Below are 288,358 nucleotides of genomic sequence, written 5' to 3'. Positions count from 1 at the left end.
ATATTTTATTTTAGACATTTAAAGATTATATTGGCCAGGAGCTTTATCCCATAGAGGGAAAGTTAAGCCCAGGCTTATAAAAGTATATTGTGTAGGTATATCAGAGCCATAAACTTGGATTTTTGGAAAATTTATGAAGGAATTTCAGAGCTACAAACGAGGATTTTTTAAATAAAATTTTGAAGACATTTTTTGAAGGCTCAGTACTGCTGTAATGTAAGCCATACGATATCGTGGACCTAAATAGATAATTCTCACCCAGGCGATTAAGTACTCAAAAGGAACTGCTTGTGTACAATTTAAGACAATTCGTTTGAAAAATGTGGCTTAAATCATCAAAATACCTAATATCGGGAGATGTCGTTATATGGGGACCATATATCGTGGACCTATATAGACAATTCTCTTTCTGGGGATAAAGTACTCACAAGGAACTCCTTGTGTAAAATTTCAGACAATTCCATAGAAAAATATGGACAAGTAAGTAAAGGCTATAATCGTGCGGGGCCGAACATATGATACCCTACAACACTACAATATGTTAGAAGCCCCTTTATATCCAATCCATTTTGCAAGATTTCACTTTTGAAATTATATCAAGGAGTACTACCCAGATATCACCCTTAGCATTTTGACCATGGACATTAGCCCAATATTTACGTACTCCGTCGTGCTGTTAGCTGCTGCGGTAGTATATTTGCAGCTAAATATAATCTAATGATCATTCGAAATTCTAGAATTCTTCCATTTGCTTAAATGTTTTTCTGTTTTTGGTTCATTTGAACACCTAAATATTTTTCGATCATCTACAAAAGCAAGAGGCCCCACTGTATCTCTAAATTTAGACTCATCTATATGATTCGTCAACGAAATCGGCATAAAAAGCCAGAAGTTCGCCTTTTTGTGTATTTTGGATTTCGCCTGTAAGTTATTTTCAGCGTTTCGGTAGAATGGAAATGTTGATATTTCTTCACACAAAAGTAGTGATCCATTCTAGCCGCTATCCTCAACTCCAACTTCATGCGAGATTTTGTGTCCTTGGTTTCTAGTTGTGACCTTTATAGCGGCTGCCAAATCGGGAACATTTCTAGTTGTTGGTCCATTTCATCCCCTAAATTTATTGAGGACATCATTGAAAACAATATGCCTAGCCCTAACCCTTCCCTTGTGAAAATTTTCTTGAGAATCGGATGATAATTGCAATCTGCACATAATAACCCCAACCTGTGTTGTTAGGTGAAAAAATATTACAAAATGTACACTTCAATATTATAAGTCAAATTAAAAAAATCGCATGCGATAAAAAATATGAAAAAAATGTCACAAAATACTACAAAATCTATATTAACATAATTATACCCTACAACACTATGTGTTGGGAGTATTATAAGTTTGATTGGGCCAGAATTTATGTAACACCTCGAAATGTTGTTTTCCCACATAGGAAAGTATATATGGATCTTCCTAGCTCGCCGAGCTGAGTCGATCTAGCTATGTATGTCCGTCCGTCCGTCTGTCCATGTTAATTTGTAATCACTCTACAGGTCGCAATTTTGGCCCGATCCTAACGAAATTTTGCACGAAGGTGGGGTTAGGGTCAGAACAGAAGCCTATTTATTTTGAAGATGATCGCCAAATGTTGAGGGGTTGAAATGGACCAAATACCGAAAAAATGTCGGATTTTGCAGTAGCTATACAGGTCGCAATCATAGAACAATCGACGCGGAATTTCACATGTAGCTAGAGTTTAGGGCGGGGAAGAAGCCTACCAATTTGGGTGGTCATCGGATAATATTTAGCGGGTAAAATAGACCATATTTTTTGTGTTGAAAAATTCAAATTTTTTCATTAAACCGCGAATATTTTAAATACCGGCGAAATCACAAACCCATGGCAAGGTTACATTGATATTAACATCGAACAAATCGATATATAGCAAAATATGTGCGATATATATATGTCTATCAAAGAAGATATGCTTGAAAGATCTCTTATATGTCGAGAACGGCTGAACTGATTTAAACAGTTCTCATTAATTCAGAATGGCCTATTGGCAGGAAAAAAAAAAAAACGTCTAAAAAATCGCATAAAAATATCTCTCTAAAGATGAAAATATTGATTTTGTAAAATTTTCTCATATTTTTTCAATTTTGTCATATTTTTGGCATATTTTCATTTTGAATTAAACATTTGGTAATATTTCTACAGCTAACAAAACTAAGTAGTTAGGATATTAGGATATCATATACAGATCGCATTTATGGCCCGATCTTTTCAAAATTTTGCATGGGGATAAAAGTAGGGTCAGAATAGAAGCCTACTCTTTTTGGAGATGATCGCCATATATTTAGGGGTTGAAATGGACCAAAAAACTGAAAAATTATCAGCAGGTCGTAATTATCGCCCGATCCTCACGCACATTTGAATGGGGGTTACCGGACATTGCAAAAGCCAAGCAGTTTTGGATGGCCCTCCAAAAATATTCAATGTGTGAAGGAGTTTGCCAACTTTTGTAGACAAAATACGAAAATGTCCATTCCAGTGACTTTTGGGAGAATTCACAAATACAGGGCAGACGCACTTCTGACTATTTAGTTAACGCTAATTTCTTTAATGAGTATAGTCAAATGTCTGTATCTCATATAGACGCGATTCAGTCAAAAACCAATAATAAATGTTAATCTTTTGCCATTTCTGAGAGATTATAGGTCTTTGGGAAATATTGGATCCAGATCTAAGAAGACCATTTAAGTGCAACCAATAAAGTGGAAATGAGCAAACTAGTTTAAGTTGCTATTATTCGAAAATTAGAGAACGAAACCTGATGGTTTTCTTTTATTATTTGTCACAATATCTTGTGGAATTCTTTCGAGTATCTCGCCTATGTAAACTGTATCGTTTATTATAGTGTTGTAGGGTATTCAACGGTCGGCCCCGCTCGTCTGTAGCCTCTGCGTACTTGTTTTTGTAATCTTTTATGCGATTTTTTTTTAGATTTTATACTTTTATGCAAGAGGGCATTCTGAATTGACAAAATTTGTCAAATTCGGTCCAGCCATTCTTGAGATATAAGAATTCTAGCTAACATCCCCCTCCTTGGTGTATATACATTGTATATATTTGGCTATATATCCGATATATTTACAATCGGCATCTGTAACGGTCAGAATTGACCTGTTCGTCTGTTTGAGATTTCGCCACGACTAAAAATATTCGCGGTTTATGGAAAATTTGACTTTTATTTAACACAAATGTTATGGTCTATTTCACCCACTAAATATTACCCGATGACCGTCAAAATTGGAAGAATTCTTCCCACCCTAAGCTCTAGCCCCATGCTAAATTCCGCGTCGATTGGTCTATAATTGCGATTTGTAGAGCAACTTCAAAATCAGGAAATTTTTCAGTTTTTGGTCCATTTCAACCCCTAAATATTATGCTATCATCTCCAAAAAAAATAGGGTTCTATTCTGACCTTATCCCCACCTCCATTTTCAGTTTCGTGAAGATCGGGCCATAATTGCGACCTGTAGAGTGATTACAAATTAACATGGACAGACGGACAGGTGGACGGACGGACATACATAGCTAGATCGACTCAGCTCGGCGAGATAGGAAGATCCGTATATACTTTCCTATATGGGAAACCAATATTTCGAGGTGTTACATAATTTTTGGCTCAATCAAACTTATAATACCCCCAACACATAATGTTGTAGGGTATAAAAATATGGATAAAATTATCAAAATACCGAATATCGGGAGGTTCCATGGGGAAAATACGATGTCGTGATCCTATAGATAGACAATTCTCTTCCAGACGGTAAAGTACTCATAAAAAAACTGTTAGTGTAAAATTTCAGACAATTCCATTGAAAAATGTGGCTAAAATCTTTAAAATGCCGAATATCGGGAGTACCGTTATATGGAGGCTATACGATATCGTGGACCAATATAGAACTTGACCTGCCTGCAGACAAAATACAGTTTTGTGCAAAATTTTAGCTTCCAATCTTAATTCGCATTGACTAAAGCGAGATAACAATGTAAGGACAGATAGACAGGGTTAAATCGTCTTAGATTTCTACGCTGATCAAGAATATATATACTTTGTTTGGTTTAAAATTATGATTTCGATGAGTTACAAACGAAATGACGATGGTGGAGGGTATAAAAAACATAAACAGGCAGATTTTAGGAATATATTTTAAAGGTCCGTCTCACCCGTAAATCTTGGATTTTGAAGGAAAATGTTTCCACTTCCTGTTACTTTAAAAGAATTCTGTTTATTTATTTTTTTATTCTTCTTTTTCCTTTTTTCCTTTTCGTTAGTGTCACACCTGTCCAATGCGGACGTAGTTTTTTATTGAATTATTTTATTTTCCAGGAGATTTAATTAAATAAAGTGTTGTTTATTCACCTTTGGATTCCATGAAATATATATTGGCTAATTAAAGTGCATTGTGTAAATATTTGCATATCATCCATTAAATATTCATGCATAAATTTGTGAGTGATGCGGTTCGCAGTTCTTTTATTCTGGGAACTCAATTTGATGGTCCTTTTGTAGGATACTGCAGGAATTTTCACAAGAAACAGATATCCAGATGCGTTTAAAATTATATATAAGTTGATCTTCGTTTTCTATTTTTTAACAGAATGACAAAATAAAAGGCTTTTTGAAACTTCGCGGTGATTATATTAGTTGTGTTCCAGAACCTGCAAATTAGTACTAATTAGCACTAATTCTGCTACAACGCGTTCCCGTACTCCAAAAACTAGCAAAACTTGCAGCTCTCTCGAGAAAAAAATGGCGCTGATTGGTGCACATTTCTGCTTGTTTTAGCTACATGAATTTGGCCGAGCAGAAATGTGCATATTGTAAATTTGACATTTAATTGGCAGGGCTAACAAGGTTGAAAAATGTATTGATACATTTCAATAAAGAAAATGATCAACTTGAAAACTAAAGGAAAAACTAATATTTGTCGTGCAAAAAAACAAAAAGAGAAAATATGGAGCAACTGATGTATTCCCTTTTGGATGATTCCAGCAGTGAAGAGGACTGGCTGAATGAGGAATCAGATTATTAATTATTATTATAAATTATTAATTTTAACTTATCGTCTTCAATACTCATTTTTTAAATGTTGGCGCTCTTTTCAGTAAGGTTTCACCAGTCCGATTTATGCTGTTTACTTTTGGAATTTTGAATTTTGACATTTTATCGCATTTCTGCTAATTTTCCGTTCCTTTATTTTTTGAGCAAACCTAAATGAGAATGACATTTCGAACTGTTCTCTCTTCTGCTAGTTTTCCCAGCAGTCCGCTTGCCATTACAATTTAATACCCATCCAATTGTATGCTACTTTGTCAATAGGAAAAAATGAAATAAAAATGGTTTATAGCATACAACTAGCATCCGATTTGGATGAGTCGCATTGCTATTACATTGTGGAACAAAATCCATATTAGAATTAAAGAACAAAACAAAATATAATAAAATGTGTCCATCGCACTTGCATCTGAATCGGATGCCTTTGTATTGTTTTGTAAAGTTTTTTTGTGTGCAACAACACCGTTATTCATTTTTGATGCTTCTTTCTTTTTTAAAGCAAAATTTTATTCTATAAAATGATTTTGAAATTGCAAGTTGTGTATATTGAAAAAAGTTAATAAAATAAAATAAATTAATAAAATAAGAATATAGTAAGTGTTGTGTGTTAAATAAGTTAAATAAAATGTTAGGATTCAGTAGGAAAAATTTAAGAGATTAAAGAAAGTGGAAGCAGACAATTTAAAAAAGAAATGCACACTTGAGGACGGACTGTTTGGAAAACAATGATATTGTACTAAATGAGCAGATTTCATGCATTCCAAAATTGTAGAAGATTTTGGAAAATATGTAAGAATATTAAAATCTCTCCGTTATAATCCATTAATAATTTAATTTCCTTCAGGTTAGTATAATAAAAATTATAATTTCGCTAGATGGCCTTATTAAAAACTTCTGCAATATTATTGACATTTCTATAATATTACCTTACAACTATGATGGTACCCAAAATAAAAAGGCGTTTAAGGAATTTAAACTTTTAAACATGGCCATTTTCGGTAAGTTAAATTTTTTCTTACATATTTATTGAAAAGTGATATTATATTACCTTAAAATGTAATCCATTAGTCTATTCTATAGTATAACTGTTTAATATTAAAAAATTGTTCTATATTTTCTATCCTTATTTCAGAAGCTGTCACATGTGAAGGATTCAATGAACAGGATTACGCCAAAAAAATTAGAAATTGTTTCAAATTCCCTAAGGTCATACACTTCCGAACAATATCCTACAATTAAAAAACTGGAAAGACTCAATTTTTTCCTTTAGTTTAAGCTTTGTTTCTTCCCACGTCTTTTGAATAAGTTTTATGAATTACTTTTTTATGCATTATTTCTCATTATAATAAGAATATTTTATTGTTCTGTTCTATATTACGAATATTTTAATAAAAAACAGCTGAAATTTAAGTTCCTAAAATTTCGATGGAATCTAAAATGTTGATGGAATTGGACCCATCCAACCTTCGCTTACAATGTTGATAGATTTCGGACCCATCCAACATTCGCTTACGTTGTCGGTCGATTTTGGACCCATCCAACATTCGCTTACATTGTCGGTAGATTTCGGACTCGTCTGACGGCCTAGGCCATCGCTGTGTAAATGTAAGTAGAAATTGTATACAGGCTTTGGATGGGTCGCACCTACATTGTCATTGGTCTCAGATGGAAGATGTATGTGCTAAAAAATCCGCTGGGTTACTACTAAAAAAGTACTGGAACACAACTATTGATAACCCAGAGTGGCAGAATTGCCATGTGACAAATTTTTGAATTCTGGTGAGGTAGGTTGTTTGTTGGTGCTGTCAAACTTAGACGAGCAAAAAAGATCATCGTCAATTATTGGCACTAAAAAACGTCATTGAAATCTAATCCATCGAATACATATGGATGACAACCAGGCACCATTAAACGAAATTTTTTCTTGAGACCTGCTGCGCTATGTGGGACTATAGCCTATGTAATCCTAAGAGTTGATTTGCATAATCCTCAGAGTTAATTGGATCAATAACAACTCCTTGGTTTTAGTATTGCGGCCACTGAATTTGAATGGGTTTTGCCTAGTTTCTGTAGGTCTAAACTTTTTAGTTTTTATACCCTAAACCTCGTTGTGGTAAGGATATTATGTTCTTGTGCATTTGTTTGTAACATGGAGAAGAAAACGAGATAGACCCATAGCTACTTTTGAGGATCTTCAGTCCTTCTGTCCGTCCGTCTTACCATGTACTTTTGTGAACAAAATGCAGGTCGCATTTATTATCCGATTGAAATTAAATTTTCCACAAATCATTTGGCTGGCCCAAGTACAAATTCTATTGAAATTGGTGGGAATCGGTTCAAATTCAGATATAGCTCCCATATACATCTTCAACCGATTTCGGATTAATTGTGCACCAAATGGCTAATAACCCAAACGAACTGAATTTCGCCACTTCCAAATGAAGTGGCAAGTACATAAAATTTGGTCAAAATCGGTTAAGATATAGCTTTGGCTCCCATATATATGTTTTCGCTCCACAACAATGATCTTTGGTACCAAATATCTTATACTGCTCCGAAATAAATGCCTAAATTTTTTCTAGATCGGTTCAAATTTGAATCTAGATTCCATACATATATTTATCCGATTTCAGGTTTAATGTGCACTAAATGGCTGATATCAGCTCAAATGAACTAAATTTTGGCACTTCTAACGGAATTCAGTCAAGTAGCAATTACATCAAGTACATTAGTGGAAAACTGTCCAGATATAGCTATAGCTCCAATACATATGTCCGACTTTATGTCCCTCACATGCGTATCAAATACAGCCTAGAAATACCTCTGTCCTTTGCATATAGCTCCCATATATATCTTCAACCAATTATGGATTGGTGCACAATTGGCCAATATCAGTACAAAAGTCCTGAATTTTGGCATACCCGACCGAATTCAATCTAAAACCAGTAAAGAAAGTCCTAAAGTCGGGCGTGGCCGATTTTATGATACCCTACACCACTTTGCTAATTTAGTTGAGCTCCACATAACAATTAAAAGTTTTTATGGGAGAATTCAATTATACACTCTATGATTATAATTATGATTTAAAATTCAAAAGACTAAATATGCCGAAGCATTTGTATCTTTTAAATTCGGATTTGTATTGCCCATATGATGCATAATTAATTTGAAATCAGATAAAGATATATATGGGAACTATATCCAAATCTGAACCGATCTCGATAAAATTTGGCAAAGATATTTCTGAGCTGTATTTCATATATTTCCCTGAATATCGAATACAACAAATCGGATGAAAAATATATATGGGATCTATAGCTATATCTGAAACGATCTTCACCAAATTTGGCATACTACTCAATTCGGTCGTATGTGCCAAATTCCATCCCATTTGGACAAATATTAGACGTTTGGTGCACAATAAAAGGTAAATCGGACGAATTTATATATGGGTGCTATATCCAGATCTGAACCGATCTCGATAAAATTTAGCAAAGGTATTTCTGAGTTACATTTGATATATTTCCCCAAATATTGTTGTTACAGAGTGCATATTACGGCTGCGGAGGACAAAAATAACAAATCGAATGAACAATATATATGGGAGCTATAGCTATATCTGAACCGATTTCGATCAAATTTGGCATCCTTTTTTTCATGCCTAATTTGGTTGTATGTGCAAAATTCCATATTATTCGGGCTGATATTACACGTTTGGTGCACAATAAAAGGCAAATCGGACGAAGATATATATGGGAGCTATATCTAAATTTTTACCGATTATCTCCAATTTCAATAGGGCCAAACAAATGTTGTTTGGAAAATTTCATCTCAATCGAATAATAAATGCGACCTGCATTTTGTTCACAAGAATACATGGACAGACGGACTGACATGCATAAATCAACTCAGAAAGTAATTCTTTGCAGATCATCAAAAGGATCAACTATGGGTCCATCTCGTTTCCTTTTGCCTGTTACAAACAAATGCACAAAGACATAATACCCTGGCCAACTTGTGGTGTAGGGTATAAAAAGTATATCGAATTCGGAAAAAGTCTATTCAGATATAGCTATAGCTCCCATGCATAGGTTTCATCCGATTTGGTGTTTAAGTCACCCTTATGCGTAATATGTACCACACAAGAATGATGTTTGGTATCAGATATCAGATATTGCCCAGAAATATCTCTGTCAAATTGTATAAAGATCGGTTCTAATTTGTATCCCATATATATCTTCAACAGATTTTGTATTAATTGTATTCCAAATGGCCAATATCTGTACAAAGTCCTAGGTTTTGGCTCTTCCGACTGAATTCAGTCTAGTAGCAAGTACATTAAAATTGGTGAAAATCGGGTCATATACAGCTATAGCTCCGATATATATATGTTTCATCCGATATGAAGTTGTAAGTGCCTCACATGCGTAATATGCACTCTACAAGAATGATCTTTTGTACCAGATATGAAATACAGCCTAGAAATACCTCTATCAAATTTAATCAAGATCAGTTCTGATTTTTCTATACATTCGATATACATCTTCATACGGTTTTACGATTATTGTCCACCATATAAATATCATCCCAAATTGAATAGATTTTTTTTAAATTCAAGCGAATTTTACTATAATTTATATAATATAATTCTTATCGAAGTCATATCATGCACTGTACAGAAATGTTATGTTATGTTAAAATCGTATGTTTATGATTTCGTTTTGTTTATTTTCCTTTTCGAGTCGACGTTAATGATCGGGAAATTTCAGTGAAAAGAAAGCCAAATAGACACTATAACACACTCACCTGACTCACCAACAAATAAACTATTTTTATACCTTCCACCTTGGGTATATTAACTTTGTCATTCCGTTTGTAACATCCTTAAATATTCGTCGTCGACCCCATAAAGTATATATATTCATAATCAGCATAAAATTCTAAGTCGATTTAATGGTGTCCGTCTGTCTGTCTGTTGAAATCACGATACAGCCCACATTATTTGACGTAGAGCGCCAAAATTTAGCAGAGTAATTTGTATTGTGTCTAGGATGGTTGGTATTGAAAATGAGATATATCGGTCGACGTTCTTGTATAGGCCCCATATAAAGGTACCTCCCGATATTCGGTATTTTGATTATTTTTGACACATTTGTTCACGGATTTGTCTGGAAATTGGTATTTGTAGGTCATAACGGGTCCCTGAACATGTGGCAAAACATTGCATGTATAGGTCCACCTCCCGATATTCGGTATTTTAGTTTTTTTTTTGCCACATTTTTTTCAGGGATTTGTCTAAAAACTGGTATTTGCTGGTCATAATGGGCTCCAGCTCCGGTAGCGAAACATTGCATGTATGGGTCCACGATTTGGTATAGCCCCCATATAACGGTACATCTCGATATTCGGTATTTTGATGGTTTTTCCCACATTTTTTCACTGATTTGATTAAAAATTGGTTTTTGTAGGTCATAATGGGTCCTAGTTCGTGTGGCGAAACATTGTAATTATAGGTCCACGTTTTGGTATAGCACCCATATAACGGTACCTCCCGATATTCGGTAATTTGATGATTTTTGCCACATTTTTTCACGGATTTGTCTGAAAATTGATATTTGTTGGTCATAATGGGTTCCAGCTCCGGTGGCGAAACATTGCATGCATGGGTCCATGATTTGATATAGCCTCCATATAATGTTACCTTCCGATATACGGTATTTTGATGGTTTTTGCCACATTTCTTCTAATGTTTCTTTTACCCTAAGGTGGAGGGTATTAAAAGTTTGGCTCGGTCGAACTTAATGTTTTTATACCCTACAACACTATGTGTTGGGGGTATTATAAGTTTGATTGGGCCAGAATTTATGTAACACCTCAAAATATTGGTTTCCCATATAGGAAAGTATATATGGATCTTCCTAGCTCGCCAAGCTGAGTCGATCTATATGTATGTCCGTCCGTCCGTCTGTCCATGTTAATTTGTAATCACTCTACAGGTCGCAATTATGGCCCGATCCTTACGAAATTTTGCACGAAGATGGGGTTAGGGTCAGAATAGAAGCCTATTTCTTTTGGAGATGATCGTCAAATGTTTAGGGGTTGAAATGGACCAAATACTGAAAAATGTCGGATTTTGCAGTAGCTATACAGGTCGCAATCATAGAACAATCGACGCGGAATTTCACATGTAGCTAGAGTTTAGGGCATGGAAGAAGCCTACCATCGGATAATATTTAGCGGGTAAAATAAAAAAAATTCAAAAATTTTCATTAAACCACGAATATTTTAAATACCGGCGAAATCACAAAGTCATGACAAGGTTACTTTTGACCTTTACATTGATGTTAACATCCAGCAAATCGGATATATAGCAAAATATGTGCGATATATATACCTTTTGTGTTGAAAAAATTCAAAAATTTTCATTAAACCACGAATATTTTAAATACCGGCGAAATCACAAAGTCATGACAAGGTTACTTTTGACCTTTACATTGATGTTAACATCCAGCAAATCGGATATATAGCAAAATATGTGCAATATATATGTCTATCAAAGAAGATATGCTTGAAAGATGTCTTTTCTCATTAATTCAGAATGACCTCTTGGCAGAAAAGAAAAAATGTCTAAAAAATCGCATAAAAATATCTATCTAAAGATGAAAATATTGATTTTGTAATATTTTCTCATATTTTTTCAATTTTGTCATATTTTTGGCATATTTTCATTTTGAATTAAACATTTGGTAATATTTCTAAAGCTTACAAAACTAAGTAGTTAGGATATCAGGATATCATATACAGATCGCATTTATGACCCGATCCTTACGTGGGGATAAGATGAGGTTCAGAATGGAAGCCTACTCTTTTTGGAGATGATCGCCATATATTAAGGGGTTGAAATGGACCAAAAAACTGTAAAATTGTCAGCAGGTCGTAATTATCGCCCGATCCTCACGCACATTTGAATGGGGGTTACCGGACATTGCAAAAGCCAAGCAGTTTTGGATGGCCATCCAAAAATATTCAATGTGTGAAATAGTTTGCCAACTTTTGTAGACAAAATACGAAAATGTCCATTCCAGTGACTTTTTGGAGAATTCACAAATGCAGGAAAGACACACTTCTGACTATCTCATATAGATGCGTTTCAGTCAAAAATCAATAATAAATGTTAATCTTTTGCCACTTCTGAGAGATTATAGGTCTTTGGGAAATATTGGTTCCAGATCTAGGAAGACCATCTACGTGCAACATCTACCAATAAATTGGAAATGAGCAAATTAGTTTAAGTTGCTATTATTCGAAAATTAGAGAACGAAACCTGACGAAACCTGGATTTCTTTTATTATTTGTCACAATATCTTGCGGAATTCTTTCGAGTATCTCGCCTATATAAACTGTATCGTTTATTATAGTGTTGTAGGGTATTCAACGGTCGGCCCCGCTCGACTGTAGCCTTTGCTTACTTGTTTTACTTGTTTTTATCTGTGTAGTATTTTCAGATAAGCCTACGCATCATCACATCTTCTCTGGCTGCTGTACCAAGCCAGCCTTCAACTTTTCTAGAGCTGCTGTTGATGCGGTAAGCCATCAACAAACTTTACGTCTGAAATATTCATGAAGTCGCTACTAAGTTATGCTGCCACAAAATTGCGTGCCATCAGTGTTCAGATGTGCAGATGCGCTATGCCGTCACCTTACTATACGTGCCACCACTGAGTAGACGTTCTTGCCTTACGTTCTTGTCCAACATCAAACGGTTTACAATATGGGTGGCATTCAAATGGAAAGGAGCGAAAATAATATTTCTAGACAAGATATCGAACTGAACTCTGATTATAAATATTGATATCTTAAATCAAAAAAATTGTGGTTCCATCATATAACGAATGTTGGGAATTTAAAAACCGATTTCGATGTTCAACCGATTTTGTGTAATCGATGCTTAGACGTCTATTACGTCCAAAAACCTCTGAGTGAAAATATGCAACATTTTACACAATTATGGAGAAGATGTATAAGAATGTAAAGCCACATCCTCACATTGAGTCAACAGAACGCGAAATCAGCCATCCGATTCCTCTTTTACCTCCCACCATAGTATGGAGTCTATTAAGTTTGTCATAACGTTTTAAATTCTATGTCGATTTAGCAATGTCCGTTCGTCTGTTCGTCCGTAAAAATCATTCTTGCTTCCGAACCAAATAAAGTTTTTTTTTTACTCAAATGTATAGTATGTCTGCAGGATTTTTGTTATTGAAAACGGGCCATGTAGGTTCATGTTTTGGTACCTCCTTATTTTCGGTATTTTGGTGATTTAAGCGACATTATTCACCCGAAATGTCTCATATTTGGTATTTGAAATTCGTAATGCATACTACAACCTAAGACAGAAAATTGTATATGCAGGTCCATGTCTTCGTATAGCCCCCATATAACGGTACCCCCCGATATTCGGTTCTTTGATAATTTTGGCGACATTATTCAACCGAATTGTTTCAAATTAGGTATTTTAAGTACGTAACGGATATTACAGCCTACAGAAAATCGTATATGCAGGTCCACGTCTTCGTAGAGCCCTCATATAACGATACCTCCCGATATTCGGTATTTTTATGATTTTAGCCCCATTTTCTAACGGAATGGTCTGAAAATCCACACAAGGAGTTCCATGTCAGTACCTTACTCCCTGAGAGAGAATTGTCTGTACAGGTCCACGATATCGTATATCACCCATATAACGGTAACCCCAGATATTCGGTATTTTTATGATTTTACCCACATTTATCAACGGAATTGGTTGAAAATCCACGCAAGGAGTTCCTTGTGGGTACTTTATCCCTTTGAATAGAATTATCTATATAGGTCCGCGATAGTAGCCGTTTTTTTCAACGGAAGTCTACACAAGGAGTTCTTTTTGAGTATTTTAGCTCCTGAAAGAGAATTTTCTATATAGGTCCACGATATCATATAGCCCCCATACAACGGTACTCCACACATTTCGGTATTTTGATGATTTTAGTCACATTTTTCAACAGAATTGTCTAAAATTCTACACAAGGAGTTCTTTATGAGTACTTTACCCCCAAACATAGATTTATCAATATAGGTCCACAACATCGCATATCCCCCCCATATATCGTCACCTTCCGATATTTGGTATTTTAAAGATTTTAACAGAATTTTTAATAGATTTTATTTTTTTGAAAATTGTCTAATTCGTTTCAAATGGTGGAGGGTATTCAAAGTTCGGCCTGGCCGAACTTACTGCTCTTTTACTTTTTTTTTCGAGATTCGCATTTGAATATTGTAATGGGTTATGACAAAAGTTGCCTATACAGGTCCACGTCGTCGTATTTTTAACGGATTATATATGTTTGAAAATTGCCAAATTCGTTCGAAATGGTGAAGTGTGTATAGCTATATTGAAAAAAATGTTGAAAAGTAATAATGCTCGTAAATGTATAATAATGTTTAAAGTAAGCACAACTTTTTTCTCCATATTAGAGAACTTGTTAAAATGAAATATATGAGTCCAGTATTTCTAATACCTCATCCACAATAGTTTAATACATTTAAGAAAAAAAAAAACAAGTAAAAAAACATTAAGTTCGGTCGGGCCAAACTTTTAATACCCTACCACCTTAGGGTAAAAGAAACAAATGCCGAATATCGGGAGGTACAGTTATATGGGGGCTACACCAAAACGTGGACCTATAATTACAATGTTTCGCCACACGAACTAGGACCCATTATGATCCACAACTACCAATTTTCAAAGAAATTCTTGAAAAAATGTGGCAAAAACCATCAAAATACCGAATATCGGAATGTACCGTTATATGGAGGCTATATCAAATCATGGACCCATGCATGCAATGTTTCGCCACCGGAGCTGGAACCCATTTTGACCAACAATTTGCAATTTTTCGACAAATCCGTGAAAAATGTGGCAAAAACCATTAAAATGCCGAATATCGGGAGGTACCGTTATATGGGGCTACACCAAAACGTGGACCTATAATTACAATGTTTCGCCACGCGAACTAGGACCTATTATGACCCACAAATACCAATTTTTAGACAAATCAGTGAAAAAATGTGGGAAAAACCATCAAAATACCGAATATCGGGAGGTATCGTTATATGGGGGCTATACCAAATCATGGACCCATACATGCAATGTTTCGCCACCGGAGCTGGAAACCATTATGACCCACAAATACCAATTTTTAGACAAATCCGTGAAAAAATGTGGCAAAAAAAAACGAAAATACCGAATATCGGGAGGTGGACCTATACATGCAATGTTTTGCCACACGCTCAGGTACCTACAAATACCAATTTCCAGACAAATCCATGAAAAAATGTGGCATAAATCATCAAAATACCGAATATCGGGAGGTACCGTTATATGGGAACTATACCAGAACGTGGACCGATATATCTCACTTTCAATACCAACCATCCTCGACACAATGCCAAATAATGTGGGCTGTATCGTGATTTCGACAGACGGACAGACAGACAGACAGACAGACAGACAGACGGACATCGTTAAATCGACTTAGAAGTTTATGAATATATATACTTTATGGGGTTTAAGACGAATATTTAGGGATGTTACAAACGGAATGACAAAGTTAATATACCCTCCTTTCCAAGGCTCTTAACTGGAGCAGGATAAAAGCTTTAAGGATGTTGGAATCTCAATAACCGATATTGTCCATCTTCACACCTGTCCTAGCACTGACGCAAATATTAGGATTCGCAAGGTCGGAGCAAATTCGGATTAGCCTTTCTCTTTCTGTGCAAAATTTTTTTTTTTTTTTTAAAATTTTGACCTTTTGTGGGGGTGGTACCAGAAGGAGTGAACCGATATTGTTCATCTTAACACCAGACCTTGGGTTAATATAAATATTGGGATGTGTGAAATTTGAAGACAATCGGACTCTTACATACCATTTTATGAGAGTTGTAATTATTCAAAAGGAGTGGACCGATATTGCCCATCTCCGAACTCGATCTAAGTTTGACAAAAATATTACGTTGTAGCCAATTTGGACCAAACCGGATACTCCCTTCGAGAGTTATCGTGCGCACCAGCCAGCCAGCCAGACAGACAGACGGACGGACGGACGGACATCGCTAGATCGACTCCAAATGTTCTGAAACGGATTTGGTCCAAAGAGACCTAGGGTCTAAAACCGTTATTTCGACTAGGCACGTTTTGGCCGTATCAAATGATATATACCCTCTGTAGCCATATGGCTGAGGGTATAAAACTGATGAATCAATCTTGATGAAATTGGGCAGAGGTATTTCTGGGCTGTATCTGATAACTAGTACCAAATACCATTGATTTCGAATACATATTACGAATGTGAGGAACTTAAACACCAAATCAGATGAAACATATATATGGGAGCTATAGCTATATCTGAACCGATGTACACCAAATTTGAAGTACTCGTTTATAGAATAAATTTATGATATTAGTCATTTGATACACAAACAAGTAAAAAAGCTGTAAGTTCGGCCGGGCCGAACTTTTAATACCCTCCACCATTTGATACAAATTTAACAATTTTCTCAAAAAAAAAAATAAATAAATAAATAAATAAATAAAATCCCCTAAAAATCTGTTAAAATCTTAGAATACCTAATGTAGCCGTATAGTAGAGTCTATACGACGATGTGGACCTGCATAGGCAACTTTTGTCAAAAGCTATTACAATATTGAAATGCGAAACTTGAAAAAAAAATCTGTTTATAATGCACAGGAAATTTTTCTTTTTTTCATATGCTGTAATGTCGAACTTCACGAACTTCAAATACGAAATTTGAAACAATTCCGGTAAATAATGTCGCTAAAATCATCAAAATACCGAAGATCGGGGGGTACCGTTATATGGGGGCTATACGAAGGCGTGGACCTGCACAGACAACTTTCTGTGATAAGCTGCAGCATCCATTATGAACTTCAAATGCAAAATGTGAAACAATTCCGGTAAATAATGCCGCTAAAATCATCAAAATACCGAATATCGGGGGTACCGTTACATGGGGCTATACGAAGACGTGGACCTACATGGCCCATTTTCTGTCTTAGGATGTAGTATCTATTAAAAACGTTAAATACCAAATTTGAAACAATTCCGGTAAATAATGTCGCTAAAATGATCAAAATACCGAATATCGGGAGGTACCGTTATATGGGGGCTATACGAAGATGTGGACCTATATGGCCCATTTTCTGTTTTATGCTGTAGTATCTATTAAAAACGTTAAATACCAAATTTGAAACAATTCCGGTAAATAATGTCGCTAAAATTATCGAAATACCGAATATCGGGAGGTACCGTTATATGGGGGCTATACGAAGATGTGGACCTACATGGCCCATTTGCTGTCTTATGCCGTAGCATCTATTATGAACTTTAAATATTAATTAAAAACGTCTAATACCACAATTGAAACAATTCCAGTAAAAAAATGTCGCTAGAATCATCAAAAAACCGCATATCGGGAGGTACCGTTGTATGGGGGCTATACGAAGACGTGGACCTACATGGCCCATTTTCAATACCAAAAGTCCTGCAGACATAGTACATGTTTGATTAAAATTTTATCAACCTACTCCATTTCGTTCGGAAGCTAGAGTGATTTCCACAGACGGACAGACGGATAGACGGACAGACGGACGGACATTGATAAATCGACATAGAATTTTATGCTGATCAAGAATATATATACTTTGTGGGGTCTAAAATGTATATTTCGAGGTGTTACAAACGGAATGGCAAACTTAATATACCCTCCATACTATGCTGGAGGGTATAAAAACCTGATATCGGATTAAGATATATATGAGAGCTATATCCTAATCTGGAGCGCATATTACACATGTTGGAAATATATGGGAGCTTTATCTATCCATCCGTTCACACTAAACCAAATTGTTCCACATTTAGTACCATTTGGTAAAATTCTCTCACTTACCACACATTTCCAAAACCCTATAAAATTTTAGATTTTTAGCTTTATCCGTTGAAAAATACCAAGTAGTACCATTTTGGAACATCACCTAAATTTAACTCCATCAGTGACTCCAGCTTCATCCGCAGAATTCGTATGCAGAATTTTCAAAAACATAAATTACATACATTTATCACAACCTCCACCAGTGAACCTCATTCTAAATTTAAGAGTTCTAGCTCTACTATTTCCTCAAGTCCAAAGGGTAACACTTTTAATACCTTTTTTATACTTTTCGAATCGTACTAGAATCAATTTCAAAATTAGTTTGCCAATTACTTGACTATTTAACAAAATTAAATGAAATCAGTCAGTATTGCCGACTGCTGCATACCCTCAGCCAATGTTCGGTTATTCAAATACTTGCGTTATGAATATTCAAACTGTTGACTCTTCATTGGAGTGTTTCCGAAGGAGTGGCCCAATATTTTCTATTTCGTATAGGACATAAGTCTAAAAAAATATATTAAAACGTTTAAGTTTTGGATTTAATATCGACTGCTTGTTTCACTTAGATATTTCATAATGTTTAGAGAAGTTCGCGTTTTATGAGAGTTATAATTATTTAAATTTTTCATCCATTGTGGGGGAGGTACCAGAAGGAGTGCTTATGTGCTTAATGGTTATTCCAAATTTTGGCTCATTGCGGGGGATGTACCAGAAGGAGTGGTCCGTTCTTCATACCAGGGCTTGTGTTAGTGGAAATTTTGCGAAATTTGAAGATAATCGGACTCTTAATTAAAATTTTATAAACGTACCAGAAGGAGTGGTCCGATGTTTACCATCTTCACACCAGATCTTGCTCGAACAGTGTTGGGATGTATGAAATTTCAGAAGATGCTAATTTCGCGTTGTATGAGTTTCATGGTTATTCAAAATGTTGACCCTTTGTGAGGGAAGTGCCAGAAGGAGTGGACCGATATCACACCAGACCTTGTGCAATTCGAAGACTATCGGACTCTTACATCACATTTTATAAGATTTATAATTATTCAAAATGTTGACCCTTTGTGGGGGAGGTCCATTTTCGCACCTGACCTAGCACTAAAGCAAATACTAGCATTTGCTAAGTTGGATATTAGTATGATTTTTTTTTTTTTTTTGAAAATTTCGACCTTTTGTGGGGGTTGTACTGGAAAGAGTGGACTCTAAGTTTGATAATCATATTGCGATATACCAAGTTTGGACCAAATCAGATACTTCCTACGAGAGATATCCAGACAGACAGACGGACGGACATCGCTAGATCGACTTCAACTGACCTGAAACGGATTTGGCCCAGAGAGACCTAGGGTCTAAAACCGTTATTTCGATGAGGCACGTTTTGGCCGTATCAAATGATATATACCCTCTCGAGCCACATGACTGAGGGCATAATTAATATTGATTCTACTTTTGTGTCGAGAGGCCATTCTGAAGAAAATTAATAATTGGTTAAAAACTAAATATTTGGTCATAGAAGTTTGATCAGGAAATATAACCCGCTATACTTTTCAATTGGCGCACAACATTTATTTAATTTACCCAAGCAGGAGAAGGAAAATATCGCCTAAATAACAATGTCTGCATTGCGAAAGTCACTTCATAAACATAACGACAACAGTCAGTACCCATGTCAAATGCCGTTCAGACGTAACTGACGGCTTATTTGTTTGCTTATTTTGGTTGCGTGTGCCGACACGGAGTATGAGTCTACGGTAATTCGTAATTCATGTTTGTCGATGTCTTTAATGAAGAAAGACCAAACTTATTCATTTAAAAAATTAAAACATTACTCCCATTCCATTAATTGTTGTTTTTATATCGAACAACAGCATCCCAGTAGGTTATGATTTATTGGAGTTTGTGTTTCCTCTACAAAGAGATGATAATTAATGAATAGCTGGCGAAGCCGTATGGTTCCTTATGGTAATGAATATTTATTCTTGATTAAAAATTTTGATTTGCCCCAAGGGGCTATTTCTTAGTTATACCCTACATCTTGTCACTCCGTTTGAAATATCCCTAAACATCCGTCGTAGTCCCCATAAAGTATATATATTCATATATTCATCAGCATAAAATTCTAAATTGATTTAGCGATGTTTGTCTGTTCGTCTGTCTGTTGAAATCACGATTCAGCCCACATAATATGACGTAGAGATTCAAAATTTGGTACAAAAATTTGTATTGTGTCTAGGGTAGTTGGTATTGAAAACATTACACATATAAGTCTACGTTTTCGTATAACCGTTATATATCAGTATATCAGTATATCTCGATATTCGGTATTTTGATGGTTTTAGTTACATTTTTTTACGAATTTGGCATTTGTAGATCGTAGTTCAAGCTCCGGTGTCGGAACATTGTATATACAGATTCACTTTTTCGTATACACCCGTCCGTCTGTGGAAATCACTCTAACGAAATGAAGTAGGTTGATAAAATTTTACTCAAATGTATATTATATCTACAGGACTTTTGGTATTGAAAATGGGCCATGTAGATTCACGTTTTGGTATAGCCCCCCTTTTATTGATATCTCCCTATTTTTGGTATTTTGATGATTTAAGCGACATTACTCACCCGAAATGTTTCAAATTTGGCATTTCAAATTCGTAATGGAAACTACAGCCTAAGATGGAAAATTGTCCGTGCACCGGAGTCGTGTAATATATATAGTATTTCAAGTTTGTAATGGATACTAAAGCCTATGACAGAAAATTGTCTGTGCAGGTCCACGTTTTCGTATAGCCACCATATAACGGAATCTCCCCATATTCGTTATTTCGATGATTTTAACGACATTATTGACCAGAATTGTTTTAAGTTTCTTATTTGAATATCGTAATGACCTATGAAAAAAAATGCGTATAGAGGTCCGTATCTTCTTTAAGACCCCAATATAACGGTAAGTCCTGATAATCGGCATTTTTTGATTTCTTCAGCATTTTTCAATCGATTTTGTTTTCAACATTTGAAAATTTCTCCCAAATGGTGGAGTGTATTAAAAGTTCGACCCAACCGAATTACTGATTTTTTTTTTACTTTTTTAATATTTTAACACTCCCAGATTAGATCATTAAGTAATGTATTATATTATTTTTATACCCTCAGCAATATGGCTACAGATACGGTCAAAACGTGCCTAGTCGAAATAACGGTTTTAGACCCTAGGTCTCTTTGGACCAAATCCGTTTTAGAACATTTGGAGTCGATCTAACGATGTCCATCCGTCCGTATATCTGGCTGGCTGGTGCGCACGATAACTCTTGAAGGGAGTATATGATTTGGTCCAAACTTGATACATTGTATTATTTTTGTCAAACTTAGATCGAGTTCGGAGATGGGCAATATCGGTCCACTCTTTCTGTTACCTCCCTCACAAAAGGTCGAAATTTTCAAAAAAATTATTTTTTGCACAGAAAGAGAAGCGATAATCCAAATTTGCTCCAACTTTGCAAATCTTAATATTTGCGTAAGTGCTAGGTCAAGTGTAACCAGTAAGGAAAGCTCAAAAGTCGGGCGGGGCCGACTATATGATACCCTACACCACAATGCATATTTAGTAGAGCTCTCGTAAAAAGGTTTATACAGGGCATTTCAGAGCTCTATGAGATATTTGGTACAAAATCAAAATCTATCTAATTCTATCGTGCATTTTACGAACTATAGCTATCTCTGAACCGGGTTTCTCCAAATTTTACGTATTAGCTTCTAGACTGAATTCGGTCTTATGTACGAAAATTCAGGTGATTTGGGCTGATATTGACCATTTAGTGCACATTTAACCCGAAATCGGATGAAGATATATATGGGAGCTATATCCAAATCTGAACCGATTTCGATAAAATTTAAAACAGCTATTCCTGTGCTCCATCTAATACCTGGTACCAAATATCACGGTTGTGGAGTGCATATTACGAATGTATAGGACTAAAACACTAAATCGGATGAAACATATATATGGTTGCTATATCTATATCTGAAACGATTTTCACTAAATTTGTAAGTATATGCTTCTAGGCTGAATTTGGTCCGATGTACTAAAATTCAGTCCATTTGGACTTATATCGGCCATTTGGTGCACAATTAACCCGAAATCGGATGAAGATATATATGGGGGCTATATCCAAATCTGAACCGATTTCGATAAAATTACAAACAGCTATTTCTGGGCTGTATCTTATATCTGGTACCAAATATCATTCTTGTGGAGTGCATATTACGAATGTGAGAGGCTTAAACACCAAATCGGATAAAACAAATATATGGGTGCTATAGCTGTTTCTGAACCGATTTTCTCCAAAAAACAAGTAAAAAACAGTCTCGGTCACATGTGCCAAAATTCGGGCCATTTGGACTGATATTGGCCATTTGGTGGTCAATTAACCCGAAATCGGATGAAGATATATATTGTGGAGTGCATAGTAGGAATGTAAGAGACTTAAAGATCAAATCGGATGAAAGATATATATGGGAGCTATGACTAAATCTGAACCGATTTTCTCCAAATTTGATATACTTGCTTATAGGCCGAACTCGGTTGGGTGTGCCAAAATTCAGGTAATTTGGACTGATAGTGGACATTTGGGGCACATTTAACCCGAAATCGGATGAAGATATATATGGGAGCTATATCTAAATTTGATCCGATTCTCACCAATTTCAATAGGGTTCGTCCTTGGACCAAAAAAATATTGTTTGGAAAATTTCATCTCAATCGGATAATAAATGCGACCTGCATTTTGTTCACAAGAATACATGGACAGACGGACGGACGGACGGACGGACGGACGGACTATGGGTCTATCTCGTTTCCTTCTCCATGTTACAAACAAATGCACAAAGACATAATACCCTTACCACTATGTGGTGTAGGGTATAAAAATGGACAATATCGGTCCACTCCTTCTGGTACCTCCCCCACAAAAGGTCAAAATTTTAAATAATTACAACTCTCATAAAATGTGATGTAAGAGTCCGACTGTCTTCAAATTTCACACATTCCAATATTTATATTAACCCAAGGTCTGGTGTTAAGATGGAATATATCGGTCCACTGCTTCTGGTACCTCCCACACAAATGATCGAGATTTTCAAAAAAAAAAAAAAATATATATATATATACATATATATATTCTGCACAGAAAGAGAATCAATAATCCGATTTTGTTCCAACTTTGCAAATCCTGATATTTACGTCAGTTCCAGTATTTACGTCAGGTGCAAAAATGGATAATATAGGTCCACTCCATCAAGTACCTTCACCTGAAGTGTGAAAATGGAATACTTCGGTCCGAAAATGTGCACATACCTCATATAAAGTACAAGAAGTAGTCGATATAGTCCAAATCTGTCACGTTCATAACTCAAGGCTGGGGGTATACTGTCTGTCGGCAAAACCGGCTGATACTATTTTACTTGTTAATAACAAAAACATTAAAATTTAATTTTTTGTGAATGGAAGCAGATATGGTACGATTTGTCAGAAAATTTTCCCATAAACTTTTCTTGATTCTCTGAGAAGCATTTGTTTCTCAAAAATAAAAACTTCTAAACCAATATATTGTAAATAGTATTTGAAAATAAAATTCCCTTTAATGTAAATAACTTACATGTCTTCATTAATATTTGAAAGCTTACATAAGGCAAAACTTTGTTGTGGTCTACATTAATTGTTGTTCAATCGAACACAATTAATATTTAACTTTACTGAAAGTACTTGCCTCACATTCAGAAGTCTTTGGTTTAGATTATTTATGTTTGCCCTTTCTGTAATTTACCACGCATTCAGTTGCCGGAGAAAGTTAGACAAATTATTGAAATGATTTGATTTAATTTGTGCTTCCAGTAAGATTGCCGAAGTACACAGACATTTATTTTGAAATCGTCTAATCATGTACGTGCATATGTATATGTATCTTCACCACCTTAAGAATTGTAAAAGAGGAGTGAATGACTTATGTGTGAACTACATGACATAACGATTGAATCTGGAATTTGCAATGTAACGTTGAGCATGACTTCTGTAATTTGGTTCTGCATGTTAAAGTAAAAATGTCAGAAAAGTTTGCTTAGCTTCTGGTTCTTTAAAAAATATTTAACAGAAAACACATTTATACCTAGCATAATTATATCCTACAACACTATGTGTTGGGGGTATCATAAGTTTGATTGGACCAAAAATTATGTAACACCTCGAAATATTGATTTCCCACATATGAAAGTATATATATGGATCTTCCTATGTCGCCGAGCTGAGTCGATCTAGCTATGTATGTCCGTCCGTCCGTTTGTCCGTCTGTCCATGTTAATTTGTAATCACTCTACAGGTCGCAATTATGGCCCGATCTTCACGAAATTTAGAATTGAGGTGGGGTTAAGGTCAGAATAGAACCCTATTTCTTTTGGAGATGATCGCATAATATTTAGGGGCAAAATTGACCAAAAACTGAACAATTTCTTTATTTTGCAGTTGCTCTACAGGTCGCAATTATTGACCAATCGACGCGGAAATTAGCATGGGGCTAAAGCCTCGGGCTAGAAGCCTTCCAATTTTGATGGTCATCGGGTAATATTTAGTGGGTGAAAAAAACTATACATTTGTGTTAAATAAAAGTCGAATTTCCATTAAACCGCGAATATTTTTAGTCCCGGCAAAATCATAAATAGACGAACAGGTCAATTCTGACAGTTACGTAGATGCCGATAGTAAATATATCGGATATATATAGCGAAATATATACAATGTGTATATACAAAGGAAGGGAATGTTAGATGGAATGCTTATATCTCAAGAATGGCTGGACCGATTTTCACAAATTTTGCCAATTCAGAACGCGCTCTTGACCTAAAAGTGATGTTAATATAGATTTTATAGTATTTTGTGATAGTTTTTTATTATTTCATATTTTTTATCGCATGCGATTTTTTCAATTTGACTTAAAATATTAAGGTATAATTTTGTAATATTTTTCCACCTTACAACACAGGTTTGGGATATTACATACAGATTGCAATTATCGTCCGATCCTCACAAAAATGGTAGGGTTAGGCTCAGAAGGGCTAGGCCTATTGTTTTCAAAGATGTCCGCAATATATTTAGGGGTTAAAATGGACCAACAACTAAAATGTTCCTGATTTTGCAGCCGTTATAAAGGTCACAAATAGAAACTAATGGACACGAAATCTCGTATGAAGTTAAAGTTTAGGACAGCGCGTAGAATGAACCACAACTTTTGTCTGAAAAATACCAACATTACTTACAGGCGATAGCCGAAATACACAAAATGCGAACTTCTGCCTTTTCTGCTGATTTCGTTGACGAATATAGCCAAATAACCTAGACAAGTAAATCATATAGATGAGTCTAAATTTAGAAATACAGAGGGTCCTCTTACTTTTGGAGATGATCGCACAATTCACACAATTGAAGCCAATCGACACGCCTGAGAAGAAAGTTAGGGACAGGGAAGAAGTCTAGCATTATGTATGGCCATTGGATTATATTTAGCTGTAAAATGGACCACTACAACCAACAGCACGAATAAGTTCGTAAATATTGGTTAAATGTTCCTGGTCAAAATGCTAGTAATATCTGGGCAGTGCTCCGTGATATAACTTCAAAAGCGGAATCTTCCATATTGTAGTGTTGTAGGGTATCACATGGTCGGCCCAGCACGACTATAGCCTTTGCTTACTTGTTATATTTTATGCCTACATGACCGTCAGCAAATGAATCACTTTGTTGTCTGACAGCTGTTTAATGTGATGTCGCTACTCAGTATTGTTTGGCAAACCATGATGAATATGTTTACTCCGGAACATCGCTTCCAAATCGTGAACATTTGTTCAATAAAATATGTTTGTAGAGCACTTCGTGAACGCATAGATAATCTATACGCCGCACAGTGGGGTGAGATGCCCAAAAACGGAGATTAATTCAGGGAATCATTCTGAAATTTTGCTCAGACATTCATATTATCTCTAATAGGTTTGGAATTAAAAATGGGCCCAGGTTTCGGTAAGGCCCCCATATAGCGTTACTTCCTGAATTTTGGTATTTTGAAGGTCTCAGCCATAACGCAATCATGAGTATCTTGACATTTTGAGTTCTGAGCAGAAAAAATCTCTCCCTGCTAAATTTTGTGAAGATAAATCCACTATTAAGTATTGACCGTATATAATGGTACTTCCATTATATAATGGTACTTCCTAATATTAGGTATTTTGAGGGTTTAAGACAGAGCTTTTTACAAACTTATTTTTTGGTATTTTGTTCCCAATGGATGGATGGAAATATTACAAAAATTGCCTATATAAATCCAAAATTTCAGTTAAGCGAGAAAAAATAAGTTATTCTTTGTAAAAACTTTTAAATCTGAAGACCAAAATACTACATATTTTTATAAGGAAAGGAATAATTATAAAGAAATATATATATATACAAAATTGGCTGGCAGTTAAGCCTTCCTATCTGAAATAGACTAAAACCTTATAATATATTTAGAAAAAATATATGTGACTGACATTTAAAAAATCATCCTTATCATCCTCCCTTACATCTCTCTTATTGTCTTTAATAGGATCATCAGTCAAAATTGGGGGAGAACTTTTATGTATATTTTATACATAGTTTAGAATTCCAGTTAATAACAGGATAAAAACCCAAGAGAAACTTCTTTAGAAAGACTAAAAAAAACCAGTAAGGAAAGCTCAAAAGTCGGGCGGGGCCGACTATATGATACCCTACACCACTATGCATATTTAGTAGAGCTCTCGTAAAAAGGTTTATACAGAGCATTTCAGAGCTCTATGAGATATTTGGTACAAAATCAAAATCTATCTAATTCTATCGTGCATTTTACGAACTATAGCTATATCTGAACCGATTTTCACCAAGTTTGATGTATTTGATTCTAGGCTGAATTCGGTCAGATTTGCCAAAACCCAGGACATTTGGGCTGATATTGGACATTTGGTGCGCAATCAACACGAAATTTTATGAATATATATATAGGAGGTATATCCAAATCTGAACCGATATTTGTAAAACTGAAAAAGAAGATATTTCTTGGCTGCATCTTATACCAAATATTATTCTTGTATCGTACATTTTTCGAATTTGAGGGACTTAAAGTACAAATCGGATGAAAGGTATATATAAGAGCTATAGCTGTATCCGACCGATTTTCACTAAATTTGATGTACCAATATTAGCCATTTGCTGCACATTTAATCCGAAATCGGATGAAGATATATTTGGGAGCTATAGCTATATCTGAAACGACTTTTACTAAAATTGGTGTCCTTGCCTCTAGGCTGAATTTGGCCAGATATGCCAAAATTCATGCCATTTCGGTTGATATTGGCCATTTGTTGCACAATTAACTCGAAATCGAATGAAGATACTGAAGATAGAAAATTAAAATCGACTACTTTTGGGCTTTATCTGATGTCTGGTACCAAATATCATTCCTGTGAAGAGTATGCTATGCTATACTATATCCAAATCTGAACAGATTTTTATAAAATCAAAATCGACTATTTTTGGGCTTTATCTGATATCTGGTACCAAATATCATTTCTGTGAAGAGTATATTACGAATGTAAGGGACTTAAAGAGCAAATCGGATGAAACATATATATGGAGCTAGAGCTATATCTGAACCGATTTTTACTAAAATGTGTGTACTTGCTTATAGGCTGGTTTCGGTCGGATTTGCCAAAATTCATGCCATTTGGGCTGATATTGGCCATTTGATGCACAATTAACACGAAATCGGATGAAGATATATATGGGAGGCATATCCAAATCGGAACAGATTTTAATAAAATTAAAATCAACTATTTTTGGGCTTTATCTGATAACTGGTACCAAATATCATTTCTGTGGAGTGCATATTACGAATGTGAGGGATTTAAAGACGAAATCGGATGAAACATATATATGGGAGCAATAGCTATATCTGAACCGATTTTTACTAAAATTGGTGTACTTGCTTCTAAGCTGGTTTCGGTCGGATTTGCCAAAATTGATGCTATTACGGCCATTTGGTGGTCAATCACCCGAAATCGGATGAAGATATATATGGGAGCTATATCCAAATCTGAACCGATTTCGATAAAATTTAAAACAGCTATTCCTGTGCTCCATCTAATACCTGGTACCAAATATCACGGTTGTGGAGTGAACATTACGAATGTAAGGGACTAAAACACTAAATCGGATGAAACATATATATGGTTGCTATATCTATTTCTGAACCGATTTTCACTACATTTGATATACTTGCTTCTAGGCTGAATTTGGTCCGATGTACTAAAATTCAGTCCATTTGGACTTATATCGGCCATTTGGTGCACAATTAACCCGAAATCGGATGAAGATATATATGGGAGCTCTATCCAAATCTGAACCGATTTCGATAAAATTACAAACAGCTATTTCTGGGCTGTACCTTATATCTGGTACCAAATATCACGGTTGTGGAGTGAACATTACGAATGTGAGAGACTAAAACACTAAATCGGATGAAACATATATATGGTTGCTATATCTATATCTGAACCGATTTTCACTAAATTTGATATACTTGCTTCTAGGCTGAATTTGGTCCGATGTACTAAAATTCAGTCCATTTGGACTTATATCGGCCATTTGGAGCACAATTAACCCGAAATCGGATGAAGATATATATGGGAGCTATATCCAAATCTGAACCGATTTCGATAAAATTTAAAATAGCTATTTCTGTGCTCCATCTAATACCTGGTACCAAATATCACGGTTTTGGAGTGCATAGTAGGAATGTGAGGGACTTAAAGATCAAATCAGATGAAAGATATATATGGGAGCTATAGCTATATCTGAACCGATTTTCTCCAAATATGATATACTTGCTTCTAGGCCGAACCCGGTTGGGTGTGCCAAAATTCAGGTAATTTGGACTGATAGTGGACATTTGGTGCTCATTTAACCCGAAATCGGATGAAGATATATATGGGAGCTATATCTAAATTTGATCCGATTATCACCGATTTCAATAGGGTTCGTCCTTGGGCCAAAAAAATATTGTTTGGAAAATTTCATCTCAATCGGATAATAAATGCGACCTGCATTTTGTTCACAAGAATACATGGACAGACGGACGGACGGACGGACGGACAGACGGACGGACATGCATAAATCGACTCAGAAAGTGATTCTATGAAGGTTCTCAAAAGTAACTATGGGTCTATCTCGTTTCCTTCTCCATGTTACAAACAAATGCACAAAGACATAATACCCTTACCACTATGTGGTGTAGGGTATAAAAACCAGTAAAGAAAGTCTTAAAGTCGGGCGGGCCGACTTTAAGATACCCTACACCACTTTGCAAATTTAGTAGAGCTACGCATAACAATTAAAAGTTTTTATGGGAGAATTCAATCATACACGCTATGATTATAATTATAATTTAAGGTTCAAAGAACTAAATATGCCGAAGCATTTGTATCTTTTAAATTCGGACTTGTATTGCCCATTTGGAGCACAATTAATTTGAAATCGGATAAAAATATATATGGGAGATGTATCTAAATCGGAACCGATCTCGATAAAATTTGGCAAAGATATCTCTGAGCTGTATTTGATATATTTCCCTGAATATCGTTGTTATGGAGTGCATATTACGGCTGTGGGTAACAAATATGACGAATCGGATGAACAGTATATATGGGAGCTATAGCTATATATGAACCGATCTTCACCAAATTTTACATACTAGCTTCTAGACTCAATTCGGTCGTAAGTTCCAAATTTCATCCAATTTGGACAAATATTAGACGTTTGGTGCACAATCCAAGGTAAATCGGACGAAGTTATATATGGGAGCTATATCCAAATCTGAACCGATCTCGATAAAATTTAGCAAATGTATTTCTGAGCTGTATTTGATATATTTCCCCAAATATTGTTGTTACAGAGTGCATATTACGGCTACGGAGGACAAGAATAACAAATCGGATAAACAATATATATATGGGAGCTATAGCTATATCTGAACCGATTTCGATCAAATTTGGCAAACTTATCTTCAGGTCCAATCTGATTGTATGTGCAAACTTTCATACTATTCGGACTGATATTACACGTTTGGTGTACAACAATAAGGCAAATCGGACGAAGATATTTTTACATAATTATTTTTAAAACTTTTTTATTCTAAAACACTGATAACTACCTGTATTCGATGTTTCAATTTTAGAATAATAACTTTTGATGAAAAAAAAAAAAACTAAATTATTGCACTTCAAAAAAAACCAAAGAAATTTTTTTCCTTCTTCTTAGCTTTGCCACTGTGGAATTAAAAAAAAAAATTAAACAACGTATGACTTTGAAATGATCGGTACTGAAGTAGAATTTAGTGTTCTATAATGGTTGAAAAACATTTATTCCAAAAAAAAAATAATGTCATTTTTCAATTAATTTCTGTGTTTTGTGATTTCACCCCTCTGTGCGCCGTTCAAGAATTACCAATGCATCCCGTACGAAATGTACTGTTTAGAGCGGTCTATGGGCTGGTGGAATCATCCTACCTTATATCTTGAAAAATGACGGAGGGCGACGCGTTACAGGGAATGGAAATCGATACAGAATCATGATCAATGAAGTTTTATTGCCAAAATTTCAAAATATGGAAATGTGGTTTCAATAGGATGGTGTCACTTGTCATACTGGGTAAAACGTCGAAAGAACACTTCAACGACAACCTTATTTCGAGAAATGGTCCCTTGAATTGGCCTCCGCTTTCGTGTGATTTGTCGCTACCTGATTCTTTTTTGTAGATATACCTGAAGTCATTGGTTCACTTGGATTACCCAGCAACGATTGACACGTTGGAAACCAATATTTAACGTGTCATTGCTGAAATACGCCCTCAAATGCTAGAGGTCGAAAGTTAAAATTCCAGAATAGCCTTTGTGCAAAATAGTCGTGGTCCGAAATTGTGTATTAAATGTTTAATGAAAATAAATTATCCAAAAAAAATGTTTTTGCCATATCATAATATGGCATGTGTTTTATTAAATTTCAAATCAGAAAGCTCTTAGAAAAAAAAACTGCAATTAGAACTCAAAATACCAATATTTGGTGGAATTACCAAATGTGAAAAATACTTGCCATCAGAGTTATTGGGGCTAAACGAAAAAGTGGACCGATATGATCCATTTTCATTACCAATGATTCTGGAGGATCTCTATTATCTCCAGAATCATTGTATTTGTACTTTGTAATGGGTTGCATATATATAGGGCCACGTATCGTATATCCGGCATATAGCGGTACCTCCCGATATTCAGTTTATTATTGCGTTGTGCCACGTTTTTTTTCCAAATAATTGTTCTACAATTTGAGATAAAGAGTAAGATGGTTGTATAGGTCTGCGTTTTCGTAAAGCAACCGTATAACAATTACATAAAATCCGAACGAAGGGTACCAAAAGTACTAATATGCTATATATTTGGAATAATTTTGTTATTATATGAACGAAAAGAGGTAAAATCTTAACATGTGGTATCAAATAGGGTTGATGCAAGGAGGTAGGTTTGGGTGAACTAATGCTGCTGGAAAGTTGAAGTGATGATTTTGGTATCACTTCTGGTGGGTAGGTTTGAAAAAGAATTGGTTTTGGATATGTGTAATACATGTATATGAAAAGTACTAAATGATACTAAATTTGTCATTAGATGAACGAATAGTTCTTAAAATCTGAAATTCGGCATAAGGGGTATTAATTTATACGTATTAAAAAAGTACGAAAACTACTAAATGGTATTACATTTGGTATTTGAAAGAGGAATGGAGACGGAAATCCACATTTTTATCAGTCAAACAAAAAGTGTGCAAAAAGTACTAAAATGTACTGGGGATAAAACTTGGGAAGGAATTTGGAAATTTTCAGAAAATAAAATCATTAAAACATTCTGTTAACATTTTAAAAATTCCAAATATAGCCCTTATATTGAGGTGTATACGACATGGACCTACATAGGCATTGTTTGTCATAAGCCATTACCATATTCAAATTCGAAACTGGAAATAAACGGTGAAAAATATCGTATATAGGGAGGTACCGTTATATCGTAGCTGTGCGAAGACCTGCATAGACAATTTTCTGTCACAGGCTGTAGCATCCATTACGAACTTCAAATACCACATCTCAAACAATTTCGGTGGGTATTGTACCTAAAATCGTCAAAATACCGAATATAGGGATGTACTGATATATGGGGCCTATACGAAGACCTGAACCAGCATCGACAATTTTCTGTCTTAGGGTGTAGTATCCAATTCGAACTTCAAATACCAAATTTAAAAGAATCCCGGTGAATAATGTCGCTAAAATCATCAAAATACCGAATATAGGGGGTACCGTTATATGGGGGCTATACAAAGACGTGGACCTACACAGACAATTTTCTGCGTTAGGGTGTAGTATCCATTGCGAACTTTAAATACCAAATTTGAAACAATTCCGGTAAATAATGTCGCTAAAATCATCAAAATACCGAATATAGGGGGGTACCGTTATATGGGGGCTATACGAAGACGTGGACCTACACAGACAATTTTCTGCCTTAGGGTGTAGTATCCATTTGGAACTTCAAATACCAGATTTAAAACAATTCCGGTGAATAATGTCGCCAAAATCATCAAAATACCGAATATAGGGGGTACCGTTATATGGGGGCTATATGAAAACGTGGACCTACATGGCCCATTCACGAACTTAACCTGCCTACTGGAAAACTAAACATGTGTGCAAAATTTAGCCATTTATCTGAATTCATTCGAAAGATAGCGTGATTACAACAGACAGACAGACGGACATCGCTAAATCGACTTAGAATTTTATGCTGATCAAGAATATATATACTTTTTTGGGTCTGACATGAGTATTTCGAGGAGTTACAAACGGAATGACAAAGTTAATATACCCTCCACAGTATGGTGGAGGGTTTAAAAATGGAAATATGAATTTTGGTATTGAGATAACTGTGCAGGTGAATTTGGAAATGCGTTCTATATTGTGTACTAAATTATACTATATTTAATATTTAGGAAAATAGCTGGAGTTATACATATTGGTAGTAAGACCACTGTGATTGTACGAAGTTGAATTTGGAAGTACGTAGTGTAACGTGTACGAAATGTAAGTGGATTTTTAATATATAAAGTGGAATAAGGCTGAAATTATGGGTTTTCTTATAAGGATAACTAAAAGTAACAACTATAAACATGAAACTAATGGCTCCGCCCATTTCTTGATATTTTGATTTCTTTTTTTCTTTTAATTTTAAGTACAGAGCTAAATACAGGATCATGTGCGAAAAAGTCCTAATACGGTACAAAAAACATATTTTTTAATGTTTACGCTTCCTCATGGTGGAAGATATAAAAAATTCGTTTGGACGGAGTAAACTTCTAATGCATATCTTCGAAATCGATGTAAGTGAAATCAAACTGTTACGATCTAAAACACTTGGAACGATTCGGATATTCCCTTCAAGAGCTAAGAGGGGGACAAGCGAGCAGATTGATGAACTCCAAATGTTCTGACAGACACTCAGTAATAACGTAATAAAAAACCAGTAAAGAAAGTCCTAAAGTCGGGCGGGGCCGATTTTATGACACCCTACACCACTTTGCTAATTTAGTAGAGCTGCGCATAACAATTAAAAGTTTTTATGGGAGAATTCAATCATACACGCTAGGATTATAATTATAATTTAAAGTTCAATGGACTAAATATGCCGAAGCATTTGTATCTTTTAAATTCGGACTTGTATTGCCCATTTGGTGCGAAATTAATTTGAAATCGGATAAAAATGTATATGGGAACTATATCCAAATCTGAGCCGATATCGATAAAATTTGGCAAAGATATTTCTGAGCTGTATTTGATATATTTCCCTGAATATCGTTGTTACGGAGTGCATATTACGGCTGTGGGTAACAAATACAATAAATCGGATGAACAATATATATGGGAGCTATAACTATATCTGAGCCGATCTTCACCAAATTTTGCATACTACCTTCTAGACTAAATTCAGTCGTATGTGCCAAATTCCATCCCATTTGGACAAATATAAGACGTTTGGTGCACAATAAACGGTAAATCGGACGAATTTATATATGGGAGCTATATCCAAATCTGAACCGATCTCTATAAAATTTAGCAAAGGTATTTCTGAGCTGCATTTGATATATTTCCCCAAATATTGTTGTTACAGAGTGCATATTACGGCTACGGAGGACAAAAATAACAAATCGGATGAACAATATATATAGGAGCTATAGCTATATCTGAACCGATTTCGATAAAATTTGGCACACTTATTTTCAGGCCTAATTTGGTTGTATGTGCAAAATTCCATACTGTTCGGGCTGATATTACACGTTTGGTGCACAATAAAAGGCAAATCGGACGAAGATATCTATGGGAGCTATATCTAAATGTTTACCGATTATCTCCAATTTCAATAGGGTTCGCCCTTGGGCCAAACAAATGTTGTTTGCAAAATTTCATCTCAATCGGATAATAAATGCGACCTGCATTTTGTTCACAAGAATACATGGACAGACGGACGGACGGACGGACAGACGGACTGACATGCATAAATCAACTCAGAAAGTGATTCTATGCAGATCATCAAAAGGAACTATGGGTCTATCTCGTTTCCTTTTGCCTGTTACAAACAAATGCACAAAGACATAATACCCTGACCACCTTGTGGTGTAGGGTATAACAAGTAAGCAAAGGCTATAGTCGTGCGGGGCCGACCATGTGATACCCTACAACACTACAATATGTTAGAAGCCCACCTCATGTCCAAATCCAATTTGGAAGATTTCGCTTTTGAAATTATGTCACGGAACACTGCCCAGATATTACCCTTAGCATTTTGACCAGAGTCATTTTCCCAATATTTATGGACTCCGTCGTGCTGTTAGTTTTTGTGGTCTATTTTCAGGCTAAATATAATTCAATGGTCATCCAAAATTTCAGAATTCTTCCCTGTGTTTAACTATTTTCTCAGGCGAATCGATTAGCTTCAATTGTGTGATCAGGAATTTTTTCTGTTTTTGGTTCATTTGAACCCTAAAATAGTTTGAGATCATCTCCAAAAGCAAGGCGCCCCTCTGTATCTCCAAATTTAGACTCATATATATGATTTACTTATCTACCATATTTGGCAATATTTGTCAATGAAATCAGCATGAAAAAGCCAGAAGTTCTCCTTTTGTGTATTTCAGATATCGCCTGTAAGTAATGCTGGTATTTTTTCACACAAAAGTAGTGGTCCAATCCACCCGCTGTCCTAAACTCTAACTTTAGCGAGATTTCGTGTCCTTTAGTTTATTTTTGTGACCTTTATAACGGCTGCAAAATCAGGAACATTTTTAGTTGTTGGTTCATTTCAACCCCTAATATATTGCGGACATCTTTGAAAACAATAGGCCTAGCCCTTCTGAGCCCAACCCTACCCTTTTGAACATTTTCGTGAGGATCTGACGATATTTACAATACTTATATAATATCCCCAACCTGTGTTGTAAGGTGAAAAAATATTACAAAATATTATAAGTCAAATTGTAACCAGTAAGGAAAGCTCAAAAGTCGGGCGGGGCCGACTATATGATACCCTACACCACTATGCATATTTAGTAGAGCTCTCGTAAAAAGGTTTATACAGGGCATTTCAGAGCTCTATGAGATATTTGGTACAAAATCAAAATCTATCTAATTCTATCGTGCATTTTACGAACTATAGCTATCTCTGAACCGGGTTTCTCCAAATTTTACGTATTAGCTTCTAGACTGAATTCGGTCTTATGTACGAAAGTTCATGCCATTTGGGCTGATATTGGCCATTTGATGCACAATTAACACGAAATCGGATGAAGATATATATGGGAGCTATAGCTATATCTGAACCGATTTTTACTAAAATTGGTGTACTTGCTTCTAAGCTGGTTTCGGTCGGATTTGCCAAAATTGATGCTATTACGGCCATTTGGTGGTCAATCGCCCGAAATCGGATGGAGATATATATGGGAGCTATATCCAAATCTGAACCGATTTCGATAAAATTTAAAACAGCTATTCCTGTGCTCCATCTAATACTTGGTACCAAATATCACGGTTGTGGAGTGAATATTACGAATGTATGGAACTAAAATACTAAATCGGATGAAACATATATATGGTTGCTATATCTATATCTGAACCGATTTTCACTAAATTTGATATACTTGCTTCTAGGCTGAATTTGGTCCGATGTACTAAAATTCAGTCCATTTGGACTTATATCAGGAATGTGAGGGATTTAAAGATCAAATCGGATGAAAGATATATATATGGGAGCTGTAGCTATATCTAAACCGATTTTCTCCAAATTTGATATACTTGCTTCTAGGCCGAACTCGGGTGGGTGTGACAAAATTCAGGTAATTTGGACTGATAGTGGATATTTGGTGCACATTTAACCCGAAATCGGATGAAGATATATTTGGTCCTTGGGCCAAAAAAAAATTGTTTGGAAAATTTCATCTCAATCGGATAATAAATGCGACCATGGACAGACGGACGGACGGACAGACGGACTGACATGCATAAATCGACTCAGAAAGTGATTCTATGAAGGTTCTCAAAAGTAACTATGGGTCTATCTCGTTTCCTTCTCCATGTTACAAACAAATGCACAAAGACATAATACCCTTACCACTATGTGGTGTATTCCTGTGCTCCATCTAATACTTGGTACCAAATATCACGGTTGTGGAGTGAATATTACGAATGTATGGAACTAAAACACTAAATCGGATGAAACATATATATGGTTGCTATATCTATATCTGAACCGATTTTCACTAAATTTGATATACTTGCTTCTAGGCTGAATTTGGTCCGATGTACTAAAATTCAGTCCATTTGGACTTATATCAGCCATTTGATGCACAATTAACCCGAAATCGGATTAAGATATATATGGGAGCTATATCCAAATCTGAACCGATTTCGATAAAATTACAAACAACTATTTCTGGGCTGTATCTTATATCTGGTACCAAATATCATTCTTGTGGAGTGCATATTACGAATGTGAGAGGCTTAAACACCAAATCGGATAAAACATATATATGGGAGCTATAGCTATATCTGAACCGATTTTCTCCAAATTTGGTATACTTGCTTCTAGGCCGAACTCGGTTGGGTGTGCCAAAATTCAGGTCATTTGGACTGATAGTGGATATTTGGTGCACATTTAACCCGAAATCGGATGAAGATATATATGGGAGCTATAGCTGTTTCTGAACCGATTTTCTCCAAATTTGTTGTATTTGCTTTAAGGCTAATCTCGGTCACATGTGCCAAAATTCGGGCCATTTGGGCTGATATTGGTCATTTGGTGGTCAATTAACCCGAAATCGGATGAAGATATATATGGGAGCTATATCCAAATCTGAACCGATTTCGATAAAATTTAAAACAGCTATTTCTGTACTCCATCTAATACCTGGTACCAAATATCACGGTTGTGGAGTGCATAGTAGGAATGTGAGGGACTTAAAGATCAAATCGGATGAAAGATATATATGGGAGCTGTAGCTATATCTAAACCGATTTTCTCCAAATTTGATGTACTTGCTTCTAGGCCGAACTCGGTTGGGTGTGCCAAAATTCAGGTAATTTGGACTTATAGTGGATATTTGGTGCACTATATCTAAATTTGATCCGATTCTCACCAATTTCAATAGGGTTCGTCCTTGGGCCAAAAAAATATTGTTTGGAAAATTTCATCACAATCGGATAATAAATGCGACCATGGACAGACGGACGGACGGACGGACGGACGGACGGACAGACGGACTGACATGCATAAATCGACTCAGAAAGTGATTCTATGAAGGTTCTCAAAAGTAACTATGGGTCTATCTCGTTTCCTTCCCCATGTTACAAACAAATGCACAAAGACATAATACCCTTACCACTATGTGGTGTAGGGTATAAAAATCGCATGCGATAAAAAATATGAAAAAATAAAAAAAATGTCACAAAATACTACAAAATCTATATTAACATCATTATTGGCATATTTTTCTGCGATTTTCTTAGATTTTATTCTTTTATGCCAAGAGGGCATTCTGAATTGACAAAAAATCGGTCCCGCCATTCTTGAGATATAAGTATTCTAACAAATATCCCCTTACTTTTTATATACACATTGTATATATTTTGCTGTATATAACCGATATATTTACCATCGGCATCTAGGTAATAGTCAGTATTGACCTGTTCGTCTATTTGTGATTCAGCCGGGATAAAAAATATTCGAGATTTAATGGAAAATTTGGCTTTTATTTAATACAAATGTTATGGCCTATTTCACCCACTAAATATTACCCGATGACCATCAAAATTGGAAGGCTCCTGCCCAGGCCTAAGCTCTAGCCCCATGCTAACTTCCGCTTTGATTGGTCCATAATTGCGACCTGTAGAGCAACTGCAAAATCAGGATTTTTTCAGTTTTTGGTCCATTTCAACCCCTAAATATTATGCGATCATCTCCATCTCCACCTTAACCCAACCTCCATACAAAATTTCGTGAAGATCGGGCCATAATTGCGACCTGTAGAGTGATTACAAATTAACATGGACAGACGAACAGACGGACGGACGGACGGACATACATAGCTAGATCGACTCTGCTCGGCGAGATAGGAAGATCCATATATACTTTCCTATGTGGGAAATCAATATTTCGTGGTGTTACATAATTTTTGGCCCAATCAAACTTATAATACCCCCAACACATAGTGTTGTAGGGTATAAATACATTTTGTATATACACTATGTGTTGGGGATGTTTTAAGTTTGATTGGCCCAAAAATTATGTAACACCTCGAAGTATTGGTCCCCGACATAGGAAACTGTATATGTATCTTTCTATCTCACTGAGACGATTAAGCTATGTATGTGCGTCTGTCCATGTTAATTTGTAATCAATCTAGAGGTCGCTATTATGGTCCGATCCGAAATTTAGCATGGTGGTCAGAATAGAAGCCTATTGTTTTTGTATTAATCGCATAATATATAGAGGTTGAAATTGAAAAAAAAAAAACTGAAAAAATCCTGGTTTTGCATTTGATCTGTAGGTCGCAATTATGTACCAATAGACGCGGAATTTAACATGGGGCTAGAGTTTAGGGTTGGTCATTAGCCTGCCATTTTGTTTGGTCATCGGATAATATGTAGCCGGTAAAATAGGTCATAACTTGTATAGCGAGTGAAATGTAGCACAACTTTTGTGTGAAATAGTTTTAGATACCTATCAGCACGACATAGAGTGCGAATATAAAGAAAGGATATTTTCGGAAAAAAACCAAAGAATTTGTGTGTTGGATCTAAGAAGGCTTTCCAATATGCTATAGTGCTGTAGGGTATCACATGGTCGGTCCCGCACGACTATAGCCATTGCTTACTTGTTTTACTTCTGATAATATTTAATACATTATTGAAGCCATAATGGAAAAAGAGTCACCAAGCTAACTACTCAGTCCACATTTATAGCTCCAAACTCCCATTTAAAATATTTTTGTTTTCTGAATTGATGATGATTGACTCAAAACTCTCTTCCATATTTATATAGATAGCTATCAATGTCTACTATTTTATTTTCAATCTTATTCATGTTTGCAATTGAAATTGACAAATCTAATTTGATATTGTCGCTTTCTTGGTTTTTGATATTTCAAGGAATTGCAAAGTAAATGGGGGGAATTTATCATTGATCCACTCAATAAATCGGCAATAAGTCATAAATTAATTCACAATAATTGTTTTGCTATTCAGTCAGTCAGACACTATGTAAATACCGAAGGAGAAAGTCACGAACAGTTTGTCACGCTTCGTAGACTTTGTGGCAAATTAAAATTCGCTGTCATTGTTACATTAGCAGTTGAAGCAGCAGTAGTAGTAGTAGGAGATAGCGACAAAAACAACAACAGCAATATACTAGCGGGGCAATGCATAAACAGGAGACAGTTGAACGTGCTAAAGTTCCAATGAGGATGATTGCTAGTTTAGCGTTTGGTTGCCATCTAACAAGATGGGGAAAAAATAGAAATTCTAGGAATAATTTCAAAGTGCCTGTGTATGAAGACAATTAAAAATACAGTGTTATGCAAATTTTAAATAAATTGACTAGACACAAAAATTTGTGGAATTTTTAAACAAAAATTTCAAAAGAGCAAATTTATTAAATTTTTGTAACATGTGTACATTACTAACCTTCGATCTTGGATATATTTTCAGTTTCATGCGTATATTTAAGGTTTATTGCATTTCTATTTATAGTTTGTGGTTTTATCTTCGAGATTGAGCGTGAATTAATCAAGAATATTTTGAAAATTCACACCGACAGCTTCGGTTATTTGTTTCGAAATCTCTTTAAAAAAATGATAGACTTTGTAGATTTTTATTTTTAATTCTACTAGCCAATAGATTTTTTTTTAAAAAACATATCCCGTTTTTTCCTCCTGGAAAAAATCTCAGACTTTCCACGTCCGTAATTAGATTTATTTTAATTCAAGATTTCTAGCTCAGTTAGATTATTTTTAGGACAATTTTTATTAAAAATTCGACTCCAAAAAGTTCTCGAAGTAATTATACCCTCCACCTTGGAAAGGAGGGTATATTAACTTTGTCATTCCGTTTGTAACATCCTTAAATATTCGTCGTAGACCCCATAAAGTATATATATTCATAGTCAGCGTAAAATTCTAAGTCGATTTAACGATGTCCGTCTGTCTGTCTGTTGAAATCACGATACAGCCCACATTATTTGACGTAGAACGCCAAAATTTAGCAGAGCAATTTGTATTGTGTCTAGGATGGTTGGTATTGAACATATACCACGTTCTGGTATAGTCCCCATATAACGGTACCTTCCGATATTCGGAATTATGTCACATTTTTTCACGGATTTGTCTGAAAATTGGTATTTGTAGATCATAACGGGTCCCTGTGCGTGTGGCAAAACATTGCATGTATAGGTACACGTTATGGTATAGCCCCCATATAAAGGTACCACCCGATATTCGGTATTTTAATTTTTTTTGCCACATTTTTTCACGGATTTGCCTAAAAATTGATATTTGTTGGTCATAATGGGTTCCAGCTCCGGTGGCGAGACATTGCATGTGTGGGTCCATGATTTGGTATAGCCCCCATATAACGGTACCTCCCGATATTCGGTATTTTGATGGTTTTTGCCACATTTTTTCACTGATTTGTCTAAAAATTGGTATTTCTGGGTCATAATGGGTCCTAGTTCGTGTGGCGAAACATTGTATGTACAGGTCCACGTTTTGATATAGTCCCCATATAACGGTACCTCCCAATATTCGGTATTTTGATGATTTTTGACACATTTTTTTTAAGAATTTCTCTGAAAATTGGTAGTTGTAGATCAAAATGGGTCCCAGTTCGTGTGTTGAGTCATTGTAATTATAGGTGCACGATTTGGTATAGCCCCCATATAACGGTACCTCCCGATATTCGGTATTTTTTGATTTTTGCCACATTTCTTCTAATGTTTCCTTTACCCTAAGGTGGAGGGTATTAAAAGTTTGGCCCGGCCGAACTTAATGTTTTTTTACTTGTTTTGCTTCAAAATCCAAGTTTAAGCTTTGATAGTCCCAGAGATTATCACGTCTATGGCTTTAATAGGCTTTGAAAAAAGACAAGTTTTCAGTCGTTGAAGAAAAGTTTCCAGTTCTATTGCTAGTTTATGGAGTTTTCTAATAAAACCACTCCTTTTTCAATCCTTAAAAAATCCAGGAAATATTACTTCCCCAATTCGGGAATAAATTTTATTCAAAATTCACGTTTTTAGCTCAGATGTTCCTTAAATAAATTTTCCTAAAATCTTTACTTCCATATGTCTCTTAAACCTTTCAGAAACTTTTGTTAAGAATGCTTGACCATAGCCTAGATTATTTTAGAACAATTTTTTATTAAAAATTCGCCTCCATGGCGCAATAAGTTCTTGGAGTAATTTTAATTAAAAATTCAAGTTTAAGTTTTGATATTCACTGGATTTTTTTTAAATCCATGATGTTTTTAAAGAAAATGTTCTTAATGGTTCCATTCTACTTGGAGACATTTTTTAGAGCAGATAGTCCTTGAAGACATATTTAAAAGTTCATGGCTCATGTATTCCTTTAAGAAAACTCCTTTAAATAATGTATAGTCTTTGGATCGGTGGTCCTGATAGTCTTTGAAGAAAAGTTTAAATATTTAAATATTTTTTTCTTCTAAGAGTCCGTGAAGTAAAGTTCCTTGAAAAATCAATATCCACATATCTGATAAACCTTGTAGATTTTTTCCTACAATGACTTTGATAGTCGTTGGAGAAATTTTTTAGCAACTTGAAGAAAAGTATCCTTAAAATCAACATCCACGGTTTTGATAGTCCTTGGTTTTTTTTTCCGAAAAATCCATTTTCAAATTCTTAAAAGTCCTTGAATTAAAGTTTCTCAAATGTCAACGTCCAAGACTGTGATGTTTTTCTTAAATAATCCAGGTCCACAGCTATGACATCCCGTGCATATTTTTTTTTCCTGAGGATCTGACTGCCATTTTTTTTAAAACGTCTATAGTTTAGATAGTATTTGGAGATTATAATCTTAAATATCTGATAGGCCCTGAGGATTTCTATAAATATACGTCTGATTGACTTTGAAAAAAAGTTTCCTTTAAATCTACATTAACGGCTTCAATAGTCTTTGGAGATTTTTTACTTAAAAATCCACGTTCGCGGCTTGAAGTAAAGTTTCTAAAAAATAACGTCCATAGCTCTGGTAAACCTCAGAGGTATTTTTTATTTCTTAAAAAGTCCACATTCTCAGCCCGGACCGCCCGTGGAGAATTTTTTTCTTGAAAATTGCTTTCATGGCTATGATTGTGATTACAGAGACTTTTTTTTTTTTTTTTTTTTTTTTTGAAAAAAATTTACGTCCAGGGCTAATATAGTTCTTTCAGATTGTTTTTCATAAAAATACACTTTGATTGTTCAAAAAATCCTTCAATTTTTTGTTTTCTTAAAAATAATCGTCAGTAGCACATATAGTTCTTGGAAATTCCTATAGCTCCGCGTCCAAGTCTACAGCTCAATTAGTCCTTTTAGATAACTCAGACAGACAACACACAAGTCCTAGGAGAATTTTTTCTTAAACGTCCACGTTAAATGTCCATGGACATTTGTAAAAATTTTTGGACAAAATTCCATGTTTCCAGTTCTGTCAGTCCTTAAAGAATTTTTCTTAAAAATATTGGTTCACGGCTGTAACAGTCATAGGACTTTTTATTTTAATCTATGACTCTAATAATCCTTGGGGAATTTTGATTTAAAATAGTTCGCTTTGCTGATATTATACTTAAAATCGACATACATGACAATCATATATCTATAAAGCCCACGTCCAGGACTCTTTTATTCCCTTTCCACGATTTCGGATAGTCTTTCACATCAATGGCTATAATAGTCGTTCGGGAAACATTTTCTTCAAAATCCACGTCCATGGCTCAAACAGTCCCTGGAGACATTTTCTTAAAAAATATCATTGGTACCTCTTATAGTCCTTAGAGAAAAGTTTATTAAATTAAAGTTTCTTAAAAATCTACTTACATGGTGAATATAGTCCATTGTTACATATAGATTGAAACAATTTTCTAAAGTAATCCACGCCCAGTGCCACGATAGTCATTGGAGACTTTTATTAGTCTCAGATAGTTCTTCTAAAAATATTCTAGCCCTTTGATAATATTTGTCCTTGGACAATTTTCTGATAATCCTTGGAAATTTTTCATGTTTACCATAGCATCGACAGTTTTAAGATTTCTTTTTTTATCCATGTCCGTTCTTTATAAAGGGAGTTTTTTAAGCTAGATAGAACTTTAAATTGTAAAAAGTAACACAAACAAGTAAGAAAGCAGTAAGTTCGGCCGGGCCGAACTTTAAATACCCTCCACCATTTGGAACGAATTAGAAAATTTTCAAAAAAAAAAAAAAAAATAAAACCATTAAAAATTCTGTTAAAATCTTTAAAATACCTAATATCAGAAGTTGCCAATATATGGGTTGATATACGATATTGTGGACCTATATAGACAAACTAGCTAAACCCGGTGCGCTTCGCTACCCCTTTTAATTTTATATGCATTCAAAATTTTATTTACGAATATATGTTGGTTAAAAAAAAAAACAAATTTAAAAAAAAATTAAAAAAAAAATATATTGCACTACTTTAATGCGTAAATAACCAAAACCATTAGAAAAGCAGTAACATGACATACATACACGAAGGGTTTGTCCTTTGGATTTATTTATTTCATAGCAAATTGCAAGCGTGCAGGAAACTGTAGTTTCTTGAAGATGAGTGGCATTTCTATTGCAATTAGTGAATTCGAGGTAGCAACATACTTCCCCGTAATAAGCGTATTTCAAATTAATTGTTGTGTTGTTCTTTAGTCTTAGCCTAAGGCGTTGTGGGTCAATGGTTCTTATTAAAATCATATCCCAATCTGATCCGATTTAAATATAATTTTAAAAAATTTACTTTTACACCAAATTCCGCCACAACTTTCATATTTCATTGAAATCATTCTGAATTTCATTGGAATCGGTCACATAATATATATGAAATATATATGTTAGCTATACCCAAACCTGAACCGATTTCAATATAATTTGGCAATTTTTTTCTGGTGCCAGATTTCGTCTCTCGCTTTGGATGCATCAAATATGTGAAATCGGCCGAGAATATATATGGGAGCTATAATCAAATCTCAGCGTATTTGAATATAATTTGTCAAATTTATTTTTGTACCAAATTTAGCCACCCATGCCGAATTTCATTGGAATCGGAAATACGTATAGTGTTTTGTGCATCAAATACATGAAATCGGTCGAAAATATATATGTGAGCTATACCTAAATTTGAACCGATTTTAATATAATTTGACTAATTTATTTTCTAATCAAAATCCCGTAACACATTCCCAATTTCATTTAAATCGAACATACATATCGTGTTTGGTACATCAAATAAACGAAATCGGTTGAAGATGTATATGGGAGCTATATCCAAATCTGACCCGATTTCGATATAATTTGACAAATGTATATTTGTTTTAATTTCCGCTACACATTCCAAATTTCATTGAAATTAGAGATACATAGCGTGCTTAGTGCATCAAATACATGAAATCGGTCGAGAATATATATGGGAGCTATATCCAAATCTGAACTGATTTCAATATAATTTGACAAATTAATTTTTGCTCCCAATTTCATTACTTATTTTAAATTTCATTAAAATTGGACATACATATCGTATTTGGTGCACCAAATACATGAACTCGGTCGAAATATATATGGGAGCTATATCCAAATCTGAACCGATTTCAATATAATTTGATAAATTTATTTTCGGATCAAATCCCGTTAAACGTTCCAAATTTCATTGGAATCGAACATTCATATCGTGTTTGAGGCATCAAATGAACGAAATCGGTCGAAAATATATATGAAAGCTATATCCAAATCTTAACCGATTTCAATTAAATTTGGGAAATAACTTTTTTAGATAAAATCCATCACACGTTTCAAATTTCATTGAAATTTGGGATACATAGCGTATTTGGTGCATCAAATGCTTGAAATCGGCCGAAAATATATATGGAAGCTATATCCAAATCTGACCCGATTTCAATATAATTTGGCAAATTTATTGTTGTTCCAAATTCCGTTACGCATTCCAAATTTGGAGACTGTATCTGTAATCGATCAATAGATATGTGCATATAAAATCTAAATTTTTGGGAGGTACCTCCGATTCTGATGCTATATCTCCAGTTCCAAGTGGAAATTCTAAAATGTATATAGCCTATGTTACTTTCAGGCGATGTTGCAGTATATATGGAAAATTTCAGGAAAATCTATTCAGCGGTTTTCGAGTCCATAAATTACAAACAAACAAACAAACAAACAAACAAACATACAAACATTTTCCTCTTTTATAGATATAGATCTATATCTGGGGGCAAAGTGCTCACAAAGAACTCCTTGTGTAGAATTTCAGACAATTCTCTTGAGAAATGTGGCTAAACTCATCAAAATACCGAATATCGTGGGGAACTGTTATATGGGCGCTGATATGATATCGTGGACATATATAGATTATTCTTTTCCGAGGTATAAAGTACCCGCAAGTAACTCCTTGGATGGATTTTCAGACAATTCCGTTAAAAAATGTGGGTAAAATCTTCTAAATACCGAATATCGGGGTACCGTTATATGGGGGATATACGATATCGTGGACCTATATAGAAAATTCTCTTTCAGGGGATAAAATACTCCAAAGGGACTTCTTGTGAGGAATTTCAGACAATTCCATTAAAAAATGTGGCTAAAATCATCAAAATACCAAATATCCGGGGGATAGCATTATATGAGGGCTATACGGTATTGTGGACCGATATAGCCCATCTTCGAACTTGACCTGCCTGCAGACAAAAGAGAAATCTGTGCAAAATATTAGCTTCCTATCTTAATTCGTTTAGACTGTAGCGTGATTACAACAGACGACCGGACAGGGCTAAATCGTCTTAGAATTTTACGCTGATCAAGAATATATATACTTTGTTGGGTCTAAAATGATTATTTCGATGAGTTACAAACGTCTGTCCGTCTGTGGAAATCACTCTAGCTTCCGAACGAATTGAAGTAGCTTGATAAACTTTTGCTCAAATGTATATTTTGTCCACGGGACTTTTGGTATTTAAAATGGGTCCACGTTTTGGTACAGCCCCCATATAATGGTACCTCCCGATATTCGGTATTTTGATAATTTTAGCGAATTTATTCACCGGAATTGTCTCAAATTTGGTATTTAAAGTTCGAAATGAATACTACAGCCTAAGACAGAAAATCGTCTGTGCAGGTCCACCTTTTCGTAAAGCCCCCATATAACGGTACCTACCGATATTCGGTATTTTAATGATTTTAGGGGCATTTTTCACCAGAATTGTTTCAAATTTGATATTTAAAGTTCGAAATGGATACTACAGCCTACGACAGAAAATTGTCTTTGCAGGTTCACGTCTTCGTATAACCCCCATATAACGGTACCTCCCGATATTCGGTATTTGTTTTTGTCGAAATTATAACCAAGTTTTTTTTTAAGTTTCGCATTTGAATATTGTAATGGCTTATAACAAATGTTACCAACGCAGGTTCATGTCGTCGTATAGACAATAATATAAAAGCTACATTCGGTATTTTTAAGATTTTAAGAGAATTTTTAACAGATTTTATTGTCAAATTCGTTTCAAATTGTGAAGGGTATTCAAAGTTCGGCCCGGCCGAACTTACAGCTTTTTACTTGTTAATAATCATAACTTGAATAAAATATGAAATAAAAGTCCGATTGTTATCAAATTTTACACATTTCAATATTTTTACCAACACAACCTTTGGTATTAGGACGGAGTGTTTTGGACAACTCCTTCTTGTACCTCCCCCAGCCGATTCATTCTAAACTTCACACATTGCAATATTTCTTCTAGCTCAAGATCTGATGTAGGTATCGGCCCATTCCTTCTGATACTTCTCCCACAACGGTTTAAAATTTTGAAAACCCATTAGACTCATAAAATGGGATAGGAATATCCGATTATTTTCACACTCGACATATTCCAATAGTTACATTAGCGCAAAATCTAGCGTGAAGAGGGAATATAACAGACGGCTCTTTCTGGTACCTCCCCCACAAAGGGACAAAATTTGGAATAATTATTACTCTTAGAATTTGGGAAATAAAAGTCCCATTGTCCTCAGAGTACACACATCTCAATGTTTCTATCTACACAAGATATGGTGTAAATATGGAATATAAAGTTGTCCTTGGCTTAGAGAGTTTCTTAGAGATTTTTTCTTAAAACCCCTTGGGGAAAACATGATTTATACATTTACACCCACAGCATTGACAATCCTTTCAGGTATTTTTTGTGAAAATCCAAGACCAAAGTAGTTGTAGTGCTTGAAAAAAATTCGAAACCTCTACAATTTTTTCTTCTAAAAAAAAATCTCTTTTGTACATAAGTATGCTTTTAAAGAAATCAAATTTGATTCCCTTGAAATTTCCATCAAAAAATGTACAAAAAAATAATACTATCACATTCTTTTCATTTAATAAAAATTTTCAAATTTATTTAATTCGGCGAATACAAAAATTAAAAATTAATTTTATGTAGGAACATTTATCAAGATAATCTCTGCCTGAAGAAGAAACAGAGATTATAATATATACAGCTTAAAAAATCGCCGAACAATATGCTCAACAAAAGCATTATCATAATTGAGGAGAGCCTATATCTGATATCCTTTGCAGCCACAAATGTAAGCAAATTATGAAGAAGGGACTTTTTGCTTTGCCATTCTTTTAAGTGGACGTCATTAAAGTCATTAACAATTATAACAAAATTCAACTTTACCCCCAAAGCCACAACCTGTGTAAAAATATAAGGGATATGGACGAAATTGCTGGTAAATTTCTGGCAGGATGCTGTTAATTGTGGGTAAGTGTTATGAGAGTGTTTATCTTTTTACACAGATGTGTGTTCGTGTTTTTAACGAAAAGGATCTGGGAATATACAAGTATACCCTTAGGGCATTATACTTTATACCCTTAGTCATATGACTACATTTGATACGGCCGAAACGTGCCTCTTTGAAAAAAAACGGTTTAAGGCTCTAGATCTCTGGACCAAATTCGTTTCAGGGCAATTGTACTCGATCTAGGGATATCTGTCTCTCAGGTTCGTACGATAACTCTCGAAACGAGTATCCGATTTGGCTCAAACTTAGTACAGGGTTGTCCATATTCGACGGACCCATCTGGCAACGCTATAACTTTTGACAGAGATGTCACATCGCTTAAAAATAACATCGCTGCCGTACGAGCCAGTGTTGAGAGGTCCCCAAGAACATCCCAAAAACGCCGTTCTCAGCAGTTGGGCATGGCTCGGCCCACTTTACAACGGATTATTCGCATTGATTTGCATTTGTTCCCGTACAAAATTCAATTGACGCAAAAAATGTTGCCTGCGGACAAGCCTCGTCGATTGGAATGGGTCCAAAGAGTCATGGGTCCGTCGAATATGGTAAACCCTGTACATCGTAATATGATTGTTAAACTTAGATCGAGTTCGGAGATGGGCATCACCGGTCCACTCCTTCTGGTGCCTCCCCCCAAAAAGTCAAAGTTTGCAAAGAAAGTAGTTTAGCTCATAGAAAGAGAAAGAATCATTTGTTCATCATCATTTTGTTCGAACTGTGCAAATTCTAATATTTACATTAGTGCTGGGTCAGATGCGAAAATTGACAATATAACCCTGCTTCATCAAGATCATCCCCTGTGTTGGAGGTATTATAAGTTTTATTGGGCCAAAAATTATGTAACACCTCGAAATATTGGTTTCCCACATAGGAAAGTATATATGGATGTTCCTATCTCGCCGAGCTGAGTCGATCTAGCTATGTATGTCCGCCCGTCCGTCTGTCCGTCTGTCCATGTTAATTTGTAATCACTCTACAGGTCGGAATTATGGCCCGATCTTCATGAAATTTAGAAAGAAGGTGGGCCATAGTCCAGAATAGAAGCCTATTTCTTTTGGAGATGATCGCAAAATATTTAGGGGTTGAAATGGACCAAAAACTGAATAAGTTTCCTTATTTTGCAGTTGCTCTATAGGTCGCAATTATAGACCAATCGACGCGGAAGTTATCATGGGGCTATAGCTTTGGGCTGGACAGAAGCCTTCCAATTTTGATGGTCATCGGGTAGTATTTAGTAGGTGAAATTGACCATAACATTTGTGTTAAATAAAGGTCAAATATCAAATATATCGGCGAAATCAAAAATAGACGAAGAGGTCGTTACATAGATACCGATTGTAAATATATCGGATATATGTAGCGAAATATAATAATATGGGTTATTATATACAGATTGTCTTTTTTCGTCCCATCCTCACGAAAATTGTCACAAGGGTAGGGTTATGCTCAGGAGGGCTAGACCTATTATTTCCAAGATGTCGCAATATATTTAGGGGTTTAAATGGACCAACAACTAAAAATGTTCCTGATTTTGCAGCCCTTATAAAGGTCACAAATAGAAACCAAATGACACGAAATCTCGCATGAAGTTAGAGTTTAGGACAGCAGGTAGAATGGACCACTACTTTTGTGTGAAAAAATACCAACATTACTTGCAGGCGATATCCGAAATACACAATAGGCGAACTTCTGGCGTTTTTTGCTGATTTCGTTGACGAATATATCCAAATATCGTAGATAATCAAATCATAAAGATGAGTCTAAATTTGGTGATACCAAGGAGCCTCTTGCTTTTGGAGATGATACTCAAGAAAAATTATCCTGACCACACAATTAAAGCCAATCGACACTCCTGATTATATTTAGCCGTAAAATGAACCACAGAAACTAACAGCACGATAAAGTGCGTAAATATTGGGCAAATGTCCCTGGTCAAAATGCTAAGGGTAATATCTGGGCAGTGCTCCGTGACATAATTTCAAAAGCGAAATCTTCCAAAATAGATTTGGACATAAGGGCGCTTCTAACATTTTGTAGTGTTGAAGGGCTGGTATCATATGGTTGGCCCTTCACGACTATAGTCTTTGCTTACTTGTTTTTTTTATATCAATGATTATAGGAGCACTATTAATAATTAAAACATAGGCCTATTTTTACCTCCTCATAAAGGATAAAATTTTGGCAAATAATGAAAACTTTCATTGCTAATAAATCTCATACAATTTATAACCAGTAAGGAAAGCTCAAAATCCGGCCGGTTTCGACTATATGATACCCTACACCACTATGCATATTTAGTAGAGCTCTCGTAAAAAGGTTTATACAGGGCATTTCAGAGCTCTATGAGATATTTGGTACAAAATCAAAATCTATCTAATTCTATCGTGCATTTTACGAACTATAGCTATCTCTGAACCGGGTTTCTCCAAAATTTACGTATTAGCTTCTAGACTTAAATCGGTCTTATCTACGAAAATTCAAGTGATTTGGGCTGATATTGACCATTTAGTGCACATTTAACCCGAAATCGGATGAAGATATATATGGGAGCTATATCCAAATCTCAACCGATTTCGATAAAATTTAAAACAGCTATTCCTGTGCTCCATCTAATACCTGGTACCAAATGTCACGGTTGAGGAGTGAATATTACGAATGTATGGGACTAAAACACTAAATCGGATGAGACATATATAAGGTTGCTATATCTATATCTGAACCGATTTTCACTAAATTTGATATACTTGCTTCTGGGCTGAATTTGGTCCGATGTACTAAAATTCAGTCCATTTGGACTTATATTGGCCATTTGGTGCACAATTAACCCGAAATCGGATGAAGGTATATATGGGAGCTATATCCAAATCTGAACCGATTTCGATAAAATTACAAACAGCTATTTCTGGGCTGTATCTTATATCTGGTACCAAATATCATTCTTGTGGAGTGCATATTACGAATGTGAAAGGCTTAAACACCAAATCGGATAAAACATATATATGGGAGCTATAGCTATATCTGAACCGATTTTCTCCAAATTTGTTGTATTTGCTTTGAGGCTAATCTCGGTCACATGTGCTAAAATTCGGGCCATTTGGGCTGATATTGGCCATTTGGTGGTCAATTAACCCGAAATCGGATGAAGATATATATGGGAGATATATCCAAATCTGAACCGATTTCGATAAAATTACAAACAGCTATTTCTGGGCTGTATCTTATATCTGGTACCAAATATCATTCTTGTGGAGTGCATATTACGAATGTGAAAGGCTTAAACACCAAATCGGATAAAACATATATATGGGAGCTATAGCTATATCTGAACCGATTTTCTCCAAATTTGTTGTATTTGCTTTGAGGCTAGTCTCGGTCACATGTGCTAAAATTCGGGCCATTTGGGTTGATATTGGCCATTTGGTGGTCAATTAACCCGAAATCGGATGAAGATATATATGGGAGATATATCCAAATCTGAACCGATTTCGATAAAATTTAAAACAGCTATTTCTGTGCTCCATATAATACCTGGTACCAAATATCACGGTTGTGGAGTGCATAGTAGGAATGTGAGGGACTTAAAGATCAAATCGGATGAAAGATATATATGGGAGCTATAGCTATATCTGAACCGATTTCAATCAAATTTGGCATGCTTATTTTTAGGCCTAATTTGGTTACATGTGCAAAATTCCATACTATTCGGGCTGATATTACACGTTTGGTGAACAATAAAAGGCAAATCGGACGAATATATATATGAATTTTTACCGATTATCTCCAATATCAATAGGGTTCGTCGTTGGGCCAAAAAAATATTGTTTGGAAAATTTCATCGCAATCGGATAATAAATGCGACCTGCATTTTGTTCACAAGAATACATGGACAGACGGACTGACATGCATAAATCGACTCAGAAAGTGATTCTATGAAGGTTCTCAAAAGTAACTATGGGTCTATCTCGTTTCCTTCTCCATGTTACAAACAAATGCACAAAGATTTGTAAGAGCTATAGGGAAATACCTTAAAAAACGCATGAAACTTTATTTGAATTGATAGTACGACCCATTTAAAGTTTGAAGATTATTTCAAACTTATCCCAATTTTGGCATCTGTTTTAAAATTTTGACCGATATCTAACGATATTGTATGTATATGTGACTTATCGGATATCTGCTACTTGTATCTTCCAACAAAGGGTCAAAATGTTGACTATTTTTAACATATGAAACAATATTCTTTTCAATATTACTGCCAAACATGCAAATTTGACATATGTAACAATTGGTTTTGTTTTTTTTTTTGACATTTTTGAACAAAATTCTTATACTGGGAAATACTAAAAAACCCTGAATGGAATGTTGGGATTATTCCACTGAATTTAGGATAGCAGGGCAATGCTGTTTTATCCCAAAATTGTATAATTTGGTGTCCATTAACGTTAAGAATATGCATTTCTGTTGCAACCGAATTTTAAGTATTTTCAAATTATTTTATTTTTTATTTAAAGGAATATACACACAAATTGTGTATATATTTTGACGGAAAAAGGGCACTAAAAGAAAAAAATAATTAGTGGCTTTGCTCTACTCTATAATTGAGCCATTGGACTAACTATCTAGGTATATATGGGATATATCGATCCACTCCTTATGGTAAATCCCACACTAAAGGTAAACAATTAAGCAAAGGCTTTAGTCGTGCGGGACCGACCATGTGATACCCTACAACACTACAATATGACAAATTTTAGAAGCCCTCTTACGTCCAAATCTATTTTGGAAAAAAATTTTCTGTTTTTGCGAACATCTCAAATGCAAAAAAAATGTAATATGTCCCTCTCTATCTCAAATTTAGACGCATCTATATGATATGCTTATCTACGATATTTAGGGCATTCTGAGTTGACAAAATTTGTCAAATTCGGTCCAGCCATTCTTGAGATATTAGCATTTTAACTAACATCCCCTTCCACATTGAATATATTTCGCTATATATAACCGATATATTTACTATCGGCATCTACGGCCAGAATTCACCTGTTCGTCTATTTGCGCGGTTTAATGGAAAATTTGACTTTTATTTAACACAAATGTTGTGGCCTATTTCACCCACTAAATATTACCCGATGACCATCAAAATTGGATGGTTTCTGTTCAGCCCTAAGCTCTGGCCGCATGCTAACTTCCACGTCGATTGGTCTATAATTGCGACCTGTAGAGGGAAACCAATATTTCGTGGTGTTACATAATTTTTGGCCCAATCAAACTTAGCGTTGCAGGGTAAAAAAAGTAATCAACAATGACTCACATAAAATTTGAAATAAGTTACAGATTTTCATTGAATTCAATGTATATTAACAATATTAAATGTTAGTTTGAAGAAGAATCGAATCTATTGATCTACTATTTAGGTTACATAAATCACAAAAGTTCAACATGAAAAAAAAAAAATTAAAATAAATAAATAACAAGTAAAAAAGCAGTAAGTTCGGCCGGGCCGAACTTTGAATACCCTCCACCATTTGGAACGAATTAGAAAAATTTCAAAAAAAAAAATTAAATCCATTAAAAATTCTTTTAAAATCTTTAAAATATCTAATATAGGAAGGTGCCGATATATTGGGGGATATAAGATATTGTGGACCTATAAAGACAAATCTATGTCTCACAAGGAACTCCTTGTGTGGATTTTCAGATAATTCCATTGGGAAATGTCATCAAAATCCCGAATATCGGGGGTACCGTTATATGGGGGCTATACGATATCGTTAACCTATATAGAGAACTCTATAAAATACCGAATATCAGAGGGTACCGTTTTATGGGGAATATACGATATCGTGGACCTATACAGACAACTCTCTTTCATGGAGTAAAATACTCACAAAGAACTCCTTGTGTGGATTATCAGACAATTCCGTTGAAAATGTGGGTAAAATCATCAAAATACCGAATAAAGGGGAGTACCGTTATATGGGAGATATACGATATTGTGGACCTATATAGACAATTCCGTTTCAGGGGTAAAGTGCTCACAAATAACTCCGTGTGTGGATTTTCAGACAATACGATTGGAAAATGTGGCTAAAATCATAAACATACCGAATATCGCGGGGTACCGTTATATGGGGGCTATACGTTTTCGTTAACCTATATAGAGAATTCTCTGTCGGGGTAAAGTGCTCACAAAGAACCCCTTGTGACCATTCCGTTGAAAAATGTGGGTAAAATCATCAAAATAGCGAATATCGGGGGGTGCCGTTATATGGGGGCTATACAATATATCGTGGACCTATATAGATAATTATCTGTCGAGGTATAAAATACCCACAAGGAACTCCTTGTGTGGAATTTTAGACAATTCCGTTGCAAAAAGGTGGGTAAAATCATCAAAATACCGAATATCGGGGGGTACCGTTATATGGGGGATATACAATATCGTGGACCTATATAGACAATTCTTTTTGAAGGGGTAAAATGCACACAAGGGACTCCTTTTGTGGAATTTCAGACACTTCCATTGAAAAATGTGGATAAAATCATCAAAATACCAAATATCGGGGGTACCGTTATATGGGGGCTATACGATATCGTGGACCTATATAGATAATTCTCTGCGGAGGTATAATGTACCCACAGGGAACTCCTTGTGTGGATTTTCAGACAATTCCATTGAAAAATGTGGCTAACATCATCAAAATACCGAATAATGGGGGGTACCGTTATATGGGGGCTATACGATATCGTGGACAGATATACCCCATCTTCAAACTTGACCTGCCTGCAGACAAAAGAGAGATCTGTGCAAAATTTTAGCTTCCTATCTTAATTTGTTTAGACTGTAGCGTGATTACAACAGACGGACAGGACTATATCGTCTTAGAATTTTACGCTGATCAAGAATATATATACTTTGTTGGGTCTAAAATGATTATTTCGATGAGTTACAAACGGAATGACGAACTTAATATACCCTCCATACTTTTTTCGGTGGAGGGTATAAAAATAAGAAAGGTAAAGAAAGGTCAAGGGCCAGACGGAGCAAACTTCAAAGTCTATCCAATTTGATCTGACATCCCATATTTGGTACACAATAACTGTCAAATCGGTAAAATTTGCCATAGGTATTTCTGAGCCGTATCTGATATCTGGTACCAAATGTCATTGTTGTGAAGTGCATATTTCGAATATAAGGAACTTAAACACCAAATCAGATGAAAGATATATATGGAAGCAATACCTATATCTTAACCGATTTTAACCAACAATGAAGAATTTACTTTACTAGGCTCAATTATGTTCGAATGCGCAAAAATCCATTCAGTCCATTGGGCTAATATTACCTATTTGGATAAATCGGACAAACATATTTATGTGACCTATGGATCACATACCTGTTTTGCCTGTTACAATCTAAGTATATTGTTCACCAAATCTGTATTATTATCTCAAACAAGCAAAATAACTGTAAGTTCGGCCGGGCCGAACTTTGAGTACCCTCCACCATTTGGAACCAATTTAGCAATTTTTAAATAAATAAAATCCGTTAAAAATTCTGTTTAATTCTTATAAATACCGAATGTAGCTGTTATATTAGGGTCTATACGACGACGTGTATCTGAATAGGCAACTTTTGTCATAAGCCATTACAATTCAAATAACTTCAAAATTTCATGGCTATACCCTACACCACAAAGTGATAAGGATATTATATCTTTGTGCATTTGCTTATAATATCGAGAAAGAAGCGAAAATTTTTTAGCATCTTCATAGAATCACTATCTGAGTCGATTTATGCATGTCAATCCGTCCGTCCGTTCGTCCATGTATTCTTGTGAACAAAATGCAGGTCGCATTTAATACCCGATTGAGATGAAAATTTGCAAACAAGGACGAACCCTATTGAAATTGGTGCACCCAGAGAAAAAATGACAACATCCGTGTATGAAATGACCACATCCGTGTATGATAGTGTATCAACCACGTTTGGTGTCAAAATGAGCACGCTGTTGTCATTTTGACACCGAGATTTTGGCAACGATTTCAACAACAGATGTGCATGAAATGAGCACATACGTGGTCATTTCGAGCACGCCCCGTTGTCAGATTGTCAACGCTTCGTTGTCAGATCGTCAACGCTTCGTTGTCAGATTGTCAACGCTCCGTTGTCGGATTGTCAACGCCCGTTGTCAGATTGAAATCAATGGTGGTCATTTTTTGATATCCGTTCCTTTTCCATTTTATACCCTTAGTAGAAGAAACGACATTTTTTGAAAAGTATTTTATTGAACGAAACCAATTACATAAATTCAATATAAATACATATTTGATTTAACAAAACAATTCGAATTACATATATTCAATGTATAGAAACAAATTAAATTAACTTAAATCTGAAATAAACTTTTCCATTATTCATAGGATATAAGTGAAATGGGTAAGTAATAAAATCTAAAATTGGTATTAAAAAAATTGTATCCTCATTCAGAGAACCAACTTCATACGATTGTAAATGGTAATCAAAGTTTTTAACTTTTACTTGGTTACATAAAATGTAAACATTTTCATTTTCAATTATTAAATGTTTAATTTTGAAAAGTTCAATTGCGGCATTATTTGTTGCTAAATAATAGTTTTTTTTATACCTAGTTCCCTTAAAAAAAATGTCATCAGACACTTTGCAATTTTGGTAATTTAAAACTGGCTTACTTTTTTTGTAACAATATTCCTCTTTTGCCAAATCTTCGATGGTATGCGTATTAATGATAACATTTGGTTCTAAGTTATCTTCGTGTTTTAATAAAAAATTGGAAAATTTCAATCCAGACTTAATAGATAATGAACGACAGGGATTTACTCTTGATGTAGTATTTCCTAAATAGGCTTTTGCTTCCTTGTGTTTAGCTTCGAATCTCATGCTCCAGAGATATTTAAGGGGACCACATTTTCGGATAGCTGTGGGATAGTGGACAAGAAAGTGGTGTTTCGGTTTTAACGAACCGTATAATGTTATATAAAGTGAATGGTGATCTCTAATTAATTCTTCCAATTTTATTAAATCGTCTTCTATATAACTTGGTCTTAAAAGTAAATCGATTATTTGTAATAATATTATAAAAACTTTCCAGTGATCGTTGGAGAAAGGAATTAAATCGCCTACCATTAAAGGTAAAAAATTAGTAAAACACATAGTTTCACTAGCTGTCATTTTTAAGTTATAGTTTTTCAATCTACATAAATCTAGTGGTCCAGATTTATTTCCCACTTCAATTTCTCCAAATTGGAATAAAGATTTTCTGCTGTTAATACAATCTAACGTAACAATATTTTCTTGAATCAGCCCGAGAATTACATTAGACATATCGTAGACACATATGCCCTCGAAAATGTCATGCATAATATCAAAACAAAAATTTTCAGTGACGTTAAAATTTGGTAAAGATTCGAAGATACACTTGTTTTTAATACCTGTTTCTTGAAAATTATTTTCCAATACATTTGAGTTGTAATTCTCTTGGTTTCTTAAACTATCTAAATGCTGAATTGCGTCGAATTGCATTTGGGACTTTTTTCTTCTACATACCCGGCAAAATCTTTTAGAGTTAAATGATTGCACGTAGCCTAAAATACTATTAACTGCTAAATTATCTCCAATAATTACACCTAAAATAAAATGCACCTTCTGAACACTTTGTTGAACACAAATTTCAACCCCTTCTTCTAGAATTTTTAACTCTTCTACAAGATTGTGAAATGAAACTTCATTTCCACGTTCTTTTAAATCCTTTGATGGTATAAACGCAGCAGTTAATATATAATCAAGTTTTGACAACAAGTGCTGTGGCATTGAAGGAAAGCTAATATAACAACCACATATGGAAAATGTATGGGTTCCAAGAGGATTATTAATTTGAAAATCATCCATGTAAAGGACATAGGGAATAACTAAATTGTACTGATATTTTAATAATTTAGTTTTATATAACTCACCGTTTGTAAAATTTTGTAAAACAGGTGAATTTAGGAATTTTTTGGAGTTTTCTAATGTCAAATCTAAGAGATTTGGAATTTTAAAAAGGGCACTTATCATGAATTTCAGTGGCATTATATAAATATTGGATAACTTTGGACCTAAACTGGGATTTCCGCTGATAACAATTTCCGAGACTTGATTGCTAATTACATAAACCTTTGGATCATCATAAAAGTTTAGTTCTTTTAAAATTTTTAAAAGTCTATATTCCGTTCTAGTTTCTTCGAAAGGATTTTTACAAAAGTTTAGTAAGTACCTTAAGTCTTCATAATTTGGATGATCAGTTATATATTTTTCAATTGTACATGAAATGGATGAAAGCAGAATTGAAACAGAATGTTGTATTTCTATAACATGATTTCTAGGCATATAGCTTTGACCATGTAATTGTAAAGACAGATATAAGGTTTTCTTTTTCAAAACATTTAAATCCTTTTCTATTGTATTGTTGTTAATAACAGTTTCACTGTTTGTATAATCATTTTCTTTTGATGATGACATTTCAACTGGCACATTAATGGCTTTAACCATTGGTGGAGCTTTTGTGTGATTCTTGTGAAGTTTTTCTAAATGAATTCTGAATGACGTAAATTTTGTAAATGTTTGCTTACAGTTGTCCTGAACGCATTGTACTTTTAAAAATTTAGTGGACATTAAATGGTCTGTTTTCAAATGAGCTATTAAAAGATTTGCCTTATCAAAATGCTTACGGCAACGAAAGCAAATATACATTTTGAATTGTACTTTAATTATTGTTGCAGAAATTAATAAGTGAAGTCAAATTAACTGATTTTATATCATATACAGTATTAATTTCATAAAAATATTTTTGGATAAAAATCCATGGAATTTGGCAGGCATTTGGATATTTTAAAGAAAGTGCATGAAAAATTTTAAAACATGTATCTAAACATTCGAGGAACGATTGAAATTTTAACAAATTGTGGTTAAAAAAAACATAAAAACCTTTTATATTGAAATCGGACAAACCCTCCACAATTATAAATGGCTGTATAGTTAATCCAGCATTGTAATACTTTTCAGTGACTGTATCAATTTGCCTTTTATAATCGTTAATTGTCGGTAGTCGCAGTACGAAACTTTCCTGCGAATCAGCTATTGTTACTTTTTTTCGTAATTTACCGTTTCCACATTTAAACCTAGCAGGTGATGGTAAAACTGAATTCAACAGTATTGCGTATATATAATCTTGAGCATCTGCAACCGAAATATAAAATAAATATTACTTTTAATGTTTATGATAAATCAGGAATTAAAATTTACCTATGCTGCTTGCCGTCAAAACATTTGCGAAGAGTTGTTTGCAATGTTCGTTATGAATATTTTTCCCATAATAATTGTAAATTTTTTTCTTAAATTGGTCCCATTTAGAAAGTAGAAGATTGCCTTTCTGTGGATACATAATATCGAAATCAATGTTGACCTAAAACGAAACATTAGTATCCATATACAAATAAATAGCTCATGGCTACTTACCAATTCTGAAGCTCTTGCATCGGACAACTTCGTCCATTCAAGGAGAAATGTATGGCTACTTAAATTTTTTATATCTCTTTGCCGTATGTTAAAAGATCTTTTCCATTTTTCGCAGATCGATCCCCAATCATTACATTCTCTTAGTAAGGAAGCTTTCAATGAATTTTCAACTGATTCATCAATTTCGGGAACATCTTTGTTACAAAAATTAGGAGATGTGTGAGTTGCTGCTTTGCTTGTGCTAGGCTCGGAAATCAAAAGCTTTATTCTTTTGGACTTCTTGTTTCTATACTTGGCATAAAGTTTTCCGCTTGCGTTGTTCTTTCCTTTTCTTGAAATGTAATAATAATCCTAAAAATAAAGACATATTATAAGTTAAGAAACTACATAATCAGATACGTTGTTTATATTGTTAATCTTACCCTCATTTCGTTTTCAAGAGGAAAAACGGAACAAATTTCATCCAATATGCGCATATAGTCTTGAGTGTAAAGAGTAACATTGTTGGTTAAAATATCTTCAATAATTATATTAATTATATCATCTCTTTGCTCGTCACTTAATTTCTTATTAACGCTACTACATTCAAGCGCTAGTTTCCCCTTCGAGGTATGTGTTAACAATTCCGTTAGATCCTATATTAAATAAAAAAACTACATTAACTATGCTTACACAAATATTACTCTTACCTTACCTCTGACAAAATTCCTTTGGCTTTTGAGCAGTTCGAACCTGTAGTGTCGGGAGTACCAGGAGTACTTGCAGGTGTCTCGTTGCGTTTCCACCATTCACCTATTTTAGATGGAACTGACATAGTTTCGTCATCAATCCCGAGCTATTGTTATGACAATATTAATACTGAGTTCAACTCTGTAAAACAAATAATACGTACCTTTCGTTTTTTCCAAGCAAAGAGCTTTTCTCTGAATTCAACACGCAGTCCCAATGGTGGCACTGCTTCCTTTAAATCTTCTTTTTTCAAGTACTGCAAGCTGCGAAATGTTACATGTGATGCTAAAAGAACAAAAAAGAAAATTCTTTGTTAATTACACTGATTAACTGAAAAATTCATTTTTATTTACTTACCTTTTAATTGTTCAAAAAGCGACTCCATATTTATTCCTTTTAAGAACTCCCTTAACATATAATCGTCCTCATTGTTTTCCGCATCTTGACTGCTGCAATGGTTTGTATCGCGAACCACAACAATATTGCCATCGATTTCTAACAACTCACCAATGATATTTTGAGGATCTTGCGAATTATTATTCATTTTCAATAAATTTTTTGCACAATGCGTCCTTTCTCTTTCAATAACACGGAAAAAATGGTAAATATGCAGCCGATTGCACACGAGTAAAAAAAATGACAACGGTGGTGCATGATTCATACACGGTAGTTGCTAAAATGGCAACGATCGTGTACGATTCATGCACGTCGGTGTACAAAGTAACAACGGTGGTGCATCATTATGCAGGTGGTGGTGCATAATTCATACACGACCGGTGTCATATTGACAACGACCGTGTGTGAATCATGCACCACCGTTGTCATTTTTTACTCGTGTGTAATCGGCTGCAATTACCAATATTACAAATGGACAAATTAAGCACGGCTGTTGTTGGTACCGAAAGTTGACCACGTCTCGGTGTCAATTTGAGCACGTTCGTGCACAATTCACCAACAGCCGTTGTTGAAAAATATAACAACGGGTCGTTGCGAAAATGACAACATACGTGCTTGATTTCGCAACGGGATTTTTCCCTCAGTGTGAGAATCGGTAAAAATTTAGATATAGCTCCCATATATCTTCAACCGATATCGGGTTAATTGTGCACCAAATGACCAATATAAGCTGAATTTCGGTATATTCCGCCGAATTCAGACTAGAAGCAAGTACCTCAAATATAGTTCCTTTATATATGTTTCATCCGTTATGAGGGTTTAAGTCCTTCACATGCGTAATATGCACTCAACAAAAATTATATTTGGTACCGGACATCAAATACTGCTCGAAAACACCTCTGTAAAATTTAATCGAGATCGGTTCGGATTATGGTTTAGCTTCCATACATGTAATGGTACCTCTCGATATTCGGCATGTTGATAATTGTAGCCAAATTTTTCGATGAAATTGTCTGAAAATCCGTAAAAGGTGTTACCTCTGAGTACTTTACGCCTGGAAGAGAATTGTATAATAAGTCCTCGTTTTAGTATAGCACCCATATACTATATATTTAGTATTTCCATGATGTTAGGGACATAATTCACCGGAATTGTTTCAAATTTCGTATTTGAAGTTCGGAATCATTACTAGAACCTATGACAAAAAATTACTTATTCACCACCACGCCTTTGTATAGCCCCCATTTTTGGAATAGAAATGCATTTTTTATTTGCTTTTTTGAATGGCAAATAAAATTGAATAATTGAAATTGAATTACAATAACTTAATTCGAATATCAAATGGAATTCTTGAATAACAATTGAAATTTTTCTATTACAATTGAATTACATCTGAAAAAGGTGTATATCATTAAGGTGTAAAATCATCTATATCTATAAAAGAGGAAAATGTTTGTATGTTTGTTTGTTTGTTTGTTTGTTTGTTTGTAATTTATGGACTCGAAAACCGCTGAATAGATTTTCCTGAAAATTTCCATATATACTGCAACATCGCCTGAAAGTAACATAGGCTATATACATTTTTGAATTTCCACTTGGAACTGGAGATATAGCATCAGAATCGGAGGTACCTCCCAAAAATTTAGATTTTATATGCACATATCTATTGATTGGTTGAAGATACAGTCTCCAAATTTGGAATACGTAACGGAATTTGGAACAAAAATAAGTTTGCCAAAATTTATTGTAATCGGTTCAGATTTGGATATAGCTCCCATATATATTTTCGACCGATTTCGTTCATTTGATGCCTCAAACACAATATGAATGTTCGATTCCAATAAAATTTGGAATGTGTGACGGGATTTAATCCGAAAATAAATTTGTCAAATTATATTGAAATCGGTTCAGATTTGGATATAGCTCCCATATATATTTTCGGCCGATTTCGAGCATTTGATGCACCAAACACGCTATGTATCCCCGATTTCAATGAAATTTGAAACGTGTGATAGATTTTATCTAAAAAATTGATTTCCCAAATTATATTGAAATCGGTTCAGATTTGGATATAGCTCCCATATACATTTTCGGCCGATTTCATGTATTTGGTGGACCAAACACGACATGTATTTCCCATTGTAATGAAATTTAAAATAAGTAACGGAATTGGGAGCCAATGTGAATTTGTCAAATTAAATTGAAATCGGTTGAGATTTGGATAGAGCTCCCATATATATTTTCGACCGATTTCATGTATTTGATGCACCAAACACGCTATGTATCTCTAATTTCAATGAAATTTGGAATGTGTAGCGGAAATTAAAACAAATATACATTTGTCAAATTATATTAAAATCGGTTCAGATTTGGATATAGCTCTCATATATATTTTCGACCGATTTCATGTATTTTATGCACCATACACGATATGTATGTTCGATTCCAAAGAAATTTGGAATATGTAACGGGATTTTGATTAGAAAATAAATTAGTCAAATTATATTAAAATCGGTTCAGATTTGGATATAGCTCCCATATATATTTTCCGCCGATTTCACATATTTGATGCACAAAACACGATACGTATTTCCGATTCCAACGAAATTCGGCATGAGTGGCTAAATTTGGTACAAAAATAAATTTGACAAATTATATTCAAATACGCTCAGATGTGATTATAGCTCCCAAATATATACTCAGCCGATTTCACATATTTGATGCACCCAAAGGGAGAGACACAAAATCTGGCACCAGCAAAAATTGCCAAATTATATTGAAATCAGTTGAGGTTTGGATATAGCTAACATATATATTTCGGCCGATTTCATACATATTATGCACCAAACACGATATATATGACCGATTCCAATGAAATTCAGAATGTGTGGCGGAATTTGGTTATAATAATAAATGTGATAAATTAATTGGAAATTAGTTAAGATTTGGATATAGCTCCCATATATATTCTTGGCCGATTTCACATATTTGACGCACCAATTTCAATGAATTATGAAAGGTGTGGCGGAGTTTGGTGTAAAAGTAATTTTTTTTAAAATTATATTTAAATCGGATCAGATTATTAACGCATTAAATTAGCGCAATATTTTTTTTTTTAATTTTTTAATTTGTTTTTCTTTATCCAACATATATTCGTAAATAAAATTTTGAATGCATATAAAATCAAAAGGGGTAGCGAAGCGCACCGGGTTCAGCTAGTTATTTATAATTCTTGAACTTCAGACACAATCTCATAATTGTGTCACTCGATATTTTAAGACGTTTACATAATTATACCCTACACCACAAGGTGGTCAGGGTATTATGTATTTGTGCATTTGTTTGTAACAGGCAAAAGGAAACGAGATAGACCCATAGTTCCTTTTGATGATCTGCATAGAATCACATTCTGAGTCGATTTATGCATGTCCGTCCGTCCGTCTGTCCGTCTGTCCATGTATTTTTGTAAACAAAGTACAGTTCGCATTTATTGCCCTATCCAGATGAAAGTTTGCGCAAATCATTTGTTTAGCCCAAGGACGAACCCTATTGAAATTGGAGATAATCAGTCAATTTAGATATAGCTCCCATATATATCTTCGTCCGATTTGCCTTTTATTGTGCACCAAACGTGTAATATCAGTCCGAATAGTATGAAATTTTGCATATACAATCAGATTGGACCTGAAAGTAAGTATGCCAAATTTGATCGAAATCGGTTCAGATATAACTATAGCTCCCATATATATTGTTCATCCGATTTGTTTTTTTTTTTTTTTTTTTGTCCTCCGCAGCCGTAATATGCACTCTGTAACAACAATACTTGGGGAAATATATCAAACTAGCTGAACCCGGTGCGCTTCGCCACCCCTTTTGACTTTATATGCATTCAAAATTTTGTTTACGAATATATGTTGGTTCAAAAAAAAAAAAATATTGCACTACTTTAATGCGTAAATATACAAAACCATTAGAAACACAGTAACATGACATACATAAACGAAGGGTTCGTCCTTCGGATTTATTTATTTCATAGCAAATACCAAGCGTGCAGGAAACTGCAATTTTTTGAAGTTAAGTGGCATTTCTATTGCAATTAGTGAATTCGAGATAGCAACATACTTCCCCGTAATAAGCGTATTTCAAATTAATAGTTGTGTTGTTTTTCAGTGTTAGCCTAAGGCGTTGTGGGCCAATCGTTCTTATTAAAATCATTTCCCAATCTGATCCGATTTAAATTCCGCCACAACTTTCATATTTCATTGAAATTGGTGCGTCAAATATGTGAAATCGGCCGAGAATATATATATGGGAGCTATATCCAAATCTTAACTAACTTCCAATTAATTGATCACATTTATTATTATAACCACTTTCCGCCACACAATCTGAATTTCCTTGGAATCGGTCATATATATCGTGTTTGGTTCATAACATGTATGAAGTCGGCCGAAATATATATATTAGCTATACCCAAACCTCAACCGATTTCAATATAATTTGGCAATTTTTTTCTGGTGCCAGATTTCGTCTCTCTCGCTTTGGGTGCATCAAATATGTTAAATCAGCGGAAAATATATTTGGGAGCTATATCCAAATCTGAACCGATTTTAATATAATTTGACTAATTTTTTTCTAATCAAAATCCCATCACATATTCCAAATTTTTTTGGAATCGAATGTACATATCGTGTATGGTGCGTAAAATACATGAAATCGGTCGAAAATATATATGAGAGCTATATCCAAATCTGAACCGATTTCAATATAATTTGTCAAACGTATATTCGTTTTAATTTCCGCTTCACATTCCAAATTTCATTGAAATTAGAGGTACATAGCGTGTTTGGTGCATCAAATACATGAAATCGGTCGAAAATATATATGGGAGCTATATCCAAATCTAAACCGATTTCAGTATAATTTGACAAATTCATTTTTGCTCCCAATTTCGTTACTTATTTTAAATTTCATTAAAATTGGACATACATATTGTGTTTGGTGAACCGAATCTGAACCGATTTCAATATAATTTGATAAATTTATTTTCGGATCAAATCCCGTTAAACATTCCAAATTTCATTGGAATCGAACATTAATATCGTGTTTAAAGCATCAAATGAACGAAATCGGTCGAAAATATATATGGAAGCTATATCCAAATCTGAACCGATTTCAATATAATTTGAAAAATAAATATTTAGCCCGCATTCCATCACACATTCCAAATTTCATTGAAATTGACATAGACAACGTGTTTTATGCATCAAATATATCAAATCGGTGGAAAATATATATGGGAGCTACATCCAAATCTGAACCGATTTCAATATAATTTGGCTAATTTATTTTTGCCCCAAATCCCGTTATTCGTTTCAAATTTCATCGGAATCGAACATACATATCGTGTTTGGTGCATCAAATAAACGAAATCGGTTGAAAATATATATTGGAGCTATATCCGAATCTGAACCGATTTCAATACAATTTCACAAATTCATTTTTGCTCCCAATTTCATTACTTATTTTAAATTTCATTAAAATTGGACATATATATCGTGTTTGGTGCATTAAATACATGAAATCGGTCGAAATATATATGGGAGCTATATCCAAATCTGAACCGATTTCAATATAATTTGATAAATTTATTTTCGGATCAAATACCGTTAAACGTTCCAAATTTCATTGGAATCGAACATTCATATCGTGTTTGAGGCATCAAATGAACGAAATCGGTCGAAAATATATATGGGAGCTATATCCAAATCTGAACCGATTTCAATATAATTTGACAAATTTATTTTCGGATTAAATCCCGTCACACATTCCAAATTTCATTGGAATCGAACATTCATATTGTGTTTGAGGCATCAAATGAACGAAATCGGTCGAAAATATATATGGGAGCTATATGCAAATCTGAACCGATTACAATATAATTTGGCAAACTTATTTTTGTTCCAAATTCCGTTACGTATTCCAAATTTGGAGACTGTATCTTCAACCAATCAATAGATATGTGCATATAAAATCTAAATTTTTGGGAGGTACCTCCGATTCTGATGCTATATCTCCAGTTCCAAGCGGAAATTTAAAAATGTTTATAGCCTATGTTACTTTCAGGCGATGTTGCAGTATATATGGAAATTTTCAGGAAAATCTATTCAGCGGTTTTCGAGTCCATAAATTACAAACAAACAAACAAACAAACAAACAAACATACAAACATTTTCCTCTTTTATAGATATAGATACAGCTCAGAAATACATTTGCTAAATTTTATCGCGAGCGGTTCAGATTTGGATATAGCTCCCATATATAACTTCGTCCGATTTACCTTTTATTGTGCACCAAACGTCTAATATTTGTCCAAATGGGATGAAATTTGGCACTTACGACCGAATTGAGTCTGGAAGCTAGTATGCCAAATTTGGTGAAGATCGGTTCAGATATAGCTATAGCTCCCATATACATTGTACCCACAGCCGTAATATGCACTCCGTAACAACGATATTCAGGGAAATACATCAAATACAGCTCAGAAATATCTTTGCCAAATTTTATCGAGATCGGTTCCGATTTGGATATAGCTCCCATATATATTTTTATCCGATTTCAATATAATTATGCACCAAATGGGCAATACAAGTCCGAATTTAAAAGATACAAATTCTTCGGCATATTTTGTCCTTTGAACTTTAAATTATAATTATAATCATGGCGTGTATGATTGAATTCTCCCATTAAAACGTTTAATTGTTATGCGGAGCTCTACTAAATTAGCAAAGTGGTGTAGGGTATCATAAAGTCGGCCCCGCCCGACTTTAAAACTTTCTTGACTGGTTTTTTATTTATTTTTAATCATTTTTTTTTATTTAATTTTATTTTTTTATTCAATTTTAATAAATGTTACTGAGCTTTTCTAGCTGGGGAAAAATCAAGGAATTTAATAATTGTTGAAATGAAGGGTTAAATCTCTCTTGACATGTTTTGTTTACTGACAATTGAAATATTTGCAAATCGAAGATATCATTCTCTCTATAAATTTCTCATTCTTCGCTTATATGTGTAAATAAATATAAGTTAGTACATAGATTCATTCATTAAACTTTCTTGTTTTTTCATTCTTCGCTTATATGTGTAAATAAATATAAGTTAGTACATAGATTCATTCATTAAACTTTCTCGTTTTTTTTTTTCGTTTACGCGCCAATTTTCTGAACAAGTCCCCTTCATACAGGATACAACAGCTGATGCAACAACGACTGTTTTATCAACCATTTGAACTTGTTTTAAAACACCTCCAAACAGGAAGCAACAAGTTCAAATGTCCTGTCGGATGAAAACACACAGGAACTAAAAGCAACTTGTTTAATAAATTATGAATTAGTCTGCTACAGGATATCGGGCGATTCAAAGCTTAAAAGTCAGACACTCAACGGATTTCGGAATTGGAAAATACGGTTGTTCGTTTACCCAAAAAAAAAAAAAGTTTAAACCGAATCATAAATTTGTGAACTTGAATTTATTTAAATCACGTATTTACATCGACAGAATGCTAAATAATTTTTTTATTAAATGAGTAAACATAAATTGCTGGAAGCGAATTCAGTGGAAATTTTCATGAATAACTCAAATAACTCAAAGTTGGCAGTGTGTAAACAAATGTGTTGGTGTTATGTTTCCGAAAAAAATGAAAAAAAAGGAAAACAATGAAGTGTCAGTGAAAGCGAGAAGTTTTGATGAAACAAAAAGTTGTTCTTTCATAAATTTCATTTGCTTTACTGAGAAGTGTTCCACTGTAAATTTAACCAAAAAATATCTGTAAAAAAGGAAAACTGGTATAAAACGTATTTATAGTACCAGGAATAAAAAAGTTCATCATTCATGGAAATTTTAAAAGGGCTTTAGCTGTTGTCTTTTTTTTGTGTTCGAAAGAAAATTCCATTGGATAATTGCTTTTTCAAAATACAGATAAAATATGCCAATTTTTCCAAGTTGGAATGTTTTAGTAAAATTTTCCAGAGAAAATCCAAAGACAAACCTGTAAAGAAAGTTCTAAAGTCGGGCGAGGCCGACTTTATGATACCCTACACCACTTTGCTAATTTAGTAAAGCTCCACATACCAATTAAAGGTTTTTATGGGAGAATTCAATCATACACGCTATGATTATGATTATAATTTAAAGTTCAAAGGACTAAATATGCCGAAGCATTTGTATCTTTTAAATTCGGACTTGTATTGCCCATTTGGTGCAAAATTAATTTGAAATCGGATAAAAATATATATGGTAGCTATATCCAAATCGGAACCGATCTCGATAAAATTAGGCAAAGATATTTCTGAGCTGTATTTGATATATTTCCCAGAATATCGTTGTTACGGAGTGCATATTACGGCTGTGGGTAACAAATATGACAAATTGGATGAACAGTATATATGGGATCTATAGCTATATCTGAACCGATCTTCACCAAATTTGATATTCTAGCTTCTAGACTCAATTCGGTCGTAAGTGCCAAATTTCATCCAATTTGGACAAATATTAGACTTTTGGTGCACAATAAAAAGTAAATCGGACGAAGTTATATATGGGAGCTAAATTCAAATCTGAACCGATCTCGATAAAATTTAGCAAATGTATTTCTGAGCTTTATTTGATATATTTCCCCAAATATTGTTGTTACAGAGGGCATACTACGGCTGCAGAGGTCAAAAATAACAAATCGGATGAACAATATATATGGGAGCTATAGCTATATCTGAACCGATTTCGATCAAATTTGGCGCACTTATTTTCAGGTCCAATTTGATTGTATGTGCAAAATTCCATACTATTGGGACTGATATTACACGTTTGGTGCACAATAAAAGGCAAATCGGACGAAGATATATATGGGAGCTATATCTACATTTTGACCGATTATCTCCAATTTCAATAGGGTTCGACCTTGGGCCAAACAAATGATTTGTGCAAAATTTCATCTGGATAGGGCAATAAATGCGAACTGTACTTTGTTTACAAAAATACATGGACAGACGGACGGACATGCATAAATCGACTCAGAATGTGATTCTATGCAGATCATCAAAAGGAACTATGGGTCTATCTCGTTTCCTTTTGCCTGTTACAAACAAATGCACAAAGACATAATACCCTGACCACCTTATGGTGTAGGGTATAAAAATGATATTAGAAGGTAAAATAGAAATTTTCCATAAAGGTAAAAACAGATTTTATTAAATCTCATTTATTCTTTTAAAGTTTTAACCTGAGATAAGAATTATTTCTTAAAAAGAAAATGTATTTTTATTTCGATAGGTACTCAAGTATATTTTTATGGAAAGGCTTATTTTATAGTTCCTAGAATTGGTGTGGTTCGATATGGAAAAATAGTTCCTTTGTTTTCTCCGGGTTGTAAGTCCATCTCTTTAAAAATTGAGATTTCATTTAATGTAACGAAAAGATAATGAAAACAAGTTAGAAAGTTTCACTTGTTATTCCGGCACTTATATACCACCAATATTTGAAATTTTATTTATGTACTAACTGAATTTGGCGCGCTTCGTGGCATTTCGGTTGCAATTAAAGAATTCGAGGTAGCACCATACTTCCCCGTAATAATCATATCCTCAATTGAAATGGTGTGTAGTTTTTTACTGTTCGCCCAAAATCATTCAAAGGAGTTGTGGGTCAATGCTTCTTAATAAAATCATATCCCAATTTGAAACAATTTCAATATAATTTGACGAAATTCAATTTTACACCAAATTCCGTCACACCTTCTATATTTCATTGAAATTGGAGGTACATACCGTTTTTGGTGCATCAAATATATGAAATCGGCCCAGAATGTATATGGGAGCTATATCCAAATCTTAAACGATTTTTAATCGGACAGACATATCGTGTTTGGTATATAACATACATGGGATCGGCCGAAAAATATATATGGGAGATATACCCAAACCTCAACCGATTTCAATATAATTTAGCAATTTTTTGTGGTTCCAAATCTCGCCTCTTTGCCCGAATTCGTTGAAATCGGACATACATATCGCTTTAGGTGCATCAAATATGTATGTGAAATCGGCCGAAAATATATATATGTATATAGCTATTTCCAAATATGAACCGATGTCAATATAATCCGACAAATTTATTTTCGATTATTCGAAAATAATTCGATTATTATTCGATTCTCTATACCCTAGACCACATAGTGGTAAGGGTATTAGTCTTTGTGCATTTGTTTGTAACATGGAGAAGGAAGCGAGATAGACCCAAAATTACTTTTGAGGATCTTCATAGAATCACTTTCTGAGTCGATTTATGCATGGCCGTCCGTTCATCTGTCCATTAATTCTTGTGAACAAAATGTAAGTCGCATTTATTATCCGATTGAGATGAAATTTTGTAAGCAATATTTGTTAGGCCCAAGGATGAACCCTATTGGGGATAATCGGATCAGATTTAGATATAGCTCCCATATATCTTCAACCGATTTCGGTTTAATTGTGCATCAAATGGCTAATATAAATGACCTGTATTTTGGTACATCCCACCAAATTCAGCAAATTTTTGGAAATAAATCAAATTTGGAGTAAATCGGTTCAGATATAGCTATAGCTCCCATATATATGTTTCATCCTATTTGGGGGTTTTAGTCCCTCAGAGGCGTAATATGAACTCCAGAAGAATGATATTCGGTATCGGACATCAGATACTGCTCGAAAATACCTTTGTTAAATTTTATATATCTTTATCCGATATCAGGTTTATTGTGCTAATATCAGCCCAAATGGACTGAATTTTGCCAATTAGGACTGCATGCAGCCTATAAACCAATACTTCAAATTTGGTGTTAATCCATTCCCATATGTGTGTTTTATTCGATTTGGTGTTTAAAGTCCCTCACAAGCGTAATATGTATTCCACAACAATGATGTTTGAGACCAGATATCAGATACAGCTCTGAAATAAGTGTATCAAATTTTTGTCAAGATCGGTTGGGATTTGGATTATATTATATTCTCAACCGATTTCGGATTAATTATGCACCAAATGGCCAATATATATAAAAAAGTCCTGAATTTTGGTACAACCGACCGAATTAAGCCTAGAAACAAGTACATCAAATTTAGTGGAAATCGGTTAAGATGTAACTATAGCTCCCATATATGTGTTTCATCCGATTTGGTGAAAATCGGTTCAGATATAGCTATAGCTCCCATATATATGTTTCATCCGATTTGGTGTTTAAGTCCTTCACATTCGTAATGTGCATTCGACAACAATGATATTTGCTACCAGATACCTTATGGAGCTCAGAAATACGTTTGCCAAATTTTATCGAGAACGGCTAAGACTTGTATATTGCTCCCATACATATCCTTAATCCGATTTCAGATTTATTGTGAAAATAATGGCTAGTATCAGCCCAAATGAAGTTAATTTCGGGACGTACGTTTTCATTTCGTGGAACTCGGCTCCGATATATATTTATTTAATATAATCCTTCTAGAAGTGATATCAGGCACTCTATGGCAATGTTAATTGGTAAAGAGAAAAATATCTCTGTTTAATTTCAAACTTAATTTTCATTAAATTGCGTTAATATTCCATATTTGTAACACGGGTGATTTTTCTCCTCCTTAGGTAATGTCTACTACCTCTTTATACGACTTTGTACTTCGTACATAATGTCAAAGGTAATGACATTTCCTAAGGAGTGACGTTTTGTAATTGCCGCCTTTTACAGTATTCCACCGACTCTACGAGTACTAACAAGCATAGGATTACGTCCTACTGCCAAAAACCCTTTGTACGAAGGTAATATTGTTCTACGAACAGCCACCCTATAAAAAATATACAGTCCACTGCTCAGTGGGAAAAAATATTAATCATTTGTGTTTTTATTTTTCTCCCATCTCCTTTATTTTCATTTTGCTACGCAAACATTGGTCCGATCGACCCGGATTTTACGACCTGTCTCCTTCCTTCACGAGGAAAAACAACAAAGGAACGACTGTTTTGCAGCAAAAACATTGGATTCTACGATCCGTCTCTTTGCCTCACCGAGGATACAACGACTACGTCGTCAACAACAACTACGGGATCATCGATCACCACCATCACCTTTAATAAATTTCATTTCATTTTAATTAAACTACCACAACAAAGGTATGTACACTGTGAATTACGTTTAAAGTGACATACCGAACATTGTTTTTGTTGTGTTATTAAAAAAAACAAAGCCTTCGGTCGTTCTCAACAAGTTTGTATGTCCGTCCGTCTCCTATGAGATTGCCGTCGGCATTTATTTCAAGCAACAAAAGATCACTAATATCACAATTCGATTTGTTTACAACAAATCGCATACACAACCACAGTCACAGTAATTTTGTATTTCGCTTTGCCTAATAATTTCATTTTTAAGCACATTTCTTTTATATTTATTGCCTGCACTACTGTTTTCAATATACATTATTGTTGTGTTTTTCATCTTCTTGTATGTTAGTAAAACATAACAACAACAATATAAAAGAATATTTCTTGTCATTACTGCTGATTGTTGGTTCCTCTTTATTTACATATTCGTGTAAATAACAATAGTGACACTCACTGATAAATGATAGCTGATCACATACAATAGGTGTGTTCACGATCATTTATCATAATATATTTATTGAAAAATTGAAAGTGCCATTTGCAATAAAATTTCGTGTTGATTTCTTCGAATATCAACCAATAATAAAATTTTGCTTGTGTCTCCGATACAATACACCCTACATTCGGTATATACATACATATATGTGTATAGTAATATTTTATTAAATAACGTTTAATACAAATATTACTATTTATTTTTGCAAACTCTTTCGAGAAAACTGTTTTGTTTCTTGCTTTATTCTGAACGACTGGAAGAGCACAACTAACGGTCTGTGCACCCTACCATCGACTTTAGTGATTTTCGTCACATTTTTGAGTTTTTCGACTTTTTACACATTTCCTTTAGATTTTTTGTCGGTAAGTGGTATTTACGATACCCTGCCACGCACTGTGTGTATTTTACGATACACTGTAAACAATATAAAATACACTGAAAGAAAAAATTTACAATTTTTGAGTTTCTTTATAATATTATTTTACTTTTTGTGGTTTGATCACGTTAAACCTCAATTATAGTCCACGACTGTTATACAATCAGTGTATTTTCATTAAATAAATATTGAATTTTTTGACATTACGTGTCGTTTTAAAAACATTTTACGCATTTTCGTGCAAATTAAATTACAATTTCTTTTATTTTCGCTGCAGTTTTGTATTTTTCGGCTACATTTGTTTTTCAAACAAGACATTACGTGTCTAAAAAAACATTATTCATTTGTTTTGCTTCTGATTTGCATTCAAAATGCCACTCACTCCTTTGGATTTATTCATCCGAGCTACTAATGCTTTGGTAAAATTTGATGCCAATTTCAGTTCCCAACGGGACGAAGAGCTCGATGTTTACATCCTAGAATTACAAGGAGCTGAGGTCAGAACACTATGGGATAAAGTTAAATTCCAATTTGAAAAGTGCCTCGATTACCTATATGAAGATAAAAATTCGAATGAGAAACGACATTTCAGCAGCCGACATCAAATACGATGTCGCCTACAAATGTTTTTTAAATGTTTTAGCGTCCATTAATAGAAAGGTAGGTGCGCTACGGGCTCCGCCTAAGTCACCTACAGTAATTACACCAAAATCTCATATAGGTAACACATCAATACCTCGTTTCGAGGATACAGCGACCGCATCGAATGCTCCGCATCGATCTGAAACTTCCCAAACTTCATCTTTCACATCCTGTGGAAATGAAAATTCCGGTCACAGGTTAAATTTGTCACCCTGTGACATTGAAGTATTCAATGGCGATTTTCTTTCCTGGCCTACGTTCAGGGACTTATTTTCTGCCATATACATTAACAATAGCGGTATAAGCGATATCGAGCGTTTATGCCATTTAAATAACAAAACTAGTGGTGATGCCCATGAAATTGTGTCTAAGTTTTCGCTTACACACAAAAACTTTAGCTTAGCATGGAGTGCCTTGTTTTCTACTTATGACAATCCTCGAATTTTGGTGAACCACCAACTTAAGCTCCTCTTTGACCTTCCAGTTTTAGACAAAGAAACTAGTGCAGGGTTAAAGAAATTACAAAGAGGCATACACGGGTGTATTTCGTCCATGTCTAATTATGATGTGCCGACAAAAGACTGGGATCCTATTCTAGTTTTCCTGTGTCTTCAGAGGTTACCTAAGAACTGCGTGGTGCTTTGGGAACAAAGCATAAAGAACAAATCTTCTTTGTCTTCGTGGAAAGATTTGGATCACTTTCTTACAGAAAGGATCCAAACTCTGACCTGCTTACGTGACATTAGGGGCATCGATTACGTCGAACCTCTAAACAATGATAAATGTTCCCTTTCTACGAATGGTGCAACGAATACATCAAATTCCGTCACGGCCCAAAGTGCCCCTCATTTCTTTAACTTACCTCGTACATCTTCGCCTAAATCATGTGCCCTTTGTTCACGACAAAGGCATCATCTAAGAGTTTGTAATAAATTCCTTAGACTTTCAGTTCCTGAAAGAAACAGCACAGTTAAGAAACACTTCTGTTGTCTTAATTGTTTGTCTCACGGACATAAATCTTCAAAATGCAACAGCATTTACAACTGCACTATATGCAAAAAACGGCATCACACGCTGCTACACATCGAGGTCACGCCTCAATCGTCTCCGACGACTTCAAATGTTAGGAGTTCAGATCAGGTAATTCTACCTACTACTTCTACCACTATTATATCAGGGTCTTCAAACCGACAGGTATTTCATACCACCCAGAGCAGAAAAATATTGTTAGGCACAGCTATGGTGTATATTGTGCACAACGGTACTACGTACCCAGCTAGAGCCTTAATAGATCCTGCTTCAGAAGCATCTTTTGTTTCTGAACGTATACAAAAAAGATTGGGTATAGGCGCGAATAACGTTCAAGCTTCAATCTCGGGGGTTAGTGGGTCCGTTTCACAAATTTCCCGTAAGCAATGTCCCGTTCGTATTAGTTCTCCATTGGATGCTACGCAGACAATGGAAACTAATGCTCTGGTTCTGCCGACAATTGCAGAAAATCTGCCATCATTTTCCATAAAACGTGACACCATTCCGCAATTGCCAAATCTTCGTTTGGCCGACCCTGATCCTTTTTCTTCTCGTCCCGTTGACCTACTATTAGGGGCAGATCTTTATCCGAAGATTCTGCTACAGGGTACACGTACCAATGTATTAGGTTCATTGATAGCGCAGAGCACCGTCTTCGGCTGGATCATTACTGGTCCCATGCCAAACTCCCCTCTACAACCTTTTGTTTAGGGATTCTCCTTAGATTAGGGTAAAAGACTGGGGACTTTGAGTCACTTTTGCTCACATCTTTCCCTACGGACGCTATTTTTCCATACGTTTTAGGTATACAGAGGTAAGTTTTCCTACCGAAAACTTTAAGATTTCATCGCCTACACCTGTATTTTCTACTTGCTACGCAACTATTGGTCAACGACCATCTGGATCGACTACGTCTTCTTTTTTCATTTGTCACGCAAATGACTTCAGTCCGCATAAACAATGGCTATACGGCCGCCTGTACTTAATTTTCAAAGAGGCATCCCATATTGTTCACGGGGAATATTTTGAATGCAAAATCTTAAAGCAGATGCTACGCATCTATAATTATTTATATTGCTGGATCACCGATCCATAATTCACATAAATATAACCGAATGTGAGGAGCGAAATATAATAGAGAAAGCGGCACTTTCGTCCGACGGCCATTTCAATTCCTTTCCCACTCCTACGGAGTTAGTTATAGTCGATGTTTCGCGTCGTCTACGCCTCCTCTCCACTTTTTCGCTACAAATTTGGAAAAAATTTAGTTTGATGGCCGCGTTAGAGCCGCGAAGCATCGAACTATACAGTTGAAAAACGACCTACGGTTTTGTGGTCATTCTGACCAAAGTTCGTTCCTATTTACATTTTCGCTTCCTCTCTACTTTTCATATGAGTTGGAAAATTTAGAATGATGGTTGCGATGATGGTGTGCGGATTACGTCCCATATACAATAAGGAACAACGATTTGATGGCTGCGCTGATCCCTGAAGCCCACGGCATACACAACGGATTAAGCAGAACCTCCTTCGGAAAAAAATTAATTAAAAATCCGTCTTCGACGGTCCCTGGGGTTCCTCCAGGAGAGATCAGTGGTTTCGCCACATTGGACTCGACGAGTTCAACCTTTAAAAGATCAGGACCTTCTCGAGGCATTGCACGATCTTGCTCTACGAGCACATTCCTTCAGTTTTCATGTTACGATCTGTTCCTTTTCGGGCATTGCACGATCGTGCTCTATGAGCTCGCATGAAAAATTGAAAACAAACTGTTTTATTTTGTCCATTATTTTCATAATACGATCAGATCCTCATCGAGGCATAGCACGATCGTGCTCTACGAGCTCACATGAAAATAACTAACACTAATGTAAAATTTGCAACACGGTGAAATGTTGCAAAGGCCGGCGGAATGTTTAATTTCAAACTTAATTTTCATTAAATTGCGTTAATATTCCATATTTGTAACACGGGTGATTTTTCTCCTCCTTAGGTAATGTCTACTACCTCTTTATACGACTTTGTACTTCGTACATAATGTCAAAGGTAATGACATTTCCTAAGGAGTGACGTTTTGTAATTGCCGCCTTTTACAGTATTCCACCGACTCTACGAGTACTAACAAGCATAGGATTACGTCCTACTGCCAAAAACCCTTTGTACGAAGGTAATATTGTTCTACGAACAGCCACCCTATAAAAAATATACAGTCCACTGCTCAGTGGGAAAAAATATTAATCATTTGTGTTTTTATTTTTCTCCCATCTCCTTTATTTTCATTTTGCTACGCAAACAATCTCCGTCAAAATTAGTGAAAATCGATTCAGAAATGGATATGCCTCCCAAATTTCAGTCCCCTCTGAAACCAAACTATAAGTGATCTTAAGCCAAATATTGATAGGCGTATGATATCCTTGAAATAAATTCTTTTGTTACGGGAGCTCTTCTAAATATGCATAGTGGTGTAGGGTATCCCCGATCCCGCCCGATTTTTGACTTTTTCTTACTGGTTACATTTCATATATTAATCTGATTCCAAATTATAACTGCTATACATTTTTAATGCGCATTTAAAAGGCTCATAAATTCGGACGGGCCGTACCATTTAGAACAAATATGGAAATTAAAAAAAAAAAAAAAAAACATTGAAAAATAATGTTAATATCATAAAAATACCAAATATAAGGAGTTACCCTTTTATTGGGGTACATACGAAGACGTGGACCTGCATAGGCAAGTTTTGTCATAGGCTATTATAACATTTAAATCCGAAACAATTCCGGTGAATAATGCCACTAAAGTTATCAAAATGACGAATATAGAGAGGTACAGGACCAAAACGTGTACCTATGTAGCCCATTTACGAATACCAAAAGTCCTGCAGAACAAATACACATCTGAGTAAAAATTTATCAATATTTTTCCCTTTGCCGTGGTAATAGATATTCCAGACATTATTTGAAAATGTTGATTCGTACCTTGTTACATCTCCGATATCTGGCGTTATACTTCAACGCCAGAAGTCGGATGTGTCCTTTTCATTGATTCCCCGAAGAGTGATTTTTGCATTAAAAACATTCGTGACTGAATGGAAATTTTTGTACTTTTCTACAAAAAGACCGGACCAGTTTGATTGACCAGTTCAGCGCGATAGGGAGATTAATGTATGATAATATCGTGGGTCTACAACCAATATTTCGAATTGGCTCAATCAAACTTATAATACCTCTTTATTATACCAGTGTATATATGGGAGCTATATCCAAATCTGAACCGATCTCGATAAAATTTGGCAAAGGTATTTCTGAGCTCTATGATATATCCGGAACCAATTATCATTGTTGTAGATTGTGTATTACGAATGAGAGGAGTTTAAAAACGCAAAATCGGATGAAACATATTATGGGAGCTATAGCTACATCTGAAACAATTTTCACCAAATTTAAAGTACTTGCTTCAAGACTGAATTCGGTCAGAAGTGCCAAAAATTCACACCATTTGGACTCATACTAACCATCTCGTGCACAAAAAACGTGAAATCGGTCGAAGATATATATATGGGAGCTATATGTGAATCTGATCCGATCTTATTTCTAGGCTGTATCTGATATCTGGTACCAAATATCATTGTTGTGGAGTGCATGTTACGCATGTGAGGGGCTTAAAACCCCAAATCGGAAGAAATATATATTTGTGAGCAATAGCTATATCTGAAGCGATTTTCACTAAATTTTATGTACTTGCTTCAGGCTTAATTCGGTCGGAAGTGCCAAAATTCACTTGATTTGGACTCATATTAAGCATCTGGCACATAATAAATTTGAAATCGGTCGAAGATATATATGGTAGCTATATCCAAATCTGAACCGATCTTGATAAAATTTGGCAAAGGTATTTCTGAGCTCTATGAGATATCTGGTACCAAATATCATTGTTGTAGATTGTGTATTACGAATGAGAGGAGTTTAAAAAAATCGGATGAAACATATACATGGGAGCTATAGCAACATCTGAATCGATTTTTTGCAAAGTTTGCGTAGTTGCTGAATTCGGTCGGATGTGCCATTTTATTTCATTTGGGCTGATATTGGCCACAATTTAACCGAAATGGGTTGTAGATATATATGGAAGCTATCTCTAAATTGCAATAGAGTTCGTTCTCATCTCAATCGGATAATTAATGCGATATGCATTTTGTTCACAAAAATACATGGACATACGGACGCACGCACAGATGGACTGACATGCATAAATCGACTTAGAAAATAGGATAGAAAAAGATGACCTCTATTCTGGCCTTTAAGTTGGCTTGAATGCTGATCAAGAAATATAATTAAAGTCAGTGTTCTTAGGTGTTTGCCAAATTATTTAATAGACTTTACTTATTCTTCTAAGTCAATTTTTCTGCCCAACTACATTTAAGATATCCTTCCATATCCTTTCCAAATAGTATTTGTCATTTCGAAATTTTCCTCGTTAAATCAGTAAATGATAAATTCAGTACTTCTAAATGTATTGATATAGGGCCTGGTCGCAACTGGTCTAGGATATGAAGAGTAAAATTCAGTTTTACGTTTTAACATTTTAAACAATAACAATATTTGCGCGTCAAACAAATATTTACCTTTTTGGTTGCGAAATCTTTCACTTTTGACATTTACATGCTAAAGTTAGCTATCCTCTGTTATTGTCAGCTTCTTAACATCTTTGTCATAAATAGATAACAAATTTTTTTCAAGTCCTTTCATTTTATTCGCGTAGGAAATATTAGGTACGCACCGTTATGTGGGATTAATAATGCGTAAGACATATGAGTTAATGTTTTCAATATTTCCAAATTAGCACCAACATATGTCATTAAAGGTATTAAAGCGAAAACAATCATGTGAGAAATAAACAAACAATTGACTCCCTAACCTACACACTTTACAACACCTAAATCACTTTATTACAAACGTAATTTTCCTCCTTCCGACGTTATCATTCCAGGAGTTTTTAGCATCCCTTTAAATTTCATTCATAATTTGCTATTATATTTTCGCGCCATTTTCATGGACAGGCGTTCTTTGTTTCATCAAACACTGCAGCATGTTCAACCAACCAACCACAAGACACAATCAAACATAAATCCGAACATCATGTCGTATGATAAACTTGAATGAAATGAACAAAATGTCATTGATACGACCAGATGTATTTCAGTCTTCAGTAGAATATTGTCGAAGTTGAACGAGAATTTCCAATATAACGGGTGTTTGTTGATTCGGATTAAACACACAAAAAAGTTTTAAACACATATGTGTGCGTTAAAGAGTCTTAAAGTTTTATTTACGGTGTAAATATACTGCCAACAAGTGGCTCTTTATTAAATGAGCAAACTTTCAAAACAAAAGTGCTTGAAGGATAATTTGCATTGAAGGAGTTTGGGTGTGTAACTAAAACGAAGTGAGAAGTGTTATAAAAAAGTAAACGATAAAAAAATATTCTTAAATTTTCAAGCAAACCAAAAAGATTTAAGAAATTAAAATTAATTTAATTAACAAGTAAAAAAAAATAAGTTCAGCCGGCCCAAACTTTTAATATCCTCCACCTAAGGGTAAAGGAAACATTAGAAGAACTGTGACAAAAACCATTAAAATGCCGAATATAGGGAGGTACCGTTATATGGGGGCTATACCAAATCGTGGACCTAAACATGCAATGTTTCGCCAAAGGAGCTAGAACCCATACCAATTTTCAGACAAATCCGTGAAAAAAATGTGGCAAAAATCATCAAATTAGAGAATATCGGGAGGTATCGTTATATGGGGGCTATACGAAAACGTGGACCTATACATACAATGTTTCGCCACATGAACTAGGACCCATTCTGGCCCACAAATACCATTTTTAAGACAAATCAGGGAAAAAATTGGTAAAAACCATCAAAATACGGAATATCGGGAGGTACCGTTATATGGGGGCTATACCAAAATGTGGACCTATAATTACATTGACTCGCCACACGAACTGGGACCAATTATGATATACAACTACCAATATTTAGACATATCCGTGAAGAAATGTGTCAAAAATCATTAAAATACCGAATGTTGGGAGGTACCGATACATAGGGGACTATACCAAAACGTGAACCTATACATACAATGTTTCGCCTCATGAACTAGGACCCATTCTGGCCCACAAATACCATTTTTAAGACAAATCAGGGAAAAAATTTGGTAAAAACCATCAAAATACCGAATATCGGGAGGTACCGTTATATGGGGGCTATACCAAATCGTGAACCCATACATGTAATGTTTCGTCACCGGAGCTGGAACCCATTATGACCAACAAATACCAATTTTTAGACAAATCTGTGAAAAATGTGGCAAAAAAAATCAAAATACCGAATATCGGGAGGTACCTTTATATGGGGACTATACCAAATCGTGAACCCATACATGTAATATTTCGCCACCGGAGCTGGAACCCATTATGACCAACAAATACCAATTTTTAGACAAATCTGTGAAAAAATGTGGCAAAAATAATCAAAATACCGAATATCGGGAGGTACCTTTATATGGGGGCTATACCAAAACGTGGACCTATACATGCAATGTTTTGCCACACGCACAGGGACTCGTTATGACCTACAAATACCAATTTTCAGACAAATCCGGAAAAATTTGTCAAAAATCATCAAATTACCGAATATCGGGAGGTACCTTTATATGGGGGCTATACCAAAACGTGGACCTATACATGCAATGTTTTGCCACACGCACAGGGACTCGTTATGACCTACAAATACCAATTTTCAGACAAATCCGGAAAAAATGTAGCAAAAATCATCAAATTACCGAATATCTGGAGGTAATGTTATATGGGGGCTATACCACAACGTGGACCTATACATGCAATGTTTTGCCACACGCACAGGGATCTGTTATGACCTACAAATACCAATTTTCAGACAAATCCGTGAAAAAATGTGGCATAAATCATCAAAATACCGAATATCGGGAGGTACCGTTATATGGGGACTATACCAAAACGTGGACGGATATATCTCATTTTCAATACCAACCATCCTAGACACAATAAAAATTGCTCTGCTAAATTTTGGCGCTCTACGTCAAATAATGTGGGCTGTATCGTGATTTCAACAGACAGACAGATAGACAGACTGACAGACAGACGAACAACGTTAAATCGACTTAGAATTGATTATGAATATATATACTTTATGGGGTCTACGACGAATATTTAAGGATGTTACAAACGGAATGACACCTTTCCAAGGTGGAGGGTATACAAATATTAATATTTTAATATTTTTCTACTTTTTTCTAGAAAAGGTAAAGTCGAACATGCCTCAGGCTCAAAATTAAACAAAAATATAATTGAATTAAGCATGAATAAATAGGATATGACTGCATCTGTATACCCTCCACCATCCTATGGAGGGTGTATTAACTTCGTCATTCCTTATAGAATTCATGTTAGAGCCAACAATTAGGTTACATCTATACCCTCCACCATATGGAACGAATTTGGAAATTTAAAAAAAAAAAAAAAATAAAATCCTTAAAAAATTCTGTTAAATTTTAAAAATTCGGAAAATAGCCGTTATATTACTTCATGCGAAATTTCGTGTCCTTTGGTTTCTATTTGTGACTTTTATAACGGCTGCAAAATCAGAAAAAATTTTATTTGTTTGTCCATTTCAATCCCTAAATATATTGCGGACATCTTTGAAAGCAATAGGCCTAGCCCTTGTGAGCCTAACCCTACCCTTGTGAAAATTTTGGAGAGGATCGGACGGTAATTTCAATCTGTATATAATAACCTCAATCTGTGTTGTAAGGTGAAAAAATATTACAAAATATACACTTCAATATTATATGTCAAATACAAAATATACATTAACATCATTATTTGCGCCTTTTTATGCGATTTTCTTAGTTTTATGCCAAGAGGGCATTCTAAATTGACATAATTGTAAAAATCGGTCCAGGCATTCTTGAGATATAAGCATTCTAGCTAACATCCCCTTCCTTTGTATATATACATTGTATATATTTCGCTATATATATCCGATATATTTGCTATCGGCATCTACGTAACGGTCAGAATTGACCTGTTCGTCTATTTGTGATTTCGCTGGGATTAAAAATATTTTTGAAATTTCACTTGGAACTGAAGACATAGCATCGGATCATCGGAGGTACCTCCAAAAAAATGAAGTTTGTGTATCCACAAATCAATTGATCGATTACAGATACAGTCTTTAAATGTGGAATGTGTAACGGAATAGGAGCAAAAATAAATTTGTCAGATTGTTTTGAAATCGTTTCAGATTTGGATATAGCTCCCATATATAATTTCGGACGATTTTGTGTATTTGATGCACCAAACATAATATGTGTGTCTGATTCCAATGAAATTCGGAATAAGTGACAGAATTTGGTACAAAAATAAATTTGAAATCCCTTCAGATTTGGATATAGCTTCCATATATATTTTCGGTCGATTTCGTGTATTTGAAACACCAAACACAATATGTGTGTCCGATTCCGATGAATAAGTAATGGAATTTGGTACAAAAATATATATTAAGAATTATATTGAAATCGATTCAGATTTTGATATAGCTCCCATATATATATTTGGCAATTTCAATTTCCCCAATTTTAAACAAATTTGGAATGTTTGATGGAGTTTGGTAAAAAAAATCGACAAATTATTTTGAAATCGGTTGAGGTTTCGATATAGCTTCCATATATTTTTCCGGCCGATTTTATATATTTGATGCACCGATTCCAATAAAATTTGGTATGAGTGACAGAATTCGGTACAAAAATTAATTTTCGAAATTATATTAATATCGGTTGAGGTTTGGATATAGCTTCCATGTATATTTTCGCCGATTTCTTATATTTGATGCACCAAATATTATTATGGGGAAATATGTAGGTTCAGTTGTATTGCCACTTCGCGAATTCTCAATAGCAAAACAAATGGATTGCAGTTTTCTGCATGCTTGGCATTTGCTATGGCAATTAATAAATCCGAAGGACAAACTCTTCGTATATGCGGACTAAATTTGGCATGTTCCTTCTCTTCTCATTGTCAGATGTTAATGGCATGTTGCCGCATTGGTAGACCTAGCGATTTCTTTGTTTAAGCATTTAAATAAATAGTTTTTTGAGATTCTTGAATTTGCTAAATTTTTTTAGCACAAATAATATATGAAATTTTGAAAGCTTATAAAATCAAAAGGGGTAGCGAAGCGCACCGGATTCAGATAAAGATTAAATTTTGTATAATCGAAAAGCAAATTAAAATATATTTTAATAAACGGATGTAGGCCTATTAAATCTCCCACTGAACACCTTGGGATGTAAAATACATAAGAATCTGTGCCTTTTTCTTTGTGACAAATACCGCCTACGTTTAGGATGGGTTACATCTGGATCATTTCATTTGTGATCAACTTAATTGTTATACCCTCCGCCATACTATGAAGGGTGTATTAACTTTGTCATTCCGTTTCTAACACCTCGAAATACTCATGTCAGACCCAACAAAATATATATATTCTTGATCAGCGTAAAATTCTAAGTCGATTTAGCTATGTCCGACTGTCTGTCCGTCTGTCTGTTGTAATCACGCTATCTTTCGAATGATTTGAGTTAGATGGCTAAAATTATGCAAACATGTTTATTTTGCCAGGAGGCAGGTTAAGTTCGTAAAAGGGCCGCGTAGGTCTACGTTTTCATATAGCCCCCATATAAGGGTACCTCCCGATATTCGGTATTTTGATGTTATTAGCGACATTATTCGCCGGAATTGTTTCAAATTTGGTATTTGAAGTTCATAATGGATACTACACCCTAAGACATAAAATTGTTTGTGCAGGTCCACGTCTTCGTATAGCCCCCATATAACGGTACCTCCCAAAATTCGGTATTTGGATGACTTTAGCGTCATTATTCACCAGAATTGTTTCAAATTACGTATTTAAAGTTCGTTAAGAGAACTACAGTCTGTGACAGAAAATTGTCCATTTTGATGATTTCATCTACATTATTCACCGCTTACTTCAAGTTTCGAATTTGAATGTGGTAATGGCTTATGACAAACAATGCCTATGTAGGTCCACGTCGTATAGACCCCAAAATAACGGCTATATTTGGTATTTTTAACAGAATTTTAATAGCATTTTTTAAGAATTTTATTTTTTGAAAATTTCTAAATTCGTTCCAAATGGTGGAGGGTATTCAAAGTTCGGCCCGGCTGCTTTTGAACTTGTTCAACTTTAATTTAATCACATCACATAAAATATTACTTTTAAATATTAAACTCAAAAGCGCTACCACAATTATTCCATTTTCAATTAAAATTGAAAACAGGTAGAATCTATAATTCAAAAATTATTTCAAGGTTGTGAATGTGAACGATTAATTTCCTATATCCTCCAACCTTTGCTTAACAGCACAAATTGCTTCTTCATGTCGTTTGCATTTCACCAAGTACTTAGACGACCATTTCAACTCATTCACAACTTGTTGATATTTTGCGCGCCATTTTATTGGGCATGCGCTCTACCAACAGAATATGAAACATCGTTCTTGCAACATAAACGAACATACAACGAACAGATAAATATGTTTTACGACCAATCTGATACGACACAACATATATGAATGGCATGTTGGATGCTGGACATCGATGAATAAAAAGCAGAAACTCAACGTGAATCGAAACAGTCTACAGCAGGATGTCGGTCGAGCTAAACGGAGGTCCACAAAAAGTAACGGAAAAAATTGTGAATAAGTGAAAAGTGAATAAAAATATATCCGGTTATCTGAAGAAAAAATTAAAGTCAATTTCATTCAAAAAAAAAAAAAAAAAAAAAAAAAAAATATATATATATATATATATATATATATATATATATATATATCATCTTCTATTTACATTCCCAAGATGACAACAACAAGTGGTTCTCTGTGAAAAGGATGTGGAAAAATGTAAATGAAAAATTAAAGATAAAATTGTTTGAATTCCCTTCATGCATTAAATACGAGCCAAGTGTTTCTTGGTGATAAATTAGAGAATCGGGGTATGGTGTTTCAAAGCAAAACGACAAATGAGTGTTTAATTATTTAGGCAAACAAAAAGCGGTGAAATAAAATGTGTTGTTTTTTCCTCCATTTTAAAATCACGGAATCACGGTCCCTTTCAAGTGTAATTTTGTCAAAGCAGCTCAAGTATATTAAATTGCTATTTTGGCAACAAAATTGTGGTATTTCCTAGAAATATTAAAATAAACACCATAATTCCTATAAATGAAAAATAAGTGGTTTAAAATAGCAGAGTTCAAGTGATTTCTCTCGCATGACAATTGACACAGTGATAACGGAAAAGTTCTGAAAAATATTGTGTATGAGATCTGTATGCAAAGAAAATTATAATTTTTCAAACCGCAAAGGAAAAATCTACATTGACACTATTTTGCCCAGAGGATTGGAATCTCCAGAAGTTACAGCTATAGTCATGAAAATTTATACATTTTAGGAGTCGAATAAATACCCTTCTTTCTAAGTCACCCGAAAATTAAATCGGAACAGAGGAAGATATTGAAAATCGAAGTAAATTGTCGTTACGCATACCACACAATATATAACTAAATTGATGGCGATATTTTATCGAACTGATAAATTAATGAGAACGAAGTGTCAAATATACGAAGTGCCAAGTCAAAAGCAAGGAGCTGAAGTTTGCGAATAAGGCTGTCTTCCTTTTTTTCTTGGTTTTTTGAAAAGTTCTATTTTTTAAAAAAATGTGTTCGAGTTCTCTCGGGTTGTCGATTTTTAGTCACAATTCATTTAGAAGACAATCACAGAAAGCTGAGTTGGATTTCATTCAAATTATAAGCGAAAAAATGATTTCGAGAATATTAGACAGAAACAGGCCTACAAATTATATAAAAAATATATTTGAAATCCCTCAAAATTTTGCGGCCACCGTTACAAAATAGAGTTTAAATGTGAAGAAATTTTAAATAATTTTCGTAGAGCCAAATGTTACTCAAAGAGAACTACATATGTCGAAATAAACTTATTTTGAAAAGAACACATTACGACAAATATACAAAAATTTGTGTGTGTTTTTTTTTTTTTTTTTTTTTTTTTTTTTTTTGTAAAAGATGCGCATGATTATGTCCTCTACCATGGGAAAACTTAAATTATTATGAATTTATTTGTTATAAAATCCGTAAATTTTGGGGCTTGAAAAATTTTGTAGGACCAGGGTTTTTTTTTTTATAGGTAAGCACAGCGAGGCCAGCCGATTTTTTCATTTTGCTGTCAAAACATAATTTTTTAATTAAAAACGTCCGAACTTCCTTCTCCGCTATGTTAATTAAACTAAAATGAAATAATGAAAAGAGTTCTTCTCCCATGTTAACTTAGAATATCAAACCATTTTATTTAAAATAAAAATATAACCCAAATAGCGATAACTAAATTATCATATAATTTGTCTGGAAACTGTGGCAGAAGCCTTCAAAATATCAAAAATCGTGAGGTATCGTTAGTGGACCGTACGAAAATTTTTCACAAGGAGCAAGGACAGACCTACCAAGAACGTCAATTTTCAATTTTTTTAAAATGCCGAAAAAAAAGATGCTGTTATATGAGGCCTATGGGAAATAGTGGACCCCGTTAAAAATATTTTTTGTAGGGAGCAAACAGACCTACCGCGAACTCCAAATGTAAAGTTTCAGCTGATTTGGTTGGAAATTGTGGCAGAAACCTTTAAAACAACGAAAATCTGGAGGTACTGTTGGATGGGGGCTATACCTAAACGTGGACCAATAAAGCCCATTTTCAGTACAAATCTTCCTGCATATATAGTATAAATCTTTGTACGAAATTTATAAGCTCTGGATTAAATAATGCGATTTCAACCGACAACCGACAACCGCCTCCTGTATCCCATATTAAATTGGCTTTGTTTTAGAACCTTCAAATTACTCAAGAGTAGTGGAATTCTCCAACTTATTTTTTGAGTTACCGGCAAAAGTTAATAAAACTAAATTGCTTATAATTTCGGTAATCAACGACATTTCTCGGTAAATTAGCGACAAAAAAGAAAAAGTAGTCGCTAAGACCTACCGATATTGTCAAACGCAAATAAGTTGCGTCAAGTGCTATCAACATTTTGAGTTTCAACATTTTCGATTTTTGTCGATAACTCCAATATAGGGGCTAAATATAACAATTTTGCGAATATTTTTTCTACTTCTCTAAATTTTGAAATATTTAATTACAACCACTTCGGCTAGAAAATATGTCCAAGATCTTAAACATACCGAAAAACCACCCGTCTAAAATTTGTAACAGGTTCTAGGTCCTGTGACGAAGATTTGTCCACGTTTTCTTATAGACCCCATACAACGGTACCTTCCGATATTTGGTATTTTAGGAATTTGATGGATGTGATTTGAAAATGCGTCCTATATTTGTGCGAAGAGTACTAAATACTACTGACTACGGTATTGGCCTGGAATCCCCAAATTTGACGCTGAGTTTCGGTTTGTATCTGGAATTGAGATATTGATCTGGTTTTAGAAATATGTACTATAATTGTAAGAAAGGTATTAAACAGAATAAAATTTTGTATTGGAAAAAGAAATAGAGTTGAAATTCTGAAATTTGATATAGATGTCACTGTTGGTGCCTTTTGTTGAGATATGGATATGTACTACAATTGTTCGAAAAGTACTTAATGGTACTAATTTTGAATCACTGTGTCTAGGATGGAGAGATGTATTTTGTTTTCTATATGTGTATTAAATTTGGTATTGGGTGAAGGCATAGATTTGAAACTCGGAAATTTGATATACAGGTCACTGTTTGTTTCTTGGGTTTACGGATGGAGACGTTTAAATAGAGACAGAAAAATTGGATGTGGGTCCATTGTGCAATGGGTTTACTTATATTCTCCTCGGTAAACTTCAAAATTAAAGATTTTGAAAACTTTTTGTTGTTAAAGGTAATTTTTCTCATAGACAGAAGTATCCCTTAAGATCTATTAATACGAAATTTGAAATGTCGCTAAAATCATCAAAATACCGAATAAAGGGAGGTATATGGGGCGCCATACGAAGACATGGACCTGCATATGGATTTTTTTTCCATAGGTTGTAGTAACCATTACAATTTCGAATTCGAAATTTGACTCAATTCGGCTGAATGATGTCGCTAAAATCATCAAAATACCGAATATCGGGAGGAACCGTTATATGAGGGCTATACGAAAACGTGGACCGACATGGTACATTTACGAACTTAACCTGCCTACTGAAGGGTCTATAATGAATATTTCGAGGATTTACAAACAGAATGACAAAGCTATCATACCCTCCATAGATTGGTGGAAGGTATAACATGTAAAAAAAACTGTAAGTTCAGCCGGGCCGAACTTTGAATACCCTCTACCATGTGGAATGAATTTGGCAATTATCAAAAATAATAAAATCCGTTAAAACTTCTGTTAAATCTTAAAAAAAACCGAATGTAGCTATTATATTAGGGTCTAAACGACGACATGAATCTGCGTAGGTAACATTTGTCATAAGCCATTACAATATTCAAATGCGAAACTTAAAAAAAAAATTGGTTATAATGTCTATAACATCAAAATACCGAATATTGGGATGTACCGTTATACGGAGGCTATACGAAGACGTGGACCTGCACAGACAAATTTCTTTCGTAGGCTGTAGTATCCATTACGAACTTCAAATATCAAATTTGAAACAATTCTGGTGAAAAGTGACACTAAAATCAATAAAATACCGAATATCGGGAGGTACCGTTATATGGGGCCTCAACGAAGAGGTGAACCTGCATAGACAATTTTCTGTCTTAGCCTGTAGTAATCATTACGAACTTTTAATACCAAATTTGAAACAATTCCGGTGAATAAATTCGCTAAAATAATCAAAATATCGAATATCGGGAGGTACCGTTATATAGGGGCTATACCAAAACGTGAACCTACATGGCCCATTTTCAATACCAAAAGTCCTGCAGACATAACATACATTTGAACAAAATTTTTTCAATCTACTTCAATTCGTTCGGAAGCTAGAGTGATTTCCACAGACGAACAGACGGACGGACATCGCTAGATCGACATAGAATTTTATGCTGATCAAGAATATATATATATACTTTGTGGGGTCTAAAATGTGTATTCCGAGGTGTTACAAACGGAATGACAAACTTAATATACCCTCCATAGAACGGTGGAAGGTATAAAAAGACCTAACACAAAGTATTGGGACGAAAATAAAATTTTAATGTGGGCTTTTCGCTGACGAAGTAAAGGCCACTTGCTGGTAGATAAAAAATCTCAAAAAACTTCCTTTACATAAATTAAATTTAAGTCTTTTTTTTTTGTTATTAAACAACATTTTTCTATAGCATTAATATTCCGAGGTACATACTACCCCGCCTCGTCGGGGTGTAGGTTTCCAAAAAACTCGAAACATAAGACTTCATTTATAAATAACCAATGCCAAACATTGGTTTAAATTTTACACACCATTTCATTTAACGGCAGGATAACGCCAATACACATTCGCACACACACACATATGGTGTTAAAACAAATGCTACCAAACACAGAAAAACGATTTTACGAAGCAGCCGAAACGATCCAAAAAATACGAAAGTGCCTTGTCCGTTGCTAGGACACGGCAGAACAAAAAGTCAGTTTGCCCACAAATATTTCCATCAGTCTACAGTAGGATACTAGTGGTGTTAAACGGAATTTAAACATTTAACCGTTGTTCGTTCAGCAAAATCCTAGTTTAGTAGTGTGTATATGTGTGTGTGTGTGCAATACATGTACAACTACGACAATTGTATTTCCCTTTCGACAAGATGTCAACAAGTCATAGATATAAACAAATTAATTTAATAAATTGTTCAAGCGAAAGTGGGAGATAGAGATAAGATATTGCAGAATTCCCTTTGGCATTGAACTAAGTTCAAGTGTTAGTGTCTTAGTAAATACAGTACGGAATTGCATGCAAGACATGAGTATGTGTGTGTGTGTGTTGTAAAATAATGCTTTTCAGGAAAACGTTTATTTAATTTTATATGTAAATGTGGAATCCTCTAATGGCGGGAGTACAATTTCTTAGTTTGCTAAGATCGTTTCGACGAAGAGAGAGTAAAAAAATAAATCGCATAATTTGCTATTTACAAATTATAAATAATGCAAAAGGATTGTTGTTGCACATCGGGGAGGATTGTTAGGGAACATTTTTAAATGTGTTGGATTACATTTGAATCTTAGAAAAACACGGCACAAAACTTTAGAAAAAATATTGATTTATCGGAATTTCGTAAGATGACAGTTTTTAAACGGTGGTCTAACTTAAATGGTGCTATTTTCATCTCCTATTGAATGGATTTCTCGAACTGAAAATACCCTCAGCTTCGCAGTTTTTCTACCCTACACCACAAGGTGGCCAAGGTATTGTGTCTTTGTGCATTTGTTTGTAATAGCCAAAAGGAAACGAGATAGACCCATAGTTCCTTTTGATGATCTGCATAGAATCACATTCTAAGATGATTTATGCATGTCCGTCCGTCTGTATGTCCGTCTCTCCCTGTGTTTTTGTAAACAAAGTACAGTTCGCCATTATTGCCATATCCAGATGAAATTTTGCACAAATCATTTGTTTGGCTTAATAACGAATCCTATTGAAATTGGAGATAATCAGTCAAAATTTAGATATAGCTCCCATATATATCTTCGTCCGATTTGTTTTTTATTGTGCACCAAACGTGTAATATTAGCCCAAATGGGATGGAATTCTGCACATACGACCAGATTAGGCCTGAAAATAAGTATGCCAAATTTGATGGAAATCGGTTCAGATATAGCTATAGCTCCCATATGTATTGTTCATCCGATTTGTTATTTTTGTCCTCCGCAGCCGTAATATGCACTCTGTAACAACAATATTTGGGGAAATATATCAAATACAGCTCAGAAAAACATTTGCTAAATTTTATTGAGATCGATTTTGATTTAGGATTTGGGATATAAAGAGTGATTTGTTAAGAGCTTGATAACTTTTTTTTAAAAAAAAAAACGTATAAAATTTGCAAAATCTCATCGGTTCTTTATTTGAAACGTTAGATTGGTCCATGACATTTACTTTTTGAAGATAATTTCATTTAAATGTTGACCGCGGCTGCGTCTTAGGTGGTCCATTCGGAAAGTCCAATTTTGGGCAACTTTTTCGAGCATTTCGGCCGGAATAGCCCGAATTTCTTCGGAAATGTTGTCTTCCAAAGCTGGAATAGTTGCTGGCTTATTTCTGTAGACTTTAGACTTGACGTAGCCCCACAAAAAATAGTCAAAAGGCGTCAAATCGCATGATCTTGGTGGCCAACTTACCGGTCCATTTCTTGAGATGAATTGTTCTCCGAAGTTTTCCCTCAAAATGGCCATAGAATCGCGAGCTGTGTGGCATGTAGTGCCATCTTGTTGAAACCACATGTCAACCAAGTTCAGTTCTTCCATTTTTGGCAACAAAGCATCGAACGATAGCGATCGCCATTCACCGTAACGTTGCGTCCAACAGCATCTTTGAAAAAATACGGTCCAATGATTCCACCAGCGTACAAACCACACCAAACAGTGCATTTTTCGGGATACATGGGCAGTTCTTGAACGGCTTCTGGTTGCTCTTCACTCCAAATGCAGCAATTTTGCTTATTTACGTAGCCATTCAACCAGAAATGAGCCTCATCGCTGAACAAAATTTGTCGATAAAAAAGCGGATTTTCTTCCAACTTTTCTAGGGCCCATTCACTGAAAATTCGACGTTGTGGCAGATCGTTCGGCTATTCATGATGAAATGTCAAAGTATACTGAGCATCTTTCTCTTTGACACCATGTCTGAAATCCCACGTGATCTGTCAAATACTAATGCATGAAAATCCTAACCTCAAAAAAATCACCCTTTAGCTCCCATATATAACTTCGTCCCATTTGCCATTTTACAGTGCACCAAACGTCTAATATTTGTCCAAATGGGATGGAATTTGGCACTTACGACCGAATTGAGTCTAGAAGCTAGTATGTCAAATTTTTCGAAGATCGGTTCAAACATAGCTATAGCACCCATATATACTGTTCATCCGATTTGTCATATTTGTTACCCACAACCGTAATATGCACTCTGTAACAACGATATTCAGGGAAATATATCAAATACAGCTCAGAAATATATTTGCCAAATTTTATCGAGATCGGTTCCGATTTGTATATAGCTCCCATATATATCTTTATTCGATTTCAAATTAATTGTGCACCAAATGGAGAACACAAGTCCGAATTTAAATGATACAAATGCTTCGGCATATTTAGTCCTTTGAACTTTAAAATATAATTATAATCATAGCGAGTATGATTGAATTCTCCCATAAAAACATTAAATTGTTATGTGGAGCTCTACTAAATTAGCAAAGTGGTGTAGGGTATCATAAAGTCGGTCCCGCCCGACTTTAAGACTTTCTTTACCGGTTTCGTAATGTAATTTGCTCTTCTAGTGAAGTCAATTATCTTCGATATCTGGTGATGTATTATTTTTTTAAATAATTCCTGCACTAGTTTTTAAAATTGTTTTTATCACACGGTGGTCTACACTTAACAAAAAAAAAAAAATAGTATATATATATATATATTGCACTTTTATCAAAAATATGCACCTTTTCTCAATCACAGACACCAACAGGGCCCCTAATATCAAATATCGGGATTACAGCTCTATTCCTTTACCCAATACCACCCATATAGTACCATTTTGTACTTTTCATAGAATATTATAACACACATTTCCAAATATTAAATTTCAGAATTGTGTGTCTACACATCACCCAATACCATGTATAGCACCGTTCCGTACTTTTCGTACAATTATAGTACATATTTCCGAAACCAGCTCCATCTACCCAGGATACGCATGACATACGACTTAAATATAAAAATTGTATATTTCAATCACCCAATTTAGTGACATTTAGTACAGATAGGTACAAATTTCCAAAGTGTCCTACATGCCCCAATTCTACACTCCCACAGTAGTCTTAACTCCAAATATCTCCCATATAACAGCACATTCCGATATTCATTATTTTGATGATTTTAGCCACATTATTCACCGGAATCGTTTCAAATTTGGTATTTGAAGTTCGTAATGGATGTTACAGCCTATGACAGAAAATTATCTGTGCAGGTCCACATTTTGGTATAGCCCCCATATAGCAGCACTTCCCGATATTCGGTATTTTGATGATTTTAGCTACATTATTCACCGAATGTTTTTTTCAAGTTCCGCATTTGAATATAGTCATGGCTTATGATAAAAATAGTCTTTTCAGGCCCATGTCGTCGTATAGACCCCAATATAACGGCTACATTCGGTATTTTAAAGATTTCAACAGAATATTTAACGGATTTTTTTTTTTTTTTTTGAAAATTGTCAAATTCTTTCCAAAATTGCCAAATTCTTTCAAAGTTCGACCCGGCCGAACATACAACTTTTTTACTTGTTTGTTCTAAAAGTACCCTTCAAGGCCAATTTAAGCTACACCCAACTAGATTTGTTCAATGGAAGAATAAAACTAAACATCTTTCAGATCAGACATGAGCCAAGTTTTATATTGCAGACGTTTAAGTATTTAAATTTACACACCACCCAATGCCGTTCTCCCAGGTCTTTCGAAGAAAATCAGGAAAATCCAATATACCAAAATCCTCTTTGGATATAATGATCACATATTGGTGATGAAAAATCCAGCAATTTATAAACACACAAACAAAAATATACCTTCCTTGGAATTTAAAAATATGATTTATTTATTTTTTTTTTTTTGCATGTGTTCCAATATAGAATTGTCATTTGTGGAAATAAAAACGCCTCAAAACAAAAGAAAAATATGAAATGAAATAAACTTCAAGTAAAAGACGGAAAAAAAAACCTAAGAAGTTTCATTAATAAAATCAAAATGGATAAAACAATTTTTTTAATTTATGCAATTTTTTGCATAACGAGTCAATTAAATGCTCAACAGCATTACCGCAACAAAACGGCAACGATGGCGGTGACAACAAATGGAGTTTTAACAACGTCAGTGTCTTCCTCGCAGCAGCAGCAGCTACTACAACAACCAATTCCACACTCCCAGCCCCTGATGATGAATGAATCTATAATTCCAATTGCCGAGGCGGTGGCTGCTGTGAAGCCCTTAATTCAAACCAAAAGTAACAGCAACACAAACAACAATAACAATAACAACAACATCAATGTTATTAACAATTACAATGTAATGCAACGCAACCACCAGAGTCGCAACCACAACTACAACCGCAACAACATGAACAGCAACACCAACAACAACAATAAGGATGCGGATAATATTGTTATTGGATTTCTAGCCGAATACTCTCAAATGCGGGTAAGTGTTTCGAAACGAACGGAAAAACTATCGTATGTATTTTATTACAACTAACCATAAATATGAGATTTGAAAAAAATAATTGGAGGGAAAATTCTGTGTGGTATTTTTTTATCCAAGGACTGACATTTTCTGGAAAAAGTAATTATGATGCACCACAAATATTTCAAGTTTTAATGTTTCAGTCGAATATTATAGATGAACCTTGACGAACCATCAAGAACTTTAGTAAGGTTCACTTTAACTAAAAAATGTTCAACTTAATTAATGAAGTGTTTCCAGGCAATGAAAGATGAGAGTTCATCAGTCTCTGTTGGACCACAAGAGATGGGTAGTATAATGAAGAGGCTCCAAAAAAATGCGATATATGTTAAAAATAAAACCAGTAAAGAAAGCCTTATAGTCGTGCGGGGCCGACTTTATGAAACCCTACACCACTTTGCTAATTTAGTAGAGCTCCACATAACAATTAAAAGTTTTTATGGGAGAATTCAATCATACACGCTATGATTATAATTATAATTTAAAGTTCAAAGGACTAAACATGCCGAAGCATTTGTATCTTTTAAATTCGGACTTGTATTGACCATTTGGTGCACAATTAATTTGAAATCGGATAAATATATATATGGGAGCTATATCCAAATCTGAACCGATCTCGATAAAATTTGGCAAAGATATTTCTGAGCTGTATTTGATATATTTCCCTGAATATCGTTGTTACGGAGTGCATATTACGGTTGTGGGTAACAAATATAACAAATCGGATGAATAATATATATGGAGGCTATAGCTATATCTGAACCGATCTTCACCAAATTTGACATACTAGCTTCAATTCAATTCGGTCGTATGTGCCAAATTCCATCCCATTTGGACAAATATTAGACGTTTGGTGCACAATAAAAGGTAAATCGGTCGAAGTTATATATGGGAGCTATATCCAAATCTGAACCGATGCCGATAAAATTTTGCAAATGTATTTCTGAGCTGTATTTGATATATTTCCCTAAATATTGTTGTTGCAGAGTGCATATTACGGCAGCGGTGGACAAAAATAACAAATCGGATGAACATTATATATGGGAGCTATAGCTATATCTGAACCGATTTCGATCAAATTTGGCATACATATTTTCAGGCCTAATTTGGCAAAATTCCATACAATTCGGGCTGATATTACACGTTTGGTGCACAATAAAAAGCAAATCCGACCAAGATATATATGGGAGCTATATCTAAATTTTGACCGATTATCTCCAATTTCAATAGGGTTCGTCCTTGGGCCAAACAAATGATCTGTGCAAAATTTCATATGGATCGGGCAATAAATGCGACCTGTACTTTGTTTACAAAAATACATGGACGGACGGACGGACAGACGGACGGACGGACATGCATAAATCGACTCAGAATGTGATTCTATGCAGATCATCAAAAGGAATTATGGGTCTATCTCGTTTCCTTTTGCCTGTTACAAACAAATGCACAAAGACATAATACCCTGACCACTTTGTGGTGTAGGGTATAATAACACTGTGCGACGCAAAAAAAATTTGCAAGAAAACCCGAGTAGAATATTATGTATGGCTTAAATATGAAAAAAGTGGATCGGTTTTTTGAAAGTATACAATGCGAGGTAATCAACAAGCAAAAGCAAGTAAAAAAGCCGTAAGTTCGGCCGGGCCGAACTTTGAATACCCTCCACCATTTGGAACGAATTAGAAAATTTTCAAAAAAAAAAAAAAAATAATAAAATCCATTAAAAATTCTTTTAAAATCTTTAAAATATCTAATATAAGAAGGTGCCGATATGGGGGGATATACGATATTGTGGTTCTATAAAGACAATCTATGTCTGCGTGTAAAGTACTCACAAGGAACTTAGTGTGTGGATTTTCAAAGAATTCCATTGGAAAAGGTGGCTAAAATCATCAAAATACCGAATAAAGGGGAGTACCGTTATATGGGGGATATACGATATTGTGGACCTATATAGACAATTCCGTTTCAGGGGTAAAGTGCTCACAAATAACTCCGTGTGTGGAATTTCAGACACTACAATTGGTAAATGTGGCTAAAATCATCAAAATACCGAATATCGCGGGGTATCGTTACATGGGAGCTATACGTTATCGTTAACCTATATAGAGAATTCTGTGTCGGGGGGTAAAGTGCTCACAAAAAACCCCTTGTGTATAAAGAACCCCTTGTGACCATTCCGTTGAAAAATATGGCTAAAAACATCAAAATACCGAATATCGCGGAGTACCGTTATATGAGGGCTATACGATATCGTGGACCTATATAGATAATTCTCCGCCGAGGTATAAAGTACCCACAAGGAACTCTTTGCGTGGATTTTCAGACAATTCCGATGAAAAATGTGGGTAAAATCATAAAAATACCGAATATCGGGGGGTACCGTTATATGGGGGATATACGATATCGTGGACCTGTATAGACAATTCTCTCTCAGGGGGCAAAGTACTCACAAGAAACTACTTGTGTGGATTTTCAGACAATTCCATTGAAAAATGTGGCTAAAATCATCAAAATACCGAATATCGGGGGGTACAGTTATATGGGGGATATACGATATCGTGGACCGATATAGCCCATCTTTGAACATTACCTGCCTGCAGACAAAAGAGAGATCTATGCAACTGTAGCGTGATTACAACAGACGGACAGACGGACGGACAGGACTAAATCGTCTTAGAATTTTACGTTGATCAAGATTGATTATTTCGATGAGTTACAAACGGAATGACGAACTTAATATACCCTCCATACTTTTTTTGGTGGAGGGTATAAAAAAACATTAAGTTCGTCCGGACCGAACTTTTAATACCCTCCACCCACAAATACCAATTTTTAGACTATTCTTGGGAAAATGTGGCAAAAATCATCAAAATACCAAATATCGGGAGGTACCGTTATATGGGGACTATACCAAAACGTGGACCTATAAATGCAAAGTTTCACCACCGGAGCTAGAACCCATCATGACCTACAAGTACCAATTTTCAGACAAATCCGTGAAAAAATGTGATAAAAATCATCAAAAAAAAAATCATCAATATATATCGGAATGTACCGTTATATGGGGACTATACCAAAGCGGGGACCGATATATCTCATTTTCAAAACCAACCATCCTAGACACAATACAAATTATTCAGCTTTGTCAAATAATGTGGACTGTATCGTGATCTCAGCAGACAGACAGGGATGTTACAAACGCAATGAAAAAGTTAATATACCTTCATTTCCAAGGTGGAGGGTATAAAAAAGGGCGGGATAGTTACGTCCATTTGAACCTTTTTGAAAATCTTGCAGTTAATATTCATTCGAACCCATTGGTTTAGGTAATTATTGTGTTTGGGAGCATTAAAGGAGTCTCATAGGTCCTTTCCTCCGAAATTGTTCAAAAACTCCTTTGAGATCACATCTAAGATAAAATCTTAACATATCAATATATTCTGCAAAATTGTTCCTTATAAAATATGACTATAGATCTCAGAATACGCCAGTACTTCAAAAATCAAAAATTACTTAAAAGTCAGAAAACGCTTTCGTCCATGCTGAATTCGTTCGTATGTGCCAAAATCCATTTGACCATTTGGCGAACAATGAATCGTGTAAAGACATATATAGGAGCTATATCCAGATCTTAACCGATCTCGATAAAATTTGGAAAAAGTATTTTTGAGCTGTATTTGATGTATTACCTCGAATATTGTTAGTATAGCTGTGGAAACCAACAAACCGGATGAAAAATATATATGGGAGCTATAGCTATATCTTAATCGATTTCCACCAAATTTGGCGCACTTATTTCTAGGATCAAATTGTTTTTTTTTTGTACCAAATTCAATCCTATTTGAAATAATATAAAACATTTGGTCCATAATAAAAGGCAAATCGGACGAAGATATATATGGGAGCTATTTCTAAACTTTGACTGATTATCTCCAATTTCAAAAGGATTCGTTTTTCGCGACATTGTTTACAGAAATACATGAACAGACGGACGAATGGACGGACATGCATAAATCGACTAAGAATGTAATTCTATGCATATCATCAAAAGGAACTATAGGGGTACCTCTCTTCCTTCTCTACAAATACATAATACCCTGACCACAGTGTGGTGTAAGGTATAAACAATATTTCTGCCAAAAATAAATCTATAAAATCTTCCAACATAAGTTCTACTGATATCTCTCCAGAAAATTAAAAAAAAAAAAACATAAAATCTGAAATTTAGTGTAGTTTAAAATCCGTAGAACTATTATTTTCATTGTACCCTACACCACAAAGTGGTAAGCGTATTATGTGTTTGTGCATTTGTTTGCAACGTGGGGATGGGAGCAAAATAGACCCATAGTTACTTTTGAGGATCTTCATAGAAGCACTCCGTCAATGTTTTCTTGTTAAAAAAATGCAGGTCGAACTTATTATCCGATTGAGATGAAAATTTCCAAACAATATTTGTTAGGCCCAACGACGACGAACCCTATTAAAATTGTGGATAATCGGACCAGATACAGCCCAGAAATACTTCTGCAAAATTTGAACAAGATCGGTTCAGATTTGGATATAGATCCCACATATATCTTTATCCGATTTCGGGTTAATTGTGCCTGAATTTTGGTATAACCCACCGAATTCAGTCTAGAAGCAAGTAAATCAAATTTGGTGAAAATCGGTTCAGATATATCTATAGCTCCCATATATATGTTTCATCCAATTTGGTGTTTAAGTCCCTTACATTCGTAATATGCGCCCAACAAGAATGACGTTTAGTATTATATATCAGATACAGCCAAACAATACCTCTGCCAAATTTTATCAAGATCGGTTCAGATTTGGATATAGTTCGCACATATATCTTCAACCGATTTCGGGTTAATGGTGCACCAAATGACCAATATTAGTCGAAATTACCTAAATTTTGGTACATCCGACCGAACTTAGTCTGGAAACAAGTACATCAAATTTGGTGAAAATCGATTCAGATATAGCTATAGCTCCCATATATGTTTCATCCGAGTTGGTCTTCAAGTCCCCCACATTCGTAATATGCACCCCACAAGAATGATATTTAGTATCAGATATTAGATACAGCCCAGAAATACCTTTGCCAAATCTTATCAAGATCGGTTCAGATTTGGATATAGTTCCCACATGTCAGTCTATATATATGAATATATATATATATATATACATATACATACATATCTCAACTGATTGCGGGTTAATTGTGCACAAAATTGTCAAAAAGTCCTGAATTTTGGTACATCCGCCCGAATTCAGTCTAGAGGCAAGAACATAAAGTTTGAAGAAAATCAGTTTAGTTATAGCTATAGTTACCATACATGTGTTTTATCCGATTTGGTGTTTAAGTCCCCCACATTCGTAATATGCATTCGACAACAATGATATTTGGTGCCAGAGTGTGTGTTATAAAACTCGGTAATACCTTTGCCGATTTTTATCAGCATCGGATAAGATTTGAATATAACTCCTATATATATCCTTAATCTGATTTCAGTTTTATTGAGGAAATAATTGCTAATATCAGCCAAAATGGAGAGCATTTCGGGACTACGTTTCTTTTTTTTTGGAACTCGGCTCCGATACATATAGTTTTAATATAATCATTCTCCAAGGGATATCATGCACTCTATAGCAAACTATAACTGCTTTAAAGCCAAATGTTGATAGGTGGTAGTGGTTTGGTGGTACTTCAAATAAATTCTTTTGTTACGGGAGGTCTTTTATTTCGCATATTGGTGTGGGGTATCATATAGTCGGCCCTGACCGACTTTTGACTTTTCCTTACAAGTTGATACTGGGCTTAACTTGGTCGAATGTGCTAAAATCCATCCTATTAGGCCTAATCTATATCTATAAAAGAGGAAAATGTTTGTTTGTTTGTAATTTATGGACTCGAAACCCGCTGAATAGATTTTCCTGAAAATTTCCATATATACTGCAACATCGCCTGAAAGTAACATAGGCTATATACATTTTTGAATTTCCACTTGGAACTGGAGATATAGCATCAGAATCGGAGGTACCTCCCAAAAATTTAGATTTTATATGCACATATCTATTGATTGGTTGAAGATACAGTCTCCAAATTTGGAATACGTAACGGAATTTGGAACAAAAATAAGTTTGCCAAATTATATTGTAATCGGTTCAGATTTGGATATAGCTCCCATATATATTTTCGACCGATTTCGTTTATTTGATGCCTCAAACACAATATGAACGTTCGATTCCAATGAAATTTGGAATGTGTGACGGGATTTAATCCGAAAATAAATTTGTCAAATTATATTGAAATCGGTTCAGATTTGGATATATCTCCCACATACATTTTCGGCTGATTTCATGTATTTGGTGGACCAAACACGATATGTATTTCCAATTTTAATGAATTTTAAATAAGTAACGGAATTAGGAGCCAAAATTAATTTGTCAAATTAAATTGAAATCGGTTCAGATTTGGATATAGCTCCCATATATATTTTCGGCCGATTTCAAGCATTTGATGCACCAAACACGCTATGTATCTCTAATTTCAATGAAATTTGGAATGTGTAGCGGAAATTAAAACAAATATACATTTGTCAAATTATATTAAAATCGGTTCAGATTTGGATATAGCTCTCATATATATTTTCGACCGATTTCATGTATTTTATGCACCATACACGATATGTATGTTGGATTCCAAGGAAATTTGGAATATGTATCGGGATTTTGATTAGAAAATAAATTAGTCAAATTATATATATATATTTTCATATACATATATTTTCCGCCGATTTCACATATTTGATACACAAAACACGATACGTATATCCGATTTCAATGAAATTCGGCATGAGTGGCTAAATTTGGTACAAAAATAAATTTGACAAATTATATTCAAATACACTCAGATTTGATTATAGCTCCCATATATATACTCAGCCGATTTCACATATTTGACGCACCCAAAGCGAGAGAGACAAAATCTGGCACCAGAAAAAAATGCCAAATTATATTAAAATCAGTTGAGGTTTGGATATAGCTAACATATATATTTCGGGCGATTTCATACATGTTATGCACCAAACATGATATATATGACCGATACCAATGAAATTCAAAATGTGTGGCGGAATTTGGTTACAATAATAAATGTGACAAATTAATTGGAAATTGGTTAAGATTTGGATATAGCTCCCATATATATATTATCGGCCGATTTCATGAAAGGTGTGGCGGAATTTGGTGTAAAAGTAATTTTTTTTAAATAATATTTAAACCGGATCAGATTGGGGTATGATTTTAATAAGAACCATGGACCCACAACGCCTTAGGCTAACACTAAAAAACAACACAACAATTGATTTTAAATACGCTTATTACGGCGAAGTATGTTGCTACCTCGAATTCACTAATTGCAATAGAAATGCCACTCAACTTTAAAAGATTGCAGTTTACTGCACGCTTGGCATTTGCTATGAAATAAATAAATCCGAAGGACAAACCCTTCGTGTATGTACGTCATGTTACTGTTTTTCTAATGGTTTTGGTTATTTACGCATTAAAGTAGTGCAATATTTTTTTTTTTAATTTTTAAATATGTTTTTTTTTAACCAACATATATTCGTAAATAAAATTTTGCATGCATATAAAATCAAAAGGGGTAGCGAAGCGCACCGGGTTCAGCTAGTATTACATATATGTCGAAGCTATATCTTAATCTGGAACAATTGTCACCATATTCAAGAGATTTCGTCCTTGGGCCAAACAGATGGTTTTGGAAAATATCATCTGATTCGGGCAATAATTTTTTTTTTAAAATATAATTACGCAAATTTGCTGGAATATTAAATATCCTATGTAAATATTGAAAATACTATGGTATCCCGAACAAACAAGCCAACACTATTCTATTCCTTATTTAATTATTTGTCTGTAAAAAGACTAATAAGATTAAAAGCTTATTAACCAAACAAATGCCAATTAAGGAATTCCGGGTGAAATGTTCCTCGAAAAATGATTGGAAAAGTGTTAATTAGCGTAATTATCGCATACATTTTCCGGAAATATTGCATAGCATCAATAATCTCCTCATGTTATTGGATTTATTCCGGTTATTATTTATATTTCAATTGATTGATTCCATAAAAAGTAATACCCTTACCACTATGTGGTGTAGGGTATATACATGCAATATATTTCAGGGTGTTTAAAGTAACAAAGAATTAAATCAACAAGGAATTATGGGAAACAAGTTAAAGAGCAGTCATTATCAGTCGGTCAGGCTGGAGTTTTGAAGAGGGTTTCTATGGAAAATGTGCGAAAACCCATAAAAGTACAGAGTATGGCAGAGGGCTAGGTACCACTTAAGAGCTTGGCAAACCTATAATATAAAAAATATGGTGTAAGCGATTAAAATACAGAGTACCCCAATAGGGCTACACCTCAATAGGAATTTTATAGTTGTTTTTGTGCAATTCAGCATTTTCCATCCAGTTTCTCAACCGCCGACCACCCCCCCCCCCCCCCCCCCCCCCCTTGAATATTAAATTGGGAAAATTCGATTATCTGAAATCATTTGGGAATATAAGGTACATATATTCTGAACATACTCTTCGAGAACTTTTTTTTTTTTTTTTGAACTGTGTCCACATTTTTACACCCTCCACAATAGTATGGAGGGTATATTAAGTTTGTTAAGCCGTTTGTAACACCTCGAAATGTACATTTTTGTAACACCTCGAAATGTACATGTACGGGACTTTTGGTATTGAAAATGGGCCTTGTGGCTCCATGTTTTGGTATAGCACCCATATAACGGCACCTCCCAATAATCGGTATTTTGATGATTTTAGCGACATTTTTCATCGGAATTGTTTTAAATTTGGTATTTGAAGTTCGTACTGAATACTACAGCCTAATACAGAAAATTGTCCGTGCAGGTCCCCGTCTTCGTATAGCCACCATATAACGATACCTCCCGATATTCGGTATTTTGATGATTTTAGCTACATTATTCACCTATTTTTTGAGATCTGTTCCAACTGTCCTTGTTTGGCCATTTTAGTACTCGAAATGTACAATTTGTTTAGTTTGACAAAAATTATTATTCAAAATTTCATACATTCTACTAAATTTTCAGATTTTCAGACTTTTTATATATTTTTTAGATTTTTCCTTTTCGGAAAGAAAAATAGGAACATATTCAACTTTTACACCCAAAAGTCTTCAAAATCATTCATTTTGAAATGTATCGAGAAGGATATTAGAAAACCATTTCACAATGGACCCACATCTAATTTTTCTGTTCAAAACTGTTTCCACAAACGCTAGAAACCCAGAGTGATCTCAATATTAAATTTCAAAATTTTAACTCTATCGCAATGCGAATTTAGTACAATTTAGTACTTTTCGTACAATTGTAATACACATTTCCAAACCCACCTCCATATCTCAATCCCAGATACCAAAGGAGATCTCAATATCAAATTTAGGAATTTCACTTCTAATCACGGGCACCGAAAGCGACATCTATATCAATTTTCAGTAACAAATTTAGTACTATTTAGTACTTTTCGTCCATATTTCCGAACCCACATCCATATCTCAATACCCGATTCAATAGAGACCTTAATATCAAATTTGAAGATTCCATCCCTATCCCTTAACCCAATATCAAATTAGTACCATTTAGTACTCTTCGCACAGATATGGAACGCATTTACAAACCACCACGAAATCACAAATACAAATACCATTAGTATATATAATATAAAATTTCAGAGTTACATCTCTATTCCTTCACCCAATACCAAATATAGTACAACTTAGTACTTTTCGAAAAATTATAGTTCACATTAGCAAACCCCTCCCCAGATCTCCATTCAAGATACCAACAGAAGCATCAATGTCAAATTTCTAATTTGCAGCTCCGTCTCCTTCATCTAATGCCAAATTTAGTACCATATAGTACTTTGCGTGCATATATGGGACGCATCTCCAACACGTATGTAATCAGTAACCTAAACATCAAATTGCAGAGTTTTACCTCTAACCCTTCACTCAATATCAAATATAGTACCATTCTGTACTTTTCGTACAATTATTGTAAACATTTTTGAAACTATCTCCATATCTCAATTCCACATACCAACAGTGACCTTAATATAAAATTTCAGGATTCTCAGCCAATACCAAATTTAGGACCATTCAGTGCTTTTCGTATAAATATAGGTCGTATATTTACAACCGGCAAATCTCAAACACAAATACCATAAATAACCTAAGTGTCAGATTTTAGAGTTTTATCTCTATCCCTTCACCCAATATAGTAACATTCAGTACTTTTCGTACAAATGTAGTACACATTTTCGAATGCATCTCCTTATCTCAATTCCACATACCAACAAAGACCCCAATATCAAATTTGGGGATTCCAGCCATTCCAACCATTCAGTATATTGCATACAGTTGTAGGACGTATTTCCAAACAATACAGATACAATCAATGAAATTAAAATAAAATTTCAGAATTTTTATCTTTTTCACCAAGATCGAATTTGGTACTAGTTAGTACTTCTTGTACAATTATAGGACACATTTACGAAACCACCTCCATATGACCAGGCTATACATGAAGAGCGACCCTAGTACCAAATTTAAGATTACAAGCACTATATGTTTACCCAATATCAAATCGTACCAAGTTTAGTACTAGTTGTACACATTTCCAAAGACACCTCTTTATCAGAAACCAACCACAACAGTTACTGCCATATAAAATTTCAATATTACGTTTACCTTAAACCCAACTATTCCAACCTTGATTCTCGTACCAAATTTCACATAATAACAAATGTACCATTTTAGAAGTGTAGTACAATTTATTTTAGTAAAATTTTCAAAATTCGAATTTCAGAATTCGAGCACATACCAATACAAAGTAATGCATTTTTAGTACATCTTAGTATTTATGGTGTCCTTTTAGTACCAAAAACCCAGCCTCATCGCACCCCTATGCACCAAGACTCAGCCTCGTGCAAAATTTCAAGGTTCTAACTGCAGCCGATTCGACTGGGTGTTGTTGCGAAATTTAAAATGTAGGTGGGGTTAAGGTCAGAATAGAACCCTATTTCTTTTGAAGAGGATCGCATAATATTAAGGGGTTGAAATGGACCAAAAACTTAAAAATTTCCTGATTTTGCAGCTACTCTACAGGTCACAATTATAGATCAATCGAAGCGAAAGTCAGCATGGGGCTAAAGCTTTGGGCTGGGCAGAAGCCTTCCAATTTTGATGGTCATCGGGTAATATTTAGCGGTTGAAATAGGCCATAGCATTTGTGATAAATAAAAGTCAAATTTTCCATTAAACCGCGAATATTTTTAATGCGGTGAAATCACGAATAGACGAACAGGTCAATTCTGACCGTTACGTAGATGCCGATAGTAAAAATATCGGATATATATAGAGAAATATATACAATGTATATATACAAAGGAAGGGGATGTTAGCTAGAATGCTTATATCTCCAGAATGGCTGGAGCGATTTTGACAAATTTTGTAAATTTGGAATGCCCTTTGGGCATAAAAGTATAAAATCTAAAAAAAAAAAATGGCATAATGAGATGCCAATAATGATGTTAATATAGATTTTGTAGTATTTTGCGACATTTTTTTTTATTTTTTCATATTTTTTATCGCATGCGATTTTTTCAATTTGACTTATAATATTGAAGTATACATTTTGTAATATTTTTGCACTTTACAACACAGGTTGGGGTTATTATTCCTATACAGATTGCAATTATCGTCCGATCCTCACGAAATTTTTAACAAAGGTAGGGTTAGGCTCAGAAGGGCTAAGTCTATTGTTTTCAAAGATGTCCGCAATATATTTAGGGGTTGAAATGGACCAGCAACTTAAAATGTTCTTGATTTTGCATCGGTTATAAAAGTCAAAAATAGAAACCAAAGGACACGAAATCTTGCATGAAGTTGGAATTTAAGACAGGGGGTAGAATGAACCACTACTCTTGTGTGAAAAAATACCAACATTACTTTCAGGCGATAACCGAAATACACAATAGGCGAACTTCTGGCTTTTTTTGCTGATTTCGTTGACGAATATAGCCAAATATCGTAGACAAGCAAATCATGTAGATGAGTCTGAATTTGGAGATGATTGCAAAATATTTAGGGTTCAAATGAACCAAAAACAGAAAAAAAATTCCTGATCACACAATTGAAGCCAATTGACACTCCTGAGAAGATAGTTAAGCACAGGGAAGAATTCTGGCATTTTAGTTGAGCATTGGATTATATTTAGCCGTAAAATGGACCACAAAAACTAATGAAAATGTCCCTGGTCAAATTGCTAAGGGTAATATGTGGGCTGTTCTCCGAGACATAATTTCAAAAGCGAAATCTTCCAAAATGAATTTGGACATGAGGGGGCTTCTCACATATTGTAGTGTTGTAGGGTATCACATGGTCGGCCCCGCACGACTATAGCCTTTGCTTACTTGTTTCTTTTTTTTTTTTTTGAACTAAAGAAATTCTTGGCAGATTCATTATCTCATCTCCTTAATATTGTCATGGTCAATTCTTGCTTCAAAGTAGTCATTGCCGTTTTTTTTTTTTTTTTTGCTATGGCTGAAAATGTCGTTACTTCCAACTAATCAGCCTGACAGCAACTTGTCCATGACTTATCCGCAAAAATTGTTTTCATCTACTCTCTCCCCAATGTCATTTTCTAAACGGTAAAGTATGTGTATCGCCATTTCCCAGAATAGAATGAGAACGTTTTAAAAGGAATGTTGAAAGTAATTCGCTTTTTCGAAAATATTCCATGCAATAGGATATTAATAAAACATAAGTTTCTCTTCTTCAGCTAGACTTGAGAAATAAAGCAAAGAGTTTAAAGTTATTTTCTGGTTAAACAGTTGTTTCCTTCCTTGAATGTTTCATTTGAGAGGAAATTTTCCAAAAAAAAAAAAAAAAAAAAAAAACTTTAAACAAAAAGCAAATTGAATTTCTACGAAAGAAGACTACATACTGAACGCATTTGAGGCGTAGAAACTTTTTTTGCGGATAACAAGAATTTGCTAAAATATCTGCCTTTAGGAATTTTATTCGTGAATTAAATTGTTATTTGGAGAAATTTCAAAGGCTTTGATATTTCCTTGGAAATTTGTATATTAAAGTATTTATTCACAAAGAAAAACAAGTAAGCTACAGTCGAGCGGGGCCGACCGTTGAATACCCTACCACACTATAATAAACGATACAGTTTATATAGGCGAGATACTCGAAAGAATTCCACAAGATATTGTGACAAATAATAAAAGAAACCCATTAGGTTTCATTCTCTAATTTTCGAATAATAGCAACTTAAACTAATTTAAATGGTCTTCCTAGATCTGGAACCAATATTTCCCAAAAACCTATAATCTCTCAGAAGTGGCAAAAGATTAACATTTATTATTGGTTTCTGACTGAAACGCAACTATATGAGATACAGACATTTGACTATATTCTTCAAAGAAAATAAAAATATAGCGATCATCTCCAAAAAGAGTAGACTTCTATTCTGACCCTCATCTTATCCCCATGCAAAATTTCGTAAGGATCGGGCCATAAATGCGATCTGTATATGATATCCTGATATCCTAACTACTTAGTTTTGTTAGCTGTAGAAATATTACCAAATGTTTAATTCAAAATGAAAATATGCCAAAAATATGAAAAAATTGAAAAAATATGAGAAAATTTTAAAAAATCAATATTTTAATCTTCATAGAGATATTTTTATGCGATTTTTTTAGACGTTTTTTCTTTCCTACCAAGAGGTCATTCTGAATTAATGAGAACTGTCGAAATCAGTTCAGCCTTTCTCGACATATAAGAGATCTTTCAAGCATATCTTCCTTGATAGACATATATATCGCACATATTTTGCTATATATCCGATTTGCTGGATGTTAACATCAATGTAAAGGTCAGAAGTAACCTTGTCATGACTTTGTGATTTCGCCGGTATTTAAAATATTAGCGGTTTAATGAAAAATTTTGAATTTTTTCAACTCAAAAGGTATGGTCTATTTTACCCGCTAAATATTATCCGATGGCCACCCAAATTGGTAGGCTTCTTCCCCGCCCTAAACTCTAGCTACATGCGTCGACGGACGGACATACATAGCTAGATCGACTCAGCTAGGCGAGCTAGGAAGATCCATATATACTTTCCTATATGGGAAACCAATATTTTGAGGTGTTACATAAATTCTGGCCCAATCAAACTTATAATACCCCCAACACATAGTGTTGTAGGGTATAACAAGTAAAAAAGCTGTAAGCTGTGTAATATTTTGAGGTATTACATAAATTCTGGCCCAATCAAACTTATAATACCCCCAACACATAGTGTTGTAGGGTATAACAAGTAAAAAAGCTGTAAGTTCGGCCGGGCCGAACTTTTAATACCCTCCACCATTTGGTACAATTTTGGCAATTTCCAAAAAAATAAATTAATAAAATCCGTTTAAAATTCTGTTAAAATCTTAAAAATACCGAAAGCCTAACGACGATGTAGTCCTGCATAGGCAACTTTTGTCATAAGTTATTACAATATTTAAATGCGAAACTTGAAGAAAAATCTGTTTATAATGTAGCTAAAATCATCAAAATACCGAATATAGGGGGTACCGTTATATGGGGGCTATACGAAGGTGTGGACCTGCACAGACTATTTTCTGGTATGGTCTGAAGTATCTATTACGAACTTCACATGCGAAATTGGAAACAATCCCGGTAAATAATGTCTCTAAAATCATCAAAATACCGAATATCGGGGGGTACGGTATATGGGGGCTATACGAAGAAGTAGACCTTCATGGCCCATTTGCTGTTTTATGCTGCAGTATCTATTGCGAACTTCAAATACCAAATTTGGAACGATTCCGTTAAATAATGTCGCTAAAATCATCAAAATACCGAATATCGGGGGGTACCGTTATATCGGGGCTATATGAAGGCGGGGACCTACATGGCTCATTTCTTGACTTAGGATGTAGTATCTATTACGAACTTCAAATACCAAATTTGAAACGATTTCTGTAAATAATGTCGTTAAAATCATCAAAATATCGAGGGGTATCGTTATATATCGTTATACGAAGACGTGGACCTGTACAGATAATTTTCTGTCTTAGGCTGTAGTATCCATTACGAACTTCAAATGCCAAATTGGAAACAATTAAATAATACAATAAAATTATCAAAATACCCAATATCGGGTGATATTGTTATATGGGGGCTATATGATAACTTGGACCTACATGGCCCATTTACGAACTTAACCTGCCTACTGGCAAAATATACATGTGTACAAAATTTTAGCCTTCTATCTCAATTTGTTCGAAAGATAGCGTGATTACAACAGACAGACAGACGGACACACAGACAGACAGACGGACATGGTTAAATCGTCTTAGAATTTTACGCTGATCAAGAATATATATACTTTGTTGGGTCTGACATGATTATTTCGAGGAGTTACAAACGGAATGACAAAATTAATATACCCTCCATAGTATGGTGGAGGGTATAAAAATATGTTTATGGAACAAAATTGAAATGGAACCTCGATGGAAAGAAAATTAAAATCAGGTTAGTTACTGTGTGTATGTAGAGACTGAGGAATGGCCAAATTGACTAACAAATGCCTGCAAATAGTCGGAAAATTTTACGTTTACCAATAATACATTCTTATAAGGCTTTAAATGACCCTTGAGATGAGCTACAAATGGAATCCCAACCTTATATGTCCTCCATACTTTGTTTCACGGAGTGTGTGATATAATCTTATATTGATATGACGAACTTAATTTACACTTATTCTTAATGAGGAGGTATAAAAATAACAACAAACGCTTTTTCGATTTAGTCAGTTTACCTCTGGGTCCTTCTTTTGAACTAACGATGGAGCTTGGAATATTAACGAGTAAACTTTGAAGGCATTTATTTTACTTCTACTTCTAAGACAACATTTTCACAGAGAATAATTATCTTCATACAAGAAGAAAGGACCATCAACTAGTCCTATCCTATGAACAATATCGGTCCATTCCCCCCCAAAAAAGGGTCAACATTTTAAATAATTATAACTCTTACAAATTGTGAAATAAGAGTCCGATAGTCTTCAAATTTCGTAGATCTCAATATATCTTCCAAATAGTCTATACTGATGATTGTTTGTTATAAACCCATCTGATATAAGGTATTTTGAAAGTTTCAGCACCATTTGCCAATAGAATTGGCTATAAATTGGGTTTTCATTGCATAAGACTTCGCCTGCAACAACGAGGCTCAATAAGGCAATGCACCAATATATAATCACGTCACTTGTGTGCACAAATTGGGAAGGAGGAGCCCATGAACGAATATTTCTTTTTCCAGAAAATTAGATATACTTCGTATTTCCCAAATTAGAAAAAGTTAAAAAAAATCAGTCGGTGCTTCCACATTTACACACCTGTACCATCTATCCATCAGATTTAATATTTGTATAGATATTGCAATGTGCGAAGTTTAATAAGAACTAGGAAATAATTTAGCGTCTTTTGAAAGTAAATGATAGTTAACAAGTAAAAAAGGAGTAAGTTCGGCCGGGCCGAACTTTGAATACCATCCACAATTTGAAACGAATTAGGAAATTTTCAAAAAATAAAATCCATTAAAAATTCTGTTTATATCTACCGTTATATACGATTCGTGGGGGATATACAATATCGTGGACCTATATTAACAATTCTTTTTTATGGGGTAAAGTACTCACAAGGAACTCCTCGTGCGGAATTTCAGAAAATTCCATTGGAATATGTTGCTAAAATCATCAAAATATTGAATATCGAAGGGTACCGTTGTATGGGGGCTATACGATATCGTGGATCTTTATAAATAATTCTCTTCCAGACAATAAAGTACTCACAAAGAACTCCTTGTGTAGAATTTCAGAGCATTCCATTGAAAAATGTGGCTAAAATCATCAAAATACCAATATCGGGGGTACCGTTATATGGGGGTATCCGATATAGTCAAGTTCGAAGATGGGCTATATCGGTCCACGATATCGTATAGCTCCCATGTATCGGTACCCCCGATTTTCGGTATTTTTGATGATTTTGGCCACATTTTGCAATGAAATTGTCTGAAATTCCATACGAGGAGTTTTTTGTGAGTATTTTACCGCCTGGCAGATAATTATTTATACAGGGTTGCCCATATTCGACGGACCCATCTGGCAACGCCATAACTTTTGACAGAGATGTCACTTTGCTTAATGACATACCGCGTTTGAAGCGTCAGTCCAAGCTGATTTTTACCATGAACCAATACACGCCACGCGAGCGCTCTGAAATAGTTGAAATTTACATTCAACAGATGAAGTCAATTGTGAAAAATCAACGTGCTTTTAAAACATTAAAAAATGTGAGAAGTGCGCCTTCTAAGAACACCATTAAGCGTTTATACGAAAAATGTTCGACTGGTGAGGCTCTTTCTAATCCGAAGAGGCCATATAAAAGTTGACCAAGGCGATCGGCCGAGAATATCGCTGCCGTACGAACCAGTGTTGAGAGGTCCCCAAGAACATCCCAAAAACGGGCATGGCTCGGTCCAATTTACAACGGATTATTCGCATTGATTTGCATTTGTTACCGTACAAAATTCAATTGACGCAAAGAATGCTGCCTGCGGACAAGCCTCGTCGATTGGAATGGGCCCAAAGGTCCGTCGAATATGGGCAACCCTGTATAAATAATTCTCCGCCTCGTGTGGAATTTCAGACAATTTTATTGCAAAATGTGGCCAAAATCATCAAAAATACCGAAAATCGGGGTTACCGTTATGTGGGAGCTATACGATATCGTGGACCGATATAGCCCATTTTCGAACTTGACAGATCTGTGCAAAATTTTAGCTTTCTATTTTAATTCGTTTTGATTGTAGCGTAATTACAACAGACTGACAGGGCTAAAACGTCTTAGAATTTTACGCGAATCGAGAATATATATCCTTTTTTGGGTCTAAAATTAAATTTTCCATGAGTTACAAACGGAATGACGAACTTAATATACACTCCATACTATGTATGGTGGAGGGTATAAAAACGTTGACCCTTTGTAATTGTGGGTAAGACAGACGGACATCGTGATACAGAATATATATACTTTGCAGGGTTTAACATGAGTATTTCGAGAAGTTACAAAAGGAATGACAATATTAATATACCCTCCGTAGAATGGTAACCCAAATATCGGGAGCACCGTAATATGATTGTTATACGAAAATGTGTAAAGACAACTTACTGTCATAGGATCTGGAATCCTTTATGAACCCTAAACACTAAAAAAAAATTGGTAATATTATCAAAATACCTAATACGTATACCTATGTGGTCCTAAAATATATTTGACTAAAATGTTATCAACCTATTTCATACCTTGTGGAATCTAGAGTGATTTTCCCAGGCGGACAGAGAGACGAACGGACATGGGTAGATATACATAGATTTTTCACCTGATCACGATTAAATAAATATACTTCGAACAGACAAAAATGCTTTTTTGAGGGTAACAAAAAGAAATGCCAATTTAATACACCTCCTGAAACCGCCATAGAATGGAGGGTTTGTTAAGTTTGTCATTCCGTTTGTAACACCTCAAAATATACATTTTAGATCCCACAAAGTATATATTTTCTTGATCAGCATAAAATTCTATGTCGATTTAACGATGTCCGTCCGTCCATCCGTCTGTCCGTCTATGAAAATCACACTAGCTTCCGAACGAAAGTAAGTAAGTTGATAAAAATTTACCCAAATGTGTATTATGTCTGCAGGACTTTTTGTATTGAAAATGGGCCATATAGGCCCACATCTTCGTATATCCCCCATATAACGGTACTTCCCGATATTCGGTATTTGGATAATTTTAGCGACATCATTTATCGGAATTGTTTTGAATTTGGTATTCGAAGTTCGTAATGAATACTACAGCATAAAGCAGAAAATGGGCCATGTAGGTCCACGTCTTCGTATAGCCCCCATATAACGGTACCCCCGATATACGGTATTTTAAATGATTTTAGCGACATTATTTACCGGAATTAGTTCAAATTTCGTATTAGAGGTTCGTAATGGATACTACAGCCTGTGAGAGAAAGTTGTCCGTGCAGGTCCACGTCTTCGTATATCCCCCATATAACGTTTCCCCCCGATATTCGGTACTTTGATGATTTTAGCGACATTTTTTACCAGAACTATTTCAAATTTAGTATTTGAAGTTCGTAATGAATACTACAGCCTATGACAGAAAATTGTCTATGCATGCTTATGACGAAAGTTGCGTGTGCAGGTCCACGACGACGTATAGACCCTAATATACGGCTACATTCGGTATTTTTAAGATTTTAACATAATTTTCAATGGATTTTGATTTTTTGAAAGTTGCCAAATTTGTACCAAATGGTGAAGGGTATTCCAATTTTGGCCCGGCCGAACTTATAGCATTTTGACTTGTTTATATATTTATCTTTTTGCTAAAAGAAATATCAGTCTGTAACTACTAACGGAATGAAATGCACATGGCTAAGATAAGTTGAGACCAAACCAAAAAACCAGTAAGGAAAGCTCAAAAGTCGGGCGGGGCCGACTATATGATACCCTACACCACTATGCATATTTAGTAGAGCTCTCGTAAAAAGGTTTATACAGGGCATTTCAGAGCTCTATGAGATAATTGGTACAGAATCAAAATCTATCTAATTCTATCGTGCATTTTACGAACTACAGCTATCTCTGAACCGGGTTTCTCCAAATTTTACGTATTAGCTTCTAGACTGAATTCGGTCTTATGTACGAAAATTCAGGTGATTTGGGCTGATATTGACCATTTAGTGCACATTTAACCCGAAATCGGATGAAGATATATATGGGTTATATCCAAATCTGAACCGATTTCGATAAAATTTAAAACTTCTATTCCTTTGCTCCATCTAATACATGGCACCAAATATCACGGTCTGGTGCCAAATATCATTCTTGTGGAGTGCATATTACGAATGTGAGAGGCTTAAACACCAAATCGGATAAAACATATATATGGGAGCTATAGCTGTTTATGAACCGATTTTGCTTTAAGGCTAATCTCGGTCACATGTGCCAAAATTCGGGCCATTTGGGCTGATATTGGCCATTTGGTGGTCAATTAACCCGAAATCGGATGAAGATATATATGGGAGCTATATCCAAATCTGAACCCATTTCGATAAAATTTAAAACAGCTATTTCTGTGCTCCATCTAATACCTGGTACCAAATATCACGGTTGTGGAGTGCATAGGAATGTGAGGGACTTAAAGATCAAATCGGATGAAAGATATATATGGGAGCTATAGTTATATCTGAACCGATTTTCTCCAAATTTGATATACTTGCTTCTAGGCCGAACTCGGTTGGGTGTGCCAAAATTCAGGTAATTTGGACTGATAGTGGACAATTGGTGCACATTTAACCCGAAATCGGATGAAGATATATATGGGAGCTATATCTAAATTTGATCCGATTCTCACCAATTTCAATAGGGTTCGTCCTTGGGCCAAAACAATATTGTTTGGAAAATTTCATCTCAATCGGATAATAAATGCGACCTGCATCTTGTTCGCAAGAATACATGGACAGACGGACGGACGGACGGACGGACAGACGGACTGACATGCATAAATCGACTCAGAAAGTGATTCTATGTAGGTTCTCAAAAGTAACTATGGGTCTATCTCGTTTCCTTCTCCATGTTACAAACAAATGCACAAAGACATAATACCCTTAGAATGACAGAAATGCTTCGAAGAGGGCAACAAGCATGAAGCGTGCTCAATTTAATTTGTTTTGAACAACACTCAACATACGTGTGTAGTGTCCTTTATTGCAGTCCTTTCCTCCTTATATTTATGCTACAGTTAAACTCCTCTATGGCGTAGCAGCTACTGAACAAGATGACTCGTTACAGATTGAAAAAATTGCACTCTAAGTTCATAGTTCGACTATATATTGTTGTTATTGTGGAATTACCAGTCAGACATTCTAATAGTTTAAACATTAAACATAAAACATTCTTTAACAGTTAGATTTAAGTTCTCATAAAAATCAATACTTCAAATGATATGAACAAATCATGTTCGACGAATGGAGGGAATATTTTTCAAGGTAGCAGGAGGAGGGGAAATGTTTGAATTTAATTTATTTACAACTTACGATCCAAGAGCATTAATCAAATACATTAAGAGTAGCAAATTAAACACCAATTCAATTGAATAAAATCTGTTTATAGCTTCAAGTACAGACGTATGTAGATATGTATAGAAATACAACAATCGAGAATCGACATAGAGTTTTTGAATCAAAATAAATTAATAAAATTAAAACATTTGTTTTAAAGATGCACAATATTTTTACAGAGAATTGATGGATTGCTTCTGGTAATTAACAAAAACCTAAAAATGGAGTAAAACAAAGATAAAATATCCCAAATGGCAATTCAGATGAAAACTGACTGAACACTGAGTACCGAAAATATTAGATATTTATTTTTGTTTTGAGATAAAATTAATTGCATTTTGTCAAATTATAATTTGATTCAAATGAGAACACATGAATTAAAAAGCATACAGAATTGAGGCAGGCACTATGACGAGAGAAAAAGTTGATGTGAAGTAAAATTAATGAGTAAAGAAGAAGCAATCATATGCAGGAACATTTAAAAATATTGGATATCCATGCGAAATAGTGACGATGACAAATTTTAATACATTTGCGGAGTCGACAAACAAATAACTTTTCTTTAATTTCCCCTATTTAAGGTTAACACCATTTCGTCATTTAACCACCTTTGGTGATAGGGGGCAATAGAACTTAAATTAAATTTAAAGTCGACTTAGCAACGTCCGTCCGTATATAAAATTTAGCTCATCAATTTGTGTTCTCTATAATAATTGCTTTTAAAAATAGGATACATCAAACTGTGTTCTCAGCCTGCGAGAAATACATCGGAAATGACAGATGACAAGAAATTTTTGTGTCTCATAGCTGCAAATCTTCTATTAACTCACTAAAATACAATATTTTCATTATACCCTACACCACATAGTGGTAAGGGTATTATGTCTTTGTGCATTTGTTTGTAACATGGAGAAGGAAACGAGATAGACCCATAGTTACTTTTGAGAACCTTCATAGAATCACTTTCTGAGTCGATTTATGCATGTCAGTCCGTCTGTCCGTCCGTCCGTCTGTCCATGTATTCTTGTGAACAAAATGCAGGTCGCATTTATTATCCGATTGAGATGAAATTTTCCAAACAATATTTTTTTGGCCCAAGGACGAACCCTATTGAAATTGGTGAGAATCGGATCAAATTTAGATATAGCTCCCATATATATCTTCATCCGATTTCGGGTTAAATGTGCACCAAATATCCACTATCAGTCCAAATTACCTGAATTTTGGCACACCCAACCGAATTCGGCCTAGAAGCAAGTATATCAAATTTGGAGAAAATCGGTTCAGATATAGCTATAGCTCCCATATATATCTTTCATCCGATTTGATCTTTAAGTCCCTCACATTCCTACTATGCACTCCACAACCGTGATATTTCGTACCAGGTATTAGATGGAGCACAGAAATAGCTGTTTTAAATTTTATCGAAATCGGTTCAGATTTGGATATAGCTCCCATATATATCTTCATCCGATTTCGGGTTAATTGACCACCAAATGTCCACTATCAGTCCAAATTACCTGAATTTCGGCACACCCAACCGAGTTCGGCCTAGAAGCAAGTATATCAAATTTGGAGAAAATCGGTTCAGATATAGCTATAGCTCCCATATATATCTTTCATCCGATTTGGTGTTTTAGCCTCTCACATTCGTAATATGCACTCCACAAGAATGATATTTGGTACCAGATATAAGATACATCCCGAAAATAGCTGTTTGTAATTTTATCGAAATCGGTTCAGATTTGGATATAGCTCCCATATATATCTTCATCCGATTTCGGGTTAATTGTGCACCAAATGGCCGATATAAGTCCAAATGGACTGAATTTTAGTACATCGGAACAAATTCAGCCTAGAAGCAAGTACATCAAATTTAGTGAAAATCGGTTCAGATATAGATATAGCAACCATATATATGTTTCATCCGATTTCAGGTTAATTGTGCACTAAATGGTCAATATCAGCCCAAATCACCTGAATTTTCGTACATAAGACCGAATTCAGTCTACAAGCTAATACGTCAAATTTGGAGAAACCCGGTTCAGAGATAGCTATAGTTCGTAAAATGCACGATAGAATTAGATAGATTTTGATTTTGTACCAAATATCTCATAGAGCTCTGAAATGCCCTGTATAAACCTTTTTACGAGAGCTCTACTAAATATGCATAGTGGTGTAGGGTATCATATAGTCGGCCCCGCCCGACTTTTGAGCTTTCCTTACTGGTTTTATTTTGTTGATTTGGAAATACTGATGTTGAGGTTCAACCTAAGAATATATGCAACAAAAACATGAAAAAACTTATAGCTTTTTCGGCCGATCCGAACTTTAAATACCCTCCACCATTTGTTACGAATTTGGCAATTTTCAAAAAAATACAAAACTTATAGCTTTTTCGGCCGATCCGAACTTTAAATACCCTCCACCATTTGTTTCGAATTTGACAATTTGCAAAAAAATATAGCCCGTTAAAAATTCCGATAAAGTCTTAAAAATACCGAATGTAGCCGTTATATTAGGGTCTATACGACGACATGGACCTGCATCATCAAAATCATCGAAATACCGAATATAGGGAGGTACTATTGTATGGGGCTATACCAAAACCTGCACAGACAATTTTCTGTCATAGGCTGTAGTATAAATTGCCAACTTCAAATACCAAATCATCAAAATGCCGAATATCGGGAGGTACCGCTATACGGAGGCTATACGAAGACGTAGACCTGCACAGACACTGTTCTGTTCTTGTCTGTAGTATCTATTACGAACATTAAATACCAAGTTTAAAAAAAAAAATCCGGTGAAAAATGTCGCTAAAATCATCAAAATAGCGAATATCGGGAGATACCGTTAAATGGGGACTACAGGTTGCCCATATTCGACGGACCCTTTTTTTAAATCAAAGAAAAAATAAAAATTTTGCGGTTGGCAATGTTAATCATTTAATTTGTTCCAAGTAGATTTGTTTACATCAATTTTTGAATATAATATCTCTCAAATGGCCGCCTCGGCCGGAATAGCGGCTATTTCTTTACGAATGTTGTCCTTGAGCTCTTCTACGGTCCTTGGCTTGTTAACGTAAACCTTTAACTTCAAATATCCCCACAAGAAGAAGTCAGGCGGCGTCAAATCGGGCGAACGCAGTGGCCAGTCCAAATCACCCCTTTTCGACATCAAACGGCCCGGAAACAAATTCTTCAGAAAATCGATTTTTATGCGACTTGTGCGCGGTGGAGCGCCGTCTTGTTGAAACCAGAACTGCCTCATACGCTTTCGACGAATAATTGGCATCACAAAATTGGTCAACATGTCGCGATAACGCTCCTGATTGATGATAACAGCATGGTCATTTTCATTTTTGAAGAAAAACGGTCCAATGACCGTTTTCGCACTAACGCCGCACCAAACTGTGACTTTTTCGTCATGAAGAGGCACTTCTTGCATCTCCTGAGGATTTTCAGTGGCGTAAAAACGACAATTTTGCTTATTTACGGTCTCATTCAATGTGAAATGGGCTTCATCGGACATAATAATTTTGTTCCAAAATCGCTCGTCATCTTCGGCCATTTTGATGACTCTTTGGGCCCATTCCAATCAATGCGAATAATCCGTTGTAAAGTGGACCAAGCCATGCCCAACTGCTGAGAACAGCGTTTTTGGGATGATCTTGGGGACCTCTCAACACTGGCTCGTACGGCAGCGATATTCTCGGCCGATCGCCTTGGTCGACTTTTATATGGCCTCTTCGGATTAGAAAGAGCCGTTTTTAAAGCTTATTTCGCAGAGTAACTTAATTGGAAGGGGGAAGTTTATCCCCTTTCTATATTTTCTGACATTTTTAAGATTCCTTGGAATCGATTTATTTTATTTGTCAATATTGCTGATGAAACCACTAACATTTTGGAAAACTTTACCCCCATGCAATACATATGGCCACAGAGTTTGTATATCATTTGATACGGCCAAGACGTGCGCACGATAAATCTTGAAGGAAAATCTGAACTTGGTACATCGTAATACTAATGTCAAATTTAGGTCGAGTTCGCAGATGGACGATATCGGTCCACTCCTTCTGGTACCTCCCCCACAAAGGGCCAACCTTTTGAATAACCAAAACAATCCGAAATATGGATCCCGTTCTCTTCATATTTCACACATCCCATTATTTCTACTAACACCAGATCTGCTTTGAAGATGGGATTTGAAAATTTTTAATATATATTGAGCTCACAAAACGCGAAATTAACATCCGATTCCATTCAGACTTGATATATCTGAGTGTTTATATCAACACAAGATCCGTTATAGAGATGGTAGAGATCGCATCATTTCTTCTGGTACCACTCCTGCATAGGGTTCAAGTTTTGAAAAACAAAACACTCAAGGAAAGCGAAAAAGGCATCCAACTCAAATTTCAAATTTCACACAGGGTGAGATAAAAAGAAACTGCAACAAAGTCAAACGCCATAATTATACCCTCCACCATACTATGGAGGGTTATTAACTATGTCATTCCGTTTGTAACTCCTCGAAATACTCATGTCAAACTAACAAGGTCTGTCTGTTGTAATCACGCTATCTTTCGAATGAATTGAGATAGAAGGCTAAAATTTTGCACACATGTTTATTTTTTCAGTAAATGAGCCATGTAGGTCCACGTTTTCATATACCCCCATATAACGGTACCTTCCGATATTCGGTATCCTAATGATTTTAGCGACATTATTCACCGGAATTGTTTAAAATTTGGTATTTGAAATTCGTAATGAGTACTACAGCCTAAGACAGAAAATTGTCTGTGCAGGTCCACGTCTTCGTATTGCCCCCATATAACGGTACCTCCCTATATTCGGTATTTTGATGACTTTAGCGTCATTATTCACCGGAATTGTTTCGAGTTACGTATTTAGAGTTCGTAATGGAAAATACAGTCTGTGACAGAAAATTGTCTATGCAGGTCTAGGTCTTCGTATAGCCCCCATATGCCAGTACCTCCCTATATTCGGTATTTTGAAGAGTTTAGGTACAATATCTACCGAAATTGTTTGAGTTGTCGTATTTGAAGTTTCTTAATGGATGCTACAGCTTATGATAGAAAATTGTCAATGCTGGTCCAGGTCTTCGCACAGCTCCGAAAGAACGGACCCTCCCTATTGATGATGATTTTAGCTACATTATTCACCGTTTACTTTTCGAATTTGAATATGATAATAACTTATGACAAACAATGCCTATGTAGGTCCACGTCGTATAGGCACCAAAATAACGTTTATATTGGGTATTTTTAATATTTTAACAGAATTTTTTAAGGATTTTTTTTCCAAATTCGTTCCAAATGGTGGAGAGAATTCAAAGTTTGGCCCAGCCGAACTTACTGTTTTTTAACTAGTTTCTATTTTTTTTTTTTTTAATTTTATTAAATGATAGCAAACAATGTCGGAAATAGCATCAAATTTTAGAATAAGTTTAGTTTAGTTGGCGAATGGCAGTGGCATTTTTCAGCCACTGCGACGCGAGTTTCGATGAAGTCGCTTCTTTACTTTTCGAACCATTTCTGCTGAATAACTTTTTTTTTCTGGAAAATTCTCACGAAAATGCTTTTGTACGCTTGTGAACAATATAATGAGCTGTCACTGGAATAATTTTAACAGCTGTCGCACGAGTGGCTTAAAAATGACAGCAGTCTGAATTTGATTGCAGTTTTTTTTTTTATTTCACCCTGTATTTACTTTTCTTTAACTACTTTTTCTCCAGAAATTTTGCGGACTATAATGAACTATTATGCACCACACTAATATCTCTAATTTGCTTCCCCTTTTCCAATTGTAATTCTCCAACGCATCACAACACCTTCACTTTGAAATTAATTAAAAATAAGTGGTTAGACCAACAAGTTAATGACTGCATCTGTCTTTTCGATAACCCAAACAATCTTTTGCCAAATGGCAAATCTCAAATTTCATGAGAACTTATTGTTTCGATATTGAGGACTTTCAACGGGGATAAACATCCTATACAACAACAATAAGAGCCAAAATTGTCTCTTGTTCAACACCAACAAATTCTTATGAAATTCAATTCGGTGAGCGGTGCGAATGAATGAATGTGGATGACAAGTTTTGTGCTTGTTTTTTCTTAGTGAGTTTCAAAAGTGGGAAGTCTTTTGTTTAGAATTTGTGGCCACTTGTCAATCGGCATACAACAAAGAGGATGGCAGAACAAAAGTTGTTTTAAGGCTACAATTGGCCAAATCTTTTCAGCAGGGGATTTTTGAAACTGGGAAACCTTTTTTAGGGGAAATTTAAATATTTCCGGGAATTCATTTCAAAATATAAACCTTTATTGGGTATTTTCTGTAAAATGTTAGCAGGAAGATTACAACAGTCGTACATGCCTAAATCTTCTAAAAATTTCATAGTTTTATGACTATTTTTGGTATTTTTTTTTTTTTTTAAATGAAATATATGTCTTTAACATTCCTTCTATTTAAATGCAGAGAAACCAAAAAATATCACCCATAACTTTTAGCTTCATGTGTTAATTAAATTGAATCCGCCATTAATATGAAAAATGTGAAAATTATTCAATAACTTTTATACATGGAATGTAAATTTCGCATGCATCAGGATTTGCGTACGTGTGTGTGTATGTATGTAAATTCATGAAAAACGTGATTCCAACTTTTTGCATTGACGTTGTGGAAAAAAATTAAAATTTTTAAAAGCCAGTGAATAATATGGCATTCTTTCAATGAAATATTGTTGGAGAGGCCAACGAGTTCACTATACTATGTTACTTGGAAAAAATATTCGCTCATTATTTTAACAGATCTCGTATGAAATACATTGTTGTCATAATACTGCTACTTCGATTCAACTACTGTTAAAAGAATACCTATATTTATAGCATTTTTGAGGAAATGTATTTTTTAGTTAACAGTACAGCGTATTTCTATTTCACACGAACTTAGTACATCGAAAAAAGTTCAACTTTGGAGAAGTCCAGTCCACATCCTCGAGCACCTACCACAAAATAGTATTAAACAAAAAACAAGTAACCCCTCCTTGGGGTAAAGGAAACATTTTTTATATAAAGACCGTTTGGATAATACAGTTAAACTTATCAAAAAACCAGTAAGGAAAGCTCAAACGTCGGGCGGGGCCGACTATATGATACCCTACACCACTATGGATATTTAGTAGAGCTCTCGTAAAAAGGTTTATACAGGGCATTTCAGAGCTCTATGAGATATTTGGTACAAAATCAAAATCTATCTAATTCTATCGTGCATTTTACGAACTATAGCTATCTCTGAACCGGGTTTCTCCAAATTTTACGTATTAGCTTCTAGACTGAATTCGTCTTATGTACGAAAATTCAGGTGATTTGGGCTAATATTGACCATTTAGTGCACATTTAACCCAAAATCGGATGAAGATATATATGGGAGCTATATCCAAATCTGAACCGATTTCGATAAAATTTAAAACAGCTATTCCTGTGCTCCATCTAATACCTGGTACCAAATATCACGGTTGTGGAGTGAATATTACGAATGTATGGGACTAAAACACCAAATCGGATGAAACATATATATGGTTGCTATATCTATATCTGAACCGATTTTCACTAAATTTGATATACTTGCTTCTAGGCTGAATTTGGTCCGATGTACTAAAACTCAGTCCATTTGGACTTATATCGGTCATTTGGTCCACAATTAACCCGAAATCGGATGAAGATATGTATGGGAGCTATATCCAAATCTGAACCGATTTCGATAAAATTACAAACAGCTATTTCTGGGCTGTATCTTATATCTGGTACCAAATAACATTCTTGTGGAGTGCATATTACGAATGTGAGAGGCTTAAACACCAAATCGGATAAAACATATACATGGGAGCTATAGCTGTTTCTGAACCGATTTTCTCCAAATTTGTTGTATTTGCTTTAAGGCTAATCTCGGTCACATGTGCCAAAATTCGGGCCATTTGGGCTGATATTGGCCATTTGGTGGTCAATTAACCCGAAATCGGATGAAGATATATATGGGAGCTATATCCAAATCTGAACCGATTTCTATAAAATTTAAAACAGGTATTTCTGTGCTCCATCTAATACCTGGTACCAAATATCACGGTTGTGGAGTGCATAGTAGGAATGTGAGGGACTTAAAGATCAAATCGGATGAAAGATATATATGGGAGCTATAGCTATATCTGAACCGATTTTCTCCAAATTTGATATACTTGCTTCTAGGCCGAATTCGGTTGGGTGTGCCAAAATTCAGGTAATTTGGACTGATAGTGGATATTTGGTGCACATTTAACCCGAAATCGGATGAAGATATATATGGGAGCTATATCTAAATTTGATCCGATTCTCACCAATTTCAATTGGGTTCGTCCTTGGGCCAAAAAAATATTGTTTGGAAAATTTCATCTCAATCGGATAATAAATGCGACCTGCATTTTGTTCACAAGAATACATGGACAGACGGACGGACGGACGGACAGACGGACTGACATGCATAAATCGACTCAGAAAGTGATTCTATGAAGGTTCTCAAAAGTAACTATGGGTCTATCTCGTTTCCTTCTCCATGTTACAAACAAATGCACAAAGACATAATACCCTTACCACTATGTGGTGTGGGGTATAAAAAACCAAAAAGTGTGTCAGGCCGTTATATGGGGCCATACTAAAACAGGAACCTCTGTAGACAATTTTTTACTTCTAGGATTGTCATCTACCAAATCTTCTTAAATATCAAATTTGAAACAGTTTTGTGGGTAAATGTGACTAGGATTATCATAATACCGAATATCGAGAGCTACCGTAGTATGGGGCTATAAAAAATGGTAACCCATATATTCAATGTTGCGCTGTCGGACCTAGAACTCAATTTTTAGACAAATCCGCGAAAAAATGTGGCAAAAATTATCAAAATACGAATATCGGGAGGTACCGTTATATGAGGGGTTATACCAAAACGTGGACTTATACATACTAGAACCCACTATGACCAACAAATACCGATTCATACCGAAAATGTGGCAAAAATCATCAAAATACTGAATGTCGGGAGGTACCGTTATATGGGGGCTATACGAAAATATGGACCTATACATAAAATGTTTCGCCACACGAGCTAGAGCCTATTATGACCTACAAAGACCAATTTTTAGACAAATCTGTGGAAAAATGTGGCAAAAATCATCAAAACTCCGAATATCAAGAGGTACCGTTATATGGGGACTATACCAAAACGTGGGCCGATATATCTCATTTTCAATACTAACCATCCTAGACACATTGCAAATTGTTCCGCTACATTTTGAACCTCTACGTCAAGTAATGTGGGTTGTATCGTGATTTCAACAGACGGACAGACAAACAGACGGACAGACAGATAAACTGACATCGTTAAATCGACTTAGAATTTTATGCTGATTAGGGACATATATACTTAATGGAGTCTACCATGATTAATTAAGGATGTTACAAACAGAATGTCAAAGTAAATATACCCTCCTTTCCAAGGTGAACGGTATAAAAATTAAACATATTTCAAACTGGGCACATTCTAGTATTTATATCAGACTTAGATCAATTGCTAAAATTATTGACACAAGATCAACATTCTGGATAGTAATTCTTAAGGTATGTAGTGAGTGAAGTCGGATTTCCCTTTGCACATCTTAACATTTTTGCATCCAAAGCATGGAATTAGTATTAGATCTTTAGCATCGTGTTCCTATCCACATACATCTTATATAGGTTGTGTTCCAGAACCTGCAATATAGTCAATACTCACAAGTGCCAACTACTTCGTCAGCCAAAAGTCTGTTAGGTCGTTTTAGTACTTAAAATGCACAATCTATTCAGTTCATTTTTTAACCAAAACTTCTTATACATATCGTACTAAATTGTCAGGCTTTTAAGGTGTTATATATTACTAGCTGAACCCGGTGCGCTTCGCTACCCCTTTTGATTTTATATGCATTCAAAATTTTATTTACGAATATATGTTGGATAAAGAAAAACTTATTTAAAAATTAAAAAAAAAATATTGACTAATTTAATGCGTTAATAAACAAAATCATTGCAAAAGCAGTAACATGACATACATACACGAAGGGTTTGTCCTTCGGATTTATTTATTTCATAGCAAATACCAAGCGTGCAGGAAACTGCAATTTTTTTAAGTAGAGTGGCATTTCTATTGCAATTAGTGAATTCGAGATAGCAACATACTTCGCTGTAATAAGCGTATTTCAAATAAATTGTTGTGTTGTTTTTTAGTGATAGCCTAAGGCGTTGTGGATCAATGGTTCTTATTAAAATCATATCCCAATCTGATCCGGTTTAAATATAATTTAAAACCAGTAAGGAAAGCTCAAAAGTCGGGCGGGGCCGACTATATGATACCCTACACCACTATGCATATTTAGTAGAGCTCTCGTAAAAAGGTTTATACAGAGCATTTCAGAGCTCTATGAGATATTTGGTACAAAATCAAAATCTATCTAATTCTATCGTGCATTTTACGAACTATAGCTATATCTGAACCGATTTTCACCAAGTTTGATGTATTTGATTCTAGGCTGAATTCGGTCAGATTTGCCAAAACCCAGGACATTTTGGCTGATATTGGACATTTGGTGCGCAATCAACACGAAATTGGATGAAGATATATATAGGAGGTATATCCAAATCTGAACCGATATTTGTAAAACTGAAAAAGAAGATATTTCTTGGCTGCATCTGATACCAAATATTATTCTTGTATCGTACATTTTTCGAATTTGAGGGACTTAAAGTACAAATCGGATGAAAGGTATATATAGGAGCTATAGCTGTATCCGACCAATTTTCACTAAATTTGATGTACCAATATTAGCCATTTGCTGCACATTTAATCCGAAATCGGATGAAGATATATTTGGGAGCTATAGCTATATCTGAACCGACTTTTACTAAAATTGGTGTCCTTGCCTCTAGGCTGAATTTGGCCAGATATGCCAAAATTCATGCCATTTCGGTTGATATTGGCCATTTGTTGCACAATTAACTCGAAATCGAATGAAGATACATATGGGTGCTATATCCAAATCTGAACAGATTTTGAGAAAATTAAAATCGACTACTTTTGGGCTTTATCTGATATCTGGTACCAAATATCATTCCTTTGAAGAGTATGCTATGCTATACTATATCCAAATCTGAACAGATTTTTATAAAATCAAAATCGACTATTTTTGGGCTTTATCTTATATCTGGTACCATATCTGAACCGATTTTTACTAAAATGTGTGTACTTGCTTATAGGCTGGTTTCGGTCGGATTTGCCAAAATTCATGCCATTTGGGCTGATATTGGCCATTTGATGCACAATTAACACGAAATCGGATGAAGATATATATGGGAGGCATATTCAAATCGGAACAGATTTTAATAATATTAAAATCAACTATTTTTGGGCTTTATCTGATAACTGGTACCAAATATCATTTCTGTGGAGTGCATATTACGAATGTGAGGGATTTAAAGACGAAATCGGATGAAACATATATATGGGAGCTATAGCTATATCTGAACCGATTTTTACTAAAATTGGTGTACTTGCTTCTAAGCTGGTTTCGGTCGGATTTGACAAAATTGATGCTATTACGGCCATTTGGTGGTCAATAACCCGAAATCGGATGAATATATATATGGGAGCTATATCCAAATCTGAACCGATTTTGATAAAATTTAAAACAGCTATTCCTGTGCTCCATCTAATACCTGGTACCAAATATCACGGTTGTGGAGTGAACATTACGAATGTAAGGGACTAAAACACTAAATCGGATGAAACATATATATGGTTGCTATATCTATATCTGAACCGATTTTCACTAAATTTGATATTCTTGCTTCTAGGCTGAATTTGGTCCGATGTACTAAAATTCAGGTAATTTGGACTGATAGTGGACATTTGGTGCTCATTTAACCCGAAATCGGATGAAGATATATATGGGAGCTATATCTAAATTTGATCCGATTCTCACCAATTTCAATAGGGTTCGTCCTTGGGCCAAAAAAATATTGTTTGGAAAATTTCATCTCAATCGGATAATAAATGCGACCTGCATTTTGTTCACAAGAATACATGGACAGACGGACGGACGGACGGACGGACGGACGGACGGACAGACGGACGGACATGCATAAATCGACTCAGAAAGTGATTCTATGAAGGTTCTCAAAAGTAACTATGGGTCTATCTCGTTTCCTTCTCCATGTTACAAACAAATGCACAAAGACATAATACCCTTACCACTATGTGGTGTAGGGTATAAAAAATACTTTTACACCAAATTCCGCCACACCTTTCATATTTCATTGAAATTGGTGCGTCAAATATGTGAAATCGGCCGATAATATATATATGGGAGCTATATCCAAATCTTAACTAATTTCCAATTAATTTGTCACATTTATTATTGTAACCAAATTCAGCCACACATTTTGAATTTCATTGGTATCGGTCATATATATCATGTTTGGTGCATAACATGTATGAAATCGGCCGAAATATATATGTTAGCTATATCCAAACCTCAACTGATTTCAATATAATTTGGCAATTTTTTCTGGTGCCAGATTTTGTCTCTCTCGCTTTGGGTGCATCAAATATGTGAAATCGGCTGAGTATATATATGGGAGCTATAATCAAATCTGAGTGTATTTGAATATAATTTGTCATATTTATTTTTGTACCAAATTTAGCCACTCATGCCGAATTTCATTGGAATCGGATATACGTATCGTGTTTTGTGTATCAAATATGTGAAATCGGCGGAAAATATATATGAAAATATATATATATAATTTGACTAATTTATTTTCTAATCAAAATCCCGATACATATTCCAAATTTCCTTGGAATCCAACATACATATCGTGTATGGTGCATAAAATACATGAAATCGGTCGAAAATATATATGAGAGCTATATCCAAATCGGAACCGATTTTAATATAATTTGACAAATGTATATTTGTTTTAATTTCCGCAACACATTCCAAATTTCATTGAAATTAGAGATACATAGCGTGTTTGGTGCATCAAATGCTTGAAATCGGCCGAAAATATATATGGGAGCTATATCCAAATCTGAACCGATTTCAATTTAATTTGACAAATTAATTTTGGCTCCTAATTCCGTTACTTATTTAAAATTCATTAAAATTGGAAATACATATCGTGTTTGGTCCACCAAATACATGAAATCAGCCGAAAATGTATGTGGGAGATATATCCAAATCTGAACCGATTTCAATATAATTTGACAAATTTATTTTCGGATTAAATCCCGTCACACATTCCAAATTTCATTGGAATCGAACGTTCATATTGTGTTTGAGGCATCAAATAAACGAAATCGGTCGAAAATATATATGGGAGCTATATCCAAATCTTAACCGATTACAATATAATTTGGCAAACTTATTTTTGTTCCAAATTCCGTTACGTATTCCAAATTTGGAGACTGTATCTTCAACCAATCAATAGATATGTGCATATAAAATCTAAATTTTTGGGAGGTACCTCCGATTCTGATGCTATATCTCCAGTTCCAAGTGGAAATTCAAAAATGTATATAGCCTATGTTACTTTCAGGCGATGTTGCAGTATATATGGAAATTTTCAGGAAAATCTATTCAGCGGGTTTCGAGTCCATAAATTACAAACAAACAAACTAACAAACAAACATACAAATATTTTCCTCTTTTATAGATATAGACTCGAGTTTTTCCTTTTCGGACAGAATAATAGGACAATTGTTTTACTTTTACACAATCTTTCATTTTGAAGTTTGCCGAGGAGGATATTAGTAAAACGGTTGCATAATGGACCCAAGTCCAATTTTTCTATACAAAACTATTTTAATGTCTTCATATGTAAACCCAACAGTGACCTCGATATAAAATTTAAGAATTTCAGATCTACCTTTTCACCCAATACCAAATTTAGTAATATTTAGTACGCATATTCAAAACAATGCACATTCCTCCATCCTAGACACCAAACAGTGATCCAAAATAAGTACCATTTACCACTACCATAATACCACATTTCCACATCTTAATCCCAGATACCAACAGAGACATAAATATCAAATTTCAGGATTTCAAATCTGACCAAGTCTATAAAAAATTAGTAACATTTTGTACTTTTCGAACAATTGTATTTCACATTTCCAAAAGCATTTCCATATATTAACCACAAATACTAACAGAGACACATTTCCAAAAGCATTTCCATATATTAACCACAAATACTAACAGAGACATATGTATCAAATTTGAGGATTCCAGCCCTCTTCCTTCAACCAATACCAAATTTATTTGTCGAACAATTTTAGGACGCATTTCCAAGCCCACCACCAAATCTCTATTCAGATACCAAAAGTGACATCTATATCAAATTAAAGGATTTTAGCTGTGTAATTTCCCCCATTGCCAAATTTAGTACCATTTGGTAGACTTAACATCTATATCAAATTACAGTATTCCACAGCCCAATAACAATTTATGTACCATTTTGTACTTTTCGTACAATTACGTTACATATTTAAAAAACCCAAATCCCAGATACCAGCATTGACCTTATATCAAATTTCGGGATTCTAACTCTATCCCTTCACCCAATGTTTAATTAAGTACTACTTCGCAGTTTTCGAACAATTATCGTACACAAAACCACTTCCGTATCTTAACCATAGACACCAACACTGACATCCATATCAAATTTCAGTATTCCAGCTCTATCCCTTCGCCCAATAACAAATTTAGTACTATTTTGTACTTTTCGTACAATTATAGTACACATTTTGAAAACCACAGGCTCCAAATAACCACAGGCTCCAACAGTGACAACTCAATACCAATTTAAACTAAATATAGTACGTTTTAGCACTTTTCGAACGATTTTAGCACACTTTTCAAAAATCACCTCCATATTTTAACGATAGACACCAACAATGACATCTAATTAAATTTCAACTCTATTCCTTCACCCAATACTAAACATAGTACCATTAAGTACTTTTCGTAAAATTATAGTACCACCTCCATATGTCAAGACTAGAAATGAACAACGACCCTAAATTTCAGATTTGCAATTATTGTGAAATGGTACCATTTTGGAAGTTTAGTACAACTAAAACCCCTTGCCACATCTATTCTCCATTCATGATTGTCAATCCAAATTTTAGGATTTTAGTTCATTCCGTTTGTCCAATATAAAGTATTCAATGTTTAATTTTCGTATCCTTTTAATGCAAATATCCAAAAAAAACCCAGCCTTATAACACGCCTACCCTGTTGGTTACAGAATTTTTTGGAGAGTCGGAACTTGGTTTAGGAATAACAAACTGTCGTTGGTTTTGTCTTAACTGTCTATGACAAACTTATTTATTTGCGTAGCTAACAAGCCATGACTAGAGACTAAAAGTTCGTTCTCATTTATTAGCAGAGTTTTTGGTGAGAAACATAAGCTTTTTTCTTTAGTTCAAAAATCCAAATCTATTCTATAATTTTTAACAAGACAACCGTTTCTATACCCGAAATTCTGGACTTTTAGTGACAATTGTCTACCCGAGAAGGCTAACTCACAAAAAATACCGTTGAAAATGTGGCTAAAATCATCCAAATATCGTATATATGTAGTAAACCGCTACATCGGGCCTATAAACAATTTAGACATACATATAGTATGAGTAAAACCTCAAAAATACCTTAAATCTGCCGGTACAGTTATATGTGGGCTATAAAAAACATGAGCCTATATGCCCCATTTTTAATACCAAAAGCCCTGCAGCCATAAAACACATCTGAGTAAAATGTAAATCGACATAGAATTTTATGCTGTTCGAGTGCCCATGTGGATTGTAAGAGGTTTATCCCGTGGAGTTAAAACTGAGTAAAAAACGTTGATACACTCCATAGTATAGTTGAGGGTATTTCAGGTTTTATTGTCCCTTAAAAAATATCCCTTTCAATTTTTGCTAATCAAAATGTGTACTTGTTGCTAATTTTGATAAATTCACAAACAAAAAACCAGTAAAAAAAAGTCCTAAAGTCGGGCGGGCCGATTTTATGATACCCTACACCACTTTGCTAATTTAGTACAGCTGCGCATAACAATGGGAGAATTCAATCATACACGCTATGATTATAATTATAATTTAAAATTCAAAGTAATAAATATGCCGAAGCATTTGTATCTTTTAAATTCGGACTTGTATTGCCCATTTGGTGCAAAATTAATTTGAAATCAGATAAAGATATATATGGAAGATATATCCAAATCTGAACCGATCTCGATAAAATTTAGTAAAGATATTTCTGAGCTGTATTTGAATTATTTCCCTGAATATCGTTGTTACGGAGTGCATATTACGGCTGTGGGTAACAAATACAACAAATCGGATGAACAATATATATGGGAGCTATAGCTATATCTGAACCGATCTTTACCAAATTTGGCATACTACCTTCTAGACACAATTCGGTCGTATGTGCCAAATTCCATCGCATTTGGGCAAGTATTAGACGTTTGGTGCACAATAAAATGTAAATCGGACGAAGTTATATATGGGAGCTATATCTAAATTTGAACCGATCTCGATAAAATTAAGCAAAGGTATTTCTGAGCTGCATTTGATATATTTCTCCAAATACTGTTTTTACAGAGTGCATATTACGGCTGCGGAGGACAAAAATAACAAATCGGATGAACAATATATATGGGAGCTATAGCTTTATCTAAACCGATTTCGATCAAATTTGGCATACTTATTTTCAGGCCTAATTTGGTTGTATGTGCAAAATTCCATATTTTTCGGGCTGATATTACACGTTTGGTGCACAATAAAAGGCAAATCGGACGAAGATATATATGGGAGCTATATCTAATTTTTACAGATTATCTCCAATTTCAGTAGGGTTCGTCCTTGGGCCAAACAAATGTTGTTTGGAAAATTTCATCTCAATCGAATAGAAAATGCGACCTGCATTTTGTTCACAAGAATACATGGACAGACGGACGGACGGACAGACGGACTGACATGCATAAATCAACTCAGAAAGTGATTCTATGCAGATCATCAAAAGGAACTATGGGTCTATCTCGTTTCCTTTTGCCTGTTACAAACAAATGCACAAAGCCATAATACCCTGACCACCTTGTGGTGTAGGGTATAATCAAGACTAAATGCATTAATTGCCAACAAATAGTTTTTGTATTCATGCCAACCTACTGTCCTGCTGTGCACAATAACTATCACTGAAACAAACTCTTTACTAGGAATTCTCCAAAAAAAAAAAAAAATTACAGATTTTACAGCTTCTGTGTCATTGAACATGCCAATTGAAACTCACTTAACCCATTTTTGTTCGCTGAATAAAATATGTGAAAAAAGGATAACCCTCAAACACGTCCGAGTGGCTTTAAGATTCAACAATGCAGAAAATATGTGTGTTCATCGCAGCGTTAAAAACTCAAATTCATAGCTGGAAAAATTTAACGAAACAGTAACACATTTTCGACAATCGGCTTCGATATACGTGAATAGGATATAAAAATATTACTGTGTTTTTTTTTTTTTTTTTGTGTTTAAAAAGTGCATATGCATTATGCAACCACTCCCATGAAATATTCATAAAGTGAATAAACAAATTATTATCTGGAAGTCACCTAGAATGCAAGAAGAAGTGAACAAAATTCAACATTTTAATGTGGAAAAAATAAATGTTTATCTTTAATGTGGAATAAATGTAACACAATAACCCTTGACATTTCCAAAGAAAGCGACCTATCGAAAAAATATTAAAAGATTGTTTTTATAAAATATTATATTATTAGTTGCAGTAAAAATGCTTTTATATTTTATACCCTACAACACTTTGTGTTGGGGGTATTTTAAGTTTGATTGGGCCAAAAATTATGTAACACCTCGAAATATTGATATCCCACATAGAAAAGTATATATGGATCTTCCTATCTCGCCGAGCTGAGTCGATCTAACTATGTATGTCCATCCGTCCGTCTGTCCCTCTGTCCGTCTGTCCATGTTAATTTGTAATCACTCTACAGGTCGCAATTATGGCCCGATCTTCACGAAATTTAGAATGGCGATGGGAATAAGGTCAGAATAGAACCCTATTTCTTTTGGAGATGATCCCACAATATTTAGGGATCGAAATGGACCAAAAAATGAAAAAATCCCGATTTTGCAGTTGCTCTACAGGTCGCAATTATGGACCAATCGACGCGGAAATTAGCATGGGCTAAAGCTTCGGGCTGGGCAGAAGCCTTCCGATTTTGATGGTCATCGGATAATATTTAGTGGGTGAAAAAGATTATAACATTTGTGTTAAATAAAAGTCAAATTTTCTATTCAACCGCGAATATTTTTAATCCCAGCGAAATCACAAATAGACGAACAGGTGAATTCTGGCCGTTACGTAGATGCCGATAGTAAATATATCGGTTATATATAGCGAAATATATACAATGTGTATATACAAAGGAAAGGAATGTTAGATGGAATGCTTATATCTCAAGAATGGCTGGACCGATTTTGACAAACTTGGTCAATTCAGAATGCCCTCTTAGTATAAAAGTATAAAATCTAAAAAAATCGCATAAAAATAAGTCAAAAATGATCTTAATATAGATTTTGTAGTATTTTGTGACATTTTTTTATTTTTCCATATTTTTTTCATATTTATACCCTACACCACATAGTGGTAAGGGTATTATGTCTTTGTGCATTTGTTTGTAACATGGAGAAGGAAACGAGATAGACCCATAGTTACTTTTGAGAACCTTCATAGAATCACTTTCTGAGTCGATTTATGCATGTCAGTCCGTCTGTCCGTCCGTCCGTCCGTCCGTCCGTCCGTCTGTCCATGTATTCTTGTGAACAAAATGCAGGTCGCATTTATTATCCGATTGAGATGAAATTTTCCAAACAATATTTTTTTGACCCAAGGACGAACCCTATTGAAATTGGTGAGAATCGGATCAAATTTAGATATAGCTCCCATATATATCTTCATCCGATTTCGGGTTAAATGTGCACCAAATATCCGCTATCAGTCCAAATTACCTGAATTTTGGCACACCCAACCGAGTTCGGCCTAGAAGCAAGTATATCAAATTTGGAGAAAATCGGTTTAGATATAGCTACAGCTCCCATATATATCTTTCATCCGATTTGATCTTTAAGTCCCTCACATTCCTACCATGCACTCCACAACCGTGATATTTGGTACCAGGTATTAGATGGAGCACAGAAATAGCTGTTTTAAATTTTATCGAAATCGGTTCAGATTTGGATATAGCTCCCATATATATCTTCATCCGATTTCGGGTTAACTGACCATCAAATGGCCAATATCAGCCCAAATGGCCCGAATTTTGGCACATGTGACCGAGATTAGCCTTAAAGCAAATGCAACAAATTTGGAGAAAATCGGTTCAGAAACAGCTATAGCTCCCATATATATCTTCATCCGATTTCGGGTTAAATGTGCACCAAATATCCGCTATCAGTCCAAATTACCTGAATTTTGGCACACCCAACCGAGTTCGGCCTAGAAGTAAGTATATCAAATTTGGAGAAAATCGGTTCAGATATAGCTATAGCTCCCATATATATCTTTCATCCGATTTGGTGTTTAAGCCTCTCACATTCGTAATATGCACTCCACAAGAATGATATTTGGTACCAGATATAAGATACAGCCCAGAAATAGCTGTTTGTAATTTTATCGAAATCGGTTCAGATTTGGATATAGCTCCTATATATATAGGATAGATAGATTTTGATTTTGTACCAAATATCTCATAGAGCTCTGAAATGCCCTGTATAAACCTTTTTACGAGAGCTCTACTAAATATGCATAGTGGTGTAGGGTATCATAGTCGGCCCCGCCCGACTTTTGAGCTTTCCTTACTGGTTTAATTTTCATAACTTTTAATTGTTTTGAAACCGCATCTCTTTAAAATCTCTTAAGTATCACTTGTGACTTATTGAAAAAAGTATTAGAATATTAAAGTGACACTTCAATTACATCTAGTGTTTTTCCTATGCAATATCTGTGGGTTTGTTTTGTCAGTTATTGCGGTTGGACCCAAATAAAACCATAGATGTTCATGGTATATTGACAAAACGTGATCAAATGCCACAAAAGTGTGTAGTATAGGTTTTTATTTAATGTGCATAGAGAACATTTGTTTTAGAGCAAATGCATATTTTAAAATCAAACACCAAACCACATGAGTAAAAAATAATTTATTAAACTATCAAATAGGAAACTAATAGCCTTTCCAACATTTTACTACAATTCTATTGTTTATATTGGTCATGCATGCGAGAAATCGATTTTTTATACTTCAAAAAAATATATATATTTTTTTAAATAATGACCAATTAAACATCAAGCGAAGGTGAGACCTACCTCAATCAATTATATTTTATTCTAACATTTCTATTTTTTTACTAAAAAATAAAAAAATATATAATTTTTATAAAGATTCATTTTCATTTATTACTAAAAATGCAAATACAATCAAAGATGTGATCTGATCAAGATCTTGAAATCAACTCTCCGCTCTCTTTCAACAATCATCTTATTTTTATATTAATTAATTTTTCGATTTTACAACAATTATTACAATAATAACAAATCAAAAAACATTAAGTTCGGTCGGGCAAATGTGAATAGTATTATTAAAATACCGAATATCACTGGGTATCGTTATATGTGCGCTATATTAAAACGTGCACCTAAATATTAAATTTTCTGCTGCCGAAGCTAGAACCCATTACAAATACCTATTTTGGACAAATCCGTGGAAAAATGTGAAAAAAAAACATCAAAATTCTCAATATTCGGAGGTACCATAATGTGGGGGCTATATGAAAACGTCGACCTAGAACTTATTACCAACTACAAATACCAGTTTTTTTACAAATCCGTGGAAAAATGTGGCAAAAAGCATCAAAATACCGGACATGGGGAGGTACAATTATATAGGGGCAATACAAAAACGTGGAACTATATAGCCACTGCAGGTAGAACCCATTTTGACCTACACATACCAATTTTTGGACAAGACTGTGGAAAAATGTGGACAAAGTCATTAAACTACCAAATTTTGGGGGCAATACATACAATATTCCTCCACCGATGCTAGAACCCATTATGACCTACAAATGCCAATTTTAAGATAAATCCGTGGAAAAATATGGCGAATATCGGTAGGCACCGTTATATGGAGGCTATAGGAAAACGTGAACCTATATATACTATGTTATACCACCGGTGATAGAACCTATTGCAAACTACAAACACCAATTTTTAGACAAATCCGTGGAAAAATGTGGCAAAAACCATCAAAATACCGAATATCGGGAGGTACTGGAAGCTATAGGAAAACGTGGACTGATACATCTCATTTTCAATACCAACCATCCTAGACACAATACAAAATGTTCTACCAAATTTTGAAGCTCTACGTCAAATAATATGGTCTGTATTTTGATTTCGCACGCACAGACGAACATCGTAAAATCAATTTAGAACTTTATGCTTGTCATGAATATAAATACTTTCTTTGACGAATTTTCAGGTATGTTACAAACGGAATGACAAAATTAACATACCCTCCTTTTCAAGGTGGAGGGTATAACTAGTTAAAAAGCAGCTAAGTTAGGGCGGTTCGAACTTTCAATACAATCCACCATTTGGAAAGAACTTGAAATCTTTCCACAAAAATATCGAATATCGAGAGATACCGTTATATAGGGGATATACAAAAACGTCAATCTGAATACGAAATGTTTTCTCATGAAACGGGAGGGGGCTTTACGAAGATGTGAACCTGCATGCTAAATTGGTTGCTATAGGTTGTAGTACCCATTAACATCTTCCAATACGAAATTTGAAACGAATTCGGTGAATAATGTCGCTAAAATCATCAAAATACCAACAATCGGGAGGTACCGTTATATGGGGGCTATATGAAGATGTGGACCTGCATACAAAAATTTTTATCATAGGCTGTAGTATCTATTACAAACTATAAATAAGAAATTTGAAATAATTCCGGTAAATAATGTCGCTAAAATCATCAAAATACCGAAGATCGGGGGGTACAGTTATATAAGAAAACGACACGGCCCATTTACGAACTTTACCTGCTTACTGGTAAACTATAAATGTATAGATAATTTCTTCTCTTTCCATCTCAATTCGTTCGAAGGATAGCGTAATATCAGCAGACAGACGGACAGACAGATGGACATCGTTAGATCGTCTCAGAATTTTACGCTGGTCCAGTATATATATACATTTTAGGTTCTATTATGAATATTTCGAGAAGTTACATACCCTCCATAGAATGGTGGATGTTATAGAAATAAATGGGGAATTAAAGTGGGAGAATATTAAAGACCTACTGTGTCAGTGATAGATGAGAGAGAGAGAGAGGAATAGAAAGAGAGATATTTATATACGATAGTGGAAATTAATGATTAACAAGTAAAAAAGCAGTAAGTTCAGCAGAACTTTGAATACCCTCCACCATTTGGAACGAATTAGAAAATTTTCAAAAAAAAAAATAATAAAATCCATTAAAAATTCTTCTAAAATCTTTACAATATCTAATATAGGAAGATGCCGATATATGGGGGGATATACGATATTGTGGGTCTATAAATACAAATCTATGTCTGGGTGAAAAGTACTCACAAGAAACTCCTTGTGTGGATTTTCAGATAATGCCATTGGAAAAAGTGGATAAAATCATCAAAATACCGGGGGGTACAGTTATATGGGGGATATACGATATCGTCGACCTATATAGACAATTCTTTTTGAGGGGGTAAAATGTCCACAAGGGACTCCTTTTGTGTAATTTCAGACATTTCCATTGAAAAATGTGGCTAAAATTATCAAAATGCCGAATACCGTAGGGGTACCGTTATATGGGGGCTATACGATATTGTGGACCTATATAGATAATTCTCTGCCGAGGTATAAAGTACTTGTGTGGATTTTCAGACAATTCCGTAGAAAAATGTGGCTAAAATCATCAAAATACCGAATATCGGGGGTACCGTTATATGGAGGCTACACGATATCGTGGACCAATATAGCCCATCTTCAAACTTGACCTGCCTGCAGACAAAAGAGAGATCTGTGCCAAATTTTAGCTTCCTATCTTAATTCGTTTAGACTGTAGCGTGATTACAACAGACTGTAGCGTGATTACGCTGATCAAGAATATATATACTTTGTTGGGTCTAAAATGATTATTTCGATGAGTTACAAACGGAATGACGAACTTAATATACCCTCCATACTTTTTTTGGTGGAGGGTATAAAAATTGTGATTTAATATGTTTAAAGAGGGAAGGCATTAGGGAAAGTTATTAGGGTGGTTAGACGAATGTGACTCCACAAAATTATGTTAAAAACACAACCAAAAACAAAATTGCTTTGGAAAATGTGACAGTATTCAGCAACAAAATGAGCAATCGTCTTGATACGACCAAAACGTGCCTGATCGAAATAACGGTTTTAGACCCTTGGTCTCTTTATACAAAATCCAATGCAAGACATTTGGGGTCGATCTAAGTAGTCCGTCCCTCTGTTTTGCTGGCTGATGTGCACAATAACTTTCGAAGGGAAAATCTTATTTGGTCCAATAATATTATTGTCAAACTAAGATCGAGTTCGGATGTGGGCAATATCGGTCCACTCCTTCTGGTACCTCCCTATGAAAGGGCCAAATTTTCAAAGAAAATAATTTACGACACAGAAAGAGAAAGGTTAATCCTACTTTGCTCCAACTTTGCAAATCCTAGTACTTGCATTAGTGCTGCGTTATGTGTGAAAATGGAAAATGAAGGCCCGATCTATCAGGTACCTCCCCCACAACGGATCAACATTTCAAACTAGTAAGGAAAGCTCAAAAGTCGACTATATGATACCCTACACCACTATGCATATTTAGTAGAGCTCTCGTAAAAAGGTTTATACAGGGCATTTCAGAGCTCTATGAGATATTAGGTACAAAATCAAAATCTATCTAATTCTATCGTGCATTTTACGAACTATAGCTATCTCTGAACCGGGTTTCTCCAAATTTTACGTATTATCTTCTAGACTGGTGATTTGGGCTGACCATTTAGTGCACATTTAACCCGAAATCGGATGAAGATATATATGAGAGCTATATCCAAATCTGAACCGATTTCGATAAAATTTAAAACAGCTATTCCTGTGCTCCATCTAATACCTGGTACCAAATATCACGGTTGTATGGGACTAAAACTCTAAATCGGATGAAACATATATATGGTTGCTATATCTATATCTGAACCGATTTTCACTAAATTTGATATACTTGCTTCTAGGCTGAATTTGGTCCGATGTACTAAAATTCAGTCCATTTGGACTTATATCGGCCATTTGGTGCACAATTAACCCGAAATCGGATGAAGATATATATGGGAGCTATATCCAAATCTGAACCGATTTCGATAAAATTACAAACAGCTATTTCTGGGCTGTATCTTATATCTGGTACCAAATATCATTCTTGTGGAGTGCATATTACGAATGTGAGAGGCTTAAACACCAAATCGGATGAAAGATTTATATGGGAGCTATAGCTATATCTGAACCGATTTTCTCCAAATTTGATATACTTGCTTCTAGGCCGAACTCGGTTGGGTGTGCCAAAATTCAGGTAATTTGGACTGATAGTGGACATTTGGTGCACATTTAACCCGAAATCGGATGAATATATATATGGGAGCTATAACTGTTTCTGAACCGATTTTCTCCAAATTTGTTGTATTTGCTTTAAGGTTAATCTCGGTCACATGTGCCAAAATTCGGGTCATTTGGGCTGATATTGGCCATTTGGTGGTCAATTAACCCGAAATCGGATGAAGATATATATGGGAGCTATATCCAAATCTGAACCGATTTCGATAAAATTTAAAACAGCTATTTCTGTGCTCCATCTAATACCTGGTACCAAATATCACGGTTGTGGAGTGCATAGTAGGAATGTGAGGGACTTCAAGATCAAATCGGATGAAAGATATATATGGGAGCTATAGCTATATCTGAACCGATTTCTCCAAATTTGATATACTTGCTTCTAGGCCGAACTCGGTTGGGTGTGCCAAAATTCAGGTAATTTGGACTGATATTGGATATTTGGTGCACATTTAACCCGAAATCGGATGAAGATATATGGGAGCTATATCTAAATTTGATCCGATTCTCACCAATTTCAATAGGGTTCGTCCTTGGGCCAAAAAAATATTGTTTGGAAAATTTCATCTCAATCGGATAATAAATGCGACCTGAATTTTGTTCACAAGAATACATGGACAGACGGACTGACATGCATAAATCGACTCAGAAAGTGATTCTATGAAGGTTCTCAAAAGTAACTATGGGTCTATCTCGTTTCCTTCTCCATGTTACAAACAAATGCACAAAGACATAATACCCTTACCACTATGTGGTGTAGGGTATAACTACCATGAAGCTTATAAAAAGGAAAATAGACATCCGACTCCTTTAAAACTAGGAACATCTCAATACTACTATCAGCACAAATTCTGGTGAGAATGTGGAATACATCGAATCACTCATTTTGGTATCTCACAGGTTAACATTTTAAGTAACCAAAATCCACATAAAATGCGAAATATGCATTCGACGCTCTTCACAATTTCACACATCCCAGTATTTTGACAAATTTATTTTCGGATTATCAAATTATTCTTCTACACAACACTGGTTCTTCCAAACACTTCTAATGGATTATCTGTAATTGCTTAATATATAACAACAAATGTTCAGATTTCAGTTTTACAACATTTATGCCTACAACCTATAAAAATAAAACAATTAAATTGTTAACAATAATTTTATGATTGAACTGAAACGTGTTTTTCCACTTTGAATGATGAAAATACACTTTATGACCAAGTGGGTAGACGGCTGTTACTAATATCCGTGACTAATATCCAAAATCTTCCAAACACACACACACACACACACCCACGCACACGCACACAGACAAAAGATGATATTAAATTAACATCTGAAGAAGTCATACTTAAGACAACAAATAAGAATGAGTTTGAAGAGAAGAAAAAAAGGTGAGTGCGTGTGTATGTATGGGTAGGATGTTCACATATGACCGGCTGCTTAGGGCTCCAGACGTCTGAGCATTAGTCTTCTGTATTATGTCATAACAATTGTGAGTGTGTGTGTGTGAGTGCCTGCGTGTGTTTATTTGTGTTGTTTCTGCTGGTTTCTTTTCATGTTCATATTTATATCAAACATAATAATAGCAAACAGATGATGAAAGCTGTGCCCAGTTGCCCTGGTAATGCTATTGTCAAATATTCCATCAAGTGTTTGTATATTAAGTTAATGGTTTGTCACCATTCTTTTGTGACACACATTTTTTGGAGATTTTTCCAAAGACACAATTTACATTACGGGTTTTATGGGAAATGATTTTGGGAAGAAATAAAACCAAATAAAAATGCATTTGTGGTCTTTCCATTTAATCGTATTTTAGATAATTTTCCAGAGAGTATATATCATTTGATAAGGTCATAACGTGCCCCATCGAAATAACGGTTTTAGAATCTAGATATCTTTGGACCAAATCCGTTTCACGACATTTGTAGTCGATTTAGCGGTGTCAGTTCGTCCGTATTTTAGGCTGGTGTGCACAATAACTCTCGAAGAGAGTATGCGATTTGATCCAAATTTGATGCATCGTAATATTATTGTCAAACTTAGATCGAGTTTTGAGATTTGCAGAATCGGTCCACTAGTTCTTGTACTCCACCCCCCAAAAAGGTCGAAATTTTCTACGAAAATATTTTACTGCACAGAAAGAGAATATTTTACTGTCAAGTACCTCCCCCACAAACGATCAAAATTTGAAAAATTATAACTCTTATAACTCTTATGACATAATAATCCGATTGTCTTCAAATTTTACTCACCACAATAATTTTGTTAATCAAGATCTCGTGTGAAGATGGGATATATCGGTGCACACCTCTTGTACCTCCCCACAAAGGGTTCAATATTTTGAAAAAACAAAACGCTCATAAAACGCGGATAAGCATTTCACTCTCTTCAAATTTCACACGTCCAAACATTTTTGCTAAGGCAAGAGATTGTGAAGATGCTAGACACCGACCAACGCCTTCCGGTACCTCACCCACAAAGGGTCACAATTTTCAATACTTATATCTGTCAAAACTTGAGAAACAAGTCCGCGATTCTTTACAATTTGCTATATTTATATTTAGCCATTTAAAATTGGATAATAATGTTCGATGTTCTTATAATTTTGTCCTTACCAATATTTTTATTTGCATTAGATGAAGTATGACAAATAAAAATGCAGATACGATCTCTTCCAGGTGATAAAGTACTAACAAGGAACTCCGTGTATGGATTCTCAGACAATTCCATTGACAAGTTTGGCTGAAATCGTCAAAATACCGAATATCGGGGGTTCCTTTATATAGCGGCTATACGATATCGTGGACCTATATAGGCAATTCTCTTCTAGGGGATAAAGTACTCACAAGAAACTTCTTGTGCGAATTATCAGACAATTCCATTGAAAAATGTGGCTAAAATCAAAAATTACCTGCATATTGGGGCTATACGATATCGTGGACCGATATAGATAATATTCTTCCAGGTGATAAAGTGCCCACAAGGAACTCCTTCGGTGTTTTTTTAGGTCTAAAATTATTATATCGATGAGTTACAAACGGAATGACTAACTAAATATACCATCCATACTATGTATGGTGGAGGGTATAAAAAAGGGAATACTTCGGTCAACTATATCTGCTACCTCTGGCACATTTCAACATTGTCTAACAATTATCACATATCTTAGATAACGTTATGGAAGTAGTCGACCACCGCGTCGCAGTGGCCAAAAAAATTGCTCGTGAGCTAAAATATCGCACTATTCCATTCGGCAAATATTGAAAAATAAAATTCCAAAAAGTGCCAGAACTTACACCCAACAGAAAGAAAATAGACTCAAAATAGCTAAAGAGTTGCCTCGATTGGCCGAAAGTGGTGTACTGCCGAATTTGGTTTTCTCCGATGAGAAAACATTCGTTGTCCAGCAGTTTGTAAACAAACAAAATGATCGTGTTTACTTGCCAAAGAAGACAGTTGAAAATGTTCACCTTCGGTTGACCACCAGAACTCAAGCGCCAGCCATGGTCGTTCTCCGCTCATATTAATCGACCGTGGCATCTGAATAAATGCCGAATATTATCGAGAAACTATTCTGGAGGGTGTATTAAAGACATTCCAACAGAACTCAGCACCACCGCACTCAGCACGCGCCACCCAAGAATGGTTACAAAATGAGGTTCCTCGATTCATTTCTAGCGCACAATGGCCACCAAAATCTCCGGATACCAATCCGTTGGACTATTGTACATTGAGAATTTTGGTAAGCAAGGTTGGCACCAAAAAATACCACAGTGTCGATCACCTCAAGCAAGCGCTTCGCCGGGAATGGGCCAAAATACCGCAGAGCAACATTCGGGCAGCGTGTGACGGTTTCATTGGCTGTTTGAAGGCCATAAATCGTGCCAAAGGTGGCCAGTTGGAAGAAATCTAAACTTATTCTAAAATTTGATGCTATTTTCGACATTTTTTGCTTTCATTTAATAGAATTAAAAAACAAATGTGGTATCTTACTTTGTTGCAGTTTTTTTATTTCACCCTATATATATATATATATATATATATATATATATATATATATCTTATTGTTTAATGTCCGATATAAAATGGATAATATTGGTCCATTCCTTTGCAACCTAATCCATAGACGATCATCAAGTTTAATAATCATAACAGAAGTCAAAATATATTTAAATTATCGAACATTGGGGTGGGTAACATGTTTTTTCAGTCTTAAATTTTCATTCGAATTGTAAAATTTCTAAATTTGTCTGCTCGCCCAATTTATGTTGCAATTAATTTCTTAATCTCAATTTCTATATCTGTTCCCTTTTATTTTACAGGTAACCCTAGGTGGTCTACCACTCGCTGTGGAGGATATTAATAAGGATCCCACCCTATTGCCGGGTAAACGTCTAACATTTAAAGCCTACGACATAGGCCACAAGACAAGCGATTATCGTGTACAACCAATTAGGTAAGTGACATGAATCAATGTGTGTGTGTGTACCAATGTGCATAGATGTAGGATTATATTTACACAAAGGCACATGATTGAAAATGTGATAATACACCATTACATACGTGCAAACAGATATAAATGCGTAAATATACTTAAAATTTTAAAATTACCACATTAGTGGGAGTAGGCATTAAATTAAAGACTAAAGCAATTCCAAAGGGAAAATCATTTTGTTTTTGGGTACTACAAAAGCGATTACACCAGCGTATGATGTATAAATATCCTTCGCTGAAATATGAAAACAAAATGTTTCAAAGTCAAGTAAAACATTTAATGGGAATCCATTGTAAATCGATTAATTTTAAAAATACTTTCAAGAGAAAAACACCATGACAGGGTTTTGTGGAAATTCTCTTGGAAACCGAAATGTAAAATTACACAATAATCGCCTGGGAATTTGAACAAAACAGAAAAGTTGTGAGCTTTCTGAGAGGCAATCAGCTGAATTTCCATTTCTTTTTGAAAAAATGAAAATTGTAAAAAAAAAAACAGAAGAAACGGCTAAGGCTAGAATCTTGAAATTTGACATATAGGTAGTAGTTTATAAGTGGGGGTGAGATAAGGTGGTATATATCTTTTTTTTGAACTAAAATGCTATTGTTTAAAATCTGGGATCTTTAAATATTGCATGTAGGTGTTTGTGGAAATTCTTGGTAAAATGTATTCAGTATTGTATTATTGGGACCAAAACTCTGAAATTTCATATTTAACTTTGTCTGTCAATGCAAAAATTGTCTGCGAGACCAGCTGTCAAAAATCACATACTTTTCATACAGAAGAAGTGAAAAAGCAGTTAGTTTGGCCGGGACAAACTTTGAATACCCTACATCATGCAGAAGGATTTAGCAAATTAAAAAAAAAGAAGTAAAAATGCTGTAAGTTCGGCCGGGTCGAACTTTGAATACCCTCCACCATTTGGAACGAATTTGGCAATTCTCAAAAACAAACGTTAAAAAGTCTGTTAAAATCTTAAAAATACCGAATGTAGCTATTATATTAGGGTCTATACGACGACATGAACCTGCGTAGGTAACATTTGTCATAAGCCATTACAATATTCAAACTCGAAACTTAAAAAAAATCGGTTATAATGTCGATAAAATCAAAATACCGAATATCGGGAGGTACCGTTATATGGGGGCTATACGAAGACGTGGACCTGCACAGACAATTTTCTGTCGTAGGCTGTAGTATCCATTACGAACTTCAAATATTAAATTTAAAACAATTCTGGGGAAAAATGTCCCTAAAATCATCAAAATACCGAATATCGGGAGGTACCCTTATATGGGGGCTTTACGAAGAGGTGGACCTACACAGACAATTTTCTGTCTTAGGATGTAGTATCCATTACGAACAATTCCGGTGAATAAATTCGCTAAAATCATTAAAATACCGAATATCGGGAGGTACCGTTAAATGGGGGCTCTACGAAGACGTGGACCTGCACAAACAATTTTCTGCCTTAGGCTGTAGTATCCATTATGAACTTCAAATACCAAATTTGAAACAATTATAATTATAAATTCGCTAACACCATAGAAATACCGAATATTGGGAGCTACCGTTATATGTGGGTTAAACGAAGACGTGGACCTGCACAGACAATTTTTTGCCTTAGGCTGTAGTATCCATTACGAACTTTAAATACCAAATTTTAAACTATTCCGGTGAATAATTCTGCTAATATTATCAAAACACCGAATATCGGAAGGTACCGTTATATGGGGGCTATACGAAGACGTGCACCTGCACAGACAATTTTCTGTCGTAAGCTGTAGTATCCATTACGAACTTTAAATACCAAATTTTAAACTATTCCGGTGAATAATTCTGCTAATATTATCAAAACACCGAATATCGGAAGGTACCGTGGACCTACATGGCCCATTTTCAATACCAAAAGTCAAGAATATATATACTTTATGGGGTCTAAAATGTGTACTTCGAGGTGTTACAAACCGAATGACAAACTTAATATACCCTCCATACTATGGTGGAGGGTCTCAAATGAGAACCATTATTTGAGGGCTATACGAAGACGTGGTCCTGCATAAATAACATGTGTTATAGGCTGTAGTAACTGTTCCAAACTTTATATACGACATTTGAAAAAATGCCGGTTAATAACATCGCAAAAATTATCAAAATATCGAATATTGGGAGGTGCCGTTATATGGGGCGTATACGATATCGTGGACCTGTATAGACAAATCTCTTTCAGGGGATAAAGTACTCACAAGGAATTTCTTGTGAGAATTTTCAGACAATTCCATTGAAAAATTTGCCTGAAATCATCAAAATATCGAATGTCGGGGTGTACTTTTATTTGGGGGCTATTACTATATCGTGGACCTCTATAGACAATTCTCTTTCAGGGGGTTAAGTACTCATAAGGAACTGCTTGTGCAGAATTTCAGACAATTCCAATTAAAAACCAGTAAGGAAAGCTCAAAAGTCGGGCGGGGCCGACTATATGATACCCTACACCACTATGCATATTTAGTAGAGCTCTCGTAAAAAGGTTTATACAGGGCATTTCAGAGCTCTATGAGATATTTGGTACAAAATCAGAATCTATCTAATTCTATCGTGCATTTTACGAACTATAGCTATCTCTGAACCGGGTTTCTCCAAATTTTACGTATTATCTTCTAGACTGGTGATTTGGGCTGATATTGACCATTTAGCGCACATTTAACCCGAAATCGGATGAAGATATATATGAGAGCTATATACAAATCTGAACCGATTTCGATAAAATTTAAAACAGCTATTCCTGTGCTCCATCTAATACCTGGTACCAAATATCACGGTTGTGGAGTGAATATTACGAATGTATGGGACTAAAACTCTAAATCGGATGAAACATATATATGGTTGCTATATCTATATCTGAACCGATTTTCACTAAATTTGATATACTTGCTTCTAGGCTGAATTTGGTCCGATGTACTAAAATTCAGTCCATTTGGACTTATATCGGCCATTTGGTGCACAATTAACCCGAAATCGGATGAAGATATATATGGGAGCTATATCCAAATCTGAACCGATTTCGATAAAATTACAAACAGCTATTTCTGGGCTGTATCTTATATCTGGTACCAAATATCATTCTTGTGGAGTGCATATTACGAATGTGAGAGGCTTAAACACCAAATCGGATGAAAGATATATATGGGAGCTATAGCTATATCTAAACCGATTTTCTCCAAATTTGATATACTTGCTTCTAGGCCGAACTCGGTTGGGTGTGCCAAAATTCAGGTAATTTAGACTGATAGTGGACATTTGGTGCACATTTAACCCGAAATCGGATGAATATATATATGGGAGCTATAGCTGTTTCTGAACCGATTTTCTCCAAATTTGATATACTTGCTTCTAGGCCGAACTCGGTTGGGTGTGCCAAAATTCAGGTAATTTGGACTGATAGTGGATATTTGGTGCACATTTAACCCGAAATCGGATGAAGATATATATAGGAGCTATATCTAAATTTGATCCGATTCTCACCAATTTCAATAGGGTTCGTCCTTGGGCCAAAAAAATATTGTTTGGAAAATTTCATCTCAATCGGATAATAAATGCGACCTGCATTTTGTTCACAAGAATACATGGACAGACGGACGGACGGACTGACATGCATAAATCGACTCAGAAAGTGATTCTATGAAGGTTCTCAAAAGTAACTATGGGTCTATCTCGTTTCCTTCTCCATGTTACAAACAAATGCACAAAGACATAATACCCTTACCACTATGTGGTGTAGGGTATAAAAAGTAGCAAAAATCATAAAAATTCCGAATATCGTACAGTTCGATAAATAATGTCGCTAAAATCATCAAAATACCTAATATCGGTAGGTACCGTTATATGAGGGCTGTAAAAACGTGGACTTACATGGCCCATTTTTAATAGCAACAGTCCTGCAGACATAATATACATTTGAGTAAAATTATATCAATCTACTTCATTTCGTTCGGAAGCTAGAGTGATTTCCACAGATGGATAAACGGACGGACATCGCTAAATCGACATAGTATTTTATGCTGCCAAGAATAAATATACTTTGTGAGGTCTAAAATGTATATTTCGAGGAAAAAATGTGAAAAAAGATCCATAGCAAAAGCTAATTTTGGCAGCAATGAAAAAATGTGTTATATACGACTAACGGAACATAAATCGTATTCCTAAATAACACCAATTATTAATCTGACAATTTCAAATTGTTTTCAATGTTTAATAATTGCCCTTAGATAAACTGAGTGAATATCAAAAAAATTCAAACACGTTCATACACTGTCACATTGTTAAGGGAAATGAAGTGTTTTTCTTTTATTTTTGATTGTTTTCCTCTATTCTTTTTGTTTGTTTGGCAATTAAAAGGAATACTGCTAATGGGCGATAGACCGTTGGTCTCTTTTTTGAATTAAAAATATTAGAGTGAGTTGAAGATTTTGTTTGCATTCATTTAAAATTTGTTTATGTCTTTTTAAATTATCTTTGTACCAAGTGTATCCTCATTTTCGGCTCTTTTTTTTAAATTAAGTTCAGAATTTAAACCTCATGTGATTGTCCCTTACACCTTACTCATAACCCCTTGGTCCCACCAACATTCCCCAATTAAATCAATTGTTTTTATATTTTTGTTTTTTTTTTTTTTTTTTTTTTTCAACAGTTACATCCCAGCGCACATGGCTAGCCAAAAAGGAAAAAACTATGTCAACAGACTTTCAGTAAAAAAATTAAATGTTGAAAGTTCAATTTGTCAATATAATCCTGAGATTTTTTACTCAATATGAAATTTACTAACACATATGCATATGCCATGCATGTGAATGCACTTTGCTTTAATATTTTGTTGTTGGGTTTTTTTTTTTTTCATTGAAACATCAAATTCATGTTTATATTAGTCGGAGGAAAAAATAACTTAAAAGCTTTCGGAAGTTTATGAACATTTTCAAGTATAACAGACATTTTAGAATTTTTTTTTTTTTTGTTGCTTTCGACTTGCAAGAAGAGTGAATATTTCATGTGTGTTTCTTTAACAAGTTTTTCGCATTCGAAGCAGATGTTAGAAAATTTAATAACTCTATGAAATAAACTGGGAATTTCATAAGAGAAATATTTCAATGAAAAAATTATAAAATTAGCAGTTTCCATTAAGCGGATCGACTCATTGTCATTATATGATTAGAAATGTTTTTTATGAAAAGTAAGTTATGAGATGGAATGTATTTGTGCATGGCCCTTTTGTATGATTTTAAACATTGTCGGTTTTTTGTATTGAAAACTTCGAACTTGGCATTTGTTATTCTAAGAATTGTTAAAAAATATGTCCATGTGTAAATCCGCTTATAATAATATTTTATTTTAATTGCCTATGCATTTTTATACCCACCACCATAGTATGGAGGGTATATTAAGTTTGTCATTCCGTTTGTAACCCCTTAGAACCCACAAAGTATATATATTCTTGATCAGCATAAAATTCTATGTCTATTTGCGATGTTGTCGGTCTGTGGAAATCACTCTAGCTTCCGAACGAAATGAAGTAGATTGATAAAATTTTATTCAAATGTATATTATTTCCATTATATGGGCCATGTGGGTCCACGTTTTGTTATAGCCTCCATATAACGGTACCACCCGATATTCTGTATTTTGATGATTTTACGAACATTTATCACCGAAATTGTTTTAAATTTGGTATTTGAAGTTTGTAATGGATACTACAGCCTAAGACAGAAAATTGTTTGTGCAGGTCCACGTCTTCGTATAGACTCCATATAACGGTACCTCCCAATATTCGCTATTTTGATTTAAGCGATATTATTCACCGGAGTTGTTTCAAATTTGGTATTTGAAGTTCGTAATGGATATCACAGGCTAAGACAGAAAATTTTCTGTGCAGGTCCTCGTATTCGTATAGCCCCCATATAACGATACCTCCCGATGTTCGCTATTTTGATTTTAGCGACATTATTCACCGGAATTGTTTTACAATTGGTATTTGAAGTTCGTAATGGATACTACAGCCTAAGACAGAAAATTGTCTGCGCAGGTCCACGTTTTCGTATAGCCCCAATATAACCTACCGATATTCGGTATTTTGATAATATTAGCTACATTATTCACCGGTTTTTTAAGTTTTGCATTTGAATATTGTAATGGCTTATGACCAATCCAGATCCATGTCGTCGTATAGACCCTAATATAACAGCTACCTTCCGTGTTTTTTTAAGATTTTAACAGAATTTTTAACGGATTTTATTGTTTTTGAGAATTTTGTTGTTGCAAAATGGTCAGGCTTTATCCCTTTTTTGTTGTTTTTATAAAAACAACGTTTGTTTATTAGTGGAGAACGATGGTAATGTTTACCAGGGAGTAAGGCAGGGAATACCTAGGTTTCGGAAAGAGCCACCAATCCTCATCAGTTCCCTTGTTTTTTGTCTGGGATATTCTCCCCAGAAGTTATTTTAAAAATAACTTCTATGACAAAAAACATTCTTTACCCAAGTGACGAGATCGTAAGCTCAATAGAAGAGGAACCAAAGAATTAAATAAAACTAAAATTCTTTTGGAAAGTCTTCTAAATCTTACAACCGCACTTATAAACATTTACATCTTTCTCCATGTAAGTTGTGAGGATTGGTGGCTCTTTCCGAAACCTAGGTATTCCCTGCCTTACCCCCAGGTAAACATTACCATCGTTCTCCACTAATAAACAAACGTTGTTTTTATAAAAACAACAAAAAAGGGGATAAAGTCTGATGATTTTGCAACATCAAAATATCACCGGTATCCCGAACAAACAAGCCAACACTGTTCTGTTTTTGAGAATTGCCATATTCGTTCCAAATGGTAGAGGGTATTAAAAGTTTGGCCCAGACGAACTTACGGAGTTTTTACTTGTTAAGATAAAAAAAAGTTATGAAGCATTTTTAACTTCAAATATCTGTAAATTAAAAAAATAATATTTTTTTATACCCTACAACACTATGTGTTGGGGGTATTATAAGTTTGATTGGGCCAAAAATTATGTAACACCTCGAAATATTGGTTTCAAACATAGGTCTAGATAGATCTAGCTATATATGTCCGTCCGTCCGTCCGTCTGTCCATGTTAATTTGTAATCACTCTACAGGTCGCAATTCTTCACGAAATTTAGAATGGAGGTGGGGCTTGAGCCAGAACAGAACCCTATTGCTTTTTGAGATGATCCCATAATATGAGGGGTTGAAATGGACCAAAAACTGAAAAATTTCCTTATTTTGCAGTTGCTCTACAGGACGCAATTGTAGACCAATCGACGTGGAACTTAGCATGGGGCTTCATCTTAAGGGTGGGTTGAAGCCCTCCAATTTTGATGGTCATCGGTTAATATTAAGTGTTGAAATAGACCATAACATTTGTATTAAATAAAACTCAAATTTTCCATTAAACCGCGAATATTTTTAATCCCGGCGAAATCACAAATAGAGGAACAAGTCGATTCTGACCGTTACGTAGATGCCGATACTTAATATATCGGATATATATAGCGAAATATATACAATGTATATATACAAAGGAAGGCGATGTTAGCTAGAATGCTTATATCTCAATAATGGCTGTACCGATTTTGACAAATTTTGTCAATTTAGAATGCCCTTTTGGCATAAAAGTATAAAATCTAAAAAAAATCGCATAAAAAGATGCCAACAATGATGTTAATAAAGATTTTGTATAATTTGGTGACATATTTTATTTTTTTTTCATATTTTTTATCGCATGCGATTTTTTCATTTTGACTTATAATATTAAATTTTGAATATTTTGTAATATTTTTTCACCTTACAACACAGGTTTGAGTTATTGTATACAGTTTGCAAATATCGACCGATCACAAAGGGGTTAGGCTCAGAAGAGCTAGGTCTATTGTTTTCAAAGATTTCCGCACTATATTTAGGGGTTGAAATGGACCAACAAACAAATGTTCCTGATTTAACAGCCGTTATAAAGGTCACAAATAGAAACCAAAGGACACGAAATCTCGCAAGAAGTTAGAGTTTAGGACAGCGGGTAGAATGGACCACTACTTTTGTGTGGAAAATTGCCGACATTACTTACAGGCGATATCCGAAATACACAAAAGGCGAACTTCTAGCTTTTTTTTGCTGATTTCGTTGACGAATATGGCCAAATATCGTAGATAAGCATATCATATAGATTAGTCTAAATTTGGAGATACAGAGGGGCCTCTTACTTTCGCAAAATATTTCGGGGTGAAATGAACCAAAAGCAGAAAAAATTCCTGATTACACAATTGAAGCCAATCGACACGTCTGATAAGCGAGTTAAAGACCTTTTGGATGACCATTGGATTATATTTTTGACCACACAACTAAAAACACGACGGGCTAATGTCCCAGGTGACATAATTTCAAAACCAAAATCTTTCAAAATGGGTTTGGACATAAGGGGGCCGCTAACATATTGTAGTGTTGTAGGGTATCACATAGTCGGCCCCGCACGACTATAGCCTTTGCTTACTTGTTTAAATCTGCCATTATTTTATGTCGAGGAACATGTTTAAAACTATTCTTATGGAAAATATAACAACATCCACATACATGCCTTTATATATTATATGCAATAAAAAAAGTTTCGTTACCTACTGGTGTAAATGATACGTTTGAGGTAGAAAATTGCTATAGTAACATATTGCTTAAAATATATGTGATATTTTTAGACTTTTATGTGTTTTAGGAATTATAAATAAACAAAAGTTAGTAAATTTGATTTTTGGATAAATTAAATGCTAAAATAATATGTAAATCTAATTTTTCAATGAACAATTTAAAAGGTATCAGTCGGTTTTACTGACAGATATATACCCTCAGCCTTTGTTCGATTATTTAAATATATCTTGACTTCTGTTGTAATTGTTCAAATTGTTGACGATCTTTGGAGTAGGTTCAGAAGGAATTGATATTGATTAAATTGAATTGATACGGGAAGGGCCGGGCCGGGCCGGGTATGGATTATATGGACTTATTCCTTCACTTTACATGACATATATGATATTTTTTAGAAAATTGTAAAATGTGCGTGAGGGTACACGATATAGTCAACGCAAGTAATCCATTTTCATACTTCATCCAATACAGATAAAACATCGGTATCGGCAATATTATAGGAAAATAGAACATTTATATCCAATTCTACGGGAAATCATAAATTCCATATTGATCTCAGGTTTCTGGTGGAGGGATATATTTAGATATAATAAGTTGTAAAGGATCGCTGACCTGTTTGCAAGTTATGACACATAAAAGTATTAAAAATTATGGGTGAGGTACTAGAAGGGGTTCGCAGATATATATCATCTTCACAACAGATCTTGTGTTAGCAAAAATATTTGTGTGCGTGAAATTTGAAGAGAGCTAAACGCTTATCCGCGTTTTATGAGCGTTTTGTTTTTCAGATCTTGAACCCATCTTCACAGCAGATCTTGTGTTAGTAGAAATAATGGGATGTGTAAAATATGAAGAGAATCGTTCGCTTATTTCGGGTCATTTTGGTATTTGGTACCATCTTTATAACAGATTTGTGTTGATAGAAATATTGTGTAGTACTAATGCAATTATTAGGATTTGCAAAGTTAGACCAAAATCGGATTATCCTTTCTCTTTCTGTGCAGTAAAATATTTTTTTGAACATTTCGATTTTTAGTGGGAGGTACCGATATTTCCCATAAGTTTGATAATAATATTTCGATGAACAAAGTTCCCTTCGAGAGTTATAGTGCGTGCCAGCCAGATAGAGATACTGACGGCCAGGACATCGCTAGATCGACACCAAATGTCCTGAAACGGATTTGGTCCAAAGAGACCTAGGGTCTAAATCGTTATTTCGATGAGGCACGTTTTGGCCGTATAAAATGATATATAACATCTCTAGCCATGTGGCTGAGGGTATAAAAAGTCGAACACGCAATTATTTTTGCTACAAGTCATCAGTTGGGGCCTTGATGGCAAGATATCTTCCAATTTGTCGCCATGGCGTAAGAAAGCGTGTCAACTCCACCAAGGAATCTCATTCAGTAGGACGGTAATGACTTAAGTCATTACCAGAAAGGTTAAGAGCTTGCCTAAAGGCCAAGCTCAGATGATTTATACGAAGTTCTTAAAATGCACAATTTTTTATGCCCTCCACCAAAAAAGTATGGAGGGTATATTAAGTTCGCCATTCCGTTTGTAACTCATCGAAATAATCATTTTAGACCCAATAAAGTATATATATTCTTGATCAGCGTAAAATTCTTAGACGATTTAGCCCCGTCCGTCCGTCTGTTGTAATCACGCTACAGTCTAAACGAATTCAGATAAGAAGCTAAAATTTTGCACAGATCTCTCTTTTGTCTGCAGGCAGGTCAAGTTCGAAGATGATGCCCCATCTTCGGTCTGGGGTTGTGGGTACTTTATACCTCCGCAGAGAATTATCTACATAGGTCCACGATATCGTATAGCCCCCATATGACGGTACCCCCCGATATTCGGTATTTTGATGATTTTACCCACATTTTTCAACGGAATTGTCTGAAAATCCACACAAGGAGTTCCTTGTGGGTACTTTATACCTCGACAGAGAATTATATATATAGGTCCACGATATCGTATAGCCCTTAGTCGGTATTTTGGTGTTTTTAGCAATATTTTTCAACTTGTGACCATCACAAGGGGTTCTTTGTACACAAGGGGTTCTTTGTGAGCATTTTACCCCCAGAAATAGATTTTTCTAGGTCCACAATAGCGTACACCCCCCCCCCCCCCCCCATATATCGGCACCTTCCGATATTAAGTATTTTAAAGATTTTAACAGAATTTTCAATGGATTTTATTTTTTTTGAATATTTTCTAATTCGTTCCAAATGGTGGAGGGTATTCAAAGTTCGGCCCGGCCGAACTTACTGCTTTTTTACTTGTTCAGTCTGACAAAGTTTTTAAATCAAAACTTCATTCGTGGACTTGCAAGGTTTTCGCGGTTTTCCCTTTTCGGAAGTATACACGAAGGAGGATATTAGTGAAACCATTGCCCCATGGACCGACATCCAATTTTTCTGACCTATAGTATTGCAACATTTCTATATGTAAACACCAGAAACAAAGAGAGACCTTAACATCAAATTTCAGAATTTCAGCTCAATTCCTTCGCCCAATACCAAATCTACAATCTACATCTCTCCACCCTAGACACTAAGATTGATCCAAAATTAGTACCATTTAGTAATTTTCGCACAATTATAGTACACATTTCCAAAATCACCTTCATGTCTCAATTTCATATACCAACAAAAATCTCAATATCAAGTTTGAGCATTCCAGCCCTATCCCTTAACCCAATACCAAATTATGTACAGTTTAGTCATTTTTCTCAAAATTATAGTACACATTTCCAAAACCACCTCCATATATTCAGGCTACACTTGAACATACTAAACTTCAAGTACTTCCTGTTTACTCAACGCCAAGTTGTACCGTGTATAGTACTATTTAGTACTTTTCGTGCACTTATAGCACACATTTCCGAAACCACCACTACATCTTGATCCCAGATTTAACAGAGACCTTAATATCATTTTCAAAACCAATCAACAGGGCCCCAATACAAAATTTCAAAATTCCAGCTTTATCTGTTCACACAAAACCAAATTTAATACAAATTTCCAATTTTAAGCGCCATCTGTTCACCGGATACCAAATATTACCCCATATAGTACTATTTAGTACTTGTCGTTCACTTGTAGAACACATTTTCTACACCACCTCTTTATCACAGACCTATCACCAACAGGGACCCCAATACACAATTTCAAAATTCCAACTTCATCCGATCACCCTCATCCAAACTGTTCCAAATTTAATGTCATTTGTGCAGTTTGCACACTTATCATCATCACCCTCAACCAAACTGTTCCAAATTTAATGCCATTTGTACAGTTTGCACACTTAGTAAACTTTTTTGAACCCAAATTACTTTTTAACCATGAATCTCATACCAAATTTCAAGTGTTTAGCCCTATCCATTCACATAATACCTAACGGTGCCATTTTAGAAGTTAAGTACCATTTTAGAACTTTTCTTAACGAAAAACTTCTATCCGGCACTCTACAAGTGACTCCCATTTCAACTTTAAATTCCAATACAACGTATTCAATTTTTAGTACTTTTCGTATCCTTTTATTACGATTTTCCAAAATCCAGCTATATCTCACGCCTACAAGCCAGGATTGACCCTCGTATCAATGTAAGACAATCACTTATTTCATGACTCTTTTATATGTATACTAGCTGAACCCGGTGCGCTTCGCTACCCCTTTTCATTTTATATGCATTTAAAATTTTATTTACGAATAATGTTGGTTAAAAAAAATATTGCAATATTTTGATGCGTAAATAAAAAAAACCATTAAAAATCAGTAACATGACATGCATACACGAAGGGTTTGTGCTTCGGATTTATTTATTTCATAGCAAATACCAAGCGTGCAGGTAACTGCAATCTTTTGAAGTAGAGTGGCATTTCTATTGCAATTAGTGAATTCGAGGTAGCAACATACTTCGCCTTAATAAGCGTATTTCTAATTAATTGTTGTGTTGTTTTTTAGTGTTAGCCTAAGGCGTTGTGGACTAATGGTTCTTATTAAAATCATTCCCCAATCTGATCCGATTTAAATATAATTTTAAAAAATTTACTTTTACACCAAATTCCGCCCCACCTTTCATTTTTCATTGAAATTGGTGCGTCAAATATGTGAAATCGGCCGAGAATATATATATGGGAGCTATATCCAAATCTTAACTAATTTCCAATTAATTTACCACATTTATTATTGTAACCAAATTCGGCCACACATTCTGAATTTCATTGGAATCGGTCATATATATCGTGTTTGGTGCATGTGAAATCGGCCGAGAATATATATGGAAGCTATAATCAAATCTGAGCGAATTTGAATATAATATGTCAAATTAAATTTTGTACCAAATTTAGTCATGCCGAATTTTATTGTGCATCAAATATGTGAAATCGGCGGAAAATATATATGGGAGCTATATCCAAATCTGAACCGATTCCGTCACATATTCCAAATTTCTTTAGAATCGACAAATGTATATTCGCTTTAATTTCCGCTACACATTCCAAATTTTATTGAAATTAGAGATACATAGCGTGTTTGGTGCATCAAATGAAATCGGTCGAAAGTGTATATTGGAGCTATATCCAAATCTGAACCGATTTCAATATAATTTGAGAAATCAATTTTTTAGATAAAATCCATTACATGTTTCAAATGTCATTGAAATTGGGGTTACATAGCGTGTTTGGTGCATCAAATGCTTGAAATCGGCCGAAAATATATATGGGAGCTATATCCAAATATGAACCGATTTCAATATAATTTGGCAAATTTATTTTTGTTCCGAATTCCGTTACGCATTCCAAATTTGGAGACTGTATCTTTAACCGATCAATAGATATGTGAATATAAAATCTAAATTTTTGGGAGGTACCTCCGATTCTGATGCTATATCCCCAGTTCCAAGTGGAATTTCAAAAATGTATATAGACTATGTTACTTTCAGGCGATGTTGCAGTATACATGGAAATTTTCAGGAAAATCTGTTAAGCGGTTTTCGAGTCCATAAATTACAAACAAACAAACAAACATACAAACATTTTCCTCTTTTATAGATATAGAAGATATTTCTACGGCCTCTTGGCTCCAGTCAAAAACCAGTTCGAGTTTTTTAGTTCAGAAAAGTAATCCGCTCTTCACGAACGCCCTTTTTCCCACACAATCAGCTTCCTTTCTTTCTTTAAAATACACGTGTCATAATGGCACTTCCTCATCGAAAACACTCTCTAGTCAATAATGAGTTTCTGATTTTGTTTCCGTGTCATCGACAAAACTTTTCTCCTCTTTTCTTGGCCACCACCATCAATCCTTTTGATAAAAAAAAACCAATCAAAATAATGGCTTACCCACATTAACCTGTTTGTGTCTCAATCAAATGGTTTTTAATTGAAAAACATTTTCTCTTTCTTTTTTCCCTCCTGCATTTCAGAATTATGACACAAATGAAAAACGATAATATTGCTGCCTTTATTGGACCAGATGAGAGTTGTACCACCGAGGCTTTGCTGGCTGCGGCTTGGAATATTCCAATGATCTCGTTCGTAAGTATTTTGTTTATGTTGTTATTCGATTTGGTTTGTTTTTGTTTTTGTTTTTTTTTTTTTTTTTTTTCTTTATAAGCTAATAAATCCAACTTTGATAACCAGTTAAACGGTTTGAGTGTCAACACCCGAGAAAAAAATATAGCAAATATTTCTACACGTGCCACCCTCTCAGGATTTAGACTATGGTTCTTTTGAAAACGTATCTTTATTTGTGTTGGTAGTGAGTGGGTGTTTAAAATAATTCCAATAAGTCGTCAAGTCGTTAGGTGTTTTATTATGACTATAAAATATTGTTTTCGAATTTTTGTTATTAAATCTATTACAGATATTGTCTTTGCTAAGTACTTGAAGGATTCAAATCAAATTTTCATGCATGTTATATTTAGATTTGCTAGCGGATAATTCTATATTTGGTTGGGCATTTTGACAAGTTTTCGACTGATTGATTATCTTAATTTAAACATTTAAACATTATGTATATATGGAGAGGGGAGAGCTGGAATGCTTGCTAAAAGGGTAGGAAAAGTACTAACGCGGAATGAGGTAGAAATCTGAAATCTGTATGCAGAATAGATGTTCCCAATTGCTTTTAGAAATTCGAAATTTAAATTTACAAAAACTTCTTAAAAGTATAGTTCCATACTTCTAAAATGGTACAATTTGGTATTATGAGAACGGATAGAGCTAAAAACTTGTGAATCAAAATTGAGAAGTGAGTTTGAACTACGAACTGTACTAAATTATTCTAAATTTAGATGAGTTTGATTTAGAGTGAAGCTGGAATTTTGAAATTTTGAATTGGGGTCCCTGGTGGTGGTAGGTTTGTGTGAAAGTGGTAGTTTCATCGCACGAAAAGTACTTAACCCTACTATATTTTGTAAATATTTGTATTGGGTGATAAGATAGTTCTTGAAATCTGAAATTTGATATTAGTGTCGTTGTTCGTGTGTAGGCTGGACATACAGGGTGACCGCAACAAAGTCAAAAGCCATGATTTTTACATTTTTTTAAAATTTGAAAGTAAAAAATGTCAGAAATGGCATCAAATTTTAGAATAAGTTTAGATTTGTTCGACTTGGTCACAATTGGCGCGAATTATGGCCTTCCAACGGCCAATGGAACCGTCACACGCTGCCCGAATGTTGTTATGCGGTTTTTGGACCTTTGCCGGCGAAACGCTTGCTTGAGGTGATCGAAGCTTTGGTATTTTTTAGTGTCAACCTTGCTTTCCAAAATACTCCAATAGTCCAACGGATTGGTATCCGGAGGTTTTGATGGCCATTGTGCGCTGGAAATGAAGCGAGGAACCTCATTTTCTAAACATTCTTGGGTGGCGCGTGCTGAATGCGATGGTGCTGAATCCTGTTGTAATGTCCAAGGTCAGCGGCCGAAATATTTGCGTACCCAAGACTTTAATACACCCTCCAGAATATATTCGCGATTATATTCAGCATTTATTCTGATGCCACGGTTGATTAATACGAGCATAGAGCGACCATCGGCTGTTATGTCGGCCTACACCATCATCACGGCCAGCGCTTTAGTTCTGGTGGCCAACCGAAGGTGCACATTTCATCATTTTGTTTGTTTACAAACCAAAATCGGCAGCTCACCACTTTCGGTCGAGCGAGGCAACTCTTAAGCTCTTTTGAGTCTATTTTCTTTCTGTTGCGGTGTAAGTTCTTGTACTTTTTGAAATTTACCCCGAGGATTTCGGTCAAGTCGCTTCTCTACTTTTCGAACCATTTCTGCTGCTGTTTTTGTTCCGTCCACTTCCTTGACGTCGGGCTAAGCTATCAGCATCACGGTAACGAGCGATGGTACGAGATACAAAAGATTTATTCACATTTAAATGCTGGAGTGCTCTAACGGTAGCCACTTGAGGTTTTCCAGCCAAATATAAAGAAATCACCCTATCAGGCTTGAATTCCATCACGAATAACTTTTTTTCTGGAAAATTCTCACCAAAAATGATTTTGTACGCTTGTAAACAATGTAATGAGCTGTCACTGGAAAAATTTTAACAGCTGTCGGACGAGTGGCTTAGAAATGACAGCAGTATGAAGTTGGTTGCAGTTTTTTCATCTCACCCTGTATGTACTCAGTGCACGAACTGTACTTAATTTGAATGAGTTTGATTTAGAGTAAACGGATGAAGCTGAAATTTTAAAATTATGTATTCGGATCCCTGTTGGTGGTAGGTTGTGAGAAATAGGTAGGTTCGGCGCATGAAAAGTATTTAACCCTACTATAGTTGATACATATTTGTATTGGGTAAATAGATAGTGCTTGAAATCTGAAATTTGGTATTGGGGTCGTTGTTCATGTGTAGGCTGGACTTATGGAGGCGATTTCGGAAATGAGAACTGTAAATGTACGAAAAGTACTACATCATACTGAAACCCGAAATTGGATATTGAAGCCTCTTTTGGTATCGGGAATTGAGAAATTGAGGTGGTTTTAGAAATGTGTACTATAATTGTACGAAAAGTGCTGAATTGTAATAAATTTGGTGTTGGATGGAGTGACAGAGCTGGAAACCCGAGATTTGATATTGACGTCTCTGATAGATCTGGGATCAAGGTGTACAGGTGGCTATAAGTGCACGAAAAGAACTAAATTGTACTCTATATGGTGCAACTTGATATTGGGTAAACAGATAGTACTTGAAATTTAGTATGAGGGTCGTTGTTTACGTGTAGTCTGAAAATATGGAGGCGATTTCGGAAATGAGAACTGTAATTGTACGAAAAGTACTACAAAGTACTAAATTTGATATTGGCTGAAGGGATAGAGGTAGAATCCTCAAATTGGATATTGTATCTGAAATTGAAATATGAAGGTTGCTTTGGAAATGTCTACTATAATTGAACAATAAGTGCTAAATGTTTCTTATTTTGGATCACTCTTTGTGCCTTGGATTTAGATATGTAAATCTTTTGGGATATGCGTACTAAATGTTACTAAATTTAGTATGGTGTGAAGGGATAAAGGTGAAATTCTAAAATTTAATATTGAGGTCACAGTTGGTTTTTATGGTTTACATATGGAGATGTTGAAACAGTTTTGAACAAAAAAATACCACATAGTGGTAAGGTATTATGTCTTTGGGCATTTTTTTATACCCTCCACCAAAAAAGGTATGGAGGGTATATTAAGTTCGTCATTCCGTTTGTAACTCATCGAAATAATCATTTTAGACCCAACAAAGTATATATATTCTTGATCAGCGTAATCACGCTACAGTCTGTTGTAATCACGCTACAGTCTAAACGAATTAAGATAGGAAGCTAAAATTTTGCACAGATCCCTCTTTTGTCTGCAGGCAGGTCAAGTTCGACGATATCGTATAGCCCCCATATAACGGTACCCCCGATATTCGGTATTTTGATGATTTTAGCCACATTTTTCAATTGAATTGTCTGAAATTCCACAAAAGGAGTCCCTTGTGGGCATTTTACCTCCTCAAAAAGAATTGTCTACATAGGTCCACGATATCGTATATCCCCCATATAACTGTAACCCCCGATATTCGGTATTTTGATGATGTTAGCCACGCTTTTCAATGGAATTGTCTTAAAATCAACACAAGTAGTTCCTTGTGAGCACTTCATCCCCTGAGAGAGAATTGTCTATACAGGTCCAAGATATCGTATATCTCCCATATAACGGTACCTCCCGATATTCGGTATTTTATGATTTGACCCACATTTTTCATCGAAATTGTCTGAAAATCCACACAAGGAGTTCCTTGTGGGTACTTTATACCTCGGCAGAGAATTATCTATATAGATCCACGATATTGTATAGCCCTCATATAACGGTACCCCCGATATTCGGTATTTTGATGTTTTTAGCCATATTTTTCAACGGAATGGTCACAACGGGTTCTTTGTACACAAGGGGTTCGTTGTGAGCACTTTACCCCCCGACAGAGAATTCTCTATATAGGTTAACGATAACGTATAGCTCCCATATAACGGTACCCCGCGATATTCGGCATTTTGATGATTTTAGCCACATTCTCCAATCGTATTGTCTAAAATCCACACACGGAGTTCCTTGTGAGTACTTTACACGCAGACATAGATTTGTCTTTATAGGTCCACAATATCGTATATCCCCCCATATATCGGCACCTTCCTATATTAGATATTTTAAAGATTTTAAAAGCATTTTTATTGGATTTTATTTTTTTGAAAATTTCCTAATTCGTTCCAAATGGTGGAGGGTATTCAAAGTTCGGCCCGGCCGAACTTACTGCTTTTTTACTTGTTTTGTTTTTTTTTTTTTTTTTTTTTTTTTTTTTTTTGTTTTCCAAACGGTCTTATTTTTAGTTTAAAGTGAAACACGGTTGAATTCAGATAATTTTATATAAAAATGTTTTCATTACCCAATGGTGGCCCGGCCAAACTTAATGTTTTTTTTTTTTTTTACTTGTTATTGATCAAATTTTGATCGAATTGCTTTGAGGGACTTCTATCTATTTTTCACTTGACGAAACATAAATAATTAATAGGATATTTCATATCAATACATTCATTTGTTCATGAATGCCTAAATTAATCTATTCATTTCTTGTTCCTTGACAACAAAATAACAATTAAAAACAAAAAACTAAATTCCTGCAAAATATATAACTGAATAACAAATTAATTTATTATCTTTAATGAATTGAAATTAGAATGTTCAGTCTTATCATCAAAGACGGCATCATTTCCTGTTAAATATGAAAGGGGAAAATGAATGCCTTCATGACTCAATATTAGGATGTCCGAGGCTATAATCGTAAAGATGAAATAATCCGTCTTGAATTGAGTTTCCAGTTATAGACCCAATAGTCGTCGAATAGTAATCTGCTGATGTTTCGTCTAGCATCCTTCAATGTGACCAACGCCATTTCCTTCCCTGGTTACGCTTAATTTCCAACCTGATACACCCTTTTACACAAACACCCAACTGTTAATGAAAGGATGACGGTCTTATCTTTGCAACAAAAGTTTTCGATCATTAAATTGTCTGCCAAGTTTTCAATATTTATCTTTACAGTTTTACCAAAGTCAATGAAATTTGTAAAGGAAATTGCGTTAAATAGTTTTCAATGTCAGCTACTTTAACGATAAGCGGACGTAAGAAACTAATTATAAACTATCATAAATAAATATAAGCGTTAAAGAAATATATAGTTGAAGAAATATATTTTCCCCATCATTTGATTAATAAAATCAATAATAGAGACTGGTGAACTTTTTCAGCGAAGGTTAAGTATATTATTTATTATAAAACATCGACGAATTTAATTTAAAAGTCATTTTATAATGGAAATGAGAAGGAGATTTTCCAAACCAAAATAGAACGTAGTAGTACCTCTTCATGTTGTTTATGTCTCTTCTCTGATATTACTGTGATTATAATTTAGGATTTCTACTATTTAAATATAATTCCTTCAGAATAAAGTTAAAATTAAATTTCAGAGATTAACGCAAAATCAGGTATTGATTTCCCTATTTAAACCAGTAAGAACCAGTAAAGAAAGTCTTAAAGTCAGGCGGGCCGCCTTTATGATACCCTACACCACTTTGCTAATTTAGTAGAGCTCCGCATAACAATTAAAAGTTTTTATGGGAGAATTCAATCATACACGCTATGATTATAATTATAATTTAAAGTTCAAAAGACTAAATATGCCGAAGCATTTGTATCTCTTAAATTTGGTCTTGTATTGCTCATTTGATACATATGGGAACTATATCCAAATCTGAACCGATCTTGATAAAATTTGGCAAAGATATTTCTGAGCTGTATTTCATATATTTTCCTGAATATCGTTGTTACGGAGAGCATATTACGGCTGTGGGTAACAAATATAACAAATCGGATGAACAACATATATGGAAGCTATAGCTATATCTGAACCGATCTTCACAAAATTTGGCATACTACCTTCTAGACTAAATTCGGTCGTATGTGCCAAATTTCATCCCATTTGGGCAAATATCAGACGTTTGGTGCACAATAAAAGGTAAATCGGACGAAGTTATATTTGGGAGATATATCCAAATCCGAACCGATCTCGATAAAATTTAGCAAAGGTATTTCTGAGCAGTATTTGATATATTTCCCCAAATATTGTTGTTACAGAGTGCATATTACGGCTGCGGAGGACTAAAATAACAAATCGGATGAACAATACATATTGGAGCTATGGCTATATCCGATTTCGATCAAATTTGGCATACTTATTTTCTGATCCAATCTGATTCCATACCATTCGGATTGATATACATGGAAGCTATATCTAAATTTTTAGCGATTATCTCCAATTTCAATAGAGTACGTCCTTGGGCCAAACAAATGATTTGTGCAAAATTTCATCTAAATCGTGTAATAAATGCGAACTTATCGGAAAGAATTATAGGAAAATGTTTGCCTTTTACACCAAAAGGTCTTCGGAAGATTTGATTTTGAAGTTTACGTAGGGGGATTTTAGTAAAACCACTGCACTATGGACCCACATCCAATATTTGTGTCCAAATCTATTTCAACGTCTTGATATTTTTCGTCTCCCTAGAAACCAACAGTGACCTCAATATAAATTTTCAGTTATATCCATGTACTCAATCCCATTTTAATAAATTAAGTACACATATCCAAAACAAAACAAAATTTCATCTGAATCGTGTAATAAATGCGAACTGTACTTTGTTCACAAAAATACATGGACAGAAGGACAGACAGACAGACGGACGGACCGACATGTATAAATCGACTCAGAATGTGATTCTATGCAGATCATCAAAAGGAACTATGGGTCTATCTCGTTTTCTTTTGTGTGTTACAAACAAATGTACAAAGACACAATACCCTGACCACCTTGTGGTGTAGGGTATAAAAGCCGACTATATGATACCATACACCACTTTGAATATTTAGTAGAGCTCCCGTAAGAAAAGAATTTGTTTGAAGTAGATCAAAGCACCTAAGAACCTATGGCTGTAGTGCAGTTACAATATTGTTTCAGAGGGAACTAATATATCCAATTTTTAATCGATTTTCACTAAATTTGATGTACTTGCTTCCAGATTGAATTTGGTCGGATGTGGCAAAATTCAGGTCATTTGGAGTGATATTGGCCATTTGGTCCACAACTAACTCGAAATCTGTTGAAGATCCATATGAGAGCTTTATCCAAATCTGAACAGATATCGATAAAATTTGGCAGATGTATTTCTGGGCTGTATCTGATATCTAGTGCCAAATATAATTCTAGTAGAGTGCCTATTACGAATGTGAGGGACTTAAAGACCAAATCGGATAAATCATATATATGGGAGCTATATCTGAACCGATTTTTAACAAATTTGGCGCACTTGCTTCTAGACAGAATTCGGTCGGATGTGCCAAAATACAGATCATTTGCACTGATATTGGCCGTTTTGGTGCACAATTAACCCGAATCGGTTGAAGATATATTTGGGAGCTGTATCTAAATTTGAACCGATTCTCACAAATGTCAATAGAATTTGTCCTTGGGCCAAACAAATATTGTTTGGAAAATTTCATCGGATAATAAATGCGACTTGCATTTTGTTCACAAGAATACATGGACAGACGGACGGACGGACGGACAGACGGACTGGCATGCATAAATCGACTCAATAAGTGATGCTATGAAGATTCTCAAAAGCAACTATGGGTCTATCTCGCTTCCTTCTCCATGTTACAAACAAAATGGGTTCTAGATCCGGTGGCGGAACATTATATGTATAGGTCCACGTATAGCCCCCCATATAACGGTACCTCCCGATATTTTTTTTGTGGTATTTTCATGATTTTTACCACATTTTTCCACGGATTTGTCTACAAATTTGTATTTGTAGTTCTTAACGGGGTTTCGCTGCATTGGCAGAACATTAAATATCTAGGTTCATGTTTTCCTATAGCCGCCATATAAATGTACCCACTGATATTAGGTATTAGGTATTTTGATAATCCTTGTCACATTTACCCACGAAATTTTTTTTAAATTTGGTATTTGAGACTCGAAATAGATAACAATCCTTGCTGTATGAAGATGTATAAATGGGTACCCTTTTCGTCATTAAGATACTTCTAAATAAAAATTATATATACTTCTACATAAAAATGATTCGGCCAGACCTAAAATTGTTCAAATTTGATCATTTTAGGCTGGCTGAAACATCTCGTATACTTCCCCCCGTTAATATGTAAATATTTATAACACTTTTTCTGTATGTTTTGAACTACTGTGAGGAGGGTAGCATAAAGAATGAACAGATATTTAACATTTTCACACTTTCTGTAACATACGCCTAAATAGGATACTCAATTCGTTATCGGAAAGAATTATAGGTAAATGTTTGCCTTTTACACCAAAAGGTCTTCGGAAGATTTGATTTTGAAGTTTACGTAGGGGGATTTTAGTAAAACCACTGCACTATGGACCCACATCCAATATTTGTGTCCAAAACTATTTCAACGTCTTGATATTTTACATCTCCCTAGAAACCAACGGTGACCTCAATATAAAATTTCAGTTATATCCTTGTACCCAATGCCAAATTAATTTATCAAGTACACATATCCAAAACAATCTATGTCTCTTCATCCTAGACACCAAGATAAATCCATAATTAGTACCTTTTAGTAGGATTTCAACTCTATCCCTTCACCCCATTAAATACCACTTAGTACTCTACGTACAATTATAGTACACATTTCCAGAATCACCTCCATATTTAAAGGGCACACATGAACTGTGACCCTTATATAAAAATCTCAGAATTCAAGCACTATCTGTTTACACAATTCGAAGTTGTACAAAATATAGTACTAGTAGAACTACTTCATCCGTTCACCATAAACCAAACACTTTAAAAATCTAGTACCATTTTAGTTACCAGTTCGCACAATTAGTACACATTTCCAAAATCTCCTTAATATATCAAACTCATTTTCCAACCTTGATTTTCATGGCGAATTTAAAGTTTTTCGGTCTATTCGTTCACATAATACCAAATGATAGAAATATTGAGATGTGCCAAGTCTGAATGGAACCGGTTGTTAATTTCGCGTTGTATGAGCTTCATGGCTACTCAAAAATTTGAGGATCAAAATGTCTAATAGCCATGAAGCTCATAAAATGCGAAATTAATATCCGATTCCATTCCGTCTTTGCACATCTCAATATTTCTATCAACTCAAGATCTGTTGTGAAGATGGTAGAGATCGGGTCAACATAGGGTCAACGTTTTAAATAACCAAAACAATTATAAAATCCGAAATAATCGTTCGGTTCTCTTCATATTTAACACATCCGATGATTTCTATTAACACAGCATCTGCTGTAAAGATGAGAATATACCGGTTCACTCCTTTTGATACCTCCCCCACAAAGGGTAAACATTTTGAATAATTATAACTCTTATAAAATGTGATGTAAGAGACGATTGTGGAATATGTCGGTCCACTCCTTCTGGTACCTCGCTGAAGTAGGATAATGGAATACTTCGGTCGATTATATCTGACATTTTCTAAAAATTATCACATATCTCATATAAAGTGAAGGAAGTAATCAATATAGTCCAAACGTGGGAGAAGTGATTTGTTTACATGACCCTATAAGCAGTTATTCGGCTCATTACTGGGTACAAATTATTATTCATATAAATAAATAAATTAAACAAGTAAGCAAAGGCTGTAGTCGTGCGGGGCCGACAACACTACAATATGTTAGAAGCCCCCTTATGTCCAAACCCATTTTGAAAGATTTTGCTTTGAAATTATGTCACCAGGGACATTAGCCCGTCGTGCTTTTAGTTGTGTGGTCCATTTTACAGCTAAATATAATCCAATGGCCATCCAAAAGGTCTTTATTTCGCTTCTCAGACGTGCCGATTGGCTTTAATTCTGTAATCAGGAATTTTATCTGCTTTTGGTTCATTTCACCCCGAAATATTTTGCGAAAGTAAGAGGCCGCTCTGTATCTCCAAATTTAGACTAAACCATATGATATGCTTATCTACGATATTTGGCCATATTCGTCAACGAAATCAGCAAAAAAAGCTAGAAGTTCGCCTTTTGTGTATTTCGGATATTGCCTCTAAGTAATGTCGGCAATTTTCCACACAAAAGTAGTGGTTCATTCTACCCGCTGTCCTAAACTCTAACTTCTTGCGAGATTTCGTGTCCTTTGGTTTCTATTTGTGACCTTTATAATGGCTATTAAATCAGGAACGTTTGTTTGTTGGTCCATTTCAACCCCTAAATATAGTGCGGACATCTTTGAAAACAATAGACCTAGCCCTTCTGAGCCTAACCCCTTCGTGAGGATCGCTCGATATTTGCAAACTGTATATAATAACTCAAACCTGTGTTGTCAAAATGAAAAAATCGCATGCGATAAAAAATATGAAAAAAAAATTAAAATATGTCACAAAATTATACAAAATCTTTATTAACATCATTATTGGCATATTTTTATGCGTTTTTTTTTAGATTTTATACTGTTATGTCAAAAAGGCATTCTAAATTGACAAAATTTGTAAAAATCTGTACAGCCATTCTTGAGATATAAGCATTTTAGCTAACATCCCCTTCCTTTGTATATATACATTGTATATATTTCGCTATATATATCCGATATATTTACTATCGGCATCTACGTAACGGTCAGAATTGACCTGTTTCTCTATTTGTGATTTCGTCGGGATTAAAAATATTCGCGGTTTAATGGAAATTTTGAGTTTTATTTAACACAAATGTTATGGTCTATTTCACCCACTAAATATTAACCGATGACCATCAAAATTGGAGGGCTTCTACCCACCCTTAAGATGAAGCCCCATGCTAAGTTCCACGTCGATTGGTCTACAATTGCGTCCTGTAGAGCAACTGCAAAATATGGAAAATTTTTGGTCCATTTCAACCCCTTAATATTATGCGATCATCTCAAAAAGCAATAGGGTTCTATTCTGGCTCAAGCCCCACCTCCATTCTAAATTTCGTGAAGATCGGGCCATAATTGTGACCTTTAGAGTGATTACAAATTAACATGGACAGACGGACTGACGGACGGACGGACATACATAGCTAGATCGACTCAGCTCGGCGAGCTAGGAAGATCCATATACACTTTCCTATGTGGGAAACCAATATTTCGTGGTGTTACATAATTTTTGGCCCAATCAAACTTATAATACCCCCAACACATAGTGTTGTAGGGTATAAAAATTTAATACATCTTTGGACAGGTACATTAAATATTAAATATAACAAAATATTTTCTTATGGATTGATCTGCCCACCACAATAACAATCACCATATAATATAATCAGTAATTGTCATACACATGTTCATTACATTCCGAAACATTGCATTGCTTCCGTCACCTTTCACCCATTTTAATTCCACAATTTATGGAATTGATTTAATTCAATTTAAATATTTATTCACCTTTTGTAATTAGGGGAAACATTTATTGGCCAATTAAATACCATTTGTGAAACCTTTAGCGTATTAATTATATTTCTCCTATTTGACCTCCCTTGGCCATTGAGTGTATTTGAAGGCAATAAGAGAATATTTGCAGTACTTATAATTAAATTCATTATAGCAAATTTACCCGATTATTCACAAATTTACATTTCATTTCATTTGCTTTGCTTTACAGAAATGTGCCGACTCGACAGTGTCCAGCAAGGATACATTTCATACATTTGCCAGGACCTTGGCACCGGCTTCAAAGGTAAGCAAACACAAAGCCTCACTCACACATATACACTCAATGATTGTTATTTGCAATAATGGGGAGTTTCGATAGTTCACATTTATTTGCCTTATGTGGAAGTTGTAATTGTGTTGGTGTTAATTCCTTAATATTGTTTGAGTTTGGGAAGAAATATTGCACATACATAAATTAACCAGTAAAGAAAGCTCAAAAGTCGGGCGGACCGAATATTTGATACCCTGCAGCACTATGCATATTTCACAGATGAAATGAAAATGAACATTTATATCGGGAACTTGTGTGAAATAAATCAAACCAGCCATGATTGTTATTAATTGCGTATTGCGTCTTAAATTTGAATTAGGATGGACGCAATATATAAAGGGTTATTTTTTATACCCTCCACCATACTATGGAGGGTATATTAATTTTGTCATTCCGTTTGTAACTCCTCGAAATACTCATGTCAGACCCAACAAAGTATTTATATTCTTGATCAGCGTAAAATTCTAAGATGATTTAGCCATGTCCGTCTGTCTGTCTGTTGTAATCACGCTCTATCTTTCGAACAAATTGAGATAGAAGGCTAAAATTTTGCACACATGTATATTTTGCCAGTAGGCAGGTTAAGTTCGTAAACGGGCCATGTAGGTCCAAGTTATCATATAGCCCCATATAACGGTACCTCCCGATATTCGGTATTGTGATAATTTTAGCGACATTATTAGCCGGAATTGTTTCAAATTTGGCATTTGAAGTTCGTAATGGATACTACAGCCTAAGACAGAAAATTATCTGTGCAGGTTCACGTCTTCGTGTAGCCCCCATATAACGGTACCCCCCGATATTCGGTATTTTGATGATTTTAGCGACATTGTTTACCGGAATCGTTTCAAATTTGGTATTTGAAGTTCGCAATGGATACTACATCCTAAGCCAAAAAATGAGAAATGTAGGTCCACGTCTTCATATAGCCCCCATATAACGGTACCCCCCGATATTCGGTATTTTGATGATTTTAGCGACATTATTTATCGGGATTGTTTCAAATTTCGCATGTGAAGTTCGTAATGGATACTTCAGCCCATGCCAGAAAAATGTCTGTGCAGGTCCACGTCTTCGTATAGCCTCCATATAACATTACCTCCCAATATTCGGTATTTTGATGATTTTAGCTACATTATAAACAGATTTTTCTTCAAGTTTCGCATTTAAATAGTGTAATAACTTATGACAAAAGTTGTCTATGCAGGCCCACGTCGTCATATAAGCATTCAATATTTTTAAGATTTTAACAGAATTTTTAAAGGATTTTATTTTTTGGAAATTGCCAAATTTGTACCAAATGGTGGAGGGTATTAAAGGTTCGGCCCGGCCGAACTTACAGCTTTTTTACTTGTTAGCTATTATCTTTTCGTGTTTTGTTTCACTGTTGAACATCTTCAGTGTGGTCTATAATTAACCATAAATCCCCTTTCACATGAACAACATTTGCATGTTATTGAATTTTGTTATCAAAAATCTTCTTCCAATTTATAGATAGCTCGTTTTTGGCTCAATGGGTAAGTTAATATGCAGAATTTTCGATTTTGGAGTGAAGATCAACCAAAATCTTTGCAAAAGCTATCAATGCATTCAGAAAAAGTCTCAGTTTGGTATGGTTTATAGACTGTTGGCATTATTGGACATTGGTACTCCTTCAAAGATGCTGTGAATCGTAACGCAACTGTGATTGATGAGCGCTACCGTGAGATGTTATCCAAACATTTTTTGCCCATAATGTAAGAGCATGACATGCATTACATGTGGTTTCAACAAATCGGTGCCAAATATCTGAGGGGCTATGTTAAAGCTTATGTCTACGCAGGCAAGCCCGCTTTAATTGACGAATTAGAAGACACCATTGATGCAGTTATACGTGAGATACAGGCCGTGACATTGGGGAATGTATGCCAAAAATTGAACTAAGCGGATGGAACATTTTAGACGCAGTTGTGGTCAACATTTGCATGAAATAATCTTTAAACATTAAATTATATGAACCGTACAATTCAAGTTCAATTTTTTTGAATTTTAATACCCTACAACGCTATTTGTTTGGGGGTATTATATGTTAGATTGGGCTAAAAATTATGTAAGACCTCGAAATATTGGTCGCCGACATGGGAAACTGCATATGGATCTTCTTATATCGCGGAGCTGAGTCGATCTGGCTACATATGTCCGTACGTCCGTCTGTTCATGTTAATTTGTAATCACGCTACAGGTCACAATTATGGCCCGATCCTCATGAATTTTGAAAATGGAGATGGGGCTAAGGCCAGAATAAAGCCCATGGTTTGTGGAGATGATCGCAAAATATTTAGAGATTAAAATGGACCAAAAATAGAAAAATTTATTGATTTTGCAATTGCTCTACAGGCCACAGTTATAGACTAATCAACTCGGAATTTTTCATGATCTTATAGACTAATCAACTCGGAATTTTTCATGAGCTTAAAGTTTGGGGCTGGACCGAAGCCTACCAATTTGGATGGCCATCGGAAAATATTTGGCGGAACTTTTAATGTCCTCCACCAATTTTAAGGATCAAAAAATCTGTCGAAAAGTACTACTTAAATTAAAACCATTATATGGGGAAAATACGAAAACGTGGATCTTCTAAGTAATTTTTGTCATAGGCTATAGATTCGATTCCGAACTTCAAATACGAAAATTGAAACAATTCCGTTGAATAATTTCGCTAATATCATTCAATTTCAAACAATTCCGGCGAATAATGTTGCTTAAATCATAAAAATATTTCAGGGGATGAAGTATTCAGAAGAAACTCCTGGTGTGGATTCTCAGACAATTCCATTGAAAAATTTGGCTACAATCATCAAAATACCGAATATTGGGAGGTACCGTTATATGGGGGATATACGATATCTTGGACCTATACAGACAATTATATTTCAGGGGATGAAGTACTCAGAAGCAACTCCTGGTGTGGATTCTCAGACTATTCCATTGAAAAATTTGGCTACAATCATCAAAATACCGAATATTGTTGGGAGGTACCGATATATGGCTGATATACGATATCGTGGACCTATGTAGACAATTATTTTCCAGTGGGTTGAAGTACCCAGAAGCAACTCCTGGTGTGAATTCTCAGACAATTCCATTGAAAATTTGGCTAAAATCATCAAAATACCGAATATTGTTATATGGGTGATAAACGATATCGTGGACCTATATAGACAATTCTCTTCCAGGTGGCAAAGTTCTCAGAAAGAACTTCTTGTAAGGATTTTCAGACAATTCCATTGAAAACTTTTCTAAAATCATTAAAATACCGAATAAAGGGAGGTATATGGAGGATATTCGATATCGTTTACCTCTTTGAGCCTTGTGTACAATTTTAGACAATTTCATTGAAAAATAAGACTAAATATATATATATATATATATATATATATATATATATATATATATATATATATATATATATATATATATATATATATATATATATATATATATATTGGTTGCGGGAGTCAAAAATCGATGTTCTGTCATGGCCGGCACAAGTACCTGACCTAAACTCCATAGAAAACCTTTGGAGTATTGTTGACAGGAAGATCAAGCGAGATTCGGAGACAAAAAAGCACAACATTTTCCAAAAAATTCGGGGTGCCTGGGAAAGAAAAAATATATTCAACGCCTCGTAAGTGTGCAGCTGCTATCAAAAATAATGGATGATATCGACTACTAGCCAAAATTTAATTATTTAAAAAATGAAAAAGTTGCTTTAGTTTTGACCAAGCAAAAATTAGGCCATTTTAATTTTCCATATATTACTTTTCGTAAAAAATTATTTTTGTATTTTTATTTTTAGTTTCTTAAAAGTGAATTAAAGACCTCATTTAAAACTGGAAAAATAATTACGTTTTGTTTATTTTTGTAAAAGTTACAGGACATTTTTTGTTTTCGCGATTTTAGTTGCTTTAGTTTTAGCCACCAGTGTATATATATACTTTGTTAAGTCTATTTCTTCGAGTTACAAACGGAATGACGAACTTCATATTCTCTCCATACTTTGTATCTCCACCATACATATAAAAATTAAATTTAGCATTAAAGAAACTGATAGTGTTTGAAATTTGAAAGTAATTTTGGAAATACGTACAGTTAATGGTGTTAAATTTGGTGGTTAGGGAATGGATAGAGCTGGAGATCTCAAAAATTTTTATTTATTTTGGCATTAGAGTCACTACGAAAAAGTGTAAAGATTTTTAGGTATATTTGGGAAAGCACACTATAACGTGTGCGGTAATTACACGAAAAAAATTCCAAATTTGATATAGATATCTAGAATTGTGAATATTGGTATGCAACGTGTGGGCACGTAACGCTTAGATAGGGGTTTAATTAGGAAATCGATTCAATATACTAAATGATAATAAACTCTTTAAACATTTAACAATATAGCAAAACTTATAAATTTTTCTATGACGATAAGTAAGAGTTAGACAATAGACAGCTTCTGGAAGTGCATGCTATATAGGTTCGCAAAAATACTTAATTCGTTAGAAACTACTAAATTCTATTTGGGATAAAATTTCACACATAAATTCACTCAATATAAATTTCTTTTTCGCCTACGAAGCAGAGGCCATGTTCTAGTCAGATCATGGAATACTATAACAAAATCATCCCCATTTGCAATAATCATAATCCCCACGCACTCAAGTTATACATGTTTTTCAGTTGTGGTAATAAGGCATAGGCATTGGATAGACTACACCACCATTTTGGCGTTCCTTGCTTTATTTGCTTGGCGAAATCCTGTGTTCACTGTAGCATTTGTAATTCTCCTCTACAGCACAATTGTTTTCCATGCCAACGTTTTCTAAAGCATTTTCTTTAGCCAAGGTATTAACATTATTAAATGCGAAGACTTTGGTACATTGTTTATGTCTGATAAATCATTTAATCCTCAGTACTTCATGAAAGGCTGTATTCTTTTCTAGGTCAGAATATTAACTAGTAGTTGTATTATTCGAACTATACATTAAATGATGGCAACTTTATAAGATATAATTGCTTTGCTACTTAATGTCTACAATAACAATAGCCTGGGTATTGGGTCTTATTATTTCATTGCTGCTTCACTGATTTATCGAAGTTCGTACTTTACTTCCATGCGGAATATTAATATCGTTTTTACCACATTCCGTTGTTCTATTTTTATACCCCACACAAGGGTAGTGGTAAGGCTATTATGACTTTGTGCATTTGTTTGTAACATGGAGAAGGAACCGAGATAGACCCATAGATAGTTTTGAGAAACTTCATAGAATCACTTTCTGAGTCGATTTATGCATGTCAGTCCCTATGTCTGTCCGTACGTCTATCTGTCCATGTATGTATTTTTGTAAACAAAGTGCAGGTCGCATTTATTGCCCGATCCAGATGAAATTTCGTACAAGTTATTTGTTTGACTCAGTGACGAAACCTATTGACATTGGAGATAAGCAGTGAATATTTAGATAAATCTTCGTGCACCAAACGTGTAATATTAGCCCAACAGAAATGCAACTTGGCACTTACAACAATATTGAGCCTAGAAACAAGTATGTCAAATTTGAAGATAATCGATTTAGATATAGATATAGCTCTCATATATATATTGTTCATCCGATTTGTTATATTTTTAATTTGTTATATGAAGCTGTATTAAATATGGAAAGGGTTGTAGGGTATTATAGAGTCGGCCCGTCCGACTTTTAAACTTTCTTTTCTGGGTTTTGAAATGTTTAACTGTATTATTCAAACGATGTTACTTCTACGATTTTACTGGTAATTGTAATGAATCCAGATACTTTTATACAAAAAGGTTTTCTTTACATAATGGTGGAAGGTATTAAAATTTCGATCCGGCCGAACTAAATGTTTTTATACCCTCCACCAAAAAAAGTATGGAGGGTATATTAAGTTCGTCATTCCGTTTGTAACTCATCGAAATAATCATTTTAGACCCAACAAAGTATATATATTCTTGATCAGCGTAAAATTCTAAGAAGATTTAGCCCTGTCCGTCCGTCTGTCCGTCTGTTGTAATCACGCTACAGTCTAAACGAATTAAGATAGGAGGCTAACATTTTGCAAAGATCTCTCTTTTGTCTGCAGGCAGGTCAAGTTCGAAGATGGGGTATATCGGTCCACGATATCGTATAGCCCCTATATAACGGTACCCCCGATATTCGGTATTTTGATGATGTTAGCCACATTTTTCAATGGAATTGTCTGAAAATCCACACAAGTAATTCCTTGTGGGTACTTTATACCTTGGCAGAGAATTATCTATATAGGTCCACAATATCGTATATCTCCCATATAACGGTACCCCCGGTATTTGGTATTTCGACGATTTTAGCCACATTTTTCAACGGAATTGTCTCAAAATCCACACAAGGAGTTCCTTGTGGGTACTTAATATCTCAGCAGAGAATTATCTATATAGGTCCACGATATCGTATAGCCCCCGTATAACGGTACCCTCGATATTCGGTATTTTGATGATTTTAGCCACATTTTTCAACGGAAATTGTACACAAGGGGTTATTTGTGAGCACTTTACACCCCCACAGAGAATTCTTTATATAGGTTAATGATATCGTATAGCACCCATATAACGGTACCCCCGATATTCGGTATTTTGATGATTTTAGCCACTTTTTCCAATGGAATTATCTGAAAATCCACACAAGGATTTCCTTGTGAGTACTTTACACCCAGACATAGATTTGTCTTAATAGGTCCACAATATCATATATACCCCCATATATCGGCACCTTCCTATATTAGATATTGTAAAGATTTAAAAAAAAATTAATGGATTTTATTTTTTTGAAAATTATCTAATTTGTTCCAAATGGTGGAGGGTATTCAAAGTTCGGCCCGGCCGAACTTACTGCTTTTTTACTTGTTTTTTTATTTTTTTTTTAATGAGAAATATTGAAGGCAATAGCCCCGGTATTTGTTCTAATTATTTTATTGATGTTTCATTGATTTGTCGAATTTCGTACTTCATTTCCATGCGGCATACGTTTTTACCACTCTCCGTTGTTCTATTTTTACAGCTGGTGTGTGAATAAATTGTTGTCATAACTATACACTTTACTCCCTTCACCAAAAAATTTTTTTCTCCTTCTGTTTTTTCTACTTAACCCTTTACTCGTTTTCGATCGAGTTTTTCGGAGGTATTTTTGTGACGCAATTCTTATACAGAGTATCAAATTCGTCTATGTATCCTGCTACCCTAAGTCTTATACAAATATTTCTAGGTGGTATATTTTCGATCCGTTTTATATGTATATAGAGTCTAAACCAGTTATTTTAGTCAGCCGCACTATTGCAATAATACTAGGTGTATAATTAGCTTGAGGTGCATCTGAAGTCTTCTGAAAAAAGGAAAAAACTTTGTGGCGACTCTTTCATTTTTGAAATATTGTTACTATCCATTAGTGTAAAAAAAAGCAATAAAAACTATTTTTCAGAATAAAGAATTTTTTCCAGAAGCCACTTAATACTGAGAAGTGGCCGCTACTTCGTTAACGAAAAGTCCACCTTAAAATTTTAGATTCATGTTAGGTCCTTTTAGTACTCAAAATGAACATTCCAGCCATATTCCTTCATCCAATGCCAAATTTAATACCACTTAGTATTTTCGTACAAATATAGGACAAATTGCCGAACCCACCCACCCATCGCAACCTCAGATACCATCAGTTATCTAAATATCAAATTTTTGTATTTTTTCTCTATCCCTTCAGACCTGAAAATCAAATTTGAGAATTCCAGTCTTATGCCATTAATTTATTACAAATTTAGTAGCACTTAATTTTTCGTACAAATATAGGATGCATTTCCACATCCACCTCCAGATACCAACAGTTATCTAAGACCAAGTTTTTTACCATTTAGTACTATTATAACACAAACTTCCAGTGTTCCAACTGTTGTCTAAACATCAAATTTTGAGGATTTCAGATCTATTTATTCGCCCAATAACAAATTTAGTACCATTTAGTCCTTTCCATACAATTATAGTACACATTTCCCAAACCACCGCCATATCTCAATTCCAGATAGTAACAGATACATCAATATTAAATTTCAGGATTTCTTTAATTTCCCCCATTACCAAAGTTTGTACCATTTAGTACAATTATAGTACACATATTCAAACCCACCACCAGATCTCAACCAAAGATACCATCAGAAATCTAATTATTAAACTTCAGAATTTTATCTCTATCTGTTTAGACCTGAATATCAAATTTGGGCATTCTAGCCCTATTCCTTCACACAATACCAAATTAAGTATCATTTAGTCCAAAGCATCGCCGCCAAATCTTATCACAAATACCATTAGTAACCTAAATGTCAAATTTCTGAATTTTATCTCTATCCCTTCAAACAAGACCAAATTTAGTACTATTTAGTACTTTTCATACAATTATAATACACACTTCTTGTGTTCAAACAGTTGTCTCAGTATCATTCAGGATTTTATCTCTATTCTTTGGACCAATACCAAATTTAGTACAGTTTAGTACTTTTCACACAATTATAGTACACATTCCCAAAACCACCGCCATATCTCAATTCCACATACCAGCAGAGATCTCAATATCAAATTTGAGGATTCCAGCCCTATCCCCCACCCAATACCAAATTTATTGTCATTTAATACTTTTAGTACAAATAGGACTCATTTCCATAACACCGCCAAATTTCAAGCACAGATACCATTAGTAATCGAAATATCATATTTCAGAATTTTATCTCTATCCCTTCAAACAAGATCAAATTTAGTACCATTTAGTACTTTTCGTAAAATTATAAATTACACTTCCATTAACCCAACAGTTGTCCAAACATACAATTTCAGGATTTCAGCTCTATTCCTTCACTCAATACCATATTTTGTACGATGTTGTACCTTTTGTACAATTATATAACACATTTCCAAAACCTACTCCATATCTTAATTCCAGATGCCAACAGAGACTTTAACATCAAATTTGAGGATTCCAGTCCTGAGACTTCACCCAATAACAAATTTAGTACAATTCAGTATTTTCGTACAAATATAGGACGCATTTTCAAACCACCGCAAAATTTTAAATACAGATACCAACAATAATCTAAAGATCAAATTTCATAATCCCTTCAACTAAGATAAAATTTTGTACCACTCAGTACTTTTCGTACAATTATAATACACACTTTCAGTGTTTCAACAGTTGACTAGATATCAAATTTCGGTATTTCTGTTCTATTCCTACGCCCAATATTAAATTTTCGTACACTCGTAGTACACATTTCAAAATCACCTCCATATCTCAACACCAGATACCAACAGAACACTTAATACCAAATTTAGTACCATTTAGTACTTTTCGTACAAATATAGGACGCATACCATCAAACACAGATACCATCAATAATCTAAATAACAAATTTCAGAATTTTATCCCCATCCCTTCACCCAAAACCATATTTCCGAAACCACCTCCATATGTCTAGACTACACATGAACAGCGATCCTAATACAAAATTTCAGATCTCAATACCATACCATGATCACTCAATATCGAATGTACCAAAAATTTGCAAAACCACCTTCATATGTCAAACTTATTTTCTAATCTTGATTCTCATACCAAACTTCAGAATAAGTTTAGTACCATTTTATAACTTTTCGTAGCCTTAAAGTTCGAATTTCCAAAAACCCTTTGGTGAATCTCTTCTATACTCAACTAATCACTGTCATTTCAATTCTAGCTCGAATCTTAGTGATTTTCGTACCCATTAGTATGAATTTCCAAAAATCCAGCCTTATCACATGCCTACGTACCAAGATTGACCCGCGTGCGAAATATCAAGATTCTAGCTTCAGCCGTTTTGTCCGGGCGCTGATTTTCGAATAGTCAGTCAGTTATTTCACTACTATTTTATATTTATAGACAAAAATTTGAAAATTATGTTTATTTTTTTAACTTTTATTCTCTCATCGTTTATTTCCTCTGTCTGTCTTCCCAGCCAACAAAAAAATAATCATTACAAAGACGGCACGTTCATTATTGGCTACTAAAAGTCATTTAAATAAAAACTTCTTATCAAAATTAAAATTAATACATTGGATTGCTGATCGGATTTCTAATGAGTATTTTCGGTAGTTTTTTTTTTTTTGTTGTTTTTTTTTTTTTTTTTGATTAAATTGTTAAGATGTGTAATTTAAGATTTCGAACTGTCACAGATTAAATCTTCCTTCCAAAAAAAGTATTTAAAGGAAATAAAATATTTGCTGCCTTTTTTAAAGTTTAACACTCAGCTATTAAATTGAATACCTAGCTGCTAAGGGAAATGGATTTTTTTTAATAATTCCTATATTTCAAGTCTCTAGAGACATTAATATGATGATGCTCAGAATTACTTAGTCGATTCCCCTGGTTTTGCTCCACCTTTTATGTATTTATGCACATAATCAAACTTACACACACAGACACCTCTTATTTGGGTCACCTTTAATGTTTGCTTTTATTTTCTTATTTTTTCCTTTCACAGGTCTCCAAAAGCGTTATTAGTCTGCTGAGTGCATTTCATTGGCAAAAATTTGCAATCGTGGTCAGTTCAAAGCCCGTCTGGGGTGGTGGTGTAGCAACGGCCATACAGGTGAGTAACTCTGTTGTCATGACACCGGCCTGGTTGTATACCATTAAGAGATGTGTCATCTCACTTTTTTGTTTTAAATTCAAAATATTCAAATTTTTAAGAGCAATTAAAACATGCCAAGCTTCACAGAAAAATTAAAACATGAGGACAGCAAAATAAAATTCCTGGAATAGATGAACATATAAATACGGGTCTCCCTTAGGCTTGCAGTGTAAATTCTGCGAAGCATGGAGAGAGGACAAAATTAAGTCGCCCCCTCCAAAGAATGGATAATATTTTGAGCAATGCACCAGAGCATGAAAATGTTCCTTTGGGGGAAAATTAATAACTTTTTCGTGGAAGACATCCAAAGCATCTCCAAGTCGTTCCGGATATTAACATAGCTGACATGCAGTTCAGGTGTGTCTAAGTGAACATGGAAGTAATAATTTCCCAAAAATCAAATAAAGCTTTACAAATGTAAACCTCTTGGGGAACAGAACAGAGAATTCTTCGGCATAGAGGAATAAAGTGATTTTCAAAGAATTTTTTTTTATTCAGAATTAAGTGATTTAAGAAGTATAGAAAATTTCTCATTTAGCCGCCCAGGCTGAATCGAGGGATTTTCTACAGACAAGTTCTCATTCACGCCCCCAAGGCTGAATCGAGGGATTTTCTATAGAAAAGTTTTCATTCGGGCCCCCAAGGCTGAATCGAGGAATTTTCTATCGAAAATATCTCGTTCAGGCTCCCAAGGCTAAATCGAGGAATTTTCTATAGAAAATTTCTCGTTCAGGCTCCCAAGGCTAAATCGAGGAATTTTCTATCGAAAATTTCTCGTTCAGGCTCCCAAGGCTAAATCGAGGAATTTTCTATAGAAAATTTCTCGTTCAGGCTCCCAAGGCTGAATCGAGGAATTTTCTATCGAAAATATCTCGTTCAGGCTCCCAAGGCTAAATCGAGGAATTTTCTATAGAAAATTTCTCGTTCAGGCTCCCAAGGCTAAATCAAGGAATTTTCTATAGAAAATTTCTCATTCAGCCGCCCAGGCTGAATCGAGGGATTTTCTACAGACAAGGCTGAATCGAGGGATTTTCTATAGAAAATTTCTCATTCAGGCCCCTATGGCTGAATCGAGGGATTTTCTATAGAAAATTTCTCATTCAGGCCCCTATGGCTGAATCGAGGGATTTTCTATAGAAAATTTCTCATTCAGGCCCCCATGGCTGAATGCAGAGATTTTCTATAGAAAATTTCTCATTCAGGCCCCCATGGCTGAATGCAGAGATTTTCTATAGAAAATTTCTCATTCAGTCCCCCATGGCTGAATCGAGGGATTTTATATAGAAAATCTCTCATTCAGGACCTCAGGCTGAATAGAGAATATTTTTCGTTCAGTCTCCAATAATGGGAATAACCTATTGTACGCAAAATATTTCCATTAAATTTTCCCAAGTACAATAATCTATATCTATAGCAACAAAAAAGGATAGGCAACAGTTGCCAATTAATTTATTAGACTTCCCAAAATATCCTCCAGTGAATCATGTGGGTTGTAATGCTTTATTAATTCGTAACTAAGCCATTATCTGGCTCCCATCAGCATCATCATAATTTTACTGACCCTTTTCTTTTCATGGCCATAATCAATATACTCTTGTTTATTCCCATGCTTCATTTCCTCTGTTTATCTATGACCGTCGTATAATTCAATTATTTTCCTCATTTATTTTCCAGGAATTGGCAGAAAGTGAGAATTTCACCATCACCCACTTTCGTGAGATATCCGATTACGTGCCAATCGATAACACTTTAATCAAAATGCAGAAAATCATCGATGAAACCTATACAACAACACGCAGTAAGTGTACTCCAGGATTAATTCGTAAGACTAAAATATTATCTCCCTTCGAAAAAAAATTCCATGGAAAAAATTGTGCCACACTGTTCGTCATTGACATATGAGGATGGTAGACACATTCCTCCTTTAGTAGACAACATCATAATTTAGTCAGCATCTACAGGTATATCAAAGTGAAGAGATTTTGAATAGGTTCCAAAGAATTTCTTAAGGATTATCGGAAGAATCTCTCGAAATCGAAAATAGACCTAAGTAGGCAGAAAAACTCTCATCATATGTCATGGATAATTCATGTATAATGGTGAAATATTTAAAAAAATTAAAATATTAGGAATTTAATTTAGCCTCCATATCAATAGGATGAAATAGAACAAGTAATAAGTAAAAAAGCTGTAAGTTCGGCCGGGCTGAACTTTTAATACTATCCACCATTTGGTACAAATTTGGCAATTTCCAAAAAAAAATAAAATAATACGATTCGTTAAAAATTCTGTTAAAATAGTAAAAATACCGAATACATATACGACGACATGGACCTGCATAGGCAACTTTTGTCATAATTTATCACAATATTTAAATGAAAAACTTGAAGAAAAATCTGTTTAGCTAAAATCATCAAAATACCGAATATAGGGGGTACCGTTATATGGGGGCTATACGAAGACGTGAACCTGCACAGACAATTTTCTGGCATGGGTTGAAGTATCCATTACGAACTTCACATGCGAAATTTGAAACAATCCCGGTAAATAATGTCGCTAAAATCATCAAAATACCGAATATCAGGAGGTACCGTTATATGATGGGGGCTATATGATAACTTGGACCTACATGGCCCATTTACGAACTTAACCTGCCTACTAGCAAAATATGCAAAAATTTAGCCTTCTATCTCAGTTTGTTCGAAAGATAGCGTGATTACAACAGACAGACAGACGGACATGGCTAAAACGTCTTAGAATTTTACGCTGATCAAGAATATATGTATTTTGTTGGGTCTGACATGAGTATTTCGAGGAGTTACAAACGGAATGACAAAATTAATATACCCTCCATGGTATGGTGGAGGGTATAAAAATGCAATAAGTTCGGCCGAGTCGAACTTTGAATACCCTCCACCATTTGGAACGAATTAGGACATTTTCAAAAAATAAAAATAAAATCCATTAAAAATTCTGTTAAAATCTCGGAAGGTGCGGTTATATGGGGGGATATACGATATTGTAGACCTATATAGACAAATCTATGTCTAGGGATAAAGTACTCACAAATAACTCCTTGTATAGAATGTAAGACAATTCCGTTTAAAAATGTGGCTAAAATAATTAAAATACCGAATATCGGGGGGTGCCGTTATATGGGGGATATACGATATCATGGACCTATATAAAGAACTCCCTGTCAAGGGAGCAAATACCAAGCGTGCAGTAAACTGCAATCTTTTGAAGTTGAGTGGAATTTCTATTGCAATTAGTGAATTCGAGATAGCAACATACTTCGCCGTAATAAGCGTATTTCAAATCAATTGTTGTGTTGTTTTTTAGTGTTAGCCTAATGCGTTGTGGGTCAATGGTTCTTATTAAAATCATATCCCAATCTGATCCGATTTAAATATAATTTAAAAAAAAAATTACTTTTACACCAAACTCCGCCACACCTTTCATATTTCATTGAAATTGGTGCGTCAAATATGTGAAATCGGCCGATAATATATATGGGAGCTATATCCAAATCTTAACTAATTTCCAATTAATTTGTCACATTTATTATTGTAACCAAATTCCGCCACACATTCTGAATTTCATTGGTATCGGTCATATATATCATGTTTGGTGCATAACATGTATGAAATCGGCCGAAATATATATGTTAGCTATATCCAAACCTCAACTGATTTCAATATAATATGGCAATTTTTGCTGGTGCCAGATTTCGTCTCTCTCGCTTTGGGTGCATCAAATATGTGAAATCGGCTGAGTATATATATGGGAGCTATAATCAAATCTGAGCATATTTGAATATAATCTGTCAAATTTATTTGTGTACCAAATTTAGCCACTCATGCGAATTTCATTGGAATCGGATATACGTATCGTGTTTTGTGCATCAAATATGTGAAATCAGCGGAAAATATATATGGGAGCTATATCCAAATCTGAACCGATTTTAATATAATTTGACTCATTTATTTTCTAATCAAAATCCCGTTACATATTCCAAATTTCTTTGGAATCGAACATACATATCGTGTATGGTGCATAAAATAGATGAAATCGGTCGAAAATATATATGAGAGCTATATCCAAATCTGAACCGATTTTAATATAATTTGACAAATGTATATTTGTTTTAATTTCCGCTACACATTCCAAATTTCATTGAAATTAGAGATACATAGCGTGTTTGGTGCATCAAATACATGAAATCGGTCGAAAATATATATGGGAGCTATATCCAAATCTGAACCGATTTCAATTTAATTTGACAAATTCATTTTGGCTCCCAATTCCGTTACTTATTTTAAATTTCATTACAATTGCAAATACATGTCGTGTTTGGTCCACCAAATACATGAAATCGGCCGAAAATGTATATGGGAGCTATATCCAAATCTGAACCGATTTCAATATAATTTGGGAAATCAATTTTTTAGATAAAATCTATCACACGTTTCAAATTTCATTGAAATTGGGGATACATAGCGTGTTTGGTGCATCAAATGCTTGAAATCGGCCGAAAATATATATGGGAGCTATATCCAAATCTGAACCGATTACAATATAATTTGGCAAACTTATTTTTGTTCCAAATTTGGAGACTGTATCTTCAACCAATCAATAGATATGTGCATATAAAATCTAAATTTTTGGGAGGTACCTCCGATTCTGATGCTACATCTCCAGTTCCAAGTGGAAATTCAGAAATGTATATAGCCTATGTTACTTTCAGGCGATGTTGCAGTATATATGGAAATTTTCAGGAAAATCTATTCAGCGGTTTTCTAGTCCATAAATTACAAACAAACAAACAAACATACAAACATTTTCCTCATTTATAGATATAGATGTTCCGCCACATGAGCTTAAACCCATTATGAAGTACAAATACAATTTTTTAAAAACATCCGTGAAAAAATGTGGCAAAAATTAACAAAATATCGAATATCGTTCTATGGGGCCTATACAGGGTGAGATGAAAAAACTGCAACCAACTTCAGACTGCTGTCATTTCTAAGCCAGTCGTCGTCCAACAGCTGTTAAAATTTCTGGAATTCAAGTGTGATGTTTTGTGACTGGAAAACCACAAATGGAATAAATCTTTTGCGTCTCGTACCATCACTTGTTACCGTGATGCTGGTAACGTAGCCCGACGTCAAGGAAGTGGACAAATAAAAACATCAAAATCAGCAGAAATGGTTCGAAAAGCAAAGAAGCGACTTGATCGAAACCCTCGTCGCAGTGGCCGAAAAATGTCTCGTGAGCAATACTTCATTCGGCAAATATTGAAAAATAAGTGCAAGATCTTACACCGCAACAGAAAGAAAATAGACTCAAAAAAGCTAAAGAGTTGCATCGCTTGGCCGAAAGTGGTTAACTGTCGAATTTGGTTTTCTCCGATGAGAAAACATTCGTTGTCCAGCAGTTTGTAAACAAACAAAATAATCGTCTTTACTTGCCAAAGAGCAACAACTGAAAATGTACACCTTCGGTTGGCCATCAGAACTCAAGCGCCGGCCATGGTGATGGTGTGGGTCGCCATAACAGCCTATGGTCGTTCTCCGCTCGTGTTAATCCAGCGTGGCACCAGAATAAATGCCGAATATTATCGCGAAAATATTCTGAAGGGTGTATTAAAGCCTTGGACACGCAAATATTTTGGCCGCAGACTTTCGACATTCCAACAGGACTCAGCACCATCGCACTCAGAACGCGCCAATAGTGGTTATAATATGAAGTTCCTCGGTTTATTTCCAGCGCCCAATGGCCACCAAAATCTCCGGATGCCAATCCTTTGGACTACTGTGTCTGGAGTATTTTGGAAAGCAAGGTTAGCATTAAAAAATACCAAAGTCGCCGGGAATGGGCAAAAATACCGCAGAGCAACATTCGGGCAGCGTGTGACGATTTTATTGCCGTTGGAAGGCCATAATACGTGCCAAAGGTGACCAATTCGAATAAATCTAAACTAATTCTAAAATTTCATGCTATTTTCGACATTTTGCTTTCATTCAATAAAATTTAAAAAAAACTATATATATAAAAAATTATGGCGTTTGACTTCGTTGCAGTTTTTTACCTCACCCTGTATGTCGACAAAACCGACTGATACTTTTTAACTTGTTATATATGCATTCTTAGACAAGTTGTGCCCAAAGAGAACTTTGGCATAATTCTCATTTCTTTTCATCGTCAATCTATCTTTTATGTTACATTTAATCTTAAACTAAGGTATTTCTATAACATTCTGTTAAGATTTTTTAACCCAAACAAGAATAAATTTAATATACAACAACACGTTTCCGAAATTATTATTATCAAAACCTTTGACCTTTCACTTCCGGTTTATCCAAATTACATGCATTGATGTTGATGTAAACAATTGTCATATGTGCGTTATTGTGTAGATGATGTAAGGAAATTCGATATGTGTATGTAAATGTGTACTTGATGTGACTTCCTAAATTTATACCATAACTGCGTAGCAAAGGAAAATAGTTACATTCAACACTTTTCATGTCATGACCAACCGACTGGGTGCTCGCTTGATACCTGTTGTGTTATAAACAAGTCATGATGGTTGATAACAACAAAACAAATATTGAATGTTAACTTGGCCATCATGTTCGTCACAGCAAGAGATCCCACTAGCACAGCCAGTGCCATTGGAAATGAAGACAGACAGAGACAGAGAGAGAGGGAGAACAACTGATACACATATTTGTATTTTTGAAACAAATCAAGTTAGCATAAATATTATTCATGAATTATTTTTCCTGGGAGAGGATGGGAGGAAAAATTTATTTTATGGAGTACGATGTAAACAGAACGTTTATATGGAGGAATTAAAACTTTTTCACTCGGTCGGAGTTCGAAAATCTGTAAACGGAATGTGAACAAAAATGATTTCACTGAAAGTGTTAGATTTCAAATTATTTTGAAAAAAAAAAAAAAAAATCCAAAATACGACCTTGCTATCAATTTTTAATAAATTTTGGCACCCAAATTGGAATGTATGGTTAGGAAAACATGCACATTTTCTACAGACCTCTTAGACCCTGATGACCCAAATTACAATTAATTTGTTTGGATAGTGAGTCTAAAACATTGAAAATTCATGTCATATAGACTAGCCTATATTGAATAAATATAAAAGCTCTAGCTACATCTAAATCGATTTCATAAAAAGGAAATATGTTCTTGCCGGAACTTTATCGTATCTTATAGAAGACAAGCAAGGTCCCGCTACTTCGTCAGCGAAAAGTCAAACTTAAAATTTTAGATTTTTTTCAAGAGTTCCTTCAGTTCAGTTTTACAAAAATTTTTAATCAAAATTTTATACATCGTTCTAAATTTTCAGACTTTCCTTTCCTTTTTTGAAGAGAATAATTGGATAATATTTACCTTTTACACCAAAAAGTCCTCAAAATTTAGTAAAAAATATAGTAAAAATATATAGTCAAATATAGTAAAAAATTGCTCATTGGACCCATATCCAACTTTTCTGTCAACAACTATTTCAACGTCTCCATATGTAAACTCTAGAAACCAACAGTGATCTCAATATCAAATTTCAGAACTTCAACTAAATTACAATTAACATTTTGTACGCATATCCAAAAAAATAATCTACATCTCTCCGTCCTAGCAACAGAAAAGTGATGTACAATTAGTACCATGTAGTACTTTTCAAACAGTTACAGTACACAGTTCCAAAACTACACCCACATCTCAACACCAGATGCCAAGAGAGACCTCAATATAAATTTTCGGGTATCTAGACCTATCCCTTCACACAATACCAACTTTAGTCACATTTAGTACTTTTCGTATAATTTTAGTACACATTTCCAAAACCACCTCTATATCTCAATCCCTCTCAACAACAGACCCCAATAGTGACATCTATATCTCTATTCTTCTCACAATACCAAATCAAGTACAATTTAGTATTTTTTCATACGATTACACACATTTCGACAACCACTTCCATATATCAATCCCAGATACCAACAGAGACCTCAATATAAAATTCCGGGATTACAGCTCTATTCCTTCACCCACAACTCAATTTTGTACCAATTAGTACCATTTCGTACTTTCAAAAACCAATTCCATATTTCAATCCCAGATGCCAACAGTGACCTCAATATCCAATTTGAGGATCCCAACCCTATCCCTTTAACCAGTGCCAAATTTAGTACTTTTCGAACAACTTCAGTACGCATTTTTACAATAGTCTCCATATCTAAACCTCAGATATCAACATCGACCTTAAATCAAATTTCAGCTCTGTTGCCTCCAGCACAATTACCTAATTTAATGCCATGTTTACGTTAGAACTTTTTGTAGGGTTAACCTACTTTGAGAGGATTTATTTGAAGAAAAAGTAATGGATATGACAACTTAAATCCAATTCCAGTGGGTTAACCCTTATATATATAAACGTACTGTAACATAACCACTTCCATATTTCAACACCAGATACCAAGAGAGATACCTCAATATCAAATTTCTGGATTCCAACTCCATAGATTCACTCAATACCAAATATATCACCATTCAGTATTTTTCGGACAATTATAGTACACATTCTCATCTCAATTCTAGATACCGTCAGAGACCGTAATATCCAATTTGAGGGTTCCAACGCTATCCCTTACCACAATACCAAATTTAGTACTTTTCGAACAATTACAATACGAATTTTCAAAATAATCTCCATATCTTAACCCCAGATACTAACATTGAGCTTAATTTCAGATAATTAAAGATATCAGCTCTGAAACATCCTCCGTTGCCTAATTTAATACACCTATAGTACATTTTTCCAAAATCACTTCATATTTCAACAACTGAATATCAAATTTCTGGAGTCCAGCTCCAGATTAACTCAATACCAAATACAGACCGCAATATTAAATTTGAGGATTTCTTTTCACCCAATACAAAATTTGGTACCATTTAGTAATTTTCGTACAAATATAGGACGCCAGCAGTGACACCCATCTCTAATTTAAGGATTGCAGCTCTATTCCTTCACCCAATACCAAATTTGGTATCATTTAGTACATTTCTTACAATACACAAACCGCAATATCAAATTTCAGATTTCAAGCACTATGTTCAACCAAAGCCAAATAGTATCAAGCGTTGTACCAATGGTACCATTTTAGAAGTTTAGTAACATTTTTGAACTTTTCGTAACCTTAAAGTTCGAATTGTACTTTATTTAGTACATTTTAGGATATATAAGTACAAATTTCCGAAATTACTTACATATCCCAATCCTACAATCCAACGGCAATCTTATTTTCAATTTTCAAGATACCAGCTCTATTCGGTTCACCCAAATCCAAATTGAACCAAATTTAGTACCATTTAGTATACTTAAATACAAATTTTCATACCTACATCCCACAGTCTAGTAGAAATATTATTTTCAAAATTCAGGATTCCAACTCTACCGGTTCGCACAAAATTTGAATTTTACCAAATTTAGTATAGATAAGTACAAATTTTCAAAACTACCTAAATTCCTCAGTCCTACACTCCAGATTTCCAAAAGTACACCCATACCTCAATCATACAATCCCATAGAAATGTTTTTTCTAAATTTCAGAATTCCAGCTCAATCGATTCGCCACTATTTCAATTTGTACAAATTTTAGTACCATTTAGTACAAATAACATATTTCAATCTAATAGACATCATATTTCCAGCCCCATCGGTTAACCCCAATCCTAATTGTTACAAATTTAGTACTATTTTGTACAGCTAAGTACGAAGTTCCAAAGCTTCCTACATACCACAATCCTCCACTTCCACAGTAACCCCGATTCTAAATTTCAGGATTCAGTTTGTCTAAGTAGTAATTGTACCAAATTTAGAACTATATAGTGAAGATAAGTACGAATTTCCAAAACTTTCCACAAACCATAATTCTATACTCCAACAGTAATCTTAATTCCAAAGTTCAGTATCCCATTGTTGGAGCAAAAGTATTTTATTATTTTTATTCTAAGTCTTATTATTTCATTTATTATAATTAACTTATTATTTTTATTATAATTTACAATCCCTATTTGTCTGAACTGACATCCCTAATTACATTGTAAATTTTTCAACCGGCATCCCTATTTCTTTTCTAATTGCAATTTTTGGCAATTCCTCTTTTAATCGCATTCTTCGATTCAAGGTCAATATTTGTCTCAACATAAGCCGGACAATGATCTTTGCTGCCTCCGTTACGTTATGCTTTGTTGTTGTTGTTAATTTTTCTATTTACCCTAATGAGTGGAAATGTAAACAAAGCAATAGCGTCAGCAGAGACAGTAAATATGATCAATGCTGGCTCGTTATGTTGACGATTACAAATCTATTTTTAGTATTGTTCCTTTTCTCTGCCGTGCTGCATTAAATCGATCTAACGCTAACATAATTTTCTGCCTTGCTGCTAATACAAACAAAACGACCTAAGTCGCAAATTTTATAAATTAAAGTTTAATAATATTAATAAGAATTAAGTGTCCCATCAGGAGCAAAACTATTACCAAATTATATTTAATTATAATTTTGATTAAATAAAATTGCCCCAGTGACAATAAATTTTAAAGAACATTTTATTGTGTTTTTTTTTTGCTCTGGCTCAAGCAGCCATTCTCCTACATTTTTATGGTGCCGAAACCCGGGACAAGTGAAAATTCCTGACTCTAAAACTTAAGAACAGTGTTCGTGAACTTTAATTAAACCAAAAGAAAATTACTTTACTCGGTCTAAAATTTGTGAAATAAAATAATAAATAATATGAGAAAGATTAATAACTTTTAAAGAATAGTAAAAGTGAACTTCCGAAACAATTAAACTGCGATAAAAATCTTTTAAATAACTGTGAACATTTTATCAAAATATATGTCTGCCGCTATTCTGGGAAAATTCTAAATCTAAACAAACCTACACCCTGAGAAAATTAATTGGACAAATTTAAAAGAATAATACTGTGAACTTCAATACTTACTCCTTTGTTGAACTTCTATACTTACCACTGTGCTGAACTTCTATACTTACCACTGTGCTGAACATCTATACTTACCACTGTGCTGAACTTCAATACTTATACATGTGCTGAAAAAGATATTTTTTTTTTTTTGGAAAAAACAAAGTGAAGACTTCGTACTGCAACAATAGCTCAAACAAGTTTTGTTATATTTTGGTCCTGTCTCATACTGGTGAGAAATTGAATAGACATTTTATATAAATTTATGAACATTTGCGCCATTTTGACACATTTTGCTGCCTCAAATTTTAATCAAATTCAAAATGGAGGATTACTCGAGAGCAATTGAAGACCAAAGGATTTTAATGAGCCGTGTCCAACGCATAATTTCTGACTTCGATCAATTGTCTGTTGGTGAAAAAACGCGAGGTTTGTGTCAAAGTTGTCTCGACGAGATAGAAGAAATTAAGAAAACTTTTGAGGCCAACCATGAGCAGATTTTTGATGCGGTGCGTGACCGATCAATCAACACTGATGATGTCCCATATTTTCATGAAGATGTGCATTACTCATTTTTCAAAATTTATCTCAGTGGTAAAGGAAAGTTGCTTGATTTTATGGCCGAATATCGAGCTCCAAATTCTCCAAATTTTCATTCTACTTTTCATGCCTCAAGTTCCTCTCAAAGAAACGATTCCATTATCCCAGACATTCGTCTTCCGAAAATCGACATTCCAATTTTTTCTGGTGACTATTTAAATTGGGTGTCATATAGAGACATGTTTATTTCGCTGGTTCACAACAACCAAAGCTTGTCCAATGTTCAAAAATATTATTTTTTGAAAAATTCTTGTCGAGATACCCCATTAACTATCGTCCACGAATATCCTGCCTCTGAGACAAGCTATGATCTTGCATGGACTGCATTGAGTAAAAGATACCACAACAAACGAAAAATAGCTGACACTGTGTTACGCAAACTACTTAGTATCCCGAAATCCAATGGTTCATGTGAAAGCATAAAAAATCTTCTTGATTCTACGAGAAATAGCTTGGCTCTTCTAAGCAGTTTAGGTGTTGATTGTTCCAATTGGGATCCGCTCCTGATTCACATTACTGTCAGTAAATTAGACCTGCAAACATGCAAAGAATGGGAACAATCATTAAAAGCTGCCACAGAAATTCCCAAAATTACCATCTTATACAACTTTCTCGAAACTACATTTCGCACATTAGAATCGATCTCTGAGTTTACTGAGTGCATTCCTAAGCCACATTTTAAATCAAACAACTCGAAATCGTATCAATCCCAAAGAATGACTCAACATCGTCGAATAAATATGGCGATTATAAACGATGAAAATTGCCCCTGTTGTGGTAAGCGCCATTTTCTTTATAAGTGTTTCAAATTTCTTGCGATGCCCTCTGCCTCGAAGCTTGAATTTATCATCTCCAAGAAAGTATGTCGAAATTGTTTAAATGTTGGTCATTTCTCGAGAGACTGTAAAAGTACAAGTCGTTGTAAATCCTGCCACCTCGCTCATCATACGATTGTACACAACGATTATACCTCTCGCAATATCTCAAGTTTCTCCGATGTTTCTCATAGCAGGAACGATAATGCAGCTTCTACTTCCGCCGTTGAGAATTCTAATGTCAACTTGTCTCTATTGAATACCACAGTCATGCCTCATGTTCTGTTAGCAACCATTCGTGTATTAGTGAAAAGCGAATTTGGAAACTTCAAATTAAGGGCCATTTTGGATCAAGGAGCCCAAGCATCTTTGATAACGGAAAGTGCTTCCCAACTTTTGCGGCTTCAAAAATACAACACTTTAGCTCAGATCACAGGTGTAGGTGGAAAAACAGTAATGGTTAAAAAATATGTTAAATTTGCTCTTGCCTCTCACTACGAATCAGGCTTTGAATTAAGAGGTCAAGCATATGTCATGCCTTCCCTAAATAATTATTGTGCTGGTCCTGTGGACAGACATAAATTGCCGTCGTTAGCAGAATTTTCTCTAGCTGACCCTGAATTTGATAAAAATGATCCCATAGATTTACTTATTGGTGGTGATTTATACGGAGACATACTACTACCGCAACAAAAGAAATTCGAAAAAGGCATTTTTCTTCAACTTACCCATTTTGGATGGATTGTTTCTGGCCCTACCGCTGAAATCTCTTATGCGCATTCCGTCAATGTTAATTTATGTTCCATAGACACCCAACTTAAGGCATTTTGGGAACAAGAAGAGCTCATAGAAACAAGAAAAATTACCCACGAAGAAAAAGCATGTGAGGAGTTCTTTAAGAAAACTTGTTCTCGTGGCTCTGATGGAAGATATACCGTCGCATTACCATTCATTTCTCAAATACTTGGCAAATCTTCCCCTGTATTTAGTCACAGTGACTTCAGCGCTTTAAAACGTTTAAAACAAGTGGAGAGTAAATTCGTTAAAAACCCCAAATTTGCCTCAGAATATAGGAATTTTATGGATGAATATGAATCGCTAGGACATATGGTCAATATTGGTCCCTATCCTCAATCCATTCATCCTTACGGATATTTTCTGCCCCATCATGGCGTTATTCGGGAATCAAGTTCCACGACAAAATTACGTGTGGTTTTTGATGGTAGCAGCAAAATCCCTCTTTCTCCTTCTTTAAATGAGGAACTGTTCCCCGGACCTGCTTTACAAAATGACTTGCCGGCAATCATCAATCGCTGGCGTCGATTCAAAATTGGTTTCAGGTCAGATTTAGAAAAAATGTTCCGTCAGATAAGAGTCATAGAAAACCATCAACATTACCAGCAAATTTTGTGGCGAAATTCCGATTCTAATATTTACGTATATAAACTACAAACCGTCACCTATGGTACTTCCTCGGCTCCGTATCTCTCGATAAGAGTTCTTCATCAATTGGCTCAAGATGAAAGAGAAACTTTCCCTGAAGCTTGTAAGATTTTAAAATCTGATACTTATGTCGACGATATTATTTCTGGAGCTGACTCTGAGTCCGAAGCAATATTTTTGCAAAAACAGTTGGTCCAACTACTCTCTGCTGGAGGATTCAATTTACGTAAGTGGACTTCTAACTCTCCAGAGCTTATGTCCCACATACCAGAAGACTTCCGTGAAAAGTCAAATGTTTTTGATTTAAATGGACCAAACTTGGTAAAGGCCTTGGGCTTATGTTGGAATACTGACAAAGATACGTTTTCATTTGAGGTTAATTTTCCCATAAAACCTGACGTCACAAAAGCTAGTCTTCTCTCTGATGCCGCCAAATTATATGACCCTTTGGGATGGCTAGCACCTGTCACGATACAAGCGAAAATTTATTTCCAAAAGTTATGGCTCGAAGGCATCGATTGGAAAGATGATGTTTCTGATACAATGAAATCTAATTGGCACTCTTACTTAAAACGATTAAAAGGCATCGAAAATATTGCCATTCCACGCTGGTTAGGCAGTTTTAAAGAATGTCCAGTCGAGCTGCACGGATTTTGCGATGCATCTACTTCTGCTTTCGCAGCCGCGGTTTATATCAAAATTTTGAATGATAATGGAGAAGGTGTAGTAAACTTACTACAATCAAAAACAAAAGTTGCCCCCCTAAAGGTTTTGTCTATCCCGAAGTTAGAACTATGTGGAGCAACGCTTTTAACAAAACTCATGCATAAAGTACACGATATGCTGGATCTCAACATTACTAATGTTTATTACTGGACTGATAGTATTACCGTTTTGTGCTGGCTCAGAGGAGAGTCGTCCAGATGGAACGTTTTCGTTGGAAATCGAGTCGGTGAAGTCCAACGACATTCTAACATATCTCAATGGCGATATATTTCAACTCATGACAACCCTGCTGACTGTGCTTCCCGTGGTATTACGTCTACTGAGTTAGTTCAACATCCTCTTTGGTGGTCTGGTCCTCTTTGGCTCTCTCATCCTCAGAATCTCTGGCCAAAACAACCAGACAACTCTTATGACACTAATCTGGAAAAGCGGAAATCACTTAACGTTCATTCTTCTACTGTGTCAAAATATCCGGATTTATTAACTGATTACTCTTCTCTTACTAAGTTAACTCGAGTCATGGCTTATATTTTGAGATTTCTTCAATACAAACCTGGTTCTAAAATCCGACATAAAGGCTTTCTTCGAGCGACGGAATTGAATAAGGCGCTACAAAAACTTGTTATTTTGTCTCAAGACGTCGATTTCCCCGAGGAACTACAAATATTAAAGAAAGGAGGAAGCATTTATCCAAGAAGCAAAATTGCCCAATTGTGTCCCTTTATTGACGACGATGGCGTACTACGTGTTGGAGGCAGATTGCAAAAAGCTAAGTTTCACTATGACTTTAAATATCCTATGTTATTGTCCAAACACAGTCCTTTATCTCTCTTAATATTTACAGATGCTCATAAGAAGACACTTCATGGAGGTCTCATCCAGATGCAAGCCTATGTCACTAGAAGGTTTTGGATATTATCTGCCCGAAATCTTGCTAAAAAGGTCCAACGCCAATGTATTACGTGCTTTAAGTACAAGGCCAAATCCCTGCAGCAAATCATGGGCAATCTTCCGTCTGTGCGATTGCAACCCACAAGACCTTTTAAACATAGTGGTGTGGATTACGCTGGCCCAATAACCATTAAGCAATCAACGGCCAGGAATTCTGTCACGACAAAAGGATACATCTGTCTCTTCATATGTATGGTCACGAAAGCTCTTCACCTTGAAGCCGTAACAAGTCTTTCTACTGATGCTTTCATTGCTGCCTTCAGAAGGTTCACCTCACGACGAGGGATGTGTTCAGACCTTTACTCCGATTGTGGCACGAATTTCATTGGCTCTAATAAGGAACTTAAGATTCTACAAAGAAGAAATACAGAATCTCTACCGGAAGATTTGGCAAACCTACTAGCTGACAATGGCACAAATTGGCACTTTATTCCACCGGCTTCCCCAAATTTTGGAGGACTTTGGGAAGCTGGCGTCAAATCCACAAAACATCATTTAAAACGCATCATGGAGCATCGCATTCTTACTTACGAAGAATTAGCAACTCTGTTGGCTCAAATTGAAGGATGTCTCAATTCAAGACCGCTATGTCCTATTTCGCCTGACCCTTCAGATTTCGAAGCTCTAACTCCATCTCATTTTCTCGTTGGAGAACCGATTTTATGTGTCCCAGAAGAAAATCTGTTAAATTTCTCCATTGATAGACTTTCCCGGTGGAAAGTTGTCCAACTCCTTAAACAACAATTCTGGAAACGCTGGTCCTCAGAATATGTAAACCGTTTGCAGTCTCGCCCTAAATGGCTCAAACCTCAAAAGAATCTTGAAGTCGATGATCTTGTCATTATTTTCGATGAAAGATTGCCTCCAGGCCAGTGGCCGCTTGCCCGAATTATCGATGTTCATCCTGGTACTGATGGAAAAGTAAGAGTTGTCTCATTAAAGTCGAATGGAAAAATCTACAAACGTCCTGTCTCCAAAGTCGCACTACTTCCTCTTCAAGACTATTTCAATCCCCCACAAGGCCAACATAAGAGTTGCTGTGAGCAGAGGCATAGCATGGTAATCTCTAAAACCAAATAAAACACCTCATCATTCATCATGGTCAAGAACAGTTGTTCTTTGTGCGGGGGAATGTTGGAGCAAAAGTATTTTATTATTTTTATTCTAAGTCTTATTATTTCATTTATTATAATTAACTTATTATTTTTATTATAATTTACAATCCCTATTTGTCTGAACTGACATCCCTAATTACATTGTAAATTTTTCAACCGGCATCCCTATTTCTTTTCTAATTGCAATTTTTGGCAATTCCTCTTTTAATCGCATTCTTCGATTCAAGGTCAATATTTGTCTCAACATAAGCCGGACAATGATCTTTGCTGCCTCCGTTACGTTATGCTTTGTTGTTGTTGTTAATTTCTCTATTTACCCTAATGAGTGGAAATGTAAACAAAGCAATAGCGTCAGCAGAGACAGTAAATATGATCAATGCTGGCTCGTTATGTTGACGATTACAAATCTATTTTTAGTATTGTTCCTTTTCTCTGCCGTGCTGCATTAAATCGATCTAACGCTAACATAATTTTCTGCCTTGCTGCTAATACAAACAAAACGACCTAAGTCGCAAATTTTATAAATTAAAGTTTAATAATATTAATAAGAATTAAGTGTCCCATCAGGAGCAAAACTATTACCAAATTATATTTAATTATAATTTTGATTAAATAAAATTGCCCCAGTGACAATAAATTTTAAAGAACATTTTATTGTGTTTTTTTTTTGCTCTGGCTCAAGCAGCCATTCTCCTACACCCATCCTTATCGGTTCACCCTAATCCAGAATCTACCAAATTTAGTACATTTTAGTACATATATAAAGTATAAATTTCCAAAACTACCAATAAACCCCAATCCTACATTCCGAGAGTAATCCTATTTCTAATTTTCAGGTTACAAGCTCTATTGGTTCACCGAAATCCAAATTGTACTGAATTTAGTACTGTTTAGTACTTTTCGTATACATGAGAACACTCATCCAACACTACGTCCTTACATCGACTGTACCTTGATTCCGATTTCAAATTTCAAGGTTTTAGCTCTAACCGTTCACTTGATACGTAATAGTACCAAATGTAGTACATTTTAGTACTTTTGTTGCACCAAGAATGCGAGATTCCAAAAACAAACTTATATCACACTCCCATCAGTGACCCTCATTCCAAATTTAAGACTTCTAGCTCTACGGCTTTCCCAATACAAAGTGTACTATATTTAGTACATTTAAATACTTTTCCTATCGTTCTAGTTCGAATTTCCAAAAACCCAACCCCTTTGGACCAAGTGCGACCCTCACCCAAAATGTCAAGATTCCGACTTCAGCCCATTCGTCTGGGCGTTGATGAGTCGTGAAGTCAGTCAGTCAATTACTTTACTCTTTAATTAACTCAATTTAAATTGTATGCATTTTAATAAGTCCCTTGAATAAAATTTCGTGAAATGTCCAAAAGGTGTTTCTTCGACAGAACCCTACTAACCCACATTTTTGCCATTTGTGTAAATCAATATCATTGAAAAAAGTCAACTTTCCACTTCAATGCCGTGGGTTTCACATTTCTTCATTTGTCTGTAACATCCGTTTTTCTGTCATTGTTTCTTTGTTTTTTATTTTTTATACCCTACACCACATAGTGGTAAGGGTATTATGTCTTTGTGCATTTGTTTGTAACATGGAGAAGGAAACGAGATAGACCCATAGTTACTTTTGAGAGATGAAATTTTCCAAACAATATTTTTTTGGCCCAAGGACGAACCCTATTGAAATTGGTGAGAATCGGATCAAATTTAGATATAGCTCCCATATATATCTTCATCCGATTTCGGGTTAAATGTGCACCAAATGTCCACTATCAGTCCAAATTAACTGAATTTTGGCACACCCAACCAAGTTCGGCCTAGAAGCAAGTATATCAAATTTGGAGAAAATCGGTTCAGATATAGCTATAGCTCCCATATATATCTTTCATCCGATTTGATCTTTAAGTCCCTCACATTCCTACTATGCACTCCACAACCGTGATATTTGGTACCAGGTATTAGATGGAGCACAGAAATAGCTGTTTTAAATTTTATCGAAATCGGTTCAGATTTGGATATAGCTTCCATAAATATCTTCATCCGATTTCGCGTTAATTGAGCACCAAATGGCCAATATCAGCCCAAATGGCCCGAATTTTGGCACATGTGACCGAGATTAGCCTTAAAGCAAATACAACAAATTTGAAGAAAATCGGTTCAGAAACAGCTATAGCTCCCATATATATGTTTTATCCGATTTGGTGTTTAAGTCTCTCACATTCGTAATATGCACTCCACAAGAATGATATTTGGTACCAGATATAAGATACAGCCCAGAAATAGCTGTTTGTAATTTTATCGAAATCGGTTCAGATTTGGATATAGCTCCCATATATATCTTCATCCGATTACGGGTTAATTGTGGACCAAATGACCGATAAAAGTCAAAATGGACTGAATTTTAGTACATCGGACCAAATTCAGCCTAGAAGCAAGTATATCAAATTTAGTGAAAATCGGTTCAGATATAGATATAGCAACCATATATATGTTTCATCCGATGTAGTGTTTTAGTCCCTTACATTCGTAATATTCACTCCACAACCGTGATATTTGGCACCAGGTATTAGATGGAGCACAGGAATAGCTGTTGTAAATTTTATCGAAATCGGTTCAGATTTGAATATAGCTCCCATATATATCTTCATCCGATTTCGGGTGATTGACCACCAAATGGCCGTAATAGCATCAAGCAATTTTGGCAAATCCGACCGAAACCAGCTTAGAAGCAAGTACACCAATTTTAGTAAAAATCGGTGCAGATATAGCTATAGCTCCCATATATATGTTTCATCCAATTTCGTCTCTAAGTCCCTCACATTCCAGATAAAGCCCAGATATCAGATAAAGCCCAAAAGTAGTCGATTTTAATTTTATCAAAATCTGTTCAGATTTGGATATAGCACCCATATGTATCTTCATCCGATTTCGTGTTAATTGTGCAACAAATGGCCAATATCAGCCCAAATCACCTGAATTTTCGTACATAAGACCGAATTCAGTCTAGAAGCTAATACGTCAAATTTGGAGAAACCCGGTTCAGAGATAGCTATAGTTCGTAAAATGCACGATAGGATTAGATAGATTTTGATTTTGTACCAAATATCTCATAGAGCTCTGAAATGCCCTGTATAAACCTTTTTACGAGAGCTCAACTAAATATGCATAGTGGTGTAGGGTATCATATAGTCGGCCCCGCCCGACTTTTCAGCTTTCCTTACTGGTTTATTCTTCTGTCTGTCTGCCATTTGTTCTTTTTCTGTTACATGTCAGGCCCGGATTTAAATTTCATTTTGATTTTAATGTTCATCGTTTCTTCTTTGTTTCCAGTTTATGTTTTCATTGGCGAACACATAGCCATGGTGGATTTTGTGCGCTGTATGCAGAATCGCAAACTCCTGGAGGATGGCGACTATATCATTATATCGGTTGACGATGAAATCTATGATTCGAAACGGCGTGTCAACATCATGGAACGTAGTAAGTAACCTGTCGCTTTTATATGTATAATGACGTATTGAACCGAAGGGTGTGAGTTTGTTTGTGTTTATTAAAGGAATTGATTGAATGATTGATGACAGCAACTGTCTCTGAGTGTCACCCCATTTTTCTGGTTTTGAGGTGTGATTTTAAAAATAAACAACAATTTCCATAATCTTGTTCTTTATTGCAGACTACTTGGATCCTTACATCAAGAAAGAGAAAAGCAAGTCCTTGGACAAGAACTCCTTTCGTTCGGTGATAAAAATTAGCATGTCATATCCACAAAATCCCGACATACGGTAAGTGTGTGACAAAAGATATTGCTGTTTTGCAAGAGATTTACACATACACTCTCACATAAACGTGTACAATATTTACACAACGCCCTTAATAGGAAAGGTAGATAATCAATAGCTTTAAGGTCATCCTCTAAAATGATATAAGGAGGATATTATAGTATAGGATATTCATGCTAACAATGATGAAGAATAATGATATTCCAATAATTATGTGAGTATCATGAAAAGAAAACAAGTAAAAAGTACATTCAGTTCAGCCAGGTCGAAACCTTCAGGAAATGAATCCATTGAAAAATATGCCCTTATGTACCCGTTTTAATTTTATTTAAGGCATTTTTAATTGCTAACAATTCTGAAAGCCAATATGGTCAATATGTATCGAATACCTTCAATCGGGCAGAATCGGGGGGCTATACCAAAACAACAGCTGATGTATAAGTTGAAAGCACCAATACCGCACTGGGTCAATTTATTTGGAAAACGAAACTAAAAATAGAGCAGTTCCATGGAAATTAATACTCTAACGCAGGGCCCACGTTGGGCGCCAAGAAATTGACTCAAAAAAAGATTTCAAGGAAAAATTCAGCAAGAATTGTCATAAAAATGCCGCTAAATTTTTTTTATGACGAGTGTCATGACCATGAAGCTAAGTAGCGCCCAACTTGTAATTTACTTGAAAAATGGCACCCAAAGTATAAGTGTACCCTCCAAGACACATAGTGAGGATCTACATCAACGATTTTTTGTAAGCAGTTAGATACAAATTAGAATCTTTAAATTCAAAATTTCAGACAATTCATATAACAAAATTAGGGGATTCCATCATAATACCGAATGTAGAGTGGTACGTTATAAATACAAAATTTCAGACAATTCCATTGAAAACAGTGCAAAAAACCGTCGAAATGCTTAAAATGAGGGGGTTCCGTTATACGGTGGCTTTACCAAAAAGTTTAAAAGGTTTAACGAACTCGCCTCTTAATAAGTCAATTGTAAGGTGTGCTGTGTGGCATGTGACACCGTCCTGTTGTCAAGCTCTTACATTTTGAGCAAAAAAAGTTGGATATTATCTCACGATAGCGCTCTCCATTCGCATTTACGTTACGGTTAGCAGCATCTTTGAAAAAGTTCGGCCCAAAAATGCCACCAGTCCATTAACCGCTGCCTTTTTTCTGAATACCTTGGCAGATTTTACAATGTTTACTACACCAAAATCGACAAATCTGCTTATTTACGTACCCAATTACCCAAAAATTAGTTTCTTCGTTGAATGGAATAACTTTCTTAACAGATCACCCATTTTGATAATAGAATTCAATGATTTGCATTTCTTATTTTTCAACTCCAAGTCCACTGTTGGGCGCCAATTGTTCGGGTTTCCACTAACACCGGATTTTGTTTATGTCGTCTACACGTTTTGTTTGACTACATATACAAAAAGGATAGAGACATAAGAAAACCTGAACCCTTTAAAACCCATAAAAAATTTCAGCAACTGACGTGTTCCATGAAAATTCGTCTAAGTGGCGCCCAACATGCAATTTTCTTTGGAAACATAATATTTCGAGAATATTTATTCTAGAAACTTTTGCATAAGGATAATATAATATGCATTATAAAGGACAATATTCGTGAAACCATTGGTTAAATACAGCCGTACACAACCAATAATGTGCTTAAAAATACGATAAATACTGCATGGCCAGCGGAGGCAGCCATTTGAATTAAATTTTTTCAATATTAACCGGAAGAATTGTACTTTCAAATTAAAAAAAAATAACATAAATGTTCAGTAGTTAATTTTATAGCACCTTCAAAGAAGAGTTATTTATCGGACCCTGTACAAAGAAGTGAATTTATTCTGTCATAAGAAGAAGTACACATTGCGAAATCCAAATTCTAAGTTTAAATTAATTCCGGAGGTTAAAATAGTGAAAATACCGGATATAGGAAAGTACAAAAAACTTGTTTCTTTTCAATCATGTTTCCCACATACTGGGAACACAAAATAGCAAATTCGGTTTAAATTTCTGACTTAAACAACCAAAACACCTCAAATCAGCCGATGCAGTTATATAGGGGCTATATCAAAACCTGACCCACTTTTAATACCAAAACTCCTGCAGACCTAAAGTACATGGCTCCACCGTAGTATGAAGGGTATATTAAGATTGTCTTTTCGTCTGTAATACTTCGAAATATACATTTTAGACCCACAAAGTATATATATTCTTGATCAGCATAAGATTCTATGTCGATGTAGCGATGTCCGTCCGCCTGTGGAAATCACTCTAGCTTCCGAACGAATTGAAGTAGTTTTATATAATTTTACTCAGACATGTGTTTGTTGTGCAGGACTTTTGGTATTGAAAATGGGCTATATGGGTACACGTTTTGGTATAGCCTCCATATAACGGTATCTCCCTATATTCGTATTTCAAGTTCGTAAGGGTACTACAGTCTATGACAGAAATCTGCGCCTTCGTATTCGGTATTTTTATGATTTCAGCAGTATTTTTCAATGTTTTTTTTAATTGCAAATACCTTCGAAATGGTGTTCGACCCAGATGAATTTACGGCTTTTTCACTTGTTAGTACATAAAATGCTGTATTTGGTCTGTTTGGCAAAAAATTTCTAGTCAAAACTTCATACATCGTACTAAACTTTCAGATTTTCAAGTTCTTTTATTCTTCAGAGAAAATATGAAAATGCCTAAGTACGTATTTCCAAATCCACCTCCAAATCTCAACCTTAAAAATTTCCAGATCAATCCGTACAACCAAATTGTACCGAATGTAGTGCCATTTAGTACAGTTTGCCCAATACATTGAATTCAGGTACATTTATTGTACGAATATCCAAAAATCCAGCCTTATCTCACCCCTAAGATTCTAGCTTCATCTGTCTTCGCCTGGGCGTTGATGAATTAGTCAGTAATTATACCCTCAGCCATAGTGGGTAAAGATAATTTGATACGGCAAAAGCGTGGCTCATGGAAATAATGGTTTATACCCTAGGTAATATTATTATCAAACTTAGATCAATATCGGAGATGTGCGACACCGGTCCACTCCTTCTGATACCTAACCCTCAAAAGGTCAACATTTTCATATAAAATAAATTACCCCATTGAATAAGAAACAAGTAAAAAAGCTGTAAGTTCGGCCGGGCCGAACTTTTAATACCCTCCTCCATTTGGTACAAATTTGGCAATTTCCAAAAAATAAAACCCGTTAAAAATTCTGTTAAAATCTTAAAAATACCGAATGCTTAGACGACGTGGGCCTGCATAGGCAACTCTTGTCATAAATTATTACAATATTTAAATGCGAAACTTGAAGAAAAATCTGTTTATAATGTAGCTAAAATCGTCAAAATACCGAATATGGGGGGTACCGTTATATGGGGGCTATACGAAGACGTGGACCTGCACAGACAATTTTCTGGCATGGGCTGAAGTATCCATTACGAACTTCACATACGAAATTTGAAACAATCCCTGTAAATAACGTCGCTAAAATCATTAAAATACCGAATATCGGGGGGTACCGTTATATGGGGGCTATATGAAGACGTGGACCTACATGGCTCATTCTTTGTAGCATCAATTGCAAACTTCAAATGCCAAATTTGAAATAATTCCATGTGTGCAAAATTTTAGCCTTCTATCTCAACTTGTTCGAAAGATAGCGTGATTACAACAGACAGACAGACAGACGGACATGGCTAAATCGTCTTAGAATTTTACGCTGATCAAGAATATATATACTTTGTTGGGTCTGACATGAATATTTCGAGGAGTTACAAACGGAATGACAAAATTAATATACCCTCCATAGTATGGTGGAGGGTATAAAAATTATCCAATGTTGCTGAAATTTTGCAAATCCTAATATTTTTATCAGTGCTAAGTCAAGTGAGCTTCCCACAACGGGTCGATTTTTTTAATAATCGCAATACTTATGTAATGTAAATGATGAGTACGATTATCTTCATATTTCGCATATCCCAATTTTTCAACCAACTGAAGATCTTGTATGAAGATGAGATAGATCGGACCACTCCTTCTAATACCTGCCCGACAACGGGTCACAATTTTTAATAACCATGACGCTCATAAATTGCATAATGAGCATGCGATTCTTTTCAAATTTACACTTTCGAATATTTCTATTAACACATGACCTAATTGAAATAGGTGAGAATCGGTACAAATTTAGATATAGCTTCCATATATATCTTTAACCGATTTCGGTTTATTTGTGCACAAAATGGCCAATATCAATTCATATGACCTGAATTTTGGCACACCCAGCCGAAATTTAGTGCAGTACATTAAATACAGTGAAAATCGGTCCAGTTATAGCCATAGGTCGCATATACATATATTTTCTTCATCCGATTTCGGGTTGTGAGTCCCTCACAAAATGGCCAATATGAATTCATATGACCTGAATTTTGGCACACCCAGCCGAAATTTAGTGCAGTACATTAAATATAGTGAAAATCGGTTCAGTTATAGCCATAGGTGCCATATATATCCGATTTTGGGTTGTGAGTCCCTCACATCCGTAATATGCACTCCACAGCAACGATATTTGGTACCACATATCAAACACAGCTCAGAAATAAGTCCTTAAAATTTTGTTACGATCGGTTCAGAATTGTATATAGCTCCTATATACCTCTTCTTCGATTTCGGGTTAATTGTGCACCAAATGACTAATTTTAGCCTAAATGGAGTGAATTTTGGCACTTCTGACTAATTTCAGTCCAGAAGCAAGTACATCAAATTTGATGAAAACCAGTTCAGATATAGGTATAGCTCCATTATATATATATATGTTCCATCCGATTTGAGGTTTTAAGTCCCTCACATACGTAATATGCACTCCACAAGAATAATATTTCGTACCAGATATCAGACCAACTGAACTGGATCTTGGCAATTCCGACTGAATTCATCCCAGAAACAAGTACTTCAAATTTGGTGAATATTTCATCCGATTTGGCGTAACATGCACTCCACAACAATAATCTTTGGTGCCAGATATCAGATACAGCTCAGAAATAAGTGCCTACAATTTTGTGAAGATCGGTTCAAATTTGGATATAGCTCCCATATATATCTTTATCCGATATCAGGTTTATTGTGCCTCAAACGGCTAATATCAGCTTAAATGGACTGCATTTTGGCACTTCCTATGAATTTCAGTCCAGAAGCAATTACATCAAATTTTATGAAAATCGGTTCAGACATAGATATAGCTCCCATATATATGTTTTATTCAATTTGGGGTTTGATATGTATCTTCATCCGATTTTACGATTATTGTCCACCACATATGGAATATCAGCCCAAATTCTTTAGATTATTTCCGAACCGAATTTTTCCATTTAGTGAAACTAGGCCCGGTATATCTATTGCTCAAATAAATATTTATAACCTACAACACTATAGGTTTGGGGTATTATAGGATTGATTGGGCCAAAATATATGTAACACCTCGAAATATTGGTCTCCGACTTAAGAAACTATATATGGATCTTCATATCTCGCCGAGCTGAGTCAGCGGGTAAAATAGCCCATAACTTTTATGTAAAAATACGATAATTTCCACTAAACCGCGAATATTTTTATACTGGCGAAATCACAAATGTACGAAAATGTCACTTCTAACCGTTACATTGATGCTCATATCCAAGACCCATTTTAACACAAAATCGGCTGGACAGATTTTGACATTTTTTTTTTGAATTTTTTTCTCATTTGACTTACAATATTGAATTTCATTTTGGTAATATTTTTTCACTTTACAACGCTATGTTTTGGGAGTATTATATTCAAGTGGCAATTATCGTCCGATTCTCAAGAAACATTTAGGGGTTCAAAAAAACCAGGAGTGTAACATTTAGTGTAACATTATATATATATATATATATATATATATATATATATATATATATATATATATATATATATATATATATATATATTTATATACATATTTAATAAGCTAAGGATTAACTAGAAATATCCAAAAATATTTTGCTTGACTTAAACCAAGAAATTTTATACCTTAAGGTTTTTTTTTTTGCCCTGAATACGATACTGACACATATGTGCCTTCTTTACATGCATGTATTTGCACAACAATTCACATTTGAAAACAATAACATTTAATTCCTTTTTTTATATTTCCAATCTATTTGTGTTCCAGTGAAAAATGTACGAAAATCAAGGAATATTCACGTAAACATCCGTTTTTAGTACCCTACCATGAACGTGTCTTTGACAATATTTCGGTAAGTCGTATTACCTGTAGCAAAAAAAAAAATAAATAAATAAATATAACAACAACAAAGAAATCCTCCCGAATATCCCTAACATTGTTTTTCATCCACACATGCTCACACGCACACACACACACACTGACTCACTCACATCCTAACAACAATGCACCCACCCCAACCAACCCACTAACCGACTCACCCACCTCGTACATAAATACACCAACAGGTACCCATTTATGCTCTGCATTTATACGACAGTGTGCAGATATATGCCAGAGCTTTGACGGATGTCCTCCAGATGGGCGGCGATATTTACGATGGGCGCCAGGTGATGAGCCGCATCTTTAATCGTTCCTATCATTCGATCCAAGGATTTGATGTAAGTGTGTAAACATGTTTATGCAATATTGTTATTCGATTTACGACATGCCCGGTGAGAGTATAAACGTGTAATTGGCAGTGTTACTTGAGTAAGTGTTAAGGACTTACAAGGATAATACACTGGAGGTTGGAGATTTAGAAATTGTAAACGGAAACTCTTTAAATATTAGATAAGATAAGCATCAAGATGAACATTAATATCTGAATTGTGACATCATTATCAATGTGTCACTACTAAAATGTACTGAAAAGTGTGATTTTTAAAATCGTACTGTGATTAGGATATATTGTAAAAAGTACTAAGTGCTGAAATGAAAATGTGGGTTTTTCTAACTATGATAAAGTTCTCAAATTCTCAATACCTTTTTTCAAAACAGCACTTTTTTAAGTACTACCAACAAGTGCCCGCTTTAAAGATTACATTCAATTCACTCAATACCAAATTTTGTATAATTATAATAAACATTTCCAACACTGATTCCTTATTTCAATCCCACATACCAACAAAGACCTCAATATCCAATATGAGGATTCCAAACCTATCCCTATAAACTAATACCAATCCTACAATTAACCGCAAACCTCAAACACCGACAGTGAACTTAATATCAAATTTTAGGATTTCAGCTCTGCAATTTCCGCTGTTGCCAAATTCAGTACCATTTAGTACAACTTTAGTACAAATTTCCAAAACCACATCCATATCTCAACACCAGATACCAAGAGGGACATCTTAATATCCAATTTCGGGATCTCAGTTCTAAAAATTCCCTCAAAACCAAATATAACACCACTCAGTACTTTTCGTGCAGTTAAAGTACACATTTCCAAAACCATCACCATCAGATACCAACAGAGACATCAATATCAAAGTTAAGAATTTCAGTTCTATCTCTTCACCCAATACAAAGTTTAATACCATTTAATACTTTCCATACAAATATACGACGCCAACAGTGACACCCATATGTAATTTCGGGATTTCAGCTCTATTACTTTATTCAATACCAAATTAAATAATATTTAGTATTTTCGTGCAGATTTATAAAACCACTTCTATAAGTCAATGTCAGATACCAACTCCGACCTTAATATCAAATTTGAGGATCCCAGACCTCTCCCTTCACCCAATACCTAATTTAGTACCATTTAGTACTTTCCGTACAAATATAGGATGCATTTTCAAGCCAAATCTCAAATACCATCAGTAATCTTAATATCAAATTTCAGAATTGTATCTCTATCCCTTCACTCCATACCTAATATAGTACCATTCAGAACTCTTCGTACAATTATAGTAAACATTTCCAAAGGTCCAGGTTGCTAATGACAGCGACCTCAAAAAATTTCAAAATCTCAGATTTCAAGCACTATTGGCTTGCCCTTTACCGAATTTCACCAAATATGGTACTATTTAGTACTCCATCGGTTCCATCGGTTCATTCACACAATTCCAATTTGTACCAAATTTAGTACCATGTAATACACATAAGTAAGAATTTCCAAAGCTTTCTACATACCTTAATCCAACACTCTCACAGTAATCCCAATTCCAAATTTTAGGATTCCACCCCTGTTGATTCGCCCAAATGCAAATTGTAATATATAAGGTACATTTTAGTACATATAAGTACAAATTTCCAAAACTACCTAAATATCCCAATCCTACACTCCGGCTGCAATCTTTTTTACAATTTTCAGAATTATAACTCATTTGGTTCATCCAAATACAAATTGTACCAAATTTAGTACCACTTGGAACATCTAAGTAGAAATATTCAGGAAATCTACCAATAAGGCCCAAATTTAAATTTGATCCACATGTGGTAACATTTTGTACACATAAGTACGAGTTTTCAAAACTTCCTACATACCTTAGTCCTACAATGCAATAGTTATCTTATTTCCAAATCTCCAAATTACAGCTCTATCGGTTCACCCAAATCAAAATTGTACCAAATTGAGTACCATTTAGTACTTTTCGTGCACATAAATACAAATTTCGAAAACTTTCTTTATATCCCAATCCTAGTCTCCGCCAGCAATATTAATTTCAATTTTCAGGATTCCAAGATTCAAATTGTACTAAATTTAGTAACGTTTAGTACTTTTTGTATACATGAGTACACACATACAAAACTACCTTCTAACATCGACTGTACCTTTGATTCTCATTCCAAATTTCAAGTTTTTTTTAGCTCTAACCGTTCACATGATACGATATGGCATCAAATGTTATACATGTTAGTACTTTTCGTACACTTATAGTGCGAATTTCCAAATTTTCCGAAATGGTACATCTTTCATGCACTCCATTAGTATCCCTTGTGCCAAATTTAAGACTTCTAGGTCTACTGCTTGCTAAAATACAACGGGTATCACATTTAGTAGTACCACTTTCCAACAACCGACCCTTATATGACCCCTCTCGGACAAAGAGTGACCCTCACCCAAAATTTAAAGATTATAGCTTCAGCCGTCTGCGTGTTTAAGGATTGGACCTATATATCCCATATTTACATATCTAATGGTTGACAAAAATATGGAGCTACACGAAGTTTGAAAAAAAGCGCTGACTTGTTTCGTATGTAATGGAGGTTATAATTACTCAAAATGTTGACCCCTGACAGCAGAAGAAGTGAACAAACATCTACCATTTTCACATCATATAGGATAAGTGTGCCTAAGTTCGGCATGTCCCAGTAGTCGGCACTTTTTATTTTTAAGCCCAAATAAATGAAACTATTATAACTAAATGTATTTTGTTTACTTCACATATATTGTCAGCTATCTTTGTGTACAATTTCGCTAAGAAAAGATGATTTATTCTAATAAAAATTAAATTTTTTGTCTGTGAAGGTCCTCAACAATCCATATTCTTAAGAAAAGTACAATAAAGACGTCGAATCAGTTTAACTAAACAAAAATATTATATTTTAATGAATTAATTTATTATTATTATTAATTAATCTTACAAAAAAATTGGTATGCCGACTGTTGGAGCATGCCATACCGACAATTAGCAAGTGGTGCCGACTACTGCCAAAAAAGCAGGGGGGATTAGACCGATATTGCCCATTTCCGAACCCGATCTAAGTTTGTTATTAATACTATAAAAGTGCATACAAAGTTTGAATGAAATCTGATACTCCTTTCGAAATTGCCAACACTAGCGAGACGGACGAACATCTCTATATAAACATTGAACATTTTTATACCCCACACTACACTGTGGTCAGGGTATTATGTATTTATGCACTTGTTTGTAACATAGAGAAAGAATCGAGTTAGGCACATATTTCCCATGATGATCTGCATAGAATCACATTCTGAGTCGATTTATCCATGTATTTTTGTAAACAAAGTACAGGTCGCATTTATTGCCCGATCAAAATAAAATGTAGCATAAAACATTTGTTTAGTCCAAGGTCGAACCACACATTTGGTTCTTAGTCCAAATAGGATAAAAATTGGAAATAAGTGTTCAAATTTGGTGGGAATCGGTTCAAATGTAGCTATAGCTCCTATATATACTGTCCATCCAATTTGTTGAATTGGTCCTTCACAGCCGTAATATGCACTTCGTGGTAACGACATTCGGGAATATATATAAAATACATCTCAGAAATACTTTTGCCAAATTTTATCGAGATCGGAAGAAAATGTGTCAAATTTGATGAAAATCGGTCCAGATATAACTTTTGGTCCCATATATATGTTTCATCCGATTTTGTATTTAAATTCCTCACACACGTCAAATTCTCTCCACAACAACCATATTTGGTTCCCGTTATCAGAGACAGCGTGGAAATACCTAATTCCTAGCTCCCATATATATCTCTATTCGATTTCTCGTTTATTGTGAATATAAAGTGAAATATCAGCTCAAAAAATATGAATTTTGATGAATTTCAGTCCGTCAAATTTTAGTAGAAATCGATGAAAAGGACTGATTAAGAGGTACTTTCATGTATATTACATCCTTTCGATCGTATTTTCTTTACATAAATTCCTTACAAAATTTGTGTTGGGTATCAAAAATCGGCACACCCGACTTTGCGCCTTTCTTTGCTGGTTAGTTATATTAAACAGTAGTGGGCCGATTTCGTCAATCTTTGAACTCGATCTGATTTTGATAAATATTACGATCCACCAAATTTGGATGAAATTAGACATTTCCTTTAAAATTTATAATGCACATTAACCGTCAAGACAGACGCACAGACGATATGGCTAAGTCGACGCCAAATGCTCTGAAATGGATATAGCCTCTTCTTTTCATTTCAAACCAGCCGAAAGGAACTGAACTTTTCCGAAACAATTGACATTTTTCGCCAATACCGCCCAACAAAATCCATTCTTTAAATATACATTCAATTCTATTTAAAATACCTTAGGCAATGATTGCGGAGGCAATTGATCTGATTCCAATTGTTGCGAACATATTTCGTTTGTTAACATATTTTTTGTGAAACAAAGTGAGACAAAAAACGAATTCCTCTCACATCACAGCTGAGTATAAATTACCTCCAACACTGCCAAGCCAATATGCATTCATCGATAAATTGAAAACTGTGTTGAGAAATTTTTGTTCCAATTTTTCCGAGATGCCTCTGTTCAGCAGCATTGTTCCCATGACCAATATTAATAGTTGTTTCGAGTTGGAAGCACATAGCAATTTTTTCATGGGAGGAATTTTAAAGAGCATAGAGTATATTCGCAGATCCAAAGGATAAGTTGCAATATAGGAAATTTCACGTAACCGCTTGTTTTCAATTGAAGTATGCTTGGGAAGGTTCCACCTCTATCCCTTCACTCAATAAAACAATTTGGTACTTTTGGTACAATTATAGTACACATTTTCAAAACCACCTCCATATCTCTGATTTGAATTATTGCCGAACATATTTCTTTTGTTAACATATTTATATCCTACACCACAAGGTGGTCAGGGTATTATGTCTTTGTGCATTTGTTTATAACAGGCAAAAGGAAACGAGATAGACCCATAGTTCCTTTTGAAGATCTGCATAGAATCACATTCTGAGTCGATTTATGCATGTCCGTCCGTCCGTCCGTCTGTCCATGTATTTTTGTAAACAAAGTACAGTTCGCATTTATTGCCCAATCCAGATGAAATTTTGCACAAATCATTTGTTTGGCCCAAGGACGAACCCTATTGAAAATGGAGATAATCGGTCAAAATTTAGATATAGCTCCCATATATATCTTCGTCCGATTTGCCTTTTATTGTGCACCAAACGTGTAATATCAGTCCGAATAGTATAGAATTTTGCACATACAACCAAATTAGGCCTGAAAATATGTATGCCAAATTTGATCGAAATCGGTTCAGATATAGCTATAGCTCCCATATATATTGTTCATCCGATTTGTTATTTTTGTCCACCGCTGCCGTAATATGCACTCAGCAACAACAATATTTAGGGAAATATATCAAATACAGCTCAGAAATACATTTGCAAAATTTTATCGACATCGGTTCAGATTTGGATATAGCTCCCATATATAACTTCGGCCGATTTACCTTTTATTGTGCACCAAACGTCTAATATTTGTCCAAATGGGATGGAATTTGGCACATACGACCGAATTGAGTCTAGAAGCTAGCATGTCAAATTTGGTGAAGATCGGTTCAGATATAGCTATAGCCTCCATATATATTATTCATCCGATTTGTTATATTTGTTACCCACAACCGTAATATGCACTCCGTAACAACGATATTCAGGGAAATATATCAAATACAGCTCAGAAATATCTTTGCCAAATTTTATCATGATCGGTTCAGATTTGGATATAGCTCCAATATATATATTTATCCGATTTCAAATTAATTGTGCACCAAATGGTCAATACAAGTCCGAATTTAAAAGATACAAATGCTTCGGCATGTTTAGTCCTTTGAACTTTAAATTATAATTATAATCATAGCGTGTATGATTGAATTCTCCCATAAAAACTTTTAATTGTTATGTGGAGCTCTACTAAATTAGCAAAGTGGTGTAGGGTATCATAAAGTCGGCCCCGCCCGACTTTAAGACTTTCTTTACTGGTTTTTTAATATTTTTCACCTTACAACACTGGTTGGGGATATTATATGCAGATTGCAATTATCGTCCGATCCTCACGAAAAGGGTAGGGCTATGCTCAGAAGGGCTAGGCCTATTGTTTTCAAAGATGTTCGCAATATATTTAGGGGTTGAAATAGACCAGCAATTCAAAATGTTCCTGATTTTGCAGCCGTTATAAACGTCACAAATAGAAACCAAAGGACACGAAATCTCGCATGAAGTTAGAATTTAAGACAGCTGGTAGAATGGACCACTATTTCTCTTTAAAAAATACCAACATTACTTACATGTGATATCCGAAATACACAAAAGGAGAACTTCTGGCTTTTTTATGCTGATTTCGTTGACGAATATAGCCAAATATCGTAGACAAGAAAATCATATAGATGAGTCTAAATTTGGAGATACAAAAGTGCCTCTTGCTTTTGGAGATGATCGCAAAATATTAGGGGTTCAAATGAATCAAAAACCGAAAAAAATTCCAGATCACACAATAGAAGCCATTCGACATGCCAGAGAAGAGCGTTAAGTACAGGGAAGAATTCTAGCATTTTGGATGACCATTGGATTATATTTAGCTGTAAAAATGGACCACAACAACTAACAACACGACGGAGTGCGTAAATATTGGGCAAATGTCCCTGGCCAAAATGCTGAAGGTAATATCTGGGCTGTGCACCGTGACATAATTTCAATAGCAAAATCTTCCAAAATGGATTTGGATATAAGGGGGCGTCTAACATATTGTAGTGTTGTAGGGTATTACATGGTCGGCCCCGCACGACTATAGCCTTTGCTTACTTGTTTAAATATACATTCAATTCTATTTAAAATACCTTAGGCAATGATTGCTGGGGCAATTGAACGGATTCCAATTGTTGCCGAACATATTTCTGTTGTTAACGTATTTTTGTGAAACAAAGTGAGGCAAAAAACGAAGTCCTCTCTCATCACAGCTGAGTATAAATTACCTCCAACACTGCCAAGCCAATATGCATTCGTCGATGAATTGAAAACTGTGTTGAGAAATTTTTGTTCCAATTTTTCCGAGATGACTATGTTCAACAGCATTGTTCCCATGTCCAATATTTATAGTTGTTTCGAGTGGGAAGCACAAAGCAATTATTTCATGGAAGCAATTTTTTAGAGCATCGAGTATCTTTGTGGATCACTAGGATATATAGCTATACAAGAATTTTCATAAGCCTGACAGTTTGGAATTAAAGTATGTTTGGCAATAAATTGAAAATACTGGAAAATGTTATGTCACAATGTGCGATGTATTGAATCAATTAAATCGAGAATGGAAACATTCGGTGCAATAACGCCCGAACATAGTTAAGTGAAAACACACTTAATTATTTAGATTATTTGCTTGAAAACTTGATGATGAATTTCCTTAGGCCTCAACACTTGTTTACAATGCATTCATTCAATATCCATTTTCATTATTTTAATTATTCTACTAATGTTATCCACTTTAATCGCCTTAAAGTGTCATTACACTTAAAAGCTCAACCTTTTCATACCCATTTTTTGAAAACTTAATTTTACAAAACAAATGCTGCCACAAAATAAAAAGAGTAATTCTGCCAGTGCTCAATAACTACTTTCAAAATTCAACTGAAGTAGTGACTTGAATAAAAACATTTCTACAAATAATCCTTTTTTGCAGAAAAATAAAGAAAAAACCCAACCAAAACGACAACATCATTTAAAATTGAAAACAATTAAAAATTTATTGTGAGTCTGCAAAAAAACAAAACAAGATTGTGTGACCACAAATATTTTTCTATTTTTTTATGAGGATTAGGGGGTCAAAGGTCGTCAGAATTTGCTTACAAGCAAAAAAAATATGAGAAGAAAAATCGACCGCAAATTTGTTTTTATGAATGTCTGATTTATGCTATCATAAACCTCAAAGAAAGAAAATGTCACAATAAAATTTAATACGATTTTGAAGGAAATATTCGAAAACTTAAAGGTGATATGGAGCGTTGGGAGTTTGTTCATTAATTGAATACTGGCCGGAAATAAAGGAAACATTTGTTTTTATCTTCTTATTTTTGTAATGAATTGGAGCATGAATGTGATTTTGTGGTTGAGCAAAATAAAAAGAACAAAATGCTAAGAACTGTATTTATTGTTCAGAACTTCTATGCTTTTGAAGCTGGAGATTCTGCCATACGGATTTTTATATATTAGCTAGGAATATTAGAATACTGAATATCGGTACATGAAAATACCGATTATATAGATATTACGAACTCTAAATACCAAATTCGTGAAAAAAGAGCGGGGGAGGGCGGTACGAATAGGGAAGAGGGGGTGTAATCGCGTACAGAAAACCAGTAAAGAAAGTCTTAGAGTCGGGCGGGCCGACCCTACACCACTTTGCTAATTTAGTAGAGCTCCACATAACAACTAAAAGTTTTTATGGGAGAATTCAACCATACACGCTATGATTATAATTATAATTTAAAGTTCAAAAGACTAAATATGCCGAAGCATATGTGTCTTTTAAATTCGGACTTGTATTGCCCATTTGATATATATGGGAGCTATATCCAAATCTGAACCGATCTTGATAAAATTTGGCAAAGATATTTCTGAGCTGTATTTGATATATTTCCTTGAATATCGTTGTTACGGAGTGCATATTACGGTTGTGGGTAACAAATATAACAAATCGGATGAACTATATATATGGGAGCTATAGCTATATCCGAACCGATCTTCACCTAATTTGACATACTTGCTTCTAGACTCAATTCGTTCGTAAGTGCCAAGTTCCATCCCATTTGGACAAATATTAGACGTTTGGTGCACAATAAAAAGTAAATCGGACGAAGTTATATATATATCCAAATCTGAACCGATCTCGATAAAATTTAGCAAATGTGTTTCTGAACTGTTTTTGATATATTTCCCCAAATATTGTTGTTACAGAGTGCATATTACGGCTGTGGGTAACAAATATAAAAAATCGGATGAACAATATATATGGGAGCTATAGCTATATCTGAACCGATCTTCACCAAATTTGACATACTAGCTTCTAGACTCAATTCGGTTGTATGTTGTAAATTTCATCCCATTTGGGCAAATATTAGATGTTTGGTGCACAATTAAAGGTAAATCGGACGAAGTTATATATGGGAGATAGCAAAGGTATTTCTGAGCTGTATTTGATATATTTCCCCAAATATTGTAGTTATAGCTGTATTTGATATATTTCCCCAAATATTGTAGTTATAGAGTGCATATTACGGCTGCGGAGGACTAAAATAACAAATCGGATGCAAAATATGTTTTGGAGCTATAGCTATATCTGATCCGATTTCAATCAAATTTGGCATACTTATTTCCAGGCCTAATTTGGTTGTATGTGCAAAATTCCATACTATTCGGGCTAACATTACACGTTTGGTGCACAATAAAAGGCAAATCGGACGAAGATATAAATGGGAGCTATATCTACATTTTTGCCGATTATCTCCAATTTTAGCAGGGTTCGTCCTTGGGCCAAACAAATGGTTTGTGCAAAATTTCATCTGGATCGGGTAATAAATGCGACCTGCATTTTGTTCACAAGAATACATGGACAGACGGACGGACAGACAGACAGACGGACGGACAGACGGACTGACAGACGGACAGACGGACGGACGGACATGCATGAATCGACTCTGAATGTGATTCTATGTAGATCATCAAAAGGAACTATGGGTCTATCTCGTTTCCTTTTGCCTATTACAAACAAATGCACAAATACATAACACCCTGACCACCTTGTGATGTAGGGTATAAATAGATATATCCTCCTCTGAATCGATTTCTAATAAATTTGACCAAGGCTTTTGTGTCTGAATCAATAATAATCAAAGTCCATCCTATTTGAGCTGATATTACACTTTTTAGGAACAGTAAACCTTAAATCGGATGAAGGTATATATGGGAGCTATATCTAAATCTGAACCGAAGCAGAGGTATTTCTTTTCTGAATCTGATAGTTGGTACCAAATACCGTTATTGTGGAAAGCATTTTACGGGTGTAAAGGACCTAAATGCAAAATCCAATGAAATATATATATGGGACCTATACCTATATCCGATTTCCACCAAATTTGATACACTTTCTTCAAGGCTGAATTCACTTTCTTCAAGGATGTAGGTTTGGTATTTGGAAATTTGTACTAAAAAGGTACTAACATATACAAGAAACTTAATATTCTGAGATTTGGAATGATATTCACTAATGGAGTGCAGGATAGATTTACCAAAGGATGGAAGTTCGAACTTTAACGTCTTAATGGTACTAAACGTCTTAAATGGTACTAAACTTCAACAATGGTACCATTTGGTATTATGTTAACGACGAGAGTTGAAATTTGGTATGAGAATAAAGGTTGGAAAGTAAGTTTTATGTAGGTGATTTTCAAAATTTGTAATAAGTTTGCAAATTGTACAAATCGGTACTAAATTTGGACAAAAATTGGTTTAGGTTGAAAGGATAAAACTGGCATTTGGGGATTTTGTAATGGGATCCTTGTTGGTGGTAAGTTTGTGATAAAGAGGTAGTTTTGGAAAAGTGTACTATAGGCGCACGAAAAGTATGAAATAGTGCTCTTGTGGTACAATTTGGTTTTGAATGAACAGACAGGGCATTATGGACGTGGTTTTGGAAATGTGTACTATAATTGTATGAAAAGTGCTGAATGGTACTCGTACTATATTTGGTATTGAGTGATATTTAGATTACTAATGGTATATGTGTTTGAGATTGGGCGGTGGTTTGGGAATTCGTTGGTTTGTACGAAAAGTTCAAAATGGTACTAAATTTTGTATTGGGTGAAGGGATAGGGCTGGAATCCTCAAATTTCATATTGATGCCTCTGTTGGTATCTGTCGTCTGTGATTGAGAGGAGGAGCTGGTTTTGGATATGCATACTATAATCATTCTAAATGGTACTAAATTTGGTAATGGGGGAATTACAGAGCTGAAACTCTGCAATTTTATATTGGAGATCATTTTAAAAACGATTAGCATAATTTTACAAAGACAACTAAATGTTACCAAGTGTGGTGTTGGGCGAAGGTATAGATCTGGTATCCTGAGATTTGATATGAATGTCTCTGTTATTGTTTGCGGTTAAGGGAAGAAAATTCTAAAGTTTTATATATAGGTAATAGTAATTTTGTATTGGGTGAAGGGATAGAGCCGGAACCGTGAAATTTTGTATTACAATAATTTTTGGTGTCTTGGATTAAGATACGGAACGGTTTTGCAAATGAGTACTTAAATACGGTATTGAGTAAATGTATAGAGCTGGAATCCCGAAATTTGATATTGAGGTTCAAGGTTCAACAATTTCTTGCCAAATATACTTCAATTGATAACAAGCAGTCATGTAAAATTTCCTATATTGCAGCTTATGCTAGGGATCTGCAAAGATAATCTATGCTCTTCAAATTTGCACTCAAAAATTTATTGATATGTGCTTCCCACTCGGACATGGGAACAATGCTGCTGAACAAAGCCATTTCGGAAAAATTGGAACAAAAATTTCTCAACACAGTTTTCAATTCATCGATGAATGCATATTGGCTTTGCAGTGTTGGAGGTACTTTATACTCAGTGGTGATGAACGTGGAATTTGTTTTTTTTTTTTTTTTTTTGCTCTCACTTTTGTTCACAAAAAATATGTTAACAACAGAAATATGTTCGGCAACAATTGATATCAGTTCAATTGCCTCAGCAATCATTGCCCAGGGTATTTTAAATTGAATTGAATGCCTATTTTAAGAATGGATTTTTTTTGATCAATTCTATTGAAACATGATAGCTGTGGTAGAATAATTGTGTTTTCCTTGTTGGGCAGGTCAACTGTGTCGGAAAAGTTCAGTGGCTTTTGGTTAAGTTGAAATGAAGAGAAGAGGCTGTATCGCTTAGCGTACATGTATTGTGTTACGTCTAAGGGAAATAAATGTCAAGCCACTTTACGTTAAAACGGGAGTATGGGCAAAAAATATTACTCTGGCAACAGAGGTTAATATCATTTGATAGCCTAAAATGTGTCTCATCAAAATAAAGATTCAAGACAGTGTTTCAAGACATTTGCAGTCGATCTAGTCATAATATGAGATATGCATTAAAAATTAGGTTCGGGTTATTCTACCTTTCTCAGCTTTATCTTTATACCCTGATAGTCCCATAGTTCCTTTTGACGATCTGCATAGAATCACATTCTGAGTTGATTATGCATGTCAGTCCGTCTGTCCATGTATTCTTGTGAACAAAATGCAGGTCGCATTTATTATCCATTTGTTTGGCCCAAGGACGAGCCCTATTGAAATTGGAGATTATCGGTAAAAAATTAGATATAGCTCCCATATATATCTTCGTCCGATTTGCCTTTTATTTTGCATCAAACGTGTAATATCAGCCTGAATAGTATGGAATTTTGAACATACAACCAAATTAGGCCTGAAAATAAGTATGACAAATTTGATCGAAATCGGTTCAGATATAGCTATAGCTCAAATATATATTGTTCATCCGATTTGTTATTTTTGTCTTCCGCAGCCGTAATATGCACTCTTTAACAACAATATTTGGGGAAATATGGCAAATGCAGTTCAGATATACCTTTGCTAAATTTTATCGAAATCGGTTCAGATTTGGATATAGCTCCCATATATAACTTCGTCCGATTTAAATTTTATTGTGTACCAAATGTCTAATATTTGCCCAAATGGGATAGAATTTGGCACATACGACCGAATTGAGTCTAGAAGGTAGTATGCCAAATTTGGTGAAGATCGGTTCAGATATAGCTAAAGCTCCCTTATAAACTGTTCATCCGATTTGTTATATTTGTTACCCACAGCCGTAATATGCACTCCGTAACAACGATATTCAGGGAAATATATCAAATACAACTCAGAAAAAGCTTTGCCAAATTTTATCGAGATTGGTTCAGATTTGGATATAGCTCCCATATATATCTTTATCTGATTTCTAATTAATTTTGCACCAAATGGGCAATACAAGTCCGAATTTAAAAGATACAAATGCTTCGGCATATTTAGTCCCTTGAATTTTCAATTATAATCATAGGGTGTATGATTGAATTCTCCCATAAAAATTGTAATTGTTATGTTGAGCTCAACTAAATTAGCAAAGTGGTGTGGGGTATCATAAAATCGGCCCGCCCGACTTTAGGACTTTCTTTACTGGTTTTCATTTGTAATTCGAATAATTTCTGATTTTATTCGTAACATTTCATTTGCAATTCCGGAATTCCATTTGTAATTCGAATTATTTCAGTTGAAATTCAATTATACCAATAGTATTTCGAATTATTCGAATTAAATTAATCCATTTGTAAAAAAAAGCGTTAGTAAAAGCGAATTATTCCAATTGTAATTCGAATGATCTTATTTATATTTCGAATTATGCCATTTAATATTACAAAATGAACCATTCGAATTACAATTGGAATAATTCGAATTACGAATGAAATAATTCGAATTACGAATGGAATAATTCGAATTACAATTCGAATGATTCGAATTAAAAATAGAATTTTCAAATTACAATTAAAATGTTTCGAATTAAATATGAATAAGTAAAATCAGATTAATTATGGTAGGAGAATGTTAGTTAGAGTTAGTTAGAGTTAGAGTTTTCGAAAAAAAGTAATATGTGCGCTATAGGAAAACTTGGACCTAGATATTGAACGTTCTACGAACTATAAATACCAACTTTTAGACAAGCCCGTGGAAAAATCTAACAAAAATCATAAAAATACCGAACATCGGTAAGTACCATTATATGGGGTCTATACAAAAACGAGAACCTATATATACAATGTTCGGCCTCTGGAGCAAGAACCCATAACGAACTATAACAACCGATTTTTATACAAATCCGAGGGAAAACGTGGCTAAAACCATCAAAATACAGAATATCGGGAAGTGCCCTTATATGTGACTATATTACCCATATTCTGTCACCGAAGCTGGAACCCAAAACTGAAAAAAAATGTTGCAAAAATCATCAAAATACCGAATACCGGGAGGTACTTTTATATGGTGACTATACGAAAACCTAAACCTATATATACAATGTTCCGTCATGGAGCTCGAACCCATAACGAACTAAAAATACCAGTTTTTCCACAAATTTGTAAAAAAAAAATTATAAAACCATTGAAATACCGAATATCGGTAGCTTCCATTATGTGGGGGCTATCCCTACAACGTGGACCCATATATTTCATTTTGAATACCAACCATTCTAGAAACAATACAAACTACCACTTCAAATTTAAAAGCTTGACGTCAAATAATGTGGGCTATATCGTTATTTCAACAGACAGACCAAGGTCAGACAGACAGACGGACATCGTTAAATCGATTAAGAATTTTATGCTGATCATGAATATATATACTTTATGGGGTCTATGACGAATATACAAACGGAATTACAAATTTAATTTACCCATCTTTCCAAGATGGAGGGTATACAAATGAATTAATCTCTTCCTTTAACAAGTTAAAAAGTATCGGTCGGTTTTGCCGACAGATGTATACCCTCAAATAATGGGCGATTATTTAAATATTTTTTGACTTCTCTTATGATTATTCAAATTTTTGACCCTCTAAGGCATGGGTTCCGAAGGAATGGGCCAATATTGTCCATTTTGTATCGGACCTAAATAAATATGATAAAAATATTGCGACGTGCCAGGTTTATATGACACATGTGATAATTTTTAGAAAATGTTTAAATGTGCGTGGGGTACCAGATATAGTCGACCGAAGTATCCCATCATCTAATACAGGTAAAAATATTGATATATATAAAATTACAAGAAAATCGAACATTTATATCCAATTCTATGTGAAATCATAAATTTCACATACATCTCAGGTTTCTGATTGAGGGAAATATTTAGGTTGTAAAGAGTCACTGATTTGTTATGACAGATAGAAGTGTGGAAAATTGTGACCCTTTGTGGGTGAGTTACCAGAAGGGGTTCGCACATATATATATCATCTTCACAACAGATCTTGTGTTAGCAAAAATGTTTGTATGTGTGAAATTTGAAGAGATTTGGATGCTTATTTCGCTTTCTTTGAGCGTTTTGTTTTTCGAAATCTTGAACCCTATGTGGGGGAGGTACCAGAAGAAATGATCCGATCTCTACCATATTCATAAGAGATTTTGTGTTGATAGAAATTTTGAGATATACCAAATTTGAATGGAATCTGATGCTAATTTTTTTTTTACAATCTTCATGGATATTCAAAATTTTAACCCATCGAGATACCAGAAGGAGTGGACTGATATATTCCATCTTCACACCAGACCTTGGGTTAAAAAATGATTGTTATGTTTGTAATTTAAGGACAATCGAACTATTACATAACATTTTATAATTATTTAAATTTGTACCCCTTTGTACCTCCTCCACTTGGTGGAGGGGACCGATATTTTCCATTTTCGCACCTGACCTAGCACTGATGAAAATATTAGGATTTCCAGTTGTTGGAGCAAAATCATATTATCCTTTCTTTTTCTGTGCAGTAACATTTTTTTTTTTTTGAAAATTTCGACCTATTGTGGGGCAGGTACCAGAAGGAGTGGACTGATGTTACCCATCTCCGAACTCGATTTTAGTTTGAAAATAATATTATGGTGTACCAAGTTTCGACCCAATCGGATACTCCCTCCGAGAGCTATCGCGCGAGACCTAGGGTTGAAAACCGTTATTTCGATTATGGCCGTATCAAATTATATATACCCCCTCTAGCCATATGGTTGAGGGATATTAAATGCGACCTGTACTTTGTTTACAAAAATACATTGATAGACGGACAGACGTGGATAAATCACCTCAAAATGTGATCCTATGAAGATCATCGAAAGGAACTGTGGGTCTATTTCGTACAAATACATAATACCGTGTCCGCAGTATGGCGGAGGGAATGACAATTCACTTTCTGTGATTAAACAAGTAAAAAACCATTAAGTTCGGCCGGGCCGAACTTTGAATACCCTCCACCATTTGGAACGAATTAGAAAATTAAAAAAAAAAAATAAAATCCATTAATTTTTATACCCTACACCACATAGTGGTAAGGGTATTATGTCTTTGTGCATTTGTTTGTAACATGGAGAAGGAAACGAGATAGACCCATAGTTACTTTTGAGAACCTTCATAGAATCACTTTCTGAGTCGATTTATGCATGTCAGTCCGTCTGTCCGTCCGTCCGTCCGTCCGTCCGTCTGTCCATGTATTCTTGTGAACAAAATGCAGGTCGCATTTATTATCCGATTGAGATGAAATTTTCCAAACAATATTTTTTTGGCCCAAGGACGAACCCTATAGATATTGGTGAGAATCGGATCAAATTTAGATATAGCTCCCATATATATCTTCATCCGATTTCGGGTTAAATGTGCACCAAATGTCCACTATCAGTCCAAATTACCTGAATTTTGGCACACCCAACCGAGTTCGGCCTAGAAGCAAGTATATCAAACCGGTTCAGATATAGCTATAGCTCCCATATATATCTTTCATCCGATTTGATCTTTAAGTCCCTCACATTCCTACTATGCACTCCACAACCGTGATATTTGGTACCAGGTATTAGATGGAGCACAGAAATAGCTGTTTTAAATTTTATCGAAATCGGTTCAGATTTGGATATAGCTCCCATATATATATTCATCCGATTTCGGGTTAAATGTGCACTAAATGGTCAATATCAGCCCAAATCACCTGAATTTTCGTACATAAGACCGAATTCAGTCTAGAAGCTAATACGTAAAATTTGGAGAAACCCGGTTCAGAGATAGCTATAGTTCGTAAAATGCACGATAGAATTAGATAGATTTTGATTTTGTACCAAATATCTCATAGAGCTCTGAAATGCCCTGTATAAACCTTTTTACGAGAGCTCTACTAAATATGCATAGTGGTGTAGGGTATCATATAGTCGGCCCCGCCCGACTTTTGAGCTTTCCTTACTGGTTTTTTTTAAATCTTTACAATATCTAATATAGGAAGGTGCCGATATATGGGGATATATATGATATTGTGGACCTTTGTGGACCTATTAAGACAAATCTAAATCTGGGTGTAAAGTACTCACAATGAACTCCTTGTGTGGATTTTCAGATAATTCCATTGGAAAAAGTGGCTAAAATCATCAAACTACTGACCGTTATATGGGGGATATACGATATTGCGGACCTATATAGACAATGCCCTTTCAGAGAGTAAAGTGCTCACAAAGAACTCCTTGTGTGGATTTTCAGACAATACGATTTGAAAATGTGGCTAAAATCATCAAAATACCGAATATCGGGGGTACCGTTATATGGGTGCTATACTATATCATTAACATATATAAAGAATTCTCACAAAAAAAAAACCTTGTGTACAATTTCCGTTAAAAAATGTGGCTAAAATCATCAAAATACCGAATATCGAGGGTACCGTTATATGGGGGCTATACGATATCGTGGACCTATATAGATAATTCTCTGCCGAGGTATAAAGTACCCACAAGGAACTCCTTGTGTGGATTTCAGACAATTCCCATGAAAAATGTGGGTAAAATCATCAAAATAATGAATATCGAGGGTTCCGTTATATGGGGGATATACGATATCGTGAACCTGTATAGACAATTCTCTTTCAGGGGTAAAGTACTCACAAGGAACTACTTGTGCGGATTTTAAGACAATTCCATTGAAAAGTGTGGCTAACATCATCAAAATACCGAATATCAAGAGGTACAGTTATATGGGGGATATACGATATCGTGGACCTATATAGATAATTCTCTTCCGAGGTATAAAGTACCCATAAGGAATTACTTGTGTGGATTTTAAGACAATTCCATTGAAAAATGTGGCTAACATCATCAAAAGACCGAATATCGGGGGGTACAGTTATATGGGGGATATACGATATCGTGGACCTATATAGACAATTCTTTTTCAGAAGGTAGAATACTCACAAGGGACACCTCTTGTGGAATTTCAGACACTTCCATTGAAAAATATGGCTAAAATCGTCAAAATACCGAATATCGGAGGGTACCGTTATATGGGGGCTATACGATATCGTGGACCTATATAGATAATTTTCTGCCGAGGTATAAAGTACCCACAAGGAACTCCTTGTGTGGATTTACAGACAATTCCGTTAAAAAATGTGGGTAAAGTTATCAAAATACCGAATATCGGGGGTACCGTTATATGGGGGAAATACGATATCGTAGACCTATTTAGACAATTCTCTCTCAGGGGGTAAAATATTCACAAGGAACTACTTGTGTGAATTTTCAGACAATTCCATTTAAAAAATGTGGCTAACATCTTCAAAATACCGAATATCGGAGGGTACCGTTATATGGGGGCTATACGATATCGTGGACTGATATAGCCCTCCCTATCTTAATTCGTTTAGACTGTAGCGTGATTACAACAGACGGACAGACGTACGGACAGGGCTAAATCGTCTTAGAATTTTACGCTGATCAAGAATATATATACTTTGTTGGCTCTGAAATGATTATTTCGATGAGTTACAAACGGAATGACGAACTTAATATACCCTCCATACTATGTATGGTGGAGGGTATAAAAAACTTTTGCTATTTGATTTTTTTAATAACAGGACACTATATATGTACATTTTCTAGTAATTTCCACACTCTCTCTCTCTCCCCCTTCGTTTCACGTCCCAAGTGATATCGACTCACATCCGCAATTACAATTGTCAATATTTATACGATAATTTATTGTTAGCTAGCTCCGTTTGTGTCATGTTTGCACTTAACTGTAACGTTAATCACTCTGTCGTAATTTTGTATTCTCCAGGTACACATCGACATGAACGGCGATGCCGAGGGAAATTATTCGGTAATCTCTTTGCAAAGTGATTCGAATGGCTTGAACAAGGCCAATTCCCTGGCGAAGATGTCCATGCAGCCAGTTGGTTACTTCGTCTTCAATAAACAATCAATCATTCCGGTAAGTGCGTATCCCATGGATGGATGGACGGATGGGGTGTTTCCCACAGCCTACCCAACCAACCAAACAAACATTGCGAAACAATGACAATACATTCGTATATTATTAATTAAGATATTTATGTACATCATCATTTTGTATTCCGTATTTTTCTTTGAAGGAATTTCGTTACGTCAAACCAGATCGTCCCATCCAATGGCTGAAAGGACGTCCACCATTGTGCGAACCGCTGTGCGGTTTCCATGGCGAGCTATGCCCCAAGCGACGACTCGATTGGCGCTATATGACCTCGGGTTCATTTTTCGGATTATTTGTTGTCATTGCTGCCGTATTCCTAATTAAGTAGTGAACATTTTTTTGTTTTGGTTTTGTTTTCGTACTTATTTGTTGATGTTATTGTTCCTCTTCATCTGCTACGTGCTACATGTTCTTCTTGTTCTTACTCTTGCTCATCATCTTCTTCTTCGGTTAATGTGACTGCCTGCCTGCCTATCATGATGGCATGCCTACCAACATGTCTTTCAATCAACATAATTGTCGCATGATTTTCTCGCTCCTCGATGTATGACTTTGTTGTTGGGAACAATTGTTTGAAATTATTTTTAAATTTTGTCCTGGTAATTTATCTCCGTTGCAGGCACTATCGCTACGAGCAGACCCTAGCCGGGCTACTGTGGAAAATCGATATGAAGGATGTAACAATTATCAATATGGAAAATGCAAATGACTACAACAATACACTGAAGAATAAAAATATTGTAAGTAGTGGTGGAGGGGAAATGTCAGAGAGAGGGAGAGAGAGAGTGCCTTCCATTAGCACTTATTTTAATTTATTTTTTTAATTTTTTCTTTTTTAATTATTTTTAAGTACCAAATATGCCGACAAAGTATTTTAACAGGAGGTGATACAAATAAAAAGGCCTTTACAAACATAGGTAAGTTCGCAGAAGTTAAGAAAACAATGAAAAATTAACAAGTAAAAAAAACATTAAGTTCGGCCGGGCCGAACTTTTAATACCCTCCACCTTAGAGTAATGGAAAAATTAGAATTAATTAGGACCCACAAATACCAATTTTTAGACATATTCGTGGGAAAATGTGACAAAAATCATCAAAATACCGAGTATCGGGAGGTACCGCTATATAGGGCTATACAAAAACGTGGACCTATACATACAATGTTTCGCCAACGGAGCTAGAACCTATTATGACCAACTGATTCCAATTTTAAGACAAATCCGCGAAAAAAATAGTGACAAAAACCATAAAAATACCGAATATCGGGATATACCGTTATATGGGGGCTATACCAAAGCGTGGACCTATACATACAATGTTTCGCCACACGAACTAGGACCCATTATGACTCTCAAATACCAATTCTTAGACAAGTCTGTGAAAAAATGTGGCAAAAATCATCAAAATACTAAATATCGGGAGGTACCGTTATATGGGGGCTATACCAAAACGTGGACCTATACATGCAATGTTTCGCCACCGGAGCTAGAACCAAATATGACCAACAAATACTAATTTTTAGACAAATTCATGAAAAAATGCGACAAAAATCATCAAAATACCGAATATCGGGAGGTACCGTTATATGGGGGCTATATCAAAACGAGGACTTATACATGCAATGTTTCGCCACACGAACTAGGACCAATTATGACCTACAAATACCAATTCTCAGACAAATCTGTGAAAAAATGTGGCAAAAATCATCGAAATACCGAATATCGGGAGGTACCGTTATATGGGGACCAGACCAAAATGTGGACCGATATATGTCATTTTCAATACCAATCATCCTAGACACCATACAAATTATTCTGCTAAATTTTTATGCTCTACGTCAAATAATGTGGCCTGTAACGTGATTTCAACAGACAGACGGACAGACGGACAGACGGACATCGTTAAATCGACTTAGAATTTTATGCCGATTATATACATTATGGGGTCTACGACAAATATTTAGACATGTTACAAACATAATGACAAAGTTAATATACCCTCCTTTCCAAGGTGGGGGGTATAAAAATATTTCAATTCATATTTTCGTTTTGTAAGTGTTATGTATTTCTAGAAATTTTTTAATTTGCAAACTTTAATTTGCGAACTAATAGGTTCTAATAAGCATATTCTGGAAAGAATTTACAAGAAACATTAAACATCAGAAATAGAAGTTATTTATATTATTTATATATTTATTATCAGAAATAGAAGTTATTTATATTTATATTATTATTATTCTCCACTAATAAGCAAACGTTGTTTTTATAAAAACAACAAAAGAGGGATTAAGCCTGACCATTAACAAGCCAACACTGTTCTATTAATGAACATAATAATTATACACCAGAACAATAGGTAAATACAAGTTATGTCCGGCTTGACCGAATAACCTTCATCCTGAAGTACCCTATAAAATAAAAGCATTTTTAATAAAAGTATCGGGATTCAAAATTGAACAAGTTAAAATAATTCTGTGGGATATAAGGTTAAATTCTTAAAAAAGACCGAACTTTGGGAGGTTTCGTGTGGTGGTGACTATAGTTAAACGGGCACATACATAGACAACTAGCTGAAGCCAGTGCGCTTCACGTGCCCAAAGCTTTAATACACCCTCCAGAATATTTTCACGGTAATATACAGTCGATTAATACGAGCGGAGAGCGACCATCCGCTGTTATGCCGGCCCACACCATCACCATGGCCGGCGCTTGGGTTCTAGTGGCCAACCGAAGGTGAACATTTTCAGCTGACCTCTTTGGCAAGTAAACAAGATCATTTTGTTTGTTTTCAAACTGCTGGACAACGAATGTTTTCTCATCGAAGAAAACCAAATTCGACAGTTCAGCACTTTCGGCCAAGCGACTCTTTAGCTCTTTTGAGTCTATTTCTTTCTGTCGCGGTGTAAGTTCTTGCACTTTTTGGAATTTCAATGACTTTACCCCGAACTCATTTTTCAATATTTGCTGAATGGAATATTGCGATATGTTCAGCTCACGAGCCATTTTTCGGCCACTACGATGCGAGTTTCGATCAAGTCGCTTCTTTACTTTTCGAACCATTGCTGCTGGGGTTGCTGTTATCCTCCTTCCACTTCCTTGACGTCGGGCTATGCTACCAGTATCACGGTAACGAGCAATGGTACGAGACACAAAAGATTTATTCACATTCCATCACAAATAACTTTTTTCTTTAAAACTTTCACCAAAATGCTTTTATACGCTTGTAAACAATATAATGAGCTGTCACTGGAATATTTTAACAGCTGTCGGACTACTGGCTTAGAAATGGCAGCAGTCTGAAGTTGGTTGCAGTTTTTTTCATCTCACCCTGTATATCTTTATCCGATTTCAAGAATATTATGAATTTCGACACATACGATCGAATTCAACAGAATTAGAAGAAAGTGTGTTAAATTTGATAAAATTTAGACACTAAAAACAGTTTTAATCTTAGTTGTATTGGAATTACACAAAGAAAGAGAGAGAGAGAGAGAGAGAGAGAGAGAGAGAGCCATCATTCCAAGAAATGGGCTAGTCCCCTTCAAAATGTCACTGTATCGTTAAATGTTAATTGTGTTGCTAGAAGAGCCACTACTTACTAACAGTTTTGAAGTCATTGTTGTTGTTGGCTACGCTAAAATTGTATGTGTATGATGAGAAACTTATATATGATGAGAAACTTATATATGAATTATTAAAGGACATCAGTTTTTGGTTAGACATGTTCTTCAAAGTTTTTCTTAGCATTTTTCAATTGTTTTTTACATTTTTTGTAAGTTGGGAATTTATTGAGATTACCACAAGCAGCATAGCATATCCAATGAGATGTCATCAAAATATTCACAAAATAATGACAATGGAAATGCTCACTCATCAAAGCTTTTTGAAAATGGGCGAAACCTTTAAAAAATGTAATAAGAATCAAATTTAAAACGAATGCATTTTAATACGAACGATTCAAGTAAAGGTTATTTAAAAAAAACGGGCTGCTTGTTCAGTTTTGGTGGACTTTAGGAAGATCCATATATAGTTTCCTATGTCGTGGACCAATATTTCGAGGTGTTAGATAATTTTCGGCCCAATCAAGCTTATAATACCCCCAACCCAAATATACAAAATACTATTTTAAAACAAAAATAACTATTTTAAAACACTTTTCATAAATCTTGTCGTCCTCACATCAATTGTTTTTTTTTTTTTCAGAGGAGAAAATTACATAGCCCACTGTGCGGAAAGTAAAAATAGTGCACGCATATGAATCGTACTGCAGGAGAGGACGTTTTAAGAGCTTTCCAAAACGCTATAACTTAGCCAAATCGATAGTGGAAAATTGTACTTTTAAGATATATATATATATATATATATATATATATATATATATATATATATATATATATATATATATATATATATATATATATATATATATATATATATATATATATATATATATATATATATACATATATCTTAAAAGTACAATTTTCCACTACCGATTTGGCTAAGTTATAGCGTTTTGGAAAGCTCTTAGAACGTCCTCTCCTGCAGTACGATTCATATGCGTGCACTATCAGCGTAAAATTCTAAGTCGATTTAGCGATGTCCGTCTGTCTGGCTGTCTGTCTGTCTGTCCACGTCTTCGTATAGCTCCCATATAACGGTACCTCCCTATATTCGGAATTTTGATGATTTTAGCGACATCATTTAACGGTGTTGTTTCAAATTACGTATTTGGAGTTCGTTATGAGAACTACAATCTGTGACAGAAAATTGTCTATGCAGGTCCAGGTCTTCGTATATGCCCCATATATCAGTAGCTCCCTATATTCGGTATTTTGACGATTTTAGGTACAATACCCATCGAAATTGTTTGAGATGTGGTATTTGAAGTTCGTAATGGATGCTACAGCCTGTGACAGATAATTGTCTATGCATTTGCAGGTCTTCGCACAGCTCCGATATAACGGTACCTCCCTGTAATTTTGGTACTTCCCGATATTTTGACGATTTTAGCTACATTATTCAAGTTTCGAATTTGAATATGGTAAAGGCTTATGACAAACAATACCTATGTAGGTCCACGTCGTATAGACCCCAATAGATGGCTATATTTGATATTTTTAAAATTTTAACAGAATTTTTTAAGAATTTTATTTTTTGAAAATTTCCAAATTCGTTCCAAATGGTGGAGGGTATTCAAAGTTCGGCCCGGCCGAACTTACTGCTTTTTAACTTGTTAATTTTATTATTTGCCGCATATTTCTAATACACTGTTATACAACAGAAAGTGTGTCAAGGCTAAGCGTTGTCTTCGCTAATTAAAATCGTTTTTATACCCTCCACCACACATTGTATGGAAGGTATATTAAGTTCGTAGACCCAACAAGATATATATATTTTTGATCAACGTGAAATTCTAAGACAATTTAGTGATTTTGATTTAAACATATTACGGTACCTCCCTATATTCGGTATTTTGATGATTTTAGCTACATTTTCAATGGAATTGTCTAAAAATCCATACTAGAAGTTCTTTCTAAGCACTTTACCCCTGGAAGAGAAATGTCTATATAGGTCCACGATATCGTATAGCCCACATAGCACGGTACCTCCCAATATTCGGTATTTTGACGATTTTAGGGTACAATGGTACAATAAGGAGGTAGAACAGCTTCGTAAAACTACAGAAATACAGCCCTGACGCTATGTCCGCTTCCTGTCAGACTAATTCAAAATGATATACAACAAATTGTTTTAATTTTTTTTTTCATATTTTTCCTCACTTTTTAAGTGAGTTATATAGAGCGAAAAATGAATGAAATGCCTGGATTTTCTCTCAAAAATATGATCGAAACTGTTCAATCTTTCAATTTCATGGCTAAACTGGTTAATAGCTTCAATGCTAGAGCCGCAATATACGTGTCTTCCAAATTGGTTTTGAAAATATTTTGTTTTCATTTTTCAAAATAATAAATACATACATAAAATTGACAGAACTCGGGCACACATAGAAAAAAATTGTAATCAGCTGGTAGCTCTAACTTACCTTTTTATTGTACCATGCTGCATCCTATGATAAAATATTGCTAATGTAGGCCCACGTCTTCGTATAGCCTCCATATAACGGTACCTCCCAATATTCGGCATTTTGATGATTTTAGCGTCATTATTCACCGTAAGCTGTAATTTGACGATTCAGGTCAGGTCAATTGGATATGATCTACATAAAGATTTCAACGTCTCCATATGTAAACCTTAGAAACCAACAGTGACCTCTACATAAAATTACAGCTCTATCCCTACAAATATTTATTTGTAATATTTCAAATAATATTTTAAAATTGCAACCTTATCTCTTCTCCCAGTAGCAAATTAAGTACCATTTAGAACTTTTCCTACAAATAAAGGACGCATTTCCCAACTACCACCATTATTATTTATCAAATTTCAGAATTTTATCTCTGTCCTTTCACCCAATAACAAATATAGTTCCATTCCGTTCTTTTCGTACAATACACACTGCCAAAATTACATATATATGTCCAGGCAACACATGAATAGCGACCCAAACACAACATTTCAGATTTCATACTAAATTTCAAGTATTTAGCTCCATCCGTTCACATAACACCAAATGGTACCTTTATGGAGTTAAGTAACATTTTGGAACTTTTAATAGCCTAAAAGTTCGAATTTCCAAAAACCCTTTGGTACATCCATACTGCACTTCATCAGTGACTCTCATTTCAAATTTCAGAACTCTAGCCCATGCCGTGTGTCTGATATAAAATGTAAATTAAAATTTACATTTTAGTACTTTTATTACCCTTTTAGTACGAATTTCCAAAAACTCAGACTTATTACACGGCTTCGCACCAAGCCTGACTCTCGTGCAATTTTTAAGATTCTAGCTTAATCCGTTTCGTTTCTTTACTCTTTTTAGAAGGTTATTGATCATATATCGAAAATATATTTCAATTGACAAGCCAGGTTACACTTCCTAATTTGTTACAGAGAATTTGTAGACAACAAATATTTTAACATTCAATTTGTTATCTTCCAGGTTTATATCGTGGCAACATTGTGGCCATGAAAAGAGTTTATAAGAAAACTGTAGATATAACACGTTCCATTCGTAAGGAATTAAAACAAATGCGAGAGGTAAGTCAGAATCACCTGAATTCATCCCCCTCCTCTCAAAAACTTATAAATATATTGCCATTTACAGCTTCGACATGAAAATATTATCAATTTTATTGGAGTCTCCATCGATCATGGAAATGTCATAATTTTCACAACCTATTGCGCCCGTGGCAGCCTCGAAGATGTGCTGGCCAATGAAGATTTGCATTTGGATCACATGTTCATATCGTCGCTGGTCAGTGACATACTGAAGGGTATGATTGCCCTTCACGACTCCGAGATTATCTCGCATGGCAATTTGAGATCGAGCAATTGTCTCATTGACTCCCGATGGGTGTGTCAAATCTCCGATTTTGGTCTACATGAATTCAAATATGGTCAAGAGGAACCCCACAAGTAAGTTGGCATTAAAAAAGTTGTTTCTTTTTTCTCTTGGTTTTTACGTTCACTTTTCATGTCGGTGGCGTGGTTTGTGGTGGCGTGTCATTGTCCGGAAACCAAATAATAGTCTCTAACTATTGACATAATTCAATTGTTGTTTTCTGTTTGCTGGAACTTTCAATGGCCTGCTGCCACATTTTCACAAAATGTTACTGGCCATGTTAGTGGTTGGTGGCTGGTAGTGAAGTTGGCTTGTTGGCTTTTCAAGTAACACAAATTGACATTACCGAAAGGAAACAGCTTTCGAAACATTGAAGCATTTACTAGCAAAAGTTATTTGTTGTTGTTGTTGTTGTTTCTTGCTTCTTCCCACGTTAATGGTCATTTTATCTGTTTTATTGTTGTTGCTGCTGTCGTTAACAGAAGAGACTTGGAATTAAAACGTGCCTTGTGGAAAGCTCCTGAACTCTTAAGAGATCCATCGCCACCAGCTCGTGGCACCCAAAAAGGCGATGTCTACGCATTCGGCATTGTCTTATACGAGATTATTGGTCGTAAAGGACCTTGGGGCAGCACAACCTACTCGCATGAGGGTAAGTGATTCCAGTTCAATGATAATAAATTATTATTCTTTTAAAAAATTGTGTAAATTGTCGTATGAGGTCATTGACATTCGGACTACAAATATGAATCAGTGTTAAAAATAAATAATCTCAGACATATGGGAAAGGAAGGAAAATGAACATAAAAAGATAAGAGATATTTATATTTGGATGAGATGTTTGAGTACTGAAATAAATAAATTTATGGGGCTGATAGTCACTGAGGTCATTTTAGCATTTTTATACCCTCCACCATACAATGGAGGGTATATTAAGGTCTATAAGGGTATAAGTCGTAAAATTCTAAGTCGATTCATGGTACATACAGGATGATATAAAAAACTGCCACCAACTTCAGACTGCTGCCATTTCTAAGCCACTCGTCCGACAGCTGTTAAAATTATTCCAGTGACAGCTCATTATATTGTTTACAAGCGTACAAAATCATTTTGGTGAGAATTTTCCAGAAAAAAAGTTTTTCGGAAAACCACAAGTGGCTATCGTTAGAGCACTCCGGCATTTAAATGTTAATAAATCTTTTGTGTCTCGAACCATCGCTCGTTACCGTGATACTGGTAGCGTAGCCCGACGTCAAAGAAGTGGACGGAAGAAAACAGCAACATCAGCAGAAATGGTTCGAAAAGTAAAGAAGCGACTTGATCCAAACCCCGTCGCAGTGGCCGAAAAATGGCTCGTGAGCTTAACATATCGCTATATTCCATTAGGCAAATATTGAAAAATGAGCTCGGGATAAAGCCATTGAAATTCCAAAAAGTGCAAGAACATACACCTCAACAGGAAGAAAAAAGACTCAAAAGAGCTAAAGAGTTGCTTCGCTTGGCCGAAAGTGGTGAACTGTCGAATTTGGTTTTCTCCGATGAGAAAACATTCGTAGTCTAGCAGTTCGTAAACAAACAAAATGATCTTGTTTACTTGCCAAAAAGGTCAGCTAAAAATGTGCACCTTCGTTTGGCCACCAGAACTCAAGCGCCGGCCATGGTAATGATGTGGGACGCCATAACAGCCGATGGTCGCTCTCCGCTCGTAGTAATCGACCGTGGCATGAGAATAAATGCCGAATATAATCGCAAAAATATTCTGGAGGGTGCATTCGTTGTCCAGCAGTTTGTACACACAAACAAAATGATCGTGTTTACTTGCCAAAGAGGTCAGTTAAAAATGTGCACCTTCGTTTGGCCACCAAAACTCAAGCGCCGGCCATGGTGATGGTGTGGGAAGCCATAACAGCCGATGGTCGCTCTCCGCTCGTAATAATCGACCGTGGCATCAGAATAAATGCCGAATATTATCGCGAAAATATTCTGGAAGGTGCATTAAAACCTCGGGCACTCAAACATTTTGGCCGCATACCTTGGACATTCCAACAGACCTCAGCACCATAGCAATCCGCACGCACCACCCAAGAATGGTGACAAAATGAGGTTCCTCGCTTCATTTTCAGCGCACAATTGCCATCAACATCTCCGGATACCAATCCTTTGGACTATTGTGTCTGGAGTATTTTGGAAAGCAAGGTTGGCACTAAAGAATACAGAAGTGTCGATCACCTCAAGCAAGCGCTTCGCGGGGAATGGGCCAAAATACCGTAGAGCAACATTCGGGCAGCGTGTGACGGTTTCATTGGCCGTTTGAAGGCCATAATTCGTGCCAAATGTGACCAATTCGAGCAAATCTAAACTTATTCTAAAATTTGATGCTGATTCCGACATTTTTTTGCTTTCATTCAATAAAATTAAAAAAAATGTAAAATTATTACATTTGACTTTGTTGCAGCTTTTTTATCTCACCCTGTATATGTAGTATCAGCCCAAATTGAATAGATTTTTTCATATTCAACGGAATTTTAATATTTTGTTTTCAGTATATATCAATTGCTCCAATAAATATTTGTATACCCTCCACCTTGAAAATGAGGGTATATTAGCATTGTCATTCCGTTGGTAACATCCCTCAATATTCGTCGTAGACCTCATAAATGCTAAGTCGTTTTAACGATGTCCGTCTGCCTGTACAATTTATATTGTGTCTTGGATGGTTGGTATTAAAAATGAGATATATCGGTCCACGTTTTGGTATAGCCGCCATATAACGGTACCTCCCGATATTCGGTATTTTGATGATATTTGACACATTTTTTCACGGATCTATCTAAAAATTGGTATTTGTAGGTCATACCGGTTCTAGCTTTAGTGGCGAAACTTTGTATATATAGGTTCACGTTTTTGTATGGCCCCGATATAACGGTACCTCCCGATATTCGGTATCTTAGTGATTTTCGCCACATTTTCCACGAATTAGTCTGGTCTTATTGGAAAAGACATGGAAGTATAAAGATGGAACAAGACAGTCAAAATATGGCAACCATGTGTGTTTTCACAGGGAATGGGCCAAAATATGTTGTTATGATATCGTAACAAGATAGTTAGCAATCTTAAGCGATTTAAACCGCTTATGCAATATGCAATTAATTGGGAAAGTCTACGGAATAGAATTTTGCAATCCAATTTTTGGATTTTTCAAACTTTTATTTGGCATTTACCACAAGGTGGTCAGGGTATTATGTTTTTGTGCATTTGTTTGTAACAGGCAAAAGGAAACGAGATAGACCCATAGTTCCTTTTGATGATCTGCATAGAATCACATTCTGAGTCGATTTATGCATGTCCGTCCGTCCGTCTGTCCGTCTGTCCATGTATTTTTGTAAACAAAATACAGTTCGCATTTATTGCCCTATCCAGATGAAATTTTGCACAAATCATTTGTTTGGCCCAAGGACGAACCCTATTGAAATTGGAGATAATCGGTAGAAATTTAGATATAGCTCCCATATATATCTTCGTCGGATTTGCCTTTTATTTTGCACCAAACGTGTAATATCAGTCCGAATAATATGGAATTTTGCACGTACGATCAGATTGGACCTCAAAATAAGTATGCCAAATTTGATCGAAATCGGTTCAGATATAGCTATAGCTCCCATATATATTGTTCATCCGATTTGTTATTTTTGTCCTCCGCAGCCGTAATATCCACTCTGTAACAACAATATTTGGGGAAATTTAACAAATACAGCTCAGAAATTAAATTTTATCGAGATCGGTTCAGATTTGGATATAGCCCTCATATATAACTTCGTCCGATTTACCTTGGATTGTGCACCAAACGTCTAATATTTGCCCAAATTGGATGAAATTTGGCACTTACGACCGAATTGAGTCTAGAAGCTAGTATGTCAAATTTGCTGAAGATCGGTTCAGATATAGCTATAGCTCCCATATATACTGTTCATCGATTTGTCATATTTGTTACCCTCAGCCGTAATATGCACTCCGTAACAACGATATTCAGGGAAATATATCAAATACAGCTCAGAAATATCTTTGCCAAATTTTATCGAGATCGGTTCCGATTTGGATATAGCTCCCATATATATTTTTATCCGATTTCAAATTAATTGTGCACCAAATGGGCAATACAAGTCCGAATTTAAAAGATACAAATGCTTCGGCGTATTTAGTCCTTTAAATTTTAAATTATAATTATAATCATAGGGTGTATGATTGAATTCTCCCATAAAAACTTTTAATTGTTATGCGCAGCTCAACTAAATTAGCTAAGTGGTGTAGGGTATCGGCCCCGCCCGACTTTAAGACTTTCTTTACTGGTTTTTTCTGTAATTATGTTTCTTATATTAACATGGTCCTGTCATGAGCTGTTATTGTAGACAGTATAGACACAAACCATCTGCTCCGAATGCATTTTGTATAGTCTTTAACATTTTTGGTCTTTCATATTGGGTTCTAGCTCCTGTACCTCCCGATATAAGGTATTTTATTTTGATGATTTTTATCACATTTTCCAAGGGTTTGTCTAAAAATTGGTAGGTTCTAGATCCGTTGGCTGAACATGGTATATATAGGGCCACGTTTTATTATAGCCCCCACATAATGGTACCCCCCTGATATTCGGTATTTTGATGATTTTTGCTACATTTTTTCACGGATTTATCTAAACATTGGTACTTGTACATAGTTCATAATGTTTTCGAGATCCGAGGGCAGTATATTGAAACTTTAGGTCCCCGTTTTCCTATAGCGCACATATCCACCGATACTTGGTATTTTGATAGTCCTAGACACATTTACCCACGAAATTGTTTCAAATTTAGTATTTAAGAAGATTTGGTAGATGAAGTATAAAATTGTCTATGGAGGTTCTCGTTTTGGTATAGCCCTCATCCACTTTATGGTTTTTTGGAGAAGTTTTACAGCGTTATCCAATCGGTCTTACTAGTATTTCTAGTTTAAAGTGGAACATGTTCGAATTCAGATACTTTTATATAAAAAATTTTTCTTTACCCAAAGGTGGAGGGTATTGAAAGTTCGGACCGGCCGAGCTTAATGTTTTTTTGCTTGTTTTTTTTTCAATATTTTTATGTCTACATCTCTATAATCAAATCAATTTTTTTTACTTTCAGAAATTATTGCATATGTGAAGAAACCCGAACTTTTACACCATGGAATATTCCGTCCATCTCTATCACAACTCGATATACCCGAATATGTGCGACAATGTTTACGTTCGTGTTGGGAGGAAGATCCCGAAATGCGGCCCGATATACGCTTGGTTCGAATGAAGTTAAAGGAACTGCAAGCTGGACTGTAAGAATTGAATTTAACTCATTTGGCTAATTTTTAGATTACAGAACTAAATTTTGTTATTTTTTCTAAAAATAGTGGTTAGTGAGGGCCTTTGATTCGATCCAAAGTTTTATAACGAGTGGTTCAATGTAAGGAAGCTCAGTGGAAGCTAGGGTCAACTGAGGGATCCACAAACCATATCTTAAATTTAAATTCGAAAATAAATTTTGAAATCGGTGCCGATTTCATATTACCACATTTTATAATGGTGTTAAATACATTTGTTAGGGGGGTTCCATAAGGAATGTCAAATCTGTATAAAGAAATTCGAAATTGATCCACGTTTAGGCAGTAAATAACCAGTGGTACAGTAACACCTTCGCTAGGGTATTTTCAAGATTTAGTCAACTTTTTATACCCTCCAGCATACGTAGTATTGAAGGCTATATTAAATTCGTGATTCCGTTTGTAACTCATTGATGTAATAATTTTAGACACAACAAAGTATCCACGATATCGTATAGCCCCCATATAACGGTACCCCCCCCCCCCATATTCGGTATTTCGATGATTTTAGCCACATTTTTAAATGGAATTGTCTCAAATTCTACACAAGGCGGTTTTTGTGAGTACTTTACCAACTGGAAGGGAATTGTTTATAAACGTCCACGACATAGCATAGCTCCCGATATTCGGCAGTTGGATGATTTTAGCAACATGTTTACCGCAATTGTTTTAAATTTCGTATTTAAATTTCGTAATGGGTACTACAGGCTATGACAAAACAATTAAAATAGCAGTAAGTTCGACCGGGCCGAACTATGAATACCTTCCACCATTTGGAACCAATTTGGAAATTTAAAAAAAAAAAACAATCGCCAAAAATTCTGTTAAAATCTTAAAAATACCGAATATAGCTGTTATATTGGGGTCTATACGAAGACGTAGACCTGCATGGGCAACTTTCGTCATAAGCCATTACAATATTGAAATACGAAACTTGAAAAAATCCGTGAATAATGTAGCTAAAATAATAAAAATACCGAATATAGGGAGGTGCTGATATATGGGGCTTGTACGAGTCCCTGGACCTGCATAGACAATTTTTTGTCATAGACTGTAGTTCCCATTATGAACTCTAAATAAAAAATTTGAAACAACTCCAGTGAATGATGTCGCTAAAATCATCAAAATAAAATCGCTGAATATTGGGATGTACCACTATATGGAGGCTATACGAAGACGTGGGCCTGCATAAGCAATTTTTTGTCATAGGCTATAGTACCCATTACGAATTCTAGGTACGTAATTTGAAACAACTTCGGTGAATAACGTCCCTAAAATCGCCAAATATCTAATATCTGGGGGTACCGTTGTATGGGGGCTATACGATATCTTGATCCTATACAGATATTTCTCTTCCAGGGAGTAAAGTGCTTGGAAAGAACTTCTAATATGGATTTTTAGACAATTTGATTAAAAAAATGTTGCTAAAATCATCAATATAGCAAATATAGGGAGCTACCGTTATATTGGGAATAAACGATGTCGTGGACCTATATAGACAATAATCTTACAGAGGGTAAAGTACCCATAGAGAACTCCTTGTGCGGATTTTCAAACAACTCCATTGGAAAAGTACTCAGAGAAAAACCCAGTGTGGATTTTCAGACAATTCCATTGGAAAATATGACTAAAATGATCCAAATGCTGAATATCGGGTGGTACCGTTGAAGGGGGACTATACGATATCGTGGACCATAGAAACAATTCTCTTCCAGACGGTGAAGTACTCAAAAAGAACTCCTTATGTGGATTTTCAGACAATTCCATTGGAAAATGTGGCTAAAATGATCAAAATACCGAAAATAGGGTGGTACCGTGCTATGGGGGCTTCGAACTTGACCTGCCTGCAGACAAAAGACTGATCTGTGCAAAATTGTAGCTTCCTATCTTTATTCGTTTTGACTCTAGCGTGATTACAACAGGCGGACAGATGTCTTAGAATTTTACGCTGATCAAGAATATATTTACTTTGCGTAAAGAAATTGTATATGCAGGACAATGTCTTCGTATGGCTTCCATATAACGGTTTTCCTTTGAGCGGTATTTTCGACGGAATTTTTGGAATTTTTTAAAGATGGTGGAGGGTATTAAAAGTCGGCTCGGCTGAACTTAGCTGCTTTTTTTACAGTTTTTTAATAGCACACGATTAGTGAGGACTTTCGATTCGATCCTAACCTTTTAGGCTCAGTGGCAGTCAGGGTCAACTCAAGGATCCAAAAACCATAAGTGGTTAAATTTTAATCGATTACCACATTTCTAATGGAGTTAAATAATTTTTTAGGGGTTTGTCCACATTTGAACAAAGCCCCATTCAATGGGTCCTCCCAATTTCATGATTATTAGCCATCAAAATATGTCTTTTAAAAAAATATTCCTTTACATTTCAAACCACTTTTTAAATAGTGCTATCTCTCATTAGACTGAGCTTAACTACCAGCTAACCTAATTACCTTCTCTACGACCTCAGGGAGTTGAGGTGGTATTCAACCTCAACACTATTACTTTTTTTATGTGGAGAGAAAATCTAAATTTTTTTGGGAAACATTTAATGCCAGCCACAAAAAAAGTTTAGCATTTGAAAAATTTAAAAAAAAGTTTAGCATTTGAAAAAACTCAAATTGTGAAAATGAAATTCATATTATACAATATGTAAATAACACATACATATTTCCACACATATTATATATTTTTAAATTACCGCCAATTTTAAATATTTTTTTTGTTTCCTTTTGTAAAATAGTTAGTTATTATCGGATCATGTAATGTTAGCTTTTTGTGAGTGTGTGTGTAGGAATTAGTGGCTTCCCAGTAAACAATTTTTTCCGACTGCTCTGATTTTAGATTTTTTTCCGAAATTTCTGACGTTTTTTTCAGAAATTTCTGATAGAAATTGGTCCGATTTTCTAAACGTTTTTTTTTAGAATTTCTGCACATTTTCCTGTGTTTTTAAGCGAAAAAAACTCGAAAAATGTACAAACGGAGAGAGTAGATTGTCTATTGCTCTGGCATATTCTCTCCCACATGTAAGCGGATGGTGGTGGTTTGACACATTCTCTCCCATAGTAGTTGTTGTTGTGATCATTCATTTCAAGATCTCAACAACAACAAAGCGCAAAGCAAAAATGCTATTTATTATTGTTATTGTGAACTGTTAGATTTTCCGTTGTAAAAATGTGCGTTTTGTTGTTGTTGTGAATCAGCCTCTTTCTCTTTCGTTCCCAAAAAAATATGATGGAAAAAAATTGCAAAAACCGGTTTTCTGTGTGCACTGCTTTTAATTTTTAGTTCTTGTTTAGCAGTTGAAACAGAAACGTGCTACTGTATGTTATGTTCCTAATAAAAATAATATTTATAATGTAAATGTATTATAGATGTAATATTTAAACTACATTTTTACGAAACCCGAAATAAATTGTTTGTTTTTTAATTGTTTGTTTGTTTTTTTTTTTTTTCATTTTTAAGTGGTGTGACGATTTTTTTGATATTTCTTCCGAATTCTGAACGATTCTTTCAGAAAATCGGAACTTTCTCCCGAATTCTGAGCGTTTTTTTTTCAGAAAATCTGAATTTTATTCCGAATTTTCTTTTGAATTCTGACCGATTTCTTTTAGAAAATCTGAATATTCCGCCGAATTTCCAGACGAATTCTGCCCGATTTCTTTCAGAAATTCGGAGTTGTCCTCCGAATCTTTTCCGAAAATCTAATTTTTTCTCCTATTTTTTCAAGAATTTTCACCGAATTCGGACCGAATTCGTCCAGAAAATCTAATATTTTTTCAGATTTTTTTCAGAAAATCTTTCCGAATTCGGTGACCACGTCCATACAACTTTCGTACCGAAATCGGAAGGAATTCGGAATCAGAATCGGACATTTTTTCAGAGATTCTGACAGAAATCGGACCGAATTCGGCAAAAATTGTTTACTGGGTTTTCACTTTGTAAAGTTACAATTGTGTGCAAAAACATCAACAAAAACCCCAACACACATATACACCTTTGAGTATTTAGCAGAAATGCAATTTTTCAAAATAATATTTAAATGCCAAATGATCCACTACTATTCGCCAGTAGCTCAATTAGTTATTATGTTCACGTCCATGCTTTTGATTTATGTTTATATGCTTTTGATTGGATTCACATGTATTGGCCTTTTCTCCTGCCCTCCCTGTATCTGACAAATCGTTGCATTGCTTTTTTTCGTTTCATTTCATTTCAGAAAACCAAATATTTTTGATAATATGCTGTCAATTATGGAAAAATATGCATACAATTTGGAAGGATTGGTACAGGAGCGCACCACCCAACTATATGAAGAGAAGAAAAAAACCGATATGCTGCTAAATCAAATGCTGCCAAGGTAAGGTTAAAGTTTTCACAAAATTCAACAACTTAGAGTAGGAGAAGTTTCATATTTTAAACAAAATGAATATACCTCGCGCGGAGGGTAGACGTATATTCTCCTCTAGATATACACATAAAATCTTTCGTATTCTTTACACAATCTACCTTTTTAAGAATGTAGATTTTTCAAAACATATTAGTATTCAGCTGCATTTTGAGGTAAAGCCCTGCGAAAGTGCAGCGAAAAACTGATTTGCGTTTTCTGCATGTAATTGAGCAATAGTAAAGTGAACATCGCTAAACAAGTAACATTGACGCTAAGTTCGGCCAGGTCGAGATTGTAATGCCCACCATGAGGAGAAGTTAAATTCAACAAGTAAAAAAACACTAAGTTTGGCCGGGCCAAGCTTTTAATACCCTTCACCTTAGAGTAAAAGAAACATTAGAAGAAATGTGGCAAAAACCATTAAATTACCGAATATCGGGAGGTACCGTTATATGGGGGCTATACCAAAACGTGGACCTATAATTACAATGGTTCGCTACACGAACTAGGACCCATTATGACCCACTAATACCAATTTTTAGACAAATCAGTGAAAAAAAGTGGCAAAAACCATAAAAATACCGAATATCGGGAGGTACCGTTATATGGGGGCTACACCAAAACGTGGACCTATAATTACAATGTTTCGCCACACGAACTAGGACCCATTATGACAAATACCAATTTTTAGACAAATCAGTGAAAAAATGTGGCAAAAACCATAAAAATACCGAATATCGGGATGTACCGTTTTATAGGGGCTATATCAAATCATGGACCCATGCATGCAATGTTTCGCCACCGGAGCTGGAACCCATTATGACCAACAAATACCAATTTTTAGACAAATCCGTGAAAAAATGTGGCATAAATCATCAAAATACCTAATATCGGGAGGTACCGTTATATGGGGACTATACCAGAACGTGGACCGATATATCTCATTTTCAATACCAACCATCCTAGACACAATGCAAATAGCTCCGCTAAATTTTGGTGCTCTACGTCAAATAATGTGGGCTGTATCGTGATTTCAACAGACAGACGGACAGACAGACAGACAGACATCGTTAAATCGACTTAGAATTTTATGCTGATTATGAATATATATACTTTATGGGTTCTACGACGAATATATAAGGATGTTACAAACGGAATGACAAAGTTAATATACCCTCCTTTCCAAGGTGGAGGGTATAAAAATGTTGTTTAGTCCTTCAAAGTACTCTAACCCCTAACATCTATTAATATTAGGAGTGTTCGTTGACCCAATAATTTACCACAATAATTTATGAATGGATGTCGTTTGTTATCGGAAAAGTCCAGTGAAAGAGCAATTTTGAACGTGTTGTCTTTACAGACTCAGTAGTCCCATTTCTCTGAACTTTTTTAAATCGTCGAAAGATCGGTGTAAAACACCATTCATACAATTATTTTCAAATTTTTCTTCATTAACAATTTTGGACAACATTATTTCATCCTTCACCATATATTAGAATATATGTATGGAGGGTATATTAAGTTTGTTATTCCGTTTGTAACGCCTCGAAATATACATTTGAGACCCTGTAAAGTATATATATTCTTGATCAGCATAAAATTCTTTGTCGATTTTACCGTCCGTCTGGGAAAATAACTCTAACTTACGAACAAATTGAAATAGGTTGATACAATTTTACTCAAACGTGTATTTAGCCTGCAGGACTTTTGGAATTAAAAATAAATTGAAATTCCTATATTCGGTATTTTGATGATTTTAGCGACATTATTCACCGAAAGTGTTTCACATTTCGTGTTTGAAATTCCTAATAGGTACTACAGTGCGAGACAGAAAATTGTCTATGCAGGTCCAGGGGTTCGTATGCCCCCCCCTAATATAGGTACCTCCCTATATTCGGTATATTGCTGATTCCAGCGATTTTATTCACCGGAATTGTTTAACATTTCGTATTTGCAATTCGTATTGGGTTCTACTGCATGTGACAGAAAATTGTCTATGCTGGTCCAGGCCATCGTATAGCCCCTAAATATAGGTACCTCCAGATTTTCGGTATTTTGATGATTTTAAATACATTATTTACAGGAATTGTTAAAATTTCGTATGTGCACTTCTTAATGGGTACTACTACTACCGTAACAGAAATTTGCAGGTCCATATATATGGCCCCAAAATAACGGTAACTCCCTACATAGGGTGAGATAGAAAAACTGCAACAAAGTCAAACGCCATAATTTTTAATTTTTAATTTTGTTGAACAAAAGAAAAAAATTCGGAAATAGCATTAAATTTTAGAATAAGTTTAGATTTGTTCGAATTGGTCACCTTTGGCACGAATTATGGCCTTCAAACGGCCATGAAACCGTCACATGCTGCCCGAATGATGCTCTGCAGTTTTTTGGCCCATTCCCGGCGAAGCACTTGCTTGAGGTGATCGACACTTTGGTATTTTTTAGTGCCATCCTTGCTTTCCAAAATACTCCAGACACAATAGGCCAACGGATTGGTATCCGGAGATTTTGGTGGCCATTGTGCGCTGAAAATAAAGCGAGGAACCTCATTTTGTAACCATTCTTGGGTTGCGCGTGCTGAGTGCGATGATGCTGAGTCCTGTTGGAATGTCCAAGGTCTGCGGCCAAAATGTTTGCGTGCCCAAGGCTTTAATACACCCTCCAGAATATATTCGGGATAATATTCGGCATTTATTCTGATGCCATGGTCGATTAATACTAGGGGATAGCGACCATCGGCTGTTATGGCGGCCCACACCATCACCATGGCCGGCGCTTGAGTTCTGTTGGCCAAGCGAAGGTGCACGTTTTCAGCTGACCTCTTTGGAATGTAAACACGATCATTTCGTTTGTTTACAAACTGATGCACAACAAATGTTTTCTCATCGGAAGCGGAGAAAACCAAATTCGGCAGTTTACCACTTTCAGCCAAGCGAAGCAACTCTTTAGCTCTTTTAAGTCTATTTTCTTTCTGTTGCGGTGTAAATTCTTGCACTTTTTGGAATTTCAATGGCTTTACTCCGAGCTTATTTTTCAATATTTGCCGGATGGAATATTGCGATATGTTCTTATCACGAGGCATTTTTGGCTACTGCGACGCGAGTTTCGACCAAGTCGCTTCTTTACTTTTCGAACCATTTCTGCTGATGTTGCTGAAATGACAGCAGTCTAAAGTTGGTTGCAGTTTTTTCATCTCACCCTGTGTATATCTTTATCCGATATGAAATTTATTGTGCACCAACGGCTAATATCAGCTCAAATGAACTGCATTTTGGCACTTTCGACGGAATTCAGCCCAGAAGCAAGTACTTCAAATTTTGGTAAATATCCGTTCAGATATAGCTTTAGCTCCCATATACATATGTTTCATCCGATTTGGTGTTAAAGTCCCTCACATGCTTAATTTGCACTCCACAACAATGATATTTGATACCGGACATCAAATACAGCTCGAAATTAACTCTGCCAAATTCTATCGAGATCGGTTCAGATTTTTATAGAGCTTCGATATACATCTTCCTTCGATTTGTCCATCATATATGTAATATCAGCTCAAATGGGATAGGTATTTTCATATTTGATACTAGAGGTACAAAATCCTTCGTCAAATTTGTTGAAAATCTATTTAAGCTGGATAAAGTCCCCCAAATTGTGACTACTCTAAAGCCATGATACGCATACTAATAAGGTTCATAGTTGGTATGATCTACTTCACATAAATTCCCAATATAAACTTTTTTTTGTTTCGGGAGCTCAGCTAAATACGCATATTAGTGTAGGGTGTCATGAAGTCGGCTATACCCGACTTTTGACCTTCCCTTACTGCTTTTGTTAAGCAAATGAAGTAGTTCATACTATTATTGCAATAATTGAAATTAATTTTATAATTCGACTTACCGAAGACTTATTTTTTAAAGTATACGAATTACAAAGCTATTCTCGAATTAAAATTAAAACATTTGAACTTATATAATATATATTCAAATTATTTAAGTCTTCGAGCTTTTTAGGAAGAAAAACTGCATTCCAAAGCCTTATGTACCCAAGAAGATAAGAAAAAATTGTATTTATTTTTGTCCAACAAAATGCCTGAAATTGTCCACACATTCATCAATTCATTGTTTTCAGAAATAAATTTTAAACCAGTAAAGAAAGTCTTAAAGTCGGGCGGGGCCGACTTTATGATACCCTACACCACTTTGCTAATTTAGTAGAGCTGTGCATCACAATTAAAATCAATCATAAACGCTATGATTATAATTATAATTTAAAGTTCAAAGGACTAAATATGCCGAAGCATTTGTATCTTTTAAATTCGGAATTGTATTGCCCATTTGGAGCACAATTAATTTGAAATCGGATAAAGATATATATGGGAACTATATCCAAATCTGAACCGATCTCGATAAAATTTGGCAAAGATATTTCCGAGCTGTATTTGATATATTTCCCTGAATATCGTTGTTACGGAGTGCATATTACGGTTGTGGGTAACAAATATAACAAATCGGATGAATAATATATATGGGAGCTATAGCTATATCTGAACCGATCTTCACCAAATTTGACGTACTAGCTTCAAGACTCAATTCGGTCGTAAGTGCCAAATTCCATCCCATTTGGACAAATATTAGACGTTTGGTGCACAATAAAAGGTAAATCGGACGAAGTTATTTATGGGAGCTATATCCAAATCTGAACCGATCTCGATAAAGTTTAGGAAATGTATTTCTGAGCTGTATTTAATATATTTTCCCAAGTATTGTTGTTGCAGAGTGCATATTACGGCTGCGGTGGACAAAAATAACAAATCGGATGAACAATATATATGGGAGCTATAGCTATATCTGAAACGATTTCGATCAAATTTGGCACAAATATTTTCAGGCCTAATTTGGGTGTATATGCAAAATTCCATACAATTCGGGCCGATATTACACGTTTGGTGCACAATAAAAGGCAAATCGAACGAAGATATATATGGGAGTTATATCTAAATTTTGACCGATTATCTCCAATTTCAATAGGGTTCGTCCTTGGGCCAAACAAATGATCTGTGCATAATTTCATCTCGATCGGACAATAAATGCGACCTGTACTTTGTTTACAAAAATACATGGACAGACGGACGGACGGACATGCATAAATCGACTCAGAATGTGATTCTATGCAGATCATCAAAAGGAACTATAGGTCTATCTCGTTTCCTTTTGCCTGTTACTAACAAATGCACAAAGACATAATACCCTGACCACCTTGTGGTGTAGGGTATAAAAAATATTTCCACAACAACACAGTTAGCATTCAACATTTCATTACGTCAACGTCACAAAATTTCATCCTAATGAGCCTTTGCTCTCTGCAACTGACGTTTGAATTTAAATTTCAGATCTGTGGCAGAATCCTTGAAACGAGGCGAACCCGTTGAGGCCGAGTGTTTTGACTGTGTGACAATACTTTTCAGTGACATTGTGGGCTTCACTGAGCTCTGCAGTACCAGCACACCATTCGAGGTGGTGGAGATGTTGAATGATTTATACACGTGTTGCGACTCGATTATATCCAACTATGATGTTTATAAGGTAAGTTGGTCGTTTGATGGTCTGTTTGTTTGTTTTATTGTTGTCTTTTCGTTTTTGGAAATGATAATTACTTGCGGCACAGTGTGGTGATGATAATTGAATAAAAAATAACTATATGTACAAAAGAGTAGTGAAATAACTGACTGATCGAGAATCAACGGCAAGAAGAAACGGCTTGAAATTTTGAAGTGGGGTTTGGAAAATTCGTACTAAAAGGGAATGAAAAATACTAAGACGTACTAAAAATGTAATACCCTTTATTGGACAAATGTAAAAATTTAGACTTATGAAATTCGGAATGAAGGTCACTGATGGAGTGCAGAATAGATGTAGCAAAGAATTTTTGGAAATTCGAATGCTAAGCTTACGAAAAATTCTAAAATGGTACGAAACTTCTAAAATGGTACCTATGGCATTATGTAAACAGATAGAGCTAAAACTTGGAATTTAGAATGAGAATCAAGATTGGAAAATAAGCTTGATATATAAAGGTGGTTTGAAATGAATACCAAGTACGCGAACTGTACTAAATGGTACTAATTTTGAAATATTTCGGTTTAGGGTGAACGTATGAAGCTGGAATTTTGAAATGTTGGAATTGGCGTCCCTGTTGGTGGTAGGTTTGTCATAAAGAGGAAATGTGTAATACAGGGGCACGAAAAGTATTAAATAATACTATACAGGGTGAGATGAAAAAACTGCAACCAATTTCAGACTGCTGTCATTTCTAAGCCACTCGTCCGACAGCAGTTAAAGTTATTCCAGTGACAGCCCATAATATTGTTTACAAGCGTACAAAAGCATTTTGGTAGGAATTTTCCAGAAAAAAAGTTATTCGTGATGGAATTCAAGCGTGATAGTGTGATTTATTTATATTTAACTGGAAAACCACAAGTGGCTATCGCTAGAGCACTCCAGCATTTAAATGTGAATAAATCTTTTGTGTCTCGTACCATCGCTCGTTATAGTGATGCTGGTAGCGTAGCCCGACGCCAAGTTAGTGAACGGAAGAAAACAGCAACATCGGCAGGAATGGTTCGAAAAGTAAAGAAGCGACTTGGTCGAAACCCGCGTCGCAATGGCCGAAAAATGGCTCGTGAGCTGAACACATCGCAATATTCCATTCGGCAAATATTGAAAAATGAGCTCGGGGTAAAGCCATTGAAATTCCAAAAAGTGCAAGAACTTACACCGCAACGGAAAGAAAATATACTCAAAAGAGCTAAAGAGTTGCTTCGCTTGGCCGAAAGTGGTGAACTACCGAATTTGGTTTTCTCCGATGAGTAAACGTTCGTTGTCCAGCAGTTTATAAACAAACAAAATGATCGTGTTTACTTGCCAAAGAGGTCATCTCAAAATGTGAACCTTCGGTTGGCCATCAGAACTCAAGCGCCGGCCATGGTGATGGTGTGGGCCGCCATAACAGCCGATGGTCGCTCTCCGCTCGTATTAATCGGCCGTGGCATCAGAATAAATGCCGAATATTATCGCGAACATATTCTGGAAGGTGTATTAAAGCCTTGGGTACGCAACCATTTTAGCCGCAGACCTTGGACATTCCAACAGTACTCAGCACCATCGCACTCAGCACGAGCCACCCAAGAATGGTTACAAAATGAGGTTCCTCGCTTCATTTCCAGCGCAGAATGACCACCAAAATCTTCGGATACCAATCTGTTGGACTTTTGTGTCTAAAGTATTTTGGAAAGCAAAGCCGGCACTAAAAAATACCACAGCGTCGATCACCTCAAGCAAGCGCTTCGCCAGGTATGGGCCAAAATACCGCAGAGCAACATTCGGACAGCGTGTATCGGTTTTATTGGCCGTTTGAAGGCCATTATTCGTGTCAAAGGTGACCAATTCGAACAAATCTAAACTTATTCTAAAATTTGATGTTATTTCCGACATTTTTTTGCTATCATTCAATAAAATTAAAAAAAATGTAAAAATTATGGCGTTTGACTTTGTTGCAGTTTTTTTTATCTCACCGTGTATTTGGTATAATTTGGTATTGGGTGAACAGATTGTGCTTCAAACTTGAAATTTGGTATTAGGATCGTTGTTCATGTGTAGCATGGACATATAGAAGTGCTCTCAGAAATGTGTGCTATAATTGTACCTAAAGTACTGAATGGTACTAAATTTGGTGTTGGGTGAAAGGATAAAAATAATATTCAGAAATTTGACATTTACATTACTTATGGTTTCTGTGTTTGTGATTTTGCTGTGGTTTGGAAATGTGTCTTTTATCGTACGAAAGAACTGAATGGTAGTAAATTTGGTATTGGTTAAAGGGATACAAATAGTGCTATATTTGGTACAATTTGGTATTGGGTAAAGGGATAGAAATAAAATTCTGAAAATTGATATTTAGATTGCTGATGGTCTGTGGGAGATGGATGTCTGTTTGAGATTTATAGATGGAAATACTTACTATATTTATACGAATGGTACTAAATTTGGTATTGGGTGAAGGGATCCTCAAATTTAATATTTAGATTGCTGATGGTGTCTGTTTTTTTATATTTAAAGGTGGTTTGGAAATGGGTCCTGTATTTATACGTAAGTAATAAATGGTACTAAATGTTTTATTGGATGAAGGGGTAAGACTTGAATCCTCTATTTTGATATCGAGGTCCCTGTTGGTATCAGGAATTAAGATATACCTCTATATCTTTTGTTTTGGAAATGTTTACAAGAATTATACGAAAAGTACTAAGCAGTACTAAAGTAGGTGTTGGGTAAAGGGATATAACTGAAACCGTGAAATTTGATACCAAGATGCCTGTTGGTGTCTGGGATTTAGGTGTAGAGGTGGTTTTGCAAATGCGTACTATAATTGTACGAAAAGTACTAAATAGTACTTAATTTGGAAGTCTAGCATCGATCAGTCAGTCAAAAAAGTGGAATGTTCGATCCGAGATTCCGGACAATATCGGATTATTTTTTTTTTCGAAGATAGGGAAATATTTTGTTACTCTTTCAGAAATTTAGAAAGTTGTCGAATGTGTGATCCGAAGTTCGTAAACACGCAGATATTTGGTTTGGATAAAAGATTAAAAAATCCGAAAACTTGTCAAATGGTTGATGTGGAATTGGAAATGTATGATTTGTTCGGAAATAGCAAGGTATTTGGCTATTCCTTCAAATATTCGGATATAGAAAATAATTCGATTACACTTTTATCCATTCGGAAAATTATCGAATGTTAAATCCGTAAACAGGAATATATTCGGTAACTCGGAAAATGCTCAGAAAATTTATAAAATCTTCGAAAAAATAATATAAAGATTTTTTCCAAAAAAAAAACAAATATTTTCGAAAATAAAGTAGTGATCCCCCACTGTGCCACACATAATAAGCTATTTCAACTCATACATAATTAATTTTCCCGGAGAGTACGTGGGTATGCGTGCGTGGCACTTACTTTATGAACACGCCAGTAACTCTTTTAGTTTCACCCGTTACTTTTTTTTGTTGTTCTTGTTATTTCAGGTGGAAACAATCGGTGATGCGTACATGGTGGTGTCGGGACTGCCTTTGAGAAATGGCAAACGTCATGTGGGCGAAATTGCGTCGTTAGCTTTACACCTCCTGCAAAGTGTGGCAAATTTGAAAATTCCCCATAAGCCCAATGAAACGTTACAGCTACGAATTGGAGTGCATTCGGGACCGTGTGCAGCTGGTGTTGTCGGTTTAAAGGTCGGTACCCCATTTGCGCCATTAATTTGCCACCCGAGATGCTGGATGCTTTGCTCCGCACACACATTATTAAATGAATGTTTTATGTAGACATTTTCTATTGTTTTTCCTTCATACCCACTAATTTTTCATTCATTTTCCATTCATTTTCTTTTTGACAGATGCCACGTTATTGTCTTTTTGGTGATACGGTTAATACAGCATCACGGATGGAGAGTTCCGGTGAGGCAATGAAAATTCACATATCCGAGGAAACGTATCGTTTATTGGAAAATGTCGGTGGCTATCATTGTGTGGAGCGAGGACTTATTAACATCAAGGTAAGATAGACGAATACAGTTTAAGAATGTATCAGAATATATGGGTGTGTGTGTGTGTGTGCGTACGTTCAGTAAGTGTGTAGGCCCACATTGCCTTGCGTCTTAACAAAGTCATGTTCTGCTTGAAATGGTCATAGTTGGTTATTAAAGGTCATTATTATTGTTGCTGTTGTTTTTAGCCTTTCCAGGATTTCATCCAATCATTGATGAATCCTTCATTCTGCAACCCAACAACAACCGGCAAAAAGCCAAAATGATAGCCTCATTAAATTCGATTGTTATCATCCTACCTTACTTATCCTAATACCAATTCCAAGTACTAATGTTGTTATTTTTCAATATCAATGAAATGAAAATTCCTGGAAATTCATAACAAGATTTGGCTTTCCAATATAAAAAGAATAAATTTTTTTGACATTTTCTTAATTCGGTTGGAATATTAAAAAAAAAAAAAACGCCAAAGGAATGTTCAGCTAAGTGTGGCTAATGTTTCGCTAAAGGATTTTTTTGGTTGATATTATAATTTTAAAGAGTGGAAGTAAGAGGGAAACCAAAAAAAAGAGCAGGAGAGTTAAGAGTTTATGTGTTCTGATCTATTTTCACAAGTATTATTGAAAAGCAAGAACTTAAAACCACAGACACCAACGGTGACATCAATATCAAATTTGAGGATTTCAGCCCTTTCCCTTCACCCAATACCAAATGTAGAACTTTTCGTACAATTACAATTACAGCAAAAGTGACATCCACATCAAAGTTCTGCTCTATTATTTCACCCAATACAAAATTAAGTACTATTTAGTACTTTTCGAACAATTCTGGTACATACTGCCCAAACCCATTTCCATATCTTAACGAAAACTCTTTTCCTCAATCATAGATACCAACAGAGACTTCCATATCAAATTTCAATACCAAATTTAGTACTATTTAGTACTTTCCGTACAATTATAGAACACCTTCATATCTCAATTTCAGATACTAACAGAGACCTAAATATTAAATTTCGAGATTTCAGCTTTGTTCCTGCACCCAATACCAAATTTGGTACTATTTAGTACTTTTGGCACAAATATAGGACGTATTCCCAAATCTCATAGACAGATATTATTAGTAATGTAAAAATCAAATTTCAGAATTTTATCTATACTCATTCTCCCAATACCAAATGTAGTACCATTCAGTACTTTTCGTACAATTGTGGTATATATTTCTGAAACCACCTCCATATGTCCAGGCTACACATGAACAGCCACCTTAATACAAAATTTCAGATTTCAAAACTATCGGTTCACCCAATACCTAATTGTACCAAATAAAGTACCATTTAGTGCTTTTCGTGCAGTTTTAGTACACATTTCCAAAACCACCACCACATCTCAATTCAAGATCAAACAGGCCCCTTCTTCTCTTCACCCAATGCCCAATTTAGTATCATTTCGTACAATTAAAGTACACATTTGCGAAACCGCCTCCATATGTCCAGCTACACATGAACAACGACCCTAATACCAAATTTCAGATTACAAGCACTATCTTTTCACCCAACACCAAATTGTACCAAATTAAGTACTAGTTAGTACTTTTCGAACAATTATAGTACATATTCCCAAAACCACTTCCATATCTTAACTGCGGCACCATTTGTGACATCTATATCAAATTTCAGGATTTCAGTTCTATTCCTTCACCCAGTACCAAAGTTAGTACTATTTAGTAAATTTCGTACAATTTTAGTATACATTTCCAAAACCACCTTCATATCTCAATTCCAGATGAAAACAGAGCACATGAGACATAAATATCAAATTTCAGAACTGTATATCTCTTCCTTCGTCCAATACCAAATATAGTACAATTCAATACTTTTGGGAAAATTATGGTACACATTTCCCAAACCACCTTCATATGACCAGGCTACACATGAACCGCGACCCAAATACCAAATTTCAAGCACTATCTGTTCACCCAACACCAAATTGTACCAAATATAGTACTATTTAGTACTTTTCGTGAACTTGTAGTACACATTTTGAAAATCACCTCCATATCTCAATTCCAGATATCAACGAAGACCTCAATATCAAATTTCAGGATCCCAGCTCTATCCCTTCACCCAATACCAAATATAGTACCACTCAGTATTTTTCGTACAATTCTAGTACACATTTCCAAAAACACCTCCATATACCTAGGCTACCAATAAACAGCGACCCTAATACCAAATTTCAGATTTCAAGCACTATCTATTCACCCAACACCAAATTGTACCTAATATAGTACTATTTAGTACTTTTCGTACGACTATAGTACACATTTTTAAGCCCACTTCTTTATCACAAACCTACCATCAACAGGGACGCCAATACAAAATTGCAAAGCTCTAGCTTCAATCGTTCACCCAAAACTAAGCTGTTCCAAATTTAGTACTATTTGGTACAGTTCGTGCACTTAGTACACATTTCCTTAACCACCTTCATGTATCAAACTTATTTTCCAACCTTGATTCTTATACCAAAGATTAAGTTTTTAGCTCAGATATTCAGTATTTTTTGAGGGATTCAAAATCATGTTATATATAACAGTATTAGCATTTAAGCTTGTTAGCAATCAACAAATGTCTAATAAAAATTTGGAGGATATTAAAAGTTTATCTCAGCTGAACTCTAGGCCTTTTTACTTATTATGTGGGACGATTTTCTCCTTAAAATTTATGTTCACACTTAATCTGATTTTCCTTCAAATGACCAACCTATACACATAGAGGAAATTCTAAATAAATCTTAAAAATAACTCATTCGCTTAAATTTTTATTTCAGGGCAAAGGTGACATGCGCACCTATTGGCTGCTCAACAAATTGGAAGAACATCATTCGCAAGTTCCTGCCTTAACGTGCAACGATGCCACACCGGATCTGATAAGTAACGTTGATCCCGACAGCAGTACAACGAATAGTACAAATACCCTACATCCGATGTTCCACAATTCACACTATATGAAACACCTACCCTACGGGCTGTCAATGAACCCGCAACAACAACAACAGCCGCAACGACTGCGTTATGTGAAAAATTCCTATTGTAATTGTGCCACCAAATGCATCTACAACCGTCGTTCGGATGACAATGTCAACGCTGCCGAACTGCCGACCATTGCCCGCAAGAATCACGAGAATGTCTGTAACAACACCCACCTGTGTGTGTGTCGCCTTAATAGCAGTATTCTGCACACGACCAATAACCAAAGGGGACCACGTTCGGCGCCCGTTATTACATTTCGTTTGTGAAGTAAATCTCAACTTGCATTACGACCTACTACTACTACTACTCCGACCACTACTACTACTACTACTCGACAACAAATACCAGTTATATTTTATCTTGTTCTAGTCCAATCTATCGGAGACTATCCCAGCTGTTGTACATGCATATGTATAAGTCATTGTAATCTATGTCTATGTGTCTGTGTCATTTTGTTCCATTACATCTGTCTGTCTTTCGATCTGTGCAAGTCAATAAGTCTGTGACGGGATTACAGATACTTGGAATGTGATATGTTGCAATCAATGTTTGTGGATGAGTTTGTGTGTGTGTGTGGATAAGAGTAAAATGAGATTGGAAGGAATTTATAAGGAGCGGGTTGTAAATGAGTAAAAGGAGAATGTAATCGATGTAAGGAGGGTAAAGAATGTGTAGGAATGTCATGTATTTAAAGAAGAACTTCATATTATCTCCTCCAAAGGCGTTTTGAGTGTAGAAAATCTCCAGGGGTCTTCTGAGTGAAAAAATACCTTCTGGAGGTTTTCTCGAAATCGAAAACCTTCCGGAGGACTTCTAAAAACAGAAGACCTGGATGTGTATAGAGGACCTCCAGAACGTATTTTGTATAGAAAAGAGATTTTCTGAGACCTCCAAAAGGACTATATATATATATATATGGGTCCTCTGTATACAGAAGACAACTACAAGGTCTTCTGTTTATAGAAGACCCACAGAAGATCAAAAATACCTTTTGAGGTTCTTCTGTGTATAGATGACCTCTAGAAGGTATAAAAGACCACCAAAAGGTCTTCTGCATATAAAAGACCACAAGGTATTTTCTCTATAGAAGACCTCTTGAGGTCTTCTGCATATAGAAGTTCTCCAGACACAGAACGTCCTCTGTGTCTTCTCTGTATAGAAAACCTCTAGAGGTCTTCTGCATATAGAAGTCCTACAGAAGGTCCTCTGTGTATAAAAGACCGCCACAACGTCCTCTGTGTATAGAAGACCTCCAAAAGGTCTTCTGTTTATAAAAGACCTCCAAAAGTTTTTCTGTGTATAGAAGACGCCCAAAGATCTTTTGAGTCAAAAAGACTTTCAGAAGGTTTTCCGTGTATAGAAGACCTCCAGAAGGCCTCTGCGCATAAAAAATCTCCGGAAGGTCTTCTGTTTATAGAATTTTTTTTTTTTTTTTGAATCAAAAAAACTTCCAGAAAGTTTTCCCTGTATAAAAGACCTCCAGAAGATCTTCTCTATATATAAAAGACTTCCTGAAGTTGTTTTGTATATAGAATACCTTCTGAAGTTCTTTTGTGCATAGAAAACCTCCAAAGAGTTTTCTGTGTTTAATGACCTCTAGAGGATCCCCTGTGCACAGTAGACTGCCAAAAGTTTTTCCATGTATAAATAACCTCCTCAAGGTCTTCTCATTATAGAAAACCGGCAAAAGGTCTTCTACGTCTAGAAGACCTCTAGAAGATTTTCTAGCTGTACAAGACTATCTGATAGCCTCCTATTAATATTCTCCCCTCGCTATATCATTTAAATATTGCAATCCGATTACTTAATCGTTCATGCCAATAAGTATGAGTGTCACTGAAAATCGTTTTAAGGTACTATTAACTCATTCACTTTAAATCGTCGAAGAGAACTAAGTATCGAATTAGCATAATATTTATTGGCAATCATGCATAGTAATTGTGCAAATAAATAAAACCCTAAGGGGTCCCAATCACTGTAGCATATCACTCCGAACTGTAATCTACCTGTTACAGCAACAATGATAACAACAGCAAAAACAAAAATCTATCCCTAATATGTCAACCATACATTTCAAATTCTTATTAATGTCCTTGTTTTCTGTATGTTCTCTATATAAGTCAGTATAAATGTGCGTGTGAGTGTTTTTTTGATGAATGAGCGTGTGAATGTAAATTGTCTACGTGTAATTGTTCATACGTGTGTGTTTAAGTTTTTTGTTTTGTATTTTGTGTCTGTGTGCGTGTCCTTTAAAAAATAAAAAAATTGTCTTTTTGAAATCGTCCTGTATGTCTAGATTTAAGAATATATAAATAAAAAACAAAACGTATGTACATGGGTGTGAATCTGTGGGTGATGAGTCAATAAAAAAATGTGTGAGAGAGAGGGAGAGTGGGCGTGTGATTGTGTGCGTTTTGAACGATTTAAATATGGTTGTGATATTTAATGTTCAAATTAACTGTTATGTTTTGTTGCTTTTAACACAATTATTTTTACATCAATAGATAGAAATCAACAACAAGCGATGAGAACAAATAAAACGAAATAAATTAAAAAGATCTCGACGACAGTATCAAGCTATACAATACCATACACCACTACTACAAAAAAGAAAAAAAAATAAGCGAGGCATGAAAACATTTAAACACAATTTAATGACAAGATTATTTTATAGTTTAAAGTTAAATTAGGGAATTTTTTTTTTAATTTGATAAAAATAATAATAAAATAAAATGCGTACATATGAGATTTTCCCTATGAGGAGGCGACTGATTATTTTGCTTTATCTATGCAAAATATATATTCAATTTTCATCTATTAGTGAAAATAACTTGTTCATTCGAAATATACAGACATTATATTGTTTATAGGAATTTTCAAAATTCTATTCCAAATTAACATGTTTTTGCAAAATTACCTGCAATTAAAACATGTCGCTAAAGACATCGATAAAACATAAAAAAATATCTTAAAAAGAAATCTCGCGGGAAATTCTCTTCTTCGGGAGTTGCGATGTACGCTTGCTAACTTACTTAACTCTGATAATCAGACATAGGGGTTAACCCTTACAGCGGGACTATATCAAAAAGTGGACAATTATTTCTAAAGTTATTAATAAAAGCTGTATTTTAAATGTTGCGAAATATGTCCAAAGTCTATGTAAAGGCTTCCAAAGAATTTCCCTGAGAATACTTCCAAATCCATATGGAATTTTCCACAAGTCCGACTGTTTATTGGAAAGTGAAACTATGAGAAAAATTGCAGTAAATTCTGAAAAAGTGCTAAATTTGTTGAAAATCAGCATATGCCGATTTAACGATGACCGACCATCATTCTGTCTGTGAAAATCACTCTAGCTTCCAAACGAATTGAAGTAGGTTGATGACATTTTACAAAGATTTCTGTTTGTTCTGCCAGACTTTTGGTATTGAAAATTGACTATATTGGTTCACGTTATGGTATAGCCCCCATATTACGTTACCTCCCTATATTCGGTATTTCGATGATTTTAGCGACATTATTTGCCGAAATTGTTTAAAAAATCGTGTTATAAGTTAGCAATGGGAACTACAGCCAGTGATGGAAAATTGCCTATGCAGGTCCATGGGTTTGTAAAGCCCACATAAAACGGTACCTCCCTATATTCGGTATTTCGATGATTTTAGCGACATTATTCATGTAGCCTCCATATAACGGTACCTTTGCAAACCCGGTATTTTATGATTTTAACGCCATTATTCATCGAAATTGTTTCAAATTTCGTATTTAAAGTTCGTAATAGGTACTGCAAGCTATAACTGAAATTTGACTATGAAGGTCCACGTCTTCGTATAACCCCATGCAACGGTACTTCCCTATATTCGGTATTTTGATAATTTAAGCGACATTATTCACGGAAATTGTTGCAAAACTCGTATTGTAAGTTCGTAATGGGTACTACAGCCTACAACTGAAAATTGTCTATGCTGGCTTACATTCTTGTATAGCCCCCATATGATACCTCCTTTAATTCGGTATTTTGATCATTTAAGCGACATTATTTAGCGGAATTGTTTAAAATTTCTTATTCGAAGTTCCTAATGGGTAGTGCAAGCTATAACATAAAATTGTCTATGCAAGTCCACATTCTTGTACAGCCTCCATATTCAGTATTTTGATGACTTTAGCTACATTATTCATCGAAATTGTTTCAAATTTCAAACTACCTATGCAATTTTTAATATACAACGGTAACTCCCATATTCGGTATGTTTATGATTTTTAATAATATTTCCTAACGTATTTATACCCTACACCACAAGGTGGTCAGGGTATTATGTCTATGTGCATTTGTATGTAACAGGCAAAAGGAAACCAGATAGACCCATAGTTCCTTTTGATGATCTGCATGGAATCACATTCTGGGTTGATTTATGCATGTCCGTCCGTCTGTCCATGTATTTTTCCAGATGAAAATTTTGCACAAATCATTTGTTTGGCCCAAACCCTTTTGAAACTGGAGATAGTCGGTAAAAATTTAGATATAGCTCCCATATATATCTTCGTCCGATTTGCCTTGTATTGTGCACCAAACGTGTAATATCAGCCCGAATAGTATGGAATTTTGCACGTACGATCAGATTGGACTTGAAAATAAGTATGTCAAATTTGATCGAAACCGGTTCAGATATAGCTATAGCTCCCATATATATTGTTCATCCGATTTGTTATTTTTGGCCTCCGCAGCCGTAATATGCACTCTGTAACAACAATATTTGGGGAAATCTATCAAATACAGCTCAGAAATACATTTGCTAAATTTTATCGAGATCGGTTTAGATTTGGATATAGCTCCTATATATAACTTCGTACGATTTACTTTTTATTGTGCACCAAACGTCTAATATTTATCCAAATGGGATGGAATTTGGCACTTACGACCGAATTGAGTCTTGAAGCTAGTATGTCAAATTTGGTGAAGATCGGTTCAGATATAGCTATAGCTCCCATATATACTCTTCATCCGATTCGTCATATTTGTTACCTACAGCCGTAATATGCACTCCGTAACAACGATATTCAGGGAAATATATCAAATACAGCTCAATAAAATCTTTGCCAAATTTTATCGAGTTCGGTTCAGATTTGGATATAGCTCCCATATATATCAAATGGGCAATACAAGTCCGAATTTAAAAGATACGAATGCTTCTTCATATTTAGTCTTTTGAACTTTAAATTATAATTATAATCATAGGGTGTATGATTGAATTATCCCATAAAAACTTTTAATTGTTATGTGGAGCTCTACTAAATTAGCAAAGTGATGTAGGGTATCAAAAGGTCGGCCCCGCCCGACTTTAAGACTTTCTTTACTGGTTTTTTATTTTCAAATTTCTTACAAATGGTGGATGTTATTCAAAATTGAGCCCGGCTTAACTTTCTGCTTTTTCACTTGCACTAGCTGCAATTAAAAATGTCAGGTTCTAACTAGGTAGACTATCGTCTCTATATAGGTAGTATTTGTTATAGCTCCCATGTAATTGTAACTCCTGATTTTTAATATTTTGAAGGTTTCTATACCATATAATGATAGAACCCACCCCCTTCCCTCCTTTAACGAGGTTTTCGGAGGCCCAATTTTTTACAAGTTTTTTTACATATAGTCAAGACCCAAAGTCAAGATAACAAATTATTACTTAATGCTGGTTTAATGTGAAGTTATACACCTAGAAATTACCTAAAAGCGGGACAAACCTTAAAAATGCCTAAAATTGGGCTACACCGAAGTGCAAATTGATTTTATACCCTCCACCTTGGAGATATTAACTTTGTCATTCCGTTTGTAACATATCTAAATATTCGTCGTAGACCCCATAATGTATATATACTCATAATCAGCATAAAATTCTACGTCGATTTGACGATGTCCGTCTGTCTGTTGAAATCACTATACAGGGCACATTATTTGACGTAGAGCGTCAAAATTTAGCAGAATAATTTGTATTGTGTCTATGATGGTTGGTATTGAAAATGACATATATCGGTCCACGTTTTGGTATAGTCCCCATATAACGGTACCTCCCGATATTCGGTATTTTGATGATTTTTGCCACATTTTTTTCACGGATTTGTCTGAGAATTGGAATTTTTAGGTCATAATGGGTCCTAGTTCGTGTGGCGAAACATTGAATGTATAAGGCCACGTTTTGGCATAGTCCCCATATAACGGTACCTCCCGATATTCCGTATTTTGATGATTTTTGACACATTTTTTCACGGATTTGTCTGAGAATTGGTATTTGTAGTTCGTAATGGGATCCAGATCCGTTGGCGGAACATTGTAAATATAGGTACTCCCGATATTCGGTATTTTGATCGTTTTAGTCACAATTTTTCCACGGATTTGTCTGATAATTGGCATTTGTATTTCGTAATGGGTTCCAGGTCTGGTGGCGGAACATTGTGCATATAGGTAAATTTGGTATTTAAAAAGATTTGGTAGATATCAATCCTTAAAGTATAAAATTCCCGTTTTGTTATGGCCCCTTTATGACGGACTCACCCACTTTATGGTTTTTTGAAAAGTTTAACAGCATTATCCAAACGGCCTTACTGGCATTTGTAGTTTATAGTGGTACACGTTTGAATTCAGATGTTTTTTATATAAAAATGTTGTCTTTACCCATTGGTGGAGGGTATTAAAAGTTCGGCCCAGCAATAAACAAACATCGTGGAATTTTCAAGAATATTCTTTCATGTTTTTTTAAATAATATTTTTTTCAGGGACCAACAGACCACGAAAGTGTTTTTCAAAAGAATATTTTTCAAGGATATTCACTTAATTTGAAATTTAGAATACACAGATGTGGTGCGACCTAATTATTTTTTGGATTGTGGTGATTTAATTACAAATTGAGTTATTAAAATATATCCTCTAACAAAGTAGATATCAGTGAATAATTATTTTTACAATTATACAAATCACAACAAAGTGGTGTATGGTATTAAAATAGCAACAACAACAACAACAACAAATTATTTCAATATGACCAATTATATTATGCCGTCTGTTAAAGGCGCATCAAAAGGTAAACCAAATATTATTATCATTAAAACAATAATAACGAATATACACAAAAGAAATATGTTATTGTAACAATGTAACTATGGTTATATATTTATGTAACATTAACAATTAGTTATTTTATTCGAAATGTATACAAAAGATAAAGATAAAAATCGCAAAAAAAAACCCAAATAATTTACAAAACCAATAACTAAAATTATTAGAAATTAGAAACAAAAACACACGAAATTACACAAAAGAAACGCCAAAAATAATAAAAATAAATAAATCGAACATTTTAAAACAAACTGTGAAGAGCTCATTGTTCTTGTGGGGGTTTTATTTAACAATTTACATAATCTGCACACACACACGCACAAAGAAAGAAACATTTATTTATTTATTTATTTATACATTGCAGCGCACCGCGACCTAATAATTTATTCCAATTTAAAATTGTTTTTCAATGCCTGCCAGCATTCATAATATTTGGCATCCAATTTTTGACATGTCTCCTCGCCCCACTTTGTCACAGCCATGCTCAGCGACGACTCGAACATGAAGGCCTGCAACAAAAACAAAAAAAAAAAACAAAATTTAAAAGAAATTGTTGCAACCAAAACAAAAAAACAACAAAATTTAAAAGAAATTGCTTATAATTTAAATGCTTGTTGACTCACTTGAGTTCCTTCGGCCACACGTTCGGGCGCCAGTTTAGCATTTGAGGCACCCTCAAAGCATTTGGCATCTGGGCCATGGGGTGTCATCATGGAATGTAAGGTAGCGCCACCGGGCATAAATCCTTCTTCTTTGGCTTCATAACGACCCAAAATCAAGCCCATGAATTCGCTCATGCAGTTACCTGGAGGAGGGAGAACATAAGCTTAATCTATCTATATTGATAAAAGAGTAAAGTATATGACTGACTGACAGACTGAATCACTGACTTAACGATTCATCAAAGCCCAAACGTAACGGCTAGAGCTAGAATTTTAAAATTTTGTATATGAGGAAGCAGTAGAACTAGAACTCTTAAATTTGGAATGGGGAACACTGATGTTTGATAGATGTATTGAAGTTTTTTTTTTCTTTTGGAAATTTGCACTATTAGTGTACGAAAAAGTACTAAAATGTACTACATTTGTTACCATTTTGTATCATGTGAAAGGTTAAAGCTAAAAATTTTGAATGAGAATCACAGTTGAGGTGTAGAGTCGATGCATGGAGATAGTTATGGAAGTGTGTACTCATGTATACGAAAAGTACTAAACGGTACTAATACACAATTTGGATTTGGAGGAACGGATGGAGCTGGAATCCTAAAATTTGTAATTAACATTACTGGCGGAGTGTAGGATTGGGATATGGAGGAAGTTTTCGAAATTTATGCGCTTATGTGCACGAAAAGTACTTAATGGTACTAAATTTGGTATAATTTCGATTTGGGTGAACCGTTAGGGCTGGAATTCTGAAATTTAGAAATAAGATTACTATTTCACTGTAGGATTGAGGTATCCAGGAAGTTTTGAAAATTCGTACCTATGTGTACTAAATGGTAGGAAATTTGGTACAATTTATTTTTTTGGAGACCCAATAGAGTTGGAATCTTGACATTTGAAAATAAGGAAGTTTTGGAAATTGAATTGGAAATGGTACTACATTTGGTACAATTTAAATTTTAAGTGAATCGGTAGAGTTGGAATCCTGAAATTTGAAAATAAGATTTCTATTCGACTCTATGAGGTAGGTCGTTATGAAATTTTTTACTTAATTGTACGAAATGGTACTAAATTTGGTACAATTTGGATTTGGGTGAACCAATAAAGCTGGTATCCTGAAAATTGGGAATAAGATTACTGTCGGAGTGTATGATTGGGATATCTAGGTAGGTTTAGAAATTTGTACAGATTATATATATAAATGTACTAAATAAAGTAAAATTTATAATTGAAATTGTGATGAAGAGATGGAACTGGAATTCTGGAATTTGAAATTGGAGTTACTGATGGAGTGCAGGATAGATGCACAAAAGGGTTATTTTGAAATTTAAACTTTAAATTGGGGAACTGTTCTTAAATGTTACTAAACTTCTAAAATAGTACAATTTGGTATTATGTGAACGGAAAATGCTAACAACTTGAATTTTGTGTTGCTTTAAGGTTGGAAAGTAAGTTTGATATATAAAGGTGGTTTTGAAAATGTGTACTAAATGAGGAAACTTTACCAAATGGTACTAAATTTGGAACAGTGACGAAAAGTACAGATAGTGCTTAAAATCTGAATTTTGGTTTTAGGGTCTATGTTTATGTGCAGCCTTAACATATAAACGTGATTGAGAAAATGTGTACTTTAATTGTACGAAAAGCACTAAATGGTACTACATTGGTGAAGGGATAGAGATAAAATTCTGAAATTCAGTATTTAGATTACTGATGGTATCTATGTTTGAAATTTGGCGGTGGTTTGGAAATACGTCCTATATTTGTACGAAAAGTACTAAATGTTACTAAAATTGGTATTTGTTGAAGGGTTTGTATGAATATTACTGTAGGTATTCGTGGTTGAGAGAAGGAGCCGGTTTTCGATATGCGCGCTATAATTGCACTAAATTTTGTAACGGGGGAAATTGCAGAGCAGGAATCCTGAAATGATTAAGATATGGACGTTGTTTTGAAAATATGTACTATAATGGTTCGAAAAGTACTGAATGGTACTAAATTTGGTATTTGGGTGAAGGAATAAAGCTGGAATCCTCAAATTTGATATTGAGGTCTCTGTGGGATCTGGGATTGAGATATGGCTGTGGTTTTGCAAATGCAATTGTACGAAAAGTGGTATATAATACTAAATTTGGTACAATTTGGTATTGGGTGAAATCTTAAAGTTGGTATTAGAGTCGCTGTTTATGTGTAGCCTGCCCAAATGAAGGTGGTTTCGGAAATGGTCATTATAATTGTACGAAAAGTACTATTTGGTATCATATTTGCTATTGGAAGAAGGAATAGATAAAAAAAGGGCCGACTGACCACCAAAAGTGGATTTTTATCGAATATTTTTCAAGGACCAAGAGACCACCAAGCGTTCAGTTTTAAAGAATATTTTTCGAGGACGATGAGATTTACAAACGAGGATTTTTAAAGAAAAATTTCCGAGGACCAAGAGACCACCAAAAGTGGGTTTTTAAAAGATATTTTCTAAGGACCAAGAGACCACCAAACGTGGATTTTTAAAAAATATTTTTTAAGGACCAAACGTTGATTTTTAAAAAATATTTTCTAAGGACCAAACGTGGATTTTTAAAAAATATTTTTTAAGGACCAAACGTGGATTTTTAAAAAATATTTTCTAAGGACCAACGTGGATTTTTAAAAAATATTTTTTAAGGACCAAACGTGGATTTTTAAAAAATATTTCTAAGGACCAAACGTGGATTTTTAAAAAATATTTTTTAAGGACCAAACGTGGATTTTTAAAAAATATTTTCTAAGGACCAAACGTGGATTTTTAAAAAATATTTTTTAAGGACCAAGAGACCACCAAACGTGGATTTTTAAAAAATATTTTCTAAGGACCAAACGTGGATTTTTAAAAAATATTTTCTAAGGACCAAACGTGGATTTTTAAAAAATATTTCTAAGGACCAAACGTGGATTTTAAAAAATATTTTCTAAGGACCAAACGTGGATTTTTAAAAAAAACGTGGATTTTTAAAAAATATTTTCTAAGGACCAAACGTGGATTTTAAAAAATATTTCTAAGGACCAAACGTGGATTTTTAAAAAATATTTCTAAGGACCAAACGTGGATTTTTAAAAAATATTTTCTAAGGACCAAACGTGGATTTTTAAAAAATATTTTCTAAGGACCAAACGTGGATTTTTAAAAAATATTTTCTAAGGACCAAACGTGGATTTTTAAAAAATATTTTCTAAGGACCAAACGTGGATTTTTAAAAATATTTTCTAAGGACCAAACGTGGATTTTTAAAAAATATTTTCTAAGGACCAACGTGGATTTTTAAAAAAATATTTTCTAAGGACCAAACGTGGATTTTTAAAAAATATTTCTAAGGACCAAACGTGGATTTTTAAAAAATATTTTCTAAGGACCAAACGTGGATTTTTAAAAAATATTTTCTAAGGACCAAACGTGGATTTTTAAAAAATATTTTCTAAGGACCAAACGTGGATTTTTAAAAAATATTTTTCTAAGGACCAAACGTGGATTTTTAAAAAATATTTTCTAAGGACCAAACGTGGATTTTTAAAAAATATTTTCTAAGGACCAAACGTGGATTTTAAAAAATATTTTCTAAGGACCAAACGTGGATTTTTAAAAAATATTTTCTAAGGACCAAACGTGGATTTTTAAAAAATATTTTCTAAGGACCAAACGTGGATTTTTAAAAAATATTTTCTAAGGACCAAACGTGGATTTTTAAAAAATATTTTCTAAGGACCAAACGTGGATTTTTAAAAAATATTTTCTAAGGACCAAACGTGGATTTTAAAAAATATTTTCTAAGGACCAAACGTGGATTTTTAAAAATATTTTCTAAGGACCAAACGTGGATTTTTAAAAAATATTTTCTAAGGACCAAACGTGGATTTTTAAAAAATATTTTCTAAGGACCAAACGTGGATTTTTAAAAAATATTTTCTAAGGACCAAACGTGGATTTTTAAAAAATATTTTCTAAGGACCAAACGTGGATTTTTAAAAAATATTTTCTAAGGACCAAACGTGGATTTTTAAAAAATATTTTCTAAGGACCAAACGTGGATTTTAAAAAATATTTTCTAAGGACCAAACGTGGATTTTTAAAAATATTTTCTAAGGACCAAACGTGGATTTTTAAAAAATATTTTCTAAGGACCAAACGTGGATTTTTAAAAATATTTTCTAAGGACCCAAACGTGGATTTTTAAAAATATTTTCTAAGGACCAAACGTGGATTTTTAAAAAATATTTTCTAAGGACCAAACGTGGATTTTTAAAAAATATTTCTAAGGACCAACGTGGATTTTTAAAAAATATTTTCTAAGGACCAAACGTGGATTTTTAAAAAATATTTTTAAGGACCAAGAGACCACAACGTGGATTTTTAAAAAATATTTTCTAAGGACCAAACGTGGATTTTTAAAAAATATTTTCTAAGGACCGAACGTGGATTTTAAAAAATATTTTCTAAGGACCAAACGTGGATTTTTAAAAAATATTTTCTAAGGACCCAAACGTGGATTTTTAAAAAATATTTTCTAAGGACCGAACGTGGATTTTTAAAAATATTTTCTAAGGACCAAACGTGGATTTTTAAAAAATATTTTCTAAGGACCAACGTGGATTTTTAAAAAATATTTTCTAAGGACCGAACGTGGATTTTTAAAAAATATTTTCTAAGGACCAAACGTGGATTTTTAAAAAATATTTTCTAAGGACCAAACGTGGATTTTTAAAAAATATTTTCTAAGGACCAAACGTGGATTTTTAAAAAATATTTTCTAAGGACCAAACGTGGATTTTTAAAAAATATTTTCTAAGGACCAAACGTGGATTTTTAAAAAATATTTTCTAAGGACCAAACGTGGATTTTTAAAAAATATTTTCTAAGGACCAAACGTGGATTTTTAAAAATATTTTCTAAGGACCAAACGTGGATTTTTAAAAATATTTTCTAAGGACCAAACGTGGATTTTTAAAAAATATTTTCTAAGGACCAAACGTGGATTTTTAAAAAATATTTTCTTAGGACCAAACGTGGATTTTTAAAAAATATTTTCTAAGGACCAAACGTGGATTTTAAAAAATATTTTCTAAGGACCAAACGTGGATTTTTAAAAAATATTTTCTAAGGACCAAACGTGGATTTTTAAAAAATATTTTCTAAGGACCAAACGTGGATTTTTAAAAAATATTTTCTAAGGACCAAACGTGGATTTTAAAAAATATTTTCTAAGGACCAAACGTGGATTTTTAAAAATATTTTCTAAGGACCAAACGTGGATTTTTAAAAAATATTTTCTAAGGACCAAACGTGGATTTTTAAAAAATATTTTCTAAGGACCAAACGTGGATTTTTAAAAATATTTTCTAAGGACCAAACGTGGATTTTTAAAAAATATTTTCTAAGGACCAAACGTGGATTTTTAAAAAATATTTTCTAAGGACCAAACGTGGATTTTTAAAAAATATTTTCTAAGGACCAAACGTGGATTTTTAAAAAATATTTTCTAAGGACCAAACGTGGATTTTTAAAAAATATTTTCTAAGGACCAAACGTGGATTTTTAAAAAATATTTTCTAAGGACCAAACGTGGATTTTTAAAAAATATTTTCTAAGGACCAAACGTGGATTTTTAAAAAATATTTTCTAAGGACCAAACGTGGATTTTTAAAAAATATTTTCTAAGGACCAAACGTGGATTTTTAAAAAAATTGTTCAATGGCCAATATACCACCAAACGTGGATTTTTTAATAATATTTTCAAGGACCAAGGGACCAACAAAAGTGGATTTTTAAAACATTTTTTCAAGGGCCAAGAGACCACCAAACGTGGATTTTCAAAGAATTTTTTTCAAGGACCAGCAGACCATGAAAAGTGGATTTTTAAAAGAATATTTTTCAAGGACCGAAAGACCGCCAAACGTGGATTTTTAAATAATATTTTTCAAGGAGCAACAGGCCATCAAACGTGGATTTTTTAATTTAATATTTTTCAAGGACCAACAGGCCATCAAACGTGGATTTTTAAAAGAATATTTTTCAAGGACCAACAGGCCATCAAACGTGGATTTTTAAAAGAATATTTTTCAAGGAACAATAGGACACCAAACGTGGTTTTTTAAAATAATATTTTTCAAGGACCAAAAGTCCACCAAACGTGGATTTTTAAAAGAATATTTTTCAGGGAACAAGAGGACACCAAATGTGGATTTTTAAAAGAATATTTTTCAAGGAACAGGAGGGCACCAAATGTGGATTTTTAAAAGAATATTTTTCAGGGAACAAGAAGACACCATTTTTAAATATTATTTTCAAGGACAAACACAGGAAGTGTAATTGATTTTTTTTTTCTTTTTTTTTGTAATTTTTAAGCATTTCCTATATACTTACGATGATAATATGGTGGTCTAAACGTATGCTCCTGCACAGACCATCTGGGAGGGAATATAACAAAATCAGCAATAGCTGTACCATATCTGGAACTGGGACATGTCAGAACGGTAAATATGCTAGGATCACAATGATCAAAGCTAACCGAATTGATGACATTAAATTTGGACAGATCATATTTGTAGGGTACATAGTTGCCGTGCCAGGCTACAACATCAAAGCAGGAATGATTTTGTTTGGCAACAAACAGATGACCCTGGAATTTGGATACAACGGAGAAATCTATAAAAGAAGAACATTTTTTAGTTGTATAACTGCATAATGCATCATTATGGAACATACCTTTAACTTCACGATCCTCAAACCATGCAACTGGTGTTTGGAAATCTCTGGGATTGGCCAAGCCATTTGCACCAATTGGTCCCAAATCGGGCAAGTGGAAATGATTGTCATAGACTTCCAAAATGTAACCTCTGGAAAATAAAAATGGGAAAAGGAGATTGTTTAAAGAATATTGTCAACATCATTCACAGCTGCAAAGGGGAATTATTTAAGAAAATTTTTAAATATTCGTCACAGCAAAGAAAAACAAGGAAGACTTTTTGGTAAGATTCCAAAAATCTGAATTTTTCAAGATTCATTTTAGTCTCATTAGTCTATAATTATGATCCGACCTGCTTTGGAGGACTCCTTTCAATAATCATAATCCTCAAAAAAACTTACCTTGTTGGCCCCGCTACATTGACTGCAAAACGAATACCCTGTGGAATGACACAAATTTCATTGGGCGCCACTTTCATTTTACCAAATTCCGTGGTAATATCCAAAACACCTTCCTGGGGAACTGTAATGAAAACAACACTCCATTAGAATCATTTGGTCAACAGCACTCAATCCCACTACAACCATCACAACCTACCAATCAAAAAGTCGCCATCACTATTATAGAATGCCATATTTTCCATGGAAACATTGCACATGTAAACGTGCACGGCCAGACCATGGCGACTGCGGGCATCACCAGCACCACACACTGTGTGGAGGCCTTGAACAAAATTCACTTTTTCACCGGCTGCAGGCATATCGAATGGCTTCCAGCGCATCTAAAATTCATTAGAAACACACACACACCCACAAACAAGTTTTTAATTATAAAACAATAAACGGCTGCTCATGACAACATCATATTACCTGATTAGGATTGGGTTTCTGTTCATCCCAGTTGTGGGACAAATATTTACCACCTTCCTTCTCGTACGATTGAAACGGTAGATGTTTGGCACTGGGATTTATGCGATACAGCCAAGTGCGTGCATTTTCTTTGCGCGGTGCTGTAAATGCCGTGCCGGACAATTGTTCAGCATAGAGGCCATAGGGGCATTTTTGTGGTGTATTTTGTCCTTCGGGCAGGGCGTTGGGACATCGGGGATCTTCCGAAGAAAAATGGGAACCAAAGCCGCACATGTACTGCAAGAAATATACAGATTAGAAGACTATTTTTAAAGGAAGAGGCATAGAAGAGGTACCGTTATATCGAGGCAACGACGAACGGACGGACATCACTAAATCGACAAGGAATTTTTTCCTGTTCAAGAATATATGTACTTTGTGAGGTCCACAATGTATATTTCCAGGTGTTACAAACGCAATGCCAAACTTAATATACTCTCCATACCATGGTGGAGGGTATAAAAACAGAAGACAGGTGCATTGGCGTTTTGCAAGTTTACATCGAAAAGTAAGTAAATAACCAATAAAGAAAGTCTTAAAATCGGGCGGGGCCGACTTTATGATACCCTACACCACTTTGCTAATTTAGTAGAGCTCCACATAACAATTAAAAGTTTTTGAGGGAGAATTCAATCATACACCCTATGATTATAATTATTATTTAAAGTTCAAAGGACTAAATATGCCGAAGCATTTGTATCTTTCAAATTCAGATTTGTATTGCCCATTTGGTGCACAATTAATTTGAAATCGGATAAAGATATATATGGAAGCTTTATCCAAATCGGAACCGATCTCGATAAAATTTGGCAAAGATATTTCTGAGCTGTATTTGATATATTTCCCTGAATATCGTTGTTACGGAGTGCATATTACGGCTGTGGGTAACAAATATAACAAATCGGATGAACAGTATATATGGGAGCTATAGCTATATCTGAACCGATCTTCACCAAATTTGACATACTAGCTTCTAGACTCAATTCGGTCGTAAGTGCCCATTTGAGCAAATATTAGACGTTTGGTGCACAATCAAAGGTAAATCGGACGAAGTTATATATGGGAGATATATCCAAACTCGACTCGATAAAATTTAGCAAATGTATTTCTGAGCTGTATTTGATATATTTCTCCAAATATTGTTGTTACAGAGTGCATATTACGGCTGCGGAGGACAAAAATAACAAATCGGATGAACAATATATATGGGAGCTATAGCTCCGATTTCGATCAAATTTGGCATACTTATTTTCAGGTCCAATCTGGTCGTACGTGCAAAATTCCATACTATTCGGACTGATATCACACATTTGGTGCACAATAAAAGGAAAATCGGACGAAGATATATATGGGAGCTATATCTAAATTTTGACCAATTATCTCCAATTTCAATAGGGTTCGTTCTTGATTTGTGCAAAATTTCATCTGGATAGGGCAATAAATGCGAACTGTACTTTGTTTACAAAAATAAATGGACAGACGGTCAGACGGACGGACGGACATGCATAAATCGACTTAAAATGTGATTCTATGCAGATCATCAAAAGGAACTATGGGTCTATCTCGTTGCCTTTTGCCTGTTACAAACAAATGCACAAAGACATAATACCCTGTCCACCTTGTGGTGTAGGGTATAATGACCACCTTGTGGTGTAGGGTATAAAAAGGGGACAATTCCCCCCTCTTCCACACTTCTGGAAATTTTCGGTATCTTAGATATAGTATCTTCGGCAATATTGTTGGTAAAAATACGGGGAATATTTCTTAAATAAGACTAAAAACTGTCTTTAAACGGGATCGTAGCAAGTCAAAGTATTCCACAAAATTATTTACTATCAAATTTTACCATAGGCCCTAGAAGATCTACATCTTTCCTAAACAGCACGAATTTATTAAAATACATTTTAGGGTTAAATCCACACTTTTTGTGAATTTATGCAAAAATCTCCAACAAAGCATTATTCTAAAAGAATGACGTCTTAGACAAAAATGTTTTGCATCAAATTTCACTATAAATCACAGAAGAAAATAAATCTCTTTTTTCACTGTACATTTGCACCAATGTTTTTATACCCTCCACCTTGAAATGAAATATTCAAATATTAAATATTCGTCGTACATGCCATAAATAATGTATATTCATAGTCAGCATAAAATACTAAGTCGATTTAACGATGTCCGCCTGACTGTCTTTAGAAATCGCGATAGAGGATGGTTGGTATTGAAAATGAGATATATCGGTCCACGTTTTGCTATAGCCGCCATATAACGGTATTTGGTATTTTGAAGATTTCGCCAAAACTTTTCACGGATTTATCTAAAAATTGATATTTTGTAGGTCATAGCTCCGGTGTCGGAACATTGTACATATAATTCCACGTTTTCGTATAGACCCCCCCCCCCCCCCCCCCTTCCAATATTCAGTATTTTGATGATTTTACCACATTTTTCACGGATTTGTCTAAAAGTTGGTATTTGTAGTTCGTAATGGGTTCTAGCTCCGGTGGCGGAACATGGTATACATATTCACGTTCTGACATGGTCCACGTTCTGGCATAGCCCCATATAACATCCCGATAGTCGGTGTGTTGATGATTTATGTCATATTGATCCACAGAATTGTCCAACAATTGGTATTTATACCCTACAACACTATGTGTTGGGGGTATTATAAGTTTGATTGGGCCAAAAATTATGTAACACCACGAAATATTGATTTCCCACATAGGAAAGTATATATGGATCTTCCTATCTCGCCGAGCTGAGTCGATCTAGCTATGTATGTCCGTCCGTCCGTCTGTCCATGTTAATTTGTAATCACTCTACAGGTCGCAATTATGGTCCGATCTTCACGAAATTTAGAATGGAGGTGGGGCTAGGGTCAGAATAGAACCCTATTTCTTTTGGAGATGATCGCCAAATGTTTAGGGGTTGAAATGGACCAAATACTGAAAATATGTCGGATTTTGCAGTAGCTATACAGGTCGCAATTATAGACCAATCGACGCGGAATTTCGCATATAGCTAGAGTTTAGGGCGGGGAAGAAGCCTACCAATTTGGGTGGTCATTTTTTGTTGAAAAAATTCAAATTTTTTCATTAAACCGCGAATATTTTTAATCCCGGCGAAATCACAAAGCCATGACAAGGTTACTTCTGATCTTTACATTGATGTTAACATCCAACAAATCGGATATATAGCAAATATATGCGATATATATGTCTATCAAAGAAGATATGCTTGAAAGATCTCATATATGTCGAGAACGGCTGTACTGATTTCGACAGTTCTCATTAATTCAGAATGACCTCTTGGCAGGAAAGGGAAAACGTTTAAAAAACCCATACAAATATCTCTCTAAAGATGAAAATATTGATTTTGTAACATTTTCTCATATTTTTTCCATTTTGTCATATTTTTGGCATATTTTCATTTTGAATTAAACATTTCTACAGCTAACAAAACTAAGTAGTTAGGATATCAGGATATCATATACAGATCGCATTTATGGCCCGATCCTTACGAAATTTTGCATGGGGATAAGATGAGGGTCAGAATAGAAGCCTACTCTTTTTGGAGATGATCGCCATATATTTAGGGGTTGAAATGGACCATAAAACTGAAAAATTATCAGCAGGTCGTAATTATTGCCCGATCCTCACGCACTTTTGAATGGGGGTTACCGGGCATTGCAAAAGCCAAGCAGTTTTGGATGGCCATCCAAAAATATTCAATGTGTGAAATAGTTTGCCAACTTTTGTAGACAAAATACGAAAATGACCATTCCAGTGACTTTTTGGAGAATTCACAAATACAGGAAAGACGCACTTCTGACTATTTCGTTGAAGAATATTGTCAAATGTCTGTATCTCATATAGATGCGTTTCAGTCAAAAACCAATAATAAATGTTAATCTTTTGCCACTTCTGAGAGATTATAGGTCTTTGGGAAATATTGGTTCCAGATCTAGGAAGACCATTTAAGTGCAACATCTACCAATACATTGGAAATGAGCAAATTAGTTTAAGTTGCTATTATTCGAAAATTAGAGAACGAAACCTGATGGTTTTCTTTTATTATTTGTCACAATATCTTGTGGAATTCTTTCGAGTATCTTGCCTATATAAACTGTATCGTTTATTATAGTGTTGTAGGGTATTCAACGGTCGGCCCCGCTCGACTGTAGCCTTTGCTTACTTGTTGTAGTTCATAATGGATTCTAGCTCCGACGTCAAAACATTGAATATTTAGGTCCACCTTTTCCTATAGCGCACATATAACGATACCGACCGATACTCGGTATTTTGATAATCCTAGTCACATTTACAAACGAAATTTGGTATTTAAGAAGATTTGGTAGATGACAATCTTTGAAGTATACAATTTTCTCTGGAGATTCCCATTTTGGTATGGCCCCATACAACGACCTCACCCACTTTATGATTTTTTGTTTAATGTAACAGCATTATTCAAACGGTCTTATTGGTATTTGTAGTTTAAAGTGAAACAGGTTTGAATTCAGATCCTTTTTTGCCCTTTTATTCTTCATTTAATTGATACGTTTTAAATAATGAATTAAAGAGCAAAATCCGAGTCAATGTATCCACTTAAACTTTATTTTTTGGGGAAAGTGTCAACATAAGAATTGTTCTACATCAAATTTTATTGTGAGTCTCTCAATAAAAGAAATTTGTAAACGTAATATGTATCATAAAAATCATCAATCTTTTTTATGAAAAAACTTGTTTATTTCTGAAAATTGAGTGTTTTTTCCAATTCGCTGCAAATTTCCTTATAATTTCACTCTACAATAACCAGTCAGGGTTGTGGAAAATTTGAAATGGACTTGATAGGTACACTCCCCAAAGGAGTTGTGGGTTCTTAGGTTAAATATTTATCTTAGGCCTTAGTCTTGACCATGTACGAAAGGACACTATAATTTGAGATATGTTTCACAACATTTAGGATAGAGCTTTGAAATTTGTTAGTGATCTTTGGATTACATCCCGAATCATTGGTGCAGAAAAACAAATTTCAAATACATAGAAACGCTATTTACAAAAAATATCAATAATGGTTCACCTTTTGGTATAGCAGTTATATAATGATAACACTGAATTTAGTTATTGCACGGGTCTTGGCAACCCAAAGCAGAAAATGTGGAATTATTTTTCTACGATATTTTATTGGCTGTTATTGCCTAGATGGCGGATTTATTTGGTGCAAAATTAATTTGAAATCAGATAAAAATATATATATCGGAGTTACATACAAATCTGAACCGATCTCGATAAACAAACATATTTCTGAGCTGTATTTGATATATTTCCCTGAATATCGTTGTTACGGAGTGCATATTACGGCTGTGGGTAACAAATACAATAAATCGGATGAACAATATATATGGGAGCTATAGCTATATCTGAACCGATCTTCACCAAATTTGGCATACTACCTTCTAGACTCAATTCGGTCGTACGTGCCAAATACCATCCCATTTGGACAAATATTAGACGTTTGGTGCACAATAAAAGATAGATCGGACGAAGTTATATATGGGAGCTATATCCAAATCTGAACCGATCTCGATAAAATTTAACAAAGGTATTTCTGAGCTGCATTTGATATATTTCCCCAAATATTGTTGTTACAGTGTGCATATTACGGCTGCGAAGGAAAAATATAACAAATCGGATGAACAATATATATGGGAGCTATAGTTATATCTGAACCGATTTCGATCGAATTTAGCATACTTATTTGCAGGCCTAATTTGCTTGTATGTGCAAAATTCCATACTATTCGGACTGATATTACACGTTTGGTGCACAATAAAAGGCAAATCGGACGAAGATATATATGGGAGCTATATCTAAATTTTGACCAATTATCTCCAATTTCAATAGGGTTCGTCTTTGGGCCAAACAAATGTTGTTTGGAAAATTTCATCTCAATCGGAAAATAAATGCGACCTGCATTTACGTCCTGCGGACAGACGGACGTATATGCATAAATCGACTCAGAATGTGATTCTATGCAGATCATATAAAGGAACTATGGGTCTATCTCGTTTCCTTTTGCCTGTTACAAACAAATGCACAAGGACATAATACCCTAACCACCTTGTGGTGTAGGGTATAAAAATAATAATATATTGGTTTGATAGCCTTACATCCGGCTCACCCACACTCCATCTTAAACCAGATGCGTTTTTGTTCTGCAGGACTTTTGGTATTGACAACGGGCTATATAGGTCCACGTTTTGGTATAGCCCCCATATATCTGTACCGACAGATTTAAGGTTTTTTTTTCTGCTTTACTCACAGTTTTAACCTAAATTTGGTGTAAATTGACAGCAGATGTTCCCATTATGTTAGAAACATCTTGCCATAGAACTGTCCACATAGGTTTAAGTTTTGATATAGACCCCATATAAATGTACCTCCAAATATTCGGTATTTTGATGATTTGTGTCACACTTTTCACCGGAAATGTTCCAAGCTTGCAATTTTAAGTTTCTAATGGGTACTACATTCTATGACAAAAAAAATTGTTCAAAGAGGTCTCAAACGGTAAACAAAAAAATGCGAAAATTGCTTGATTTTTTTTAACATAAGTCCTATGGAGAGCTTCTTATGTATTTAAGTGGACCAACTTCGAATATGCTATAACTAAGCAACAACAAGTTTCATTATTTTTATACATTTTCATCCATTATCTAAAGGCTTCATCCACAGTTTGCAGTAATTTGTTATTTCAGAATTTTAGAGTGTAAATCCTTTTTCTGTCACCAAATTTTTATAGTTTATAAATATGAGGCATTCCGTATTTCAGGATATAAAAAACTTTCATTTTAGTTCAATATATTTCATTATGGATCCTTGGAGTTACTTATTACAGATTCCATGAATTATAATTCAATCCTCTATTGTTTCACATGTTACAAATTACTTTATCGGCACTTATCGATATTTGATTTCTCTTCAAATATTCTTCACATTCTCTATGTTGTTATCATTATGAGGAAGTTTCTTTTTTATGGGAGTCAGTCATCTAATAAAATTAATCTTCTGTTTTAAAGCTATCATACGATTTTTTTATATTAAGTTTTATTATTAATTGAATACCAGCTACTTCGAAGCACATGTTAAATTTTCACAGAATATATTACTTATTTTTCAAGTTCTAAAATCACCAAGTATTTTAATTCGATCATGCTTATATAACATGTTATTTTTAAACTGAAGTTATTTTTAGATACTAATTATCATTTAGTATTTAAATAAACGTTTTATTATTTTTCCATATTTCATATTCATAATTTAATTCGCACTTTTCTTTAAATGGCGCCCAACTGAAAATGCACAGATGACACACTTATTCTCTCACAGGATATATATATTTTTTGTAGCTTTTCACTGCTTTTACCTTGTATTCACTCATTTTTTAACGCTCGTTAGCCACACCACAGGAAAATTCCGAACTCAAAAACGGCGTATCAACGTTCCGACGAGAGTATTGAGAAAAAACTTCAAGTCACGCCGGACCATGGTCTTTATATAGATTTGCTGCCTATGCTGCCATGATCAGATGTTGTTGTTTACTAAAAAAAACTTCTTCGAGTAAATGATATGCACGGTTATCTGGCCAAACCAGTCCCAAAAAAGAATTAAAAAACTTTCTTGATATTTAATGTGCATATTACACTCGAAGAAAAAATGAAGTCGAAGTCAAACAAGAGTTGTTACTTGGAAAGTGTGTGTGTGTGTGTGAGAGAGAGAGAGAGTAGTTAGATGGAAGTTAATACGAGTTTTTGAAGAGCAAACTATGGGAGAGGAAAAGTATATTCCTGGACGGGTTAAAATAATTCTCAGAGTATAGAGTCTTTATATGGAAGATCTTAAAGAAGAATGATGAACTGAACTATAGACAAGTTAAACAATGGGTGAGTTTTTATATAAGGGAACTGGAGTAGGGAGAGTATTTATATGAACAAGTTAACACGGGCAAGATGAAGAAAGAAAAGAAAAAGGAGCAGGGTTTGCATCGAAGAGCTGAAGACTAGTCCCCCGTCTAAACATATACGAGATTTAAAGGCGCGATAGACGACGTCTATGGACGATAGACGATTTAAATAGACGATATTTTAATGGTCAAGTTTTTAAATAGACTAGATTCAAATGACGCGAACTTTTATAAACGAGCTGAAAGAGGAGCGGACACGTATCTCCGAAAAAGGGTGTGCTGAAGAAAGATGAAAGAAGCGAGCTTATTAGACAAGTAGAGGGCGATCCATTATAAGCGAGCTGAGAAGGTGGTTTTATAGATAAGTTGAAGGACCAAATTTTTAAACAACAAGTAAAAAAGCAACTAATTTCGACCGGGCCGATTTTTTAATACCCTCCACCATTTTGAAGGAAATGAAAATAAATCTCCAAAAAATCTGTCCGCTCAAACGAACCCCATTCTATGGTGGCTATATGAAGACGTCGTTTTGCATAAGTAAATTTTTGTTATTGGCTGTAGTACCCATTACGATACTTAAATACATTTGAAACAATTTGAAAGTGAATAATGTCGCTATTATCAGCAAAATACGGAGTATAGTATAGTTATATGTGGGCTATGTGATACCGTGGAGCTATAAAGACAATTCTCTTCCAGAGAGAAAATTACTCTGAAGGAACTCCTTGTGTTAATTTTCAGACAATTCCATTGGAAAATGTGGTTAAAATCAACAAAATACCGAATATCGGGAAGTACCGTTGTATGGGGGCTAACGGTATCGTGGACCTATATAGGGGATAATGTACTAAGAAAGAACTCCTTGTGTTAATTTTCAGACAATTCCATTAAAAAATGTGCCTAAAATCATCAAAATACCAAATATCGGGAGATACCGTTATATGATGGATATACGATATCGTGGACCAGACAAGTCAATTGAAAAATGTGGCTAAAATCATCAAAATACCGAATATACCGGGGGGTACCGTTATATGGGGATATACGATATCGTGAATCGATATAGCCCCTCTTCGAACTTGACCTGCTTCAGTCAAAAGACAGATTTGTTCAAAATTTTAGCTTCCTATCTTTATTCGTTTTGACTCTGGCGTAATTACAACAGACGGACAGACTATATTTACTTTGTTAGGTCTAAAATTATTATTTTGCTGAGTTATAAACAGAATAACGAACTTAATATACCCTCCATACTATGCATAGTGGAGGGTACAAAAAGCTAAAGGGGCAAGGATGACGAGTTAAAGAGATACATTTTTATAAACAAGTTTCCTTTACGTTGACTTACATATATTGTTTCTACTTGAAAATCTACTCCGACTCAATTTATTTTGACTTCATATCTCCCCCTCCCAACCAAAATTTGAATTATCAAACATTTCTCTTCGAGTGTAGCACCTGTTGTTTTGATCTAGAATAGTACCTACCGCCATTAACTATCTCATTTGAATACCAAATGATAGTAAACGGCCAGCATCGGCAATACCGGCCACCTTACCTTAGAAAACTCACTCTGGGACACACGCCAGATGCCAATGGATTTAAGTCTATAAACGATAATATCCAGTTTAAGAGCAACGACTATAAAATTGTTTTTCTATCTGTTTTCATCTGCTTCTTCAACTTCTGATGCATATTCAACGAGTCGTATTTCTCCCCCACCCTCCGCTCACCATCCAACCATCCGACCAAAACAACGAATAGCGGCAGCGCTGGCAACAAACATATCCAAATCAACAATATGATATAGGAATTAATACCGGCGGCAGGCCCCTCCCTGCCTGAATTGAAATCGAATTAATAACAAAACTGGACCTGTTGGATGGATGTGTGACCGACCGACCGACCATATAGTTGGACGAATGGATGGATGCAGGACAGAATTCGTAAAAAATAATAAAAACGGAAAAACAACACCTGTAGCTTGGCATATAAAAAAACCGACACACACAAACAACAATTAAACATTGTTATTTTTTAGTTTAAAAATAAAAAAAAAAATATTTTTTTTAAGGGACGGTAAAAATATTTGAAATTCATTTCATATTTGATGCTCCACTGCTTTCTGGGTCAAATGGAAATTTAAGAAAACAATTAAATAAAATAAATTGTCTGCCAATTTAAACCAAAAAGAAAGGAGATTTAATGGATGAGCCCATGGGAAAATAAGTGGATGTTTTAGATGAAACAAGAAAATCATTCTAAAATGAGCAAATACAAATCCTCTTGGAGTGTCAACGTTAGGACAAAATATGACATTTTAATAAAGATATGAGGCTATTTTCATAGTTTTTATACCCTCAGCCATATGGCTGCAGAGGGTATATATCATTAATGGTTTTATCAAATAATGGTTTTAGACCCTAGGTCTCTTTGGACCAAATCCGTTTCAGAACATTTGGAGTCGATCTAGCGATGTCCGTCCGTCCGTCCGTCTGTCTGTCTGTCTGGCTGGCTGGTGCGCACGATAACTCTCGAAGGGAGTATCCGATTTGGTCCAAACTGGCTACAACGTAATATTTTTGTCAAACTTAGATCGAGTTCGGAGATGGGCAATATCGGACCACTCCTTCTGGTACCTCCCCCACAAAAGGTCGAAATTTTCAAAATATATATTTTTTGCACAAGAAGAGAAAGGATAATCCGAATTTGCTCCAACTTTGCAAATCCTAATATTTGCGTCAGTGCTAGGTCAGGTGTGAAAATGGGCAATATCGGTCCACTCCATCAAGTACCTCCCCCACAAATGGTCAAAATTTTGAATAATTACAACTCTCATAAAATGTTATGTAAGAGTCCGATTGTCTTCAAATTTCACACATCCCAATATTTATATTAACCCAAGGTCTGGTGTTAAGATGAACAATATCGGTCCACTCCTTCTGGTACCTCCCCCACAAAAGGTCAAAATGTCCAAAAATATATTCTTTGCACAGAAAGAGAAAGGATAATCCAAATTTGCTCCAACTTTGCAAATCCTAATATTTGCGTCAGTGCTAGGGCAGGTGTGGAAATGGACAATATCGGTCCACTCCATCAAGTACCTCCCCCACAAATGGTCAAAATTTTGAATAATTACAATTCTCATTAAATGTTATGTAAGAGTCCGACTGTCTTAAAATTTCACACATCCCAATATTTATATTAACCCAAGGTCTTGTGTTAAGATGAACAATATCGGCCCACTCCTTCTGGTACCTCCCCCACAAAAGGTCGAAATTTTCAAAAAAAAAAAAAAAAAAAATTTTGCACAGAAAGAGAAAGGCTAATCCGAATTTGCTCCGACTTTGCGAATGCTAATATTTGCGTCAGTGCTAGGACAGGTGTGAAAATGGACAATATCGGTCCACTCCATCAAGTACCTCCCCCACAAAGTATTGAAATTTTGAGTATCCATGAAGCTCATAAATCGCCAAATTAACATCCGATTCCATTTAGACTTGGCATAACCTTAACACTAGTCAAAATATATTTAGATAATCGAACATAGGCTGAGGGTATATCTCTCGCGGCAATACCGACTGATACTTTTTAACTTGTTTTAGTTACAAACAAAACGAAGAGAGCCTTATCTCCTCCGTTACATTATCAATATTGAAGCGCGTTTTCAAAATGTTATATAATATTTACATATTTTTCGATAAATATTGATAATTTTTTTTTTACAAAATATTGTTCGATAAGTCGAAATTCCAGTAAACCAGAACAAGTGAAGAGAGAGCAATTTTGACAGTTGAGTTACTGAGCATTTCCAAAATCTTACTGTAATAGCATGTTCCCATTGGAAACCGAACAACGTTGTTCGCTCTCAGAATTATGTACACGAATTAACCCGTTCATACGGCACGATTCGTAATTCGTAGTAAAATAATTCCTTTTTTCAAAAATTTTGTTTGTTGATTTTAATGGGAATTTATACGAAAATACATGAAATTCTCACTAATATAAATAGAAGAAATGATTGTTTTTCTCCTAAAGATTTATTATATCATTAATTTTATAATTTTCATTCACGTTTTCAACTTTTTGTGCAAATGTTGACATTTTGAATATATTCTTGTATTTTTCTATTTTTAAATTTTGCTGGAGAGACACTTGTCAAACATTTTTTCTGCCGATACAAAGTTTTTGAAAATATTGCCTCTTTTGTTTGCAGTTTTCTGTGGAAATTTCAACTCGTGGATAAAATGCGTACCTCGAATCAGAGAGAAAACAAAATGTACTTTCGTTTGAATGTACATACGCCATTCAACATTGTAGTTTTCATTCATAATTTTCAGTCTTCCCAAAAATTTTTAAAATTTCATTAAATTTTTCTATTTTTAATTTTTAAATGTCATAATTTATTTTTTCGATAAATGCTCTCATTTGTTAGGGATGGGACATATTTTTTCGTTGTTCTGAGAGTGATTTGATTTGAACAACGTACAAAT

The 288,358-nt window shown here is 34.9% G+C and overlaps 3 protein-coding genes and 1 long non-coding RNA gene across 4 annotated transcripts; 3 read left to right on the top strand and 1 right to left on the bottom strand.

Annotated features, from left to right (window-relative positions):
- The first annotated feature begins 5,643 nt into the window (after nucleotides 1-5,643).
- On the top strand, nucleotides 5,644-6,473 carry LOC131803432 (uncharacterized). The gene is made up of 3 exons (XR_009342570.1): nucleotides 5,644-5,905; nucleotides 5,961-6,114; nucleotides 6,249-6,473. It is a non-coding gene; the product is annotated as an uncharacterized LOC131803432 (long non-coding RNA).
- A 41,999-nt stretch (nucleotides 6,474-48,472) lies between these two features.
- LOC101888252 (guanylate cyclase 32E) lies at nucleotides 48,473-263,194 on the top strand. The gene is made up of 24 exons (XM_059124627.1): nucleotides 48,473-48,831; nucleotides 96,231-96,795; nucleotides 147,383-147,516; nucleotides 161,684-161,795; nucleotides 173,492-173,566; nucleotides 184,172-184,279; nucleotides 185,996-186,119; nucleotides 204,335-204,484; nucleotides 204,678-204,786; nucleotides 211,009-211,093; nucleotides 211,308-211,460; nucleotides 230,466-230,618; nucleotides 230,779-230,960; nucleotides 231,256-231,376; nucleotides 231,487-231,553; nucleotides 237,699-237,796; nucleotides 237,864-238,174; nucleotides 238,583-238,752; nucleotides 243,260-243,443; nucleotides 247,705-247,845; nucleotides 253,274-253,466; nucleotides 256,962-257,168; nucleotides 257,330-257,488; nucleotides 260,308-263,194. The coding sequence occupies exons 2-24, from the start codon at nucleotides 96,346-96,348 to the stop codon at nucleotides 260,773-260,775; spliced, it is 3,954 nt and encodes a 1,317-aa protein (XP_058980610.1). The 5' UTR covers nucleotides 48,473-48,831; nucleotides 96,231-96,345; the 3' UTR covers nucleotides 260,776-263,194.
- LOC131803383 (uncharacterized) lies at nucleotides 195,488-201,632 on the top strand. The gene is made up of 2 exons (XM_059124626.1): nucleotides 195,488-195,565; nucleotides 199,425-201,632. Exon 2 carries the CDS (start codon nucleotides 199,437-199,439, stop codon nucleotides 200,946-200,948), a length of 1,512 nt encoding a protein of 503 aa, XP_058980609.1. The 5' UTR covers nucleotides 195,488-195,565; nucleotides 199,425-199,436; the 3' UTR covers nucleotides 200,949-201,632.
- Nucleotides 263,195-267,876: 4,682 nt separating the features above from the next.
- Nucleotides 267,877-283,487, bottom strand: LOC101888071 (homogentisate 1,2-dioxygenase). The gene is made up of 8 exons (XM_059124716.1): nucleotides 283,329-283,487; nucleotides 275,862-276,137; nucleotides 275,590-275,773; nucleotides 275,394-275,514; nucleotides 275,013-275,143; nucleotides 274,671-274,952; nucleotides 268,238-268,419; nucleotides 267,877-268,123 (listed from the first exon to the last, which is right to left on the bottom strand). Exons 1-8 carry the CDS (start codon nucleotides 283,341-283,343, stop codon nucleotides 267,998-268,000), a joined length of 1,317 nt encoding a protein of 438 aa, XP_058980699.1. The 5' UTR covers nucleotides 283,344-283,487; the 3' UTR covers nucleotides 267,877-267,997.
- Nucleotides 283,488-288,358: the final 4,871 nt, after the last annotated feature.

Source organism: Musca domestica, unplaced genomic scaffold, assembly GCF_030504385.1.
Source record: "Musca domestica strain aabys unplaced genomic scaffold, Musca_domestica.polishedcontigs.V.1.1 3, whole genome shotgun sequence".
NCBI classification, from domain to species: Eukaryota; Metazoa; Arthropoda; class Insecta; order Diptera; family Muscidae; genus Musca; species Musca domestica.
This window is presented reverse-complemented; position numbering and strand designations above follow the sequence as displayed.

Excerpts from the sequence above, each read along its gene's own strand:
- LOC101888071 (XM_059124716.1), bottom strand. Across the intron at positions 275,774-275,861 it reads AGAAACCCAATCCTAATCAG|ATGCGCTGGAAGCCATTCGA; the intron begins GTAATATGATGT and ends AATGAATTTTAG. Across the intron at positions 275,144-275,393 it reads AATGTAGCGGGGCCAACAAG|AGGTTACATTTTGGAAGTCT; the intron begins GTAAGTTTTTTT and ends TTTATTTTCCAG.
- LOC101888252 (XM_059124627.1), top strand. The coding sequence starts at position 96,346 with ATGGATAAAACAATTTTTTTAATTTATGCAATTTTTTGCATAACGAGT. Across the intron at positions 173,567-184,171 it reads CCTTGGCACCGGCTTCAAAG|GTCTCCAAAAGCGTTATTAG; the intron begins GTAAGCAAACAC and ends TTCCTTTCACAG. Across the intron at positions 230,619-230,778 it reads ATAAACAATCAATCATTCCG|GAATTTCGTTACGTCAAACC; the intron begins GTAAGTGCGTAT and ends TTTTCTTTGAAG.
- LOC131803383 (XM_059124626.1), top strand. The coding sequence starts at position 199,437 with ATGGCTTATATTTTGAGATTTCTTCAATACAAACCTGGTTCTAAAATC.